Below are 288,358 nucleotides of genomic sequence, written 5' to 3'. Positions count from 1 at the left end.
GCGTCCGACTTTCAGCCAGGTCACGATCTCGCGGTCCGTGAGTTCGAGCCCCGCGTCAGGCTCTGGGCTGATGGCTCGGAGCCTGGAGCCTGTTTCCGATTCTGTGTCTCCCTCTCTCTCTGCCCCTCCCCGTTCATGCTCTGTCTCTCTCTGTCCCAAAAATAAATAAAAACCGTTGAAAAAAAAATTAAAAAAAAAAAAAAAACTGAAACTCTACCCATTAAACGCTAACTCCCCATTGTCCCCTCCCCTTCCCAGCCCCTGCTGACCACTGGTTAACTAAAAGACACTAAAAAGGCAGCCATTCTTCTTATATGGGGTCTGTGGAATAAATTGATGTCAAGAAGAAGTTCTACTTCCTGAAAAGGTATGAGCTCTTGACCCAGATGTGCAAAACCCCTGCCTAACGTCTAGTGATTCTGTGTTTTCTGATGCCAAGAGTTAAAAACCAACCCGGTAATCTGTTTTCCCCTAGAAGGAAGATAAATGAAGATTTACCTTTAAGTTTTTTCTCTTCGTAGGGCGGGAATATGGGGATAGAGTCTACAGAAAGAGTTAGCAGAGACGTTGGAATAGGGGTTCCCTCCACGGGGCTGGAAAGGGCACGGAGGAGCCTTGTGGACAGCAGGAATTATTCTATATCTTGATCTGCTGGTAGTTACATGGGTGTGGACATATGTAAAATTCACTGAGCTATTCATTTAAGAGTTACGCACTTTGCCGTATGCTTATTATACCCTGAATAACATCATTTTAAAAAGGGAGTGAGACATCAGTTAAGACGGGTCCAAATAATGACATCCCAGGCAGGGAAGGGTCACATCTTTCCCCTGCCAGGATGTTAGGGGAGTGTATACCTTGCTTGTACAAGCAGGGCAGGATCTGTTGTATCCTGAAATAATGCTACGCAATGGACCATTTGTTATTCATTTGTTAGAGAAAAACCGTGCCTTCGTTGAGCCAGGCCCTTGTAGAAGTCCCTGGAGATGCAGACAGGGTCCCTGACCTCATGGATTTACATCAACCATTTCTATCCCTCTCTCACACCTATAATACATATGGCCGAATTCTGTACTGCCCTATCTAAAATCTCCTGTTCAATCTCGGCTCACTTCTCTCCTACCCTCTCAGCAGAGGTCATCTTAAAGACTCTCTGAGGACCCATGGTGAAGCTCTGGCCAGACAATCTTTAGTAGGGAGTAATCCTCTTTGTCAGGCAAAACAACCTCTATTCCTTTAGAAACCTGTCCATCTTCAAACCCTCTGATCAAAGCATGTTGGTTCTGGGGCGCCTGGGTGGCTCAGTCGGTTGAGCGTCTGACTCTTGGTTTCAGCTCAGGTCATGATCTCACTGGTTCGCGAGTTCGAGCCCCACACTGGGCTCTGTGCTGACAGTGCGGAGCCTGCTTGGGATTCTATCACTCCCCCTCTCTCTGCCCCTCCCCCAGAAGTAAATAAGTAAACTTAAAAAAATTGAAAAACAAAACCAAAAACAAAGCACGTTGGTTTGACTCTAACAAGGTGGTATTGCAGCTCATCTGTTTTTGTTTCTCTGGCCAGGAACTTCTTGAAGGCAGGGACTTGCTGTATTCATCTTCGTGTTAATTTCATTTATTCGGCACCAAATATATGTACAGCACAGTGTTTGGCACGTGGTAAGGGACTCAGGAAGTTAACTGAACGGATAGGGGAGTTCACGAGTGGGTAGAGCAGTAAGTCCAGAGTGGCTAAACAGCAGCTGAGGGTCACACAGCCGTGGCTGGACTACAGGTGACACTTGTTCCCAGACGTAGCCCCACCCTCCTTTTCCTGGCAGGCGACAGCCACTCCATAAAACTTTCTGTCTAGCCCTTTGAAGAGGAGGGTTTGATTTACATCAGCCATCAGGCAGCAAAAATATGGGCCTTCAAACTTTTATTGCCTTTTTATTATTCCTGGTGACGCACAGAAATATCATCCAAAACATTAGCAATTGCTTTGAAGGTGTGTGTTCCAAGGGTTTGGGGATGGGGTGTTTTCTGATTGGTAAGTCAGGGTGTTTCCTCCGGGGGGGCCAGGAGCACCAGCAATGCTGGAGCTGATTCAAAAGCAGAAATGATCTTTCAAGCCTCATTTTCATTTCCATCAGCACCCTATCAGACACCTCCTGCCTGAGCCAGTTCCCATCCATGTATAATTTATACATTTGATTTCAAAAGATTAATCTCTGCCTCATTCACAGGGGGGTGGAGCAGGGAGAGCTCCCTCTTTTATTTTTCATGGTGAGCGATCATGTATATTTCCATAGATTTCATTCTGTTTCCACCCGGAGAATTATTTTTGTAAGACTAATTCCAAACTCACTCTCATACTTATTAGGCTTTTAGGAATAGGTGGGATGGTGGCCATGTATGGTGATTTCTATTTCTGCGGGAGGTGGGCTTGTCCCAAGCATACATATCGGAGAGGAGACCAGCCTGTTGCCTCCTGAGGCTTAGGAATGGCCATCTACTTTGAGGGTGGGACAGGGATGCCGGGAGAAGGCCGAAGCCACACTCACCTGGCACCAGGGTGCCTACTGACCTCTGACACGAGTGTATTCTCCATCCCCTGGGTTCCTAGGGCCCTCCTCAAGTAGCTTAAGGAGGCTAAGGAAGCTTAAGGAAGAAGACCAGAACATCACCAGAGAAACACTAAATGCTACTTCCTAAACCTAACAGGTTCCCATAATGCCAGGCTCTGTTCTCCCCTTTTTCCATTTTTCTGCCCCATTGCCCGCCTCTGAGAATCTAATCCAATTTTGGAATCCCAGAGTTTCAAGAACTAGCTTAGCAGTGACAGAACCCCTCTCCCCCAGCTCATACCCAAAGCTTCTTCTCAGGGGACTTGTGCTTCTCTCTGCACTAGCAACTTCACCCCTGGCAGTCAGGCCACAGCCTTCCTTCTGGAAATTCTTCCTGGTTGGGCAGCGTAGGAGATTGTATTTTCCAAGATGGCCACAACAAGGTCTCTCATCCCAGGTGTCCCTATGCTGTGACGCTGATGAGTCTCCCATCGAGAGATGTGCTCTCAGTTTCCTCCACTCAAATCTAGGCTGACTTGTGACCAGGGCAGAAGTAACACTTCTGCGTCCACCCGGTTCTCTTGGAACTCCCACTCCTGGAACCCAGCTGCCATGCTGTGAGGGAGCCCAGACCACGTGGAGACGCAACACGCAAGCGGCTGAGGGATGGCCCCTGCTGGCATGCTAGCTGACAGCCAGGATCAATGCCAGTCATGTGAATGAGGAAGCCTTTGAAATGACTCCAGCTCCAGCTACCATCTGACCGCAACTGCCCAAGAGATCCTGAACAAGAACCACATAATCAAGTCCAGCTCATCTACAGCACCAGGAGAGATAATAATAATAAAATGATTGTTCTGGTGTTAAGCCACGACTTACGGGGATGATTCATTTTGAAGCAATAGATAACAGAAATAGGCCCGGTGAGCGGAGCAAGCGAAGACAACACCGGGGCCCTGGCAGCCTTTCCACCTCCCCAGCTGAAAGGACACCCCACATTTATACAAAATCACATGCACGTTAGCGCTGGCAGCCTCTGATCCTCCCTTAGCAGAGTCTGGAAAGGAGGGCAGTGGGGAAGTGGGGAAGAAAGAGAAATAATAGTCACTTAGTGCGTGCCACATACAAGGAAGGTCACTTCTTGCCCACGATACAGATGAAGAAACTGATGTCCAGAGAAGTTAAGTGACTTGAATAAGGTCTCACTGCTAACAAGTGTGCTGTTTGCGAAGTGAGGTCTGCATCAGTAGCCTAAGGTCTAAGACACACGAGGTGGAAAGAGATGCTCAATAAATATTAGTTGAATGAACGAATGAATGAATGAATGCACTCCACTTGCCTTCTCTCTCTGGTCTTTTTCTTTGCTGGTGGCTCAGAGGGCAAGTTGAACATCCAACGGGCAACCTGCCTGGTTTGCTTTTCCCAGGAAGGGCAAGAGAAGGGAAGGAATGGCTGTGAGCTGAACCTAGGACTCCGTGAAGAGATAAGCTTGCGTTCTTGCCAAGCAGAAGTCACCACCCTGTCCTGCCTTTCTGGCCAGGGCCTCGGGGCTACCTCCTTGGGTCTCAGCTCTCTCTTGAAGGTCCAGCTTCCTGCCTGGGTCCCCAGTTGTCCCTTCAGGCCCGCCTCGACCCCATCCTCTTGAATGTGCAGCCTCGGGGGTCAGTTCCCAGGGCAAAACCAATGTCATGGTGATTGCGAACACAGACAAGCAGCCAAGCATGGCCAGCGGGCTTTTCCGTGCCCCCTTGTCCTCTCCAAGCACAGTTGGAATCAGAAATAACTTCCTCCACTGCTGTGGCTTTTGAGGGCGGCCGCAGGCCCTTATGGCTGCACTTCCTTTCCCATGCTCATTTTTTAGTCAGCCCAGATAATCACATTTTCCAGGAAAGAGGGAGAAAGCAAGCATGCAGAGGAACCTACTCACCAAGCACCTACCGTGCCCAAGCACGTGTAATGCACACACGTCATCTCATTTGATTCTCCTAATAATGCTATGAGATACATATTATTACCCTTGTCTTTACAAATGAGGGAAGTGAGGCTCAGAGAGGGGAAATAACTTACCGAAAGTCACACAGTGACTGTGGTTTGGAACTGGATCGCACGCCGTGCCAAGCCTGTGTCTAAAGCTATTTTCCTCTTTCCCAGGAATCAGAATCCTCTGACGCACACGGGACCACGGCAGGACCAGGAGGTAGCCTCATCTCCGTCACTCAAATATCACGCATGGACCTGGGGCGACTGGCAGAAATCGCCAGGACCATACTCCGTAAAATGAGTCGGAGCCGCCTCTGAGGCTCTTGGCCTCTGTCTGTAAGACAGTTGAACTTTAGGTACTTGGTTCTGGCCTGAACTCGCTCCTGAGCCAACCACCTCCCACAACTCTGCCTCCCAGAGCTCAGATTAAGCCATACCTTGCCTTCCCCATGTAGTTCACCTAACCCGCCACTGACTTCCGTGTCAGTACAGTGCTGGGACAGCACCAGCATCTACAGCCCGGGTTCAAATCCTGGTTCTTAATACTAATATGGCCTCTAGCAAGTTACGCAACCTGTCCTCGGCTCAGTTTCCCCATTTGCAGGATGAGGCTAATGAGACAACTCACCACGGAGGGTTGTGAGGGCTGAGAGTTGTTAGCATGTGGCAAGGCTTATAACATAGTAAGTTGGCTACCGATACCATTTCTGGTTTGCTTGAAACACTGCCTGAGCATACATCCTCCACATCCAGAAAGAACCCTTTCCGGGGCCTGCGGCAAGCCCTTCCAAAGACCATACGAAACAGCCCTGCAGCCCCCTCACCTCACCTATCAACCCTCAGAGCACCAGGTCGGGAAGCCAGTGAAGGAAGATGCTCTTTGAAATGGGCCAGGTGCGACCTTAATAACTCCCAAGCCAGCCGCACCCCTGTTTCCCTTCATGTGGCACAAACCGCTTCACCCCATTCAGGCCTCACGTTGAACCCTCAGATCATTTCCTTCCATTGCCTGCCCCTGGCCTGGAGGCAGGGCCCTACCGGGAGAGCAGGGGAAACAGCTGCTCATTATCTGGCCCTCTCCTCCCCTCCATTAGGATATGAATCACCTCCTGAGATGGGTCTCTACAGCCAGAGGGTGAATCGGTGACCCCACCGCTCAGTTCACTAGGTTCCAGGCATCCCCAGATGCCAGTAACCTTTTCTTTCCCTTTGATGAGTGGATGCCAGGCTTCAGAGGGAGAGATTCCCTCCCCCAACCCCCAGCCCACGTGCAAAACCTCTCCGGCACATCAAGGGATTCTCGATTCTAAGTGGCACAAGTTAGAGTTTGCTCTGTGTGTTTGTGGGTTTTTTCCATCGGTACCCTGACTGGTAATGGCAAAGCTAAGTTGAAGCCAGGTTGGCCTAGAGGCAGAAGCAGAACGCTAATTCTGTATCATGCCTCTCGCCCTCTTTCCAGCTTCACCGTCCTGAATGTGCCAGGGTAACTCCATCCATCTTCTTAGTCATTCTGCCCCTGTCCACCTGCCTAGGGTGTATAGATAGCTGTGCACACTCGTTCCCTGGTCCCTTCTGTCAGCTGACATGTATTTGTTCCTGGATCAGGACATTGTTTTTTTTTTTTAATTTTTTTTTTTTAACGTTTATTTTTGAGACAGAGAGAGACAGAGCACGAACGGGGGAGGGTCAGAGAGAGGGTCAGAGAGAGAGGGAGACACAGAATCTGAAACAGGCTCCAGGCTCTGAGCAGTCAGCACAGAGACGCGGGGCTCGAACTCACATACCGCGAGATCGTGACCTGAGCCGAAGTCGGACGCCTAACCGACTGAGCCACCCAGGCGCCCCTGGATCAGAACGTTTTAAGAAGATACTCACTGAGCTCCCGGTTTGTAGCGGGTCACGTGCTAAGCGATCAACAGGTGCTGTCTCGTTTATTCCTCACACATACCCCGGGCGCACCCCATTTTATTGATGTGGAAACTGAGGCTCAGAATGGTTAAGAGACTTGCCGGGACTTCACACCCGATAAACGGCTGAGCCAGGATTTGGATGAGGTCTCTCCAACCCTAGAACCCACTTCGTTACTACCACACGGTGTTGCTCCCTGAGATGTTGCCTTATGTTGCCCGCAGATTTGTTTTCACGCCAGTTCTGCCTTCTCGGTTACTCAACAGTTACCCCCAACACTGCTGCAGACAGGCATCTCTCAGCTACTTCTCTTCCTTTACGACCTTAGGTCGCTTGTGTGATTCCGAGCAAAGCAGCTTAAGATTTTTCAGTCTTGTTTTCAAGTTTTAAAATTTGTTTCGAGAGAGAGAGCACACGGCAGAGGAGGGTCAGAGAGAGAGAGAGAGAGAGAGAGAGAGAGAGAAATCTGAATTCCTAGACTCCCTGTGACATATACTCATTGACTGGTATTGCAAGATATACCAAAGTTAAAAACAAATGGGATAAGGGACTTCTGGGCACCTCAGTCAGTTAAGCGTCCAACTTGGGCTCAGGTCCTGATCTCACCATTGATGGGTTCGAGCCCCACGTCGGGCTCTGTGCTGATAGCTTAGAGCCTGGAGCCTGCTTCGGATTCTGTGTCTCGTCTCTCTCTGCCCCTCCCCTGCTCTCACTCTGTCTCTCTCTATCTCTCAAAAATAAATAAAAATGTTAAAACATTTTTTAATAAAAAAAATACATGGGAAAAAGTAATTTAAGATGCTGAAACCTTGTAATGGACACCTATATGAGTTTTATTATATAATCATCCCTGTTATTGTTAAAATTTTAAATTTACATCATGTTTTAAATACAGAATTTAATAACTAAAAACAAAACAAAACAGAAAGAAAGAAAGGAAATACCAAAGTTAAAGATCTAGAGTAGCCCCATCAATAGCTGGATTCAAAATCCACCCTCCTGGTACCAGAATCTGAGCACCCGGCCGGGTCACACAGACTCCGCACAAAGGAAAGTATAAGCAGTGTTTCCCAAAGTCTGTTCCGTGGAACCCTCGCCCCAAGAGACGCGACACCGAAAAAGCGTTCCACAGTCCAACGGGTTTGAGAGACACTATATACTCTAATCCCTGCCTTAGGGTTTACCACGCTCCTTAGCAAATCGTAAGCTTGAGAAGTTTTTCAGGAAAGAGATCTGTTTCCCTTTATGTAACAACGGAGTTACTTCTTCCATTTATGGAATCCCAGAACCCCCTCTCATCCTTTTAGGTTCCACGGACTCAGTGCTCCGTGGCACAGTCTTTGGGAAATGCCGTTCTGGTGCCTCCACCCTCGCCTGAATCAGACCGGGTTCGTCTGCGCATCACCAGCCTGCCAGCTACAACCACCCACTCCGCAGGCAGGGCCAACAAGGCCAGCAGCGCGTGGCCTGGGCCGGTGGAGCTGAGCTCACACTCCCGCTACTCGCAGGGCCCGCTGGCTGCCTCTCTGACCCCTGGACCCGGGAGCCAGCGGCCTGCCCAGCCCGCAGCTGACCTCCTTGACTTGATCCCTGGCCTTCAGGCACATCCTGCCTGCCGACTCCTGGTGCCAGCCCGGTCCAAACGGCCCCGGCAGTCCGCACGCCTCCCTCCCAGAGAGGACACGCGGGAGAGGAAGCCCGGGTGACGAGCGGGGCTGCAAGGGGGGTGCTCCCTGAGGCAGAGCACTCGAGCAGAGCTGTGTGCTGGGGAACCGGCCCGTGTTTGAGCAGAGCCATCCACCAGCTTGCAGGACGAAGACACAAACAGCTCCCGAGCTCCAAACGCCTTCACAAACTTCCAGCGTGTGAAAGAACCCACCTGTCCCTCCAGCACCCCACCCACCAGGTAACACCGCAGCCGCTGCCTCCGCCCCCAGCAGCCAAAGTCGTGTGAATGCTACCAGCCTTTGCCTGTCAGCTCATAAGGACAGGGCCAGCATGACTGGTACTGCAGCTCAAAGCCCAGGACAAGAGTTCAAGAAATAGCAACGGCCACGCAAGAGTCCCAGGATGCTGGGGGCGGGGGGGGGGGGGGGGGGGGTGCGGGGACACGGGGTGTGTGAAATCAATAGAGTTGTCTGCTTCCTCATGAAATTTGCTTCTTCAAGCCAAGCGTCCTCTTTGTAAAGGACCTGGATTAATAATGTCCACAGCTAAGGACCCTGTGTGCATACATGCATCTACAACAATACTGATGGGGTCCACACGTGTATGTATGAGTAGGGGGGCAAAGTCAAGAACACAGGAAGAAGTCAAAATGGAAGGGGTCTGTTAGACAGCACTGCCTTTAAGAGGTCCTTATTGGGGCATCTGGGTGGCTCAGTTGGTTGAGCGTCCTACTTAGGCTCAGGTCATGATCTCGCGGTTCGTGGGTTCTGTGAGTTCGAGCCCTACATCAGGCTCACTGCTCTCAGTGCAGAGCCCATTTCGGATCCTCTGCTCCCCTCTCTCTCCGCCCCTTCCCCACTTGTGTGTGTTCTCTCCCAAAAAGAAATAAGATATTAAAAAAAAAAAATAGGGGCTCCTGGGTGGCTCAGTTAAGCGTCCGACTTCAGCTCAGGTCATGATCCCATGGTTTGTGAATTCAAGCCCCGTGTCAGGCTCTGTGCTAACAGCTCAGAGCCTGGAGCCTGCTTCAGATTCTGTGTCTCTGTCTCTCTCTGCCCCTCCCCTGCTCACGCTTTGTCTCTCTCAACCTCTCTCTCTCTCTCTCAAAAATAAACAAACATTTAAAAAATTAACAAAAAATAAGAAATCAAAGGTCCCTATTTCCCATGATTGATAATTAACTTCGGCATCAATAAACTGCTTGCCTTTCCCGCCTCCCCCACCCTGCATGGATCCCCCCCCCCCACCATGAAATTTATAGCTCTTCTCTTGGAATGCTACACTCTACAGCAGGCATAGGACCAAAACAATAACTAGAGGGCAAAGCAATTAACCATTTCCCCAGGCTGAAGTTCTAGCCTCTTATTGCCTTGATAATTTACTTTGTAAAGTGGCAGGCACCTTGGCTCAGAGTCACTTTCCAAATCTATTTAAAAGCCCCTGAATTCTGCTGAGTCTGGTTTCACTCTGTGAACAGGACAAAAAAACAATGAGGTCCTCACCACTTCATTGTTTGGTGCTAAATATCACCCGTGATACTTATTTAAAAGCCTATAATTATAATACAACTTGGTTTTCCTGCAAAGCTTCCATTTCCTGGTATACTAGGAGACAGAATTAGTGGTTTCATTGTTTCGGTGAGTCTTCGGAGCAGCGGACCAAAAATCGTATCGCTGGGTGTCATCCCTTCTCCACCACGTCTACCTATTTCCACAGAGATCCCACAGCCCTCAGACCGAGCCTCATGGTTCTCGTTGGAAAACCTGTGGAGGCTGCGAGCTTTCAGGGGAAATGCAGGGAATGGGAATGCCAAGACCCAAAGGAGCCCAAATCATATCACAATCTAATTCCGAACCTATGATCTCGTCTACTCTGACCTCTCCTTGCCACCAACTGCAATTCCTCCTGCTTCCTATTCAATGAAAGGCTCCACCATCGGCCACTGGCTCAAGTCACAAACATGGTGGTCATCGGGGACTCACCCATTTCCCTCACCACTAGCCCCGTGCCAGATCCACCCAGTCTCCTCAGTTCTGTCAAGGCTGTTCTTTCTTCTCCAGCCACCACTACCGCCCTTGTTCAGAGCATCACCTCTTCCTTGGTTTAACAACAGGCCCCTACATGGTCTCCCTGCCTCCAGGCTGGCTCCCTTCTCTCTATGCTCCACACTATGGCCAGAATGATCTTGGAGAGAAGCAAAAGAGATCATGTCACTGCTCTGCCTAAAACCCCTCAGCAACTACCTGCGTTCATCAGGACAAAATTCAAACCCACGATCTTTTCCTAACCGCTGCACCTTGAGCCCACCTGAAAGTACCAACAAGGATACTGAATTTTTTTTCCATTTTATATTTTAGAGAGAGAGAGCAAGCAAGTGGGGTAGAGGGGCAGAGGGAGAGAGAGAGAAAGAAAGAATCTCGCGCAGGCTCCATGCTTAGTGTGGAACCTGATGCGGGGCTCGATCCCACAACCCTGGAATCATGACCTGAGCCAAAATCAAGAGTCAGAAGCTCAACCGACTGAGCCACCCAGACACCCCAAGGATACTGAATTTAAAAGCTGACTGTCCAGGGGCACCTGGGTGGCTCAGTCATTAAGCATCTGACTTCAGCTCAGGGCACGATCTCACAGTTCGTGAGTTCGAGCCACACATCAGGTGAGCTCGAACCCCACTTTGGGTGAGCCCCACTTCTCTCTCTCTTTCTCTCTCTGCTCCTTGCTCACTTTCGCCCTCTCTCTCTCAAAAAAAAAAAAAAAAAAAATGCGACAGTCCATGACCCACAGCCATGGGTTGAGAACAATGTGGGACACACAGAAAAGCAGTGCTACTCAAACTATTAGTCCTTAGAAAAGAAGATCAAACTTGAGGGCATGTCGGAAACACCTTGAATATGCATTAGCAACATCCAAAAGAGATTTCAGGGCCCTGTCTCCACAGGTTCTAATTCAATAGGTTGGCAATGGACCCCAAAATTTGCATTTCCAAAATGTTTGAGGTTATGCTGATGCTGCTGGCCTAGAAGATCCACAGCTGCCCAGACTCACTTCCTCACCCACATGGCTAATAATATCACTTAGGGAAAAGCCACTGTCCTCAAAAATTCATCAGGTAATGGGGTGCCTGGGTGGCTCAGTCAGTTAAGCGTTCGACTTCAGCTCAGGTCATGATCTCCTGGTTCGTGAGTTCGAGTTCCACATCAGGCTCTGTGCTGACAGCTCGGAGCCTGGAGCCTGCTTCTGATTCTGTGTCCCTCTCTCTGGCCCTCCCCTGCTCATGCTCTGTCTCTCTGTCTCTCAAAAAAATAACAATAACAATTAAATAAAACATTAAAAAAATTTTTTTAAATTCATCAGGTATTAATATTCAAGAAGTCACTATGTCATTAGTGAACAAATGAAGGTCCAAAAGACATCTTTGTTGTTTCTCTTCTGTCTTACTCCTTAACAGAAATGAAAATACCAACCAATACTCACATTGGAATTATACTCACCTACCTAGCGACCTGAGCGCCTTCTTTGCTGAATAGGATAGCAATCAAGCATTTATTCATAGTCTGATTTTGTCAAATCATGGCTGAATTGCAGCCATAGTTTCGCTGTGGACACAAGAGTTCCACGAAGGTCAAGCATCTTGAAAATCAATTGCCTATATGGAATTTGCAACAATGCTTCGCATATCTTCTCTTTGGAAATTGTCTGCTCCATTCCCCTTCTGTCTATAACATTTATAAGATGTTATAATAAGCTCACATATAAATTATATGAAGTCTATAATACACATATATTTTTTTTTTCCTGGAGAGCTGGTTTTCAAACACCAGCACCATCTTTTAATCATTGTTGTGTCCTGAAGGGGAGACAGCCCTCGCTGATCGTTAGGGTTATGATTCTGTTGCCCAGAGTAAGCAAAACCGGGTGAGCAGCTCCCTTACAGAATTGTTTCGCCAGGCCTATTTCTTTTGCATGTGCTGCCTGTAACAATAGTATCTTTCATACTTGTTGAAATTGTCCTTGAGTGGGGACACTGGCCCTTTCATCCTCCTATGCATAGCTTGGTGCCCTTCCCTTAAGAGGGAGATGCCCTAAAAGTAACAAAACTTGTAGGACCAGGATCACGCCCAGCCTTCCAATAGCTGTCTGTTGTTCTTCCTAGGAGCTTACCCTGACACGCGTATCGGGCAACTCCCTGGAGTGTCTTTCCACAAAAACAGGACTGGGAAAGGGAGCTCCCTTCCTCATCAGAGGTCTGGGGCGGTGAGGCAGCCCGCTAAAAGGGGGCAGTCCAGGGACAGGCGGTGCCACACACAGATGGCACTCTGGGCAGCGGGGGCTGCGGTGCAACAGGAGGCCTTGAGCTCCGCTGGGAGCAGAGGGTCTTTCCAGAGCTGTGGAGGTGACGTAAGACCGGATGGACTCATTCACGGACACCCTCAAGGACTCCCAGATTTGCTAGAGAAGGGAGGCCGAGTCCTGTAATTATGCAGGTGGGACTACCCAGCAGCAACCCTCCCAGTCTCACGACCTAAGAGATCTCATTTGTACCTCATTTGTTGAGCTTCATTTTGCAGATGAGAAAGCCCATCTCAGGAGAGAGATGACTCAACCAAAGGAGTCACATGGTGAGTCAGAGGCCAGTGCTGTGGCTGTGTCTCTGTTTCATCCAGGCTCTGCTCTAGGCAAGAATTCTCCTCTAACTACGCGGGGGAAGCATCAGCTCCTTGCATAGAAACACACAGAGCCAGCTGGCATGTCTGTGAATCAGCATTTGTGCTTCTCCCAGACCGGTTGCAGATGCCGGGCAGGAGAGTGCAGGGGGAGGGTGGTCCAGAAACGTTATGCCCACAGCTTTTGCACAATGGCCAAGCAGTCCCCACCTTGGCTCATCATCCACCTGGATTCATTTGTGTGGGTCTGGCACCCCCAGTACAATGCAAGTTCCTAGAGGCAGGGGACACGATCTACATGGGCTTTGGGGTCAGAACTGGGTGCAAATATCGCTGTTGCCGCTTGCCGGCTGTGACCTTGGGCAAGTCCATTAAATGGAAAAAGTAAAGGAACAAAAATGTATTGAAGGCCTGTGTAAGCTAAGGATCTTTTTAGTTGTAAGTGGTTGAGTCCCAACTCAAACTGGGTTAAGCAAAAAAGATAATTTCCTGGCTATCCTGGAACAGGATCTTATTGGCTTCAGATGTGGCTTGACCTAGGGCAATGACATCTTCAGGATCCATATTCACTCTCTCCACCCCCCGAGGCCACATTCTCTTGTTGTCTCCATTATCAAATAGGCTGTTTACTCAGAGTAGGAAAATTATTGCCCAAACCCCAGTCATACACGCACGGTCGGGCTCAGGCTAAGCAGAAAGGAGGCTACATTTCTTCACAATGATGCCCCCAAGCATCGAGTCTCTCGGATTGGACCGATCTGAGTCACATGCCGTACCTCCGAGCCAATGACTGTGATGAGGTAAATTCAGAGCACTGATTGGCCATGCTGGGGTCACATGCTCCTCCCCGGAGTAGGGGAGGAAGCCTGGCCCAGAGCTCAGGAACCGTAAACGCAGTAGGCAGTAGAGTTTCCCAAAGAGAAAGAGACGGACTATTACTGAAAGCCAGTGGGTCCTGGAGAGCCAAAAAAAGACCTCAAATGCTTGTTCTGCCTACTATCTGCCAGGCCCTTGGTTCATTATTTTCATCAAACTCTCACAACAATGTAATTTAACTTTGCAGAACTACCGTTTCCTCTTTTAAAATGAGAATAATGCGTATGGAAACCAATTTGACAATAAATTTCATATATTGGAAAAAAAAATGAGAATAATGATAGCTAATAAGAAGAGCTACCGCTTATTTAGTACTTAATGTACCAGGCACTGGGCTAAGGGCTTTCTGTATTCCAACTCACTTATTTATGTCATAAGATTGTTGCTAGACGTAAATTAAAATAGATGACATCAAAGGTCGTAGGCATAGGACCTGGTATATAATATGTGCTAAATGCTTAAATGTATTTTATTTGTGCCAGCCACTCACCTACTAGTGTATTAAGCATCTAACTGGTACCTATCATAGACGTTGTACTGGGGGGGCCCGGGTGGCTCAGTTGGTTAAGCTTCCAACTTGGGCTCTTAAACGGTTTGTGGGTTCCAGCCCCACGCGGGGCTCTGTGCTGACAGCTCAGAGCCTGGAGCCTGCTTCCGATTCTGTGTTTCCCTCTCTCTCTCTGCTCCTCCCCCACTCATTCTCTCTCTCTCTCTCTCTCTCTCTCTCTCTCCCAAATATAAACGTTAAAAAAATTTTTTTTAAGTTGCACTGATGAATGAAAGTGTGGATTATTTCTGCATTTAATTACTTACATTCTAGTCGCACAAAGGATTTGATATAACATACAGGGTATACATCCAGCAATATAGTGCAATAGAGAGAGGAAAGCAAAATCAGAACCCACAGAATATGGCAATTAGAAGAGAATCCCAAGAAAAGTGGAAAAATAAAATGCGTTCATGGAGACCAAGGAATTCGTTTTTGAATTTGGCTCTGAGTTTTCTGGGAAACAAAGAGAAAAGGGAAACCCCGTTGATTGCAATTCCACAATCCAAGAGTGTGGGGAGGGGGGTGGATATCATTCCTCGAGGAAAAGAATTTAATGCATTGGCTTTTAAGGTAAAGGAATTATCGTCGGGGGTGAGGCAGGTAACACGGACAGTTACCGACAGATCCTGCTCAGGGACGCAGGTAACTCTAGCACAGAAAGGAATTGGCAAGGTCGTGCTTCATCTTCTGTGGGGCAAATACCTGAGGTTTTTTTTTTTTTTTAAGTTTATATATTTATTTTTGAGAGAGAGAAAGAGAGGGAGAGAGAATGAGCAGGGGAGGGGCTGTGAGAAAGGGAGACAGAGGATCCAAAGCAGGTTCCGTGAGGAGAGCAGAGAGCCCCTCACGGGGCTCGAACTCACGAACCACAAGATCAGGACCTGAGCCGATGTCGGGTGCTTAATCCACTGAGCCACCCAGGCGCCCATGAGGTATTTTTGATAACAGGCTGAGACGCCAGTTTGGGCCTCTGATAAAAACTGAATCGCTCCAGCCACAAAGCTTCCCGCAGACTTGGAAAACTTCCCTCTCACAAGAGTCCACATTTCCAGGGTAAGTAGAAACCTTGTCTCTAGGAAGCCTCCCTCCTCCAGAAGAGGCCCAGAATATGTTCTCCATGAAGCCCAGGGAGGCGGAATCAGGGGGTTGTCCCCTAGCATCTGTCCTAGGCAGGGCACCTCCTTTTGACTCCGAGGCTCTGGCCTATGGCTGGGAGAGAGTTAATTGTGGTGACCCAAATCTGCAGTCCCATTTTCAGCATGCTGAAAATTACTTTTTAATCCTGGCTTTCAAGGCTTGCCTGGGGAGCCATCTGCTGGGCCCTCCCCCACCTCGGGCACATGGGATTACTCCCACCTGCCCCGCCTCACTTGCTCTTCCGGGGCCTAATGCTGCTCCTGCCCATCCAGATAATCATAATTTGGAGGATGACAGTTTCATTTGCGGGGTGGGAAGAGAGCCTAGATTTCACAACAACAAAAATCAAGGTCTTCCAGCCCAGATTAAATAGAAAGCAATTTGAAACGTTAGAATCCATAAACAGTTTGTGGGTCTAGGATAATCAGACCTCCCAGCCTCAGTGATACGATCCCATCTGCTGCAGGCTTCTGGGGCTGGGCAACATGGAGCTTGGGAGTTTTCTGGGCTCCACTGCTCGGGCACCAGTGGGTGACAGAAGCGGGTGATACACGCGTGACTCTGGGTTCACGCCGCCCAAGGAAACAGCAGAAATCTCTGAACTCCCATTGGACAAGACCCCGAGATTATGGACCAGTTTGTATAGACCACCTATCAAGTGCCTCAGGCTACCCCCTTAAGGACCTCACCGACCAGTAGAGAGACGAGTCAAGAAAGAAGACCGAGCGTGAGGTGTGGCGTGTGCTACAAAAAGGGGTCTCTGGGAGCGCTGAGAGAGCACCAACCCCAAATCTGGGTCGGGTGGGGCTGTAAGCTGAGCCTTAAAGAACAGGGGTTCACCAGATGGGCAAGGTGAGACAGGACATTGCAGGGAAAGGGAATTACATAGTCGGAGGTCTGAGAGGGTGCTTCTGAGGAGGGGATAGGGAAAGCGTGGCTGACAGAAGTGTTGATTGCTCGGTACCACCTCTGGGACGGTCAATCCAGCAACGATTTCTGAAACTTCAAACCACACACATCCTTTCACGCAGAAATTCTACTTCCAAGAATTGATCTCGCGAACACACTCCCACGTGTGCAAAGTGACGTGCTTAGCGAAGTTCCCCCAGGAAGCATTGTTGGTAATAGCAAAAGGTCTGGAAGGACCCAAATGTCCCCCAACAGGAGACCGAGTAAATGAATTATAGCACAGCCATACAAAGAATACTCTGCCGTGGAAAAAAAAAAAGAGAGAGAGAGAGAGAGAGAGAGGTAGTTCTTTCTATTCCGGTATAAAATGATCTCCAAGAGTATTGTTAGGTGATAAAAAATGAGGGGTCAACCAAATGCAAGGTGTAGACCTTGCTTGACTCTTGATTTGAACAAAGCAGCCTCTATCAAAAAAGGGAGAGAGGGAGAAAGAGAGAGACCACGGGGGAAATCTGAATGCTGACTGGATAGTTTTTGATATATTTTTTTTACATGTGATAGATATTGTGGCTATTTTTTTTAATGCTTATTTATTTTTGAGAGAGAAAAACAAGAGTATGAGCAGGAGAGGAGCAGAGAGAGAGAGGGAGACACAGCATCCGAAGCAGGCTCCAGGCTCTGAGCTGTCAGCACAGAGCCTGACGTGGGGCTCGAACTGGGAGATCATAACCTGAGCTGAAGTCAGATGCTTAACCAACTGAGAGCCACCCAGGCACTCCTGTGCTTGTTTTTTAAAGTCATTTTCTTTTCCTTCTTTTTAAAAAATGTTTATGTATTTATTTTGAGAGAAAGAGAGAGAGAGAGAGCACACGGGGTAGGGGCAGAGAGAGAGGGAGAATCCCAACCAGGCTCTGTGCTGTCAGCACCGAGCCCCCACCCCGGGGCTTGATCCCATGAACTGTGAGATCATGACCTGAGCTGAAATCAAGAGTCAAAGACTTAACTGACTGTGCTACCCAGGTGCCCCATGAAGTCATTTTCTTTTAGTGATATACGCTGAATTATCTACAGATGAAATTATAGGATGTCTGGGATTGGCTTTAAAATAATAAAGGGTAAGGGTGCCCGGGTGGCTCAGTCAGTTGAGCATACGACTTTGTCTCAGGTCATGATCTCACAGTTCATGGGTTCGAGCCCCGCACTGGACTGCGTGCAGACAGCTCAGAGCCTGGAGCCTGCTTGGGATTCTATGTCTCTTTCTCTGCCCCTCTCCTACTCATGCTCTGTCTCTATGTCTCAAAAAAGAAATAAAACGTTAAAAAAAATTTTTTTAATAATCAAGGGTAGGGGGTAGGGCTGGGGGTGTCAATAAAACAGACTGGCCATGTCTGATAACTGTTCAAGGGGGCTGATGGCTCTGTGGGAGTTCACACTATTGTCTCTACTTTTGTATATGTGTGATTTTTTTCTATAAAAAAAGTTTTTAAAGAGTAAGAAGCAGACTTGTAGTATATTTAATATGCTGTCACTTAAAAAGAGCAGACCTAAAAAAATAAATAAAATAAAATAAATTTAAAAAAATAAAAAATAAAAATAAAAAATAAAAAATTAAAAATAAATAAAATTAAAAAAAGATCATAAGCTCTCAAAAAAAATAAATAAATAAAATAAAAAGAGCAGACCTTCACAAAAAATTACATCTATTTTACATATTTTAAACATTACATATATTTTAAATATTACATACATAATATTACATATTACAAAATTATATATATATATATACACACATATATATATATACAGATGTGTATTTATTGAATGAATGAATGTCTTCTTCAGACCTATCAAACTATTTGGGAATAAAATTAGCTTAAAAGTAATTATAGTATAGTCTGAAAAATGTGAGGCTACAAAGAAGGAAATGAATAACTGTAAGTGGGGAGAGGGGGTAGTTGAGGAGGATTTCTCAAGAGGAAATGACGTCTGTGCTACAGCCCGAAAATGCCCAGCAGCTTGCCAGAGGAGAAGTGTGAGAAGTCACACATTTTGTATTGAGGGGAAAGCAAGAGCAAAGGCAGGAAACTTGAAAGAATATAGCATGTTTAACTAAAAATACTACTCGTGTATAAAAATTACGAAAATCAATACTGTACTGTCGTCTATATACAGAAATTTAACAATAGCTCTTTAAAAAATATGTATGGGCCCCACCCCCCCAGCCCCCCCACCCCCCAAAAAAAGACCAGAAACAATAGACTTGCCTCTTCGCTTGTATGTATGTAACAAGTCCCTGGAAGAAAACATACCGCTGGTAAAATCAGTTGCCTCCAGGAAGGTGGATTCACTGGCTGGGGGACAGGGCAGGAAGGAGGCTTTTCAGTCTTCTTTTGTTTGCATCTTTTGAATTTATGTTAATGTAAAATGATATTTATTTATTTACTTATTTAAGTTCTCCCCCCAGCGTGGGAGCTCGAACTCACCCACGACCCTGAGATCCAGAGTCACGTGCTCTACTCACTAAGCCAGCCAGGTGCCCCTGCAGATCTTCTGAATTTTTAGACAAGGAATGCATTACCTATGCTTTTAAGTTAAAGGTTTTCTTTAAATATATAAGATTTGGAATCGGAATTACCTGTCTAGCTTGGGTAAGTTATTTAGCCTCTACCTCTGTGAATCCGTTTTCCTATGTATGGGATGGGGACGACAACATCAGAATCTTCCTTGTGGCAGTGTCGTGGGATTCAATGGAATAATGTACTAAATTAAATAATGTAATAAATTCTGCATGGAGAGCACCCTTATGAACACCAGCTGATATAAATGGCAAGATCAGGACTCCACTCACGGCTATTGGATTCCACAGTCCATGTACTTTCCAATCCAAACGTTAATCACCCAATCAAGTTCAAGAGGGTCTGGCTGTAGAGAAGTCTGGTTCCCCAGCTGAAAACGGGAATGGGATCGTGGGGATCTCTCTGAAGCTTCGATGCTATGGCCTCGTGGGTCTTTATTATCCACGGTCAGCTCTGCCAGGAAGCATGTACAGGTGCTCATCATTAGTACTGGCCTTGTCTCTCCTCCGAAGGGTCACTGAAGGTCAAATGATGGAAGGTACAGTCTCGTCTATAAGACCCGGACCAAATCTTACTCTCTGAGAGAAGTGGTCCCTCCCAGAGCTGCTCACAGACATCTAGTTCCAACAGCAGAGAACCCTGGCCTGGAAGTCGTGAAGTATGGGACTCAGGGTTGGGAGTTGAGGGGTCTTTACTGACAAAACATAGAGCCTAAATTATATACCTTTAAAATTTTTTTTTAAATGTTCTTATTTATTTTTGAGAAAGAGAGAGAGAGAGACAGAGCATGAGCAGGGGCGGGGCAGAGAGAGAGGGAGACACAGAATCGAAAGCAGGCTCCAGGCTCTGAGCTGTCAGCACAGAGCCCGACGCGGGGCTCGAACTCACAGAGCACGAGATCATGACCTGAGCCAAAGTTGGACACAACCGACTGAGCCACCCAGGCACCTGATATACCTTTTTTTTAAGTTTTTATTTATTTAAGTAATCTCCACACTCAATGTGAGGCTCGAACTCATGAGCCCAAGGTCAAGAGTCCCATGTTCTTCTGACTGAACCAGCCAGGTGCCCCCTAACTCATATACCTTAACCCCCTGGGCCTCAGTTTTCTCATCTGCAACATGGGAATGAAAATGCCTGCCCTCAGGTTTGACATGAATAGTTAAGGCAAAGATATATGTGAAATTAATCTTTTAACTCAGACCTGAGACTATTAGGATCTTCTCCAATCCACTTTACCCACGCATATTCTTTGGTCCACAGATATGTATCTTCTACATAAGTTAAAAATGTGATCAAAGGTAAGTTGAAAATGCTGACCTTCCGTTAGCAAGCCGAAGCCGTCACTTTGAAGCTCCCTAAATTTTCCTCCTCTCCTCTGTCAGAGAGATTACAACACACACAGTGGGTGGGAAGGATCCTGTGCCCCATAAATATATGTAGGCGATATCCATCTATTTCAAATGCCTGTCCTTGGTAAGAGCTGCAGCTGTCTTGATGTGGCTAAATGAAGTAGGGAAAAAATCAGGAAAATGCAAATGAGATTCTTATTTTAGGCAAATCAATCTCAGCAACGCTCATATCTGATCAAGCTTATCTTTAGGACGATCATTAGGATAATGGATTAATGCAAAAGTTTATTTTTGCTCTGTCTGTCCTCATCCCTGAAGATCTTTCAAATCACATCTTGACTCTGACAGACTCCCCCCACCCCTACTCCAAGCCCCTTACAAGTAGCATTAATGCCGGAGGGGACCCTGGCAATCACAGGGTCCAGCTCATCGCAAGGTCACCAGCACCACACTGCTCCCACCTCTCCTCACAAGACATGAGCCGATGGCAGCCACAGTCGGACTGCAGGGTTTCCCTTAGGAAGCCCCAGAAGGGGGATGAGGAAGACATTTGGGACTTTTTTCATGAGGAGGTCTTTGAGGGACAGTGCAATGAGGGGGTTAAAGGCATGAGCTTTGAGGTCAGGCAGTCCTGGTTGAATCCCAGCTCTGTCGTTTACTTGCTGTGTGACCCTAACTTTCATGAGCCTCGGTTTCCTCATCTGTAAAATGGGGATAACAATGACATCTATTTCATTGGGTTGCAGTGTGATTTAAATGAGAATCGTGTGTGTAAAGCACTTTGTGAAGTGTCTGACATGGGATAAAAATGAGAGCTGCTGAGCACTTAGTATATACCAGGACTGTCCCCAATTCTTTTTTTTTTTAATTTTTTAAAAATTTATTTCTGAGACAGAGAGAGAGACAGAGCATGAGTGGGGGAGGGGCAGAGAGAGAAGGGGACACAGAATCCGAAGCAGGTTCCAGGCTCCCAGCTGTCAGCACAGAGCCCAACGTGGGGCTCGAACTCACAGACCGCGAGATCATGACCTGAGCTGAAGCTGACGCTCAGCTGACTAAGCCACCCAGGTGCCCCAGGACTGTCCCAAATTCTTTATGTGCATTTAATACCAGCAACAGCCTTACAGCATAGGCATTATTGGGCCCTTCTTTTAACAAAAATGAAGGGCACCTGGGTGGCTCAGTCAATTGAACATCTGACTTGGCTTCAGCTCAGTTCATGATCCCAGGGTTGTGGGATCAAGCTCTGCGTGGGGCTCCACTACCTAAGATTCTCTCTCTCTCTCTCTCTCTCTCTAATATTAAAAAAAAAAAAAAGGAGGAGGAAACTGAAGACCCTGAGAGGTCAAGGTACACAGCAAAGTGGCAGAGTTAAGACTTGAACCCACGGCTCTAGAGCCCAAGCTTTTACTCCTACTTTTCAGCCATTGCCAGCTCACTTTTTGAACTGGGAAAGATGGATAAAGGGTTTTCCTGCCTGGCACAGAAGCTGGACATGTAGCAAACCTTTCTAGAATTCTGTATAATAAGAAAAAGAGGGCACCATGACAAGAAGGAAGAGGCAGGTCAAGGAGAAGGTATAGGGGACACGGTGCTTTTGCAATGCAATATGGAGAAGAGAGAGAGACAACAGCATCCCATCAGCATGCAGCCACCTTCTGGTGTGGTAAGGCCATCACCCAGCCAGAGCCCCCAGGGCCCCTGTCCTGAGCCTGAAGCTTTGGCTAAGGTTCTCTCTCCCCTGGGTGATGGGAAGGGGGCTGGGGAAACATCCTAGGTCTTCACAGAGATGAAAGTCAAGGCACACTCCCAAAGCCTTTTTCATTTCAAGCATTAGATCACTTTGAACCAGAGCCACACTGGGACTGGAAGGTGGGAGTCAGACCGGGGAAAAATGGTATTTGGAAATATCCTCCCTCTGAGTCCAAAAATGTCTGGCTATGGAAAAGCCCAGATTCTTAGGAGCCGCATAATGATTGAGACTAAAGACTCAGAACTCAGGCCTATTGCAAGTTACAGCTCTAACACTTACTAGATCCATGGCCTTGGGGGATCGTCTTAACCTGGCGTCTTGGTTTTCTCATCTGTAAAGTGGGGCTAACAATACCTCCCCATAGAGAATTTTTACAGAGCCTAGACTGGGGCTGGCACAGAGCAAGCGGTTCATAAGTGGTAACTAGTAATTATTATCTGTGGTGGTTTTAAATTTCTAAGAGACAAAATGCTGAAACCAAACAAATGAACATGGTGGGGGAGGGGGAGGAGAAGCAAACCAAGAAACAGACTGGTAACTACAAGGAGCAAACTGATGGTTACTGGAGGGGAGGTGGGCAGGGGGATGGGTGAAATAGGTGATGGGGATTGAGGAGGGCACTTGTCATGATGATCGCCCGGTGTTGTCCATAAGTGATGAATCACTAAAGTCCACACCTGAACCTAGTGCTACACTGTATGTTAACTAGCTGGAATTTTAATTTTTGTTTTTTACATTTACTCACTTTTGAGAGACAGAGCACAAGTGGGGGAGGGGCAGAGAGAAAAGGAGCCACAGAATTGGAAGCAGGCTCCGGGCTCCGAGCTGTCAGCACAGAGCCCGACTGGGGGGGGCGGGGGGCTCGAACTCACCAGCAGCAAGATCATGACCTGAGCTGAAGTCCGACGCTTAACCGACTGAGCCACCCAGGTGCCCCTAACTAGCTGGAATTTAAATACAAATTTGGAGTACAGAAAAAAGACAAAAATACAGAGTTGATTGTGTATGTCAAGTCAGGGGTGTGTGTATACACACAGGTAAACATGCGTTTATACATGTTTCCCCAGATGGGTCGCTGAAAAACCAGCACATGCTTGAGTCAAAATGGGGCATAGTCTACCTACTCCCCAGTCCAGCGAGAGGCGTAAGACAGCGATGATGACCCCCTTTTTAAAGATCAGGCATCGAAAGGACTCAGCAGGAACTCAGGAGCCTGCTCAAGGATTCAAGGTTAATCCAATGTCCTTCCTACTCTTTTCTTAGCCTTCCTCAGAGTTTATGCCCACCCTCCTCTCCCACACAAATTCTTTTTCAAACAAAAGCATTATGGATTCCCGCCCCTCCCCCCAACCCAGTCTGGTTATGGGAGGGAGACATGTAAGAAGAGGGGAGAGGAAAAGGAAAAGGGAGGCTGTCAGAGGAGGGTGGGAGAGAAGGACTTGAGAGGGAGTCCCCCCCCCCCCCGCCCCGCCCCTTGCACAAGGCCAAGAGCAGCTCCCCCCGCCTTGTGTCTGCCGGTGCCTCCCTGCCCTGTCCTCCCAAGGACTTGCAGGGATGCCCCATATGTTCCCCCCACAGCAGGGTCCCCCTGGGCGCTCTAGGCTCCTGGGACCCCGAAGTGCCTTCGGGGGGCCTCTGTCCCCCCCTAACGCTGGCTCCTTGCATGCTGCCGGCCTCGGGGCTGTGAAGCGTCCGTGGCACAGGTAAAAATTCCAGAAGGGAATGAAGCCTCCGCGGATGGGGAGTGTGAACAAGCTGCGCTGTGCCGAGGAGAGCAAAAGTGAAGGTTCTGGAGAAGAAAAGGCCAGTGTGAGGATTACATGAAATGGAGTGTGCGAAGGGCCCCGCGCAGAGCCCGCACACAGTAGGACTCTGCAAAGGGGATGGTCCTCCCTGCCCCCAAGGAGTTCTGTCTCCTACACTCAAGCTTCACTCCATTACACAGGGAAATTTGGCCTCATTGATATGAAGGGGCTAATTACTACATGAGACATAATTACAAGACAGGAAATGGATTTATAGACGCTGTCAGCGGGAGGGGAAGCCGCGGAGGCTTCTGGAACTGCTCTGCGTCCCTCCAGGGCTGCCCTGGGAGCTCTCGCTTGAGGGAGAAATGTGCTTCTAGAGAGGTCGGGGGTACCACAGATTTCTGGAAATCAAATTCCAGGTTTCCCTCTGAATTTGCTCCATAGTTGGTGATAGGTTCCCGCAGGATCCCGCAAGGTAATGAAAAGCATACTTAAGAATGTAGTTAGTCTTAAAGGAATCACTTAAAGAGGAAAATGACAGGAAATGAAAGATCTTAAAACTAGAAAGGAGAAAGCTGTGTAGACAATAAAGGGCACCAGTACCTGCTTTCCTCTGGGCAATATGAACCCTGAGAAAAGAGCCATATGTGCGGTGGTTCTCTGATAAGTATGCTCTTTTCAAGTCCTTTATGGTTTAGCTGTTTTGGCTTTAAAATAATGTCTTAATTCACGCCCGTACACACGCGCACGCACCTGTGCAAATGTAAACACACGAAAAACGTGAGTGAAAAGGTCCATCCTTGTTGATAATCAAATTGACAAATTAATTAATTGTAGCTGATATTTATGGAGCATACCCTCTGCCAAGCCCTGAGCTTTGCAAATACCAATTTTTCCTCTTCACCACAGCCCCCGACGGAGGATTCGATCACCCCTAATGAACAGCTAAGGAGACTGAGACTCCAGTCTCCTAGAACTGAGACTTCCAGGAACGCTCAGCGAAGGTGCCCACGTTCACACAGGTAAATGTCTGAGTAGGGGTTTGCACGCAGCCTGTCTGAATCCAGAGCCTGAAGTCTCAAGAGAAATGAGATTATCCCCCAAATCAGCCATAACGTATTTTCGAGAATTCAAGCATATCCCTCTCCGAGATCAACCATTCGGCCCTTGACCACCTATCTTTAAGAAATAATCTTAGACATGAGATAGGTTTAATGCGCAGTGATCTTCTTTGCAGAATTACTTACCTATAACAGGGGAAAAATTGGAAGTTAAATGATCAGCCACAGGGGAAAGGTTAGATAAATTGTGGTACATCCATAAAATGGAGTATTATTCAACCACTAAACCTGATATCTGTGAAGAGTTTGTAACAACACAGGGAAATGTTTATGTTATATAGAATTTTTTAAAAAGCAAGATTCAAAAATATATATGCATTACAATCTCTGCAAGGAAGAAATATGCAAAGAAAGACGCACCAAGTGTTAGCAGGGTTTTTTTTTTTAAGCATAATCATGACTTTAAGAAACAATTTCCTGTCTTCTGCGATAGCCCTTCATCGTTTGTATTCTTAACAGCCTTTCCCAGGCTCTACCCACAATTGTAAGGCCTTTACGGCGAGATCTTGCTTATCGTCCCTCACAGATGTCTGTTTAAAAGAACCACCATCATCGTCATTTATCATTCCCATAACTGTAAGTTTTCACACAATGGACTTCCCTTAAGCAGAAAGTATCTGTGCCGAAGTTACTTCCTGTGTCCTGGCTGATGACATCAGGTGCAGAATCAGGGACTTTTTTAAGACCAGAGAGGGAGATGCCTAAGGGGGCAGAGTTGCCGGTACCTACGCACACCCAGACAGTCATTGATTCATTCAGTCGTGCAACCAACAAACCTTCACTGCACCTACACTGCACACTGCACGTGTGCCAGGCACCGCGGTAGATTCTGGGAACACAGAAAGAAAAAACATGTCAAAAAGTTTAAGTCATGTGTGCTTGAGGAGCGTCTCCGCTGATTGCATGAGAAAATGGGAGGACGCTGAGGTCAAAATAACTCACTGGGACTGTAGCAAGTCATTAGCTGGAGACAGAACTAGAAACCAAGTCATCCGACACTGCGTTTACTCCTTTCCTGGTAGAAGGAGAAGGAGAGCGAGGGAATGTGAAGTCTCCTTGCTGGTCTGGGATGGTGGCCTCTTTGTGATGATAATCAGTTCAATCAGTAGTTTCTGGAGGCTGTGGTGGGATGAAGAGGACAGTGGCGTGGGTGGCTTGTCTTCTGTGGGCCAGACTTGTGCCTAGGTACTCACAGACTGGGACACCTTAGCCTCCGGTCTTCCTGAGACCGATGCCTATGGCCTACCCAGGGTGGTCAGTGGGCTTGGTCTCTCTAGAAGCTCCATGATGCTCTGTGATTTCAATCCAAGAGGACAATCCATACCCCCACTATGCAGGGGTTTTCAGGCTAGAGCAGAGAGAAATCAAACAGATTTGGGCTCTGTCCCCTACTCCACCACTTGCTAGCTGCATGACCTTGGGCAAGTTGTTTTTTCTGCCATACAGTGTCCTCAAGCTTAGGGTTGTGGTCTGAAGTCACAGCCTCATTTGAGGAATGCTTAGCCTGCCTATTAGTTCCAGGGCTTTTCTGCCAGGCCTAGTGAATGAGATTTCCAGAGAGGGGCTCAGAAACTGCATGTTTAATGAACATTTCAAGGGAGCCTTATGACCTCATCATAAGTGTTCAATAAATGGTAGCTTTATAGCGTTGTAATTTACTTACCAATATCTAGTCAGTTTAACGATGATGTCACTATTTCCTTCAAGAACAATGAGTGAGTACAATGTCTCACATCTGGATAATTAAAGAGCTATTCTGAGATTTTTCTTAAGGCGGCAATCTTCCCTAAAGGTGAATTAAGATCTCTAAATCCAGATATGGAAAATGATGACCTGTAAATAGCAAATGAGCTCTTTTTCTGTTTCTACCTACTAATGTTTCAAACACGTTAGGGCCTGATCATATGTGGACATTATCATGTCATATACTCTCGTATGGCCTTGTTACACAATATTTCATTTTCAGAATTATGTTAAATTCACATTTGCAACTTCAATACTTGTATAATTTTCTTTTTTTTTTATTTTTTTAATCTTTATTTATTTTTGAGAGAAAGAGAGAGAGACAGAGCTCGAGCAGGGGAGGCACAGAGAGAGAGAGAGGGAGACATGGAATCCGAAGCAGGCTCTAGGCTCTGAGGCATCAGCACAGAGCCCGATGCGGGGCTTGAACTCACGAACTGTGAGATCATGACCTGAGCCGAAGTCAGACACTTAACTGACTGAGCCACCCAGGCGCCCCATCACTTGTATAATTTTCAAACTGTAGTGGACTTAGGAACATAACCCTTGCGTACTGTTGGAAGTGGCCATATATGTTCTTGTTACTCAGTTCATGCATCCTCTTAAATCTTTACACTCAAGTGTGATCAATCATGTATATTCTTTATAATTATGGGTTTTCTGCAATCGTTTCTACAAATACTTTAGTATCCTTTCTGAAATACCACTTCTCTTCTAATATTATCTGGTTTTCCAACTCGTTAGACTGATATTTTCTTCTCAGTGTAAAATTACTGACATCAATGAGGTGTGAATTCACTCTCTCAGGTTTTGCTCTGTGTGAATCCTCTGGAGGACCATGAGTCATGACTTCTAGATGAAAACCCTTACCTATTTCTGCTCATTGATTTCTTAGAATCAGCTGTCTAGATAAGCTTCTTTATGTCATACGAGGGGTAGGCTACATCTGAAAACTTATCCCATGTTCAAGAGACCACAGGACTTTTTCATATGAATTCTCTTTAAGTTTCAATTCCCTTTCAGGGTGGGCTCTTGGTATCAACAGTGGCCTTTTATTCATGCATTTGTTTTTCAGGGGGGAGGCTCATCACCCTGCCCTCCACAACCCTGCTTTGGAAAACCCTGCTAGTCCCTACCATTTGCCTAGGCCCCAGCATAGACGATTGAGGCAGGACATCCAGTTTGGTCCTCCTTCCAGGAATGATGGCGGTTATCAACAATTCATGTGCATTCTGCCGAAAGCTTTACCTACATTATCCCATTTAATCTTCAAAATAAACCTTCAAAGTGGATACCATTATAATTCTCTATTTTAAAGATTTAGTTCAGAGTGGTCAAACGATGCGTTCAAGGTCACACAACTAGTAAACAGCAGAGCCTGCCCCTTTGGACTCTAATGGCAGTGCTTCCGGTCTCTGCAGTGCTACTTAAAATCCCTCTCACTTTTGATCTTGTCCCATGTAACCTGATGGGAGCCCCATCCTGGCCAAGGGGAAGTCCAAGGTCTTTAAAACTTCCATCCCAGGGGTGCCTGGGTGGCTCAGTTGGTTGAGTGTTCAGCTCTTGATCTTAGCTCAGGTCATGATCTCAGGATCATGAGTTCAGGCTCCACATTGGGCTCCACACTGGGCATGGAGCCAACTTAAAACAAACAAACAAACAAACTAATTAATTAATTTAATTTAACTTAATAATACTTTCAGCCCAAGCTTGACACAAAGGCCTTGCCCAGCCCAGCTGGACTGTACCACAGGGAGGCTTTATTCTCCAGCCTCTGTGCTCCTCCCCAGCCATGCTCTGAGGGATGAGATCATGATGAAATTACTTTCTGCTGCTCCAGGCACTCTCTTGCAACTCCAGTACCCTCAGTACACTCCAGTCTCCCAGTTGTAATTATCACAAGGCTGAGTGGACCCTTGGAGAAGCCTTAAGGCAGAAGAGAACAACATTAAAAGCCTAGGTGGCAAAGATGCTATATTATCTCTCTTTATAACAAATTATCCCCAGAGTTTAGCAGTTTAAAGGCATTTATTATCTCACAGTGTCTGTTCTCTAGGAATCTGGTTGTAGCTTAACTGGGTGCCTCTGGTTCAAGTTTTCTCATGAGGTTACAGTCAAGCTTTTGCCCAGGGATGTGGTCTCACCTGAAGGCTCAACTGGAACCAAAGGACTCAATTCCAAACTCACTCACATGCTTGTTGGACTTAGGGATGTTAATTCTTTGCCATGCCACATGGACATCTCCGTAGGGCTGTTTACACGTGGCACTGTGCATCCCCCAACACAAGTGATCCGAGAGAGAGCGGGAGAAAGCCCATCTAAGGTGCAAGGCACAGTCTTTTTATAACCTAATCTCAAAGTGCTCCATCACTTCTGCTGAATTCTATTTGCTAGAATATTTTTGCTAGAATATTTGCTAGTCACTCAAAAAGAGGGCATTAGACAAGGGCAGGAATACCAACAGATTGGATATTGGATATCCCTGGGGACCATCTTAGAGGTATACTAGACAGCATGAGTGGGACTAATTCTTTACCACAATCAGCCCCTCAAAAAAAAAAAAAATACACGCTAACTTTGTTCCTCTCTTCTTAAAGCTTAATTTCTTCTCTACACAATAGCTTTTACAATCTCTTCTACTTGACTTTTGGAGTCACCTACCAAGAAGATAGTATAATAGTTGACACCTGTCATTGTTTAGCCCCTTCTAAATGCTGGGTCAAACATCTCAAACTTGAAAGATGCAGAAACTGAGGCTTGGAGAGGTGAAGTAACTTGCCCGAGATCACATAGCTAATAAAGAACAGGCGTATAATTTAAAAACAAAACCATCTGACTCCAGAATATTGTTCTCTTTACTATGATGGTCTCTTTATTTTTGTCTCTGCTGATTCCCACTTTGCAGTAACTACATCTCATATGATTTGGGAGAGGTGGAGGATACATTTGGCAAAAGAAAGATATGTTTCATTTTAAGGATCTTCCCAACCTGTCTGTGAAAAGCAGAGGGGACACATTTGGGGGGAACTACATATGTGAATGCTTAGACTTGCAGGAAGTCCCACAGAAGTTCTAAGTATAGTGATAAAATGAATATCGAAGATAAAATTATTCATTGGAATCCCTTGCTCCTTCACTCCATCCCTATCCATATGTTGTCAGGCTAATTTGTCTTCCAGGCTCCTGAACTGTGCCCCCACAAGCTTAGATCCACTTGAGATCCTAGGGCCAATGCTGAACAAATTGCTGATTGATTACTCCCTGTATCTCAGACACCATGCAAACAGCTTTCCCTACATTGGCTCATTTAATTCCTACAAATAATTCTGCTGATGTGCACACATCATCTTGAGGTGGCTTAGCTAGAAATGATCACTGTAATGAGGCAATGTGACTCTAGGAGTGGCCCAGTATAAGCTACGGGGTCTCATTCTGCTGTCGCAGGGAACACATAGGCATTTGATCACAAGGAAAAAGGGGATGAATGGGTCAAGGAAAATCCATCTTGGACCTCATTCAGGCAGGCTGAGCCATACAGTGAGCTGGGACCACAGCCACATGCCTGGTCAGAAGCAGGCTGAAGTGTCAATGAGCATGAACCAAGCTGGGGGAGCTGAATCCCCGGATGCCTCCTGGGATAACCACATGCAAAATGGCCAATTCATGGTCACCTGTGGTTTGGCTAGCACAGGCACCAAGGTTTCCCTTGGTAGATTAGAGTGTGGCAGAAGGAATCCAAGTGAAATCGGGCTTCCTGGCTTCAGATAACTTGTCTCTTCACAGCAAAAATCAGGCCAGAAGGACTTAGTGTCCCTTTTTTCCCATTCTGGAAAAAGAGCTTCCAAGAATGAAGTAGAGTGTTATGACCCCAATCAAATAAGCTGGATTTAGGGCAGTGCTTGAATTCCCACAGAGAGCTGGGGCCCTCTACAAATCTCCCCAGCAGAACAGTACCAGCATGGTGGGGTTAGGGGTGGAAGGATGGAAAAGTAAGAAAAGGAAGGGAAAGGAATGGGAAGCTTTTTTTGTTAAGAATTCAGGAATCTAAGGTTCACCCAAGCACATCATATCCAGGCCTTCAGAAGTAAGACTAATTCCAGACGCCATTGGCCAATGGGCTGAGACTGCAGATAGAGGAAACCCTTGACCATAAGGATTGGTGTGAAAGTTTGGAGGAACTGGAACTTCAGGTAGAAAGCATCAAGGACTCTAATTCAGAGGAGTGAGGGTTGAAGGGGGTGGTCAGGACCTCATGACTCTACTGCAGGAAAAGCCATTCAAAGCCTTTGTCTCCGTACATGCATCTCAAGATATCAAGATAAGAAACCATGATCTCAGTAACCAAAAAAGTAACGAAAAAAAACACGGAAAAAAGAATGAGGGTCGTGGCTTCCAGTTGTGGCTTCGCCACTACTTGTTTTGCAACTCTAGGCAGGTCACTTATCTTCTCTTATTCTTGATTTTCCTGTGAGTAAATGAACCCCTGGACTGTAGACTCCAGACTGCAGGCTCAGGTCATGATCTTGAGGTGTGTGTGTTCGAGCCCCACATCAGGCTCTGTGCTGACAGCTCAGAGTCTGGAGCCTGTTTCAGATTCTGTGTCTCCCTCTCTCTCTGCCCCTCCCCTGCTCATGCTCTGTCTCTGTCTCTGTCAAAAATAAATAAACATTAAAAAAAATCTTGAAAAAAAAAAGAGCAGAATGGTTGTCCAGTACCCTCTTGGTAGGAAGGTGGGAAGAGGGTCAGGAGACAAGGATCTTGTCTGATGTAACCACTTCTGTACATATTAAAGACTTAGCAGAGTACTTGGCACATGGTAAGAGCTTATATTAATATTTGCAAATTAATTAATTACCCTATGTCAAAAGGTTGTGAGAATCAAACATGATAGTTGAGTATTATAAGTCACAGAGACCTAATGCTACAGAATCTTAACTACATAAAGGTCTGAACATCAAACAGAAATGGGATAAAGCATGCTAACAGGCAGAAAACTATCATTCTCCCTTCTCTCTGTATTTGAAGCAAGGATCTCAGCTTCGTTCCTCAAGATGGAATGGCCTTAAATTACCTATTGTTTACATGGTGACTATCTTATATTTTTTGTTTCATACCAAGTCTACTACAACTTAACTTTTCTTCATCTCAAGTGTTTTATGACCATGCGAGAACCCAAGTTGCCCTGTCGGGTGTACAGAATGTAGGTAACTTGAGGGTCTTTGAAGCACAGTGGTGGTCTTAAGACTGGCAAAAAACACTCAAATTGAGGGCAAGATTAGTGATTTAATCCATTGTGAGGAATCTGAAAGAGCGTAAGGGCCAGAGAGAACCATTGGATGTTTTTTCTCTTATTCTTCATCATGGGATAGGGGTTTTTATGAGACACAGGGACTGAATAGGGAAGAAGTGGACAAGATAGGGGCAAAATCTTATCTATAGAATTCTTGTAAGTCTCTTCATCAATGAACTTGAGATGCCATATCACTCATTCTTCTGTGGCCTCTTGGCTTCATGGAGTTAACAAATTTCCCAAATCTGTACAAGCTGAATTACTTCTTCTGTATGACCTAAAAGTCCTTGACTAAAGAGAAAAATTTCCTTGTACAAATAGTGAAGATAAGGAACAGAATGTTCATGGAAGCTGGGAAGAAGTGTGTCTGAATGCATGATTCATAGACTACCTATATCAGATCACCTAAGGTACTTGTGAAAACTTAGATACCAGGTCTTCACCCCGGCCCTACTGAAACACACTCTCTGGGGAAGAAGGAGTAAGAGTAGAAAGGTTGAGGGGTGCCTGGGTGGCTCAGTCAGTTGAGCGTCCGACTTCGGCTCAGGTCACGTTTTCGCAGTCTGTATGTTCGAGCCCCGCGTCGGGCTCTGTGCTGACAGCTCAGAGCCTGGAGCCTGTTTCAGATTCTGTGTCTCCCTCTCTCTCTGCCCCTCCCCCGCTCACGCTCTGTCTCTGTCTCTGTCAAAAATAAATAAACATTAAAAAAAAAAATCTTGAAAAAAAAAAAGAGTAGAAAGGTTGTCCAGTACTCTCTTGGTATGAAAGTGGGAAGAGGGTCAGGAAATACTTTTGCATGATGAAGTTCCAGCCAGGTAGGGTGTTATCCAAGAAAGGCTAACTGGAGATGCAGGCCCATCCATGAGACCACTGAAGGTCAAAGTAGAGATGCTGAACCTTCATCTTTAAATTGAAAAAAAAAGGGGGGAGGGGGTGGAGCAGGGCTGAAAGCAAGAGACAAAGCCAGTGGGTTGGGAACTTATAAGATTCATCAGTGAAGAGCAGCAGGCTGAAGGCCTGAATAAACAGTGATAATAGAAAGGGGTTTCCCTCCCCCACCCCCAGAAAAGGGCTTCTTACTTGCTATGTTGGTGTGGTTCACGGGTAGGTCTGCCTAGCCTAAAGCTTTTTCTTCAATTGTTGCACACCCAAGAGGAATGCTGTCCTGGTCCACCATTTCCCCTGCTGTCACCTTCCATGACTCTAACTCAAACTTGCTGAGATTGACAGAGCTGCCAGAGGAGACAGCCTGGCTGTCTGGTGTGTGTAGTTAAAAATAATCTTTAGAGTTTTCTAAGCTGGCTTCTGAATATCTGTGGCTCTAATTGATGGGTGATCTTCATGCTGTTGTATGAATTTGAAAACTATTGTTTCCAGAATGCATTGTTGCCCTGACTGCTGTCTGCCAAGCCTCCCCATATTTTCCCTGTCCCCTGCTGGCCCTAGCCCACCAAATCTGTCACCTCCGGGGACCACAACCTATGTTTGATCCACTGGGTGCCAAATCTTCTCTTGCTTACCAAAAGATACCTAAAAAACAGCTCGAACTCAGAGAGAATAACAAGAGGGTTTTATCACAGCTTCTTATTTTATGTATTTCTTCTCTGGGATTTCTCTGCTTCAGCCACTTCAGGGGGCAGGTACAACAAAATGACAGAAGTGAAAACACTGAGCCACATTAAAATGCTCTACCAGCAACTGCCAAATCCTGAGCATTTGGAGAATGAGCTGATGGAAAGTACAGCTGTCCCTCTACTATCAACAGGGTGTGTAGGCTCAGATTGATGGTTTTGGACTTAAGCCCAGGAGTTTAATGATAATGATAATGATGATGATAATAATTATTATAATAATAACTAACATTTATTGAGTGCTTTCTACGTGCCAGACACAGTACTATTGTGTGTACATATCTGTATTTATATCTATCTATATCTATAAAATCTCATTTAATTCATACTAGCGTCCTATGATGTAAGTAATATTATTACCCCCATTTTACAGAGGAGGAAACTGAGGCACAGAAAGTTTTGATAGCTTGACTAGAAACTCAACTCACACTAGCTTAATCCAAGAAGGAGACTTGTTGGTTCATACAGCTCAGAAGAATGGAGTGGAAGAGAGTGGGGTTAGAGATAGCTTCAGGCACATCTGGATTCAGGGGCTCAAATGATGTCTCTGAGGGACTTCGCTCTCTCTTTGTCTATCTCTCAGCTCTGCTTCCCTGTCTATATTGATCTCATTCTTTGCTACTGCAGTTGGGCTTCCAGATGACCACAAGCAATTCCAGGCTTATCTACACCCAGAACCCATGAGGCTATGCTTATGAATAGGCAAAGAGCTGGTGAAATTAGGAGGACTTGCCCCTTTGATTTTTCTTCTCATACCTGCCAGACCCACAAATCCAACCATGTCTCTCCCTTCCTTAAAACTCATCCATCTCCTTCATTGTCACCTACAGGATTAAGTCAAATCTCCTTAGCATAGCCCCAAGGGCCCCATGATCTGGCTCCTGTGTTTCTCTGACTTCACCTCCCATGACCCTGCCACAGACACCCTGTGTACCTGATAGGCCACGGTACTGACACCTCCTTGATGTTCTTTCACACCTTCATGCCTTTGTTCCTGCTGTTTCCTTGACCTGCGTACCCTATCCACACTTCTGATTCCTCCTGGAAAATGCTTATTCATCACGAAGATTCAAATAGTCCAGTTCCAAACAGTAGACCCTATGATTGGATAGGTACTTCCACTCTTGGCTCAGGCTCCTCCCCTTAGCATCACCCACCAGGACTTCAGGCAGACCGCAGTCGATTCACTACCAAGAGAACGCAATCCATGAATTGAACCATGCCTAGGTTACAGACAATGACTGTCAGGGTAACTTGTGGGTCCCTGGGGCCCAGAAATAGTGGAGAGGATGAGTAAGTGATATGGCCAGGGTAACAATAACCATAAGGACTAAAAAACCTGTGGTCCTGATCTCCCACAGTAAAATCCTGGATTCCCCCACCTTCTTTCTTCTCCTAAAAGCTTTCCTCTTCCTCCCTTCCTCCACCCTCATCCTGCCCCAGCCCAGCCCAGGAGAGTTCCTGAAGTGCCCTGGCTATCTTCACTACAGAGATGTGAGGACCTATGTAGAGGATCCTGGCTGAGAGGTCAAGGTCAGAGACTGAGTTCCAAAAGCAGTAACTGGGCAACCAGCCCAAGGTCAGTCATTCTTTTTCTTTTACTGAATTGATTAATATTTTGAACCCAATGTAATAATAATAATAATAATAATCCTTTTCCCTTTCGAAGTGTTTTTACATCCATTATTCTAAGAGTTATGTGGGGTGTGCCCATTTTACAGATGAAAAAGCTGTGTCTCAAGAGGGTAAGGGATTGCCCAAAAGTCACTTAGCTAATTGTGAAGGATCCAGGACTAGAAGTTGGTCTTCCCCTTTAGGACCTGGGCACCCTGTTAGCTGTCCTCACCAATGGTTCCCCAGCAAGTGTGATTCCCAGTCTCTCAGTGGAGGACAGGGGAGCTCAGATTCAGAATACAGAGAGTTTCCCAAATGTCAACACTTTAGCTTTAACAAATTTATTTGAAAACACATTTCTTCAAAATGATTTATTCCTAAACAAACAGTTAAAGCAGGGTGGGGGGTGAGGCAGTTGTCAAAGAATGAATTGAACAGACGGGATAACAGACAGGTTAAGGGGAATAATTAGAGGGTTTTTTCTTGTTATTCAACAGCTTCTTTTTCAGGCCTGTCAATCACTGTTTATCACACTTGAGCCAAAACAATGATTTTTTTTTTTTCTTCTTCTCTGAGGCCAGGAGGACCGACTAGGGAGATATCACTAACACTGAGGTAGGACTAGCATGACATACAGGCTGGAGCTAGGGCAGCTTAGAAGTGTTTATAGCAGCATGGAAACCAAGATGCCTTTGCCAACGGAAACAGTCCATACCAGTAGCTAATGATACATCTGGCAGAAGGGGGAGCAGACATTTTCCAAGCTCCTACTATGGGCTGCCATTCTTTATTTAAACCCATCAACAACCCTATCTGATAGACCCTCTTAATCCCCATTTCACAGATGAAGATGTTAAGGCTCAGAGATGTTAAAAAGCACATACAAAAAATAAAATGCACAAAGCTAAAGGCAACAAAATTCAGTGTTAAACAGAACCGCATCATGGTTCCAGAAGAAATGAGTGTCAAGATCCCAGTGCAGGCTGTGGTTCAAGCAAGTTCCTGCCCTCCTAGGGCCCTGGGGAGTATGACAGATCAACCAACCTGGTTCTAGATACCGCATGAAAGAGTGGAAGAGTAACTACTTAACTCAGGGGACAGAGGGCTGGGGAGGGGCTCACTCCTGGCAGAACGGATACTTAACCTGGCTAGTGGCACACCATATTCCAAACCCTACCACATGAAGTCCTGGGCCTTTGGATGGAGTTCAGACATAGACTCACTTTGTAAAAACTGAGCATGATAGAGGAAGAGAATGGAAAGTGTTAAGGGAGCACAGAGGGGAGAATCTGACCCAGAGAATCTGAGCAGAGGAGACTTCCTAGAGGAAGGGAAAATTCAGTTGAGTTGTAGCCATGTAAATGAAAGTAGAGGAGGGGGAAAAAAGAAGAGAATTCCCAACAGAGAAGGCAATAAGCAAAGACACACATGCCAGAAACATCAAGAAGTGGAAGAAAACTATGCTTGGATGTAACTTGAGTGTTAAACTTGAAGCAAGAAGTGGCCACTAATAAGGCAATAGCTGATAGTAGCTAACATCTATTCAAAGCTTACCACATGCCAGATACATCTAAGAGCTTTACATATATTATTCATTCATTCATCCCACAAATATTTATTGAGCACCACAGGGCTAGCTACATGATGTGTGGGGCTCAGTACAGTGTGAAAATGTGGAGGCCCTTGTTCAAAAGCAAGAAAAAACTTTTTACTTTCTTCTGTAGTCTCTCTCTCCACTAGTCCCTTTTTATTTGCTGTTTAGTGCTATTTAATGTTTGCGATTTAATGTTGCACTCCTACAGCGCAGAGAAACTGGCAGTGCAACTACAAACCATCACGGGTGTCTAGTGCCCTGCCCTGCGACTTGGACCATAGGTACACATATGCCTGACTCTGATCTTCCCTGTGCCCGTGTTGAAGTCTCCTCTGGGACACTGAGTGGCAGCGATTGCTGGGTAAGGGCAGAGGATCAGGTAGGCAAGAACCCATCCCGAAGAGGTGGGGAGTGATAGAGGCAGGATCACCTGTGAACTGGGACTTCAAACCCCAGAGCGTGCTCTGCTGTTCCATCACACTTCTTTTTTAAACACAGACTCAAAGATAAAAACTATTAAGAATTTCAAGATGGCGACCACAGAGCATTAACCTCCAAACATGGGTTTCCCCATTCTGAAAGTGGACCCTGTGCAAGTTCTCCGGTTGTGTACCTGTGAAGCTGGCCCTAGAGCACTGCCACGTGTTAGGTTCTGTTCTTTACTGTAGGAAACACAGCTGAACAAAGCAAACAGATAACAATCCCACTGTCTGCCAGCTTACATTCAAGTTCGGGTAGCAAAACAACAAAATAAATGAGGCAAATTGATGGTGATAAGTATAATGGAGGAAAGTGATATAGGAAGAGGACATAATAATGGTGCTAGGGAAAGTCAAGTTTTTAAAAGGGAAGTCAGGTGTAGGCTCATTCAGAAGGTGACTTTTGGGACACCTGGGTGGCTCAGTTGGTTAAGCATCCAGCTTTGGTCAGAGCATGATCTCATGTTTGGTGAGTTTGAGCAATCCAGAGATTGTGCTCTGTGCTGATGGTGCAGAGCCTGCACAGGATGCTCCCTCTCTCTCTCTCTGTCTCTCTCTCTCTGCCCCTCTCTCACTCTCTCTCTCTCTCTCTCTCTCTCTCTCTCTCTCTCTCTCACTGTCTCAAAACTTTTTTAAAAGGTAATCTTTTTTAAAAAATGTTTTTATTTTTGAGAGAGAGAGAGAGAGAGACAGCGTGAGTGGGGGGGGGGTCAGAGAGAGAGAGGGACAGAGGATCTGAAACAGGCCCCATACTGACAGCAGTGAGCCCATGTGGGCCTCAAATTCACGAACCATGAGATCATGACCTGAGCTGAAGTCAGAGGCTCAACCGACTGAGCCACCCAGGCTCCCCAAGGTGACTTTTTTTTTTAATGTTTACTTATTTTTGAGAGAGACAGCATGTGAGTGAGGGAGGGGCAGAGAGAGAGGGAGACATAACATCTGAAGCAGGCTCCAGGCTCCGAGCTGTCAGCACAGAACCTGATGCAGGGTTCGAACCCACAAACTGTGAGATCGTGACCTCAGCCAAAGTCAGACGCTTAACCGACTGAGCCACCCAGGCGCCCCTGCATTTAAAAATTTAAAAAAAAAATTTTTTTTAAATATTTATCCTCTTTTTCTTCCAGATAATGAAATAGTTAATGAGAAGTTTCTCCTTATAGTATTCAGCTAGCAAAAAGGGAAGGAATGCTATAATATCATTATTTTGTGGACTCTGATGAATAAATGGATCTTAACAATGCTTACCATTGGCATTATAAAAATATATGTGCTCCTGAACAAAAAGGAACCTGAATCTGATTAAGCCCCTGATCTAACTATCAATTTACAAAAGCCATAGGAAGAGAGGAACCCATTTAGCAACACCACAGGAAGGCAATCAGGAAAATCCAGTCCATGGGAAACTCTACAGGAAAAATGGCTGGTTTCTTTAACAAAACATTGCAAAAGTGAAAAAAAAAAAAAAGAGAGACGGAGGGAGAAACTTACACATTAAGAGATGTGAGGGTAAATGAACAAATTACAGTGAATGACACTTATTTAGATCTAAATTCAAACAAACTGGTAGAAAAAAGCCTGACATTTGAAATAATTGAACATTTGAGTAGTGGTTGGATATCTGATTATATTAAATAATTGCTGGGGATTTTTTTTTGGTTGTGGTATAATATTGAGGTTTTTGGTAAAGAATTTCTGTCTTTAAAGATACCTAAGGAAATATCTACAGATGAAATTATATGTCTTGGATTTGCTGCAAAGTAATCTAGGAGAAGAGGTGGGAGACAAAACAAGATTGGCCATAAATTAATAATTATTGAAAACTGGGTGATGGGCACATGGGAGTATATTAAACCATTTCCTTTTCAGCATATATTTGAAATTTTGTACAAAAAAAGTTTAAAAAATAGAAATATAAAGAAAAGAAAGAAATTGGAGACTGTTGGTATAGACAATTCTTTCAAGGAGTTTTGCTATAAAGGGAACCAGGGAAATAAGGCAATGACTGGTACTATTTTATCTAATCCTCAATAACAACTCTTTGAAGTAGGTGCCATTATTATCATTTTACAGACACAGAAACTAAAGTATGGGAAAGTTAAGTGACTTGTGCAGGGATACTTAGTAAATGGCAAGGCTGGGATTCAAACCCCAGTAGTCTGGCTTCAGAGCTCACTATATTAAGTGTAGGGAAATAACATAATCAGCTTTGCATTTTTTATTATTTTGAGAGATTAGTGGGGAACAAAATTGGAGGCAACTAAACCAGCTCAGAAGCTACTGCAATCGTCCAGGAAGGAGATGGTGATGACTTAAACCAGGGCAATAGCAGTAGAAATGAAAGAAATGGAACAATTGCAAAGATATATGGAATAACACCAACCAGTCAATTTTGGTAGGGTTAGGAGAACAAGTGTGAGGAAGGCATAAATATGGATGCCAGATTTGCAGCTTGGTTCAGTGAAATGGCTGAGACAGAGAAGGCAAGAGGACAAGTAGGGTGAAGTGAGGAATTCTTTCATTTGGGACATATTAAATGCCCCAGTGCTCTCTATGCAGGGAAGGATATCAGAGTTGAGATCACCTCCATTTATTGGCAGAGCTGTTCTTACTAATAAACATCTTGTTAGTGATTACAAGTGATGGGTTTCTAGTTGAGGAAGAAGATGAGCATTATTTTCACCAAATGTCCCTATCAGAAAGAAATGAGACAATGGAGTTATCATGGTGCCTTCAGATTCTGGTCTCAATACCTGCCTCCTGAATTTGATTTCCCAGGGCCACCCTCCTTTCGATGTAATAGGCATGGTTTCCCTTAGGTCTTGACTTCAGCCTTAGGTAAACATCAGCTGGTAAAAGGATACAAGCTTGGAAGTGTGACAAATTTTATATGCAAAGGTTGGATTTCAAGGAGGGACACACACCACTTATTAGCTGTGTGACACTCGGTAAATTTACTTAACCTTTCTGAGTCTTGGTTTCCCCAGTTGAAAATGATACTTGTCTCTTAAAGGTAAAATGAATGATTTGAAGTAAAGAACCTACCAGAGGCAATTAGGTGCTCAACAAATATTGGTTCTATTCCCCTTCCCCTTTGTGATATTCTTGGGATGTGATATCCCAAGCCGTTTGTGGTATTTGTGTGTAATTTTCTATATCTGAGCAGAGCAAGAGTATCAGGCTTTGACAGCCTTACCTGATCCAAATGCATTCCATCCTGATCTAGGAATACCCCTGCCCCCATCTGTGGTGCATAAATTCACTAGGTAAGGCCCTTCCAGGACTGCAAGATTGTCCTATACCCTGTTTCTGCCTGTAGCTCCACAGAGGGTTCCCTGCTGGGGGTATCAGCACCAAGGGCGTGGACAGCTCCTTCCCCAGAACTTCCTTACTCTAATTCCGGAACCTGACCTCTGCCCATGGTTCTGATCAGGATTTCCCTGCCTTCTTACTCTTCTTGCCACAGCTTTAATTAAGCATTTGAGTTAGAGTCCATACGTGTGGCATTTAGTAATACCAGAAAGTGCCTGATTCCAAACAAACCAGATTAAACATCTTTTAAAAATTGCTCAGGGGTGCCTGGGAAGCTCAGTCCATTGAGCGTCCAACTCTTGATCTCAGCTCAGGTCTTGATTTCAAGGTAGTGAGTTCAAGCCCTGCATTGGGCTCAGATAGGTAAACTTTCCCAACCTGTACCACTGTCTAACTTTTTAGGAAATGTTGCATAGTTATCTATTGAGGCTGATTCTGACATCAAGTTTATGTTTTGCAAACAGTATAGCTTTTAAAAGTTTTTTAATGAGCCCTTACTGGATTGTAATTAATGTCTTTTATAGTTGAATTTTCTCTGGCTTTGTTTTCCATGCCTTAAGAAAATGCTTGTGTAGCTGCGTTGGCTTTTCACAAAGTATCAAGGGATTAAAGGCATATCTGGGGGGACTTGGTCTTCTAGACTTACATTGAGAGTATACAGCTTAAATAATTCTTTTCTCTCTTATCCCCCAGAGACAGACATGGACTATGGAAGGAAAAAAATAGTAGCTGTTGCCATAGGGAATATTTTTGTTTTGTTTAAGGGAACTAAATTGAATGATACATACATTAACAAAAAGAGTAGATACTTAAAAGTTGACATATAAAGCCAAAATGTTAAATCCTGTGTATTGTCTTCAGGCCTCTTTAAGTTGAGGTCTTTCACCTCTTCACCTGAGTCCTGGGCCGATATCAGCACTCTGATATTAGGGTGCCTGGAGGAAGAGTCCTGATAAAGACTTCCTAAGAGTACTCAGATGATCCCACCTCTGGAAGGTAAGCTAGAATTTACTGCATAACTACTATGTACCCAAGTCTCAGTCAGATGCTTTATACATATTATCTCAACAAGTCCTTAAAGCAACTCTGGGAGGTAAGTATTAGTATCCCTATTGCACAGAAGTGAATGGAACTTAAGGCTTGAGGATGGGTTTGTAACTTACTCAAGACCACTCTGTTTGCAAATGGAAAAGGCAAGATTCAAACAGATCAGTTTGTGTGTGTGTGTGTGTGTGAGAGAGAGAGAGAGAGAGAGAGAGCAAGAGTGGGGGAGAGGGGCAAAGGAGAGAGAGAGAGAGAGAATCTTAAGCCAGCTCCATGCTCAGTGTGGAGCCTGATGCGGGGCTTGATCCCACAACCCTGGGATCATGACCTGAGCCAAAATCTTGAATTGGACATTCAGCTGACTGAGCCACCCAGGCATCCTCAAAGATTCTAATTCAGTGGGTGTGGAACAGAGCCCAGGAATCTGAATTTTAAAAGATTTCTAGGAGATTCTGATGCACAGACAGGTTCAGGAACCACTTCTCTTGGCAACCTTTATAAGCTTCAGGCTCCCCCCCTCTGCCTCTAGCTATAAAACACTATTCAGAAGACTCAGAGCCAAGGCACTGCAAGGAACTACAATGCCTGTGGAAATGATCACATAGCACTTAGAGACTGGTTAGGACAATGGTTCTCAATCAGAAGGCAATGTGTCAATACCAGGGGCATATTCTTAACCCCAACAAACTCACTTCATTTGAGAGCTACTGCATGTCCAATGAGCCTAGAAATTAACTTATTGGAGGTAAGAAATAACCATTTTCTCAGGGATTCATGTTCACCTCTTCTGCACTATTACAGAGCAGCCACTACATTCTTTACCATCTGGTATATCTTCCAGGAGGACCTGTTAATTAATCTCCGGGGAACTTCCCATGTGTTTCCCCCATTACAACTTGAGGGGGTTTGCAGTTGGAGGTTCTCTTTGGGCTTTTCTAGATAAGGTAGTGATGCTTCCTCTTTTCATTTTTGAGTGTTTTGGGACGCATTGGCTGCTGCCTGCACACTGAAGGGGGTCTGAGTTCAAATAGGTATAACAGCACATCTATGTTCTACATATATAGTGGGGACAAAGGTGAATAGTCTAAAGAGAGTTGCTGCTTCTCAGTTCCAGTCAGTCCTTGCTATACAAAAATGCAAGCTCAGTATTACCAGGGGTTCTGATTTTTTTAAAAAAATAAGGCCAGCAACAGGGATTTCTAAATGTTAGTTCAAATTAAAATTTAAAAATATCACGTGCACCAAACAAAGATTTCTGTAGACCACATCTGGAAAATTTACAAACCAAACTCAGCAGAAAACAACCACTTCTTGATTTTTGGTTAGCTTGAGAGCAGGCTGCCACACATGGCCATGTCTGCCAAAGGAATCAGTTCCATTTTGGAAGCTGCAGTTCTATAGCACTTAGTCACTGCTGTGTTGATTTGGCCACCTGTCAGGGTGAAGCTCTTAGTGTGGCTTTTGACTTTAGGAAGAGAAATTGCAGGAGAAGGGTTGCAAGGGAGCCAGTTCTTACTATCACCAAACACGCTCTGGTAGATTGTGCTAAAGCATCTTACTGACCTTCTGATAGATACAAAATTTCACTGCTAAAAACCACTCATACCTTACTGTTGTCCAGACCCAAAAAATCAAATGGCCAACTCAAAGCTGTTAGAATTCCAACAGTTACACTGGTTCCTTTTCCTCTTGCACATATTCCAAATCTCCCATGGAAAAGAATCACCTCCGTTGACAAGCATCACCCTCTGTAATTGGAACAATTTGAAGCTGGCATTGCACTCTGTTTATCTTGCCAATTCAGATGCCAAGTGATCTGGGGTATTTGACCATTTGTATAGAATATTTAGCCTACTTCTTTACCTTCTACCATCACAAAAATGACTGTGAATTCATTCATTTTCCTTCGCTTTCTAAAACCCTTTAGTCAGCCTTTCCTGTTGCAAAGGAGTGGTGGTGGAGGGGGGGATCAGTCATCAGGGGAAAAATATTTCTCTTGCCTTGCAACTCCCACTTACACCAGTCCTCTTCTTTCCCACTCTCTGGTGGGTGAGAACTCTGGTGGATAAATGCTTTTCCTGAGAAAGAAAGCCTCAACTAGGTGGGTGGTTCTGAAACAAAAATAGTGGCAAAGACCTGGCTGATCGAGAAGTATCCAAGGAAGTTTGGTGGGATCTTCCTGTCTCTTCAAAAGCAGCTGGGCTCTGGAATCACAGATTAAAGGTGTAGTTCCTTTGATAAAAGGGTCTGTGTATCTCAAGTTCCAAGCCACAATCAGTGGCTCCCTTGAAACATATGACAGTTCTCACAAGAATGGGGAAGAAAGAGGGAGATTTTCAGAATCATCTCTGGAGTTTATCCAAAATACTCATTCTTGCCCTCTCAATCCACCCCAACCCTCTGGACTATCAGAGTTGTCAGCAGGTAGAATGTCAACCATGTAAAGTTCAAAAAAATCTCCCTAAGTGATTTGGATTCACTTCTCTTTCCACTGCTACAATATTCTCACTTCTAGACCTAACTGAAAACCACTGAACTGAGAATTACCCAACCACTTGGGTTACTTTGAGAGTACTGTGGCTACATGTAGTCTATAAATGAGGTGCTCATTAACACACACACACACACACACAATCTTAAATAAGATAGTGGGTGGGGGGAAGTGCCTGATGGTTCAGTTGGTTGAGCATCCAACTCTTTTTTTTTTGAATTTTTTTAAATGTTTATTTATTTTTGAGAGAGAGACAGAGTGAGAGTGGGGGAGAAGCAGAGAGAGAGGGAGACACAGAATCTGAAGCAGGCTCCAGGTTCTGAGCGGTCAGCACAGAGCCCAATGTGGGGCTCAAACTCACTAACCACAAGATCATGACCTGAGTTGAAGTCGGATGCTTACCTACTGAGCCACTCAGGTGCCCCCCCCTTTTTTTTTTGAGCATCCAACTCTTGATTTCAGCTCAGGTCATGATCGCAGGGTTGTGGGACCAAGCCCTGTGTTAGGATCCATGCTGAGCATGGAGCCTGCTTGGAGTTCTCTCTCTCTCTCTCTCTCTCTCTCTCTCTCTCTCTCTCTCTCTCTCTCCCCCCCCAATCTTCCTTTCTCCCCTGTTCATGCTCTCTCTCTAAAATAAAATAAAAACATTTTTTTAAAAAGATAATGGATGGGAATAGACATATATACATAATCACTTGTAAGAGACAAGGGTGACTCCTCTGCATAACTGAAGATATTAACAAGCCTAAAGAATGGGGCAAAGTGAACAGGTGGGTAGTGTAGAGGTAAGAGGAAGTTGGTCAGTCAAGAAAACATAGACAAAAGAAAGTTGCTGAAGCAAGGGATTGGTAGTGCCCATCTCCAAGGGAGACTCAACAATCAGACCTGGAACATCATGGACCATTGGTGAAACCACCTCTACCATGAGAAGAATGAATCAGGCCACCCAAGACTGGTATCAGTAAGCATCCATCCAACTATTATCCCTGAGGCTATTTCTTTGTTTCTTTAAGCAACCTTCTGGCTTCCTTTTTTATAGGGAGAGAAAGTGCTGTCCATATTTTCGGCCTTGATCTTAAGTGGCTTTTGATGATCATGATTTGGCATCCCATGAAGATTTAATCTAAGGCCTTACCTGACATGGCTTAAGCTACCTCTTCAACCTAATCTAAAACTACTAAAGGTGGCACAAATGACTTCCTTCTTAAAAGGACTATTTTTTTTTCATCTTTATTTATTCTTGAGAGAGAGAGAGGGTGTGAGCAGGGGAGGAGTAGAGAGAGAGGGAGACACAGAATCCGAAGCAGGCTCCAGGCTCCGAGCTGTCAGCACAGAGCCCAACACGGGGCTCGACCCCACGAACCATGAGATCATGACCTGAGCCAAAGTCGGACGCTCAACTGACTGAGCCACCCAGGCGCTCCTACTCGTTCTTTTTTTTTTTTCAGTGAAATTCACATAACATAAAATGAACTATTTTAAAGTGAACCATTGGGTAGCATATAGTACATTCACAATGTTGTGCTAATACCATCTCTATCTTCCAAAACATTTTTATCACCCCAAAAGGAAACCCTGTACCCATTAAGCAGATGTTCCCAATTCTCCCTTCTCCCAAGCCCTGGCAACCACGATCTTCATTCAGTCTCTATTTTTCACCTCTTCTGAATATTTGATATAAATGAAATCATGCAATATATGATCTCTTGTGTCTGGCTTCTTTCATTTAGCATAATGTTTTCAAAGTTTATTCACATTCTAGCACATGTCAGTACTTCATCCATTTTTATGGCTGAATAATATTACATTACATTTATATACCACAATTTGTTTGTCCACTCGCTCACTGATGGAAATTTGGGGGGTTTTTTTCCGACCTTTTGGTTACGGTGAATATTTATTTGAGTACTAGTTTCAATTTGTTTGTGTATATACCTAGTTTTCAACTTATTTGTGTGTATGCCTTTCAATGTGTTTGTGGAATTGCTGGGTCAAATGAGAATTCTGTGTTAAGTGTTTGAAGAACTACCAAACTGCTTGCAACCGTGGTTGAACCACTTTACATTTCCATCAGCAATAGAAGAGAGTTCCCATTTCTCCACATCCTTGTCAACACTTGTTATTATCTGTCTTTTTTTATTACAGCCATCCTGGCAGGTGTGAAGTGGTACCTCTTGTGGTTTTCATTTGCATTTCCCAAGTGACTAATGCTGTCGAGCATCTTCTTATGTGTTTGTTGGCCATCCAAATGTCTTCTTTGAAGATGTGTCAACCTATTGAGTCACTTAACAAATGCCAAGTAAAATAAGAAAAAGAAACACTTGGTCCTTCTCCATAACAATAGCTAATATTTACTGAGTGCAAAATATGTGCCAGGTACTGGGTAACATGCTTTACATCATCTCATCTAATGCTCACAGCAAATGTAACATCATAAAGCCTGAAGCATTGTTTTTTTCTGTGTTAGGGTCACATGCTTTGGAATGTGAGCTTGTTCATATAGCCAAAGAGAACTGTTAAGATGGGTACATTAATTTATTTAAGTGAACATATATCAATGCCATTTTTTTGAAGTATGCTGACTAGTGCCAGCATAAATTAAGCCTTGGGGGATCAGTTGGGTAAATGAGTACCTTCAAGTTAAAAAATCCACCAGGAGTGCCTGGATGGCTCAGTCAGTTAAGTGTCCTACTCTTGATTTTGGCTCAGGTCATGATCTTGGAGTTTGCGGGATCGAGCACCTCATTGGGCTCTATACTGTTAGCATGGAACCTACTTGAGATTCTATCTCTGCTTCTCTCTCTCTCTCAAAATAAATAAACATTTTTTTAAAAAATCCACCAGGCAATGACCATGTACTGAGCCCTACTACATGCATACCGGTGAGGGTGAAACACAAGACAGAGGATACGGGCTTAGCTGGGGAGAGCTGGAACTAGAATAGAGATAGGTCACCACCAAGCTCTGGAAATCTGCACAGTGGTACCCTCTCTCTCCCACTATTAATCTCAGGGGGTCACACAAGGCCCTTTACAACTAAGTCTGGTTTGTAAAGGCTTCTAAATAGCACCCCCTAAAAAATCCCGAAAGCCAAGCCACAGTGATCTTATAGTGGAGGCTCCAAAAGTGGTGCTGTCCTGAGGTGAAGGGACCTCGCTAAGGAAGGCAAGAAGCTGTGTCAAGTGGATACAGAAGACCTGTGTTCCACCCTGAGTATGGGCTTGAGACTTTCTTTCAAAGAGTACAGTATGGAAGGAGGGGTGTAGGAAGTACCTTTACAATGGGGAAATCTGGCAAACACTCCCTCAGCTGGGTGACCAAGGTCAACATCAACAGTGATATGCTATCTTGATAGCACATGCCCTTGATATGATGTGATGAGAACGGCACTTTACCTCAATGTTAAGTTTTTTCCTGTCAGAAACTCATAGCCCGAGTTTCACCCTGAGAACAATACGAGACAAACACAAACTGAAGGACATTCTAAACAAACAAACAAACAAAAATTTAACAAAACATTCGAGGTCCTCAAGAACAAGAAAAGCTTGAGAAACTGTCACAGAGGAGGCTAATGAGACCTCGACATTTTCTTTCAGTGGTTAATTGTTCTGTGTTTTCAAGTGTTGGCATTCTTTAGTGAGAGGTACTATAGTGTATTGGTTAAGAGTGTAATAGGGGCTACAGGGTTTAGCTGGCCCTGAGTTTGAATACCAGCTCTCTCCATTTATTAACTATAAGAACTTGATCAACTTAAACTCTTTGAGCCTCAGTTTACTCATCTGAAAATAGAAATAAAAGAATAATACCAATGGGAATGCAAGCTAGGGCAGCCACTCTGGGAAACAGTATGGAGGTTCCTCAAAAAACTAAAACCAGAATTACCCTAAGACCCAGCAATTGTGCTACTAGGCATTTATCCACGGGATACAGGTGTGCTGTTTCGAAGGGACACAGGCACCCCCATGTTTATAGCAGCACCATCAACAATAGCCAAAGTATGGAAAGAGCCCAGATGTCCATCGATGGATGAATGGATAAAGATGTCATATATATATACAAGGGAGTATTACTCTGCAATCAAAAAGAATGACATCTTGCCATTTGCAACTATGTGGGTGGAACTGGAGGGTATTATGCTAAGTGAAATTAGTCAGAGAAAGACAAAAATCCTGTGACTTCACTCATATGAGGACTTTAAGAGACAAAACCAATGAACATAAGGGAAGGGACACAAAAACAATATAAAAACAGGGAGGGGGACAAAACAGAAGAGACTCATAAATATGGAGAACAAACTGAGGGTTACTGGAGGGATTGTGGGGGGGGGATGGGCTAAATGGGTAAGGGGCATTAAGGAATCTACTCCTGAAATCATTGTTGCACTATATGCCAACTAATTTGGATGTAAATTTAAAAAAAAAATATTTTAGAAAACTAAAAAAAAAAAAAAAGCAAAATACCAACTTCCTAGAATTGTCGTGATGCTCAAATTAGTTAAAGGCTTGTGACTGCTTGTATCAGTCTGGCATGTAGTAAACAATAATATGAGTTATTATCAAATTCATCTTTATTTATTTTAGCAAATGGTATGATATAGGGATTTAACTCTTCTTTTCACCCCACATTTTTAATCAGTTTGTCCCAGCATTTTCTGAATGATCCATCATTTCCTAATTGATTGGAAAATGCCACCTTCATTGAAATACGTACTTTTATTTGTTAGGGGTTTTCTATTCTGTTTCACTGATTTGCCTGTTTACTCTTGCACAATTAGCACACAACTCTGTTGCCTTGTATAGGTTCGTAACGTGTTTTACAAATACAAGTAGTACAAACACTCCCATGGTATCATTCTTCATAACTTTATGTTTGTTTTTATTCACAATCAATTGAACGACTTCCATGTGGAGCACTTTCATAAGCTTAGTGAAAGGGGTTTTGGAATCAGAGCATAGCAATGAGGGAGAGAGAGAGAGAGAGAGAGAGATCAATTCTTCCATTGACCCATTCAAAAACATGTCATGACTGTTATTCTCATGCCAGCCACAGTGTTTGGTTTTGGAAATCCAGACTGCATAAGACACGGACCCAGCTTTCAAGGAGCCTTCAGTGTAGGGTCAGAGATAAGCAAACCTATGATTCTAGTACTGAGTGGTTTTAGAGAGGGCTATGGGAACCCAGAAGTGTGTCATCTTAATGAAGAAGCAACAACTGATATGACTTTAAGGATTAAGCCGGGATGGTAAAGCAGAGGGACAGGGAGGGTGGGAGGGGGCACAGCGGGAGGACTCTCTAGTGAAGGGGAACCGAATGAGTGAAGGTGTGTCAGTTGTGGAAAAAGACAACCTGCTCAATATGGCTGGAGGGGATGCGGAAGTGGGGGCGAGGGATGGACTGGAATGTATAGGTACATACACAAAAAATAACTCCAGGATATCTAAAGGGCAACTTCCCTGCCTAAGTTCTAGCTGATGTCCTTTCTTCTCCCTGAGGCTTTTCAGCACAGTCCATTTCACCAAGATCTTGTCAATCCCGATCACCAAAGAAGAATTATGAGATATTTTGCGACATCTCTGTTCTTTTTTATTTAATTTCCACTCCTGTGCCTTGAAGGCAGCTTCTAAATATATTTACTTAACAGGCATTCCTCTAGATGCTGGGATATAGCAGTGAACAAAACAAAAACCCTGCCTTCATGGAGTTTATAGTTTTAGTAGAGGGAGACGGATAATAAATAAACAAGTAAATACGTAGGATGTTTTGGAGGAAAATAAATCAGGATGAGAGGGATAAACATATCTATTGTACTTACTACATTGTGTTATAATTATCTGTGCCTCCCTCTTCCCCACTAGATTGAGAATTTTTTGAGGGCACAGATTTAATTTTATTTATCCCTGTAGCTCACTGGTCCAGTGCCTGGAATAGAGCATGTGTTTAATAAAAATAGAGGAGCAGTGTAGCTTAAACCTGGGTGAGACTGCCTTGTTCAAATCCAGTCTCTGACACTTATAAAAAGTGTGACTTTGGGTAAGGTACTTAGTTCCCTGTGCTTGAGTTTCCTCGTCTTAAAAATGGAGATAATGATAGCACCGACCTCATAGGGCTATTGGGAGGATTAACAAAGTCATATATTAAAACACTTAAAATAGTCCCCCTACGTAGATCGCTGGAAAAAACGACCGTTGTTATTAAAGAGACGACTATGATGTGAGTGTATTCCAACCGTATGGACTTCAGAGCAATTAAAATAACTTGCTGTTGGTTGAAAAATCTGCTTATGCTAGGAGAGGTCTTCAGATGAACCAGCTTCTGAATTCACACCAGCATACCCTTGCAGTCAAGGTATGGTCGGAGAGGGGCACCTGGGTGGCTCAGTCGGTTGAGCGTCTGACTTCGGCTCAGGTCACCATCTCATGGTTCGTGAGTTTGAGCCCCGTGTCGGGCTCTGTTGAACTCCATGCCTCCCTCTCTCTCTGCCCCTCCCCTGCTCACACTCTGTCTGTCTCTCTCTCACACAAATGCATAATTTTTTTTTTTAATTTAAAAATATGGTCTGAGAAGTTTACCCAGAATACGGAGGTATGAGCAGATGATGCAGACCCTGGCTGTCCTTTTGCGAACCTCAGACCCGCTTTCCATCCAGCATCTCGTCAGAGCTGAGCTCTCTGCCTAGTGACTAGGTTTGGGAACATGGCATTAAAAATACGATTATCCAGATTTATTTGGTGATAACATGTTCTGACAGTATTTAGCCTACAGGCCATGTACGTTTCCATCATCTCTTCTCAGTAAAGAGATTGCCTGGAGCTATGTCATGCGTCTAGAAATATTGCCTTCTCCATTGTCAACAAAGTAAAAGAGAGCCATTTCTTAAATTTGTCTGGGACGCTGTAGTTTGCAAAGCACTCTCCTATCCATTATCATTCAATCCACAGGCAAACACTCCAGAGAGACAAGGCAGGGTGATCATTTCCACTTAGCAGCTATGGAAACGGAGGCTTGTAAGGTTAAGCCTCAGCCAAGTTGGCTGAGCTTCTTCTCACTCTTGTTTCGGTCTCTAAAACTCTACACCAGGCTTCCACAAATCCTGGGTTCACTCCCAATATTCGACATGTCGATGTGGGTCCTTTGTCTTGCTGTTTATCCATTTTTATGTTTGTTTCAACTTGTCCTATATATCCTACTGTTTATAGCTACAATATTGACAATTATGCTTTTTTGGGGTCAGGTGAAGCTGACCTCAATCCACGAGAGCATCACAGGCCCTCTGCATCCAGTCCCTTGCATTTCTGTCACTGGGGCTGTGACAGAAATAGAGAAATAGAGGCTCACACTCTAGTTGGAGGGTGGAGGCTAGAATTCTGAAGTGACTCCAAGCAGGTCCATAGTCGCCCTGAGTAATAACGACAGTGGACAGTCTGTTACCATAGCACAAATCTAGGTATACTCAGGTTCTCCTGGAAAATATATTTTCTGGTAATTCTCAGGCCAGGAACATTTCTTTCACTGGTACTGTGTGGTAGATTAAGATAAGTTTGTGATGGGTGCCTGGGTGGCTCAGTGGGTTAAGCGTCTGACTTCAGATCAGGTCATGATCTCACAGTTTGTGGGTTCGAGCCCCTCGTTGGGCTCTGTGCTGACAGCACAGAGCCAGGAGCCTACTTCGGATTCTGTGTCTCCCTCTCTCTGCCCCTCCCCTATTCACGCCCTGTCTCTCAAAAATAAATCAACATTAAAAATTAAAAAAAAAAAAGATAAGTTTGTGAATTTATTTTGCCAAATGAGGATGATAAATAACCATCATCATAAAATAACAATATAAGGACATTTACACACCAAAAAGGTAGGAGAGATAGAATCTTAGAATAAGGGACAATACATTTAGCTTTATGAAGAACTCACAAATCATCCTTATATTTCTTGTTCTATAGAAGTCTATGTGAGACACTTTATCAGGCTCTTGCTCTGGGGCTGGCATTTGGAATCACCCTTTTGGGAGTTATAACATCCTTTTTACACTTGTTGCCCTAGTATTCTTAACTCCTGCTGTGCTCAGAGCTAGAGAACTCCAGGCCTAAGAAGACATGTGTATGAACTAATAATAAAGTTTCTCTGTACATCTGAACTGGAGCCAAGACTTGTGAATCATTCTTTCTGGATATACTATTAAAAGCATTGAACGTGATATAATTAGGTATCATTTGGAACAGTACATTTGTTTTTGTAGTGGTTGGGACAACATGTTAATCCCAGGAAGTCTTAGCCTGGGAATAATTTTGGAATCTGCAGTCAGCTAAGGGAAGTACCTGATTGGATGTCACATGTTACTATGACCCATGGAGTTGTCATTCACTGATGAGATCTTGACAATACCCATTAAAAAACCCCTATTGTGAAATTTGGGCAGACATTATAAATGTCATTATAAAGTCAAAAGCATACTACAAAGAGAAGGCAGGGGATGGAAAGGGGGTAATAATATTTTTTGAATGTCCACTATGTATCAAATACATGCAAGCAGACCAAATATTGTTCACAATAAACTTGGAAATTTAATTAGCTATCCTTATTTTATAAGTGAGGAAATTGAGGTGGAAGATAGAGAATTTGAATAAGGTCACATAGTTGGAAAGTGGCAGAATTCAAGCCCATTTGACTCCAAAACTATGCTCTCTATATTGTACTGTTAGAAAGCACAGAGCCAAGACCTAGAGTCCCAGAACCTTTTAGCATAGTGAAATGTAAACAAAAATACTTGGAACTAAAATATTTGCTGGTTAAAACTAGAGGGAAATTGTTCTTAACTTGACCAAAGATACCTATGAAAAAACAACCAATAACGTCACACTTAATGCTGAAAGACTGAGTGATAGAGCAGTTTCCTAAGACTGGAAACAGTGCAAGGAAGTTTACTGTCATCACGTCTATTCGGCAGTTCATTGAAGGTCCTAGCCAGTGCAATAAGGCAAGAAAAAGAAATAAAAGTCTTAAATATTGGAAAAGAAGGATAAAACTGTTTTTATAGATTAATAAGATTAAAGAATCTTCAAGAATCTAGAATAATAGCTACTAGAACTAATAAATGAATTTAGCAAGGTCATAGAATACAATGTCACTATAAAAAATCTATTGTATTTCTATATACCAGCAATGAACTTGTGGAAAGTGAAATTTAAAAACCAATACCATTTACAATAACATTAAAAAATCTTGAGGGGCACCTGGGTGGCTCAGTAGGCTGAGTGTCCAACTCTTGATTTCAGCTCAGGTCATGATCTCTCATTTTGTGGGTTCGAACCCCCTGTGCATTGGGCTCTGCACTGACAGCCTGGGGCCCTGCTTGGGATTCCCTCTCTCTGCTCCTCCCTGACTCTCTCTCTCTCTCTCTCTCTCTCTCTCTCTCTCTCAAAAAAAAATTTTTTTAATCTTGAAATACTTCCAGATAAATTTAGCATAATACGTTCAAGACCTATACATTGAAAAGTGTAAAACATTGCTCAGGGAAATTAAAGAAAACCTAAATAAATGGAAAGATATACTATATTTATAAGTTGGGAGACTCAATATTGTTAAGATGTTGATTCTTCTCGGATTGACCTATGGACTCAATAAAATACCAAACATTTGTTGAAGTCTTGTTTGTCAAAGCTAAAACATGTAAACAACTTAAATGGGAAATTATTCAATAAACTAAGACAGACCCTGTCAGCACTCTACCTGGAAAACCTTGAACTTACCATATTTCTGTATGCAGGCAGACTTCCAACAGCTAACACCTGCATAGACTGAGGACTTTCTCTGGCCACCAGAGCTCTTTCTGCCTAGGCACATGGCAAGCCATGAGTACTAGGAAGTTAATGCTTCTCTGAAGTAGCCCTCAGCCAATGGTAAATGGGGAATCAATGGATACATCCTCCAGCTCTCTTTAGGAAAAGGGGTTTTACATTCATGTTATATAGTGGCTCCTGGAGTTCCCCAGTGCACTTGAACTCTGGTTACCTATGGTAATGACTTGTTAAATGAAATACCCTTTCCTAGCTTCCTTCTTGTCTTTGTCTCACTTCCCCACTTCCCTATTGGTTTTTTGGAATCACTTCTCACTTGAAGTACTTGCATTTGAATTCTTGTCTCACGGTTTCCTTTTGAATTCAGCATTCTGAAAGAACAAAAATCGATTAACAGATTATTATGGAAAGAGCAATAAAAAAAATACATCGTTAAGTGAAAAAGCATGTTATAAACCATGTTATAAACATGTTATAAAACTATAAATGTAATATAATAGCATGTATTTTTAAAACATAGTCCAACCCCCCATATATTTCTAAATGGGTATGTGCATGAATACATATAAAACAGTCTAGTTTGGATGTATACTTGACTGATAACAGTGGTTACTTCTGAGGAGAGAAGGATTGGATGAGAGGGTCAAGGGAGATTTTTGCTTAAATAGCAAACTTTGAATTTTTGAAACAAACATTTGTTGGTGAATTGTCTGTGTTTCTGTTTTTATTTTTTTTTATGTTTTTAAGTTATTTATTTTGAGAGAGAGAGAGAGCATGAGCGGGGTAGGAGAGAGAGCGAGAGAGAGAGAGAATGTGGGACTTGATCCCACAACCATGAGCTCATGACCTGAGATGATATCAAGAGTTGGAGGCTTAACTGACTGAGGGCCACCTAGGTGCCCCCTTATTTGGGCTTTTAAAAGTAAGTTTTAAATGCTTTATAATGTGATGGGCGAGTTCTGTTTACTTCGGCCGAAGAACCAACACTGGGCACTGGGGATGTGGAGAAAATAGGAACATGGTCTCCACCCTTAGGGCACTCCCAGAGCTTTAGCCAGGTAAACACCTGTAATGCTGTGTGATAAGTCCATGACAGAAATCAGCAGAAGGGACTCGGGGAATGCAGAGGTAGGGCTCCGCCAGTCATCTCTACAAGAAAACATGGAGGTTTAGGTACACTTCCATCAGCACAGATGAACGTATAACAATTAAGAATTAAGCAAATCAAGTGCTTGCCACCTGGTCAGAATAAAGATGGTTTTTTTTTAAAAAAAAAAATTGTTTTTAATGTTTATTTTTTTATAATTTTTTTTTAACATTTATTCATTTTTGAGAGGCGGAGAGAGACAGAGCATGAGCAGGAAGGAGCAGAGAGAGAGGGAGACACAGAATCTGAAGCAGGCTCCAGGCTCTGAGTTGTCAGCCCAGAGCCCAACGTGGGGCTCGAACTCACGAACCGCGAGATCATGACCTGAGCTGATGTCGGACGTTCAACTGACTGAGCCACCCAGGAGCCCCAGTGTTTATTTATTTTTGAGAAAGAGAGAGAGAAAGAGAGAGAAAGAGAGCAAGTGGGGGAGGGGCCGAGAGAGAGGGAGACAGAATCTGACGCAGGCTCCAAGCTCTGAGCTGACAGCAGTGAGCAGGATGCAGGGCTCAAACTCATGAACTGCGAGGTCACGACCTGAGCTGAAGTCGGATGCTTAACCGACTGAGCCACCCAGGCGTCCCATAATAAAGATGGTTTTAACAGAAGGGTCATGACATCCCTGGAAGGGTGTCCTGAGAACAGGACTTTATCAGTGTTTCTAGAGCCACCAGGAATTTCCAGTCAGACAGTAACATTGGCCCAGTGTCCCTGGCTCTTCTGCTCACTCAACAGCCTCCCCTCCATGCCCCTACTCCCACCCACCCCATGCTCCGAGACCCGACCCACCAAGTGACCATCTGCTGATGACCTAGTTTCCCTTGGAGGCTGGCCCAGCAGGAGGAAATGTACTTACTTGAGGAGGCAAGTGTTACAATCTAGCTGCGGGTTATAGTTGCCACTGCAAGGCAACCAAGTAGCCTGTTTCTTGCTTCTGGCCCTTCCTTATGAGGCCCCTTAGCCCAGAAGCCCCAGGTTTTGCTGCACATTAGAATCTACTGGGAAGATTTAAAAATCCCGATGCCCAGATCACACCCTATCCCAGTTAAATGGGGTGGTGCCAGTCAGCTGCCATCTGGTTCAAGAGACCCTATGGTGTATGTCCCTGCCCACCTCTACCTTCAGTGAAGTCATACTGGGAGCTTAAACTCAACCATGGTGGAAGGAGCCCACAAAAATGGGCTACAGACCAGAGCTCTTTATCCTAAAGTGCGAATTGTTAAACATTTACCAGCATATCGCTAAAGCCAGGCCATCAGTAGATTTTAAAGATTCCCAGGTGATCCCATTGTGCAGCGAAGCTTGGGAATCAGTCTTCGTCTTTGCCTACACCGTGCTCAGTAGAGTCTTAGAGAGCTTGGTTTTACCTGCTAATTCTAAGAATGGCTATTTAAGACTCAGCTCTCTTTCTAACCTGGAACCGGTATCTTTTGGGGACTTTGAGAGAGGGCAACCTTTGTTCCGTTCTGGAGGCTGAGCCCTGTAACTTGATGTGTTAGGGGTGGAAAGGTGGAAGTTTTGCGTGAAGCTCAATATTCACCTGTTAGTAAAAAGTATCTTTGTTGTAATTAGAGTCCAAGCTGAAAAGGGATCCACAGTACATTTCCCCTATGACATTCTGAAACATGCCTTATTGTATCATATGTCCAATGCGTGTGAGTTATACCTTTATATACTGACTTAAGAAGTCAAAGGAATAAAGGGCACCTATAAATGTTAAGCTTAACAATTTTATTATACAGTTTTAAACATTATTTAAAAACTAATTTTAAGATAAAATATTCATCACCGACTCATTTGGGAAATGGAAAAGTATTGGACATGGTCTGGCTCTCCTGGCCAGAAATGTGGGTCAAGGTTAAGACTTGGTCCTGGCGTTTGGAAATGGGACAAGTATCCCACCCAGGGGCTGAAAGACAGAGAGGGGTAAGATGAAGCCGAAGTCCTCAGATACGTGCAGAGGGAACTCTCATGGGGCTTAAGCTGTGTTGTTGAGTTGAGTGGAGGCCTGGCAGTAGGGAAAGAAGTCCCAAGACTTCAGAGGAAGGCCTGGACAACACATGAACTTGAATTTGCCTGGTCCTCCCCAGTCCCCAGCTTGTTACCATGCCCCAGATCTATCTTAGTTGCTACTGACTACTGATGTTGTCCTGGGCTCCAGACTGAATCTTCCACTGTCCTGCCTGGCTTCCCTTGTTCTGCCTCCCTGTAGTTGACTGTGGACCTGCTCTTTGTCCCACAGTACCACCAAATGCTCAAAGGTTTACAGCCCTCCTCACGCTCTCTTTTATCAAGCCTCTGGCTTTCCTTTGCACTGACAGCTTTGTGCCCTGTCACAAGGCTGATAAAGGACCACAGAAAAATAGATGAGGGGAAATGGGAGAAACAATTTACAATTTATTAAGATTTCAGTATCACCTATCATCCCCCGACCTCAACTCCCCAAACTGAAGAGCACTTGAAATGGAGATACTAGGGGGAGGAAATGATCAGTAAACAATACATAGAAGTGGGAAGAAAGCTACCCGTATTGAGTGGCTACTCTGTGTTGGGTACTGTGCTAGGTATTTCATATATTAACATCTGAATGTACTTAATCCCCTCAATATCCCTTCAAAGTAGATATGACTTTACACTTCAAAGTAGTTCCTACTACCCCCATTTCACAGATGAAGAAACTGAAGCCCAAAGGTGTTAAGTGCCCAAAGTCACACGGCTGAACACTTTTCCTCAGCATCACATGTTTCAAAGAAATGTTGCAGATGTTGCGTGTCTAAGTGCTTCAGGGAAGGGCAGAGGGCCTGGTTTAAGAGAAAGGCTTCAAGAAAGATCCAAGGTTCCAGGAGCAGAGCCTTGAAAAGTGAGTAGAACTTGGGTAGAAGAAGAAGTAGAAGGATATTCTGGGCCTTGGGAAGGAGTCAGAGCTGGGAGAAAGCATCCCTGAGAAGGGTGTGGGTGCTGAAAGGCCACAGGTGGTCCTACCTGCCTACCACTGGGAGTTTGGATAACAATGTTGAAAAGGTATCATGGACACAATGACAGAGACCTTGGGTGACCAGACTTGAAAGCGGAAGCATTTCTGCCTCTTCTTCCCTGTACTTTATAGCGCCACTTCCTTGGCCATTCCCTCCAGCCGTATGGGGCAGTGGAAAGGCCGCGTGCCCTATGGAGCTGGCCACTCCCTAGCTTTGTGAGGTTGGGCAAGCTACTTTGGCTTCCTGACTCTACTTCTTCATTTGCAAAATGGAATTTAGTGATGATTTATCACATGAGATAACATGCGTCGAGCACCCAGCTCTGCTGAATGTGATTTGCTCCCATTGTAGTCCTCTAACAACACCCCCACCTCTCGCCCTAGCTCAAGTTCTACAAAGTCTCCACAGACAAGTCAAGGGGGGAGCCAGTTCTTGGAAGAAAGGGAAGATCACCTCCCACTTCCTGCACATTCTATTCCTGCTTATGCATTCTGATGTCCTGCTTGCTTTTTTAGGCTCTAAGTGCTATCCTGCTGACTCACTTCCGACTTCTCGTTCATCATGCTCAGCTCCTGAAAATGGAACAGAATGGAAAGGGCCGGATATTATACTGTCTGGTGATGTGTTTAAGGGGAATTGAGTGTCTGTCAGGCCAGACCTACGTGGATGGAATGCTGGGGACATGAACTGAGCAGTGCCCAAAGTGTATTTCTCATCTGACACTTAGGACACGTTGCCTTGGATCGTAACACTAATAATAACCACCTCTCTTAGTGTCACTGATGAGGAGCCTGGCAGGCCCCAGGCTATGTGCTTTCTATAGTTGTCAATTTGAATCCTCACAACTGGAAAAATCAAGGATCTTCTCTATTTTATGAACAAGGAAATTCAGAGCAAGATAGGTTAAGGAACTTGCCCAAGATCACACAACAAGGGGCAGAGTAGGGAGTCAAATCCATGATCTAGGTCTGTGCTGTCTAATATGGTAACCACTGTCCACATGAGGCTATTGAGCACTTGAAATGTAACTAGTTTGACTGAGGAAATTGAATTTTCAATTCAATTGAGATGTGCTGTAAATGCAAAATATACACCAGATTTTGAAGACTTAATATTAGAATATATATATATATATATATATACACACACACAAACTTCTTTTTGTATTGATTACATGTTTAACATGACAACATTTGGGATATATTGGGTTAAAGTATATTAAAAATAATTCTCCTTATCTCTCTTAGCTTTTTAAGTGACTTCTAGAATATTTAAAATTTCATGCGCAGCTCTCATATTTCTATTGGAGAGTCGATCTAAACCATGAATGTGAAATGGTTCCAAGCCAGTGATTTCTCGGTAGTTTTGGTAAAAATTTTTTAGCGCAAATCCCCAATTTATGTATTCTTGTTTATTTATAAGTTATATACATGTACACTATATATTATGTACATTATAAAGCACTGACCAAATAGACATTTTAAAAGATGAAATAAAAATTAAGCAGAAATAGAAGTTGTACTAGTTCCTTCCCGGAGTCTAATGGCTCACTTTGTGCACCACAGGGAGTGTGCACACACCATTTTGGATATTCCTGCACTAGACTTAGAGCTCCTGAATGGCAGAGACCTTGTTAGGTCATGTATCTTGTGTCCCCCATTGTTGAACGTAGCATCATGCCTAGGTATAGTTGCTGCTCAATAAATGTTTGTGGCAGGAATAAATAGTTCTTCGTATGCAATCACTTTCTGGAGGACTGGATGTATTTCTTTATTTCACATGTATTGAGTGCTTTCTGGTGCTGCAAAGTACACAAGATTTAAGAAGACTCAGCCCTTTTCTTCTAGACCAATGCTTCTCAAACTTTACTGTGTGTAAGAATCACCTGGCAGGCTTATTAAACAGATTCTTGCCCACGAGATTTTGATTCAGTAGATCGGAGGTAGAACCTGAGACTTTGCATTTCTAAGAAGCTTCTAGTATACTACACTTTGAAGGAGACTGAAATGCATTGAGAAGTTGGAAAGGCATTCCAAATATTATGTGAGGGTGGGGACAAGGAAAGAGAATTAACATCATTGAACTTTTACTATTTGCCAAGAACTTTTAAATACATCACCTATATTATTATCTTCATATTCAGTTGAGGCAACTGAGACTCAGAAAAGTTACTTAAACTGCATAAGTCACAGAGCTAGTAAATGGCAGAGCTTGGATTGGTATCCACTACTCCTGCACTCAGTAAATTCATGCAACTCCTCATTAAGTGCCTTCACCTTTTAGACCCTGCCCCAGGAACTTGGCATGCAACACCGAGTGGGACAGACATGCTTTCTGGCATGGTCAAACTTAGTAAACAATTAAAATATAGAATTCTCATACACTGCTATGAGGGAGGCAGTGTAATGAAGATAGATAACAGAGATACATACTCTACAACAGACTCGGGAAAAACTTTCCAAAAAAAAAAAAAAAGGTAAAATGCATATGAAAAGTAAAATTCATCTGAACGATATATTAGAAGAGCGAAGGGTGGTTGGGGAGTGTTTGGGGCTGAAGATATTCATGAAGGTTTGGAAGCAACAAACCATTTGTGGAACTGAAAGTTCAGAATGTCTGAAGTATAGAGGAAGGAGGTGATAGATTAAGGTCATTGAGCAAGGGGCGAAGAAGGTCAAGTGGAACTATTATTGACTTTTTTCAAAGGTAGGGGCATAGTCAGGCTTGTGTTTTTAAAAGATTGCTATACTCTAAGTGGAGGATGAAATAGGGGTGTGCTAGCCTACAGGCAGGGAGATGAATTAGAGATGCTGGTGGCATAAATTGGGGTAATATTGTGGTAATTGGAGAAAGGGGGGTGTTAAGAAGTGTTTGAAAGTGTTAAAGACCTTTGGGGTGCTTGGGTGGCTCAGTCCATTAAGTCTTCAACTCTTGATTTCAGCTCAGGTCACCGTCTCGTAGTTGGTGGGACTGAACCCCAAGTTCAGGCTCTGACAGTGCAGAGCCTGCTTGGGATTCTCTCTCTCTCTCTCTCTCTCTCTCTCTCTCTCTCTGCCCCTCTCCAGTTTTTCTCTCTCAAAATAAATAAGCATTAAAAAAAGAAAAGTGTTTAAGACTTGCTGATTGATTCGAAGGGAAGGAGTGGGGCAGGCAAAGAGAAATCAAAGATGATCTCCAGGGTTCTGAGTGAAGATTTCATAAGGGCAAGGTTCTGTAAGCTTATTATTTCATATTTTAAAAGAAAAGTAAATTCAAATAAGTGAGGTTATGTGATAGCAAAAGGTTATTTTAGTAAGATTTCAATTTTCTAAAACTTAGAAAATACAGGAGAAAATTATGACCTTTGTTGTTGAGTTTATTATTCTTGTTGCTTTAATTTATATCTTGTATTTAATTTGTATTTAATTTAAGGAGAGCCTTATTATCCATGGAGAGTGGAGTTGTGAACGCTGGAGACAGCACCTCTTTTTGCCAAGATCAGAATCAACCATGGAGGACCAGCCATAGGCTATGAACTATCAGTCTACTGAGTTTCTTCTGTGACTGTCTTGTTGAGTAACCTTGGACCTTGAGTTTCGTTAGTTCGACATCCCTTTTTGCTCCCCCTATTTCTTCTCCACACTTGATGACTTAAAAAGGGATAGGATATGGCTCGTATCAAAGGACCATCTATGATTGGGACTCCGCCTTCTTCATCTCAGTCCCGCCCCCTTTCCCTAGACCACACCCCCTTTATTTGGCCCCGCCCCCAAAGAGGTCGCCGCTGATACGACAGTGAATTCTCCACAATCCTGACCTATAGGAGACATGAAGGGTGGGACCGAGATCAATCGTTTTTTCCATTTGTCAAATCTAGTGTCTATCTGGCCCCAGTCCCTTCCCACTTCATCTTCAAGCCAAGGATTGGTTGTTCTGTTCTTGGTCCCCGGCTCATGATTGGTTCTTTTATTCCACCCTCTCTTCCAGCTTTTGCGGGCGGGATTAGCACGCAGCTTCCTGCTCCTGCCAAAAAAATAAAAGAAGAAAAAGAAAAGAGGAGAGAGGCGAAAGAAAATGTCACGGAGATCTTTGGTTTTTAATTCGCTTTTAGTCTTGTCGGTCAGGCCAGACTCTGCCTTTTGATTGGTCTTTCTATCTGCCCATCCCGGATCGGGGGCGGGATTTCCCCAGGAGACCCACACCTTGTTGCCACTGGCCGAACAGTGCGCCTGTCTGAAGCTCCGGGCCCAGGATTGGAGGCAGACGCAGACAGGTGGGCGTGGATTGGCTAGGGCAGCCGGTCAGTGTGAGGCGGGGGCGGGGCCTCGGTGGCTGGTTGCGCGTGTCCGCCGCTGGCTCCGCTCTATCCGGCTTTGCTAGGGGAGGTGAGTCCGGCCGCGGCGGCACCGGCGGCTGAGGAGGAGGCGGCGGCTGAGGAGAAAGCGGCCGGCAGCGACTGAGGAGAAAGCGGCCGCGGGGACGGGAAGCCGGGTGGGGGGGAGGGGGGGAGACGGAGCAGCCTTGAGCCCTGCGGGGGCCGTCGCGCGGGGGGACCCACCCGCTCTCCCCCCCAACCCTCCTCAGCAGAAGCAGCCGGCGGCGGGGGCAGGAGTCAGCCCGCTTCCGACTGCACCCCGCCCGCCTCCCGGGGCTCCTATTCTTTGGCCCCGGGACCCTAACCTCATCCCGGGGCGGTTCCCTCTGTCTGGGCGTCCGAGTGCTGCCCACCTCTCTTTCATTCCTCCCTGCACCTCCTTACCTTCACTTTGCCCCGGTTCTCTTTCTCCTCTCCGTCCTGCCCTGTCGCCTGCTCTGCTCACCCTATCCCTCCTGCCTCCTTCCCTGGCTCTTTTCTCTTCTGGAAAGTTTAGTACCCCCCTCCAATCAGGTCAGCCTGACTAGGAGTGGGGGGAGATGTAGGAAGGCCTGAGAGTTCGAGGGGGGGGGAAAGCTGGTTTCCCTGGAAATTTCCCCCCATCTTTTGAATTTGGGGTGGTTGGAATTTTTTAAAATTGTATTTTTGAGGAGGTGGTAGGTGTTTAGAAAAGGATGTGGGAATGGAAGGGGTAGATGAGTCAACCCTCTTACAAGATTCCAAGGGTGGCGTGTTTCCTGATCCTTTTCGTGCGTGGAGTTCAGGGGGTCGGGAGGTTTGGCCTTTATTCCCACATTCAAAGTTGGAACCTCCCCCCAATTAAGGATGGAGTTTTAGTACCCACTTGTGGCAGGAAACCTGGGGGGAAGGGGTCCCTTTTTCCTTTTTCTTTTCTTTTTCTTTTTTTCCTTTCTTTTCTTTTTTGGGCAATCCACACCCTTCCACACACGCTCACCCCGAAATTAAACACCAAGATCCTCTAACTTGTTTGGATTGACTGATGAAGACCTAAAGCCAGTTTCCGCTCCATGTTTTTTGAGGTGGAGTGAGTGGTTGTTCTTCATTTTTAAATGGCCAAATGACAGCTTGACCCAGTTTGCTTTCCAATCAAAGGGCATTTTTTTGAATGTCTCTTTGTGGCGCAAGAGCCAACGCAAAAATGATGGCGGCTTACAATGGCGGCACATCTGCAGCAGCAGCAGGTCACCACCACCACCATCACCACCACCTTCCACACCTCCCTCCTCCTCACCTTCACCACCACCACCACCCTCAACACCATCTTCATCCGGGGTCGGCGGCTGCTGTACACCCTGTCCAGCAGCATACCTCTTCGGCAGCTGCGGCGGCCGCAGCAGCGGCCGCAGCTGCAGCCATGTTAAACCCTGGGCAACAACAGCCATATTTCCCATCACCGGCACCGGGTCAGGCTCCTGGACCAGCTGCAGCAGCCCCAGCTCAGGTACAGGCTGCCGCAGCTGCCACAGTTAAGGCGCACCACCATCAACACTCGCATCATCCACAACAGCAGCTGGATATTGAGCCGGATAGACCTATTGGATATGGAGCCTTTGGTGTTGTCTGGTGAGTATCCACAGAAAAACACGACTTCTCGTGGTTTCTTCTCACGTTGAGGTTGGGCGAGCCATCCGCCATGGCTTCCACCATGGTGACCAGCCGCGGAGCGACTCAGCTGTAGGAAGCCACCGCCACCGGTGAAGAGGCCCAACGTGTTGGCTGTCCGAGTTTGTGCTTTTGAGTCCTGGCGCGTTTTGGTAGAACGCCCTCTGATGAGTAACACACGTTTGCCGTCTACCAGACTTTCTGTTTAGAACCTAAGCGAGCCACCGGATGTAGGATCAATAGATGAATGTGTGAAGCGTGTATCCCGACAGACCTTGGTCATCTCTTAGGTTTGATTTAGTTTGAATCGGTTGCCTGATTGCAGCGGATGTCACCAGTGACCCCACCTTTGATTCCTTAATCTTAGTCTTGTCATTGGGTTAGACTTCGCATAACTACTTTGATGTCCCTTTTTGTCTTTTCATTCTTTGATTTGTAATCTTGATCCCCAGAAGGAAGATAGAGTTCATACTTGAACCAGTTAAGCCCTTGCTTGAGTGGTTTATTTTAAACCCTAAAGCTGCAGTTGGGAAGTATGTAGCTTTAGCTTTTTTGATAAGAATGCATTAAATATAGCATCACACATGAGTACCACAAATGAGGTCAGTAGACTGTAGCTATGCCGTGGCCCACATTCAGTGTAATGTTTTAGTGTCGTTTAGTGTCATTTAGTGCCTCTTAAGTTGCTGTTATCCCTTGGTTGGTTGCCGTAGTAGGAAGTATACTTTTCAAACATAGGAAACTGCTCTACTTTTGCTAGTGCTAGGATGTTTGAAAAAGTCTAAGCGCTTCTTAGATGCAACATTTTGTCTATTTACTCTTCTTAGGAAGATTAGCAGTTTGTAATAAAATGAATTTATCGTTGTAGGCCCTGTTGCTGTCAAAACTAGAACAAACAGAATTTTTTCTCAAGGATTAAGTATTCTGGTGTGGACAGATGAATTGATGTTTTCAGTGCGTTCAAAAATAGATGGTTGTTAATGTCTAGAAAAGCCCCCATCGCTACAGGAAAATGAACTCTTTGGAACTAGCCTGGTAAATGTCTCCTTTTGTCATTGTTTTTCACGCTATAATTGACGTGAGAATCATGTTTGCATTGTGTCTGGTCATCTTTATTTATAGTTCACATTTTATAATCTAGGCTACTAAGTGATCTGTTTTTTTTTAAACTAGTAGGGTCCAGTGTTTTCCCAGCTAGCTCTCCAAGGAGGTTGCTGCTGCAGTGCTCCCTTCTCCAAGGTGTATGCGATTCCTGGTGGGAAAGAGTGTAGCCAGTAATGGTGTCTCTTCAGTCGCTCTGCTCAGGGACCGGTCTGCTCCTGCCTTCTCTTTCGTATCCTGTCCCCACGGATTGCACCGTATCCTATCCCCAGGGATTGCACCGTGAACTTCCATTCCTTGCCTAACCCTTGAGGATTTCAGAGGTGTGGGACCTGGGGGGGCAGGGTGTGTGGCCCGGGACAAGGTGGTTCCTTGCTTTAAATTTTGTCATTGATTTCCTGGACTTTGTTTGGATTTTCTTAGACCTGGATGCTCTCTCTTATTTAAACGTTGTATACAGTGTTAAGAACTAGAGATACTGAAAGGGAAGTGGATTGCAGCATTCTTGACTACATTCTAAAGACGGTTCTACATTTCTCTCAAATGGTGATGTGACTTGTAGAGTTTTCACTTCAAGTCAGGGCTAAAGGAAAAGATTTTTTTTTTTTTAGGGGAGGAAGGTGAGGAACTGGGAATGCTGAAACATCTTCCATAGCAGACATTCTGGTAGAGGCTGTTCTGAGTTACATATGTATGAAAAACTGAATGTTTTTGATTTGAGTCCATTCTAGATTCTGTCATTGATTGAACGCCTTCTGTCACCGACAGAGTTGGCTGCCCGTACTTGATGCGTACCTCATTCTGTACACCATCTTCTATTGTATACCAGTTGTTTTGTGTTTGCCTTGTCTCACTACATTCGTAAGCCCCTCGAGGATACGGACTGTGCCTACCAGGGTACTTCTTTTCCTCCGCGGCACTTTGCACAGGGCTGTGGCATGTTCGCTGCTTGATTACTTGATTCCCTGGTCAGGTCCTTCTTTCTTTAACCAAGTTTGTCTGGTTAGCTGCATTGAGTGTTTCCAATCAGTTGTTACAAGTGAAGTACAATTCAGAATGAAAAAAAGGAAGAGTTCCAGGTGTGTGTTTTAGTATGCAAATGCTTTTCTGTTTTCATATTTACATATTGATGACCTGTTGTCTGAATTGCTTATTATATTTGGAACGTAACTGCCACGTGTATGACCTGGGTAAAGTTGTTAAAACTAGAGATTTGAATACCAGACCAGAGTGAATCGCACTAGTATTCTGAAACCCAAGCTAAAGATATTAGTAAGATTTTTTACTTTTTAACTAACTAGACCAGAATTTTTTTTTAATTCAAAAAATATCTAATGAACCTGAAACTGTTTTCTAAAATGATTAAAATGGGACATAAAAATATTTTCCCATTGATACATCATTTGATTAAAACATATAACTACTTGGGCATCATAAGATTTACTTAGATTCAAATATATTAAAAAAAATTTTTTTTAATGTCTATTTATTTTTGAGAGGGAGGAGCAGAGAGAGAGGGAGACACAGAGTCTGAAGCAGGTTCCAGGCTCTGAGGTGTCATCACAGAGCCCGACTTGGGGCTCAAACTCACGAACCGCGAGATCATGACCTGAGCCAAAGTCGGACGCTTAACTGTGAGCCACCCAGGTGCCTCTCTAATATATTTAACGCATTTTGCAAGCATTTTTCTTCTGGCATCCCACACAAAAGGACACTGTATCTGCTCTCATATCTTTTTCTGAACATGCACCCCAAATTACTGACTGATGTCTGAAAACATTGCATGTAATTTTGAACAATATTGTTTCTCCTGTATGTAGACACACACAGCAAGATATTTGTGGAAGTGGTATAGCATTTTACCAGTCAGATTTATAACTGAACAGTTTAGTCTACCAGCCTTGATTTATCTCTGAGCTGAATTTAACTAGTGGAATAACTTATCAGTATTGGACAGTTGTGTAAAAGTAGTGAATTACCTATTTGCTTGCTGGTAAAGATGGTGCTTTGACAGTTCAATTAAGGTTTCATTAACGACTGTCTGCTGTGTTTTATCTCAAAGTAAGGGTTCCAGTTTACGTGGTAATATGGTCATGGGGTAGCCTGAGATACATTCATTCTAATGATAGAATGTTGTTCATGGGTCATCAAAGCATCATATATAATTTGACCTTCTTTATCACACGTCAAGGCTCCAAATGTCCATTTGGACATTTTCATAATGCAAAACTGAAACACAAAATAACCCACAAACGGAAACCTCAGTCATTTGGTGAGGATACTGTTAATATCTATTTGTTGGTAGTTCACATTTGCCAGAGGAAAGTGAATATGCAGTGCTTAAAATTGTGACAACCTCACAACAAAGTATTACAGCATAAAGCTTCAGGGGCTTATGAAGTGCATATTTTTGAGAGTTGGAGGAAGTTGACCACATGAGGGAAGTTTGAAGACTGCTACACCCAGGCAGTTTGACATTGACAACCAGAAATTTTGATTGACTTAATGGCACATAGTGCCACCTTGATAATGAGTCTGGGAAAAGCTTCTACGTAGAATATTAGTAGTGTTTTGGTTTTTAACTGATGTGATTAATTGAAAGATCAAATACCTTGGGATTCATTTGGTCTGTTGCCTTTGTACTCCAAGTAAAGTTGGAGAAATTTGAATTTTATTATTCTAATTCTTTCAGCGAGTTACTTTTATGTAAGTCTTTCAAAACTTAAGCATCACTGTAGTGATACTTAGTTACTTACCAGCTGTGTCTCTTAAGTTGTTTAACCTCTCTATTCCTCATTATAAAATGAGGATAATAATAGCACCTCACCAAGGAGGATCGGTAAAAATGTGGTAATCTTTGTAAACCAATGATTACACTGTCTAGCATACAGTAAGCACTCAATGAAGGCTGTTTTTGTAATTATTGTTGGTAGAAAAAACTGTTGTGTTAATGTATGCAGAAGTGGCTTCGTATATGGCCAGGTTTATCAAGTGAAATCACAACGTGCAGACTATTTTTTGGAGGCATGACTTCAGATACCATAAAGTGTCCCCTTAGTTGTGCTATATGCTATATATGTGCTATTAATAATTTAAAACAAACACATTAAAATATATATAAAATACATGTTTGTGTGGACTTGGTAGGTGTTCTAGTCAGTTCATCTGCACTGTTTTAGAAAGTTTTCTGGATTTACATTGTGGGAAGGAAATTAATTTTTTCTTCTCAGAATGTAACAAATGAAGGACATCCTTATCGTCAAAGTTCAGCTTTAGTGGAAGCTCATTTTACTTGTGTTTGGATGAAAGAGTGTGAATTGCTAAAGAAGATCCTAGTGAGGTGGGGGAAATATGTGCGATTTAATGAAAAATTATTCAGTGTAAATCCTCATGCATGGCAGATACTGTCTAGCTTGCTCATCTTGTGAAAATTAGAGGTACCTTTTTTTTTCTGATGTTTTCCGTGGTACTTTTTTACTCCTCTAACAGCCAACTTGAATTTAGAAAAATGGGGAATGCTTTGGGATATGTTTGGGGAAAATCCTGGAGTTATGTGCACCAGAAAGAGCATACTGAAGTGTATTCTGTTATTAACTGTGTTTTACAGGTTAAGAATTTGTAGTATTGAGAAGTTTTTCTAACAGCCAGGATTAACTGCCACAGCTGGATTCTTTGGGGTGGTGGGGGGGGGCTGCTTTGTGAAAAGAGCTTTGAAGAAGCAGTGCCTGCACCATAAAAAGGAAACGGTTGCTCTTCTAGACATAACAAAGCATCCGTGTGAAACTAGAAATGTGGAAATCTATATTGTTAATTTTAACTACAAACGAACTTACTTTTAGAAACTGCAGGTTCATGGTCATAAAGTAGAGAAAGCAAAGAGAGAGAATAAAAGTAATACAGTCTAATGATACTGAACTGGTTTCTTGGTGATACAAACTCCATGGCATTGTAACATTGGAAGTCATTTTGTGGTTAGACTCCTGACAAGATTTTTCCAAATTATATTCAAAAACCAAAAATAAAGCCACAACACAACAAAAGAACTCATTTGTTTTATTCACAACACAACAAAAGAAACTCGTTTTATTCTTGGGCAGAAATTTTATGTTACACCATTGATTATTAGCTTAGAAGGAAAGAAGATAAAGATATTTTATTAAGAAAAAAACATTTCAGAAAGAATTGCCTTTTCAAACTAGCTAAAACGGCAATATCCCTCAAACTCACATGCAACTTTTTTAGCCATCACTCAGTACCACTGGTGCATGTCCTGGAAAAGAAATGGGGGTAGATAAAGTTACTCTTCGTATGCTTGCTAGAAGAAGAATATTTGCAAAATGTATTAACCGAATATATGTTTGAATCTAAGTTCTGGGGTTCCTGGAGCTTTACCCTCAAAGCATGGACAATTGTAGAAATGTTCCATGATATAAAAGGCTGTCCTCTAATGGAGTTCTGGAATATTTCATTATCTTCACAACCTGGAGTGTGAGAGTTTTCCCTGATTTCTGTATTGTAGAATTGAGTGACTATTCTTGGGCGGTTTTTATTAGATTTGCTGATGTCCTACCAGTTCAAGAATCCATTGTTTACATAATGTATGTTTCTTTGTTATGCCGATCTGATTTCTTTGATGGAAATTGTCAAAGCCAAAGAAACTTTTCCATTTGTCATCCAACCAAATGGAAAGAAGTCACTGGGTAGAAGCTCTTTCATTATAAAGTTGTTTTGGGGTTTTACTTAAAAAAAAAAAAAAAAAAGTTTGTTTATTTTGAGAGAGAGAGAGAGAGAAAGAGAATCTGAAGTCAGGCTCCACGGTGTCATGGCAGAGCCCGACACAGGGCTTCATCCCACCAATCATGAGATTATGACCTGAGCTAAAATCAAGAGTCCGATGCCCAACCTACTGAGCCACCCAGTTGCCCCTGGGTTTTACTTTTGATTCCCTGTGCATCCACAGTAGTCCAGTGAATTATTTGTTGATTGGGTCATCTAATGCAGATCAACAACGATTTCCTAACACGTTTGTCAGTTTGATCCAATTGTTGCTTAGGGGTAATACAGAGAGTGCCTGAGGCAACAGTTGTGATACTGTCAATAAGCATGTGACACATCATCATAGACTTAGTTGGTAGTTCTAAGGTACCTAGCCAGAAGACATTAGAAAAAATTTTAGCACTCTGGCATTATGAAAAGGAAACTAAGGAAACGATATTGAGTTGCACTTTAACAGTTAATTACAATGGTGTGAGTAGAGGGAGTGTGTACAGTGATGTCTGTCATTGATTATGATTGGCAGTCTTTATCTAAACCTAGTTTCATATCGGTGTTTTGAATTAGTTTGACTAATTGAATTATATCTACTATCAGAAGGTTTTGACATTGTTGGAACTCACTAGTCAGTGTGTTTTTTATTGTCAACCTGCTGCAGTGGACCAGAACTATTGTAGGTAATGAGGATATTTAATTCTACAAACAATTTTGCAAACTGTCAAGCTTCTGCTGTTATCTGTCCTGTGCTTGTACTGGGATACAGAGATGTTTAAGTCATGATACTGCCCTGAAGGAGCTTACAGTTAAGTAAACAGTGTGCAAAATAATATATCCCTGCTTTCAGGGAGTCTTGATGGAGAGTTGAAACTAAATTTGAAATCATTAAATAAAAACATAAAGATGTATTTTCACTTGTTCTCACAGTAATATTTATTGGTTATTGACTGTTTCCCAGGCCCTGTGCTGGATGTTAGGGATTTAAAGAAGATTATGATCTAGTGGGGGAGAGAGACTTGTAAATGGATGATTGTAATTCATTGCCATCAATGCAGCAATAGAGATATTCCCTGCATATTATGGGAACATAGAGGAGGGATTTCTCTGGAAGGCATGAATGCTTTCTACAAGAGGTAATACCTCCACTGAGTTTTAAGAATAAGAGTCAGCTAATGATGAAGGGCATTCTAGATAGTTGGGCTTATATGCAGGAGACCGTAGGGCTGGAGTTGCTGAAATATAAAGTGTAGTGGGGAGGTGGGAGGTGATAGGGTGGAGGGAGACAAAGTAGAGCTAGACCCTAAAATTGGAGTGTTCTGCTGAAGAGATCCCACTGGTACTGGGAGAGGGGCAAAATCTTACTCTTTTCATGAGTAAAGCACATATATAAATATATAGCTTATCTATAGTATTAAAATTTCATGAGGAGTCTCAGGGAAAAATGTCTGAAAAGGCTCCTTTGGGGCGGGTAATGAAATAAAGTTGAAACACTGGGAATGGCAACTGTGGAAAGTTTTTAAGAGAGAGACTTGTTCAGATATTTATATCTATGTATATAAAAGAGTGGAGATAGCTGAGGCCTGAGCCTTGGGGAATGTTCTCAGTTGTAGGTGGAAGAAATTATTGGAGGCAAAACTAAAGGGCAGTCAGATAGGAAAATGTGTTCATAGTGATTGACTACTTGTGCATGGCAGAAGATTGTTAGGAAGATGGGAGTGATCTTTGGTGCAGATAAAAAAGTCAAAGAAAATGAGGGTGGAGAAAAGGCTATTGAATTTAGCAGGTAGAACACACACATTTGAGAATGTGTGTGTGATTTTTTTTTCTCTCTCATGTATACATGAAATGTATATATTTGATTCTAAAGAATGTCTTAAATATTAGCAGCACTTTGTTTTATCATTAATAAAACTCTCCCAAATCCCAAGTTTTTATTTCTAGTTTAGTAAACCATAGAACTTGATGTTTATCATGTTCAAGGTGCCATTTCCTCGGGAAGAATTTTTTTAATGAGAGGGTAACAGAGTACTCAACTAAACTTGTTAAGAGACAAGATACTGGTCCTGCCTTGCTACCAACAACCCTATGACCTTGATGAAGTTATTTAAATTTTCTGGGTCTTTGGTTCCTCATTTATAAAATCCTGTGTTTCCTAAGTTTCTCTAATACAATTGTGTCAATGTTTATAAAGCATCATGGCTTTGTTTTTGGGAAAGTCCAACCTGCTAGTGACCATATGACAACTTTTTTCAGGAGTACAGATGTTGGATAGCTTCTAAAATTGTTTAAAGGAAGAATGAGATAAATGTAACCCTATTCCCATGTGGTAACTTTCATGGAGTTTTCAAATTTAAAATTTCAGATTTTAAATGTGCAGCTGTTCAAGAGATTTATTTTCTTTCATTGACATTGGTAAGGATTGTACATATTTAGTTATGAAGAGCCTACCTATTTGCAAATGGGCAATCGATTCCTTCCTGAATGTAAATTTGATACTGTTTTTCTGGTAATACTTTACCTTTTACTGTTTTAGATTTTCTTGCTTTCCTAAATATTTGGAGTGATTTTTAAAATTTTAAATAAAATCTAATATTAAATATTTTGTCTTTTTGTGTGTGTGTGAGTAATCAGGTAAAATGATTTGGGAGTCAGTGCTTACATTAGCAAGTTGGTTTACAATGTTTTGTTTTTAGGAATCTCTTTTTAAATTCTGAATTTGGCTAGGGAATTTACTAGTTTGCAGATTAACCTCCCACAAAATGAGCTGTGTCACAGCTTTAAGGCCCTAGCCGTCTAGGGCAATTTACAATGCCCAGAGATAGAGCAGGAGCGTGCCTTCCTAAAGCTCTTCCACAATAGGAAGGGAGCATTTTCAGAGCCCTCAACAAACCAGCAGCACTATCCAGTAGATATATAATTTAAGCCACATATGTGATTTTAATGTTCTAGTGACCATATTAAAAAATGTGAAAAGAAACAGGTGAAATTAGTTTTAGTAATATATTTTTATTCCATGTATCCAAAGTATTGTAATTTCAACATGTTATTACTATAAAAATTATTAATTAGGTATTTTACATTCTTCCCCCCCCCCCCCCCCCCCCCCCGCCAAAGTGTACTGGCTACCTTATTGACCAGCACAGTTTTAGAGTCTCTTTGGCCTTTATTGTTGTATACTGATTTCTGAACCAATCGTCGTCTGTAGAGATAGGATTACTTTTGGAGCAATCAGGTCCACTCTGGACCTGGAGATGGAGTCAGTTATAAATGGGAGTGATGAATTCCAGCAATGGATGCTGGGAAGGCAGTCATTAATTACCAAGAATGCATTCATCTAACTTATATCAGACTCAGAAGATCTTGACCAGGTGCGTTCATAGAACAAAGTGGAATAATGTTCTCCATAGAGAAGTTGTCCTAACTGCCCTGAATTATTGGGAGTATTTTCCTTTTCTTTTCTGAACCCTTGTTTGCCTAAGGTAGCAGAAAGGTAAAATTGGTACCTGATCCTTGCCATGTTTGCTTTCCTTCCCGGTTAGATCAGATATCCCCCATTGATTTCTTTCCTCTCTCAGTGTTGTGGTTTTGTTATCTAGATAAAGTTCTCAAGTCTTGTTTTCAATTTAAATAGTATAAGGCTCAGTAGTGTCAGGCAGCAAACACCTAACAGGGGAATGGACAACACAGAAACTTTTTGTTTATCCTTTCCTTGACCTAAAATTCCTGCTCTGAGCTACAGAGAAAAGGTGAAGAGAGACATTTGAACAAATAGATAAAATTAGTCATTTGACCCAGATTGCAGCTATTTTTTTTTTCTGTCTGCATGGATAAAAACCATCCTCCAATTTACATAAGCAGGTGATTTTTCTTACATGCTAATTTTCTTAATGTACCATGGCAGAGAGCTGTAGATTTGCAAATTGTGTAAGTAAATTGAAGTAAACCAGGTGACTTTATTTCACTTTATTATCTTACCAGTACAGAAGTACCCAAAGGGTGCAATTATCGGGTGATTATCTCATTGCACATCTAAGTTAACAGGCAGCCTGGTGCAAAGTTTTTTTTTTTCCCCCCCTTTCTTCTCCACTTCCCTCTCATTTTAGTTGTTTAAAATAGGAAACTATTGATTTCTGTATTTACCTTGACAGGGCTAAAAATTTAATAATACAGATGTGGGGAAAATTGAGCTTTATTCAGAGTAATCCAGAAGCCATAAAAATTGGCAAGTAATGTGGATACTGTGCAGAAAAAGGGACACATATATACTTGGTTTGGGTTTGAATCGCCTGAGAGAATTAGATGAGAACCTTCAACCATGTTTAATTGGTTGGCCTCTTCTGTTTTCCTTTTCCCAGGTTCTGCATGTTACAGTAATTGGGTTATTGTGAAGTTAACTGGGTGTGTATCAAAGCCAGTGTTCAAAATATTGATGTGTATTCTCTTAAAAATCAAAATAACTAATTACAAGTGTTTTAAAATAACATTTCAATATGTTAGAAATTTTAGAAAGGTACAACAGTTAGTTTTAGGGGCTCTTTTCCCAGAAGATTCCTGAGGACAAGTAATGTCAATCAATAAAGCACCTTCCTGGTATTAAAAGGGTATTTCCAAATAACAAATTCCAATATTAATCTTAGCAATTAATGCTTTTTAATTCCTCAGATGTGACAGTATTATTTACCTAGTGATATGTATGGAGATTAAATTATACTCCTTGTAGCTTTGAAGTAATGATTTTGAAATGAATCATAATTTTAAGCTAGCAAATTAAAAGTGTGGCCAGTCTTTTTATTCCCAGTGCTTCCATATTCTTCCTTTTCGGTTTACAGAAAAGTAGTCCAGAAGAACTTTGAGAACAAAAGCAGTTAAAGAATGAGCAGAGGAGGACAGGATTTAAGTACAAAGGGACTGTATGGGTTGGTAGTTAAGAGCCAGTGCTATGATTACAGTCTGGATTTAAATCTTGACTCTGCCCTCTTCCTAGCTGTGGGCTAATTATTTAACCTCTGAGTGCCTCTTGGTCATAGTGTGTAAAATGGGGATAGTAATAGTGTATGTATTTCATAGGGGTTGTTCTATAGATTAAGTGAATCAAGGTATATGTAGTCATAGAACTGTGCTTGGCCCTATGTAAATATTGACTATCATTATTATTATTATTATTACCAGTTTGAGTGAAAAAATAGAGCCCCTTCTGAAAGCTTATTAATTTAGGGCAAATAACTAACAGCTTTTGTCGGGCTGTTGATAGGTCTTAGGTGTGTGACTACTGCAGAAATTTCTTTTTTTTTTTCTGATTAGCTCCAACAGTTTTTGAAAAATTCATTCAAGTTGTAGAATGCCTTCCGAATGTAAAATTTTCTTTAGCACATAAAAGGAAGGTTTTTCCTTTCTCTTTTCCCCCTTTCTCTTTAACTTCCTCTTCCCACCCCATTATCAAAGTAATATGTTTATTATAGGAAACTTGAAAAATAACCTACAACTCAGATAGCCACTGACAGCATTTGGTGTATTTTTTCCCCCAACTATTTACCTGGAATGCGTGTGTTTGTAATATTATGAGTTGGAATCATGATTGCATTGGGTATTTACAATTTTGTATCCCGTTTGTTTCACTAACATTACAAAGATTTTGGCCTTATGAGGGGGGGGGGTGGTAGGACTAATTTTTTCATTCTCACAATCCTAGAGCTCTATCTTGAAAGGAACTAGACAGTTGGAGGATACTTTAGAATGCATCTAGAGTAACTGCCTCATTTTATAAACGGGAAAATTGAGACCCAGGGAAGCTAAGAGATTTGTTCAAGGTCACACAGCTAGTTAGAGGCTGAGCCAGAACCTTTGCTCTTTTGCTGCTTTACCAGTAATACCTGTTCACCTTAATGCCCATTGAAACTGGAGGAAGTGTTCTTGTAAAAGCAAAACAAAACAAATAAAAAACAAAAACTCTGTGAATGAAACCAAGAACAGTGCTTCTGAAAAAAAATAGAGTACTCCATTGGTTGCTTTTTGTGTGCCGGTGACTCTAAGGTTTCTGGTAAAAGTTTAATGTCATGAGCCACAAGCCTTTTGGTGGAAAACAACTCGATCTTTTCATGATAGATGTAATTATGTTGTATATTTGCCTTGAGAATATCATGTCCCCCTCTTTTATTTTTTGAAAAATTTTAAACCTCGGGGAATTGGAAAGAATTGTATAATGATATATACCCATAAACCATTCTTCTAGATTAACATTTTGTGACTTTTGCTTTATCTAGTTGGAGGCTATTTCTACAGAATTTGCTGAGATTGGGTTTTGATTAAATTTAGACTTACAGTGTTAAGAAATTTATGGTCACTGCATCAAGTTGCTTGCTGCTCCATGTATTAAGTTTTGTAAGCTCTCCCAACTAGAGAAGGAACTGGAGGTTTTCAAGCTTGTGACTTTTGGAATGCTATTTATTCTCCTAATACTTAAAAGAAAATTCAGTGTGAATCAAATGTGTAGCTGAAACATATACCAGTCAAAACTAGGCTTCAGGCAGGATAGAAATATTCCATTCTGCAAAGTTTTTCTTTTTTTGTGATATTTATCTCAGTTTGGGAGTAAAGGGACATTTTCACAATAACCTAATCTCTGGTTTCACAATTTTGTGACAGAGGACGTGATTGAGGATATTACATTGTTGAAGCTAAAATTTAAGTTGCTGTAGTTTTTTTTTTTCCCTAAGTAAATTACCCTGATAGTCACATGAGCTGATGATGCTGTGATTTGTGTCACCCAATTCACTGCTCTGTATTTTTCAGTAGCAAATAATTCCTTTGTTAAACTCATTTTCAGTAAATGAGCCATTGTTTCCCAAAGGGTAATGATTATTTCTATATATAGCACAAATCCCTAAGAAATAGATTTTAAAGTCTAAGATATTAGTGATTGGAAATGGTTAAAATCCTTGCTCTGTGTATATCAAGGCACAACTGTGTCTATGAATAGGGCAGCTGCTGTGTTTGCTCCCTCGGCTACAATATAAGATATTATGCTTACTAGAGACCAAGTGACAAGTCTTTAAAAGTGAAGTCTTTCGGTTTATGTGCAAAAAGCCGTTATTTTATTGAGTCTACCCAGTATTACATAGTTTCATAACGTAAACACCTAGAATGAAGTAGCTGGAGTTTTAAATCTAAATGGCTTGTGACAGGTAAGGAAATATATAGGCAGCAGATATTGGTTTACTTGGTACAGTTGATGTCAGTATCTGCAAATAAGTCATTGACTTCTTAAAGTACCTCAGCAGTAAAGACATTTAAAATAGGGACACTGTGATGTTTAACTGGTGTAGATGCTGAAGATCTGGTTATCAGCATGTATCAGCTTCTCTCTGTAGGTGGAAAAACTTTAAATAACTAGTTTTTAGCCCTTGATTTTTTTTTTCCTCTTAAAGTAGATGCTTGTTTCTTAGAAGACAAATCAAAATCATCTGTTTCTGTCTCGCTTCCCCTCTCGATGCTAATAAAAGCAAATGCTTATAAGCACTCTCTGACACATTTTCTACCCACTGATACACTGAAAATAATGAGTTTCGAAGGCTGGGGCCATGTCTCATTTGTATCTGCAGAGCGGAATATGGTCATGGGTGGGTACTTACTGTTCTTTGTTACATTGAAAGTTGCTAATGCTAAGTTTGATGGGATGGTGACTGTCACAAAGAAGAGTATCACTGACCCTTTTGCCATTATGTACAGCCCTACTTCCTCATGCAACACAGGAATTTTGATGAGGGAACACTTAGAGTGGCATTCAGACTACCCCTTGATGGTGATTTTGTTTTTTGTGGTGTTTGGATTTCTTTTTTTAAGAGTAAAGAGCCCTAATCTAAAAATAATATACGGTAACCAACTATCCCTCAAATAGTCCTTGTTTTGCTGCTGCTTTCTATAATCTACTTTTAAGTTAAGAATGCTTTTGAATTGTTTAGGTAAAATACATTCTCAGTACAGAACTGTGACCTCATGTTAGAAAAATAGAAACTATGTCTAAAGTCTCATCTCTTACATCAGAATACCAAAGCCCTCTGCGATGCTGGGAAAAAAAAAAATGCATGCAGAAAAAAAAAATACAGGCAATTCTAAGCTCTACATTCTGTTCTATAAACTTATGAATAAATGACAGATTAGTATGTACGAGCCATCCTTTTTAAAATTAGTGAGAGGGGTGCCTGCATGGTTAAGTTGGTTAAGTGGCCCACTCTAGGTTTCAGCACAGGTCCTGATCTCATGGTTGTGCGATAAGACCCCATTTGGGCTCTGGGCTGTGCCGTGAAGCCTGCTTGAGATTCTCTCTCCCTCTGTGCCCTTCTTCCACGTGCGTGGGTGCGTGTTCTCTCTCTCTCTCTCTCTCTCTCTCTCTCTCAAAATAAACTTAAAAAAATAAAATTAGTGAGAAAGAACGGCTTATTTCAGTGGTGTGCTGGTATATGTTTCACAGGGTCTCTGGAAAATAAAATGGCCCTGGTTTGTAGGGGCTGCCCAGTTCCTGTGGTGTAAATACTCCTATAATGGCCAGTTTCAAGCAACCAATGTGAAGTCATCAACGCTTGAATTGGAAAAAGAAATATAGTAGCACACCATTATAAAGTATTTTTACCCTACAGATAAAGTAGATGTTAATCTTACAAGCATAAGTCATTTAAAATAATTTGGAAGCAATGATTTCTGAGTATTTGTTACCTTTGTTTTAGTAATGATTTATTTCATTCTAAGTTTGTATAATTTAACTTTTAATAATGCCTGTGTTTCACAGTCAGCTTGCAAAATGCCAGAAAATGTAATAATCTCTCAGGAGCCAGTATGAACCAGCTCTAGCACACCACTGGTTTATTAAATCTTTGTTGGGATGTTTAACTAGTGGTGGGGAGGGATGAAGTTGGGTCTGTATTCATCATGTACAAAAAGTCCCAAGTGGATTAAAGGTTTAAATGTAAAAAAAAAGAAAGCCAAAAAAAAAAAAAGAAAATATGGATAACTATTTTTATCATCTTGGAGGGAAAGACTTATTACTTTGATGTCAAAGCAAGAAAAATATCAGATTTGTTTGTGTAGATATTTAAGATGTGTGTTTGGTAAAATACAACATAAAAAAGCCTAAAAGAAAAAAATACACAAGCCAGGGGAGAAATGGAGAAATATTGGCAACACGTATGAAAGACAAAAGTTAGTATCTTTTAAAAAAATTGTTTTTTAATGTTTATTTATTTAAAAAAAATTTTTTTTTAACGTTTATTTATTTTTGAGACAGAGAGAGACAGAGCATGAACGGGGGAGGGTCAGAGAGAGGGAGACGCAGAATCTGAAGCAGGGTCCAGGCTCTGAGCTGTCAGCACAGAGCCTGACGCGGGGCTCGAACCCATGAACCGTGAGATCATGACCTGAGCCGAAGTTGGACGCTCAATCGACTGAGCCACCCAGGTGCCCCTAAAAGTTAGTGTCTTTAATACTTAAACAGCTCTTAAAATCTTGGGGCACCTGGGTGGCCCAGTCGGTTAAGTGTCCAACTGCGGCTCAGGTCATGATCTTACGGTTCATGGGTTCTAGCCCCGCGTCAGACTCTGCTGACAGCTCAGAGCCTGGAGCCTGCTTCGGACTCTCTCTCCCTCTCTCTCTGCCCCTCCCCCACTCATGCTCTGTCTCTGTCTCTCTCTCAAAATGAACATTAAAAAAAAAAAAGATCTTTTAAAATCAACAAGAAGTAAGGGTGAATACCCTAACTGAAAATGGGCAAAAGCTAGAGAATGGGCTATTTGCAGAAGAAATAAAATTGGTTTAAAAATATTTTTAAAAGACTCTCATTTTCATTAATAAAGAAATGCAGAAATAGGATATCACTCTTAACTTGTTAGATTGACATTTTAAAGTAAGTGATAACTCCTCCAGTTATTGCAGATGTAGTGAAGTAAACACTCTGAAACTTTTTTTTTTTAATTTTTATTTTTTGAGAGAGAGAAGACGTGTGTGCATGAGCAAGCAGGAGAGGGATGGAGGGAGAGACTCCTAAGTAGACCCTATGCTCAAAGCAGAGCTCGACTGAGCCCTGATGTGGGGGCAAAACTTTTGATGACAGTGTAGATGGCTAGAGACTTCCTGGGAGAGGAGTTTCTCAAAATTGAATGCACACACCCTTTGTGTGAGAAATCATTGAGCTTATAGATGCAAAGATATATTTATAAGGAAAGCGACCTAAATGTCTGTGAATAGTAGACTAGTTATCTTTGAAAGATACTCACAATTTATTAAGTGAAAATCAGTGTCAAAGATTGTCACCTTAAAACAAAGAATTACTCATATGTTCCAGGAAAGTCTGGAAGGATATCTAGCACAATGATTATTTTAGTGAGGTAAGAGTGTAGCCGATTTTTACTTTGGATTTTATAATAACTTCTACTTGAAAGAAAACCTGAGTTCCTTATAAAGAATAACCCTAACAAGGTACACCATAGTGTCCCTCTTTTTTAGAGGAGGAAGCTACAGCTCAGAGAGATCTAAGTGACTTGCCTAAGGCTTCAGAGCTAATTAAGAGATACGTAAAAAGATATGTGATGAAGGTTATGAAGAATAATAAAGTATCCACAACGCAGCCTAAGGAATAGAACATAAAACCAACACTGTTGAAGCTGCCCTTAAACACCTCCCCATTCCATCTCTGTGCCTTATCTGCCCTGCCAAGAAGAAACAACTATCCTAAATTTTATTATTACCTGCTTTAAAAAAAATAGCTTTCTTGATAACTATAGGTCACATATAATTCACACATTTAAAGTGTCTACTTTAATGGTTTTAATATATTCATAGAGTACATTTTCATTTTCATTTTAGAACATTTTCGTTACCAGCAAAAGAAGCATCATACCCATTAGCAACTCACTCTCTATTCCCTGTGCCCCTGGCAACCATTAATCTTTTGTTTCTGTAGATTTGCCTATCGTGGACATTTCATATAAATAGAATCATTCAATATATGTGGTCTTTTGTGATGGATTTCTTTCATCTAGCATGTTTTCAAGGTTCATCCTTTTTTATGCCTGATAATATTTCATTGTATGGATATACCACATTTTTCTTATCCAGTTAGATATTAGAATTGTCTCCACTTTTTTGGCTATTGCTTATGAACACTGTTCACGGTTCACTGTTGATGAACACTCATGTACAAGTTTTATGTGAACTTACGTTTTCATTTCTCTTGGGGGAATATACCTGGGAGTGGAATTGCTGGGTCACCTAGCATCTGGTAACTATGTTTAACTTTTTGAGAAACCATCGAACTATGTTCCACAGTGGCTGAACAATTTTACATTCCCACCAGCAATGGAAGAGGGTTCCAGTTTCTCCACATCCCTGTCAATGCTTATTATCAGTCTTTTTTTTTTAATTTTTAAATTTTTAAAATTTTTTTTTAGAGAGAGAGCAAGAGCACGCAAGTGGGGAGAGGGGCAGAGGGAGAGAGAACCTTAAGCAGGCTTCATACTCACTCAGTGCCGAGTCCAGTGCGGGGCTCAATCCCACAACCCTGGGATTGTGACTTTAGCCGAAGTCAAGAGTTGGACACCTAACCAACTGAGTTATCCAGGCACCTCCTGTCTTCTTGATTATAGGCATCTTAGTGTGAAGTGGTACCTCATTGTGGTTTTGATTTGTACTTCCCAGTAATATGATGTTGAGCATCTTTTCATGTGTTTGTTGGCTAATTGTATGTCATCTTTGGAGAAATATCTATTCAAGTCCTTTGCACATTTTTAAGTTGGGTTGTCTTCTTGTTGTTAAGTTCTGTTTTTGTATTCTAAAATTTTTTTTCAACATTTATTTATTTTGGGGAGACAGAGTGTGAGCGGAGGAGGGGTAAAGAGAGAGGGAGACACAGAATCCAAAGCAGGCTCCAGGCTCTGAGCTGTCAGCACACAGCCCAATGTGGGGCTCGAACCCATGAACCATGAGATCATGACCTGAGCTGAAGTCGGATGCTTAACTAACTGAGCCACCCAGGAGCCCAAGTTCTTTTTGTATTCTAGATGCCAGTCCCTTATTAGATATATGATTTACAGATATCTTCCTCCATTCTGTGGTTTGTCTTTTCAGTTTCTTGATGGTGTCCTTTAAAGCATAAAAATTATGGGGGTGCCTGGGTGGCTCAGTCGGTTAGAGGTCTGACTGTTTTGATTTCGGTCCAGGTCATATGATCTCACAATTGTGACATCGAGCCCCACATTGGGCTCCACATGAAGCATGGAGCCTGCTTGGGTTCTCTCTCTCCCTGTCTCTCTGCCCCTCCCCTGCTTGTGTGTGCTCTCCCTCTCAAAGTAAACATTAAAAAATAAACATAAAGATTTTTAATTTTGATGAAGTCCAGTTTATCTATTTTCTGTTGCTTGTACTTTCCCCTGAAAGTGGAAGGTATCATATCTGAGAACGTTTTACCTAACTCAGAATCATGAAGATCTACACCTGTATTCTCTTCTAAGAATTTTGTAGTTTTATTTATATTTAGGTTTGTGATCCCTTTTGAGTTAATTTTTGTATAATGTGAGGTAGGAGTACAGCTTCATTTTTTTGCATGTGGCTATCCAGTTGTCCCATCACTATTTGCTGGAAAGATTATTATTATTTCCCAATTGAATGGGAATGTTGAAAATCATTTGATCATCAGTGTAAGAGTTCATTTCTGGATTCTCAGTATTATTCCATTGACTTATAAATCTCTCCGTATGCCAGTACCACAATGTTGATTACTATACTATTGTAATAAGTTGCAAAATAGGGAAACGTGAGTCTTCCAACTTTGTTCTTTTTTAAGAGTGTTTTGGTTATTCTGGGTCCCTTGAATTTTCATATGAACTTTAGGATTAGTTTATCAATATCTCTATTAAAAAGCCAGATGGGATTTTGATAGGGAATTGCATTGAATCTGTAAATCAGTTTGGGGAGAATTGCCATCTTAACAATATTAAATCTTCCAATCCATGAACATGGGATGTCTTCCCATTTATTTAGATCTTTAATTTCTTTCAACAATTTTGTAGTTTTCAGAGTATGTTTTGCACATCTTGTTAAATTTATTCTTAAGTATCTTATTGTTTTTAACAATACTGTAATTGGAATTATTTTCTTAATTATTTTTGGATTGCTCACTGTGTCTATGTATAGTTGATTTTTGTATATTGAACTTGCCCTGCATCCTGGCTGAGCTTGTTTTATTATCTTATTTTTGTTTTTATTTTAAATAGACTTGATTTTTTTAGAACAGTTTTAGGTTCACAGTAAAATTGAATAAAAAGTACAGAGTTCCCATAACAGTGATCCTGCATATACATAGTCTCCCTCACTATGAATATCCTGAACCAGAGTGATATATTTGTTCCAGTCAGTGAACCCACACTGATACATGATTATTGCCCAAAGTGTGTAGTTTACATTAGGGTTTACTCTTGGTGTTCTGCATTCTGTGGATTTTGACAAATGTATAATAATGACATTGTATTCTACAGAATAATTTTGCTGTCCTGTAAATTCTCTGTGCTTTACTTGTTCAGTTATCCCTCTCCCCTAACCTCTGGCAACCACTCATCTTTTTACTGCCTCCATAGTTTTCCCTTTTGATATCATGTAGTTGAAATCATATTGTATATAGCCTTTTCAGATTGGCTTCTTTTACTTAGTAATATGCATTTAAGTTTCCTCCACATCTATTTATGGCTTTATTGCTCATTTCTTTTTAATGTTGAATAATATTCCATTGTCTGGATATACCACAGTTTATCTATTCACTACTTGAAGGATGTCTTGGTTGCTTCCAAAGTTTGGCAATTATAATTAAAGCTGCTGTAAACATTTATGTGCAGGTTTTGTGTGGATATAAGTTTTCAGCTCTTTTGGGTAAATACCAAAGGGCATGATTGCTGGATTGTATGGTAAGAGTATGTTGAGTTTTGTAAGAAACTGTCAATCTTTCTTCCAAAGTGGCTGGATCATTTTGCATTCTTACCAGCAATGAATGAGAGTTCCTGTTGCTTCATGTCCTTGTCAGCAGTTGATACTGTTGGTGTTCTGGACTTTGGCCATTCTGAGCAGTATATGGTGGTATCTTGTAGTTGCATTTCCCTGATGACATGGAGCATCTTTTCATATGCTCGTTTGCTATCTGTAGATTTTCTTTGGTGAGGTGTCTGTTATGGTCTTTGACCCATATTTTAATTGGGTTGTTTTTATTTTCATATTACTGAGTTTTAAGGGTTGTTTGTAGGGGCACCTGGGTGGCTCAGTCGGTTAAGCATCTGACTGGCTCGGGTCATGATCTCACAGTTCATGGGTTGGGGTCCTGCATCAGACTCTGTGCTGACAACCTGGAACTTACTTTGGATTCTGTGTCTCCCTCTCTCTCTGCCTCTTCCTCACTCGTGCTCTGTCTCTCTCTCGAAAATAACTAAACATTAAAAAAAAAAAAATTAGAAAAAAAACAGTTGTTTGTATATTTTAGATAACAATACTTTATTAGATAGGTTTTTTGCAAATATTTTTTCCTCCTTTGTGATTTGTCATATCATTATCTTGATACTTTATTTTTAAAAGAGTCTTATTGAGGTATAATTTGCATTCTATAAAGTTCTCCCATTTAAAGTATATAGTTCATTGAGTTTTAGTAAATGTATACAATTATGTGCCTGTCACCATCATCCAGTTTTAGAACAGTTCTGTCACCCCCCAAATTCCCTCAACAACATATTGTTTAGTTTTGCTTATTTGGGTTCTTTATACAAATGGTAAGCAGGCTTTAGAGTATCTGGAGCTCCTTAAAAAAAAAAAAAAAAAAAAAAGTATAAATAGAGAATACAGTAACTTTAAACCTTCAGTCTTTTATCTAATTAACCAATAAGATAAAGAATTGAGATGAAGAATTTTTCTTCATCAACGTTTTAAGGAATCTTTGAGAGAACAGATGAATCAGGGTTTATACAGAATCTGTATACTTTAGAGCATGGTTGCCCCATTTATTCAAGCTCCTCAAGGTGGAGGAAATGCCAAACTAAGTTAAATATAAAAATGGTTCTTTGAGGCATACCTTTAAATTTCTCTGTATCTGACTTTTTATGGTGTCCATGATATCTTCAAAGGTATTTGCATAAACTTCACCACCGTGTTTGCTGTAGCAAATAAAGATCATTCTTTTCTATTAAAAGAAACTTAGTTATTTTTTATTGAAACTAATGATTCTGTTGTTTTTTGAATCTGAGTATTTTGGGGAATTTCATTTTGGGGATAACCCCTGAATTTCAGTACTGAACAGCTGCTGTTACTTAAAAGTTGCATCCTCAGATAACTTGATTCTTAGCAGAGTGTTGTGGGGATGTGGTTTATAGGAGATGGTGGGAGGAACACTTAGTTTTACAGACTTGCCCAGTGATTAAAGCGGTTGAGAATTAAAGGTTGAAGTACTAGTTTTTCCAGTTTCACTGTTTTACCATTCTGTAATTCTATGAGGTATTTTTGAAAGGCTTATAATCTTATAGTTAGGAAGAAAATTGAAAAAAGACATTTAAAAAAAATGACTTTGCATGATACCAGAGATGCTTTTTCTGGTGTCTTAGTTATGATTCAGCAGTGCTAGTGACAAAAGTAGCACCAACTACTTTGGGTTGTATTTCAATATCACTTGAGTTCCTAACCTGAATTGGCGAGTAATGGAAGTTATCACATGGTTTGTGGGGTCTCTGTGGTTTGTGGAATTGTCTAAAGAGGTCCATTCTTCCTAAGAACCAGAAATGCAGCTTATTTCCATAGAAGTGTTATTTTGTGGTTGTAGGGGTAGAAGAGACACAAAGATCATTTCATCCAGTATACCCAAGTAATGCTCTAGTAATTGATAATTCCTTCCTTCAGTTTAGCTATACGGGGATAGATTGGATTTATCAAATTAGTATAAAATTAAATTTTTAGAAAATAATGTCATGTAATTTAGTGGGCAAGATTTGAAAGGTGATGCCTCTTGAAACTGAATAAATTAGATTAGGGTAGTAAAACTCAAGAGAGAGAAAACAGAGATGGGGCAAGTTTTGACTTTTTTTTTTTTTTTTTTTTTAAGAATCCCTGTAGTGGTGACTCCATACTCTTCATTTAGTGACTTTATTTCTGAGTGTTAACTGCCCTTTTGCCCTTCTGCCTGGAAGAGTTCTGTATGTAATACTAACTTTATGCCCATTTCCTTTCATTTAGTTCTCTTTCACTGAATGTTTTAAAGCTTTCTATAACACTTAAAAAGTCTCTGCAGGTGAATAAGGATTCTCAAAGTAAATTTCTAGATAAAAAAAAAATCCTTACTAAAATCAAAACCTGGAATTGTACAATGTTTTAGGTAAACATTCTCAAGTTTACGAAAATGTACTGTGGTGTCTTTGGATAATGCTGCAAAGTTTAATATTAAAGCCGTGTGTGGTATAATTAACACAATAAGCTACGGAATAAGTGCTTTCAACAAAAATTATTAAATTATGACAGATTGACAGTTGTTTTATCTTTAAGACGATAATCAAGTCACCCCTTATCTTTTTTTTCCTGTTTGTTACCTTCTCAGTTTGGTAACACAACAAGAACAGTCTACCCCCAAATAAACATCACAGGTGAATAATATTAATGTCTGAAAAGGGTATACTCCAGTTATAAAGCTTGATATAGCCTCCAAGAGGAAAAATAAAATTGAAGGTGATTTATGTATGCATGTCATTTTTTCCTCAGTCTACTCATTTTCTCATTTTATTTCTCAGGGTTTGGGTTGTAAAAACAAATCATTTTATTGTATCTTTCTTATTAAAGTTTGTTCTTTTAAAAGTATTTGCTAAAATGCTCTCCTGAAAGGGGAGATAATTTTACAGTATGAAGTCCTTTTATGTTTTGTCTATATAAAGAAAGTTTCTAATTCCTTTCTCTAAAGATGTTGTTTGTAGAGTTAACTTGTGAAAGATTTATCCCTTCACTCTCATAAAAGTTCAGTTAGTAATATGGAACATCTTATTCCCCACTCTTTCTTCTGGAGCTTTTATGACAAATAGGGGGTTCACAGGAAGGAATTATAATGAGAAACCCTGAGAAGTGCATTTGGAGACTAATAAATCATTAAAAACTGAATGAAATGAGAAATGAGTGATTACCTATTGAAAAACTGCATGCCTTGAGAAAAGTTAAGGCAAAATAAGGTTTTATGGAAAACGCTACCAAAGTAATGGGTCTATTCTTTAACCTTTTAATTTTATTTATTTATTTATTTATTTATTTATTTATTTATTTATTGAGCAAGGCAAATTTTTTGGGGTGTGTGTGCGCGTGTGTGTGTGTGTTTTACTGAGAGAGAAAAGATCTTAAGCAGACTCCATGCTGAGCATGCTGATGTGGGACTCTATCCAATGACCCTGTGACCATGACCTGAGCTGAAATCAAGAGTCAGATACTCAACCGACTGAGCCACTCAGGCACCCCAACCTTTTAAATAGTTTAAATAGCTGTGATTTCAGTTCAGTAGTTGGGTGAATGTACAGGTTTAAAATGTCAAAAATAATTTTATGAACTGAAATATAGGACTGTGACATTTTTATTGCTAATTTGGATAATAACCTAGAAGGCTTATCAAATTTCCAAATCAACAGGAGCTAGGAAAGATGGTTAACATAGTAGATGACAAGTATTCAGGGAGAGCACTCTTGATGGGCAGAAATTGACAAGTGGCAATGTGGAAGGGTTAAATGTAAAAGTATGAATTTATAGCTATCTTTAGTGAACATTTATTGAAGGCCTGTGTCCTAGACTTTGAGCACTGAGGGTGTACTGGGAACAAAATTTATATGATGGTAAGTAGGGAAGGCAGACATTTAAAAATCTCTTGGGTAATTTACCTACATTCACATTCTGCTACTTACTGGCTGTGTGACTTCAGGCAAGTTGCTTTAGCTCTTTGTGCCTTAGTTCAGTTTTCTGTCTTGGGTTCTTTTGAAAATTAAATGAGATAATGTATGTAAAATGCTTAATATAGTGCTTGCCCATAGTAAACTAAATATTAGGTGTTTTTTATCATTGTTAATGCTTATCATCTTTTTTTTTTTTTATGGAAGAAAACAGAGATTATGATACCTAGTGTAGTTGGTGAGGCCAAGAAAGCTTTTCTCACAAAATCCCTACCTTGAAGAAGCTTGTACTTGAATCTTTGTAAGCAGAGTGCATTTAAGATGCACATACAGATAGGCACAGGATGCTTGCTGTGGAAAGATGTAGGTGGGATACCTGGGCCATCTGTTTGTACAGTTCTAAGGGGACACTTCTTACAGCATTGTATTGTGAATCATAACCCCTATAGTTACACAGTGCTGTGTGTGTGTGTGTGTGTGTGTGTGTGTGTGTGTGTGTGTGTATTAGGCCAATTGGGGGAGGGACATCTGAGTTAAATTTTGATGGGAAAGGTCAAGAGATGACCGACCAACAGAGGGCATTTTGTGTACAGAGTAATGGGGCCATGTGAGACCATGGTATGTCTGGGCACCTGGAATTACTTTATTATGACTAAAAGTTAAAGATGAGGTAGGGTGGTTGAGAGTGATTGCTAAGAGATAAGATCAAGAAGGATCTTGTTTGCTATTTTAATACTTTCAGATTTTATCTGAATCTAGGAAGCTATTGGATGAATTAAACCAGATCATACGATCAGATTTATTTTTATAATGTGCTCAGACAGTACTGAGGTGAATGGTTTGCAGTAGGAACAGGTCTAAAAGCTAGAAGAAGGCAACTGTAGTAGTCTAGGTCAGTGCTACTCCAAGTATGGACTGCAACCTTTATTACAGGCCGGCAGTGGTGCAAGTACCTTTCTCCTTACTTGCTTGAGTCTCATCCCTAGACATTTAGAAAATTATGGCAATTTGACAGTTCATGGTTTATACCCTTGGCTGAACTTTCAGTGTTCCTTGTTAGCAAGTCTTACACTTGTCTCAAGACAGTTCTTTTCTCCACTGCCCACAACAGCTATTTCAAACCTCTATCACTCTCCTCAAGTTCCTACTCCACCTCTTCCTCACTTTCCACAGATGACTTCATCCTCTATTTCACGGAGAAAATAAAACTAAAGGATGCAGGAACTGGATAACTTCCTGTTCCACCCACAGACAGATATGCATGTCAACATTATTCAGCTTTCCTCCACTTTTCAAGTTGTCTCTAGATCCTTTCTCTTCTATTTTTTTTCCCCCAGGGGCTTTTTGTCCTTTTATTATCTTAGGTTTTCAACCTCTGCCTCTCTACAGTACCTTTACCTCTAGTCTATAAACTTGCTCAAGGATCACCCCTAAATTCAATCTTTATCATCTTTTAGATTACCAGCCTAACTTCCCTTTCCCTTCACAGCCAAGCTCCTTGACAAATTCGTTTTCAATTATTGTCTTTGCTTCACTTCTTATTGTCTCCCAATCCACTATATGCTCCTTTCTTCTACATACCATACAGCTCAAACTGCTTTGACAAGCTAGCAGCTAGGTACCAAATTCAGTGGGCACATTTTTGGCTAGTGATATGGAGTATCTATCTTATTTGCCACCTCTGTGTCCTTTTGGTAAAGTATCTCTTCAAACCTTTGCCCATTTTTAAATTGGGTTGTTTGTTTTCTTAATACTGGGTTTTGAACAGTCTTTATATATTCTGGATATACATCCTCTTTCAGATATGTGATTTGCAGATATTTTCTCTTAGTCTGTAGTTCTTTTGTTTCTTTTTAAAAATTCTCTCAATAGTGTCTTTCATGATACAGACATTTTAATTTTGGTGAAGTCCAGTTGATCAGTTTTTTTCTTTTATGGATCCTGCTTTTGGTGTCATACTTACAAACTCTGCCTGACAGGTCATGAAGATTTCTCCTGTGTTTTCTTCTAAAAGTAATATAGTTTTATGGTTTCTGTTGAGATCTGTCTGTAGTCCATGCTTGAGTTAGTTTTTGTATAAGGTATAATGTTTAGACCAAGCTTCTTTTCTTTAACATACAGATATTTAGTTTTTTCCATCATCATTTGTTGAAAAGCAGATCCTGTCCTTTCTCCATAGATTTGATTTTGTACCTTTTACAAAAACCAGCTAGCCATATTTGTGTATATCTCATTTCTTCTTTAACTGAGATTGTTTAGAAGTGTGTTTTTAATTTTAAAAATTGATGCTTATTTTCAGTTACTATCTTGTAACATTATTTTGTTATGATTTGAATACGTGGTCTGCACGATACCATTTTCTTGGAATTGTTGAGATTTATCTTATGGCCTAGCATGTGATCCCTTTTTATAAATATTCTATTGTATTTGAAACATGTTTATTCTGCAGCTATTTAGTGTAATGTTTTGTGTATGCTCACTAAAGTTTGCTAATTGTGTTATTTAAATGTTATGTACTTTATATGATTAAATATTTATGTAATCAAATATTTTTATATGTATAGTCTTTCAATTGATAAGTAGTGATAAATATATTGTCAAAATCTTACTCTGGTGAATTTTTATTATTTCTCTTAGTTCTCTCACTTTGCTTTTGAATGTTTTGAAGCTTTTATTATGTACCAGTTTAGAATTTATATCCTAATTATATTGAGCCTCTAAACATGTATTCACGGTGTGTCTGGGTGTCTCAGTCGGTTGGGCGTCTGACTTCAGCGCAGGTCATGATCTCCTACTTTGTGGGTTCGAGCCCCATGTTGGGCTCTGTGCTGACAGCTCAGAGCCTGGAGCCTGCTTGGGATTCTGTGTCTCCCTCTCTCTCTCTACCCCTCCCCCACTCATGCTCTGTCTCTCTCTCTCTCTCAAAAATAAACATTAAAAACATTTTTGATTAAAAATATAAACATGTATTCACTCTTATCTCTAGAAATTACTTTCCCACAAAGTTTATCTTTTAATACAGCTGCTGGTTTTTATTTTTAATTAATTTTTATTGCAATTGTAATTTATATGCTTCAGAATATACTTAAGTATATAGTTCGATGAGTTTTGACAGGTAAGCAAGCATCACCCCAGTGAAATCTGTATCTTCAGAAAGTTCACCAACATGCACTCTCTTCCTCCTGCCCTAGGCAGTGACTTTTTTTGTTGCTATTATCTGATTAATTTTACTTTTTGTTAGATTTTACATAGATAGACACAGTATGTGCTCTTTTGTGCCAGTCTTATTTCACTCTACATGTTTTTATAATTCATCCATGTTGCTTGCCTAACCCCAAAGTTATGATAGTATTCTCCCTTGCTTTTTTTTCAAGAAATTATATACTTTTAGTTTTTATGTCCCATCTCATTAATTTTTTATATATGGGAATAGCATAAAGGTTTGAAGGTTCTTTTGTTTCTTTTTTTTTTTTTTTTTTTTTAATACTGGTAGCCTGGTCTTAAAGTACTTTTTGTTGAAAAGACTTTCCTTTTCTTCGTGAATTGCCTTGCTCTGTAGTGGAAAATCACCTGATTGTGTAAATATAATCTAGTCTGGACTTTTAATTCTGTTTCATTGGTCCTTTTGCCTATTCATATGTTAATGCCATACTGTCTTGATTATTGTAGCTTTAGAGCAGTATTTCTCAACCTCAGCATTGTAGACATTTGGGCCTGATACTTCTTTGTTGTAAAGGCTCTCTTATGTATGATAGGATGTTTTGCAGCATCCCTGGCCTCTGCCCACTAGGTGCTAGTAGCATCCCTCTGGTTCTGACGACCAAAAATACAAAATGGTCCCCTAGGGGACAAAATCACCCTCAACTGTGAACCACTTCTTTAAAATAACTCTTGAAATCAGATAGTGAAAGTCCTCCAACTTTTATGGTCTCGTTCAGGATTATTTAGCTTTTCTAGAACCTTTGTTTATTTCTATATCATTTTAGAGTTAACTTGTCAGTTACTATTTAAAAATCTGTTGAGGGGAGCCTGGGTGGCTCAGGTCATGATCCTAGAGTTGTGGGACTGAGCCCTGTATCAGGCTCTGTGCTGAGCGTGGAGCCTGCTTAAGATTCTCTCTCTCTCTGCCCCTCTTCCCCACTCACATGTGTGTATGCTCTCTCTCTCTCTCTCTCTTTTTTAAAAAATTTTTTATGTTTATTTTTGAGAGTGAGAAAGAGCATGAGCAGGGGAGGGGCAGAGAGAGAGAGAGAAAGAGAGGGAGACTCAGAATCCAAAGCTCCAGGCCCTGAGCTGTCAGCACAGAGCCTGACGTGGGGCTCGAACTCACAGACGGCGAGATCATGACCTGAGCCGAAGTCAGACACTTAACCAGCTGAGCCACCCAGGAGCACCCCCTCTCAAAAAAAAAAAAAAAAAAAAAAGAAAAGAAAATTCTGTTGGGATTTTGATTAGGATGATGTTAAATATATAGATCAAGTACAAGAGAATTGACATCTTAACAAAATTCAGGCTTCCAATCCATGAATTTGGTCTATCTCCACTTGTTTTTTGCCTTCAATTTCTCTTTGCAATGGTTTGGAGTTTTCATTATTATAGAGGTCTTATGCACATTTTATTATATTTACTCCTAAGTAGTTAATATTTTCCAGTGTTATTGGAATTGGTATTTTTATTTAAATTTCACTGTCTAATCTCATTAACTAGTTGTAGGCCCTCTTGCCCTGTCCACGACCTTATATTCAGTTAAGGCACTGTGGCACTTGAAGGGGATCTCTTTCACTAGTCCTAGTACTGTATCCTCCTGAAGGTCCTATGAGAAAAGATGGGCAGAAAACGTACAGATGTTGGTTCTGGAGATCCTCAAGTTTTTAGTCAATCGAACCAACCCAGTTTCAGCAAATAAAAGTTTGCTAAAAAGTTTGTTGTTTTCTCCTTAACCTTCTTAGTGGTCAGTTTGCTCTTGCTCTCACTGTCTCAGGATGAAAGGGGCTTTGGATGTTTTCCCTCTTAGCAAGCCCTTATCCCTTTCTGGAATTTAGTTTATTTATATTTCTTTGACTTGTTAACTTTGATGCATACAACCAACCAGGAAACTATGGTACTGCTTTTTCCTTTGTTAGGGAGAAGTGTTTTATAAATTTCTGCACCCTAATTGGAAATGGTTACCCAGTTTTCTTATTATCCTTTTACTTTTTTTTTTAAGTTTATTTATTTATTTATTTTGAGAGAGACAGAGACAGATAGTAGAAGTGGGGGAGGGGCAGAGAGGGAGGAGAGAGAGAATCCTGAGCAAGCTCCATGCTGTCAGCACAGAGCCCGATGTGGGGCTTGAACCCATGAAACCGCGAGATTATGACCTGAGCCGAAGTCGGACACTTAACTGACTGAGCCCCTAGGTGCCCCTAAAATGCATATTTGAAGTCCATAGGTGGTAATCTTGTTTATTTTCAAATTTCATCAATTTTTTTTTTTAAAGATCTTACTTTTAAGTAATTTCTACCCTCAATGTGGGACTCAAATTTACAACTCTGAGATCAAGAGTAGCGTGCTCTACTGACTGAGCCAGCCAGGCGCCTCTGGTCAATTGTTTTTTGTTTTTTGTTTTGTTTTTTTAAGTTTATTTATTTTTGAGACAGAGAGAGACAGAGCATGAACAGGGGAGGGTCAGAGAGAGAGGGAGACACAGAATCAGAAGCAGGCTCCAGGCTCTGAGCCATCAGCCCAGAGCCCGACGCGGGGCTCGAACTCACGGACCGCGAGATCGTGACCTGAGCCGAAGTCGGACGCTCAACCGACTGAGCCACCCAGGCGCCCCTAAATTGTTTTTTAAAGTAAGTTTTACATTCAACATGGAGCTTGAACTTATGACCCCAAGATCAAGAGTTGCATGTTCTACCAACAGAGCTAGCCAGGTGCCCCCTAAATCTGGTCAATTTTAACAGTCTCATATTCCTATATCATACTTTTCTCCCTATCTTATTTCTTCATCTTAAAAATGCTTATTTCACATTATACATTTTATCCTTCTATTACCTGCGGTCTTTGTTGGTCTAATTCTGTAGTTTGCTATTCATTGGCTCTGATTCATAGATGCTTCTTGTGATTTTTAAAAATGCGAGCTTATGGCCTTAGGAACTTTGTTGTAATTTTTAGAGGCTAAGAATCAGATCTTTTTTTTTCAGAGATAATTTGAGTGTCTAGGGGTATCACCTACTTTTAAGTAAATTTTTGACCTTGGTTTTTTAGGCCACACAACTGGTTTGAATTGTAGCACCACAGGAGTGCAGGCAGACTTGTGGTTAAGAATTCTCAGTGAAGACATGTTTAACTGCTCTATCATGAATCAGTGCCAATAAAAACCCTTATTCTCATCATCTCCCTCTACAGAATGAGGTTTTTCCTATTTCACCCTTTAAGGATATAGCTTTTGGGGGGAGTTTTACCATTATATAGGTATTAATCCATTCTGTCTCCATGGTAGGGCCCGAGGTAGCCTCAACTCAATAAATAGCCCATTAAAACCTAGACTTTTGTCCCCCAAGGATTGGCCATAGCTCCAGGGAAAACTCTAGCTATCATGTTTCTTACTCTTTTGAATATATGCTTTCTTGTTTCTGCTCTCAAGACTTCCTTTGCTTCCCCCTCAAAGTTAGCCATATATTTCAAAATATGTATATTTTAAAATAGATTTTATCCAGCATTCTAGGTATGTTTTTCAAACCGATATCCTATTACCGTATACGCTATTTGTTTTTGAAGTGCAGCAAGTGACAAGGTATAGTATAAGGGGAAAAATGAATTCCACATTCAGACCTGTCTCGAAGCTTGGAATGTCCTTCCTCTGCTTCCATGGTGGCAAAAGCACCCTACTCTTTACTTCAGATGTTATTTTTTCTTTCTAGATATTCTCCCCTTCTGGCTCAACTCCCACTGTCATCTATACCCCCAGACAGAATGAATTAATCTCTTATGTTTGTTTCCATGTTATGTATACATCGGTATATCGATAATAGATCTATATATCGATATATCTATATATATATATCTATATCTCGATATATCTATCTATATATAGATATAGATAGATATATCGCTATATCTTTAAAGGGGAGACATACCTGTATACACAAAGAAAGAGACTGGATTTTATTTATTTCTACATCCCTAGCATGTTTCTGGATTTTATTTATTTCTATGTCTCTATCACTAAAGTTTGTTGAATTGAGTTCTCAGAATCTCTATAACAAATCTTGAAATACTAAGATTTTAGCTAGGACTTTGTACCTTAATTTGCTGTTTATTTTAGAAACTTTTTAAGCAATTGAAGTTTGTTCAGCATATTGACGATCAAATAATTTTATCTGGTGTTTGTTAAGTTGCTTGGGCTGGTTATATTTAAGAGAGATTAAAGTATAATTAAAATGTTATTTGTCTTATAATCCCCAGAGGGACTGGGAAGGTATGATTTTGGAACAAATGGAGATTTAGATCCCAATTCTAAATTCTAGTTTACTTTAAAATTATGGAATATGTGGGGGTGCCTGGCTGGCTCAGTTGGAGGAACATGAGACTCTTGATCTTGGGGTTGTGAGTTTGAGCCCTACATTGGGTATGGACATTACTAAAAATAAATAAATAAATAAATAAAACTCAAAAAAATATTATGGAATATATAGAATTTTCTGGAAGCAGCCTTTGTGTCTGGAACATCAAGGGAAATTTTGCCTTTTGGGCACTATTTTTAAAAAATGAAAAAGGGGGGCGCACCTGGGTGGCTCAGTTGGTTAAGCGTCCGACTTCAGCTCAGGTCATGATCTCATGGTTCATGAGTTCGAGCCCCGTGTCAGGCTCTGTGCTGACAGCTCAGAGCCTGGAGCCTGCTTCAGATTCTCTCTCTCTCTCTCTCTCTCTCTCTCTCTCTGCCCCTACCCCTGCTCATGCTCTGTCTCTTTCTCTCTCAAAAATAAATAAATGTTAAAAAAAAATTTTTGTTTTAAATGAAAAAGGGGAAGTTTTCTAAATGACCTTGATATCTTTGAAGGGATGGGGATGGGCATGTATGGTGTTGTTTTTTTGTTGCCTGAATTTAATTCTCTTTTTCTATGGTGAATTACAGGGTCATTTTGTGTCTATTACATACATTTGTGGCAATAAGAAAAATGAGTGGGTGTCCATTGGAGAAGCTGATTTTATAAACACATATCCCTCTGATTAGCGTTCTTTCCTTATTTGAAGATGTATAGATGTGGAAAAGAAGTAGTAGTATGAAAAAGAGAAAGGAAGAACACTTAGGAGAGAACAGTCAGGTTGGTGAGAAGACCAACTAGAACAGAGGTTAGGATGACTCAATGATAGAGGAGGCACAGGTCAGAGAAGGCAAGAGGAAGGGCCAGTACCAGAGGTTGGGGAATGGACAGCAAGCTGGCTCATGTTGCTCAAGGAGTGTGTTTCACATGTAAACGTGTTTTGAATAGCCACTTTTTGTTTTACTCTCTCCACAATCGAGATGTTTCTTACCATCAATCATAACCCATAGATTAATAAACAGCATGTTTGTTTTTCTTTTTGGTGGTACATAAAATAAGGGCACATTTGTCATTAGTGGCATCTTATAGTTACTGAAATATGGTATAACTTTACATTGCTCATAAGGAAGAATATTGGCTGTATTAGCCTGTTTGCGTTATATGATCGGGCAGACAAAATATTTTTTTTGTGTTTTTTTTTGTTTGTTTGCTTTTTCAAAACAGTTTCTTAAAACATCCAGAAACAGACTCTCAGCATTTAACTGATTCACACAGCCTGACTCCTGATGTTATTTCAGTAGAAATCTTCTTTCTCTAAGGTGATTTATGATGAAATGAGCAACTGCTTTTGTAAAATATCCACCACTAAACAGGCTGCGTTTGTAGTTGCCAGAAATTCTGAATCAGGTGTAAGTAATCACTTGACAGAAATGAAAGTAACCTTTCCCCATCCATGTTAGTTGAGGGGCTGTTTCCCTGCAGCAGCTAAGTATTCTTTATTAGGCAAGAACAACTTGTGTCGTAACTTCTTATTGGCATTGCTTAGACAATGTCCTTGTATAATCTGTGCCTCAAGTTCATCTCTGTATTTTATTGTTGAGTCCCTTTGGAATTTTGACATTAACTATTGAGCCCATGGATTTATTTGCCTTGTTTGACAGAATTGGGCATTTGAGTGAAAATACCTCAACTCAGAAACTATTCTTAAGTTTTCCTCTTATTGCTTTGGCTGCTGTAAAGCTCATAACCAGCTGTACAGCCTTCTTGCTTAAGGAATGTAGAATAATTTAGCTTATATTTTGCAAACAGACCGCCTTCAGCCCCTCTCATCCTCACTTCAGAACTTTCCTACCTATTTTTCCCCTTCCTGCTTATTTCTTCTGTTATTTTTTAAATCATATACTGTATGTTTCTTTCTTAGCTACCTCTCATTTGTTTTGGAATGGGGTGGTATATAAAGGCTAAAAACACCCAACAATGAAATGCATCTTTTTGTTAGAAAATAAAATCCATCTTTTAAAACCTTTTTGCAATGTAGTGAAAACAGCAAATGGAAACAAATTCTGTAGCAAAGTAGAAAGTCCATTTTTTTCCTTTCTTTATATGTGTCTTAAATGAGGTGAGTTGTTTTGGGGAAAGGAGAATTTCGTTTTGCCGACCCATTTGTGATGGTTCTAGTGTTTGGGGCCTAAGAAGGATTGTGAGCTCTTTCAAGTTATTTCTGATTTAGAGACTGGATTTTTAAAGAAATGATAATGATAATGAAACATTTGAATGACTTTTTTTTTTTTTAATGTTTTATTTTGTTTTTTGAGAGACAAATAGAGACAGAGTGCAAGCAGGCGAGGAGCAGAGAGAGAGGGAGACACAGAATCTGAAGCAGGCCCCAGGCTCTGAGCTGTCGACACAGAGCCCGATGCAGGGCTTGAACCCACAAATGTGAGATCATGACCTGAGCCGAAGTCTGATGCTTAACCGACTGAGCCACCCAGGCGCCCCTGAATGACTTTTAAAGTTAGTTACTATTAGGGCATCTAGGTCGTTCACTCCATTGAGCATCTGACTTTGGCTCAGGTCATGATCTCACGGTTCATGAGTTCGAGCCCTGCATTGGGCTCTGTGCTGACAGCTCAGAGCCTGGAGCCTGCTTTAGATTCTGTGTCTCCCTTTCTCTCTGCTCCTCCCTCCCCCACTAGTGCTCTGTCTTTCAAAAATAAATAAACATTAAAAAAAATTTAAAGTTAATGACTACTGATCAGCTGAAATAATGTGAGAGAGCTATATTCTTTTCTAACGGAAAAGGTAGAAAAGTGCCCTCATTTCTGTACATCTGTGTGTATGTATTTTAAGTTGAGTTAATTACGTGAATAAAATGCAGAGAATCTATAGTTTATAAAATAGTGGAAGGAACGAAAGGGGGTGGAGAGGGTTAACTGTTATTGGCGCACGCATTTTACTCAAACATTTGTCTTCTCTTAACCAAATTGAGTCCAAAGTGGTAACTGGACTCCTCTCACCACTGCATATTTTGCTTGTTCCCCCTATTTCTTCTGCCTCTGAAGTAACAGAGTAGCATGAAAGATTGAGAATTATAGTCAAAAATATACATAAAATTATACTAATCTAATACTTTGTGTTATGCCAATTCTTTTTTAATTGTTTCCTCTTCTTGATGCCTTCTCTTAGTACCTTTGTCCCCTTTCCTTTCTTCTCCAGTTCTTACCTTTTTTTGCTTTGTACTTCTTATGCTAGATACAAACCTCCTTTCCTTTTGTTCCTCTGTTTGCCAGCCCTTGGGGACAAAAGTCATTCTGGAGAATTGTCTTGGAATATTGAAATTATAAGAATTTCTAAGTCTGTTAGGCATCTGGCACTGTAAATTAATCTTAAACATTAATCAAGAGATTAAGATCAGTCATCTTGATCAGTTTGACGCAGAGAATACTATTATATTAAACCTTGCGTTAATATGGAGGGAATTAATAAGAAAATGTTTGGAAACTAAGCTTCTTCTTGTCAGTGATGTGTTCTTCACTCATACTGGAGATGATAAATGAATTCTAGATATTCATGTTTTATCATAGCCTTACATTATATTACTATCAGACTTTCCTTCCTATGAGTTTTGAAAGATTATCTTTTTAACAAATACACATTCACAGAAAATTCCAGTCTTTCTCAAGCAGATTTATGGAACAGGGTTCTTAAAGGTGTTCATTCTACTGTGAAGTGCATGTTGTTATTAAAAACTGAAAAGAATAAGCAAATAAATGGCATTGAATGAAGCTTATTAATGTAATTAGTACCTCTGTTCAGTCTCCTAAAATTACGAAATAGAGTACTGCTTTAGTCTGCTTTTGCATGTTATTGTTTTTTTTTCCTCTAGAAATGGTATGTGATTATTTTTGGTAAAGGTAGCTGAATGGGAGTTTAGATCATTACTTATCTAATAAAGAAAGTTAAAATATATCTGTTGGAAGATTGCCTGAAATAACATATCTTTTTTTTTCAAGCACTGAAATAAAAATGTCTATAAAATATTTGATTATATTATAAAATAGAGCATGCTATTTTTTTTAAGTTAATGGATTTTATTTTTTAGAGCAGTTTTAGATTCATAGCAAAATTAAGTTGAAAGTACAGAGTTCCCAAGTATTTGTTTCACTTTCCCCTTCAGTCTCTCCACCATCCATTTCCCATACCAGTGTGGAGCATTTGTCACAATTGATGAACCAACATTGACACATTATCATCAGAGTCCATGGTTTATATGGTTCACTGTGGTTTAGTTATATGGTTTAGGGTTCACTGTTTGTGTTGTATATTTTGTGAGTTTGGGCAAATGTGTAATGACATATCCAACCTAATAGTATACAGAATGGTTTCACTGCCCCCCAAATCTCTGTGCCTCACGTGTTCATCCCTCCCTCTCTCCAAACTGACAGTCACTGATCTTTTTACTGTCTCCATAGTTTTGCCTTTACCCTAATGTCATGTAGATGGACTCATGTAATATGCAGCTTTTTCATTTTGACTTTCTTCCCTTAGTAATATGCATTTAAGTTTCCTCATCGTTTTGAGGTTTGATAGCTCATTTCTTTTTAGTACTGAATAATATTCCTTTGTAGGGGTTTACCACAGTTTTATTTATTTATAAATAAATATTTATTTCACCTATTGAAGGACATATTGGTTGTTTCCCAGTTTGGGTAATTATGAATAAAGTTTCGGTAAGCATTCATGTGGAGGTTTTTGTATGGTCATAAGTTTTCAGCTTATTTGAGTAAATGCCAAGGAGTTTGGTAGCTGGATTGTATGATCATGTTACTAGTTTTTAATGTTTTTTAATGTTTGTTTATTTTTGAGACAGAGACCAAGCAAGAGCAGGGGAGGGGCAGAGAGAGAGGGAGACAGAGAATCTGAAGCAGGCTCCAGGCTCTGATCTATCAGCGCAGAGCCCGATGCTGGGCTTGAACTCATCAACTGTGAAATCATGACCTGAGCCAAAGTCAGTCGCTCAACCGACTGAGCCACCCACGCGCCCTTCATGTTACTATTATTAAAAAAGAAATTATATAGGGGCGCCTTTTATCTTCTCTCTATTCTGTTGATGGATGGATGCTTCCACCTCTTGGCTATTGTGAATAATGCTTCAGTGAACATGAGTGTGCAAGTAGCTCTTTGAGATCCTGTTTTCAATTCTTTTAGATGTATACCAAAAAGTGGGATTGCTGGATCATATGATAATTCTATTTTTAATTTTTTGAGGAACCTCCATACTGTTTTCCATAGCGGCTGTACCATTTTACATTCTCAGCAACAGTGCACAAGGGCTCCAGTTTGTCCGCATCCTCTCCAGTACTTGTTTTTTTGATAGTGGCCATCCTAGTGCTGTAAGGTGATATCTCATTGAGGTTTCGATTTGGATTTCCTGAATGATTAGTGGTATTGATTGAGCATCTTTTCATACGCTTGTTTTCCATTTGTATATCTTCTTTGGAGAAATGTGTATGCAAGTCCTTTGCCCATTAATCAAGTTATTTTTTTGAGTTGAGTTGTAGGAATTTTTTTAACATTTGTGATATTAATCTCCTATCAGATATATGGTTTGCAAATATTTTCTCCCATTTTGTAAGTTGAATCTTTTACTCTACTGTTTCCTTTACTGTGCAATTTTAAGTTTGATGTTGTCCCATTTGTCTATTTTCACTTTTGTCACCTGTGCTTTTGGTGTCCTCTGAGAAATCATTGCCAAATCCAATATCATAAAGCTTTTCCCCTATGTTTTCCTCTAGGAGTTATATAGTTTCAGGTCTTATATTTAGAGTTTTAATACATTTTGAGTTAATTTTTGTATATGGGATAAGGGTCCAACTTCATTTTTTTTGCATGTGGATATCCAGTTTTCTCAATATTATGGATTATATTATGACTGTACTAAGACAGCAGCTTCAGAAGATCTGTGAATCCCTGAAATTGTGTGCAGTACTTTGTGCATGTTTGTGTGTGTGTTGGGGGGGAAGGGAATTTTTAAGAAGAGGCTCCATTAAGTTGCATTAGATTCTGAAAGTGATCGCCTCCACTCCCAAGGCTGGGACTATGACAATCTTAAGTAATTATTTAAATTTAAATTTGTCATTGAGCCTAGCTAGGGGGGAAATTGTGGTTCTCATTGGAACATAGCACACTTACAAATGCAGGGGTATGTTCATGTTACTAAAGAAGTGGAGAGACTTCATGAGAAGCAGGATGGGACTGGTATCAATTGTAGCATCTGCAGGCACTTAATTCTTCAGTTAGTTTGCAGTATCTCATAGACCTGGTTGGCAGATTAGCATAGTATATACTCTTGTCAAATATTCTGAAAATGTGTTGAAAACAGAAAAACATTCAAATGTTAGAACTAGTTTCTAAAGGTTTCTCTGGTTAAAGTTAAGTTTTTTTAAAATTTTAATTTATTTTAATGTTTATTTTTGAAGGAGAGAGAGACAGAGCATGAGTGGGGGAGGGGCAGAGAGAGAGGGAGACCCAGAGTCTGAAGCAGGCTCCAGGCTCTGAGCTGTCAGCACAGAGCCTGACGCGGGACTCGAGCCCACGGGCTATGAGATCATGACCCGAGTCGAAGTTGGACACCCAACTGATTGAGGCACCCAAGCACCCCAAAGTTAATGTTTTTAATTCATCATGCTTTTTATTCAAGGAACTTGGTTCCTTGAGGTTATCAGTTTTGCTTTTAGACCTGGATTCTTAAAGAAAAGTGATAATGGTTGTACATTTGGAGAGGGGGTGAATTTAATACAACATTAAGTGAATTTTAAAAATTAGAATGTACACCCTCCCTCGTTGCCTTCCCCTCTCCAACAAATACAAACCACAAAGAACAGGAGGAAATTCTCCCATTGTGGGGCAAGATTGAATGAAGCTTACCTTTGAGCTTTATCCTGAGGTCTCTCTTTTTAACCCTTCACATACACCAACATTGTATAATATTAGGGGAGCAAAGATATTTGGGTCTTATGTTGATTTGAAAGTTATCTGTTATCAGATTTGCATTTGATGCTGACCCTTCCAAGCAAATTTTATGCCAGATTCACCCTTCAGAAGCATGTGTTAGGAATGCTTTGATTACCACTACCACCACCACCCATCACTGAAAACTTGCCATCTGTACAAAGAGAAGCTCTCCCCCACCCCCAAATCCATCCATCCATCCATTCATCCATCCATCTATCTATTTATTTATCCAATTATGTATTTATTTGTTTGTTTGTTTATTTATGAGTAGGCTTCACAGCCGATTCAGAGCCCAATACAGGGCTTGAACTTACGACTCAGATCAAGACCTGAGCCGAGATCAAGAGTCAGATGCTTAACTGATTGAGCCACCCAGGCACCCCAATTCATGCGATTTTTTTTTAAAGTAACTCTTTATAGAGAAATGTTGCATCTACAACACATTAGAACTGGCTCTTTCCAACAGGCTCAACCAAAGAAAATAGTTTTCTGTGTAATCTGGTATTTTAAAAACATTATTAGCTATTAAAAAGAAAAAAGAGTGCTAGCATAGCATATAAGATTCATTTGAGATACCTGAATTATAAGAGAATATTTTGGCAGAATGCATCTTTACAAGTCCCAGGTGCCTAATTATGAGTTTCTGTTAATAGTATTCATCTAATTTTTATCAGTTCTTTTTGTCTGAAATCAGGATGCTTCCCTGTCCTAATGAATAGGAGGCTGGGAAAAGGGAAGATGGAGTTAAAAGGGAAACGCAATCCCTTGTGTTTCCTGTAGCTCTTCTTATTGCAGGATCAGTTTGGATTCTGAGATGAAATTGAAGAGCAGAATTTAATGTTGACCTCTAAAGTTGATGGTCACCCATATGCGTTTATTTTTCTTCACTAAAGCCTGTCAGTTTTTGAATTGAGTAGAGTACTTTTGGCTGCAAAAGCTTTAAAATGTAAACGTTGAGGATTAGCATGTTTGTAATGACTTAGTAACATATGCAGGTGCACATCTTAGAATTTTCTCATTTATCCTAAAAGTTACACCTGAACAGTCTTTTAGAAGGGAAATTTTAACCATTAGAATGGGTCATACTGTGTTACTTTAATGCCAAAGATCCTTTTGTGGCTCTAAGAAGTATTTTTGGTTGATCATAAAAATTGTGTGCAGGGGACTATTTGAAATAATAGTCATGTGGTTTAGAGATAAGCAGAGGAAAAGAACATCCTTGGGGCGCCTGGGTGGCTCAGTCGGTTGAGCATCCGACTTCGGATCAGGTCATGATCTCACAGTCCGTGAGTTTGAGCCCTGTGTCAGGCTCTGTGCTGACAGCTCAGAGCCTGGAGCCTGTTTCAGATTCTGTGCCTCCCTGTCTCTCTGACCCTCCCCCATTCATGCTCTGTCTCTCTCTGTCTCAAAAATAAATAAAACGTCAAAAAAAATTAAAAAAAAAGAACATCTTTGTTATATATTACATCTACCTTTCCCCACACTATTAAGTCTGTACCATCCCTTGAGCTGTTTGATAGGTAGAAAATTGCCTTGTGTTAAGCCTTCCATCTGTTTTCAGAATTATTTGCACCAGTGAAGATGCTTGATTTCTAAAATCTGATTGTATTTGTGTAATTACTAGATTGAAAAGTTCTTGATGTCAGGATGGGTGTCTGTTTCCTTTGTGTATGTTGACAGTGCCTAAAACGAACAGCACCTTATAGGTGATTTATAAATATTTGTCAAATTAATAAATTAACACATCATCCTTCTTTGGATAATACCCCTAAACATCAATTTGTGTTTGAAGATTTTAATTACTTTAGGTAAATATTTTTTTGGAATAGAAAAGAATATGATTTTTTTGTGATTTTGATAGGAAGTTACATTCAGAAAGGAAAAAGTTGCAGTTCCTGATTATTACATAAATTTGAAATACAGAGTCTAAGCCATTGTAGTCAGTGTTAACCAGGGCAGTGCATCAGATATCCACTTCCCAGCCCAGACCTGCTAAATTCTAATGTCTGGAAGTAGACGTCCATTTCTTAAAAGCTCTTATCAGAAACTCTGATGTGTTATTATTGTCTGAGGGTTCCTTTTTTAATGGTTTTGTAGTAATTAAATATTGATTTGTGTGCCATAGATATTTTTTAAGTTTATTTAGAGAGAGCGCATGTGAGAGAGTGGGGAGGGGCAGAGACAGAGAGAGAAAGAGAGAGGGAGAGAGAGAGGAATTCCAAACAGGCTCTGCACTGACAGCGCAGATCCTGACACGGGGCTCAGACTCACAAACCGTGAGATGATGACCTGAGCCAAAATCAAGAGTCAGACACTTAACTAAGCCACCCAGGCACCCCTATTAGAGGTGGGATTTCATATTATCACATAACCCTGAAAATTCTTTGACCTTTAAGTAATATACAGATATGAAGAGAATAGAGAGAAGTAGCAACAGATAAGAGGTGTAAGATATGTTGAGTGCTCCCTGGATCTTTCCCCCAGTTGATAGCTTTTTTTTTTGAGAACTGTTTATTGCACAATGCTTAGCACAAAACAAATGTGGAAAGAATGAACTGTAGTGTGATACAATAGGTTAGGACTGTGTAGAAAATCCATTAAGCCAGTATTTGAGAAGACTAAGGCCCATTGGTGTTACATGTAGTCGGTTTAGCATTGGTCTCAGAGGCAGCAACTTGGCTTGTATCTAAGTTCTGCATTTAGTAGTTGTGTGACTATGAGCACCTTCTTTAATACCTCTTAGTATTGTTTTTTTCATCTGTAAAGGTGAAAGAACCTACCTTACGTGGTTATCATAAGGATTGAATGAGATACAGTATTTTAAAAAGTTTAAAAATGGGAGGTATCAGTTAATGTTGGAGCATGCCTTCACCAGCCTGTAAGGATGAAATAGGTTTCTTGAGTTAGAAAATACTGTTTTGTTGAATGTCTACTCTTCTGATACTCTGAATACTGAAATTGCCAGGTTTCTTCATTAAACCTGTAAGTTTTTTAAAGTCACTATAGTCTTTTTTAAAAAAAAATATTTTATTTATTTATTTTGAGAGCGAGAGAAGGTGGGGGGAGGGACAGAGAAAGAGGGAGAGAGAGAATCCCAAGCAGACTCCACACTGTCAGTGCAGAGCCCACTGTGGGACTCGATCCCACAAACCCACGAGATCATGACCTGAGCTGAAATCAAGAGTCAGATGCTTAACCGACTGAGCCACTCAGGTGCCCCCGGTATAGTCTTTTTTTAATGTGTGGTTTTTTAAAAGAATAAGTAAGATATTTACATGTCTCAACATTCAAAAGATACAGAGGTTTACAAAATTTTCGTCTTTAGTCTGTCTCCCCGGTCACCCAGTTACCCCTCTTAGAGGCAAAGAAAAGCATATTACTAGTTTCCTTTTGAGGATCCTTCTTGAAAATCACACAATAATTCCACCTGTATTTTATTGGAAAAAACTGAATCACATGGACACACTAGCTGCAGAAGAGAAGGGAGGTCTGTTAGCTGAATGCATTGCTCCCTTGAAAAAAAAAGTGCAGCTTTTTTTTTTTTTTTTAGGTTTTTTGCCTTAACTTTAGAATTGAATTCCAACAAAGAGTGACTTCTAATGAAGTTAGAAAGACTTGGTTACACTTTTATTTAAGTATTTATTTTGAGACAGAACGAGTGGGGGAAGGACTGAGAGAGAGAATCCCAAGCAGCCTCCTCACTGCCAGCGCAGAGCCTGATGTGGGACTCGAACCCGTGAAACCGCAAGATCATGACCTGAGCTGAAACCAGGAGTTGGACACTTAGCTGACTTAAGCCACCCAGGCACCCCGTTTTTTTTTTTATCTCATTTAAAAATGAGAGCTAAGGGTGCCTAGGTGGTTCAGTTGGTTAAGCATCTGACTTTGGCTCAAGTCATGATCTCACAGTTCTTGGGATCGAGCCCTGCATAGGGCTCTGTACTAATAGCACGGAGCCTGCTTGGGATTCCCTTCCTCCATCTCTGCCCCTAATCCATTTGTGCTCACTCTTTCTTTCAAAATAAATAAATAAACTTTTTTTTTTTTTTAAGTGAGAGTTAAGTCGATATTGAGTATAACTGCAAGCAAAATACTTCTTGCAAGGATTATGGGTGTTTTACTCTTAGACAAAATAAGTGAGTTTTTACCCAGAGAGAAAAGCTAAGCACCTTACGTTCATGTGAAAGTTACTTTTCATTTCTAGCATGCCTAGGATTTATAACTTCAAAATTTATCTGGGTTGATTTTCTTAAATGTAGTATGTAGGCTGCCTATATGTGCCAAATGAGAGACAGTTTGGGAAATATGGGTCAGAGATGAATTAGAGCTATCTAGGTATTAACAAGTGGTATTTGAACTGAACTTGGGAAGATAATTTGGTTATATCTTGGTTCTTTTGTGTGTGTTATATCTTCAATACCAAAGATACCACAGGAATGCTAATCATTTACCATTTCTGTTACATATAGAAATGTAAATCAGAAAAGAAAACCATTCGCGATCCCATTTATGGGAATATTTCAGCTAGTGGAAGTGGTAGATGGTGCTATCTGTGGTAGGGAGACAAATGAGGCAAGGGCATGTGGACATATTTGGGGATAGCTGTTACCTAGTTCGGCAGTGGCATAGAATATGTGTAGTAGGGAAGAAGAGAAGCATAACTAGAAGCAGAGATTGGGCTTTAAGTGGTAGGATAAGAAAGAAAGAAAATATTTTACTCGTCTTTGTTTTGCTGGTTCAGAGTTTTTGAAGAAGAAGGTGACCTTGTTTGCATTAGATGAATGTATTAGGTAGATGGTTAGACTAGATGATCTCTAAGATGCCTTTTAGTACTATGAATTTATTTATTTATTTATTTATATTACTATCTTTTCAAGTTTATTTTTAGTAACCTCTATACCCAACGTGGGTCTCGAACCCACGACCTGAGATCAAGAGTCGCGTACTCTTCTGACTAAGCCAGGCAGGCACCCCTAGTACCGTGAATTTATAACCCATGATGGGGCTGCACTTCAGACTTGTCACCTCTGTGGTGGTAGCTCAAAAGATTTAGTCATCAGTCATAGGTTTATAGCTTAATATGGATGAGGTCACCAAGGGAAAAGGTTAGAGTACTCTGAGAATGCCCACATCAAGGGAGTGGTTCCCTGTCTGTCTTTCTCCCTTCTTTCCCCTTAGAATTTAATTTTCAGGAGTCTAGGTGGCTATATCTTAGACTTTACTGAGATTTACTAGTTGTGTCCATGTTGGTTTGGCATGTTATTCTGTTCTGTTTTGTTTTCTGTTCATTGGTACTTGGATCTAGAAGCTTGATCCCATTCATGTTTGTGTATTTTGTTTTTTCTTTTTTTCATGGATGGGCATGACTACTTCACTAGGTAGTGGTGCATAGTTAATCAGGAGGCAAATAATATTGAGTTGTCTTACCTTTTGTGATATTAATAGACATTAATGATTAATGCCTAGATACACTGATTTGCTAAGGTTTGCAAAATGGAGATATTCTAAATCTATTATTTCCTCTTCATTTATCAGCCGAAGCACTTCTTTTTTACTTAATTAATTTTTGAGAGAGAGAGAGAGTGAGGGACAGAGATGGGGGAGTGGAGAGAATCCCAAGCAGGTTCTGAGCGATAGGGAGAGGGGCAGCAGGGAGAGAGAGAATCGTAAGCAGTCTCCACACTCAGTGCAAGCCCGACACTGCGCTGGATCCCGTGACCCTGTGATCATGACCTGAGCCGAAATCAAGAGTCGTACTCTCAACCAACTGAGCCACCCAGGAGCCCCTGAAGTTCTTCTATAGAGTAAAACTTTGTTCTCTCTTTGATTGCCTATTGACTGATACAGTTTGTATAGGAAAAGTAGGATAAATGCATGATTTATTCCCTTTATCTTTTAAAAATGATGAATTGGCTCACTAGCATCCTCCAGCAGCAACCAATTAATATTATTAATTTATGAATTTAAACATATTTGATATGTTAATTTCATGGCAGTTATTATCTTTATTGATGTAAAAATTATACTATCTTGGCTCTGAGCTCCTGAGTCCTTTCAACATAAACCGAGGCTGGATCTGACAAAATGTCCCAGGCTTATCCCATACATTTCTCCAGGGTTCCCCGGATGCTGAAGGTACTCATTCCTTATGGGTTGGTCATTGTTTCTAAGGCTCTTTCAGTGGAAAGATCTTTTTAAGATAAAATGATATTAGGAGTTCATACTGTAATTTCAAATTGCTATTCAAATTGAAATTACTAAAACTCTGGTCTTAGACTTGTATCTCCTTTCTCACATATTGAGAATTTGGTTTTCAATGACAGCAGAAATGACAGAAGTAAAACATCACATGAGTATGCATTTATTTCATTCCACAGTACATACACAGCACTCAGCATACCAGCACCCACGATGTGATGAGTGAAAACAGGTGAAGATTTTTCTTTTCAGCTTTACTGAGGTGTAATTGACAAATAAAATTGTAATATATTTAAAATGTATGTGACGATTTGATATACGTGTATATTGTGAAAGGATTCCCACAATTGAGTTAACACATCCATCACCTCATACACCTTTTTTTTTCTTTTTTGGTAAAAATACCTAAGTTCTCTCTTAGCAAATTTCAGTTACACAGTACAGTTTTATCAGGGTACTTGGCTGGCATGGTTGGGAGAACATACAACACTTGATCTCAGGGTGGTGAGTTCAAGCCCCATGTTGGGCATAGAGCCTACTTAAAGAAAAAGATAAATAAATAAAAATGAACTAAAACTAAAAAAAAAGAAGTCTGAAACAAATACAGTACTATCAGCTCTAGTCACCATGTTGCACATTAGATCCTCAGAATTATTCACCTCTAACAGGAAGTTTATACTTTTTTTTCTAACAGGGTAATATTAAAGTATTTTTGTTTTTGTTTTTTAATTGAAGTGTAGTTGACACACAGTGTTACATTAGCTTCAGGTGTACAACATAATGATTTGGTAACTCTATGCATTATGCTGTGCTCACCACAAGTATAGTTCCCATCTGCCACCTTACAATCCACTGTTACAATACCATTGACTATATTCCCTATGCTGTACCTTTTATCCCTGTGACTGACTTATTCCATAACTGGAAGTTACTCCCCTTCACCCATTTTGCCCGAACTGCCCCCCTCCCCTCTGGCAACCGTCAGTTTGTTCTCTGTTTTTATGGGTCTGTTTCTGCTTTTTATTTATTCATTTGTTTTTAAGATTCCATTATGTATAAGTGAAATCATGTGGTATTTGGCTTTCTCTGACTTACTTCACTTAGCATAATAACCTCTCGATCCATCTGTGTTGTTGCACATGGTAAGCATGTGCTCTCTCTCGCTCTCTCTCTCTCTCTCTCTCTCTCATGGCCGACTTATACTCCGTTGGATTTAATGCCACATCTCTATCCATTCATCTGTCAGTGGACACATAGGTTGCTTCCATACCTTGGCTATTGTAAATATTGTTATAATAAACATAATGGTGCATATATCTTTTTGATTTAGTGTTTTTGTTTTCTTTGGGTTTTAAATACCCAGTAGTGGAATTACTGGATCATACGATATTTCTATTTTTACTTTTTTGAGGAGTCTCCATACTGTTTTCCACAGTGGCTGCATCAGTTTAAATTCCCACCAACAGTACACGTTTTTCTCCACTTTCTTGCCAACACTTGTTATTTCTTATCTTTTTGATTCTAGCCATTCTCACAGGTTTAAACAGCTTTATTAAAGTGAACTACACATATTTATTATTTTTTTAAATGTTTTTTGATGCTTATTCACTTTTGAGAGAGAGAGAGACAGAGCATGAACAGAGGAGGGGCAGAGAGAGGGGGGACACAGAATCCGAAGCAGACTCCAGGCTCTGAGAGCTCAGCTCAGAGCCCAACATGGGGCTCAAACCCACGAACCGTGAGATTATGACCTGAGCCGAAGTCGGACATTCAACCGACTGAGGCACCCAGGAGCCCCTGAACTACACATATTTAAATTGTATAATATGGTAAGAATGATATCTGTGTACATTTATGAAACCATCACCGCGGTCAAGATTCTGAACACATGCATCACCACAAAAAGATGTCATTTTATTTTATTTTTAAGTTTTTATTTACTTTTGAGAGAGAGAGAGAGAGAGAGAGAGAGAGAGAGCGAGTGCATGAGCTGGGGAGGGGCAGAGAGAGGGGGGGGAGACACTGATTCCAAAGCAGGCTCCCGGCTCTGATCTGTCAGCACAGAGCCTTATGCAAGGCCTGAACCCACGAACTGTGAGATCATGACCTGAGCCAAAGTCAGATGCTCAACCGACTGAGCCACCCAGGCACCCCTAAATTTGAGATATTTTAATAGGTATGTAGTGGTATCTTACTGTAGTTTTAAGAGGTTTTTATTCTTTTACCGGCTGTATCATTTTCAAATAAGTTCTTTCAGTTGGTGACCTTTTATTTTCTTAACGTGTCTTTTGAAGAGAAGTTCTTAATTTTTTGAAAAAAAAATTTTTTTTTAATGTTTATTTATTTTTGAGACAGAGAGACACAGCATGAGCAGGGAAGGGGCAGAGAGAGAGGGAGACACAGAATGTGAAGCAGGCTCCAGGCTCCGAGCTGTCAGCACAGAGCCCGACGCGGGGCTCGAACTCACGAACCGTGAGATCATGACCTGAGCCGAAGTCAGATGCTTAACCGACTGAGCCACCCAGGCGCCCCAAAGTTCTTAATTTTGATGAATTCCGGTGTATCAACTTTTTTATATGGATTAGGAGTATTTTTTATCACTCCCATTTTATCTTTTTTTGTTGTCTTAGCTCTAACTCTCTGTTATTTTAAAAGTTGCTTTAGAATTTGTTGTATATATCTTTAACTTACAACAGGGTACCTTCAGTCGAGGTTATACACTTTATGGATAGCATAAGAACCTTACAGTAGTCTACTTCCATTTCCCCCCTTCTGATCTTGGTGCTCGTTTTACATATGTTTTAAACCCCACACTGCGTTGTTATTTTGCTTGAAATAGTTGATTATCTTTCAAGGAGATTTATGTAATAAAAAGTCTTTACCTGTGGTATTATTGCTGTGCTCTTCGTTCCTTTGTGCAGATCCAAGTTTTTATCTGGTATCACTTTCCTTCTGCTTACAGACTTCCTTTACCACTTCTTACTGTGCAAGTCTACTGGCAGTGAATACTTCCAGTTTTTGCATATCTGAAAAAGCCTGTATCTTTTTCAGTTTTGAAAATTATTTTTGTTAGGTATGGAATTCTAGGGTGACAGTTTTTTTTCATTTAAGTACTTACAAATGTATTGTTCTATTGTCCTCTAGATAGCATTGTTTTAAATGAGAAATATGCATAATCCTTATCTTTGTTCTTCTGTATGTAATATCTTTATTCTTAAATTCTAATATACCATACAGATGTTAACTATAGTCATCATGTTGTACATTACATCCCCAGTACTTACTTAAAACTGAAAGCTTGTACTTTTTTACTACCTTCAATTTTCCCACCCCCCACCCCATTTTAAGTACTTTACTTTTTAAAAAATGTTTTTTTTACGTTTATTTTTATTTTTGAGAGAGAGACAGAGTATGAGTGGGGAGGGGCGGAGAGAGAGGGAGACAGAATCTGAAGCAGGCTCCAGGCTCCGAGCTGTCAGCACAGAGCCCAACGCGGGGCTCGAACTCATGAATGGCAAGATCATAACCTGAGCCGAAGTCAAGACACTCAACCGATTGAGCCACCCAGGTGCCCCCATTTTAAGCATTTTATTTATGATGTATCTTGGTGTAATTGTCTTCATGTTTCTTCTGCTTGGGGTTCAGTGAATTTCTTGGATCTTTAGAGTTATTGGTTTTTCATATAGTAGAATATTATGCTCTATATAACATGAGTGCACTGGATTTAGACAGATCAACACAGATGAATATTAAAAGCAAGGTTGACTGGGGAAAAGTAAGTTATGTAAAAGCGTAGGCCAGTATGATTCCATTTGTGTAAACTTTTAAAACAATAATTATAGATAGACATAGATATAGACATAGCTAGCTAGCTATAGTCTTAATGTATCAAACACTGGAGTCAAGATAGTGGTTAACTCTGGGGAGGGAGAGATTGAGGGACAGGCAGTCCTTTGATGGGTCCATAGCATTTAATGTCTTGACAGTAGGTAGCTGAAGCAGGAATGGCAAACATTTTATCTGGGCAATGAGTGTATGAGTGTCTTCTATGTTTACATATGTGTCTGAAATATCACTGGTTTGAACAAAGGTCTGTACAGTTCTTGTAGCTTCTATGTCTTTGTTTTATTAAATGTAGAATAACTACTCCCACGTAAATCTTGTCCACATGGTTAGTTACATTTCAGTAATCTACCAAATTATTCCCATAGATGTAAGACATGTTTTCTAATAGTCTCCTTTAAAAAGTAATAACCAAAATTTTCATAGTCTGTTCTGTGCGACCATTCCTTTTCCTGTAGGAAACCCTTGTTGATTTTACTTTGAGGTATCCCAGAAGACACATTGCAAGTTTTATGGCATTTAATCCAAGTAAGACAGATCATATATTGGGTAATGTCCCCTTCTCAGCTTCGTTTTTAGTAGTGTGGTTGTTATATATCACAAAAAGCCTATGTCATGCCAGCATCGGATTTCTTTTTTCTTTGACAACTAGCCTGTCTTCTATGTCCTGAACGTCATTTTATTATTTTTTGAAATGTTGGCAGGTAGGCTCCCCTTGTTGAACAAGAAAGACTAGAAATCATGATAACTAACAATATACAAGATTTTCTTAAATGTGTTGCCAGAAAGCAGAATGTCTTTGGATTGGTGACACGTGGCACTTGCACAGCACCTGCTGCTTCTCGTTTCTAAAGTAAAACGTCTATCAGGAACAACTTTTCTTTGGTCTCATGCTTCTGGTCTTACTACATCAAGATTGGTGTGTGCTCATAGCTTGGGGAAAATACAAATAAAAACAGGAATGGGAGAATAGAGGGAAAGAGAATGGATAGGTTTGTCAGCATTTTTGTCTTCAAAAAAGAATTTAGATCCTCGAAATGCAACATTTAACATGTTAGCAATTTCAGAAAACTTATGGATACACATGTTTCTTTACAACAAATAACAGATCTCGAACATTTACTCAGTATGTGATAATTCTTCCATTTGTGTGATATTTCTTTTTGGAGGAAGCCATAGTTTGCAAGGGAATTTTCTTGTTTCCATTAACTGCATAAATATTTTGGAACATTATTTTAGGATTTCCCCTTACCCTAATGAAGATTATTCCATCTTAGAGCTCAGTGAACAGTATTTTATAAAACTTGTTTTCTAACCAGGTTGACATTAGTAAAGCCCTCCCTTTCAACAAACACCTACTGTGTAACAAGTGACAGGGAGATAAGGTGAAAGGAAACAGACTGTCCTGTCTTTGTGTAGAAACAGCTAAGAAACTAAACGGTTTTTGTTATATTTGTAATTTTTGTTATATTTTTACAGTTTTCCTAAACCAGATTTCTGAAAAATGCTCTCTCCCAACTAACGAATAATTGGCCAAGAAGGAGTTAGGGCGGGGGGAACGATGTATATTAATGAAACAAAGGACTTTGGTTTCTTTGAAATATTCTTGTGACCAGATGCTGGTAAAATATACAATGGGTCTCTTAAATATAGTTCTGGCTCTGAAATACATACATACTTAATGAAACCAAAATTGAGCACTCCTAAAGTAGGCTGATCTATATATAATAGAATAGCATTTCTAAAAGTAGAACTTTTGTGGGCGGTCCCCATTAACTCTCCCTCCATGTCCTCACTACATAGTCCCCTTAACTTACTCCATAGGCATGCCAAAAGGAGCGATTTATAATAAAAAGGAGAATTCTGTGAAATGTAATTGTGGTCAAAGGGGTCCTTAGAAGGTATAAAGGGACGGCTTAATAATTGCTGCTTCATAGAACTTCAGAGTTCAGAGAGAGCAGCCTGGTATAGAAAAAAGAACACATACTGTAGAGTCCAGCAGACTTTAATCCAGTCCCATATCTGCCATGTATTCTCTGTGACCCAAGGCAAATTTGTTAACTTCTCTGTGTATCAATTTTCCTTTTTGAAAAATGAAGGTAACAATCTTTCCCATGAAAATTGCACATCAAAGGCTCTCACTATTCATTTATTTCATTTGTTCAGCTAATTTATTGATGTTGTACTAGACTCTTTAATGGTTTCTGCTAGTGTTAATAATTGATGAACATTGTGTCAGGCTTTATTCAGCTGTTAGACTGCCTAAGTCAGGATATGGTCTGCATTAGAACACATGAGAATTTCAACCCGACATTTCTAAAAAGAGGATGACAAGAAAGATTGCAAAAAGTGGCTATTGCTCAGTAACAAGGGTAGCAGAAAGGAGCTGTAATATTTTTACTAGAATATGATAGATTTGCAAGTTTTGCCAGTAGCAGTTATATTCTCATCAGATGATACTTAATAACTTCTGAACAAGCAAAATGATTTATTTTTGTTTATGTGTGGTGAAATTAAGCTCTCTGAAAAGGCTATAATTTTTCACAACTCCTTAGCATTTGCTGTATAAGGAATGGTTAGATTCTTTCTTCAGATTTCTGAGCAAAAACACCACCAGAACAAAACCAAAAGTAGTTTCAGATGCAAGTAGCTTGCAAGTTGATGTTAGATTGTTTCTGTTCTAAGACCCTAAAAGCAAGAACACATTTCAATAAGACTGTATTTCTTTTTTGCACCTTCAAAAAGACTGTCATGGATATATTTATAAATAGGGCATTATTAACCCAGCTATGACCACTTGTCCTTTGCTGACCAAGTTCAAGGCTTACATACCAGGAAGAAACATAGTTCTGGGGAGAGATGAGGGGAGTTCTTGACAAAGGAGCTACTGAATTTGTATCCATGGTAGTTTATAATGTGTAAGGTCAGTGATGAAAAAATTAAATGTCTGAAAAGGATTATTTTAAACAGTGTCATCTCCCAGGGCTGTGCTGGAGGAGCAAATTATAATGTTTGTGATCTGGGAAGGAAAAGGAGGGAGGTACAAAAGCTAAAATTTTTATACAGGTGAAAGTGAGTACTTAGGAAAAGTTGGTATATGATCTGGGTCTCTGGGATTACAAAAACTCAACTCACTAGCAAAAAAGAGTTGTTGGCTCACCATAACTGGACTTCAAGATAGATGGAAGTAGATCCATCTGTATATCTGTCTGTATATCTGAAATGTAAGACTTGAATATTTTTGATTCTTGTCTCCTGTTTCTCTGCAAATTGTGTTTATTTTCTTGAATTATTTTTTCCACATGGCCAAGGCAGCTCAGTACACATTCTTACAGCTCATCTTTAACCAAAGAGGAAATGAGACTTTTCCCAGTTTCAATTTTAAAATGTCCAAAGAAGTCTTTTTGTATAGTAGAGGATGAACCTGTTGTTTTTTCAGGATAAGATGACAAAGAACTTTGGGAAGGCATAAATAATAACCATGAGCTATCTCAGGTGGAAATTGTTGCTACATGTGCTAGGAAAGGATTGTCTTCAAGGGAGAAGAGACTTGTGTGTTCTGTATGGTGAGATTAAATGTTACACCGCACTGCTGTTGCTGCCTCCCTGTCCTAGGCCCCCTGTTTGACCTCTCTGTCTCCCCTAAGCAGTGCATTACCCCCATCAAACTGGAAGGGTGGTCAACTTGGACAGTGGCCTGAACCCTAGGGAAGAGTTTGCAGACCATTCTACCTGGCAGCGTATCTGACTCATGCCATTTCTAACTCAGATCACTAGCTTCTACATGTGATAGAATTGTTTTACTTTTTCCCCTCAGACTATAACTCACACAGTTGTGGAAGAAATTTAGAGTTCTCTGGGAAAGATCCGTCTCTCTATCCACATCTCGCTTCTAGAATCAGGGATCCTACTGCTAAGGATTGTAGTGTAACTGTGTACTCCAGTCTTCAGGGGCTTTCTTATAAAGCAAGGTGGCAGTAAAATTCACTTTCTTGATCGGGATGTAAAGTATTCTATGATTGCAAAATTTCTGTAATTAAATATAGTTGAAGTGATTATTCCAGTAGGTGCTTCCCCACACACACACCCCGATTGCATCAGTCCTTAAAATTACATTGAAAAATTACATCACTAGTATAGCTAGATGGCATTCTGACACTCTAAGGATTCTAGGATTTTCTAAAATAGAAAAGTCATCTTTTCCCCAAGTACGTTCCTGTTGTTTTTTCTTGGTTGTATGTTCTAACTGTTGCACTTGTCTTAAAACCATCAAACCAGAATGGAGAATTTAACTTTCCCAAAATTTTTCCTTTGTTTCTCCATCCAAGTCTCTCTTATGAATGAAGTATAATTGTACACTTATGATGATGCCTTACTTATTAAATAGTGATATTCAGGAAGTTGTCAGCACAAGCATTCTTTTATAGGTCAAGAATATACTTCTTTTGAAAAAGTTAAAAAAGAATGGTAGTTACTTTACTGATTCAGAAGAATCCAGTTTAAATAGCATTCTGAACTTATACTGACTCACTAAAAATAGGGATTAGTGGGGCACCTGGGTGACTCAGTTGGTTAAGTGTCTGATTCTTGATTTCAACTCAGGTCATGATCTCATGGTTCGTAAGTTTGAGCCCTACATCGGTCTCTCCACTGACAGTGTGGAGCCTACTTGGGATACTCTCGTGTGCTCTCTCTCTGCCCTCCCCCCCCTTGTGCATGCATGCGTTATCTCGCTCTCAAAAATAAATGTTTAAAAAAATAAAAATAGGAATTAGTTTTTGAAGAAGATGAGAAAATGCATAAGTCCTTGATTCTACTATGTAAAATTATAATTTTACATATGAGACAAAAGTATAATATACTTTACTTTTAGCCTAGTTTACATAATTAAACCTAGAAAGTGCAGGCTGACCAAAACTTTGGAGAACTGTTATTATCGTGACTCAATTAGTATAGACTTGAGTTTTTGAAAATGTGATGTTTTAAATATTTTAAATCCTCCTACAGTATAGCCCCAGATCTCTAAACTAAGGGGTATAGTCAAAGGAGTGCTGAAGGAGGAGAAAATGTGTGTCAGTCATTGCATTTGGACTGAGAAGATTACCTGAACTTTAATATTGGAATTCTGACACCTAGACTTCAAAAGAGAAACCTTCAATTGTCCATTGATAAAAATTAGTAAAAAGCCTATGTAGATCTTGGAGACACTTCTCTAGTTCCCCATTCGCACCTCTGTTTCCAAACAGCAGAGAGAAAAGAATATTGAGACATCTTCATTTTCTTCAATAAAGAAATGAGACCCTAATAAAAATTTACTTTTACTGGGGCACCTGGGTGGCTCAGTCAGTTGAGCATCCAACTTCGGCTCAGGTCCTGATCTCATGGTTTGTGAGTTCAAGCCCCATGTTGGGCTCTGTGCTGACAGCTAAGAGCCTGGAGCCTGCTTCAGATTCTGTGTCTCCCTCTCTCTCTGCCCCTCCCCCACTCATGCGCGCTCTCTCTCTCTCTCTCTCTCTCTCTCTCTCTCTCTCTTTCTCTCTCTCAAAAATAAATAAACATTAAAAAAAATTTGGGGGGGGGTGCGCCTGGGTGGCTCAGTCAGTTGAGCATCCGACTTCAGCTCAGGTCATGATCTCACACTCCGTGAGTTCAAGCCCCACGTCGGGCTCTGCGCTGACAGCTCAGAGCCTGGAGCCTGCTTCAGATTCTGTGTCTCCCTCTCTCTCTGCCCCACCCCTGCTCATGCTCTGTCTCTCTCTGTCTCAAAAATAAATAAAAACACTAAAAAATTTTTTTTTTTAATTTTTGTTAAATTTACTTTTACGAATCACTGAGGGAAACAGGCAGGGCAGGGAAGCTGTTTAAGAAATCCCTTACTATTGGGGTGCCTGGATGGCTCAGTTGGTTAAGCGTCCAACTTCAGCTCAGGTCATGATCTCACAGTTTGTGAGTTCAAGTCCCACATTGGGCTATATGCTGACAGCTCAGAGCCTGAAGCCTGCTTCGGATTCTGTGTCTCCCTTTCTCTGTTCCATCCCTGCTTGCACTCTATCTCTGTCTCTCTCTCTCTCAAAAATAAATAAAGATTAAACAAAAAAAAATTTTTTTAAAGAAAAGAAATCCCTTACTATTGGCAGATAAAGAATCATTTCCTTTTCTGCTAGAAAATAAGAGGTGCATTCTTCTCCGAGCAGTTGCCTTGTAGAATACATAAATCAGACACTGTGGGGTCTAAACAGCAGTAGGATGGAGACTTTCCCTTGTTTCATGCTTTGTTTTGTCTGCTGTGTCTTGTATGTTGCAGCACCATGTCTCATCACCACCATCTCCAGCTGTACTTGATGGTAGTTTTATTTTTCCATCTAATGGAATGGTACTTGGGCCAGTTGCTTGTATTTCAGTTTGGTTTGGGTTATAATTTAACTTATAAACCTGACACCAAGCTACAAGTACCATACTACAAGTTATTTTTATTGTGTAACTTCTGAAGACAGCTGCACAAAAGAATATTCAGATAGCAAAATATTTACTTGATTATGAACATTTGAAATTATACTAATGCTGTTCATAATTGGCTATTCTCCTAAGTGAAATTGTTTCCTTTATTAAGAAGATTTAGGGGGCAGCTGGGTGGCTCAGTCTGTTAAGTGTCCAACTCTTGATTTCGGCTCAGGTCGTGATCTCACAGTTTGTGAGATCAAGCCCTGTATTGGGCTCTGTGCTAAGCGTGGAGCCTGCTTAAGATTCTTTCTCCTTCTGCCCCTCTCCCCTATTCACGCTCTCTCTCTCAAAGAAGAAGATTTAATAAATGAGTTACATTTGTATGTGTATTTATTTAACTTGTTTTCTTTGATTTGGCATTAGACAGGTCTTTTTTTACAGTTAAGTTTATAAACATTTTACATAGGTCATTTACTTTCTTTGAATTAAGATATGCTTAATTGCAGGATTAATTTGTTAGACTTGGTACTGTTTGTTAGGTGGAGAAGCAAGTTGTATTTCTTTTTTTTTTTTGTTTTTTTTTTTTGTTTTGTTTTAGAGAGAGAGAGAGCATGAGCAGGGGAGAGGGGCAGTTGGAGGGAGGGAGGGCTAGAGAGAGAGAGAGAGAGAGAAAGAATCTTAAGCAGGCTCCATGCTCAGTGTGGACACTTAACCGACTGAGCCACCCAGATGCCCTATATTTCATTTTTATAAATGAATTATCCTTACTTGATTTGAATATATGAACCTACTTGTATTAGGAAACATTATTTTAAGGTAGGCACAATAAATTATTAGCCTTGAGTAACTAGTAGTATTTTGTTCTTTTCAGTTTGAAATTACCTGTAGTTGTGAAACTATTAGACATCTTTTTATCTGATGCTGATGTGGTTGTAATGACAGATGCTCATACATGTTCACTGTCTTCAAGTAAGATAATTGACTTTAAATTTTAGCAACTAGGAAACCATTGAAGATATATTACTTTTCAGTTGTGATTCCTGCCTTTGTTAGTATCCTTGACAGATTCGAATTTCTATTTTATGTTATAGTGAATGTGGTCTGGATTTAAATTTGTCAGGACTTAATAAGGATCCTAGCCCTTTGTTTTCCTTTAACTGAATATTTACAAGGTATACCTGACTAAGTTGACAAAGCTTTATTTCTTGGCACTTTGCATTTGCCAGGTCTGTAATTTTTTAAAGTGTTGACAGATTTTTAATAGATTAATCTTCCTTAGAACTAGAAATGACCTAACCCCACACCCTGCCATTTTCTTTTTACAGATAAGGAATCAAGGCCCAAATAATACAAACCTAGAAAGTGTATACTAGAACCTTCTGTTACTCCTTTATCACAGAGCATACTGTCAGTAAATTATTAAAATAACTAATTAAATTTGTGGAAATGAGACAGTTGCTCATGTCACCTTTTTTGTGATAATACTATTTTGTGGTAATACTGAGTCTAAATTTTCTTTTCTTTTTTATTAGTCATCATAAGAGTTAAATGAAACTATAGCCTCATATGCCCAAAGTAGTATAAAACAGGGCAGGAGTGATTAATTCTTTTTCTTCTAATGATAGAAATATGACTATCATGGTAGTTATTAGTTACTAGTTTGTATCATAACTCCCACAAGTGGAGGGTAAACGTGAAAGGTACCGGCATAGAATGCGGTAAAGGGGAAGAATACCAACATTGAGTATGTCATACATCAGTAAGGACACGTGTATGTTATTGGTCACATCATTTTAATTGTATGGACATTTCATTATTTAACTAGTCACCTATTGTTGGACATACAGCGCTTTTTTTTCTTAATTATTTGTCATGATTATGAAAAGCGTTCCAGTGCCATTTCTGTATATAGTCTTACTTAGTCTGGTTATTTCTGTAATGAAAATTCCTAGAACTAGAATTGCTGGGTCAAAAAGTCCACTTATTTTTCAAGAGTTTATGTATACAATGCCAAATTACTCTATAGAAATATTGTACTAATTATAATTAGTACCTTTCAATGGTAGTATAATTTTTGCTAAGTCTGTGGAGGAAAATATAACTCATGGTTCAATGTTAATGTCATTCCTTTTATTGATGAAGCAGAATACCACTTCCTTCGTTTTTTAATTTTTTTTAATTAAAGTTATATTTACATACAATAAAATCCACTCATTTTAATTACACAGTTTGTTGAATTTTGGTGATTGTATACATTTTGGTAGTTATATACAGTTGTGCAACCACTACCACAGTCAAGACGTAGAATGGGTCTCTAACCCCGAAAAGTTTCTTCCCGTGCCTTTGCAGTGGGTCCCCATACATAACCCCTGGCTACCACTGATCTGCTTTCTGTCACTGTAATTTTGTCTTTATTCTGGAGTCTCAAATGGAATCATATAGTAGATGGTCTTTTGTATTTGGCTTCTTTTAGCATAATGTTTTGAAATTCATGCACATTGTTTTGTTTAATAATGTTTCGCCTGTTGGGGCGCCTGGGTGGCTCAGTCGGTTGAGCATCCGACTTCAGCTCAGGTCATGATCTCATGGCTTGTGAGTTCGAGCCCCGTGTCGGGCTCTGTGCTGACGACTCAGAGCTCGGAGCCTCTTCAGGTTCTGTGTCTTTCTCTCTCTCTATGACCCTCCCCCGCTCACACTCTATCTCTGTCTCTCAAAAATAAATAAACATTAAAAAAATTGTTTTTTAAATAATGTTTCACTTGTTTGTAATATTGTGTTGTGTTCTATAATATGGATGCATTAAAATTTATTCATCACTTGATGGGCTTTTGGATTGCACATTTTTTTATATTTTTTAAGTAGGCTTCATGCCCAGCATGGAGCCCAATGCAGGGCTTGAACTCACAACCCTGAGAGCAAGTCAGACACTTAATCAAAAGAGCCACCCAGACGCCCCAGAGATTGCACATTTTTGTCTCTCATATGAAACATGTTGCTGTAAACTAATGTGTACAAGTCTTTGGATATATATTTTCATTGCTTTTGGATAAACACCTAGAAGTGGAATTGTTGGGTTACATGTGAAGAATATACGTAAATTTATAAGGTACTGCCATACTGTTTTCCAAAGTGTCTCTCTACACTATACAATTCCACGAATAATGTATGAGAGTTAAGTTGCTTCAGATATTCACTACCACTTATTGTCAGTCTTTTTTCCTCTAGAGCTTACATTTTATTGGAACAAACACTCATAATTACAATATAGTGTGATTAGTTCTAAAAATGTCAATCTTTTTAAACATTAGCCATTTTAGTGGGTGTGTAGTGGAATTTCACTGTGGTTTTAATTTGCATTTCTTTGAATATCTTCATGGGCTTATTCTCCATCTGCATATCTTTTATAAAATGTGCATATCTTTTGCCCATTTTTAATTGGATTATTAGTCTTTTTACTATTGGGTTGAAGGAGAGTATATATTCTAGCTACAAGTCTTTTGTTAGATGTTCTTAAAAATATATTCTTCCATTTGGTGGCTTGCCTTTTCATTTTCTTAAGTGTATCTGGAAGAGCAAAAGGTTTTAATCTTGGTGGAGTCCCATTTCATCGTTAAAATTTTTTTTTAAGTTTATTTACTTAGAGCAAGCAGAGAGAGGGTGAGAGAACGAATCCCAAACAGGCTCTGCACTGCCGGTGTGGAGCTCAATGCAGGGCTCGAACTCACGAACTGTGAGATCATGACCTGAGCTGAAATCTAGAGTCCAGACACTTAACCAACTGAGCCACCTGGGTACCTCTTTTTCTTGTATAGCTTGTGCCTCTTTGTGTCCTAAGAAATCTTTGCCTAACCCAAAGTCACAAAAATTTTCTATTTTGCTTTCCTGAAAGTAAATAGCTTCAGTTGTTACATTTAGGTCTGTGATCAACTTTGAATTACTTGTGTCTATAGTATGAGATAGGGGTCAAGGTTCATTGTTCTCCATTGGTTATCTCATTGTTCCAGCACCACTGTTTGAAAAAATTCTTTCACTCTATTACCTTGGCCCCTTCGTTGAAAATCAGTTGACATATCCATTTGTGTCTGCTTTTGGACTCTACTCTGTTGTTTTATGGCTATATGTCTATCATTATGCCAATATCAGACCATCTTCGTTTCTGTAACTTTGTAATAAGTCCTGAAATCAGGGAGTGTAAGTCCTTCAACTTTGTTTTCCAAAATTGTTTTGCATATTCTAGGTCTTTTTTGTCTTTTCATATGAATTTTATTTTTTTAACTTTTTAAATGTTTATTTTTGAGAGAGAGACAGAGAGACAGAGACAGAGACAGAGCATGAGTGGGGGAGGAGCAGAGAGAGAGGGAGACACAGAATCTGAAGCAGGCTCCAGGCTCTGAACAGTCAGCACAAAAAACCCACAGACTGCGAGATCGTGACCTGAGCTGAAGCCGGACACTTAACCGACTGAGCCACCCAGGTGCCCCATTTCCATATGAATTTTAAAATCAACAGTTGATTTCTTCGATAAAGTCTGCAGGACTTTTGATTGGGATTGCATTGACTCTAACAATAACTTTTGGAAGGTTTGCTATTTGAACAATATTAAGTCGTTAAAGCCAGTGAACATGAATCCATGGGCATGGTATTTCTCTTTACTTAGGTTGTCTCTCATTTTTCTTTGCAGTGTTTTGTAGTTCTCATTGTATAGATCTTGCACATCTTTCCATTAAATTTATTCATAAGTATGTTATTTTTCCTATTTTATTGTAAATGGGTTATTTAAAATTTCTGTCTTCTAATTGTTCATGGCCAGTATATACAGATACAGTTGAATTTTGTATATTAACCTTACATCCTGGAACTTTGCTACATTAATTATCATAGTTTTTGTATTTTTTTAAATGTTTGTTTATTTTTGAGAGAGAGAGACAGAGTGCGAGCAGGGAAGGGGCAGAGAGAGAGGGAGACACAGAATCCAAGGCAGGGTCCAGGCTCTGAGCTGTCAGCACAGAGCCCAGTGTGGGACTCCAACCCACCACCCATGAGATTGTGACCTGAAGTCAGACGCTTAATTGACTGAGCCACCCTGGTGCCTCTAATTATAATAGTTTTGTTGAAGGTTCCGTAAAGTTCACTACATGAATGATCATGTCATCTGTCAATGAGGACAACTTTACTTCTTAAATTTTAACCCATTGCCTTTTATTTTTCCCCTTATTGCATTGGCTAGATACTCCAACATACTATTAAATAGAAGTGCTGAGAGTGGACATCCTTGCCTTTTTCCAGATCTTAGAAAACACAGTGCCTTTCATCATATGATTTTAACTGTCAGTTTTCATCTGGTTGAGGAAGTTATCATTTACCTTTCATCATGAAAACAGTATTGAATTTTGTCACGTGCTTTTTCTGCATTTATTCAAATGATTGTGTTCTTTTTCTCTTTTATTCCAATATGGCTAATTGCATTGATTTTCAGAAGTCAAACCAATGTTGCATTCCCAGGTTAAGCCCCACTTAATTGTGATGAATTTTCCTTTGTATATACCACTGGATTCAATTTGCTAACACTTTGTTAAGGATTTTTGCTATTTATGTGTTTTCTTGTGATGTCCGTGTCTGCTTTGATATTAGGACAATATTGACCTTATAAAATGAATTAAGTATTATTTCCTTCTCCTTTATTTTCTGAAAGAGTTTGTAGAATTGATTCTGTTTTTTATACCAAGGAAGCCATCTGTGTCCTCAGTTTTCCTTAACGAAAGTTTTAAAATTATGAATGCAGTGTCTTTAATTGATACAGGGTTATTCAGGTTATCTGTTTCTTCTTCAGTCACTTTTGATCATTTGTGTCTTTCAAGGAATTTGCTCATTTCACCTAGGTTGCTAAATTTATTAGTGTGAAAGTTTTTATAATATTTCCTTGTACTTTTAATAGCTATAGGATCTTTAATGATATACCCTTATTCATTCCTGATACTGATAAATTGTGGCCTCTTTTACTCTTTCTTTTTTTTCTCCCTTGACCAGTATTGCTAGAGGATTAATAATTTTATCAGTCTTTTTAAAGAACCACCTTTTGGTTTCATTGATTTTTGTTGATTGTTTTTCTTTAGTTAATTTCTGCTCTTATCTTAATTATTTCTTTCCTGTTTATTTTGGATTTCATTTGCTATTCCTTTTCTAGCTTCTTAAGGTGAAAATTCAGGTTGTTGTGTTTGCTCTGTGGAATTTTCATTATTCTTCAGTGCAGAATATTTTCAAATTTCTCTCATGATTTCTTCTTTGACTCACTGATTGTTTAGAGGTATGTTGTTTAATTTGCAGATATTTGTGTTTTTCTCTTGATCTTAGTGTTATAGATTTCTAATTTAATTCCATGTGACCAGAGAATATTTTTTATATGATTAGTCTTTTAGAATTTATTGAAACTTGTTTTACAGCTTAGGATATATGGTCCATCCTGGTAAACATAGTATATGCTTTTGAAAGGAATATCTGTTCTGCTGTTTTGTGGTCTGATGTTCTCTAAATACCAATTAAGGAAAGGTCAGATTTGTCTTTTTTGATGTTTTGTCTAGCTGTTCTGCCAATAAAAGAGATTAAAATCACAACTGTAATTGTGGAATTGCCTACTTCTGTCTTTAGTTCTGTAAATTCAGCTTCATTTATCTGAAGTTCTGTTAGTGGACACATACAGACTTATGATTGATGTCTTCCTAATGAAATGCTCTTTAATGTATATAAAATGTCTCTCTTTATCCTGTATGAATTTTGTCTTGAAATCTGTTTGACCTAATATTAATATAAACCATACCAGACTTCTTACGCTTATTATTTACATGATGTATCCTTTTCCATTCATTTACTTTCAGCCTGTCTTGATGGTGAGACTGTATCTCTTACAGACAGCATATAGTTGGGTATTGTTTTATTATCCATTCGGACAGTGTTTGCCTTTTAATTGGAAGTTTTAGTTCATTAATGTTTAACATAATCAGTGATATGGTAAGGTTTGAGTTTACCATTTTATTATTTGTTTTCTATCATCTCTTGTTTCTTTTTTTGCTTTGTTTTGTTTTGAAGCTCCTTTTTGCCTGCTGCCTCACTTTGGGATCATTTGAACCATATTTTTAGAATTCTATTTCAATTTTCCTTTTGCCTTTTTGGCCATACTTCTTGGCATTATGTTTTCAGTAGTTGCTCCAGGGATAGCAGTATACATCCTTATCTTTCCACAGCTCACCTGCTATTAATAATGTACTTTTCAGAAAATATCACAGTCTTGGCAATATGGTTTCCAAAACATCTCCTTTACGGTGTAGCTATTATATGTAATGCATTTTGAGCCCCAAGGAGTCATTTTGTCAGGTTTTCTCCAAAATTTTGTTAGAGTGTTAATTGTAATTTTGTTAAATTGACAGATGAATCAGTAATTTACATGCTAATAAGATTTTCCCACTTAATTATGGCTTTGTAAGACCACTTGAAAACTTAGGGCTAAAAAAACCGTAGTTGTGAATCTGTAGTCTGATGAGGACTTAGTGGGGATAGTTAGTTGCTACTTCATTTGAAGTCAGCCTGGACAGCTCTAAGGCTGAAGGTTGGAGTCACCTAAAAGCTTCCTTCCTCAACATAAATGGTGCCTAGGCTGGAACAGCTAGGGCTCCTCAGGTATCTCTGGTCACTTCAGCATGGTGGCTACAGGACAGCCAGGCCTCTTACATGGTAGCTCAGCTCCAAGGGTCAAAAGAGAATTTTGTTGGATTGGTTTATGTTTGGGGCAATTTTAGCATTTGAATAACATTATTTGTCACAGGCCTCACCCAGATTCAGGGGAAGAAGAAAGGGCCCTTCTCTCCTAAAAGCAATGGTAAAGTTTTGAAGACTTCTGTTAGTAATGTAGGATTGGTGGCCATTTTTGGAATATAAAGTCTGCTATACTCTTTCAGGAATGTTTAATTCTAAGTTTGTTTATTCAAGTTGTCTTTTGTGGTTTTTGGTAAAATGTTGCATTTTTATATATCTATATTTATCTGTTACCTATCTGTCCCTCATCCTTTATTAAATTTATTCCTGTGTTATCTTGGATCTTTGAGGACCTTTTTTCCATATTACTAGTTTTTTCTTTAGTATGATTTTGACATTGAAAAAGGCTTTCTTTGTAAAGCAAAGTAGTAGAAAACTTCTAACATTATATAAATTTATTCTGCTTTCATGTGCTATACAAACTCTTCAGAGAACTTTTAAGCTATATACTTAAAAGTTGCCATTTGAGGGGCATCTGGCTGGCTGAGTCAGTAGAGCATGTGACTCTTGATCTCAGGGTTGTAAATTCATGCCCCACGCTAGGTGTAGAGATTACTTAGAAATAAAATCTTCAGGGGTGCCTGGGTGGCTCAGTTGGTTAAGCATCTGATTCTTGATTTTGGCTGGGGTCATGATCTTATGGTTCCTTGGCTCAAGCCTTGTGTCAGGCTCCATGCTGAGAGCGTGGAGCCTGCTTGGGATCCCTTCACCCTCTCTTTGCTCCTCCCCTGCTTGCGTTCTTTGTCTCTCTTAAAATAAATAAATAAACTTTTTTTTTTTTTTAAATAAAATAAAATCTTTAGGGGCTTCTGCAGGGCCTGCTTGGGATTCTCTCACTCTCTTTCTGCCTCTTCCCACTCCCATGTGCGTGTGCTCTCTCTTTTAAAAAATAAATTAAAATAGGGGCGCCTGGGTGGCTCAGTCGGTTGGGCGTCTGACTTCCGCTCAGGTCATGATCTCACGGTCTGTGAGTTCGAGCCCCGCGTCGGGCTCTGTGCTGACAGCTTGGAGCCTGGAGCCTGTTTCAGATTCTGTCTCCCTCTCTCTGACCCTCCCCCGTTCATGCTCTGTCTCCCTCTGTCTCAAAAAAAAAATAAACGTTAAAAAAAAAAAGTTAAAAAAAAATAAATTAAAATAAATAAAATCTTGGAGAAAAAAAGCCCTTGCCATTTGAAAAGGAAAATACCACTTTTGGCTTTTGGTCCAACATCAGGGAGCTTAGAAGTTGCCTCAACAATGGTGAAGTGGAGGGAACTTTATTTTATAATATGTGATTCCTACTTTGTTTCCTGAAAATTTATATATAGTGTTAAAAATGTTGTGTGAGAAGAGTGACAAGGGTGAGTTCTAGGTAGGTCCCTGGAAAAAAAGAAAGTTTAGTAAACTAGCCACCATTGAGACAATGCCTCACGTCCCTTTTTAGTGTGAGTTAAAATCTTTTTGCACTCAACTTTCTAAGATTATGCTTTACCGTTTTTTTCTGAACTATAGAACTTTTCTCATGTTAAAAATTTTTTTGAAATTTGTTTTTATTCAGTCCTATATTAAAAATAGTTCAACAAGGGCTTCTTCAGATAGTCACTGGGTATTTAAAATCGTAAAGATTTAATGGAATTTTTCATGTGTATTCATGGTTGAAGTAATAATGGATTTGGAAATATGCTTTGATTTTAAATTTTATATGCTTATCAAATTAATATGTCAGTTGAACTTTTGAAGCCAAATTCTGAATAAATAATTTTGAAAACAGGCAAAAACGAACATCTTCTTAAACTTAGCAGATTTGTAGGTTAAAGTTCCAAGGGGAATAGTTTTAAGATTAATAAGCTCTTAGAAGACTTCTCTGACCACTTTACCTGCTAATTTTTTGACTCATACATTTAACATTTTGTGTTGTATTTGCTACTTAAATTAGTGAAACGCTTCAGAATTCCCTCTCAACTTGAGATTCCCTGTTGACCCTTTGTTTAGTGATGAATGTTTCCTGCCTGGTGTTCACTTTATTACATTGTTCACCAGAACTACTATAGTCTCTAAGTGCAGACAGGCATTTTGATATAGGGTCTTGGAATAGAGCTTTTCTACCTTCTCCTCATTTAGACCTTGGCACCTGATCATTTCTCTGGTTTGTTTCTCCTGGGGATTTGTGTGACCAGTAACAAATTGCTATATATAAACATTCATTTTTACTTTACCTTAGTGGAACTTTTCCAGTCAATGAAAGACAGGCGCTAAGTTTTAGTTACCTTTATTTGATGTTGTAAGTGATAGTTTTCAGATAGACTTTCTTGGCCAACAAACCTGACATTTTTCATCCTCATGACTTTGATGATTGGTTTCATCTTTCCTGAAGTGAAACTAAGAAAAAGCAGAGCAAGGCTTTCAAGGAGAGATTCAGGATCCATGTGGAAGTAATTTGCATTTATTTGGTAGGAGGTGGTAGTAATAGTCTTGAAATCTTTTTATATGGAACCCTATAGGTTCAGGAAAACCTTTCTTTTTTCCTGGGATGGTATTTTGGATTTAAGTGGCAAAAGAAAGAAGCTAAGAACAATCTGATGCTGTCCTAGTTCTAAATCTATTTTATGGTTTTCTTATGGCCACCTTCTCTGAACTCCCACTACTGAAACTGTTGCACCATTGAATCTCACTTTAGTTCTGCTTGATTTAAAACCATACGTTTTTCTGGTGGTTTTGTTAAGTGTTTCTGTCCTCAGTAGAATGCCAGGCAGCAGACCATTTTCCTGTATTCAGCCATATTTTGCATGACTGTCTCTGATTGCTACTTTGAATCTTCACCTTGATTCAAGGTTTTCTGTCTTAGCCGAAGGGAAAGGAAATAGGCACCTCCTTTCACCCAATGCAGCCTTTCAAATTCATATCCCAAAGGAGGATTAAAAATCCTCCTACCCTGTAATATACACCTGAAATTCTAGCTGTGGTAAAACAGGTGGCTTCTCTAACCTGGCTAATGAGCTGTAGCTGAAGCAAATGCATCCTTCCTTACCTGAGATCTTATAGTTTGCAATTTTAGAAATCTATATATTATACTAACCTACATATACATATATATGTGTGTGTGTATATATATATTTTACATTTATATTTTTTAACTGGTAATATAAAATATATAAATTTGTCTATGATCCAAAGGCTGGTATGCTTCAGATCTAAACCTGGGATGGTGTTTTTATCTCCTTCCTCTAGCTGGCTCTCTCTTCAAGTGTGAGAAAATATAGATTATCCTTCAAAGCGTTGCCAGTGTCATTTGCTGGTAAAAAACAGATTTGAGAAAAAGTGAGGTCTCAGTCATCAGATACATCCCTGCCGGGTGTTTGAGCAGCCAGATCCCGTTACCCCTTAAGTGAGGCATGAAGAAGACCTGATAATTTACCCATAGATGGACCATAGAAAAAAGCCCTTGTTATCTCTTACTAGCCACATTTGAGCCCCCTCCCCCAGTCTTCCCAGGTGGGACTGGGGTAGACATAGTTAGCTAATCAATGATCACTTTGCTCATTTAGAGCCATTTTGCTCCCTGCATCATGCCGGCAGGCTTCAGTGCACAGAGCCAAGGCCGCGTACAGCCCTGTGTTAGAACACCAACGTATGAACAAATTTACTGTTTGCAATGTTTGATGTTCCTATTGTGGGTGATTTACTTAATTTCCTTTATTGTTCTGTTTAAAATAACTAAAAATCAGAGGTAGAATAAATTACAATATATGCCATTGCATTTTTTCCAAATATGTTTTCCACAGTTTATCCTACATCTAAAGTGTTTGTATTGTGGTTGAAGAACCTACCATAAAGTATATAGAATAATGATTGGTGCACCTCACTGTACCTATTTCATTGAAAACATACCTCAAGGGGTGCCTGGGTGGCTCAGTTGTTTAAGCGTTGGATTTCGGTTCAGGTCATGATCACATGACCTCTCTTGTGAGTTCGAGCCCTGCGTCGGACTCTGCTGACAGCTCAAAGCCTGGAGCCTCCTTTGAATTCTGTGTCTCCCTCTCTCTCTCTGCCCCTTCCCGCCTCATGCTCTGTTTCTCTCTCAAAAGTAAACATTAAAAAAAAAAAGAAAACATACCTCAGACAAGATTGATTCCTTAATTTTTTTTTTACTTTTTAGAATGTTTCTGCATATTCAGAAAGTATCCTCAACTAAAATAGCATGCTTTAGGGGCAGCTGGGTGGCTCAGTCAGTTGAATGTCCCTAAAGCATGCTACTTTAGTTGTGGGATTGAGGGTCGTGGGATTGAGCCCCATGTCAGGCTCTGTGCTGAGTGTGGAGCCTACTTAAGATTCTCTCTCTCTCTCTCTCTCTCTCTCTCTCTCTCTCAAATAAAAAAAAAAATTAAAAAAATTAGAGGTGCCTGGGTGGCTCAGTCGGTTAAGTATCTGATGTCAGCTCAGGTCATGATCTCACCACTCATGAGTTCGAGCCCTGCGTCAGGCTCTGTGCTAACAACTCAGAGCCTGGAGCCTGCTTCAGATTCTCTGTTTCCCTCTCTCTCTGCCCCTCCCCTGCTCATGCTCTGTCTCTCTTCTCCTTCAAAATAAATAAACATTTAAAAAAATGTTTTTAATAAAAATTTTAAAAAATAAAATAGAATGCTTTATATTTATGGGTGAAATACTGTTTTCCTGTACGTTATCATTTTAAAATAATTTCTAGTTCATATATAAGGAAAATATATATATATAGTATTTATCCCAAAATTTTATTTGCAAAATTGGGATATATCTTACACAGTGTGCTGCTTCTATGCCAGCAGATGTGTTCCAGATTACATAACAGGAAAGCAAAACCTAATAAATGTAACAGCTATATACCAAGAATACTTGAGTAGGAGACAATATCTCACCATCAGAATTTCAGTTCACATGAACCAACAATTAACTGCCCTCTAATAAAATAAGTTTTTGAAATAATGAAATATGCTTTATTTTAAATGCACAAATTTGAATACACACCATTTCTTCATAAACATTTTCAGCCCAAATTTTATATACAGCATCCTCAGATTATGGTGCAATAGTATTAGAAATGAGTAGCAAAACATAGCATGTTTTCAACTAGATGAAAAAGGGAAAGACACACCTACACTACTTGAAAGACATTTAAAAACCCCATTATCAATTATTCAGGTCATAAGCCTGGCAAAGCTAAGCTTAAGAGTTTTATTTAACTCTACATGCCTATTTCAACAGGAAAAAAAAATATATGCATATATTATATAAATATATACAATAGACTAGTTAATCTCAAAAAGATCTAAGAAAACAGTAATAATGTAGATAAACTTAGGATGAGAACTACTGAGATGAATAATTTTTTTATAAAAACTTAGAAACTAGACTATAAAAATTTTAAACACTACACTAGATACTTTGAATAAGTCAGTTGCAATAGGAAACCCAAGAAAAATTTCCCAGATCACTGGTGAATATTTTTCAACATATAATACCTATATCATATAAATAGTTATTAAATACTGAAGGATACTGGTTTATTTTGTAAGGCAGTTAGATATGGTGTTTGATAAGGCCAAACATAAAAATGAAGACTAATCTTTTGATGAACATAGATGAAAAAACTATAAATAAAATAATGAAATGGGACATAAAAGGTATTTAACATTTTTAAAAAATATGCACCATGACTGAGTGAAATTTAGTGTAGAAATTCAAGATTGCTTCTGTGTAAGGAAAACTATTAACATAATTCTTTTCATTATTAAGAGAAACAGTAAAATCAATTAAACCAACATTCACTGACCTAGGATAGAGAAAGTATTGTTCTAGGCATTGGAAAGTTTTAAAGATACATATAGTAGAGTCTTTGCTCTTAAGGATTTATAATGTAGTAAATTTCAAAAGAAATTTAGTGGACATGATGATGTCCCCACAATATTTTTAAATATTCTAAAAATAGTTTATAAAAATCAACACCCATTTCTGACAACTCTAAAAAGTATAAAGGGAAATCGTTTTTCTATATATATTTGTAACTGAAAGTCAACATTAACCAAAGCTAAAAAGTAGAGGCATCTTCTATTACAAAAATAAATGAAGCAAATGCTGTCTGTTATCAAATATCAGCCAATGTATAAATGTAAGACAAAACAAGGTACAGATATATGCAAGAAGCAAATTAAATTATAACAATGTAAATGATAGTTATATACCTAGAAAACTTAAAGAATTCAACAGCATAACAGTTGAATCTAGGGAAGTTGCAAATTTTAAATTAAAAGTATGTTGCTATATTTTAACGATAGATTATATAAAACAGTGTGCATGTATTTACAGTGGTACACGTTAAATACTTAGATTAATGTATGTGTAGGTGGAAAATAAAACTTCAGTGGCAAGCGAAAAAAGAAGTTTGAATAAATGGGAAGTTATACCTTGGCTAGTGGGAAAGCCAAATGTAGTAAAATCCCCTGTTCACTATGTTTGTTTGTTTATTTTAAGATAGACATATCTTTATTTTTTAATTAATTATTTTTTAAATTTACACCCCAGTTAGCATATAGCGCAACAATGATTTCAGGAGTAGATTCCTTAATGCTAACCCTTACCCATTTAGCCCATCCCCCCTCCCACAACCCGTCCAGCAACCCTCTTGTTTGTTCTCCGTATTTAAGAGTCTCTTATGTTTTGTCCCCCTCCCTGCTTTTATATCATTTTTGCTTCCCTTTCCTTATGGTCATCTGTTTTGTATCTTAAATTCCTCATATGAGTGAAGTCATGTGATGTTTGTCTTTCTCTGACTGACTAATTTCACTTAGCATAACACCCTCCAGTTCCATCCATTTAGTTGCAAATGGTAAGATTCCATTCTTTTTGATTGCTGAGTAATATTCCATTGTGTGTGTGTGTGTGTGTGTGTGTGTGTGTGTGTGTGTGTGTGTGTGTGTGTGTATCACATCATCTTTATCCATTCATCCACAGATGGACATTTGAGCTCTTTCTATAGTTGGGCTATTGTCAGTAGAGCTACTGTAAACATTGGGGTGCATGTGCCCGTTTGAAACCACACCTGTATCCCTTGGATAAATACCTAGTAGTGCAATTGCTGGGTCGTAGGGTAGTTCTATTTTTAACTTTTTGAGGAACCTCCCTAGTTTTCCAGAGTGGCTGCACCAGTTTGCATTCCCACTAGCAGTGCAGAAGAGATCTCTCTCCACATCCTTGTCAACATCTGTTGTTGCCTGAGTTGTTAATGTGAGCCATTCTGACAGGTGTGAGGTGGTATCTCATTGTGGTTTTGATTTGTATTTCCCTGATGATGAGTGATGTGGAGCATGTTTTCATGTGTCGGTTGGCCATCTGGATGTCTTCTTTGGAGAAGTGTCTATTCATGTCTTTTGCCTATTTCTTCACTGGATTATTTGTTTTTTTGGATGTATATTAGTATATTTAATATTTAGCCAAGTAAGATGCTGACATATTTTTTTAATGTTTTTATTCATTTTTTTTAAGAGAGAGAGAGCATGATCAGGGGAGGGGCAGAGAGAGAGGGAGACACAGAATCCAAAGCAGGCTCCAGGCTCTGAGCTGTCAGCACAGAGCCTGACATGGGGCTTGAACCCACAAACTGCAAGATCATGATCTGAGCCAAAGTCTGCTGCTTCACTGACTGAGCCACCCAAGCACCCCAAGATACTGACGTATCTTAAAGCCTTGCCACGAGGATCACCTGGGAGTTTGTTATAAATGCAGAATCTCAATTCCTCACCCCAGACATAGTGACTCAATCTACAGTTTAAGATTTTAAGAATCCCAGGTGATTCTTATGTACATTAAAATTATAAATGCACTGTTTAAAGCAGTAGTTCTTGAATCTTGATAAAAGTCAGACTCAGCTGGGAGCTCTTAAAAATACAAAGTTTTAGGCCTTGACACAAGTTTAATGAAATAGAATTACTTTGGTTTTTGTGTTTCTTTTCCTAAAGCCCACCAGTTGGTTCTAATATGCTAAATTTGATGGTAGCTGCTTGAAAGAATTTGATAAAACAGCAGTAAAGTATATATGAAAAAGTTGTAAGACCTATTAAGTGGTAATTATCAAATAGTATTGGTTGAAAAATAAACAAGTAAACCACAGAACAAAGTAGCAGTTCCAAAAATTGTTTCATGGTTTATTGTTATAAGCCAGTACCTCATTGCATACATTATAGGAATTTCCAAACGAATTAAAGTTAAACAAAACACCGATATAAACACCGATATAAAAAGAAAAAGAAAGAAATGTCAATTTTTCTGTATTTCTTTGAAGAAGTGGTTAATATGCGATCTATGTGGATAAATGGAAAACTAAATATCAAGGGAAGAAACTAGACAACATAAAATCAGAATATTATAAACTGCTTATATTCTTTTTTTTTTTTTTAATTTTTTTTTCAACGTTTTTAATTTATTTTTGGGACAGAGAGAGACAGAGCATGAACGGGGGAGGGGCAGAGAGAGAGGGAGACACAGAATCTGAAACAGGCTCCAGGCTCCGAGCCATCAGCCCAGAGCCTGACGCGGGGCTCGAACCCACGGACCGTGAGATCGTGACCCGGCTTAAGTCGGACGCTTAACCGACTGCGCCACCCAGGCGCCCCTAAACTGCTTATATTCTGAGGTGACAGTTTGTTTTAACAGCTGCAGTGAGGCATGGTTTATATACCATAAAATTCACCCATGATGAGTACAGTAGTCCCCCATTATCCACAGGGGGTGTGGTATGTTCCAAGACCCCAGTAGATGCCTGAAACTGTAGATAGTACCAAGCCTTATATATATTATTTTTTCCTGTACATACACACCTAGGATAAGGTTTATGTTTAAATTTTTTCAGCTTTTTAAAAGTTTTTATTTAAATTCCAGTTAGTTAACAAATAATGTAATATTAGTTTCAGGTATAGGGTTTCAGTTATAAATTAGGCATAGCAAGAGATTAACAACAACTAATAATAAAAGTAGAATAATTATACTGTAATAAACTTTATGTAAATGTGGTCTCTCCCTTTCTCTCAAAATATTGCACTGTATTTATCCTTCTTGTGATGATAAAATGCCTACGTGGTGACATGGAGCTAGGCAAAGGACAAAGGTAGGCATTGTGATGTAGCTTTAGGCTACTATATTGACCTTTTGACAGTATGTCAGAAGAAGGGTCATCTGCTTCCAGACAGCAGCTGACCGCAGGTACGTGAAACGGTGGATAAAAGGGGACTACTATATGTAATTCAGTGAGTTTTTAGTAAATTTCACTGTTGTGCATTCATCACCACAGCCCGATTTTAGGACATCTTGTCACCTCAAGAGAGATTTCACTGTTTACAGTCAATCCCGCATTCCTCTCCCAAACCTGAGCAGCCACTGCACTGCGGTGCTTTCAGTCTCTGTAAATTTGTCTTTTCCAAAATTTTTTATAAATGGTGTCATACATTATGTGGTCTTTTGTATCTGGCATCTTTCCCTTAGCATAATGTTTTTGAGGTTTATCCTTGCTTAATAAAGTAGTAGTTTGTTCCTTTTTATTCTGTTGTATAGGTGGACCACAGTTTGTTTCTCCACTCACTGGTTGGTGGATTTGGCCCAGTTTTGGGGTATAATACTGCTATGAATATTGACATGTAAGTCTTTGTGTGAAGAAATGTTTTCATTTCCCTTGTGTAAACACATAAGAGGGGCGCCTGGGTGGCTCAGTCGGTTAAGCATCTGACTCTTGATTTCAGCTCAAGTCATGATCTCACAGGTTTGTGGGTTTGAGCCCCACGTTGGGCTCTGAGCTGACTGTGCAGAGCCTGCTTGAGATTTTCTGTCTCCCTCTCTCTCTGCCCCTTACCCCCTCATGTTCTCTCTCTCTCTCAAAAATAAATTAAAAAAAATTAAAAAATGAATATGTAAGGATGGAGTTGCTGACTCATATGGTACATTTATTTTAACCTTTTAAGAAACAGCCAAACTGTTTTCCAAAGTGTCTGTTCCATTTTACATTCCCGTCAGTAATATATGAAGATCCTAGTTTTCATTGGGATTGCATTGAATCTCTAGGTCACTATGGGAAGAATTGGGAGTTTTCTAGTTAATGATATGAAATGTTCATCTGTTTAAACCTTCTCTAATTTATCTCAGCATTGTTTTTAATAGTTTGCAGTCTATACATCTTACAGTTCCATTAAATTTATTCTCCATATATTTTATTCTTTTTTGATTCTGTTGTGAATGAATTCTTAATTACATCTTCAGATTGTTCATTGCTGGTATATAGAAAAGCAATGAGTTTTTGTGTAATGATCAGGTATCTTGCAACCCTGATAAACCTGATTATTAGTTCCAGTAGTATTTTGTGTATTCCTTAGGATTTTCTATATAGAGGATCATGTTATCTACAAATTAAATCAGTTTTATTTTTTCTTCACTTTAGATACCTTTTTTCTTTCTTTTTTTGGCGTTTTTCCACTGACAGGACCTCCAGTAAAATTTAAATAGACATGACCACAGTAGACCTCTTTACCTTGTTTCTGATCTTAGGGGAAAACAGTCAGTCTTTTATTATGAAGTAAGATGTTTATTAGCTCTGTGGTTTTCATAGATGCCCTTTGTCTGGTTGAAGAAGTTTCCTTCTATTTCTGGTTTGTTGAATGTGTTTTGTTGTTATTGTTGTTTAAATTTTTTTAATGTTTATTTTTGAGAGGAACAGAGACAGACAGACTGTGAGTGGGGGAGGGGCAGAGAGAGAAAGGGAGACACAGAGTCTGAAGCAGGCTCCAGGCTCTGAGCTGTCTGCACAGAGCCTGATGCGGGGCTCGAACTCAGGAACTGTGAGATCATGACCTGAGCTGAAGTCAGACCCTTAACTGACTGAGCCACCCAGGTGCCCCTGTTGCTGTTGTTTTTAAGTTTGTTTATTTATTTATTTTGAAAGAGGGAGAGCGTGAATGAGGGAGGGGCAGAGAGAGAAGGAGGTGAAGCCCAAGCAGGCTCTACACTGTTGGCCTGTCCTTGAGATGATGACCTGAGCCAAAATCAAGAGCTAAAATCAAGAGTCAGACACTGAGTCACCCAGGTGCCCCTGTTGAATGTTTTTATCATAGGTTGGATTTGATGTTGTTTTCATGTTGTTGGATTTGATTTCCTCCTCATTTGCTTATGGATTTTTCATCTATATTCATGAAAGATACTGAGTTTTAGTTTTCATCTTTTGTGATGTCATTGTCTGACTTTGGACTCAGAATGAATTGGGAAGTTGTCTCCTTTTAATTTCTGGAAAAATTTGTGAAATACTGGTACTATTTCTTCTTTAAATGTTTGATGTAATTGACAAATGATGCCATCTGGACCTAGGGTATTTATTGAGAGAATTTTTTGAATTACTAATTCACTTTTTGTTCTAGGTTTATTTAGATTTTCTATTCTTCTTGAGACTTTTTCAGTAATATATATTTCTTGTACTTTTTCTATGATATATAAATTTCCTGATTTGTTGGCACAAAGTTGTTCTTCACATTCCCTTATGATCCTTTTAATTTGTGTAGGGTCAGCAGTGATGTCCCCTTTTATATTCCTGATTTTGTCAGTTTGTATCTTTGTCCTTAAAATAGTAAAGCTAAAGGTTTATCAGGGTTTTTTTATCTTTTCAAAGAATTAACTTTTTATTTCATTGATTTTATTGATTTGTTATTTTACTATTTCCATTCTGATTTTATTATTTCCTTTTGCTTGCTTTGGGTTTAATTTGATATATATATGTATTAATTACTGACTGGAGTCCTTTATTTCCTATATAGCTGCTTAAAGGTGTAATTTTTCCCTTTAAGCACTGCTTTAACTGCATCGGGTAAATTCTTAGATATTATGTTTTAGTTTTCATTCAATTTGAAATATTTTCTAATTTCCCTTTTGATTTCTTTTTTGACCCATGGATTATTTAGAAATGTTTTGTTTAATGTCCTAATATGTGAGGATTTCCAAAACGTATTTCTGTTATTTGTAATTTAATTCTGTTGTGGGCTGAGAAAACATACTTTGACTGATTTCAGTCCTTTCCATTTATCAAAACATGTTTTATGATGTAGCATTTAGACTTTTCTAGAAAAGGTTCTAAAGGTGCTTGGAGAAAAATATGTATTCTGTCCTCATTAGGTACAGTGTTCTGTAAATGTCACTCAGGTCAAGTTAGTTAATGTTGTTATTTAAATCTTTTCTATCCTTGCTTAATTTGTGTTTAGTTGTTCTGTTTTTGAGAGTGGAGTATTAAAACCCACAAATACAATTGACTGGAGACAATTGTCCAATATAGAATTGTCTTTTTTTTCTTTTCTGTCAATTTTTGCTTTGTGAATTTTGGGGCCCTATTTTTAAATATGTATATGCTAATAATTGTTGTGTCTTCCAGTATATTAACTTTGTTACCATTATTAAATATCCCTTATTGTCTACAGTAACATTTTTTATCTTAAAATCTATCCTGTCCTTGCAACAATGTGGATAAATCTGGAGGATATTCTGTTAAGTGAAATAAGTCAGTCAGAGAAAGATATCATGTTTTCACTCATGTGTGGAACATGAGAAACTTAACAGAAGACCATGAGGAAAGGGAAGAGGAAAAAATAATTTCAAACAGAGAGGGAGGCTATCCATAAGAGACTCTTAAATATAGAGAACAAACTGAGGGTGGATGGGGGGGGGGGGAGAGGGAAAAATGGTTGATTGGCATTGAGGAGGGCACTTGTTGGGATGAGCACTGGGTGTTGTATGTAAGTGATGTATCATGGGAATCTACCCCCAATACCAAGAGCACACTGTGTGTGTGTGTGTGTGTGTGTGTGTGTGTGTGTGTGTGTGTGTGTATAATATAAAGACAGGATTTATATATATCTAAATAAATCCTGTCTTTATATTAATATACCTCTCTAACTCTCTTATAATCACTATTTATATGGCATATAAGATGTGTTTTTTGTAGATAGCGTGTAGTTGAATTTTTAAAATTTTTTTAAATGTTTATTTATTTTTTGAGAGAGAGACAGACAGAGCACAAGCAAGGGAGGGGCAGAGAGAGAGGGAGACACAGAATCCAAAGCAAGCTCCAGGCTCTGAGCTGTCAGCACAGAGCCTGATGTGGGGCTCAAACTCACAAACCGTGAGATGGTTTGAGACGTGAGATATCTGAGACAAAGTCAGACATTTAACTGACTGAGCCATCCAGGCACCCCATAGTTGAATTTTTTAAAAATTAAAGTCAGACAATCTCTGCCTTTTGATCTGAAGTGTTTAGATCCATTCACATTTAGTGTAATTATTAATATAACTGAATTTACATTTGCTATTTTTCTGTTTGCTTTCTATATATCTCACGTTTTTTTAATTTTTACATTCTTTATTTCTTTTTGTTAAATTTGTGCTTCACAATTGTATTTCTTTTATGTTAAACTTTTTTAGTTGATTAATTCATCTGTTTATTTTTTTAATCCTCTTTTGGCTTTTTATTACTTTTTTTATTGATCTAAGGATCGTAGTATGCATCTTTACTTCTGAACAATCTATTTCAGATTAATACTATCTTGATTTTTCTTAAGTAAATTTTATTTATTTTGAGAGAGAACATGCACATGAGCAGGGGATGGGCAAAGGAAGAGGGGGAGAGAGAGAAAATCCCAAGCATTCACTGCACTGCTAGCACAGAGCTCCACGTGGGGCTTGAACCTACAAACAGTGAATCATGACCTGAGCCCAAACCAAGAGTCACTTAACCAACGGAGCCATCCAGGTGCCCCAGTACTATCTTAATTCTGATAAAATTCAGTAATTTCATTCTAATATAGCTCAATTTCCTTCCCCTTTTGTGTCATATATACATATACAGATATATATATGTAATAAGACATAATATATACATAAACTTCTACAAAATAATGTAATGAAATATGTATAAATATATACTCTATATATGTTATAAACCCAACAATATATTCTTGCCTACAAAATACTTGTTTCAGACCTAAAAACACATGTAGACTGAAGATGAATGGATGGAGAATCCTCTGTCATGCAAATAGAAGTGAAAAGAAAGCTGGAGTAACAATACATAATATCAGACAAAATAAACTTTAAAACAGAGGCTGTAACAAGGGACAAAGAAGGACACTATATAATCATAAATGGTATAGTCCAACAAAAATATCTAACAGTTATAAATATATCTGCAGTCAACATGGAAGCACCCAGATATGTAAAGCAGTTAATAACAAACATAAAAGAAATAATCAATAGTAATACAATAATAGTAGGGGACTTTAACACCCGCTTACACCAATGGATAGACCATTCAAGCAGAAAATCAACAAGGAAACAGTAGCTTTGAATGATACATTGGACCAGATGGATCTAACAGGTATTTTCACAACATTCATCCCAGAATACACATTCAAATACACATGGATCATTCTCCAGAATGGATCATATATTAAGCCACAAACAAATCTCAACAAATTCAAAAAGACTGAAGTCCTGGGACACCTGGGTGGCTCAGTCGGTTGAGCATCTGACTTCGGCTCAGGTCATGATCTCATGGTCCGTGAGTTCGAACCCAGCGTCGGGCTCTGTGTTGACAGCTTGGAACCTGGAGCCTGCTTCAGATTCTGTATCTCCCTCTCTGATCCTCCCCCGTTCATGTTCTGTCTCTCTCTGTCTCAAAAATAAATAAACATTAAAAAAAAAATTTTTTTTTAAATAAAAGACTGAAGTCCTACCATGCATCTTTTCTGACCACACTATGAAACTAGAAATCAATGGCAAGAAAAAACCTGGAAAGCACACAAATACACGGAGGTTAAATAACATGCTGCTAAAACAATGAATAAGTCAACCAAGAAATCAAAGATGAAATAAAAAAAAAAATACAAATGAAAAGGAAAACACGGTAGTCCAAATATCTTCGAGATACAGCAAAAGCTATTCTAAGAGGTAAGTTTATAGCCATACAGGTCTACCTCAATAAGCAAGAAAAATCCCAAATAAGCAACATAACATTGTATCTACAGGAACTAGAAAAAGAACAATAGGCAAAATCCAAAACCTGGATTAAGGAAGATATATATATATACACACATACACACACACACACACACACACACACACACACACACACACACCCCAAGTCAATGAAACCAGGAGCTGGTTTTTTGAAAAGATCAACAAAATCTATAAACCTTTAGTCAGACTCATCCAAGAAAAAAGAGAGGGAGAGAGGAAGGACTCAAATAAAATCAGAAGTGAAGGAGGAAAGTTAACAACTGATACCACAGAAATACAAAAGGTTGTAAGAGAATATTTTGCAAAGTTATATGCCAACAAATTGGACATCCCAGAAGAAATGAATAAATTCCTATAAACATAAAACCTCCCAAAACTGAATTAGGAAGAAATAGAAATTTTGAACAGACTGATTACCAGCAATGAAATTGAATCAGTAATTTAAAAACTCCCAGCAAGCAGAAGTCCAAGGCCAAACAGCTTCAGAGGTGAATTCTACCAAATATTTGAACCTGTTCTTCTCAAATTATTCCAAAAAATGAAAGAGAGAGGAAAACTTCCTAGTTCATTCTATGAAGCCAGCATTACCCTGATACCAAAACCAGATAAAGACACTACAAAAAAGAATTACAGGCCAATATCTGTGATGAACATAGATGCAAAAATCCTTAACAAAATATTAACAAACCAAATCCAACAATACATTAAAAAAATCATTCACCACAATCAAGTGGGATTTATTCCTGGGATGCAAGGGTGGTTCAATATTTGCAATCAGTGTTATACATCACATCGATACAAGGAGAGATAAAAAACATTTTCATTTCAATAGATGGAGCAAAAGCATTTGACAAAGTACAGTATCCATTCATGATAAAAAAAAAATTAACCCTCTCAACAAAGTAAGATTAGAGGGAACATACCTCAACATAATAAAAGCCATATATAAAGAAAAAACCACCAACAGCATAATGGTGAAAATCTAAGGGCATTTCCCCTAAGGTCAGGAATAAGGGATATCCACTCTCACCACTGTTATTTAAAATACTACTGAAAGTCATAGCTACAACAGTCAGACAAGAGGAGGAAACAAAAGGCATCCAAATTGGTAAGGAAAAAGTAAAACTTTCACTATTTGCAGACAACATGATATTACATATAGAAAACTCTAAAGACCCTACCACAAACTGATAAATGATAAACTGATAAATGAGTTCTGTAAGGTAGCAGTATACAAAATCAATGTATAGAAATCTGTGGCATTTTTATATACCAATAATGAAGCAACAGAAAGGGAAATTAAGAAAGCAGTCCCATTTACAGTTTTATCAAAGATAATTAAATATCTCAGAATAAACTTAACCAAGGAGGTAAAAGACCTGTATTCTGAAAACTATAAAATTTTGATGAAAGGTATTGGAGACAGCACAAACAAGTGGAAAGATAGTCCATACTCATGAATTGGAAGAACAAATATTGTTAAAATGTCTATACTACCCAAAAGAGTCTACAGATACAATGCAATCCCTATCAAAATACCAGCAACATTTTTCACAGAACTAGAGCAAACAATCCTAAAATGTGTATGGAAACACAGAAAACCCCGAATAGCCAAAACAATCTTGAAAAAGAAAAACAAAGTTGGAGGTATCGCAATTCCAACTTTCAAGTTATACTACAAAGCTGTAGTAATCCAAACAGTATGGTACTGGCATCAAAACAGGCACACAGATCAGTGGAATAGAATAGAAAGCCCAGAAATAACTCCATGTTTATGATCAAGTAATCTTTGACAAAGGAGAAAAGAATATGCAATGAGGAAAAGACAGTCTTTTCAACAAATGGTGTTGAGAGAACTGGACAACTACATGCAAAAGAATGAAATTGGACCCCTGAGTTATGCCATACCCAAAAATAAATTCTAAATGGATTAAAGACCTAAATATGAGACCTATAATAGAGCATAGGCAGTAATTTCTCTGACATTGGATGTATCAACTTTTTTTCTAGATATGTCTCCTGAGGGAAGGAAAACAAAAGCAAAGATAAACTATTGGGACTGTATCAAAATAAAAAGCGTCTGCACAGCAAAGAAAACAGTCAACAAAACTAAAAGACAACCTACTGAATGGGAGAAGATATTGGCAAATGACATCTCTGGTAAAGGATTAGTATCCAAAATATAAAACGAACTTACACAGCTCAACACCCAAAAAACAAATAATCCAGTTAAAAATGGGAAGAAGACATGAACAGGCATTTCTCCAATGAAGACATGCAGATGGCCAACAGAGACATGAAGAGATGCTCAACATCACTCATCATCAGGGAAATGCAAATCAAAGCTACAATGAGATAATCAGCTCATACCTGTTAGAATGGCCAAAACCAAAACCACAAGAACAACAGGTATTGGAGAGGATGTGTAGAAAAAGGAACTCTCTTGCACTGTTGGTGGGAATGCAAACTTGTGCAGCCACTGTGGAAAACAGTACAGAGGTTCCTCAAAATTTTAAAATGGAACTGCCCTGTGATCCAGTAATCACACTGCTGAGCATTTGCCCCCAAAATACAAAAACACAAATTCAAAATGATACATGCATTCTGTGTTTACAGCAGCATTATTTACAATAGCCAAATTATGAAAGCAGCCCAAGTATGTGTGTGTGAGAGAGAGAGAGAATAATTAAAATTTGCCATTTGCAACAAGAGGGGTGGATCTAGGAAGTATGCTAAGGAAATAAGTCAGTTGGAGAAACAAATACCATATGATTTCACTCATATGTGGAATTTAAGAAAACAAACAAGCAAAGTCGGGGGTCAGGGGGAAGGAGAGAGAAACAAACTAAGAAACAGACTCTCGACTGTAGAGAACAAACTGTTGGTTACCAGAGGGGAGGTGGGGGCGGGGTGGGGATGGGTGAAATAGGTGATAAGGATTCTTTTTATAGTGAGCACTGAGTAATGTGTAGAGTTTGAATCACTATATTGTGCACCTGAAACTAATGTAACACTGTATGTTAACTATGCTGGAATTAACATAAAAACTTAATACAAAAATAAAATTAAAATATTCTTCTATTTACCTACATATTTGCCATTTCTAGCTTTTCATTTCTTCTTGTGGATTTGAGTTACCATCTGAGATTATTACCTGTAAGGCACATCTGCTGGCAACACATTCTGTTCCATCATTACTTATTTTGGAATGTTTTCATTTTGCCTTTATTTTTGAAGGACAGGGTCTTTTTTCATTGGATATAGAATTTTTACCTGCCCACCACCACCACTGCAAACATGGCATTCCACTGCCTTCTGACCTTAATGATATCTGATGAAAAGTCAGTCAGCAATTGTATTGTTTTTCCTCATTATTTTCAAGAGTTTCTTGGACTTGAAATATCTTTGATTCTGACATCTCTAGGTGCAGAACTCTTGTGTTTATCCTGTATGGGATGTTTGAGCTTTTTGGATCTATAGATTTTTATCAGATTTGGAAACTTTTAAACCATTATTTCTTCAAATATTTTTTTCTGCCCTTTTCTCTCTGTTCTTCTGGAACTCCCATTAGGTATATGTTGGTGTACTCTTGTGTTACTGCGTAGGTCTCTGAGGCTGTCTTCATTTTTTTTTCAAACTTTTTCTTCTCTGTTCTTGTTCATTTCTATTGACCTATCTTTTAAGTTTACTGATTCTTTCTTATGCTATTTCATATCCACTATTGGGCCAATCTACTGAATTTTTCATTTCTAATATTGTACTTTTCAACTCTTGAATTTGATTTGGATCTTATGTTTTTTTAATTTGTTTTTATATTGAGCTGTCCTATTTGTTGAGTCATTGTCACAATATTTTTTTAAATTCTCTAAACATGATTTCCTTTAATCCTTTGAATATATTTATAGTAGTTGCTTTTGAAGTGTTACTGAAAGCGATATCTGGGCTCACTCAGAAAGTATTTCTATTGACTGCTTTTTCCCCTGAGTATGGGTCACATTTTACTGTTTGTTTACATATCTTGTAATTTTTTTTGTTAAAAACTGGACATATTTGATAATATATTATAACAACTCTGGATCTGATTCTTCCCCAGTCCCCCTTCCACCTGAGGGTTGTCATTATTGACATATTGCTATTATTGTGTATGTTTGCTTATATTTAAGTAATTTGGCTGGACTTAAGGTGCACAATCTTCCTCCCCCGTGGGGTGCAGCCACTTAAATCTGCTTAGGTTTTTTTTAATTTTTAGCCTGGCCCTCTTGGGGTGCCCTTTGTGTCTTTGTAGCTCAGTGGTCAGCCGGTGATGAGTTAAAGGTTGTGCTCAAACATCTCGAGCCAGTAAGGCTTCTTTCCATTGCGAGTATGTTAGGGAGCTCATCCAGTTTCCAAATATGCTCCAGCTTTTATTTTCTGTTGAGTCTCTCCGTTCTTCCCTTTACCTGTGGAAAGCCTCTCAGTCGGCCATGGGTATGTGCAGAGCAGAGGCCTTCTCAGGTCACCTCTGAGTACATAAGCAGCCTTCAGTTCTCCAGGGACGTGTGGAGAGTTTACCTAGCCCACTGTGGCCAGAATCCCCTTGTTAAATTTCTGGATTTATGTTAGTCTATCTCATTTCCCAGCTGGGATAACAACCTAGACTTGCAGAGCTGTAGGCTTTCTCTTTTCTTTTCCAGTTGAGTTTAATACTCCACTTCAGATCACATCAGCAACTTCACGCAGTGAAGCTGCTGGTTTTCATGGCCAACAGCCTGGACTGTGCTTGGGTGGGGGGTGGGGGTGAGTAAGGAGCAGCCCAAGCAATAACACCATTTGACTTTCATTGTTCTTACCCAACGTTCCACAGTTTTTCATAAATAAACACTTTTGAATTGGTTGTTTGACTTTGGTTATTTTCTGGAGTCCTGAAATGGTTGTTTTTGACATTTTTGTCCAGTTTTATAGTTGTTTTGAGGGGAAAGGATTTGCTGACCTCTTCAGTTTGCCACAGCTGGAAATCTTGCCTCCTGCTTTGTATTTGCAATATTTTTGGTTTTGGTTATTTTTAAAGGGCTCACTAATTAAAAACCTGAAGCACATCTATGTATTGTAGCTGCTTCAGCATTTTGCTTAACAATGGAAGAAGTTAGGAGATTGTGACTAGATTAGGGGTGGGACTTAGTTCTGCTATAATACTGCTGATAGCACTCTCCTGTGGAATGTTTCTTAATAGCATATTCTTGTGTAATGATGAAGAAAACGTTTATTTTTTAAAGTAAGTTCCTTTGGAATTCTACCAAAACATATGAAAGATGTTACATATACTCCTCTCTACAGAATAAATCAGTGGTATAAGAAAATATATGACAAAATTCATTGGGCTTGTATAGATGTGTATCCTTATGAAGATAATTGTCCTCTTTTTTTTTTTTTTTTTTTTTTTTAATTTTGAGAGAGACATCACAAGCAGGGAAAGGGCAGAGAGAGAGAAAGAGAATCCCAAGCAGCCTCCCCACTGTCGGTGCAGAGCCCAACATGAGGCTCGAGCTCACGAACCATGAGATCATGACCAGAGCCGAAGTCAAGATTCTGACACTTAACCAACTGAGCCACCCAGGCGCCCCAGAATTGTCCCCTTTAAAAATTACTCATTGTACAAATTTCAACCTAAAGTACCTTTTCATGTTAAATTTTTAACTGAGAAGCTTATCTTTACCTTTTCAGTTACATAATAACACAAATACAGAAGTGTGTACAAAATATACAACTTTTTTACTTATCACAAAGTATACACCTCTATAGCCATGAGTCATGTGAGAAATATAGGACATTGCTAACACCCAGAAGTCTCCTCTGCACCCTCCGCATCATTGTCTCCTCCCCCAAGATAACCACTGTCCTGGTTTTTATGGTAACGGCTTCCTTTTTTAATAGTTTCTGTCTCCTAAGTATGCATCCCTAAACATTCGAGTTCAAATTTGCTTTTATTTTTAATATTATGAAAATGAAATCTTACATTATTATTTGTGACTGGTTTTTTTTTTTTTGTTCAAAATTATGTGTATAAAGTTTGTCTGTTGTTGTATGTAGCAGTAATTCATTTTAGTTACTGTAGAGTTTTCTTATGAATACACAACAGTTTGTTACTCTATCCTACTGTTCATGGATATATGGATTGTTTCCAGTTTTAAGGGTACTAAAAATGTTGCCATGAACACACTTGTATGTTTAGTGATAGGTGTGTACATTCCTTTGGGGTATATACCTTGGAGTCAGATTGCTGGGTCACAGTGTATTCATGTCTTCATTTTAGTATATAAAGCCCATCTGTTTCCCATAGCGATTGTACCAATTTAAATTCCTACCAGCAGTCTGTAAGAATTGCCATTGCACCACATATCACCAAAGATTTGGTATCATCTTTTTATTACTGGCCATTTTGGTAGTTTTATAGTACTTGCTCACTGTGGTTTTAATTTTCATTTCCAAAATGACTAATAAGGCTAATATCCTTTTCATATGTTTATTGCCTATTTGGATTATTCTGTTTTGTAAAATGCCCTTTCAAGCCCTTTTTAAAAATTGATTTGTAGGAGTTCTGCACGTATCTGGATAAATGCTTTGTTCCTTATATATGTGTTACAAGCATCTTCTGTATGACTTGCATTTTTACTCTTAATGTACAGATAATGAAAAGTTCTTGATTTTAAAGTAGTCAAAAAAATGAATTTTCCTTCTGCATTATGATTTGTGCTTTTTGTGTCCTATTGAAGAAATCTCTCCCTTCCCCAGTATCTTGAAGGTCTTCTATATGTTGTCTTCTAAAAGCTGTATGATACTGCTTTTCACATTTGTATCTGCATTCCGCCTGGAATTTATTTTTGTGTATGGAGTGAAGTAGAGATGAAGATTCATTCTGTTTTTCCACGTGATATCTCCTTATTCTAGTACCATACATTGAAAAGAATGTTGTATCTGTCAGGGTCCAGTCAGGAGAAAGAAACCACACCAGTCGTTTAAACAGTTTAAAGTGGGGAGAGATGCTAATTAGCTATAAAGTTGTTTGTAAAGTTGTAGGTAATTAAAAAGATAAGAGAACACTAAGGTATCATGGAAGTAACAGCCACCTCTAGCTATGGCTAGAGGAATATCATGGAAGAGGTCAGAATTATTAGGACTTGGAACCCCATGCAGCAGAAATTCAGACATCTAAAGCAAAGGATACTAACTCACTAGTGCTGGTATCTGGGGGTAGAAGAGGCAGTGAGGCTGGTTCTGCAAGTGAGGAAACTATAAACTGGGTTCAGCCACAAAGTTATAGAAAGACACTGCCACTGCTGGGAGTGAAGTGCTAGGTTGACACAGAAACAAGAGACAGACAGGAAGCCCATAGGAAGGGGTAAGTCCCCTTTTCTTTCTCCAGCCTTGTAGTCTCCTACAAAGCCCCCTTTTGGTAGAGCCTAACATGGAGCTAGTTGGCAAAACCAAAATGTGGTTTGCAGTCATAGCCCTGGTATTACATATTTGTGTTTAGACAGATGGGTTTGAAGCTGAAGAATCTGTTTATGGGTCATATTTCTGTTTCATTGGTCCATTGCACCAAAATTACACTGTCTATGCTGTTGTAGCTTTATGATAACTTTTCATATGTGGTAGAGCAATTTTTCCCACCTTATTCTTCAGGACTGTCTTAGCAGTCTGTGGCATATGTACATTTCCATAAAGACTTTAGAACTAATTTGTCTAGTTCCACAAAAGAAGACCTTTTGGGGCTTTGATTGGAATTTCAGTGCATCTATAAATCAGGTTGGGGAGAATTGAAATTTTTATAATATTGAGTTTTCTAGTCCATGAATATGGTATGTCTCTCCATTATTTATGTCTTTAATTTCAATGTTTTTTTAGTCTTTTTATGTAGAAGTCTTGCTTACTTAGCTTTTGTTAGCTTTAATCAAAGATAATGGATATTTTTTATATTGTAAAGAGTATTTAAACATTTTTTAAAATTTCAGTGCTTTTACTTAGAAATTTTTTCAAACATATATTTTCTTTATTTTTGAATGTTTTAACCCCATTTTACCAACCACTAGATTCAATAATTATCAACATTTGCTTCATTTATTTCAACAATGCTTTTTAATGAAATATTTTAAAACAAATCTTAAATCTCATGTCATTTCACCTATATATACTTAAGTATACATTCCTAGAAAAATAGGAACATTTTATTTATAACCATAATTTCAAACCTTATGTTCCTTTTTATTTCAAAAATTACATTTTATTGGTATATTGGTTGGTATGTTCAGTTTGCTTTTAACTAACAACATATTGGGACTTACATTTTATGTTAAGAAATTATTAAAATATTAGCTTAGTCACTAAAATATTAAAAATAATTTAAAATGACATTTCTTCCAATGACGTGAACTTTGTGTTTCTAAATTCATTATAATTTTTTGACATCAACAAAACCATACTGTTAAAAACAGACTGTGTGAATGAAACCATTCTTTTCTTTCATTTGGTGTCTTCTACATTTATAAACCTAATGAGCAACAAAATTGCCATTCTTTAATTTAAAAAAATTCTTTATTAAAAAATTATTTATATTCTTCAGTATTCCTATTACTGAACACATATCTTTTAAAAAAAATTTTTTTTTTAATGTTTATTTTTGAGACAGAGAGAGACAGAGCATGAACGGGGGAGAGTCAGAGAGAGGGAGACACAGAATCTGAAACAGGCTCCAGGCTCTGAGCTGTCAGCACAGAGCCCGACGCGGGGCTCGAACTCACGGACCGCGAGATCATGACCTGAGCCGAAGTCGGCCCCTTAACCGACTGAGCCACCCAGGCACCCCTGAACACATATCTTTTAAGAAGTCATCAGTGGGATTAAAAGCAAGCACATTTTTGTGTGACATAGGTTGAGTTTGGGTTATCTTTTATAACTTCTTTTTGTCATAAACTATTAAAATGTAAGAAGAAGATGCAGTTGTGGATTTTTTCCCTTTGTGGTGGCTTTGAACAGAAACCTTTTTTTCATTGCAGGTGGTTCTCTTTCCCATACAATATTCATGGGTCTGTTTCTAGGAGAGGACTGTGGCTAGTGGGCCATGAAAACTTCCTAGACTTGGCAGGCTAGGCTGTGTCATGTTCACCCTCTAACATGAGAAAATCCCTATTGAAAAGACAGTGTGGCAACTTTCTTGCAGGCAAGTCATACTCCTCACAAAGATATTTGACAGCAACTGAGAGGTCTCTGTGTCTTTGCCAGCATCTGCAGTAAGGATGGAGCTAATTATAATTAATTCATGGTCTGAAGAACAAGAAAATGTTCTCAAGTCAATAATAATTAGTATAAAAGGATTTTCCACCTATATTTTAACTTAACCAATGGTTATTGGTGGGGAATTGGGGTCCTAAAAGTTAGATCTTTTTCACTGGTAACAAGTATTTGAAAATAAACATGACAGCCTAATATTGAATGACGTGCCTGTTCCTTATTTCTCCTCCCTTATCAGCACCCCTGGGGATCTCACTATCGGTCAGAATGGTCCAGGGATATCTCACCAGCTGGGGCCATTGCTATATATACTTGTTTAAACACAGAGTTAGGGGACGTTTCAGTTCATATTTTAACACTTTCAGTTAAATGTAGGTATTTTGTTTCTTCCGATTAATAGTGGTATGTTAGGATATGAGGAAAAAGAACGAACCATTTCACTGCTTTGGTTTAGCTATTATATAAGGCCTTTTTACCTTGTAATATCAGATTCACAAATTTGGGATCACTTTAGGAGGATCTTGAAAAAAAGGAAAAGGATTTCTTCTAGAGCGCTAACTCAGCAAATACCAAATTTGAATAAACATAAAAGAAAAACCAATAACCAAGCATCAGAAAACTCCAGCCAATGGAACAAATTACCTAAATATGAGAATCTTTCTTCATGTGTTTTTAGGTGGAGACAGGGAAGCCTAGAAAGTTTATTCCTCTAAATAGTGTGCAATTCTGTAAATTATGTCAAAGTACACACAAACTGTAGCCTGTTAAAATTTTGGTTAGAAAGACCAAAGAGATGTAAAAATAAATTCCTTATTCCCTAACTTACAGTGTCGTTGAACATATAAGGACTAAGGTACAAATAAGATACATTATTTAGAGGTATTTGTTGTCAGAAATTTTACCTCATAGTTTGCTATTGTTTTCTCAAGCAGACTTAATCTAAATACGAGTAAAAATAACTTTTAAGGAAATGAATTTCAAAGTGAATGCAAAGGCAATAATCTAAATATTTAGAGTCTAGTTGGGTTCTGTTATTGAGATATGTTCTTTATTGGTACAGTTGACGTAGTAATTGTAGTGTGCATAGCAAAAATAGAAGATTGCTGATTACAAGTTTATGTGAATAGAATTAGAAGAGCCTGATTTTCTCAATCTTAGTGAAACATTTTCATTATAAATTATTTATTTGCTTTGAATAGTTAAAAACCTGTATCAGAGAAAAAAAAAAAAACAAACCTGTATCAGAAACATGAACTTTAAAACTGCTAACCCATGTGGGGAAAAAATTCGTCACATAAAATAAATGAGGAGCATATAATTTCTTGAAGATTCTTGCTTAGTGTAGCGATAGTGATTTAAAGATGTTGTAATGTAAGGTTCTAGTGTCTCAAAATGTGTCGCCAATAAGTTTCACTCTTGTTTCATTCCAGCCCTTCTACTTTTCCATAATTTAAGCATATTTGTGGCAGTGGTCAGAGTTTCCTGGGATTAAGAGAGCTCTAGAACAAAACAACCACACCAGATCCAAAAAGCTTCCTATTTTGGTTTTGTACTCTTTTGGCTAACTATATTTCTCTGAAGAATGGCTTGTGGATTCTTCTGGCTGTTTAAAAAAGTTGAACTTGTATTCCAAACGTAGGAGAAGGACTGATATATATACTCTGGACAGATAGAAGAAAGAATTATTTTTTCACAACCCTTAAAACTGTATCTTTAATACACTGTTTGCAGAATCACATGTTGATTTAAAACATAGGAAAGAAATACCTGTTTTAGTGTAACGTGACTGCTCATGAAGATCATCAGGTGAAATGACAGATGCACTGTTTTATTTAGGGCATCCAGTATTCAGTAGAGAAAATAACTGACCAGTAAGTGAATTGTAGATCAAAGCATGCCTCCTTTTTTTCTGAACTGAGGAAAGTTGCCCTAAATGTTAGTTCATTATCTCTACAGCTGGGGCTTCATTAACAAGTACAGTTGGAATAACCAGGGTATTGCAGCAGCAGAGAAACTAAGCACAGCAAGCCTTTCAGTAACAAAGAAAATAAAAGAATTCCTGTGTAACAGGCTTCCACACTTATCTGTGTTCCGTGGTACTGTTTGTGCTGAACTAAAGCATCTGCTACCTCAAGTTAAGAGAGAACAAACTCAACATGGCGTGAAATTACTGCACAGCCATTCACATTCATTAGAGTTATATTGTTACCAGCCACAAGCATGACTGGCTTTTGCATGAATAATAAAATAAAACGCTGCTTTGTGAATTTTGCCTTAAAACATTGCAAGGCACAGTACTAACCTTGAGCCAAGAGTGGGTTTATCTTAGAGCAGCTTTCCTTACCACAGTAGAGTCAGGATGAATAAGAAGGCCAACGTTGGAAAGAAGTATTGCTGTCTGAGGCCTCTCTGGAAAGGGCAATGTATTAAATGAGTTCCCTCATTCTTTAAAACTAATAGTTGTTGGGTAGGCTAGCTATTTAGAAAGACGCTACAATTATTAAGGTACCACTTGGCAACCACTGTAGTATTAGTTGATTCAGGCAAAAGTTGCCAATGGATACTAAATGGGTCAAAGTTTGATGAGGAGTAGAACAGTGACACAATTAGAAAGGGAAAACGTAGTCATTTTGCAGCGTAGCAACCTGACAGACACCTCATCCCAGTGATCAAAGATCACCAGAAATGGGGAAAACTGACATCATGTACCTCCTAGTGTGATGCACTGAGAAGACATCACTTCTGAGTTATTCCTGTTAAAAATACATAACCTGAATCTCATCATGAGAAAACACTACACAAACCCAAATTGAGGAGCAGTCTGCAAAAAAACTGGCCTGTCCTCTTCAAAAATGGCAGTGTCGTGAAAGACAAAGGAATGCTAAGTAACTATTCTACATTAAAGAAGTCTCAAAAGACACTGACAACTAAATGCAATGTGTGGTCCAAAATTTTCCTTCCTTGCTATATCATTGACATTTTTATCTTCTAGTATCTAGTTATAGAAGTGGTATAGGGGGCGCCTAAGCTTCTGACTCTTGATTTCGGCTCAGGTCATGATCCTATGGTTCGCAAGATCGAGGCCTGCGTTGGGCTCTGAGCTGGCAGCATGGAGCCTGCTTGGGATTCTCTTCTCTCTGCCCCTCTTCTGCTTGCACGCTCGCTCTCGCGCGCGTGCTCTCTCTCTCAAAATAAATAAACGTTGAAAAAACAAAGAACTTAAAACTTAAAAATAGAAGAAGTGGTGTGTTAAAAGGAAAAATTATTTTTAACAGTCTAAATATATATAATATTCAGTTTCCTTCCTATTTTACTTACCAGGTTTATGTGGATTTTTAGGAGTGTTATGGACTGGGTTTTTTGTTTGTTTGTTTGTTTGTTTTTTAATATGAGACATATGCCTGATTTTCATGTCATCCTTGCACAGGGGCCATGCTAATCTCTTACATTCCAATTTTAGTCTATGTGCTGCCAAAGCAAGCATTGGGTTGGTATTTTTTAAGCAATAGTCAAGAATGTTACGTCTCTTAGTTGAATTACAGTTGAAGCTATTGAAGACTTAAAAATTATAACTCTTCATTATTTTACCAAATTTTCAGTCATTGGGAGAAAGTAGAGTCCTCATGCTGTTTAAAAATACTAGAATGCGCGATTTAAGAGTTTCCATGAGCACGTAGGAAAAGAAGTAGTGATCACTAAGATTAATTTATAAAGTCATGGTATTCATAAAGAAGTTTGTATAGTTTTTAGACAGGTTGGTAGATAATAGGAATGCTTCATTTTCAGGAAGGCAGTTTGATGAGTATCTGATTTCTTGTGGACAATAGGAAGAAATAAACTGAGTGATTATGGTTAATTAAATAAGTAATTAATTTTGAATAATAATTGGATACTGGTCTCCTAGGTGGTTTCTAGTATTGTATCTGTTGCAGATCTGTTCTGTCCTGTTCTGAACTTTAATTAAATAACTTGGATAAAGGCATTGATAACCTATAGATCAGACTTTTAAATGAAACAAGTCTGGGAGAGACAGCCAAAGCATTGATGGCTGAAACAGGAACTGAAAGAGAATGATCGCCAAGAATGACCGGTAGGAATCAGCAAAATAAATTTGACAGGAATAAATTCTACAGGGATAGCCAGTCGTAGGTGATGGGTGGTAGGAAAAAAAGCTTTAAGGTAATTCATGGGGGCGCCTAGGTGGCTCAGTCAGTTAAGCATCTGACTCTTGATTTTGGCTCAGGTCATGATCTCGCAGGTTCCTGAGTTCAAGCCCCACGTCAGGCTCTGTGCTGAGTGTGGAGCCTATTTGGGGTTCTCTCTCTCTTTCCCTCTCTTTCTGCCCCTCCCACACTTGCTCTTTCTCTCTCTCTTTCTCAAAAATAAATTAAAAAAAAGAGTTTAGAATCCTTTACTGAACCATTAAAAAAAAAGATAATTCACAGAAAATCACTTGCAAAATGGCCAATTGGACATATTTTAACAAATTTAGTGTTTTGTTTCCTTTAACTAATTTGATTTAATGTGTATCATTTGGGTTCAGTCAGAAAACTGGAAACCATACTAGTCTGTCAAACATAGGGAAATGTAATTTAGGGAATTGATTTTATAGGTGTTAGAAGACTAAAGGGTAAAAAAGGGAGACACTGAGCTATTAAAAGAAGCTACAGGAGGCAGCTACCATACCAAGAGCCTTTTAAGGGGCAAAAGGGAAGCTACGTAACCTAGAAGCTACAGCCTAAGCTGGCACTCAGACTTCTGAGGAGAGGACACTGTTCAGCTATTGTTCAGCTACCGAAATCCATATTACTAAAAGATGTCCATTTATATAAGAAGCCAAAATAATTAGATTGTGTTCTTTATGTTGAATTAAATGTGATTAACATGTGAATTAACATCTCTTCCATCTTGAATTTGGTTCTGAAAATAAAGCATAAAACTAATTTGACTTTGGTTTTGTTAATCTGTACCCGCCCCCATTTTTTAAATGGCTTTACCACTAATTAGCCCTCCTACCGGAGATGTATTGCTAAGTGATCTCTCAGAAAAAGTGTTTATAAATTTAGAGAAGGATTAAAAAAAAACAAACATGGCAGATGAATTGGGTGGGCTAAACATTCTCTTTGATTATAGGTGTGTGCTTTTTAAAAATCTTCTTTCTCACTGATATCTTAAACATTGTTAAGTGGATCGAGTAGTTTAAGATCAAGATAATTGTCATGCTCTGAAACATTGAAGAACAAAGTTTGGAATTGATTTCTCTTCTCTTCCTCTCCCCAAATATTGCTTCTTTAGGTCAGTAACAGATCCAAGAGATGGAAAGAGAGTAGCACTCAAAAAGATGCCCAACGTCTTCCAGAATCTGGTCTCTTGCAAAAGGGTCTTCCGGGAATTGAAGATGTTGTGTTTTTTTAAACATGATAATGTAAGTGAAATTCCTCTTTGGAATAAACTATTTCCTACGCATGCTTAATTGTGTTAATAGAGAGCAAAAGAGAGTTAAAAGGGAACGTGCAAGTTATTAAGGAGTTTGGAAACCTGAGAAAACTTAGACCCTATTTGTAAACAACGACCAAGTTTAAGTGAATTCTAAGATGTATTGACCTACAGATAAATATTAATTAACGTAAAGCAAATGTTACTATTTAGCTGAGGAACAGTACTAATATTTAACATAAAAGAGAGTGTAATATGTAGTCTGAGTGATGTAAGTGGAAATAATTGGCCCCTGATTTTAAATGCTTTATTTATTTGTTTTTAATATTTATTTATTTATTTGTGAGAGAGCACAAGCAGGTGAGGGGCAGAGAGAGAGGGAGACACAGAGTCTGAAGCGCTCTGGGCTGTGAGCACAGAGCCCGACACAGGGCTCGAACTCAGGAGCCATGAAATCATGACCTGAGCCAAAGTCGGATGCTTAACTGACTGAGCCACCCAGTCAGCCCTTTAAATGCTTTATTTTTAACCTTTAATATTTTTAATCAGATTAACTTAAAGATGTAGGAAAACAGTTTCTTCTCTTAAACAACCAGATAGCTGTTAAAGTAACATAGGTTAGCTTATTTATGGCTATATTTAAAAATGTCAAGACTCATGAGTGAATAGAATCATTGTGGTTTGAGAGATTGCTTCTCCTCAACTAATCCTGAATTAAACATTTGATACATGTAAAATTTACCTGGGGATATTAGCATTGGACTTTTAAGTTTTCAATTTCATGTGAAAAAAACTGCCTTACATTCTGCATTTGGTTTTCAGCTTCCGTTATTTTAATTGCTAAGAGAAAAACTTTATCAGAAATACAATAATTTCTTGTGAGTCTGACTGCTCGTTTGCACAGGAACCTTTAGAACTTTGGCCAAAGTGTAGGTCTCATTTTAAGAGAAAAATGTTTAAAAGTTTGAGGTGTTTGGTAAAACTAGGAATATCAAAGAAATATATTTATTTGAAACTCCTTGCTTGGGCATATTTCATTTTATTGATGACTTCTCTTGAAATCCGTCTTCCTTAAACTTTTTTAAAAAGTTATTGCTGTCTTTCAGTCAGTTGGAACTGCCTAAAAATGTGTTTGTTTCAGTGACTTTCAAAATACCACTTTTATGACTCTTTCCTCAAATTTTGTAAGTAATTTAGAATTATGTCTAGTGCTTGCTTATTTATTTCTCGACTTTGAGTCCCACCCCAACATCAAAGAGTACAAACCCTTATTTACATTGCTAGAAACTCAAGTAAAGGTATCCGTGGTGAAGAAATTTTTTGAAGGAGGCATTAGGAATTTGCTTACTAAGGATTTCAATGGGTTATTACACTCAGACCTATCTTAGCTTCTTTTACAAAGGAAGGATGGCACATAGTTTCCTATCTACATATATTGGTATCTTTGTTCATGACTCATTGCTGTAGAGTCAAAGGTAGTGTTAGGGAGTCGTGTAAGAAAAGAAACTAAATTTTAAAAAACTTTTTGTGTGTGTGCTTTTTTCATTTTTTAAAATGTTTATTTTGAGAGAGCGTGAGCACAGGGGAGAGGCAGAGAGAGAGAGAGAGAGAGAGAGAGAGAGAGAGAATCCCAAGCAGGCTCCACCCTGTCAGCAGAGCCCAACATGGGGCTCACTCTCACAACTGTGAGATTATGACCTGAGCTGAAATTCACAGTCAGTCGTTTAACCGACTGAGCCAGCCAGGCACCCCAAAACAAACTGAATTCTTGAAAATCATACCTATTAAAACATAGCAACCGATTGGAGCTCCTGAGCTCTATGATAAGAGAGTGCTTGTGACTCCTGTAGGAATATTCAAAAGTGAGACAGATAATTGGAGCTGGAGATGGCACGGCACCACTATTTTCTACATGAATTTATGCTACGCTCCAAGATCTGTCTCCAAAAGCATCTCAGGGCCACACACCTGGTATGTGTGGAATGCCAGTCTGAGAGGCAACTGGTGTTTGATGTAGTTAAGGCAACAAATGTTTATTAATTGTGTCCCGTATATAGGCAGTACTAGGTCACATGGAGGATACAGAAAAAGTTTAAAATACCCTTTTTTGAGGGATCAGGTATTTAACACTTGTTGCTATGTGTCAGGATGTATGCTAGATGCTTTCCATACATTAATTCATTTAATCCTTAAAAATCTTGTCAGAGAGTGCTTGTTATCCCTACTTTGCAGGGGAGGCAACCAAAGTTTAGAGTTAAATAACTTGCTCAAGGTCAGGGTGACACGAGATTGGAGTTGAAGTTTGTCTTGCTTCAGAGCCCATGTTCATTAATTCAACAAACATTTATTCTGCATATCCTATATTCCTAAACTACTTTAGCTTCTAGGGCTTTCTACCCTTAAGGAGTTTAGTAATGTGATAAATACTATGATTACAGTGCTTTGGGAGGACTGCCTACGTGGTTAAGCATTAATGCAAGACAGTCTGTGTTCTGTGAGTGGCAAAAAGCTAGGCAACCAGACCTAGAAGTATATTATAATCACCAAGGTGATCCTTAAAAAGCAGATTCATGGGTCTCATCCCAGACCCACTAAATTAGAATCTCTGGGGTTGAGGCCCAAGGAGCTGCAGTTTTTAAAGCTCATGTGAATGCTGCCACACAGCATTATGCTACCATAATATTAAGAAAAAGAGAAATTGTTGTGAGCTTTAGAAGCTCAAATATGCTTTAAACGTGGTAGAGGTAAACCTTAAGATGAGCCTTTTGAGATTAAGATTTGATTGAAAGAAGAGGAAAGGAATGCCATGATGAAAATGGCATTTAGAAAGATTAACCTGGCCACTGTAGGAAGGTTGGATTTTAATTTGTGTGGCTTTTAATGTGTCAGGGACTAGCTACAAAGCCCTGGAGGCTTTGGATTTTCTTTTGAACAGAACCTTCAAAGTCACTATATCAGGGGTGCCTGGCTGGCTCAGTCAGAAGAGCATGCAACTCTTGATCTCGGGGTTGTGAGTTCAAGCCCCACGTTGGGCATAGAGCTTACTTTAAAAAAAAAAAAAAAAGTCACATATGAAATTCATTGATTTTAGGTGATCTGATTGAGATACACACACACACACACACACACACACACACACTTTTTTTTCTTAAAGGACAGGTGGTTCATCATCTTAAAGATAGATTCACCTTGATGTAGCAACTTAGGGAAACATTAATGGGTTTAACTTTCTAAAGATTGTTGTTTAGGCTTATCACTAGAGTCTAGGCAGAATCTGAACTGTTATAAAATCTGGCAAAAATATTCTCTATTTCACCCACCTATGCACTGGTGCGCATGTACATGAAGGACATAATTGTCGTATTACCATCATGGAAAGGGCATGATTGAGTTTTTCAATTTTGTACTCCTTTGAGAATCTGATGAAAACTGTGAATCCTTTTTTGGAAAAATGCACATACACAGAATATTTATGTAATTTGAGGCTTTCACTAGTCCTCTAAAGCCCATTCAGAGCCCCCTTAGGGTCCATTGATTCCTGGGAAGATCCCCAGCAATACAAATCTGGGGCTTTTTCTTGTCCTTAGGCAATACCACTAAGTATGCAGTAGGCAGGCAGTCTCTTTGAAGAATGAGTAAGTAAGTGAAAGTGACAGCAAAAAAAGAAATCTCTGAGTCTGGAATGATAACCTCAGTGATCTCTCTCTTGGAGTTACTTTTTCCCAGTCTTTTAATTCTGGAGTATTCTTGAGGGATAGAAAAGACAAAGAGGAGGTAGTGGAGGCAAAGAAGAATGATTTGTTTTTCTTTGTATAATCTGACCTAACTCAGACAGGGCCTCGGGTTCATAAGTAGGGTAAAGAATCATACCAGTGTGGGACCAGTAGGACCCTTCTCTAAATGTAGACATGCTGTTTAGCTGTAGACATTATTAATGCTAGTATTTCTGTTACTGAGGAGTGAAAAGCCAAAGCATGCTGTAGATTGGATTACTTTGCAGTGGATTTGGAAAATTTTGTTTGCTGTCTGCCGAAAATTTGTGGTTCTGGGCAGATTCTTAATGTATTTAAAATAACACATTCTCTTGTGTCCATGAATTAGAAAACTCAGTTTGGTTAATCTGCATGTTCTCCCGAAACTGACTATATATTCAATGTAATCCCAGTCAAAAACGCAGCAGGGTTTGTATGTATGAGTGTGAGGAAATTGACAAATATTCTAAAGTTTATAGAGATTGAAAAGGCCTAAAATACTCAAGATCGTCTTGAAGAAGTTGAACAAAGTCTGTTCCACAACAAATATGTAAATTAATTAAAAGTAAATTGTAGACTTAAATGTGAAAGGTAAAATAATAAAGTTTCTGTAATAAAACAGGAAAATATCTTCTCAAGACTTTGAGATAAAGATTTCTTAATGAGGCAAGTAAAGCATTAACCATTAAAAAAAAAAAAAAAACACGGCTAAACTGGACACCATTGACCTTAAAAAATTAATGCTCATCAAAAGTTGAAGAGAATGAAAAGACAGACCTCAGACATATATTCAACAAAAAACTTGTTTTCAGAATATATTATGTAATAGACAACTATAAATATTTAGCATTTGAGAAGACCATTAGAAATAAATATTTTACTTGACATTTTTTGGACTGCAAATTCTGTATCTAAACATCACATATCTTATAAATTTCTTTTTTTTTTTAATTTTTTAATGTTTATTTATTATTGAGAAACAGAGCATGAGCAGGGGAGGGGTAGAGAGAAGGGGAGACACAGAATCGGAAGTAGGCTCCAGGCTCTGAGCTGCCAACACAGAGCCCGACGTGGGGCTTGAACTCAAAAACCGCGAGATCATGACCTGAGCCGAAGTCGGATGCTTAACCAACTGAGCCACCCAGGCGCCCCATAAACATCACATCTCTTAAAAAGAGCTTCTACAGATCAAGAATTTTTACCCATTAGTAAAAGACTTAAGAATTTCACAAAAGAGGATAAGCAATGGCTAATAAGCACATGACAAAGTGCTCAAAGTCGTTAGTCATCAGAGAAAGGTAAATTAAACCATGATGAGATATTAATATACCCACCAGATTGGCTAAAATCAAAAAGACTGAAAATACCTAGTGTTGACAAGAATGTAAATCAGCTGAAGTTCTTAACATTGCTGGTAAGAGTATAAATTTGTAAAACCACTTGGGAAAACTGGCAGTTTCTACTAAAGCTAAACACACATCTACCCAGTGATCCAGCAGTTATACTCCTTGGTATACTCAGGACAAACCACATGTCCACCAAAAGACATGTACGAGAGTATTCATGGCTGCTTTATTCATAATACCTAGAAATTGGAAACAACCCAGATGTCTGCTGGCAGTACTCTGGATAAGTACATTGTGTTATATTCCACTCACACAATGGTGTACTACACATCAATAAAAAGGATGAACTATTGATCCACACATCAACAGGGATGAATTTCATAGGCATAACAATAAATGACAAAAGTCACAAACAAAAGTGGAAACATGATGGTGGAAAATTAGTGATCACCAAGCTCTGCCATCTACATTTGACAGACGTAGAGCTTGCCTTTGCCGTCTTCAGGGCACTTTGGAAAGGAGAACTGAGATTTGAATCATTCTTTATGATTTAATTTGTATAAAAGTTCAAGGATAGGCAAAACGAGTCTATGGTGATGGAAACGAAAATGGTGGTGACCTCTGAGCAGGGGTGGGTTTTGACTAGAAAGGAACAAGGGGACCTTCTGAGATGTTGAAATGCTTAACTTCTTGATCACATTTTAACCGTGGAGTAAAAATTCATCATATTACATACTTTGTGTAAAATTAATCAAATTATACACTTAGGATTTTCATACTTTATATTATAACTCTATTAAAAATAATAGTAATTATATAGTCACTACCTTAAAGAACTTAAAATCTGCTGGGGGGTGAGAATGGGGAAGGGAAAATTCCTTTGCTTAAACATGGGATTTAATGAAGACTTAAATATCTAGTTTTTATGATCTTAAATAGATTAGGATTATTTATAGCAGTTTTATTGATAAAGGACTAAGAAAAAGAAGCCATGTACACCTCATGTAACCAATGTATAGTAAATCTTAACATCACAGGTTAAAATTCTAAAAAACAGCCACTATAATGGGCTTTTGTCGAGTTCTTAAAAGATCTGAGAAATGTGCTGAGACACTGTTTGGTAATGCCCATTATTTAAGGATGTATTTTAGTTCATTTTTTAATTAGACAAGTCTGCTTACCTTTTTTTTTTTTTTTCTTTTATTTGAGATCCTTTGAAGAGTTGGTGGTATTTTGGGATACTTTGACTCTTTACAAGTCAAAGTCTTTACAAGCGTCCTCCTATTTACATCATAAGGCTAATCCCACACACTTTATTCCCACAAATAATAGTGGGGTTATAGAGGGACTCAGGCTATTTATATAGGGAGTCAGGCATGAAGTCTGGAGTTTGAAACTGCTACTATTCCTTCTCACTTATTTACATCACTTCTGTGATTCCTGGATCATTTCTGCTTATTTAAGCATTGTTTTTGACCCCTGGAAATAACAGTGGATGCCATTTTCTGATAAGCATTTTGAGATAAAATAACGGTAATATAAAAAACAGGAGTTTAAAAAATTCCAAGCAGAGTTTAAAATATTGTATCTTTGAAGCTAACAATCCCAGCTAAATGCTTTAGTGCAAATGTCTAACCCTGTTTTATATGGCTTTTCTACAAAAAGCCTCATCAAATCTGGAATAAGAAAGCCTCATTCTTCTCCATCAGGCTTTAAAATGTATGGTTGTCACTTTCTCTAGATAACCTCTAATTATAGCAGATAGATTTGAAGTGTAAAATAGCTTTGTCTAATGGACGCTGTCACTCATTGCATTCTGCTTTCCCCCAAGACAGAATGTATTTGTTCAGATACAGAGCTGAGAGTCCGAAAGATGTCAAGTAAAACACTAATTTCTAACTGTCGTCTTCAAGCATCATCAAATATTCATGTTAAAAATTGTTCTATCACATAATGAGAAATGAATTTGCGTGAATTTGTGACACTAGCTAATTATAGGGTTTTAAACTTATAGGAATGAAATAATTTATCTTTCATATGATAAAAATTATGTTTTGAAGAAACTGGAAAATCTGTTATCTTTCATCTGTACCAAGATTCTAAGTATAAACATTTTAATTCAGAAAGGAAAGATCAAGATTCTTTATAAAACATATTAACTATTTTCAAACTTTTAAGTGTAACTGGCTTTAAAGTTGTGAGTAAAGACTTTTTCATTACAGGAGGTTTTAGTTTACATTTAGAATTTTAAAGTGACAAATGCTTGCCTGAGAAAAAAAACCAATGAGCAGAGTTTCTTCTTCCACATATAAATTGCAAGGGGAAAAGAAAAAGAGGAGAAATCTGTAGGTTAAAACTTAAAACACAAATCAACCATCATATGTAAATCTTATTTAGCTCCTGATTTAGACTAGAAAACTTTAAGAAAGAAAAGAAAATTAGAAATTTGAGGACTGGATGTTTGGTGGTATTAAAAAGCATAACATTTTTAGATCTGATAATTGTATTTTTGAAAAGTTTTTGTCTTTGGGGCACCTGGGTGGCTCAGTTGGTTAAGCGCCCAACTTCAGCTCAGGTCACAATCTCCCAGTTTGTGAGTTTAAGCCCCACATTGGTCTCTCTGCACTCCCCCAACTCTCACGTGCACTTTATCTCTCTCTCAAAATAAACATTTTTTAGAAATCTAAAAAAATAGGGGTGCCTGGGTGGCTCAGTCAGTTAAGCATCAGACTTCAGCTCAGAGCATGAGCTCATGGTTCTTGAGTTTGAGCCCCACATCAGCCTCTGTACTGATGGCTTGGAACCTGGAGCCTGTTTCAGATTGTGTGTCTCCTTATCTGCCCCTCCCCCACTCATGCTCGCACGCACGCGCGCTCTCTCTCTCTCTCTCTCTCTCTCAAAAATAAGCATTTAAAAAAATTATTTTTTTAATCTAAAAAAATAAAAGTTTTTGTCTTTTAGTGGTACTGATGTATGGCTGAAATAGGTCTGCTATTTGCATCAGAATTACGTAGGGAGAGTAGAAGATAAAGACAGATGAAACAAGAATGGCCATATGTAGAAACTAAGGCCGGGTATTGATTCCATGAGCATTCTTGATACTATTCTGTGCAGTTTTAAATATTTGAAATTCTCCATAATAAAAAAAAATTGTTTTTCTTAAAAAATTTGTACCACGCAATTTATTTCCCGTTTTTTGGTTTTTGTTTTTTTTGTATTGGTAACCATGAATTTTATTTTGGGGACATCTACTGTGGCATGCATCTGTACAAACCTTTTAGGCAGTGACAATTTATTTCCTGTTAAATAACTTCTACATCCTTTGAGCCTGGCATTTCTCATTAGTTAGATAGGTTCAGATTCTTAAGTGTGACATCATAGATGGGACTTACAAGAATAGCTGGACAGCTGGTAGGGGAAGAAAGCCTATTTGTTATGTTTCAAAGGCAGAAGTGACATTGGTAGTATGCTGCTTTTATAAAGGACTTGAATTTCAGATGCCTTAAAGTCTTTTTTCCACCCTGGTGTCTTCTTTTTTTGTACTTGGAATAAAATCCAAAATGCCTAACAAAATTTAAAGCGATTCTATATGATATATCCCCTGCCTTCCTCTTCTGTTTTATCCCAGTCTATTTTCCTCCCACCCTCTATGTTCCATAAGCACTGGCATTTCTGTTTCTAGAATTTGTCTGGTTCCTTCTTGCTGAATTCAGTGCCTTTATATTACCTACTCATTGCCTGACCAACTCCTATTCAGCCTTCAACTCTTAGCGTTAAACTCAAGGGAAACTTTTTCTCCCCATTCCTCTGGACTTTTTCTCTTCAAATAATACATGTCATAATTACATAGTTGTGTTAACTGTCTGCTTGCTTGCTTGTTTGTTTAATGCTTTCCTCTCCACTTATCATGAGAGCAGGGATGATACTCAGTATAACTGGAGGGCCTACCCCTATGCCTGCCAGGTAGAATGTACTTAGTAAACATTTTTTTGAACAGAGGAATAAAGAAATGACTGGTAGGTATGGCTCCTCATGCTCTTAGAACAACACTGGTTGTTAAAAATAGGGCATTTCTTTTCAACACACTCTCCGTAAAGGGGTCTGGTAGCTCATTTTAGTTGAGATTGAAGTATCTTTTACATGATAAGTTTACAAACCCATCTTAATATTCAGGACTGTTTCTTGACTGGCAAATTTAGTTAATCTCTGGACAATTGTAACTAAGTCTTAAATCATTAAAGAGTTAATAGTATTTACTTGCGTTTATGTCATTTTGCTTCCTTTTTAGTTCTCTAAATTTGACTTTTTTTTTTTTTTTTCCTTTTCTTAGGTACTCTCTGCCCTTGACATACTCCAACCTCCACACATTGACTATTTTGAAGAAATGTATCCTAACCAGGGAATGTGAAAGAAGGGGACAATTTTTTATTAATTTGTTCTTCTAGCACCTTTTGGGGTTCATGCTTTAAGGCGTATAAAATCTCATCCTTGCAAAGGTGGTTGAGTACCTGGAACCAGGTAATTTTGAAATCCCAAGTATCTGACAGAGAGCAGTATTATCAATATATCCCGAACGGTGATACCATAAAACAGTACTTAATCTCCACACAGCCTTATGAGATAGGTTATTACCATCCCCATTTTGCAGATGAAACCAGTGAGGCAGCTGTGTTGTGTGGAACTCAAAAAAGTGCTCTTGTTGCTATATATATATATATATATATATATATATATATATATATATATATATATATATGTTGTTATATATAACAACTGCCTGTCAGTTAAGAAGATACTACTGCTCTTTTTTTCTGCAACTTGGGGTAAGGTGAAAATTAAAGAGATAATGTAAGTCCGATGTCCCAAGTTCTTTGGAATGTGGTGGTGGTGGTAATGGTGATAGTCATTACTTACAAAAGTTTTTATCATATGAGTTTATTTAGTCCCTATGACAACCATCTGGGAAAGATAGGATTCTTCCCACTTTACAGAAAAGGAAATTGAGGCACCAAAGATTTAAAAACAAAACAAAACAAAAAAAAACTTGACCAAGATCACAGAGCTAGTAAATATTGAGACTGAGGTTCAATTCCAGACAGTCTGACTCTGTGGTCTTTATTTCAACTCCTACCTATATGATACTCTTAGGATAGAGGCATTAACATTATATTAGTACTGTTAACATGTAAAAATAGTATGTCAGATATCATGGATAATAATAAACTGTAAAATAATGCCTAGTTATAGCTCCGGGGACTGTGCATAAAAAAAAAAAATTGGGACATAGGTTAGCCCTAGGCAAAGCATCACCATTTACCATTCTGCATGTAACTTGGTAAAACTAAGTGAAAGACAGGGAATCCTAAATCCTTGAATTCGGTGAGCTTGTGATAGTGCAATTTATTCACTTTAGGCTTTTAATTAACACCAGGCCTATGACTTAGAATGGAAACCAGTATAAAAGCATGATACTTTTTCTGACTTAGCAGTGAGATAAAAATTTCATTCTTACACAGGTGGCAGGTAATTCTGTACTAGACAATTGTCTTTGATAATTTCCTTAGTAACTGGGACCAGTTAAGAACTTCCCTAAGGGAAAGAGAATGGCTGAGCTGACTGGGGAATTGGGAAACATTATGAAGTGATAGAATTGTCGTCGATCACCACTGCTGGGATGTTTTGATCTGATAAACCAAAAGCTCTTGAATGCTGTAATCTTCGGTGTTGCTTCAACCCACAGATCTTTTATGGAACTAACAAAGGCTTAACTCCGTGGACTTGGGGTGCTCCAACCCTGAACACTCCAAAGAAAGGACTGGGCCTTGACCAGCTCCTGGCTGATAAGAGTGTCCTTGTATACCTGAGATCTTGGGCCAGGTTGGATGGTTCTGACGTATGCTTTTTTAAAAAGTACAGAATTATCCTAAGGATAGATGACTTGAGAATGTATGTTCTTTTTTCCTCAGCTACAGATCAGTAGTAGCAACTGTGGAGAAAGCATTGATGATTCCATTTCATAGACTTCCTGAAATTACCCAGCTCCTTGCTGAAGAAGGGAACTAGTGGGAGTGGGGCCATACTTGTGTCATTCATCAGAAGTAACTTCTGTACCTGGTCAGGAGTCACCTACTTTATCCTTTTAGTTGGTGGGAAAGGAGCCTACTTATTAGGAGGCATTCCTATGAATGCGTAATGCTATTTCTGCCTGTTTGGAAATGAGGTTGCTGACAACAAACCTTGAAATTAGAAGAAATCTTTATTAAATAAGAATTTTATTGTATTATAGGTTGTGTCACGGGTCCCCAAGATCACCCTCAGGTTCCATGATTTGCTGAGAGAACTCACAGGATCCAGGAAGGATCTACTTGGCTACAGTTTATTACAGCAAAATAATATAGATTAAATCAGCAAAGGAGAAAGGTATACAGGCAGAGTCCAGGAGAAACCAGGCACAAAGTTCCAGTTGTCCTCCCAGTAGAATTGTACAGATCTTGCTTAATTCTCCCAGCAACAATGAATGACAATACAGGCAAATGTTGTCAACCAGAGAAGCTCACCAGATCCTTAGTGTCCAGGGCTTTTATTGGAGGTCAGTCAGGTGGGCCTAGAGCAGGCACAGGGCTGACCTTAGCTGCTCAGTCTCCGGCCCTCTTCCTTTTTCCCCCACCCAGAGGTTAAACTAATACAGCTGCCCCAAGGCCCCAGGCAAACAGAAACAGGTGTCACCATAAATCACATTGTTAGCATAAACTATCTGGTGTGACCAAAGCCCCAGGTATACTAAGATGCTCTTATGAGGCAGGATATTGCAAGACCTCAAAGGTTATTTCCCAGGAGCTGGTCATGAGCTAGTCCTAAAGACTTTTGGGACGTATAGGATTTGGGCACCCCAGATCTGCTGAGTTAACCCTTTATTGCACATAAGCCATCTGTGGGGAAAGAATGTGTTCAAATAAGATAATTGGCGTGTATGGATCTATTTAATAAAATGCCAGATATATTAGATTCTCTTCACTGAACACTTAGCTAATTCATAATATTCATTTTGTGTCTTACAGTTTAAGCATGAATTGTTTATATCAGGCATTAATTTTTTTTTGTACTTGGGTTTGTCATTTTTTTAAAAACCTTCTGTGTGATTCTGTAAGCTGGTGGTTCTCAATCATTCATCATTATTGACCATAATTGGACTCTGGGAGATCCTTGAATCATTATTATTTAAGATCCTTGCAGAGCAGAGGAAAAGTTAGCATAGTTATGGTTTAAAACCATGAGTGACATGGGGTGCCTGGGTGGCTCAGTTGGTTGAGCGTCTGACTTTGGCTCAGGTCATGATCTCCAGGTTTGTGAGTTTGAGCCCCGCCCGCGTCAGGCTCTGTGCTGACAGCTCAGAGCCTGGAACCTCCTTCGGATTCTATTTCTCCCTCTTTCTCTGCCCCTCCCGCAATCATGCTCTGCCTCTCTCTCTGTCTCTCTCTCTCTCTCAATAATATAATAAATAAATGTTAAAAAAATTTTTGTCTAAACTATGAGTGACATAGATAGTATAGTACCTGTTGGTGGCTAATTTCAGCCCATTTCATTAGTTGGCAGAATGTTTCTGTGAAATTTCTCTCTCCGGAATTGTTCATCAATGTTTAAAAGTCTTTGCTGTAAAATATTTGCGGAACCATCTGGTGTACCATTTACTTAAATGTTTTAATTTATTTTTTTAAGTTTTTTTTTTGTTTTTTTTTTTTTTTTGGTTTTTTTTTTAGTAATCTCTACACCCCATGTGGGGCTTGAACTCACAACCCTGAAATCAAGAGTCACGTACCTCCAACTGAGCCAGCCAGGTGCTCCTAAAAGTTTTACTTTTTTATTTAATTTTTTACCTTCAAGTTAAAAAAATTGACACCTGTTGCTTTCATTGTAATTAGTTAGCTACAGAAGAATCTTTCAAACCTAAACCTCACTTATTCTTGTTTCCTGTTTAATTTTTAGCTATATGTAGAATCATGCACAGAATATAGGTGTTTTCCAGTGGTGGTGCTATTTGGAAAACACTGAATCCTTTTACATAAAAAGGAGTCATTCCTATAGTTGCCCCAGGATTATAAAGACTCTTAGGAAGGCATGACTTAGCCTGGAGTACAGGATACTAAAAATCTGTGTTTTAGAAGAGCTAGTAAATGGAAATATAAGAAATGCCTTAATTATATATAAGCTCTACTTTCGGTGATTCTTTTAATATCAATATGAAGTTTTTGTTGTAGCCAAAGCAAAAAAAATTCCTTCTGTTTCCCTCTGAAAAATAAGAAACCTTACTACCAAAACACAAAAATATTGAAGATTAATAATATCTCAAGCTAGTATTTGATTTCAGCTTAATGTATTATTCATCTGTGTCAGCAGCTCCCTCTGTAGTATCTGAAAAACATGGCATACTCATTACACATGGTTTTAGACATTTTTTTTAATTGGAGGATTGTGTCTTTGCAGATTTTAGAATGGATAATATTTTGAGTTTTAAATGTATGATCATGGAATTGTGCTTTGAAGATACTTTTTGAGGTCTGTTTGAGGCTCTGTCATTTTAGGTAAGTTCTAAGTATGTTGCTATGCGTCTAATGGATGTTTTAATATTTAAAGTTGATAAAGGAATCAGTTCATAGAGTCAGAAGTATATATTTATCATATTATAATTTAATCTTCCTCTGTACATACAGAGCCACATCATTGCACTTTTTTCTAAGATTAAAAACTTGGGATGTTACGTTGCATATGTAACTGTTAGTACAGAAACATTTTAAATTAGAAGATCTCTTTGATTGAATAGTTCATATCATTTTAGAAAATCTGAGGTCTATGAACATTTTGATGTAATCAGATATATAATAAGAGTATAAGCATATACTATTATGCAGTTAATCCTGTTTTTTCCTGAAACTGTGAAAAAGTGATTACATCAGTGCCCACCAAAAATTTGGCCTGAGTTTTCAAAGACCATGCATCTTTAGATAGCTCCTTAAGCAACTTTGAAAAAGACAATGTCTGGACTATAAATGTTTACAAATCTACCTACAGGATGCAACAGATTTAGCATGAATCATATATGGAAGGAACAATAAATTCTACCATGATCTCTGCATCTTGTAGCTTTTCTGTTTTCGTATTTTTAAAATCTAATAATTAAGAAAAGTTCTGTATTTTTTTAACTGAACTTTTAGCCGTTAAATGATTGCATTATTCATTTTGCACTTGGAGTTTCTATTTGGAAACCTGTATGAAAACACTTCGGCACTTAATTACTTTGTGCCTACTGAAATTTAACCCAAGAGAAACCAGTTGTAATTATTTGATTGAAAATCATTATTTATCGTCCTTCAGTCAGGAATCTGAATTGTATACATAAACATGCCCTTTCCTAGAAAGTACTGGATGCCTGCTGGATTGGAAATAAAAATTTGGCTTGCTTTGGGAAAAGTTTATTTTGAACTTGACACATAATGAAACATTATCTTAGTGTTTTACAGAGGAGAATATGGGCAGAGCAGGTTATCTGCATTAGAAGCAATTTCGGCCTAAAACCAGTGGAAAGGAGCAGTCTAATAGGGTGTCCATGTGTCCTGGTTTGCAAGGATTCCCGGATTTTACCTGATGTCCTCGTATAATTATTAATTAACAAGTTCCTCCTTTTACTTTCACAAGTGTCCCTATTTGGATAATAGGTTTGGCTTATGCAGGCATTGTTGAAACAGGAATCTCCTGTCATAAAGGCAGCGAGGGACCCTACATGCCCATTTGACCAGTTGAGAACCCTTGGTAGGAGTAAAGTAGTTTTGGGCTCCCAGATGCAGTCATTCAATTTTAACTGACAGTATTTGTATACTGTATTTTATAGGAACATTTTGTAATTTAAAGAATACACAATACATGATTGCTTGGTGCTGTGAAACAGCTCTATAACCCACAGAGAATCTTAGGAGTCTGTGAAGAGCTAAGAACAAACAAAATGAAATCTGTATTTGCATATGTAAGTGCACTCTTACTCTGCATCAGACAGTACCAGCAAGGACCAGAAATCTGCATCCTGGGAGCTTTGAAGATTCTCATATTGTTAGAATTCCCTCTTCATTTATTCCGTAAACAAAAGCATCAACTATGTGCCTAGAACCAGAAATTTTTTTTCTGTTTTGCTCACTATTGTGTTCCCAGCTCTTAGAACAATGCCTGACATATAGTAGGTGCTAAATAAGTGTTTGTTAATTGAACGAATAAAATAGTCTCTTAGTGGAAACTAAAAAGTTCCCAAGCTGAATTGCTTGAAAAGCATTTAATGATTTAAAACAAAAACAAAACCTGATACTTTTACCCACTGTCCCCAATTCTGGCTCCTTACCTCTGAAGCCCAAAAGGGAAAATAAAGGAAAAGTTAGCAGAACAATCCAGCTGAATTCCTGACTTTAATTGCCACTTAGTATCTAGTCAGCCTTATTTATTCATTCAGCCAAATAATTGACACTACTTTGGTTTTTTAAGAAAAAAATTTTAATGTTTATTTATTTTTGAGAGAGAGAGACACAGTGTGAGCAGGGGAAGGCCAGAGAGAGAGGGAGACAAGAATCCGAAGCAGGCTCCTGTGCTGACAGCTCAGAGCCCAGTGTGGGCCTCCAGCCCACAAACCACAAGATCATGACCTGAGTCGAAGTCAGATGCCCAACTAACTGAGCCACCCAGGCGCCCCTAGCACTACCTTTTACATAATAACATTGTACCAATCTCTGTGGAAGGTGCAAAGATGAATTGTGTATTTGTTTAATTTTTTTTTTTCATTTAGTGTACCAGGCACTGTTCTAAATACTTGACCCTTATCTCCATTTTACAGATGAAGAAACTGTAGCTCAGAGAGGTAAATAACTCATCCAGGTTCACTTAGAAATGACGGAGCTGGGATTTGAACCCATATTGACTGGTCTTAATGGGCTGGGAGTGCTCTTAACTCAGTGCTGCCTCCTAGCGCTTTCCTTAAAAGGAAATATAGTCTGTGGAGTGAGATAAGATATAAAGAAATAACCACCAGATGTGGTAGAAAGTGCCAAAAGAATATGGATAGGTGGTGTGGAACTGTAAAAGAAGAGATTGCTTCAGGCAGAAAAAAACAGTAAGACTTAATGGAGAAAATGACATTTCAGGCAAATTTTGAAAGATGAGGATTTGGACAGGTAGCATTGAGATGGATGGATATTCCAGATGGAGAGACTAAGTTCAGGAGTATCATTTAGGGAATGGCAAATCATCCAGCTGGCTAGAGTTTAGCATGCATAAATAATGAAAAACTAAGCTAGTTGGGGCAAATCATGGAGGGCCTTGAATGTTGAACTAAGAAAATTCATCTGTATTCAGTAGGCATTGGACGGCACAATGAAAGATTTTTGTGATGCGGAATGACAGAATCAGAAGTGCTCTTTATAAACTTAACAAAGAGTTTCTGTTTGGGATCATGAGAAAGTTCTAGAAATAGATAGTGGTGATAGTTGCACAACATTGTGAATGTAATGCCATGGAATTGTGCGTGTAAAAATGGTTAAACTGGTAAATTTTATGTGTAGAGGCCACTTTTAGGCAACAGGCTTGAGCAATGGAAACTTGATCAAGGCAGAAGGGCTGACAGCGACTGCCTGCCTGAATACAGACAGGCCCATCAGGCAACCCACCTCCAGATACCCAAAGGCAGTGACCAATGGATTACTAACAACCAGGCACAGTTACCCAAAAGGAAAATTCCATAGTCCCCATACCTTCTCACCTTCCCTCTTTAAATATGGCTCCCACCCACTGCCTTACTGCAGACAGACCCTCCTTTTCTATCCTTCCCCACTGCTCCCTTGCAGTGTATTCAATAAACTTCTGTCTCCCTTGTTCTGACTCGGGTGAATCCTTTCACTGCCCACGCTACCGGCTCCCCCGCCCCCAGTCATCGCTCCACATTTGGGGGCCCCCATCCAGTTGAGTGGGACACCACATTATGTATATTTTAACCACAGGTTTGGGCGGGGGGGAGTTAACCTTAAGAAAAGGACCTAACTCTTAGGGCTGAGAGGCAATGACTGTTGCAGACTGGGAAAGGAGAACAGAAGGATTCTTGGCAATTTACTGGCACCTCTTTAGCCATGTACTCAGCAGCCTGCGCTTTGATTTTGATGGCCGGTTGGGGATTCACAGAGGCAGGACAAGGAAGTGAAAGAATGGGGGAGGGGGCTCCCTAGAGCCCTAGAACTTCACAGGATAGCTGGCCACATTGATAGAGAAGCAGTTGACGTCAAAAGAGGACTTGGCGTCCTCCGAGAAAGGAGAGGCAAGATTCAAAGACAGATGCTGGGCTGATAGCAAGCAGCAGGGTCAGTAGCAGTAGTAGTGTGGTTAGAATATGGAGATTGTGTTCCAAGAAAGGAATTTGTAGTTAGGACAGGTTATAGCCGCTTCTAGATAGAAAGTAGAGCCATGCTCGAAGGTAGATGAAGTAGAATAATAACAGAAGTCCTCAGAATTCAGATGGTTGAGAAACTGAGAGGTAGAGATTCTCTCCGGTTGCACATTAAAATCACCTAGGGAGCCTTTTATAGAAATACAAATGTTCAAACCCTACCTTCTGATTTAATTGGTTTGAGTTTGGTTCTAGGCATCAGTAAGTATTTTTGAAGATGTTCTCCCCAGTGATCTGAATGTGCCCTCAGGGTTGGGATCCACTAGGCTAAAGCACCAGAATAATTACCAGCATGAAGGCTGAAGTTACCCGTGACTACCTGAGGGACTTCAAATATGCAAATGTGAAGCAGCTGTTTGTGTCATTTGGCTAATAAGATCTGGATTGTTGTAAAGACTGCTAGAAAAGATGAGGGTAGAAATTGTGAAATTAATTTCAGGTATGTATGTTTTTTTTTTTTTAAAGAAGAGGTCTTTGAGCAGTAGCAGCGGGACCGACCATAGCCTAAGAAAAGGGAGGCGAGATGGAAGCAGCTTACTTGGTCTCTACTTGTTAGTTCTTTAAGTGGAGACTGCTCCTCAGAATCATGTCGCTGCTCTTCATGTATGGATCATAAATGCTTTTTGATGACCAAATTGACTGTGATTGATCTACCAGTCTTCAAAAGACATAATTCATCCTCTGTTTAGGCTTTAAGAAAGTTGGAACTTTTTGCCTAAAATAGAATATATTCTGACCCTTTTTTCATTCTGACACACCAGTGGTGTAAAGGGCAGAATTTAAAATGTAAGTATCAAAGTTTAAAGCCATGTGTATAGTCTTTGACTCGAGGCCTTGAATCAGTCACCCAAAATCTCTGCTTTGTTCATTCTTTGACTTTTTAAACATGATGAAAAGAGAGAGAATTCGTTTATGTCCAATTCCATTCATTTAGCTCATTTTTCAGAGTGAGCATGAGCTCGGAATCAAGAATGTGCTGTTCCCTCAGGTAATTTCAGCTCCCATAGGCTTCCCCTAGTGAGAGAATTTCACCAAACTGAGCATGATACTGGTGCTGAGAGAGGTAGTTTTATACAGTATGACCCCTTAACAAGAGCCAGCTGTTTCATACAGGGTTCAGTCAAAGAAAACAGCACTCTGTTTCGATACCAGAGAACACTATACTGTTGGATTTAATGTGAGTTTGACATATTGGCTTCCAACATGGCATCTTCCCAGATGACTTTTTGTGATACTCGGTATTCATTTTATGCCCTAACTTTAGACCTTTACCCTCAGGAAAGAGGTACCAGCAGGTAGTATAAAGCATAATGGCCATTGCTGTTACCTTTAAAGGGTTCATGGTTCAATTGGGGATGATTGATGAATTTCAAATAATTTTAATATTAATCGGTTTAACACTAAAGATCGTAACCAAATTTTCTTCAGCAGAAAAAAACTGCTCTGCCCTTCTCTCCCCGCCTCCCCCAAAAAAGAGTTTGGAAGACTTATCTGGTACTTAAAATTTTCATAGAATAAAACATTTTCTCTAGTCCTTTCTTATAGGATCCATACAAGATCAGTGATCTGTTAGTCTAATAAATATATTTTCAGTATTTCCAGTTGTATTTTTATTTTTTCGCAAAATTTTAGGCAGTATCTGTTTTGTCTGTGGGTCAGGGTAGCTCTTTCTTTTCTAATTAAATAGTGTGGAGCAGTGCTAACAGGTGTCACATCTAAGTGTATAATAGAACGTTCATTACATAAATGTTAGAAAGTGGGGACAAGTGGGAACAAATGGATAAGGCTCTATGTCAGATATTAGGTCTTTTTTTCTTACACCTTTTTTTTTTTTTGAGATATAATTGACATATAGCAGATACTACATCTTGACACAGAGGCAGACCCCCCCTTTAAATGGACCGCCATTTTATTTCATCTCTTACTGCCATAGAAAGTATTGAGAAACAGACTTCCCTGATATACTTCTCCTAGATTCTTCTTACAGATTTTTGTTCTCTGTATATTTTGAATCCTCCCCGCCCTTCATAACTAGTTCCTTATAATAACTTTGTCTTTTAAAACCTTTAACCATAAGTGAATTTCATTGGTGATGGGTAGCACTGGGTAGGTAAGGAAGCATCTGTAGCTTGGCGTATTGAGAGGCTTGTTCTTCCCTTCACAATGCTGCTTGTGGTGGTTTATACCACTGATTGCAGTCTGCTTTCAGGTTTTAATGACATCATTCTTGCAGCTTTACAATAGATGAGCCTGGAGTAAATTGCTCTCAAATTCTGTTGGGCAGGAGGGTATTTGAAACCAGATTGTCTGGACACAGAAGTAAGTTTTTTAGACCCGTTAGGAAAGGTTGGTGGATCTAATTTGAAGGCTTGATGTCTCTTAGAGAAAGTTTTGAGATTTGTTGTAGTGGCAGTAAGAAGCATGATGCAGTTTATATGACTGATCGGTGTATTTATCCTCTGAATGGATTAAGAGGTGATTGAAGAATTTGCCCTTTCTCTTCATGAATTAAAAAAACTGGAGAAGCAAAATGTTTATAATCTAGGTAAAGGCACTTCTTTCAAAGATTTTTTTTTTTTTATGTTCAGAAAAATATAATGACTATTCCAGTCATTTCTTTTGGTTTGTTTCTTGACTCTTAATCTCTGTTTTTGTGTGAATGTGCATTTGCTTTGGAGGGTTATGATGGTGGAAAATTAGTAATCGCCAAGCTCTGCCATCTACATTTGGCAGACAGAGCTTGCCTTTGACTTCTTCAGGGCACTTTGGAAAGAAGAGAACTGAGATTTGAAGTAACATCTTTTTCTCTAGGATGCTCTTTCTGTTTTATTGCATGTGTTTTATTGCAAGGCTATTGTATAGCCTTAGTGACAAGGACTTAGCCAATAGAGCCTTCTGGGGCTATGACAGAGTATGTAAAATGAAGTATGTAGAATGTAGCTTTCCTGTGATTTTCCCTTTTTTCTGGTGATAGAATTGATTTTTTAAAATTAGTTTTAAATTGCAAATTAAAGGTAGTTTTAATTTTTGACATTCTATATACAACAGATTAATTGCCCTAAAAAGAAAAGGAATTTGCCTTTGCCTGGGAAAGAGAATGTTGTATTCAAACATTTTAACAACGTGACCTTTTATTCCATTGATTTCTATAGAGAAGCACAGGCAGGCTTCAGAAAAGGTCAGTGATTCTAATTGAAGCACACACTGATTTTTTTTTTTTTTCCTAGTTGCAAAGGCGCCCATGCTTTTTGTTGCAAAGAAGATGATGAGATTTAGGGCTGACCATTTGTTACAAGAGAAAGCAGTTCTCTCTGTGATGCATTGCTGTTTTTCTTCCACATGGAAAGCATTGTTTGAAATCAACAATATCCATAAACCAGATTTTCATTATCCATGCTATTTAATGCCCTCATTTTTATTTCAGAGGCAGTTACATATCTGAGATCTAGGTTGAAATTTCCCTCCGCTGTGGACCTGAGTTTGGAAGAAAAAAATGTGAGTCTGTTAAGTCTCACATATTTATGGTTGTGAGATTGCCTTCTTTCAAATAGGAATGACCAGATTTCAGAATTAGTGCTTAATGTGGGTTTAAGCATGTTTTCACTGTCATTCTTGGACTTTTCATATAAGAGAATTCATAGACACCTATTTGATGAATATTTAATATTGCAAGATTTCTTTTTGGTCTGGCTTAGAGTTAGTTTTGTCCAATACGCAGTGGAAGAAAGAATGATCCAGTTTTCATTATCTCAAGTCAGTAAAGACTGTTTCGGCATTAAAATTGTGTTTTCAAAGCTTTCTGTCCATATTCAGTCGGTAGGAAATAATTTGACACAAGTTCTCCGTTTTCTTCTCCCAGTCCAGCTAAACCAGTTAAATAGCCTTATTTTGTTCTCTGAAAGCTTTTAACATGTCATTAATAATTTTTCATACAAAATCAGTTACTCATTGCACATAAAGCATTAAATGTATTCTCAGAGTTCAGTTCCCTTGAGCAGGCAGACCAGACTGCTATAGTTCTGAACTCCAGATGGTAAGAGTTTTTTGAACCTGATAGGTGGGTTTGTTTGTTTTTTGTTTTTTTTTTTTACATAAGACCGTATCACAAGTATTCACATTTATACACAACTTGGGCTGTCCAGGATGATTAGCTCTCTGTTATTGAAGTGCTTGTTTAGCAGTGCTGTTTTATGACATGTTTGCACAACACCTTGTCATTTATAGTAAGCATTTATTCCTAATAGCTTATAAATTCTCCCAGTGTTTATTGATAGTAGAAGCTGTGTAAAGAATCGGCTTTATTCTTTCTCTTTTGTCTGAGAGGTGGGAACAAGTGAAATCAGACTGCTTGGCAGGCCTGGATATGGGAATGTGGAATATTGACCTTTATCTCATATTCTTAGAAGATTGTTACATTAGGAAACTGACTAGTGAGTGTCTCCATTTCTTCTCCCTGCAAAGCTCTCAATACTAGATACTAGAGCCTAAATTAATATTCTTGATACTAGAGCCTAAATAACAGCACTCTAAAATCAGCCCCCTTCTCCATCCTTCTTCCTGCCATACTCTTCATCATCCCTTGTTCCGTTGCCCGGCAGTAGCAGTCTTGAGTTTAATGGCCTCCTAGCACATCATGAAACAAGAACAAGGGTCGTCATCCTCTGTTTATTTCAAAGCCCTTATGATAGTTCAGGGCCTACCTAGTCAGCATTCTGCTGGCTTGACATAATAGAAAATCTGTTGTAGTGGCAAAGAGCATGGTAGTCTGGAGCCAGGTTACCTAGATTTGAATTCTGGCTTTGCCTGTTACTACCTGTGTGACCTTGTAACCTCTCTGTGCCTCAATTTCCTGGTTACTAAAATGAGAATAATAATGCTCCCTACCTCAGAGAGTTATTTTGGGATAGATTGGGATAGAGTGACAGACTGACTTAAAATAGTGCCTGGAAGTTAATAAGCGCTATAAAAGTAGTAAGGGAAGGCCTTATAGAGGAGAACTTATTAAAGCTGACAGACAGTAGGAATTCCTATGAATTTTCTGGTACAAGCAAAGCATGTCAAGCGACTGCCAACAACCAACAGACGACATTAGCAAGTACTCATCACAGACAAATGGACTTTGATAATGGCCTATCAATAACAAGCATAGCCTGTTTTTAGAGAGGATTTTTTTTAAATAATAATAAGTGAACTGTTGTTAACCTCAGTACCTCATGTCTCCTTACCTGGCATCCTCTTCCCAGCATACAAATCTTCAGCACCTCCAAGCCTTCCACCCAGACTGCATCCAGTGATCTTTCTTAGTGCTTTTTTCAGTACCTTTACCAAACCTTTCCTATTAATTAGAAAGAAATGACATAATTTCCTCCTTCAGCCCACCATCCCAAGAACTATTCGCTTTTTTATGTCCTATAGTTACGTCTCCTAGTATTGTCTATCCCTTCCTGCCTGCATAAAGGTTACTCAGGCTTTAGCGTACTAGCAAATCCTTAGGTTGTTTTAAAGAACAGTTAAAAGTTCCAACTCACAGTTGGAATTTTTTTTCCCTCTGCTTTGAAGAGAATCACTATAGATAGAGCAAATTATTCACACCAGCTCTTTGAAACACCTGTGTTCCAGGTGAAGCAAAAAAAAAAAGGAAAGGTTGAATCTAGTCTTTTCACCTCTCCATCAAAAAATAAATATGTCTCTAAAACTTCCCAGCTGGTTGGAATGAAATGCTGTCAGGCTTTCCAACTCTTAGAGGGTAATATTGGATGACAACAAAGCCACACCTAATTTGAGCTGCTGAAAAGCCTCATAACCCCATTATCGTTCTCCTGAACTGCTTAACCTTCTGGTCAACCTTCTGATTATTAGCCTCTTGACATATTTAATTCAGGTGTGAGAATTTAGGGAAGCTCACAGGACTGTTTATTTGATCTTTTTGTATATCCCACTGTTCTGACTTTATTTCTTTTTTTTAAGGTTGGTAGACACTAGGAGGCATGTGTTACCTGGAGACCCAGAGGTTTCAGAAGCCACTAAATATATCAGACCTGCCTTAATTGGAGGATATGGGGAAGCAGTGGGGCTTTTAGCCACTTCATAGACCAGCTGAGTCTCCTGCTACCAACTCAATTTATTTGAGAGCAGTACTTCAGGGAACTTAATGGAGCTACAGCACACTAGCACGAATCTGAATTTTAGCCAGATACAATTTCTTTATGTACTACTTACTGTGGTAGTTTGCTCTCTGCATACTCTATTGGTGTCATTATTAAATATTAAGAGCACTGATTTGTACAGTTGGTAATAGGCTTAATAATTGCATGTTTAATTGATAGTCTTTTCCTCTTACTGATACATCACTTAAAGGTGGCAAGAGAATCAGATGGTAGAAAATAGGATTAGGTGGAGGTGGCTGTTTTCCAAAGGAAGTATATTACGTATGAGCTAAGTGAAGTTTTGTTTTGTGTGCATGTGTTGTTTGTTTGTTTGTTTTTGGATATGTGGAATACTGATCAGTTACTAATTTTTACCACCCTGAGCTCCAGACTAAGAAACCTATTACTAGAAGCCCTTTACCAGAACCAGAGTCCCTGCGTAGAGGGTCTCAAAAGTCTAACAAAGATTAGCACTTTTATAATTGTTCCCTTGAGTTTCCAGTCTGTCCAAAACCAACCCTAGGTCTCTCTCAAAAATTATGTGCCCTGTAGAAAACTTTTCTTGATCTAAAAGGTTTTTATGTCCTCATATGAAAGAATGTGACTATCATCGACATACTATTTTTTGGTGCCAGAAAACCACCAGACCCCATTTCGTAAGTGAATAAAACTTTCCTTTTCAGCACTGATATCCTTAAGAGATAGCCTAATCTTTCCTTTTGAGATCAGTAGCTTAAAGGAACTTTTTCAACCGGTTGCCTGTTTTGTGTTTTTGTGTTTTTTGTTTGTTTGGTTGGTTGGTTGGGTTTTTTTGTACTAACATTCTTTTGGCTTGTTTTTCTTCAGGGAGGGGGAAATGTCAGGAAAAATAAGAACACGGTCATACATTTTGGCAAAGGCATGGACTTTGATATTGGGCATTCCTGAATTCATCTCCTTATTTCCCCTCCTCTCTTTTAGCTTTTTGACCTTCAAAAAGTTACATGATACTTTTCCCTGAGCCTCAGTTTTCTCAATGATAAATGGAGATAATATTTTTCTTCAAAGGACTGTTGCAAGGCATAAGCAAATTAGTGTATGTAACACATTTGGCACAGTGCCTGGCATATTGATATTTAATAAATTCAGTATCCTTCCTCCCTCCTGTAACAGTGATGGTGATAACAGCTACCCAAGTAATCTCCCTGTTCCCTCGGTTGCCAGACATTTATATATGATTCACATACAACATCTAAACCCTGGCAGTAACCCTGTGTAGTATATTTCATTGTCCCTATTTTATAAACGCAGAAACAAACTCTGAGGATTTCGTTAGCTTGCCTGATGTTATTAAGCCAGTAAGTAGCAGTTGACAATCTAACCTAGTCTTTCATCCCAAAACCTACACCACGCCGCCTCCCACTGCCTGAATTTCTTTACCTCCTCATTGTAAAAACCAGCTTCCTGGCCTTCTCTCTTCTGAAGTAGAATTATTTCCTTCCCCTTTACCCCGAAGTTTATCTTTTGAAAGACAGTACAAGTTCAGAACAAAGGCCAGGATCTTGTATTCACTCTGCTGCACACTAGTTTGTAAAATAGGAATCACGATAGGATTTCTTTCTTAGAGCAATTAAGAGTACATGAGGCTAAGTAAATTTAAAGCTGGGGGCTTAACACATAGAAAACTCTCGACAAATAGGAGCTTTTTTTTTTTTTCTCAATAAGGATTTTTCTTTTTCAGTCAAGCTTCTGTGGCCATGTACAGTACATTAAAAATCTTTTCGCTTCCTTGTTTTCTCTACTTGATTTTTACAGCTCATCTCAGTCCCTTCTGACCTCTTGTATGTTGCCTTGCATTCGTCCATCTTTTTTCTCTGTGTTGTCATGGAGTTAGCAAGCTCTCTACACCCACTTGGTGCCCAGTCGGTATTTATTGATGCTAATGATGATGGTTACACAAAGATGCTGCTGGCACCAGTCCTGTAGCCTCTGAGACTGCTTGAATAATCATGACCTCCTAAAAACAGAAAAGGAGTCAATCATCTGACTCCTAATTGAAGGTCAGAATTTGGTGTCAGCATTTGTTTCTGTGGTGATCGTGTAGCTTTTTCTGCAGAATTACCTTTGACAGTTGGAGTAGTCAGGTTTTCTGGCATGCGGCCGATTATCATGCAGTCTTAAATTACTTCCTAAAATAGATCATAGGGATGGGTGGGTCAAGCAAATACTGATCATGGTACAGATTTGTTTTAATTGGAGCAAGGAGTCAGGGAGTCCTACCATTGAGGGTATAGTTGACTGCCAGGCTCTGGATGAATTTCCTGTTCTTCTTGCCCATAATCATTTTTGCATCAAAGAAAATTGTGGGAAACTGTTTTTTTGTTTTTAATGTTTCTTTACTTTGGGGACAGAGAGAGATAGAGCATGCGTGGGGGAGGGCCAGAGAGGGAGGGAGACACAGAATCCGAAGCAGGCTCCAGGCTCTGAGCAGTTAGCACAGAGCTGGACGTGGGGCTCCAACTCACAAATCGAGAGATTGTGACCTGAGCTGAAATTGGATGCTTAACCGACTGAGCCACCCACGTGCCCCAAACTGGTTGGGTTTTGGTGGGGGGTTTTTAATGTTTTTTTTTTTTTTATTTTTGAGAGAGAGAGTGTGTATGCAAGCAGCCAGGGAGGGGCAGGGAGAAAGAGAAACCGGATCTGAAGCAGGCTCTGTGCTGACAGCAGAGAGCCCCATGTGGGGCTAGAACTCATGAACCATGAGATCATGGCCGGAGCCAAAGTCAGACGCTTAACCCACTGAGCCACGCAGGCACCCTAAAACTTGTTTTAGTCATAAATACTTCTCTTTTGTCTGCCTTTCTGGTATCTCTTCTATATTCCCACCTCATTTCTTCTAAGGAATGTTAGAAGATTCCTTATTTTTGCTTTTTTCCTGCTTTGGTCTCTGTCCTTCATGAGCATATTTTCATCCTCAGCAACTTTCGGGGAAGTCGAGTAGTGTGTCCTGCATGTTAAATTTGGGTGCAATGCACTAAAAACTGTGCTAATGACAGTGATGTGCATTATTCTAAAGAGTGTCATGATGTTGAGGTTGAACTTACAACTCTTGGCAACATACTTCCATAATTTCAGTATCCAGGATTTTCAAATAAAAGAAGGAAAGGAATGAAAAAAATGTTTTTAATAGAAAAAGAAAAATGTTGTGCAAAGGGAGATTATAACCAAAAGCAAAATCAGTATCTCATCTGTGGCAGGTTTCATTTAATAGAAAGTACAGATTATTTCTTACCGTATCTAATGATTCCCAAACGTATGTTTTCTTCCTTTTTTTTTTAAGTTTATATATTTATTTTGAGAGAGAGAGAGAGAGAAAGACTACACAGATGGGAGATGGGCATAGAGAGAGAATCCCAAGCAGGCTCCACACTGTCAGTGCAGAACCCGATGCGGAACTTGAACTCACAACCTGTAAGATCATGACCAGAGCCAAAATCAAGGGTTGGATGCTCAACTGACTCAGCCATCCAGCCGCCCCTCAAACTTCTCTTTTCAACTTAGCCTGCCCACCAAAAGGCCTGGCCTATATTTCTAGCAGTCTCTAATGCAGACTTTTTTTTCCCTCCCATTTCTTGTCCAGGGCTGCTAGCCCAGCCCCCACACGCAGTATGTTAGCCAGGGATTCCTCTTATTTTTATATTTATATATATATGTGTGAACATATATATGAATAATAGGCTAACATATACACATACGCTAATTTAAGTTCTCCTCTATTTAAAGAAATTAATAGGGAACATGAAGCTATTCAAGAAGCTATTTCAAGTAAGCATATATGATTCACAGGTACTGGAAAATATCTATTGAATATCAATTTTAGCTTTATAACTTGACTAAAGAAGGGTAAGAAGAGTAAGACTTGAAGGAAGTGGAATATTCAGGAGGTGGAAAGAGAGGCAAAGAATGTGAGGTAGAAAAACTTGCCTCTGTGATTTTTTAACTTTTGTCTTATTTTTCTGTTGGCAAAAGGGGTGTAATTATTTAGCCTGTTGGCCTGACATTCCTCACCCCCAGTCTATATCTGTTACATGGGAATAGTCCCCGGTTGCTAGGAGGATTGAATGAGGTGACCTGTGTTAAAAGTGGCATACAGGAGACTCAAAATACTTCTCAGCAAACTGAGATAATCCCTCAGCAAATTGTAGGGTTGTTTCTTACTTGAGGCTCTGGCCTACTAGCGACAGAACTAAGACTAATTCAGGCGCTAGAAGAAATGAAGAAGAGTACTTGTGTGCATTTGAGCAATTACTTGAGACATCTTCGGATTCAGTTCTTCCAAAAGGAAAGACTCAGAATCACAAAGAGAACAATTAGTTCTTTATAATAATAGCCTGTGACTTGTGTTGTGAGAATTCCTTGAGATAATTCAAAGTGTTTAGAACGTGCCAGGCACATAGTAAGAACTCAGTAAGTGTTAATTGCTTTTATTTGTATTGTTTCTCATGTGTTTAAAAACAATTTTTTTAGGGACGCCTAGGTGGCTCAGTGGGTTAAGCGTCTTACTCTTGGTTTCAGCTCAGGTCATGATCTCACGGTTCATGGGTTCAAGCCCTGCATCAGGCTCAGTGCTGACAATGCAGAGCCTGCTTGGGATTCTGTCTCCCTCCCTCTCTGCACTTCCCCTGCTTGCTCTCTCTCTCTCTCTCTCTCTCTCTCTCTCAAAAATAAATAAACCTTTTTTTAATAAAAAAAATAAAAATAATTTTTTAAAGTAAACCATTTTAAGGAAACCAAATGTATGTGTTTTTACAGATAGAGGCAAATTGCCAATTAGAATGTGCATCTAATTTAGAAATTCAGTAGAAGCTAAAGAAATCTTGATGGTTTTCTCGCATTTATCTTTTTTTAAAGATTTTAAGTAATCTCTACACCCAATGTGGGGCTCGAACTCACAACCCTGAGATCAAGTCGCATGCCCTACCAACGGAGCCAGGCAGGTGCCCCAGTTTCCTCACATGTTTAAAGATCTAAATCTCTAGCTATTGGAATTTAGAGCCTACGCTCTCTCTTGCTCACTCTTGTTCTCCAAAAAAAAAAAAAAAAAGTCAGCTTTTCTTTATTTCAAAGTAATCTGCATTCTGTGATGATACTCGTCGGTAAGACATGGGAATGATAGTAGGAAGGCTCCTATGGGAACCAGGTTGGTGGGGTCGAGACTCCCTGGACCAAGAGCTGGGAAACCAGAGGTAGTTCTGGCATTTTACACACATACATAGAATGTGACCTTGGGTAAATCACATAACCTCTCTGGCCAAGTTTTTATTTCTATTAACTAATATACCCCGGTGGCTAATAATATTTGAGAGAGCAGCAAAAGGACTGTTTTCTACCCCGTTAAAAATCACCTTCTAAATGTCCACATTAGCAATAGTAACAACATCGGCAACAAAAAGCTCTTTAAAACAGCGTGGAAACACCGTTGTTTCCCTTGGGCACCCGAGGCATCAGAGCAGCATCCCCCCCACCCTTGAATTTATAATTGTTAATTTGCATCATTCATTTTTCTGAAGCAAATCAGTACATTTTGAAATCCATATTTTGCGGAGCTAGTTAACTAATTGCTGCAATCAGCAGCAATTTATTTTCTAACAGGGCTGTTCAAATCACTCTGAGGTTGGCATACCGTGCGGTGTTTTTTATGATCATGTTTTTAACGATGAGTTTTAATAGGGGAAAATGGTTAATCTGTTAATATTCTCCTGAACACGCTAACGTTAATCCTATATTTTATCTTTACCCAAAGGTAACTTAAGAGGCCACAGCAGAGTCATTGACCCAGGGGGTACACCAGCTGTTGGAGAGGCTGTCCCATTTAGAAGGACCAAGAGAGGGAAAGAGTACCCTGTTTTCCCTCTTGTTTGGAGACCCTCATTAAATTACTCAGAAACAATAATCAGATAGCTGCTGTTCAAGTTAATGGCACCTCTGAGTCCCTGTCAAGAGAGCTTTATTTAATGCGCAACAGACCTGGAGAGATGCAGGTGCTTTTTCAGGCCCTCATTTAATTTAAGCTGCTTTAGTTGGCATGGCAACTAGTTGAGACATCTGGGAGACATTATGCTGGGGATTGAGACTTCAGAGAATTTCTGCTGGAGCAAAGCAGAAACCTTATCATAAAGTGGTGTGTGTTGCTTCTAAATTTCTGAAGCTATACTGTTAAATCTTCAAATTCAGGAATTGTATTGTACAGAGAAATCAAATTTTTAAAGGTTGGCCTGTTTGTTGGCTTGTTTTCTGTGAGGAAAAAACTCCTTTATTTGTGGAGTGAAAAATGTATTTCTCCTGAAGAATTTACTTTGCTAAACTAAAGCTTGATAAAACTTATTCTCTGCAGAGTAGCCTATTTAATCACTTTATAAAAATAATACATTTAAAATTTTTCAGTCTTTTATGTTTAAAAAGATTTTAGAGGAAGGGCCTGGGTGGCTCAGTCAGTTAAGCGTCCGACTTCGGCTCCGGTCATGAGGTCATGATCTCACGGTTCGTTGATTCGAGCCCCACGTTGGGCTCTGTGCCGACAGCTCAGAGCTTGGAGACTGCTTCGATTCTGTGTCTCCCTCTCTCTCTGCCCCTCTCCTGCTCATGTTCTGTCTCTTTCTCTCAAAAATAAATTTAAAAAACTTTAAATAGAAAAGATTTTAGAGGAGAGGAAAGCATCTCTGCACAGAGGTAATAAGCAAAATGGTAAAGGTGGACAGGAGCTTTGTATGGTTTTTGCCCTAGACTTTCCGGTTAATTTAAGTTTATTAACCTACCCCCATTCGCTTTTTTTTGTTTTTATTAAGTTTTTTATTTTAATTCAAATGTAGGTAACATAGAGTGTTATGTTCGTTTCAGGTGTACAATATAGTGATTCAGCAATTCTCTGCATTACTCAGTGCTCTACCCCATTTTCTTTTAAGTCAGTTTGTCATCTTCAGCAGAGGTATACTCCTTTTTTTTTTTTTTAATGTTTATTTATTTAAGAGAGAGAGTGTGTGCTTGCAAGCAGGGGAGGGGCAGAGAGAGAGAGAGAGAGAGAGAGAGAGAGAGAGAGAGAGGGAGGGAGGGAGACAGAGGATCCAAAGCAGGCTCCGTGCTGACAGCAGAGAGCCCAATGCGGGGCTCAAACCCACAAACCATGAGATTGTGACCTGAGCTGAGTCAGACGCCCAGAAGACTGAGTCACCCAGGCGACCCTCTCTTTTCTTTTTTTTTTTTTTTTTTAATTTTTTTTTTCAACGTTTTTTATTTATTTTTGGGACAGAGAGAGACAGAGCATGAACGGGGGAGGGGCAGAGAGAGAGGGAGACACAGAATCGGAAACAGGCTCCAGGCTCCGAGCCATCAGCCCAGAGCCTGACGCGGGGCTCGAACTCACGGACCGCGAGATCGTGACCTGGCTGAAGTCGGACGCTTAACCGACTGCGCCACCCAGGCACCCCGACCCTCTCTTTTCTTAAGTATTATAACAGGCAGTTGAATGAAAGAGTTTTCAAGTTCACAGATCCTGAGGACAGGGGCGTGGTAATCTAGTCATTTGTGTTTAACAGGGGGAATACCCTCTAGTTTATATTTTATGAGAAATTATACACATAGTAGGCATGTGGTCTTAGTAGAGAAGAATTGACTTTACCATTTGAAATCATGCTTTATATTCATTTTGAATGCCTTGCTTTTTGACACCTGGTAATACTTTGCTCTGTGTTAGGTAGGGTTAAACCATATGAAATTGTTTTTCTTGGTCAAAAGTGGTCCAGTATTGTCAGTTCAAATCCAGTAGATTTAAGGTGAACAACACCTTGATCAGGAAATACATGTTTTATAATGCTAAATGAAATGTAAGAATTTTTTTCTGAAATGAGTAATTATTTCTAAAATATCTGGTTATAGAGCAGTACCCATTCCAGCCAGCCAGTGTTTTCCTTTTCCCCTTTCTTTGAAAATGTAGTCTCTGTTAGAAGAAAGCATATGACATTATTTCATACTTACTCTCTGTTTTTGGCTTTTGTATCGTTTATTCCTTTTATAAGTCAAAGCAAGATTTTTCAAGTGCCAGCAATATGAATTCAACCCGATAACTTGAAAATTAGATGTTTTCTCTCTGCTACTTGCATGCATACCAACTGTCACTACTAACAGTAAAGATTCTGGCATCACAACTTGGCTCCCAGTTTTGTAGATACGAAAGGCAGAGTAGAATATAACCTGCTCTACTTCCATGCAAGAACTTTTCAATCCTCGCAGGAACAAAAAGTTGTCAAACTCAGCAGACGTGCCTGACATCCCATACAGATAAGTGCTTCATACTGTCTTTAGGAATTTTTTTTTCCTGGAGTAAAATTCTCAAGTTGACAACATTTAATACAGTGATAGCAGTTATGAAGTGTTTCTATTTTTGTTTTGTTGTTGTTTTATGTGTAATGTTTCTTTGTTTTTGCCCCTTGATATTTCTGGAACCAATTCAAGAATATTGGGACTTCTGATTAAGGCTTAATGGTGCCAATAGAAGTTTCTTCTTGTCTCTATGATTAAGAGTTCCTAGGGGCGCCTGGGTGGCTCAGTCGGTTGAGCGTCCAACTTCAGCTCAGGTCACGATCTCACGGTCCATGAGTTCGAGCCCCGCGTTGGGCTCTGGGTTGATGGCTCAGAGCCTGGAGCCTGCTTCCGATTCTGTGTCTCCCTCTCTTTCTGTCCCTCCCCCGTTCATGCTCTGTCTCTCTCTGTCTCAAAAATAAATAAAACGTTAAAAAAAAAGAGTTCCTAGTGGGTGGAAATGATGAAATAGAGAACAAAAAGATTTCCTAGTGGGGAAAAATATTTTCAGTGCATACAAGAGGGAAATAGTAAGATTCAGATACTCTTTTCCTATCCCGCAGAAAACCAAAGCTTTATTCCCTGGAGACAGCATGAGCTGAGCTGTCGTGTCTTTGGCCCCTTCCCCAACTCCTACAGAACCTGGCAGCCTGGCCTGTGCCTTCTAAGACAGAAATTTGGAAGACTTCTCTAGAGAAATGGATTAACCCAAGAGAAAGGATCTATATACATAATCGAAGACCCCTTATGACACAAAACTGTAAAGCTCTAAGCCCTCCCACAGAGCCACATTACAGTCAAACGGTGATAACCTAAATGTCCAGTGATAGGGATTCCTTAAGTCATGACATAATCCATAAGATGGAATACTATTTAAAGTACCTAAAATTATATTAAAGAACTGGATTACCATGAAAAGATGTTCACAAGATATTTTAAATGGGAAAAAGAAGCGTATGTAATATGTTCTGCTTTGACACCATAATTCCACTTAAAGGAATATATTAGGAAATAATCCGATTCACATAAAGATATAGATACATAGATATGTGATGTTTATCTCAGGTTTGCTTAAAGTATAATTAGAAATGACTTGGGTTTTCAACAACGATAGGTTGGTTAAATGAATTCTACTCATTCATTTGAACACTATATGGTCATAAAAATTCTGCTTCATTAGAATATTTAACAAGGCACCTGGGTGGCTCAGGCGGTTAAGTGTCCCGACTCTTGATTTCATCTCAGTTCGTGATCTTGCGGTCATGAGATCAGTCCCTTTGTCAGGCTCTGCGCTGGGCTTGGAGCCTGCTTAAGATTCTCCCTCTCCCTCTCCCTCTGCTCCTTCCACACACTTGCATGCACCTGCACACGCTCTGTCAAAAAAAATTTGCGGGGGGGGGGGGGTGCCTGGGTGGCTCAGTTGGTTGAGCATCTGACTTCGGCTCAGGTCACGATCTCACAGTTTGTGGGTTCGAGCCCCGCATCATGTTCTGTGCTGCCAGCTCAGAGCGTGGAGCCTGTTTCGAATTGTGTGTCTCCCTCTCTCTCTGCCCCTCCCTCGCTTACGCTCTGTCCCTCTCTGTCTCAAAAGTAAATAGACATTAAAAAATTTTTAATTTTTTAAGAATATTTAATAACAGGAGAAAATGCTGTATTTTATTAAGAAAACAGGCAGCAACACCACGTTTATGTTACAGTCCCAATTTTAAATATACATACGTGTATGCATGTACAACTTTTCACAAAGATGTTATAGGTTCATTCAAAGAGGTAGGATTCTGGGTCATTTTTCTATTCCTTGGCTTTCTTGTATTTCTCTAGTTTTATACAGTGAAGGTTTTCTTTAAAAACTTTTTTGGAAATTTTCAAAAATACAGAAAAGTAGAGACAGTAGTATAATAACTATTATTTACCTGCTACCCACATTCAGCAGTTGCTCATCATTTTGCCAATCTCACCCTCTTTCCCTTTTTATTGAGGGCAGGGAAAGGAAGGCTGAAAGTATTTTAAAGTAGATCTCAAGGGCACCTGGGTGGCTCCGTTGGTTAAGCATCCAACTCTTGATTTCGGCTCAGGCCATGATCTCCTGGTCATGGGATTGAGCCCCAAGTCAGGTTCTGTGCTGTGCGTGGAGCCTGCTTGGGATTCTCTCTCTCCCTCTCTCTCTGCCCCTCCCCTACTCTTCTCCCTCTCTCCCCCCCTTCCCTCTCTCTCTCTCTCTCAACCATAAATAAATGTATTTTTTTTAAGTAGGTCCTAGACTTCAAATTATTTTACCTATACTTAAATTTGCATTTCTAACTGATAAGGGCCTTAAAAACCTATTATGTCATTATCACACGTAATAAAATTAGCTAATTCCATACTATTCCCTGATCTCCTTAAAGATCTTTTTTTTTTTTAATTTGTTCTAATGTTTGTTTATTTTTGAGAGAGAGACAGAGCACAAATGGGGGAGGGGCAGAGAGAGAGGGTGACACAGAATCGGAAGCAGGCTCCAGACTCTTGAGCTGTCAGCACCGAGCCTGATGCGGGGCTCGAGCTCATGAGCCATGAGATCATGACCTGAGCCAAAGTCAGATGCTCAACCAACTAAGCCACCCAGGCGTCCCACTCAAAGATCACTTTTTTAGTCAGGTTTGTTTGAATCAGATTCTAAACACAGTCCATATATTGCGTTTCATTATTACATCTCTTGAGACTATTTTATCCCAAACATTCCTACCTTCTCTTCCCCTCACCTACCCAACCCCCCCCCCTTTTTTGTCATTGATTTGTTGGAAAATTTTTTTCAGAAGAATGATCCACATTGTGTTTAGCTGATTGCTTCTTCATAGTGTCTCTTGCTCTTTTATTCTCCGTGTTTCTAGTAAACTAGTAATTAGAGCTAGAGGATTCGTTTTATTAAGGTTTTTTTTTTTAAGACCTGAATACTTTCTGGGCAGTGGTGTGCATCTTATAGAGATACAATATCTCATCCCACATTAAGTGTTGCTAGGTTGAGTGGTGATTTGAGGTGATGCTGATCAGTCTCATCCCTTTCAAATGGTTTTAACAGCCATTGATAATCAATGCCTGTATCCGTGATACCATAGACGTTGAAAAATGGCAATCTTTATTTTTTTACTCATCTAACATTGCTTCTGCATTCATTAACTGAAATTCTTCTATTAAAAAAACACAGTAAACATTTAGTATATTTTATTACAGTTTTTAAAAATATAACTCAAAAAAAGAAGGGAAGATAAAACCCAGCCATTGAAACGATCTTAAACATAGTCAAGACCGAGTTCTACTACTGTGTAACCTTAGATAGGTTACTTGCCTTCTGGTAGCCTCAATTTCCTCATCTGTAATTGGAAGTACTAACACCTCCCTCGTAGGATTGCCATGAAAATTAGATGAGATGATATATTTAAAATACTAGTAGAGTATTGTTTATCTAGTGGGTGCTCAGTATATATTAGTTCATGTACTCAACAGATGTTTATAGGAGACTTAACTGTAATGCAGGCATTTGTTTCTGACAGTTTGGGATGGACTTGTGAACAAAACAGACAAAAACTCTTGTTGTCCTCATGGAGCAGGACTGGGGAGGCCAACAAACAATAAACATAACAAGTAAATTATGGAGGATAAGTACTAAAGGGAAAAAAGAAAAGGTAGAGATGTGCAGGGGGATAGCTGTTGTATAAAGCATGCAAGGTGCGGTACTGGGGTGGTCAAGGTAGACCTCATTCAAAAGATCAGATTTGAGCAAAAACACAAAGGAGGTGAGAAAGTTAGCCAGGGTGTCTGGGAAAGCCCATTCAGGCAGAGGGAACAGCTAGAGCAAAGGTCAGAGTGTGTCTAACATGTTTAGAGAATAACAAAATAGCAAAAATGGTAGGAAAGGAGGTCAGAGCAGTAAGACGCCAGATCATTTCTGGCCATGTAAGGACATTTTAAGGACTTTGGCTTTGACTCTAAATGAAATAAGCTTTTGCAGAAGAGTGACATAATCTGGCTGTCATTCAAAAAGATTGTCCTGTGAAATGCAGCCCCCCCCCCCAAAAAAAAAGGTGAATTGATGAATGGAAAGAGCCATGGATAAACATGTACTAAATCAGATTGTTAAGTATAGAATCTGGGTGGTGGGTATATATATATGGGTGATCACTGTTTAATTCTTCCAAGTTTTCTGTGTGTTTAAAACTAAAGAAAAAAATGTAAGGGGTGCCTGGGTGACTCGGTTAAGCATCCAACTTCGGCTTGGGTCATGGTCTCATGGTTCATGGGTTCAAGCCCCACATCAGGCTCTGTGCTGACAGCCTGGAGCCTGCTTTGGATTCTGTGTGTCTCTCTCTGCCCCTCCCCTGCTTGCACGCTCTCTCTCTCTCTCTCTCTCTCTCCCTGTCAAAATTAAATAAATGTAAAAATTTATAAGCTATTAAGAATAAAATCTAAATCTAAACCTGGTAAGAATACCATAATTTAACTGATATGTATCATTTTATAGAACAATTCTAACATGTCACTGAAAACTGTTCCTAGGAAATTCTGCATGCTAAATCTCATTTCCTCACTAATCTTCATTATGGAGTAGAATATAATTCTTTGGAAAGAATCTGATTAATAAAACCTCAGGTAAAAGTAACGTAAGAATATAAAAACCCTAAAAATTATGTTATCTATATAATAAAGTAACTCAGTGTATAGACAAAATAAAAATGTAACAGTCAAAAGTTTATTCTGTCTCCTGTGTGTTAGAAATCTAGGGGTCTTGGGCCATAGGAGGTAACAGTGGACATGATAAGAAGTAGTCTAATTCTGTGGCTAAATTATGAAAGAACCAACAGGATTTTCTGATGGATTGGAGGTGGGAGCGAGAGAGAAAGAGAAATCTATGATGACTCCAAGGTTTGTGGTTTGTGGTGTGAGCAGCTTGCTGGAAAAATAAGTTTTCTGTGGGAAAGCCTACAACTAGAAAAAGTGATTTGGTGGGGGAAAGATGGAGAATACATGTTTGGACAGTTTGAGATGTCAATTAGACATCCAGAGGAGATGATGAGTAGACAGTTTGATGAACGGGGTTGGACTTAAGGAAACAGGATTAACTAGAAATACAACGTTGGGAGTGATCTGCAAGTATGCTATTTAAAGTCTTAGGATTGGATCCACTTGCCCAAGAAAGTGCGTGTGGAAACACAAGAGGACCAAGCCCTGGGACATTTCAACATTAAGTAATTGGAGAAGAAAACAAAGGAGGATTGAAAAGGAACAACCAGTGAGAGAGAAGAAAAGCCAGCAGTCAGGTGTTCTAGAAGCCATTTGACCTAAATGTTTCAAGGAGGGTGTTTTGATTGTGTGTCAAAGCATTATCAATTAGTTCTCCTCCCTACTCTCAAGTTGTTACTACTTGTTTTTGCTAAAACGTTAAATTAGAAGTGTTTTTAAATCATTCTCCCCAGATAATGACCACTTACTACAAGAGTCTTTAAAGTTCATAAAAGTAAAAACCAAAGCCTAATAGCACTTTTAAAAAAAATTATTGTAAGTTTTGAAGGCAGACGCCTTCTCATCTTTATTTTTTTATGCCTAGCATTTACCCTTACAGTGAGCATGTAAATGCTAAAACACGAGTCCCTGGACCCTCTTAGTTCATTTATAGCTCATGCTAAGCACACTAAGACTACAGCTGCCCCTTAAGATAGACTATATCTTCTAGGACTAGCTGTGGGACAGTCAGTACTGGCACAAAAGGTGTTTTACGGGGTGTCAGATGGGTTGTCCTTAAAAAAGATTTCATAATCTCGCTCTGGAAGAAGAAAGGTAGGATCTGAAGAACTATGTAAGAAAGCAAAATAACTCTGCAATCCAGTAACAGCTATGCTTTTTTTTCTTTTCTTTTCTTTTCTTTTTTTTTTTTCTTTTTTTTTTTTTTTTTTTTTTTTTTTTTTTTTTTTTTTTTTTGCCTGTTCCCGCTTTCAGTTATACAGGGGTAGGGGAGCCTTAGTGTTTTAACCCAGAACATGAAACTAACTTTCACGAGGTATCGGAAGAATTTAAAGCCTGTAGCAATCTCCCAAAGTCAAAGGTACTCACCCCTTGTCTTAAGGAAGGTTAAATTTAAATCATAAAATTCACCCAGATTTGTAATGAATCATTAACTGTGGGTAGGAGTAAGACCTGAATCTGTCCTATTCTAGATACAGCAAAAGTTATATTCACAAGAGTTGAATTCTACATCTTCATTTCTCCCCATGCTCCAGCCTATGGTCATCGACCATGTGTTGATCGAACAAAACCCTGAAGGTATAAGAGTAAAAAGCATAGGAAGCTTAAAATTTAATAAGGGAGGCATAAATGTAAAAAAAAAAAAAAAAAAAAGTTAAATAACAAAACAAATTATTAAGATTGGAGGAAGGCTTGGATTTGAACTAATCGTTTTATACATTTCTAGGAGTATTATACTTTATAAAGTAACTTAAGCCACAGTTGGTGGGTAGATTGTCATCCTTTCCATTGGTACCTTGGTGGCCTAGGGTGAGACCCCCAACCCTCTCTTGTTTGGATTCACAGGATGCTCCAGTAACATGTCTGAATAGACACTGAGACTCCTTGATCTTCACATTCTTCCTGGCCTGGCTGTCATTTAAAATGTTTACCCTTATTGAGAAGATATTTGCCAATAACTTATCTGATAAAGGGTTAGTATCCAATATATATAAAAATCTTATGTAACTTCACACCCAAAAAATAAATAATCCAATTAAAAACGGGCAGAAGACATAAACAGACATTTCTCCAAAGAAGACATACAGATGGCCAACAGACACATGAAAAGATGCTCAGTATCCCTCATCATCAGGCAAATGCAAATCAAAACTACAATGAGATACCACCTCACACCTGTCAGAATGGCTAAAATCAAAAAAAGAAACAACAAGTGTTGGCGAGGGTGTGGAGAGAAAGGAACCCTGGTGCACTGTTGGTGGGGATGCAAACTGGTACAGCCACTGTAGAAAACAGTATGGAGGTTCCTCAAAAAGTTAAAAATAGAAATACCCTACAATCCAGGATTGGCACTGCTGGGTGTTTACCACCCCCCCCAAAAAAAAACCCAGAAAAACACTAATTCAAAAGGGTACATGCACCCCTATGTTTATAGCAGCATTATTTACAATAGCCAAATTATGGAAGCAACTCAAGTTGTCCATCGATAGATGAATGCATAAAGAAGATGTGATATATATAATGGAATATAAATGGATATACAATGGAATATAATGTGATATACAATGGATAAAGAAGATGTGATATATATAATGGAATATAAATGGGTATGCAATGTATATAATCGAATATAAAAAGGAATGAAATCTTGCCATTTGCAACAACCATGGATGGCTCTAGAGAATATAATGCTAAGTTAAATGAGTCTGTCAGAGAAAGACAAATACCATATGATTTCACTCATAGTGAACTTAAGAAATAAAACAAATGAACAAAGGGGGCAAAAAGAGTCTTAACTATAGAGGACAGTTACCAGAGGGGGAGGTAACTGTCCCCACCTACAGGGGAGAATGGGTGAAATTGGTGAAGGGGATTAAGAGTACATTTATCCTGATGTGCACTGAGTAATGTGTAGAATCTGTGAATCACTGTGTTATACACCTGAAACTAATAGGACACTGTATGTTAACTACACTGGAATTAAAAACTTAATTTAAAAAATATTTACCCTTATTTTTCTTTTATAATGCTAATTATAGAGGAGTCACTTAGTTTATGTCTGCTAACTTTTAAATGGTAAATTCTTCAATTTTGGCAATTTTTTGTCTTGTGAGGGCTGGAATTCTCACCTTTGTCATACTGTCTAGAAGCTTTCTTTCCTTAAACTTTCTCCAGCCTTAAGAGTGGAAGTTATTCTTTAGACCTAGCGCCTACTTTGAGGGGATTGGGGCTGAATTCTCTGAACTCTCCTTAACTTAAAACTTCAAGATATGTTGTCACAGAATTGATGCAGAGTGACCTACATAAAATTATCGTCTCTCCTCAACCACTCAGCTCAGATCATGTCAAAGTTTTTCTTTATCAGATTTTGCGAGGTAAGCTTTTCTTTGTGAAGAAAAAGGTAGTGTCACTGTATACGTGAAATGTTTTGCTTTTCATTTGAACTTTAATCTGACCTCCCAAGACTTTCTTCTTCCCTAAAGACTTTTTTCTTTTGACCAAGGTCAAATATAATATTCTCTATGCTTGATGTTAAATAAGAGGCTTTTTTAAGGGTGGGCAAATGGTTCTTATTTTCAGTGATGGAAGAGAAAGCCCTAATTCATGACTAGGTTAATCTAGGGAGTAAATAAGCAAGAGGGTTTGTCAAACCCCGTGGTCTGTCACAAAGTTTCCACTAAACGGCCTTTAGTAGGGATATGTGACTGGCATCAGATAACTCAATTAAAAAGTAACTTGTGTCATCCAGACATTTATTCTTCAAACCAGCAGTACATAAGCCTGATCAAAGTGTTGGCTGGTGTACCTGAGTCCAATTCTAGAAAAACAAAATGACTCTTAAAGCCAGAGCATCAAGGAGACTGAGAAACAGCCAGCTAAATAATTCTTCAGGCTGGCTCACTCGAGAGCACCAACCTGATGGAGAGGCAGTTTGAGCCGACATTGATGGAGCTTCTTCTGGCCATCAGGTGTGTCCTTTGGAATTTTGCTGTTACAAATGGAGAATTAATTGTTTAAAGCTGAAACAGCTTCCTTACCTAGTAAAATATCCTCCCCCTGCCCCTCCCTCACTAGGATTTATAGAATTCAGACATTCTTTATAGAGGTTAAAAAGCATCTAACAACAGAATGAAAGCACAACGTTAAAACCACGATGTTCACTTTCTATGGATTTGTTGACATTCTGTGGTGGGGGACAGAATAAAGATACTGGATACTGGATCTTTTTTTACACTTGAAAAAAATACATGATTTACTGTATTTTGTTCAGAAGACTCAGCCTTGAAGCTGTGACCTTTTTTTTAGCAGTGCTACAACCCTCGGTCTTTTAAGGTGTCAGAAATATTGTAAAGTAATTAATTATTACCCTCTTGAATCTCAGTGGTGGAGAATACTACTGACAGACCTGGGCAGGTTGCTGACTTTTGTCTTCCCAGTAAAAATCTGCCCTGGGAAAGGCTCCCCGGTGGGTAATGAGAATCACAGGGTGACGGTACCAGCAGCAGAGCTCCAGTGGCCAACCCACACCTAGGAGCAATTTGAGGACGTTCATATGGTCAGCTTTAATTCCAGTGCCTGAAAAGCTTATCTATATTTAAACCTAAATCATCTTTTGAATTATAGGCATGATCTGTAGATTGTGCAAGCCTTTGATGACACTTTATTTTACTGTCGCAAAATTACAGGTTTTTTGAGGTAGGGCTAAGTCTAGCTTTTAATAATGTTTATTAGGCCATCATTTAGAGAACAGTCTTAAATCCTGTACTCTCTGTTTCTGTGGTTTTCCCCCCAAATCATTGGTTGAGCGAAAGGAATTAAATATCTGCAATTAAATCCGTTTGTTATTTCAGGTTTGAAATATCTCCATTCAGCTGGCATTTTACATCGAGACATTAAGCCAGGGAATCTCCTTGTGAACAGCAACTGTGTTCTAAAGGTAGCTTTTCAGTTTATTTGAGTATCTGAGAAAAATTCAGAATGTCAAGGCAGGATTAAGAGCAATGTGTTTTTGTGAAAGAGTTAAATTTGTTTTCATCGCTTTGCCAAAAATGAAAGAACCCAGGTTTCCCTAGCAATGTCACTAGTCATGGCCACAGTAACTGATTTGTAGTCTTGACTCATGGTTTCTTCATGATAGCTTGCATATGTTTTAGAAACACTGAAATTGGAATTGCAATGTGACCAGAAAGAAGATGGAGAAGGTGATTTCTTTTTCAGTTGTTCAATTGTTAAAAGAAGTACACATCAAAAGGAATATTGGAAAACCAGTAAGCTGTTTATATGAGAATGAAGTATGGCTTTTAAGAAACTTGTAGCATTTTTATACCCTGCGTGACTGAGGTAGTAAAGTAGGGAAGCGGAAACACAAGTGAAAGTACTAAGCCAGGAAAGGGTTAAATGTATTTGACAATATAGTAGCCAATCCTGCTACCCCCTCTGAGGGGGTATTGATTACAGGATTAATTATAGTTAGTAGCTCCAAAATCTCAAGCCATCAGTTTCCATTTTACTTTCCCCCAGTGTCTCCATCCACCCACCCCCTCACCCCTGCCCGTTTTTTGTTAGAGTGAGTGGCTCACCAATTGCAAAATCCACATATGTGCATCTCCCTGCCTCCAATAGAGAGATGTATTCATGGAGCTCCTAGATAGGAAGAGAACCACCCTACCTTCCCCATCATAGAAGGTAGAGATAAGGGCCTTCCTAGAGCTGTGCCATCCTGTGTAAGCAAATTTAAATTCCGTTTAGTTTGTGAGTGGCTACAGTATTACATGGTGCTTCAGTCTGCAGTAAATATTGTTAACGTTTCAACTGATATATTTGTAAAAAACTGGTTTTTAAATGTTGCCTGCTTTATAAGTAATCAAGCTGTTATTGTTACTTAGCTTGATGGCAGTTAAACTAAATATTAAAAGCAAGTATATAAATGAATATAATTTTGTATTTTAAATGCTTTCTTTAAACTGTGGCCCAATTTTCTTTAAAAGCTGGTATGATATACTGCTTTAGGATAAAATTCTCCCTTCATTATAGCCTTCAAGAACTGTTTCTGATTTAACTCTGGAAAGATTTTTTTTTTAACTATTTTTCATAATTTCCCTGAAAACAACTAGTGTCGTAGTGCAGTCTCTTTCCACAGAGAAATTAATTGTCCCCAGTGTCCACTGAAGTAAATATTCTTTCTATAGGTCATTGAGTTCATTCCCCTGCTACCTTTCCCCTTTTTGAAGAGATCTGCAACCTATTCCCACAACCCTCATTGTAATTAAAACAAACAAACAAACAAAAACAAAAAAACAAAAAACTTAAGAATTCTTTATTCCGTTCAGGCCAAATCAGTTTTATGACAATTTATGCCAGTTTTTTCTTGTTTTGGTTTCTGGTTGGAGAATTTCACAAAGCATTTTGTGTAGAATGCTTGATGCCATTACCTGCTTGAAATCCATTAAAAAGAGTTTTTTAATGTTTATTTATTTTTGAGAGAGAGAGCATGAGAGCACACAAGCCAGGGAAACGCAGAGAGAAGGAGAGACAGAATCCCAAGCAGGCTCCACACCATCAGTGCAGAGTCTGATGCGGGGCTCAGATTCACCAACCACAAGATCATGACCAGAGCAGGATCAAGAATCGGAGGGCTTAACCAACTACACCACCCAGGCGCCCCTGAAGTCTATTTTTTAAAATCATTAGTAATGGTATTGTAACTTCTGGCTACATAAATGAGTAACTAGAGGAAAATGTCAATTATGAATAAACCAATACACAGATCAGGATAAATTGAAATTGTGCCCTGTTCCTTTGACTTGTCCAAGCTGCCTACTTTTAAAACCCAGAATGGTTAGGGGGCTTCTGGGGTGGCTCAGTTAGTTGAGCATCAGACTCTTGATTTCGATTCAGGTCATGATCCCAGGGTCGTGGGATGGAGCCCCACATTGGGCTCTGCACTGAGCGTGGAAACTGCTTAAGGTTCGTTCTCTCTCTCTTTCTCTCTCGCTCTCTCTCTTTCTCTCGCTAAAATAAAAAAATAAAAATAAAACCCAGAATGGAATGTCAAGCTATGGACAAACTAATTCTGCCTTCTCAAATGTACAAATTCATCAAAAATAATTATGACAAAACATTTCTTTTAAATTATATCCTTTCATATTATGAATATATTTTATTTCCTATTAAGCACAAAATGGATAATTTTGTTGGAAATCTCATTATCTTTTTGGCTATCTGATCCTATAAACTTCTTACTTTGGGTTTAGCGTGTCTTCCAGATAAATTTCCAAAAATGACTCCAGACTGATGTTTTTAACAAGGGACTTGCTTTATAACAAAATATTTTCTGTCCGGTGGGTGGTTGGTTGTTTTTTGTTGTTGTTGTTGTTGTTTTGTTTTTTGTTTTTTGTTTTTTTTTTTACTCTAAATACAAGAATGATAGGAAAATGGATTAAAGTTCTTTGGTTTTTGTTTTGTTTTAAAAGATATCCTAAAACACCATGGCATTTTAAATATTATGTGTTATTTGAACCCTAGCCTTTGGGAGGATTTGATAAGCAACTTAATTTTTTTTAATGTTTTTATTTATTTTTGAGACAGAGAGAGACAGAGCATGAACGGGGGAGGGTCAGAGAGGGAGACACAGAATCTGAAACAGGCTCCAGGCTCTGAGCCGTCAGCACAGAGCCCAACACGGGGCTTGAACTCACGGACTGTGATATCATGACCTGAGCTGATGTCGGACGCTTAACCGACTGAGCCACCCAGGTGCCCCGATAAGCAACTTATAGTTTGGTTGTTGTTTTGTTTTGTTTTGTTTTGTTTCCTTTTTGCTATGGTTTTCCAACTTTTTTTTTTTAGCTGTCAGACCCTTTTTTCAAATAAAATCGTAGGCTGGGACCTCAATTTAGAACAGTGTTATTTTGTCACTTCTAACACTGACTCAATGAAGTTAATCAGTGAGAGTGCTAAAGTTTGGAAGACCGTTACTCTCTTATCTTAGCCTCAGTGCTCCCCCTTTCTGTTTTGTTTGCCTAGTTTCAAGAAAGTCTTAATTCCTGAAAATAAGCAGAAGTTGCCATTGGTGGCACTGCTGTTGTCCACTAACAGCTCATCTTGCAACTGCAGCCTCTCAGTAAACAGAAGTAACAGGAAAAGATTCGTTTTTCGGTCTGCATGTAAATTAACCAATCTTCCTCATCTACTGTTGTGTCGCCAGGTTCCAGCGTGCTGTCCAAAACTTGAGAGGCATTAAGTTAAATATTTACGGCACGAAGAAAAGAATGAACCTAGTGGCACTGGTATCCTACAGTGTGCCACATTTTGACATATTCACACATTTGAGTGTGAATTAGTATTTTAAAAATAGATACATGTGAAGTTTAGGACTCAGTTTGATTTAAAGAAATTTTACTACGTGTATTCTGTAATGAGAGTGAACATAGTTCAGGAAGTCTTCAAGATTGGCTCTTTTTTTTTTTTTCTTATAATACTTCCTCAAGAAGCCTTGAAAATACATAGTTTGGTTTCTACGTTAAACCTAGAAATGTGCGTTGAGCTGTCTTTTTGGTTTAGTTGTCAATTGAAAAGACATTAAAAGTGAGAAGAATATTTTTAAGATCATCATTTTATATAGAAATAAGGAAGTTTGAGCCTTTTTTCCCCCCTCTTATACCGATAAGATCAAATTATGCATTGACACAAATATACCCTACCTGTATCATTGAAAACTTCTGAGTTTGGAGATCTATCAAAATTTTAACTTTTTGGCTGTTTTGTTTTACTTTACCATTTGTAAATACATGTGTCTCTTTAACAATATTTTGATAATCTTTTCTATTTAGATTTGTGATTTTGGATTGGCCAGAGTGGAGGAATTAGATGAATCCCGTCATATGACTCAGGAAGTTGTTACTCAGTATTATCGGGCTCCGGAAATCCTGATGGGCAGTCGTCATTACAGCAATGCTATTGACATCTGGTCTGTCGGATGTATCTTTGCAGAACTACTAGGACGAAGAATACTGTTTCAGGCACAAAGTCCCATTCAGCAGGTATGATTTTACTTTAGGCTTTAGTAGCTTTCAATTCTATTACAGATTTAAAGGAAAAAACCACCTTGCACACATGTCCTGGGCTTATTCGTTGTACTGTCTGCATTGCTTTTAGCAAATTCGGGTTCACTTAAAATTCAGAAAAGTTATGAAGTTGAAGATTACAGAGAGATTCATTTTGTAACTTACCGGCCTATTAGAGGGAGTGTTGCCTTTATTACTTGCGCCGATGCATGTAACCATTTGCACAGGTGTAATCTTCAGTTGTTAGATTGTCTCTGTTCTTTCTAACTGAATGCGTCCAACTTGAAAATGTATTTGGTGGCTTAATGTACTTACTCTTTATGCTTAGAATATAAATTTTAAGTGTTGATTTCCTTAAATCTGAACATTTAGAAACATTTCTAACCTTTGTTTTGGAGCTACAATATTTAAATATGGCAGAGAACATTAGAAGCTTATTAAAAGGTAGTTTTAAGAACCCATTCGTGATACTTTATCTGCCCTAAGAGCTAATTCATTATCATATTTTCTTGCGATAATTCCTAAGTATTTTTTATCCATAAATTCTAACAATGCAAACATAAAGTTTGCATTAGAATAATGTAACAATGATGGACTCAGGCTGCAGAATCAAATCGATGGGTTCCAGTCCTAGCTCTGCCACTTACTGTCTAGTCATTCTTAGGCAAATTAGAAGGTTCTGAGGACTGTTGTGCAGATCAAATGAAGTAATAAAGCTGGAAACGCGGCCAGGCGCACAGTGAGCTCTCAGCAAATGTTAGCAACTGCGAGAGTGGTGCTATGCCAGGATGATAGGTATGCAGCAGTAAATAAGACAAGGTTGGTTCCTGCCTTCTTGAAACTTGCACATGAGACAGAAAATAAAGTCTACAAATAAACATAAACCTAAATAATGATAAATGTTTTGAAGAAAAATTGAACCAGGGGATGACAGTGGAGCAGAGCAGTGCTGAAGGATTCTCTCCCTGAAGGGATGACATTTGAGGAGTACTCAAGTGAAATGGGGGAGCGAGATATTGGGAGTGTTCCAGGCAAAGGGACAACCCACATAATTACGCCTCTGAGGCAGGAACAAGTGTGGCATGTTGGGGGGATGGCACAATCAAGGAGGAGCTTGTAGGAGACAAGGTCGGAGGGAGAAAGAGTGCCTGACTGTGATGACCTGATAAGGACTTTGGACTTTATTCTGTCCAAATTGTAATGGAAAGCGGTATGAAGGTTTTGAGCAAGGGAGTATTGAGATTTGATTGATCGCATTGTAAGAGATCACCCTGACTACTGAGTATCTTTGTAAATAATTCATGCACCTGACCCAAAATGGAATTGTTTCTACAAAGAATTAACTGATACATTAGAAACTGTATATGCTATGATCAGCATTTAGTTATTTTTCTGCTAAACATTCCAAGTCTATTTTTATCAAATTTCCATCTTAAAAATTGATCCTAGTGATAAAAAATTGTCATATATAATTTTAATGTTGGGTACTATTGACAGTACCCACTTCACTATTCGATTTTTTTAGAGAGTAGATTTTAATGGACTTACCTGTAAGACCATCATGTCTGCACATAAGCAGCTGCCATACAGAAAAGCTTAAATAAAAGTTAAGGTGTTCAAATGCTGTATATCGAACCAGGATCTTGGGTTGCTACTGAAAAGACTGTGTGTGTGTGTGTGTGTGTGTGTGTGTGTGTGTGTGTGTGTGTTGTGTGTTGTGTGTGTGTAAAACAAAGTATGCAGCAACTGGCCTGGGATTCAGATACCTTATTTTCTAGAGAAATGCATGTGTCTTGAATTTGCCAGCATGATGTAGCCAGTAACAGATAACACTATCTATCATCAGTGTATTTTAGTATGAGAAGTCAAGATCTAAAATAGGAAAAGAGGCTAACTTCTAAATGGAAGTAGTTGTTTTCTGTAGCATTTTCTCTGTATCTTTGAGAAATGAAAACCCTAGGTGCTACAGTGCATAAAAATATTTCTCATCCATGGATCTAACCCATTGTAGACAACTTTCTGAATGTTTCCATTTGTTCTCATGAGCCAGTTATTTTCTTCTGCCTTTAGGTTGGTAGTTAGAGGTCCATAAGTATCACCAACACACTTTTCCCAAAAGGCTTTGTGTAGAGATCTTTTATGGAAAACAAGCTACTTGATCATCCCCATTATCCTGGAGGACAGTGATCCTTATATAGACCTCATAGTTTTGATAAGTGCAGAAAAATGGTGCTTTAGGGGCACCTAGGTGGCCGGTTAGTTAAGCATCCAGCTTTGGCTCAGGTCATGATCTTCCAGTTCATGAATTCTAGTCCTGCATCGGGCTCACTGCTGTCAGCACAGAGCCCACTTTGGATCCTCTGTCCCCCTCCCTCTCTCTGCCCCTCCTTTGCTTGGGCTCTCTCTCTCTCAAAAACAAATAAACATTAAAAAAAAAAAAAAGGAAATAAAATGGTGCTTTATATCTGGCAATCCCAGTACCAGAAAATGAAGTATTCTGTAGGTAGGAATTTTCCGTCCTGGAAGAATCCGAATGACGTATTATTGCTAATTAGGTTATGAAGTTGGAAGAGTTTTAGCACTACAGAAAATTGTGGAGGTGGTGTCCGACCTACCAAGACTTGTGAGAAGACCATTTTTTATTGTGCTTTGCTAACTAAATGTGGTCTTATTCAGTATTATAGTTTTCTAAGAACCGCAGTTTTCTGCCAGTGTAAGAGATTTCTAGCATACCTAGAATGTCAATGAGGTGTTCTGGCCCACACATCAATAGCTTAGCTTTCATTTCAGATGTGAATGTCCTGAGTAGTTCCTAAATCATAGCTGCCTGATTTATGGATTAGCTCCTTGATGAGCCTGAATCCTTTGGAAGCATCAGAATCCATTCTTTAACTGTTTGAAAAGAACAGTCATTAGCCAGGAGCAAAAGAGCAGTTCACCTCTGCAAGGATCATAGATACCATGATATCAAGACCCAGAGTAGGTAGATGCAGACTCCTAAACTACTACAGCCTTAGAATGCCATGCTTGCCGAAACATAGTTCATTTCTGTCATCTGGATTCCTAATAAAAATATTCTGGCCTTTTAAAAGTAGTCCAGAAAGTGAACATAGGGGCTCCTATCAGTTAATTTGGAATTTGCCTTAAGGTGGTGTTGTGTTTTTTTCCCTCCAAATTAGGTCCTTGGCCTTGAGTGATTGAAGAGTAATGGAAAGTTGTTTCCATGAGATCTTACTATATCCATCTGTATTTCATATTTCCTTGTAGTTGGATTTGATCACGGATCTTTTGGGCACACCATCACTGGAAGCAATGAGGACGGCTTGTGAAGGCGCTAAGGCACACATACTCAGGGGTCCTCATAAACAGGTAACATGATAGGGTGGGGATCTGTATTTGGTAACCATCTGGGCAGGATTTCTCTTCCGACAGAATAATGAGTTAAGACTGTTTAAACAAGAACATTACTTACGGGTTTTATTTATTTTTTATGTCATGGTCATAAATAAGAAAATGTTAAATATTTGTCAAACTAAATAAAATACCATAATCCCCAATGCTTTAGGAGAAAATAAATACTGTGTAGCACCTAAATGACCCCTGGCTTTTTGTCTCCTGGTTTTTGATGTGTCTGGGAAAATTACTGGGAGTGGAGCTTTCACTCCAGTGCCATACCTCGTACATGTACATCAAGATGTCTTTTCTAAATACTGAGCCAAAATACTCGGTACCTCTTACTCCAACTACGAGGATGAAGCTATTTCTACTGTACTCTTTCCACTAACACAGAATCAGATGTAAATGTTTTTAGAAAAGAAGTATGGAGAGAGATTGCCAGATTTGTACTGATCAGTATTACTTATAACCAGACAAGTCACTGTTGAGGAAGACGAGACGGCTTTTATCTCCACCTGTTGGTTTAGCAGCATTTTTTAGAAGCACTTTTCCTAATCCACTTTGGACAGAACAGCTTAATGATGTGAAGAGTGAGCAAGGAAAATACTTTTCTCGGGAGCAGCAAACTAAACAGAAAAGAGGAGGCTTGAACAAGAAGATTCAGCAACCAATTTTCCTGGGCTCTGCCTTGGTTTCTTTTAAATTGGGCATTTAGATGATCTGATGGATCATCAGGACTGATTGATCTGAATGACCAAATGGCAGACTGACTTCGACGCTCCTCTCAGATTACCAAACAGACATTTAAGCAAGGCCTTGCCTTCCCCTGGCAGTTTCTCTCTGTAATTCCAGTGTGAATCCACAGCTTCCATTCTCACGGGCATAAAGGGCAATGGGTAAAGTGCGTTCTCTTCTAAAACCAGCCCGAACTAGAAAAATAGAGATGTAGATGCTGGGATTTTAAATAGCCCCCTGCCGGTTACATCCCTCTATTGCATTTAGTTTATAAACTATGAAATAATTTCGGGTCCTAATTCTCTTAGAAAAGCACACAGTAAGTCTTAACCTAGAGAAAGGTTCTGTATTAATATAAGGAACCCAAAAGATCTATTATGTTCTATTTATTGGCCGTCATCAGGAATATTAAAGAAATTTATCAATACCTCATGGTGAATATGCCCTTGGAACTAGCAAAATAATTTTCCTCTTTTACTGACCTCTTTAGGTCTTTCCTGACTAAAAGTAGCCAGTAATGAAATGTGATTAAGATCACATACCCTGGTGCCACTCTTCCAACTCTAGAGGAATTTTAACTATTGCTAGTGGTTGCCAGCTAATTAATCCTTTGTCAGAGCTGCTAAACAGCAGCTGAGAGAGCAAGGCTTCCTAAGGAGTTTCCTGCCTGCCTTCTAGAACAGCTGGAAAATGTAACATACTGCACCAAAAGCAACTGCCGTCCTTTGAGCATTCCTGGCAAGTGAGTCCTTTTCCTACTAGAAATTTTAAAAATCTGTTAGTTATACAGGGCGCCTGGGTAGCTCAGTCAGTTAAGCATCTGATCCTTGGTTTCAGCTCAGGTCGTGATCTCACAGTTCGTGAGATCAAGCCACTCTGCTGATGCCACGACGCCTACTTGGGATTCGCTCTCTCTGCCTCCCCCTCCACCCCCACCTCAAAATAAATAAACTTTAAAAAATAAAAATAAAAATCTGTTAGTTGTAAAAACCTAGAAATTTCAATTAAATACAAAAATAATAAATATATTATTGTCTAAAATGAAGGAGGGGAGAAAGAAAAATTTAAAGTTCTATATTTATTTAACCAGTTAAATAGGTTAAGATGTTAAGCAGAATTTTTTTCCTATACATTTTTGCATGAATTGGCCTCTTAACAGTAATGCCTCCTAGAGTTTATTATTTTGTTTATCATTAAGATTAGTGATGCTCTTAAGAGAACTCCACAGTAAAAGTTAGGGGTAGCCCTGGCTAGTCTTGCTGTTAGAATATTTTGGTTTTGAAGAGACTAGTGGGGTGGAAACAAACTAGGAGACCATTTTTACCCAGAGGCTAGATACACTTTATACAAAACTTTAAAGTTTTATCTTTAGATACTATTATAACCAGTGCCAGAAATGGTCTCCTGAATCAGGTGTTAATGGGCATTGAACACTAATCCAGGTAGATTTGTATAGCATATATAATTGAATGTAAATAAACTTAGCATATTACTTCGTTCCATTTTTTCCTCCAGTATGGAAATTCAGGTTTTTATCCACATTTGCTAGTAGATGTTTATACCACCATTACTCTCAAGAAAAGTTAGCAAACCCTTGAAGCTCTTCACTTAAGCCATCAGTCAGACTCTGCCTTTTCCCTTCCCACTCTCTACCCCTTCCCTTATACCCATGATGCGTATCCTTCATGCCTCTTGGCCTGTTAGCAACTGCTTAAAGGTATCTCCATTCACATTACAGCCACTTAGACCTGAGATTGGAAGACACATACACACCCACACACAAGTATATTGGTATGTAGCCATTTGGATTTTTTTCTTAACTTTAAAAAATTAATTGGGTTCCAAATCCAGTATATACACTATAGCTTGTGTGGTTCTGTACATCAAGACTGTTCTGCAAAGGACGTAGTTCTTAGCTCAGCGTTCCACACCAGATACATACTCTGTTGTATTTCTTTGGTCTTTAGTGATTAAGAGTGCAGGCTGTGGTGTCAGTCTCAGGCTCACCACAGGGCACAACATGATGATGGTGTCCCAGGAGTCCTACACTACAGTTTTCAGACAGAATGAATTGTGAATCCTGCCTCTACCGGTAACTCACTTTGTGACCTTAGGCAGACTACTTAACTTCTGTGTGCCTCAATTCATTCATCTATAAAATCAGAATAAAAATGATTCCTACCTCATTAAATTATTATAATGATAAAGAGATAGTACATGCAAGGAGAGCATAGAATAGTGTCTGGTATTCTGAACACTTAATAAATATTAACAATTAAAATTCTCACCATAAAATGGTAGGTATAGCTTGTGATTTTTTTCTTAAGTTTGTTTTTTTTTTTTTTTCAATGTTTATTTTTGAGAGAGAGAGCGTGAGCGGGGGAGGGACACAGAGAGAGGGAGACCCAGAATGTGAAGCAGGCTGCAGGCTGCAGGCTTCAGGCTATCAGCACAGAATCCGATGTGGGGCTCCAGCTCCCGAACTACGACATCATGACCTGAAGCAAAGTCGGTCATGACACTGACCGAGCCACCCAAGCACCCCAGCTTGTGTGGTTTTTTTTTTTTTTTTTTTGAGTAACATATTAAGATCAAGTGGAGTTTGTCCCAGGAGTGCAAAGATGGTTCACCTACAGAAAATCTATTAATATATTTTTTGACATTTTAAGTGAGAAAAATCATGATTATCTCAATTGATGCAGAAAAGGGATTAGATAAGGTTCAGTGCTTTTTATGTATTACCATGATAGCAGTTTTTTTTACAAAAACCTATAGATAATTTCAGAAGAATTTCTTTTTTAAGTTTATGTATGATCGAGGCAGAATGAGCTTTATTCTCATTCTGATGAAAGTGCATGCACACAGTAAAAACCTCTAACTTTTAGACAGGACTCATAATTCTCAGTGAAGCTGCTTAGGCTCTTGGACGTCTTAACAGGGCAAAAGCTATACCTCACTGTACTTATTCTGATCACTTCATGTAGAAGTTAGATGAACCACATTTAAACTCGGGAGGGATGCTAACATTTCGATACAAGTTTTTGAGTTTGAATTACAAAAAGAAAAACCTAGCTTTTTTCAGGTAATTCCCATTTAAGGAGCTACTCAAAGTTAGATGGAGCTAACCATTCTTTGCTAACAATAATCATTGCTAACAATACTTACATATAATTTTATACACACACACACACACACACACACACACACACACATGCACACACACGTCATTGCCTGAACCACTTCTTGTACATTAGTTCATTAAATCCTCACGGCACTGTAATGTACCGTATTCATCGTTCCTTTTTATAAATAGGAGACGGAGGGTTACAGAGGTCGAACAATGTGCTTAAGGTCATAAGCCAGGTGTCAAAAGTAGGTTTCTCTAATTCTAAAACCTGTTCTTAGCCAGTATACACTGCCTGGCACATGTACCTTCACAGCAGACTTTTTAAATTTTATTTGTTTATGCAAATGATGTATGAGTACATGTAAAATACAAATTTTACGGAGAATTTGTCATCCCTAGCTACCCCTACACTATCCCAGTTACCCCTGGATTAATTTGAGGACATCTTCCCAGACATATTTTTCTATGCTTTTATTTACACATATTTGTACAAACAGCAATATTTACTGTTGTTTGTTGGGACTTTTTAAAAAATATAACCATTCCTATACAAAAGGAGAATCAAATCGGCTGTTTTCTTAGAGTCACAGATTACTGTCTCAAATTAATTTACTTGTGTGGTTGATTAATATACCTATCTCCATACAGCGTATCAATCACTCTTTTCAGTGAAACTCAGTTACAACTGGCTTAAGGGGAAAAGGAAACTTACTGACTCCTGCAACTTTTTATATGAAGTTGTTGAGCTACAACTGACTTCAGGCCTTGCTGATTCAAGTAGTCAAGTGATGTTCCAAGCCAGGAATCTGACCCTTCTCTGTTTTGTTTTCCCCTGTGTGTTTATAAAAATGGAACCAGCAGTCCAGGTGTATATTCTACTAACATATCAATCCTTCAGGAAAGAGCTTTCCCGGTTAGATCTAGAAAAAAATATTTGGAAGGTCACTGATTCACTTATGAATATGTTTGATTATAAGCAATAGAAAATCTTGCTTACAGTGGTTTCAAGAAATAGGGGTTCATTTTCTTCCTCATATCAAGAGGTCCAAAGGTAAGCAGTCTGGAGCTGGTCTGGCAGCTCGCTTATGTCATCAAGGACCTAGTTTTTTTCTTTCTTGCTGCTCTTCCATCTTTGGAACATCAATTTCACACCCTCTTGCTTATCTTGGTCACAAAATGGCTGTAGCTTGTCCAGAAATCCTATTCACATTGAAAACAAGAAAATGGAGGAAAGAGGGAACACTAGTAGTATGTGTCCCCTTTATCAGGAAAGGAAATTTTCCCAGAAGCCTGCCTAGTGAATTTCTGCTTACATGTCATTGTCTGGAACTATGTAATATGTAACTTCCCAGATGCCAGACAAGCTTAAAAAAAAAAAAAAAAAAAAAAAATTGAGTATTTTCTATCTCCTCTAATAAAGGTAGGTAAAGGAGAAGAGGACTGGGGGGGTATGATTGGATTAGCCAGTCTGTTGCCTGTCCCATCCCTATTTTAGAACATGTATCTATCCCAGAGCCTGTCGTGGCATTCAGGCGAATATATCATTTGAATGACCAGACCTGGGTCAGGTGCCCATCCTTCGAGTTGAGAGATTGAAGTCAAGCTCAGCCATTTGATTCACGAGTGAAAAGGGAGTGGTTCCCCAAAGGTCAAGGAATGCTGTTTTGTCTGCTGGGCAGACAAAAACACTGTTCAGTATTTTTTAGTTATTGTTTTCTCCTCTCCAACTCAAAATCTTGGATGGATGCAGTCTTAGCTGCCATGGCCCAAGTATTTTTTAAAGTTGATACTTAAGGCACTGACCTACTGGTAGGATTGAAAAGTCTGTTATCGGTCTTTAGTCCTTCTGTTCATCTCTTACAAGGTTTAGAATTTCCTTTTTCCTCAGATTGTTCCCAACTAATTGTGTCAGTAATACATGTAATATTTTCACAAAAGTGAAAATAGCCCTGTCTGCTGACAGGTACCCATATCTTACATTTAATAGATCATGTTAGAAGTTCATTCAATTCAAACTTCTTTTTCAAGTCGAGATTTCTTTTCTGTAAGCCCAGAGTGCTTACTGTATAGTGCACTGCCCGTTGTACACACTTAATTAACGTTGCTGACTGATGGTCACAGCTTCTTTGCTGCCAGCTAAAAACTTGCAGGACAGGACTCACACAGCTGAGCCAGCCTAGCCAACTCTATTGTGGGAATCAGCACTCTGCACTTGGCTTATGATGACTGCGACATACATCATTTAGGGCCCCTTACCCAGGTCCAGAAGCTCATTCTGGCTTCATTTCACTGACAATTAATCATAGTCATTAATAGAGCACTCTTTACAACCCTTCTTGTCCCCGCGATTCAGCACTGGCACCCACTCACTCCTACATTGCTAAGTGGCTTATAAACTTGCAGAACAAACAGAAAATGGACTGGTGTGTTTTAAAGGGGAAAGAGTAATGTGTGTGAATGTTGGGGGAATTAGCAAAACCTTTTTCCCAAATGAAATATTTAGGGCATATTTCTAAGCATTCTGTTTTTTCTTTTATTCAGATAAGTTCTGCTGCACTTGAGGAGAAATATAAACTTCTTGTCTAGTTCTGTTACCCTTGGCCCAGCTGGTTTCAACCACAATGGCCGGTGAATTAGAGGGGAAGAAAATGGAGTTAGACATTCAGTATGTCTAGTATTGCATCTTTCCTGCGGAGCCAGTGCTAGGAACTAAATTATCAGTGGTTGTCTTTGTGGAGAGGTGTTGGCATAACTGAACTGACTTCTTTATTTCTGTACCCCTTCTTAACATGCATTTGAACACAGAAAAGGAGGAGACATATTAATATGACTGTTCCAGGCTGAAGTGAAATTTAGCTTTATTTTTAGTGTTTTTGTTGGGTGTAATTCTGTAAAGAAAAACTAGATGGGGGCAGGTGTAAATTTCCAGGTCGCCTTCACATCCACTCATTTGATTTTCACAAGCTCCTCATCTTGTATCCAGTTGTTCTCAAGTCTTAACAAATTTTGCCTTATAATTTGTTCTCTGTTCAGTGGCCTGCGGAACTGTTTGTTCATATGTTTTTCTTGCCCGTCTGAGACCTGATGCTTATCTCTGTTGCCCCAGCACTTAGCCCAGGGCCTGGCATTTGGTGGATGGTAGATGGTTAGCAATGCTTTGGGTTGGTAGGCTGGTCTGTGCTGGTCCAGTTTAATAGATGAGAAAGCCAAGGTCCTAGTGACTTTACCTGACTCCTAGTGAAGGCAGAATTAGAACCCACCTGTTCTACTACTCATTCCCGTATTTCATTCCCTAAGCTGCAACATACCTCCAGCTCAAAAATAGGATGAGGGCTGGATTCTCTAGGAGGGCTGCCTGGCTGGCTCCGGCAGTGGGGCATGCAGCTCTTGATCTCGGGGTTGTAGGTTCGAGCCCCACTCTGCGTGTAGAGATTACTTAAAAACAAAATCTTAAAAATTAAAAAAAAAAAAAAAAAAAGTGGCAAGGAGAGAATTTCTTATGGTGAGATATTTTGGTAAGTGAGAATTGGCTGGAATTCGGCTGCCAACCTGCATAAGCCACTGAAAAATACCAGCTATTTGCAGTCAAGGAATCAGAATCTTTCAAAAATTATCAAATTATTTACTTTTACACAATGAAAAAATTCCTAGGGAAAATATGTAAATTAAGTTGTAAATTAAACACACTCTCCACACTCCACCCCTTATCTTGACTAATACAACTGATTTCAGGGCTACCACAGACTTACATGTTTTTAAGGAGAAATACTTCTCTATCTGCAAACATGTAAATGCAACAAAGAATAATAAGTTGATCTACAAATATTTGAGTGCCGGTGATAAATGGGTTCTACTCACATAATGCTTTTTATCTGTTGTAATCCTATCGGGTTTCATACAACTTTAGAGCTAAAGTCAGCTTCACATCATTTGTCCAACCTCATTCTGCGCTTAAGGATCCTGGGATTCAGACATGTTGATTTATCTAATTAGTTAGTAAATTAGAACCCTCATCTTATCTTCTCTCTGTTAGTCCTTGATCCTGCAGAAAACTTCTGTGAGGTGAATAATTATCTCCTGATGATTCTAAGATGTCTTGCTGCTGTTCTTATTGGATTTTCCTACGTGGCTTTGTTGGAAGTAGGCAGACATGTAAGACCTGGTTTACATGCTTCCTTTGCACAGTTTACATGCTTAACTTTGCATGTGTCTAAGGTTTTACCTATTTGTTGTCTCCCACTTCTAGGCATGTTTAGTCTTCCCTACTTTGCAGAGTATTTACAGTAAGGCTGGCAGGAGCACCATATGCACAGAGTTAGCTTTCAGTTTTCGTAGGCTCCTTTGTGTTCTGACCTACAATGGGTAATCATGCAATGTAAAATATGCTACTGGAAGTCAGTGACAGTTGTTGGTTCTGAAGACTGCTTAGTGAGGGGAATACCCGTTCCCTTTGAATGTAGACTTGTGTGCACACATCTCTTGAGCTTGGTACTGACCTCTTAATAAGTTGGCTGTATTCCATATCTACGCACACAGAGACTCACATATTTCAACTCTTTATTTTTTTTTTACAGCCATCTCTTCCTGTACTTTATACCCTGTCTAGCCAGGCTACACATGAAGCTGTTCATCTCCTTTGCAGGATGTTGGTCTTTGATCCAGTAAGTAGTGTTTATATTTATATATTTTTTAATGAATTAAAAATGTTCTAAGAAAAACATCCTGACTGTAAATGGATGAGCAATGTAAAGAATGACTTTTCGAAGAGAAACTTCAATCCCCGGTCTCATGTGTATCATCACGCTCACTCATCACAGAGAAGTTGGATTATTAATACATAAACATCTGGGTGAAGAGAGACAGGGACCTGTTACCATCCTAATTTTCTCCGTATTTGAAAAAGGAGTTTGACATCAAGGTAAATCAGGAGAGAAGAATTTTAACTTGATTTGAAAAACTCTGCCCAGAAGGAACTGCTTACTCTTTTGGTTGTTGAGATGGTGGCTTTATCAAATGCCATTTCCAGACTCGACTCTTCGGAGACAAAGTTCAGGTCTTCATTTATTTATTTATCCAAAGAATATTTATTATGCATGTCTATGCCAAAAACTATTGCCAAAGAATACTCAAAAATGAAAGCATTTAGAAAAGAACATCTTACTTGCCAAGAGTACAAGAAAGTCACTGAATACAGTGACACCGAATACAATATTTAAAAGAGGGAAGAAAACACGAAACTGCCATTTATTAAGTTTACATTGGCCTGTTCATAATAAGAAGACAGCTACTTCTCAGCATAAAGAGGGAATTTTTTGTTCATCTGGTGTTTATTTTTTGGTTTCCATTTGTTTGTTAACTTTGGCATGTGAGGTGCTTCGTGATAAGGGAAGAAAAACAAAGTGATGCTTCTCGTTCCCACACTCCCTCCTTGTGGACAAGTTCCCACCATGTAGGACACTTTGAACCACATAACTTGCTCAGTGAGGTAGTGATTTAGTGTCATTAGTTTGATTTTTTTGTTTTATTTGGCAAGTTTATCTACATAGCTAAACTATGTATGCAACAGGTGATGTTGATTAATCCATAAAGACCTTTTATGTATTTTTTTATGTATCTTTTGTGGTTAACAAAACTAGAACCACATGAACTTCAGGCTTCAGAGGTCATTTCTGTCTGCCTCTGAGGTGTTTTATAAAGGCCCTGAGCTTAAATTTTACTTTCATGTGTCAGAAATAAGTTACTCTCTTTATTCTATTTAGAACAGGAACCAAGAACCATGTAATTCACCAGTACCAGGTTTTACTTACAGTACTTATAGCTGTAAGGTGTCCTCTTTCTCAGAGATCCCATGTTTATTAATGATCCTGACCTGCCAGGAGCTCATAATCTTTACAACCCTAAGGCTAGAATTTTCCAAGCCGTCAAGTGGATACCCAGCATGTTTTCCTGGGAGGCCTTTTAGATAGTTCTACATGTGAAATGTAGTCCTTTTTCCTTAAGAGTCGGGTTGTCACATCTAATTAAAATAAAACTTTTAGTGTGCTCATAAGTTACACATTAGATTTATCTATAAGAAGGAGGTAAGATTTATCGGGTTAAAAAGAGGATAGATTCTTCATGGACCTGTGTAAATAAGTACATGGTCATTTAAAAAGAAAGAATTCCAGGGGCACCAGCGTGGTTCAGTCAGTTAAGTGTCCAACTCTTGATCTTGGCTCAGGTCATGATCTCAGTTTGAGAGATCAAGCCCTGCATCAGTCTCTGCACTGAGAGCACAGTGATTCTCTCTCTCTCTCTCTCTCTCTCTCTCTCTCTCTCTCTCTCTCTCTCTCCCTCCCTCTCTCTCTCTCTCCCTCCCTCCCTCCCTCTCAAAATAAATAAACTTTAAAAAAAAGAATTCCATTAAGTCACTCTGCATAATATTTACCCACTTTTATCATTGCCTGATAGAACAAGGCCAACCAATATATGTTGTTACGTTTTTACAGAATTATTTTTAAATTGGCCTGATGCTTTATTAGTTTATGACAGATATTAAGGATTCTTCTGTTTCCAGTTCTGAGGGTTCAGTTGGAAATAGATACCATTTTTAAAGAGTGTTTTGTTCTGATTTTAGCCTGTTAAGTTGAGGGTTAGCAATACAATAAGAAGAAATGATGCTTTAGGGGCGCCTGGGTGGCTCAGTCGTTTGAGCATCTGACTTCAGCTCAGGTCACGATCCCGTGGTTCATGGGTTCAAGCCCTGCACCAGACTCTGTGTTGACAGCTCGGAACCTGGAGCCTGCTTCAGATTCTGTGTCTCCCTCTCTGACCCTACCCCAGTCGCACTCCTTAAAAAAAAAAAAAAAAAAAAAAAAGAAATGAGGTTTTTAAAAAATATCCATTAAAAATAGAACATTAACCATAATTAAATCAGTTTATTTAGTCCAGTTAGTCTGAGATAATTAATTAATTACTTTGTTGATCTTCAGTTAAGCTGTCTTTTGCCACACGTCTGCTCCTGGACTGAAACATTCCTGGAAATCCTGGCTCAGTTACATGGTTTAGTCTAGGCGGTGGCTATCTGTGGTGATGATATCAGCTACGTCCATGAGTTTATATCCTGAATTCAGTAGTCAGGAGTACCTGGTAACAGTCCTTTACTGAGGTTCTTGTGATGTTTCTCATGGAAAACTTAATTCTTCAGCTTGTAGTACAAGCCTTTATGCAAATATAAGGAGAAAGCAGAAACCACTAGTGAATGAGGTTAAAGGCCTCTGGTTCTTTTATTATTATAGTATCAACAGAATTAGAAAGGATGGGGTGTAATAATCAGTTTATAAAGATGTGATTAACTATTAACTCAAATAGTGAAGGCATTAAACAAACCTCCAGAGACCTTAATTTATCTAAATGCAATAAATAGTTATAAACAATATTCTTTTTAACTTTTTAGTGTTTGTTTATTTTTGAGAGAGAGACACAGAAAGTGAGTAGGGGATGGGCAGGGAGAGGGAGAAACAGCATCCAAAGCAGGTTCCAGGCTCTGAACTGTCAGCACAGAGCCCAATATGGGGCTCAAAACCACGAATTGTGAGACCATGGCCTGAGCTGAAGTCAGACGCTCAACTGACTGTGCTGCCCAGGCGGCCCTACAAACAGTATTTTTAAAGCACAGCAATAATTGTTAAGAATTTAGACAAAATTAGTCACTTTTTTCTCTCGACAAACACACATCTATTATCTTGCAAACATCTCCTATCAAATATTCTTTTATACGCTTTAAAAAAATACGTATGTACTTGAACCTAAAGGTATTTGCACATCTTTTTTAACTATCCATTGCTTGTTCCTCTATAATGTATTAATGAAGAGCCTTTGTATATTAAAATTATGTTGTCTAGGTATCCAAGGACTGGTTATTAACTCAAATTAATTATTACTAAGGTCTTAATGTTAACTAAGAGTCAGATTAAAATTTAATGACACATTAAGTCCTTATGATTTGTAGCATTCTAAAAACCAATTTCTTTTTTTTATTTTTTATTATTTAAAAAATTTTTTTTTAACGTTTATTCATTTTTGGGAGACAGAGAGAGACAGAGCATGAGCGGGGAAGGGGCACAGAGAGGGAGATAAACATTTTACCTGTTATCATTCATCTAATGTAGTTGAATACATAATTTTGCTATTCTGTAATCTCAGACAAAGTGATATTAGTTTATCAGTAGAAAAAAATCAAATTCAAAATGATTAGGCTTTTTGTGAGAAAACAAACCCAAAACTTGTAGACTATTGTGGTAGCATTATTTGTACATGGCAGTAAAATCAGGAAGAAACAGAGATGTTTTAAAAATGTTATAACTATTACTCAGACTGATTTGTCCAGAATCAGCTTGAATAGGAATATCACAAATTTCTTTATCTTCCACAATTACACACCAAATATTAAAACTTTTAAGTTATTTAAGAGAAATATTTTGCTTCTTACTATATAACCTAGTAACTTAAAAAGTATTCTTTTAATTCATAGTTAAAGCTTTATTTAATCTTTGAGTTACAACTCTACAAGAAAACATTTCAAAGAGTTAACATACTTAATGCATAAAGAAGAATAATGTTTTAGAAATCTTTCCATTTCTTTGTATAGGTTTTTAATATGTTGATATTGTTTCTTAAACCCAGCTGGAATAGGAGTTTGCCCCATTTGCTTTTTAAGAGATCTCCTAACATGATACATTAACTCCCCTCAGAAGTATACAAAGTACATCAATATGTTCACTTAGAAATATTTTATGTTTGTAAAATGGAAAATCTTACTGGGGTGCCTGGGTGGTTCAATCAGTCAGATGCTTAAAGTCAGTTAAGCATCCGACTTCGGCTCAGGTCATGATCTCCCTGTTCACGAGTTCAAGCCCCACGTCGGGCTCTGTACTCAGAGCCTGGAGCCTGTTTCAGATTCTGTGTCTCCCTCTCTCTCTCTCTGCCCCTCCCCCACTCATTCTCTCTCTCTCTCTCTCTCTCTCTCTCTCTCTCTCTCTCTCCCCCCTCCCTCTCCAAAAATAAATAAAACATTAAAAAATGTTTTAATATAAAAAAAAAAGAAAAATCTTATCATCTCTTCAAAACTAAAAGAGGCAGCTTTGATAAAGCAACAAAATTTAGGGTAGCAACAAGCATCCACATCTATTACAAATGTTGGTCAGTTAAACAACATATGTATGGTATGTAATTAAGAATATACAGGACATGGTTAAGTACCATTAGGTCCTTCCAAAGAACATATTGAAAATCTGAGTCATTTTGTGATCTCTTTCTCAATTGAGTAGGGCAGTTTTTCTTTTCAGTGTTCATACCCTTTACATAATGAGTCTCCTTTCTTTAGCCGTGTTTCAGAAGTTCTAAAGAGACATTAATTTGTTTAGAAAAACAAAAGTTGATCATTACATGCTAGGAATTTGATTTACTTTTTGTTCAAAGACTCTCTTAGGTAAGACACTTTAGAGGATGCCATGTTGGTGCACACAGAACATACAAACATAGAGCACGCTATCAGTAGTTGGGATGACACCAAAATCTTTCTGACCCTGCATTCTGAAGTTGTAGGAAATAGCAGAATCCGCAGACTAAAAAAAAATACAGGAAAACCAGATTCCAGCTGCTGGTGGCAGCTGACAGGGACCCAATTTCTGACATCTGCCACCTGACAGAAATGACTTAATGGTCAGATGATAAAATTAAAACCCAGATTCAATCACTGTTGCCACCAATGTGTTCACAGTTGGCCACGCGCAATCAGAAAAAGAAATAGATGTAGGGGCGCCTGGGTGGCTCAGTCGGTTGAGCATCTGACTTCAGCTCAGGTCATGATCGCATGCTTCGTGGGTTCAAGCCCCACATCGGGCTCTGTGCTGACGGCCTGGAGCCTGGAGCCCACTTCGGATTCCGTGTCTCCCTCTCTCTCTGCTTCTCCCCCACTCTGTCTCCCCAAAATAAATAAACATTAGGAAGGAAGGAAGGAAGGAAGGAAGGAAGGAAGGAAGGAAGGAAGGAAGGAAGGAGAAAAGGAAAGGAAATAGACTTGCCCAAGAACCAGCTGTAGTGTGCAAAAGCCAGGGAGCTCAGTCCGCACATGAGACCAGGCAGAGACACTGAGGACTCCAAGAGGCCCAGTCCTGGGCAAAGTGAACTCTCAGCAAGCTTGTTTCTTTTGGTTCTGACAATAGACCTTTATCCCAGTGGAACCTCCAGGAATAAGTGGACCCATTTAGGAAAAAAGAAAAAGCTTACTTGCTAAGATGTACCAGCAAGTCAGGCTTCAGAAGGGCTGGATCACCAAATACAACATAAGACAAGTAGTGAAAGGAATAAAACTAAGGTTGTCAGGTTTACATTTGTCTGTTCGTGGTGGGTAAACAGCTTTCTTTTGTGATTCTCATATCCTGAAAAGTCACGGCATGCCTTTTAACATCAGCATAGCAAAAAATCAGTGATAAAAGTGTTTTTAGGAAATCCAGGTTTATGGGAAATACTTAACGTTTTGTTATTTGGGGGACCAGAACCAGCAAGGAATGATCCAGTTATTCTTGGTTCATTTGAGTGCAAAATGGCTTTCTTCATTTTTAATTGTGTTGTGTGAAGTGCTTGATTATATTGGAAGCAGGGCACACTGTCCATTTTTGTTCTACTCTGTACTGAGTCCATCCTTAAATACTTGAAAATGTACTTGCGTGTCTACTAAGCTGAAAGGAGGAGTGATTTTTTTTTTTTAATAGAGAAACAAATTTATGGTTTGTATAAACCTGAAACTACTATATTAAGCATTCTGGTCTGAGGTGCTAGAAAACCACAGGCCACTGATATACAGACAGAGCCGGCCGTCAAAACGTGGCATTCGGACCGTTATCTGCTGCCTGACGCCAGCAGCTTCCACACAGGCTTTGGCCCTCAGTTGGTATTCAGAGAGGATAAAAGTTTCAAGCAGCTTTGTAAAATTGCCACCATGATCACATCTCTACCAAATGCTGAAACGTATTTAGAAATGTAACTGTTATTTAAAATGTAAACTGACCCCTCCAAAGCATTGCATATTTAAATGTCATGGTATTTGCCATGTTTGGCCATGCATATATCCATTTCAAGGTGGGAACTCTTCAGGATCTTAGCAGAGTCACTTCTAAGTGCTTTATGGTGGTGCGTGGTGGTCGGTTGTCCTAAGTGACATACTCCCTCTAACACTACACTACCCGCCTCTAAATTCAGTCACCCCTTTTTACACAAGATGTGCCGTAAATTAAGGATGGGCTGTGAAAAGCAGTTACTGTGTCTTACGAAAGATCCTGTGTGGACAGTCATGTTTATCTGTAGCGTTGATGTGCTGGTCTCTAAATTTGATTTCAGTCCAAAAGAATATCCGCTAAGGATGCCTTAGCCCACCCCTACTTAGATGAAGGGCGACTACGATATCACACGTGTATGTGTAAATGTTGCTTTTCCACCTCTACTGGAAGAGTTTATACCAGTGACTTTGAGCCCGTCACCAATCCCAAATTTGATGACACTTTTGAGAAGAACCTCAGTTCTGTTCGACAGGTTAAAGGTGAGTATCTTTCTTGGCCCTCGGCCAGGTAGGATAATAACGTCTTTCATTATGTAGCCATGAAAAGCTGAGTCTGGATGGCGACCAAAGTTCCTCCATGTGTTTATTTTACAACCTCGCGTATAGCTGCTTGGCCAGGGCGTATATGCTAAGAAGGCTCTGTGTGGTGTGAAAACACCGATTTAATAGTACGAGTGGAAGGTCAGGCAGAGGAGCTTCCCAAGATGACTTACCTAGTGAGTGTGACTCAAAGTAGTTAATATGGATTCACTCAGTGTGGTTTCATTGACTGAAACATACTGGACTTTTTTATAAAACATGCAGACTTTGAAAAGGATAAACATCTACTGAGGGAATCATTCCTTGAATGATCACAAGAGAGGGGAATTTCTGATAGTCTACTCCTAAAGTTCCCTGACACGATCTCTTATTGGGGTGGTCCACGCTGGAGGTTAATGACATCCAAAATTCTGAATGATTTTAGACATTTTAGGACATTCTAGAAAGGAGTGGTCCTCAAAGTAAACAGCCCAAAACTATGTACCTAAACACCAATTGAGGGGTTTTTTTAAGTGATTTTCAAAAAGGCAATAATTACCAGCAATTGAGAAGATTCACTCATAATGCCAACCCAAGTGGCATCACTCTCAAATTTACAGACCATTTTACTCCTCCCACTGATGGGGTTTCCAGCCCATATAATGCCACTTGGCAGAGAGGGGGGTTGCCTGTGTTTAGCAGCCACTGTCATTTTGGTTTCGAGACAGTTCCATTGGATTCTGTCCGATACGTGATATGTGTGTTTGATCTAATGAAACCAGTAGGATATGCTGTTTAGATGCTGGCCAGTTAGCTGAGAGTCCACTGCTCCCAGGCCTGCAGGTCGGCATGGATTGTATGATGTTTGCTTTCTCCACAGAAATTATTCACCAGTTCATTTTGGAACAGCAGAAAGGAAACAGAGTGCCTCTCTGCATCAACCCGCAGTCTGCTGCTTTTAAGAGCTTTATTAGGTAACTATGTGTATGTAATTCTTACTTTCTTGTTATTAAAAGGGTGCCGTTGTGATTTGGTTGTTCAGCATATTTCTGTTTTTATTTAGATTGGATAATATAGATAAAAAGAAGGTTTTCTTTTACGAGGTTTGGCTTTAGTCAAAAGCAAATTAAAAAATGACAGCATTCATTTTTACACGGACACCAATTCACAGTGGTTGCATTGGGTGGCGCTTTAGCAGTTTTGTTCCCAGATGACCACTGTACTGCCTGATCACGCGCACGGGTAGCTAGGGATCCTCCTGCAGTGGCAGTGTGGTGGCCGCTGCCCTCAAGTTAGACGTGGTCATCTTGGTTCCTGCCACTGTCCCCACCACCTTAATAATAACTGCAAGCAAGATTACTTTATAGGTATAGTGCCGGTGTGTCCTGTGTAGAGTTTTGTTTAAAGAACTTTATAGCCACTTCAGAATCCAACAAGCCTCATTCTCTTTGTCTTTCCTTCTCCATCTCTTTTCCCCTCACTCCTTGCATCAGTTAAGGTCCAGTCAGGAGAAAGAAACCACACCCAGTAATGGGAACAGGGAAGATTTAATAGCGAGAAGCATTACCTAGGAAAAGATGGTGCATAAGAAGATCCTGGAGTTTCCCAAAGTAGCAGATGCAAAAAGCAGGTACTCCCTCTAGACTGAGGGAAGAGTGAACAAGGAAGAAATTAAGAATTTGGAGGAGGCCCCTCCACCCAAGGCTAATAAGATTTGGACTTCTTTGGAGAGGATATGGCTGCCATAGGAACACACACAGCTTGAGGGTGGTGAGAAAACTTTGCAAAAGGAGTGGGCAGAACTAGTCCATCAGAGAGGCCTGTTGGGTTGCAGAGAAACTTGCCAGAAAGTTTGGGTAGAACAAAACTGAGCCTTCCGTGTCAAAAAAAACAAAAAACAAAAAAACCCCCACCAGAACCTGGAAGGAGAGCCCCTGATGCTGTGGCCGTGCAGCGCCCTCCCAGCACAAGCCAGGCGTCAAAGGGTAATGTGAGCAGGGTCTGGCTCCGGTGTCACAAAGCAGGGCAGAGAAAGACAGATGTGGATCTGAGAAGCCACACTCTTCTTCTTTCTACCCCACCTGCCTTTCTGCCCCTCCTTCCTCCCACTTCCCTGTGCTTTCTTTTAACTGGCCTTGACATGGTGTTGAACTGGATTGAATTTGTTGAATCAAAGTCAAGAATTTTCATTTAAAATTTTTTAAATCAGGGTGACTTTCATTCTTCCATGTATTTGTCTATGGAGAGAAAGAATTAGGCTGCTTTTTACTTTTCTCTGTGGTTTAAAATTACTTTGTTTTATTATTTCCCCCTAAGAGTCAGTGACCCAGCCAATCACGTGTTTCAGTACCTTTCAGGTGCCAGTTATTCATTATCCCGGGCCCCAGGAAGCACAGTGCTTACACACACCCACAAGTTTATAATCCAGTTAGCCAAATTAGACAGATATGTCAAATAACTGAAAAAACCCATCTGTGGATAACAAATGCTAAGTGATTATCCATTACTACTGAATTAATACTTGATAAAAGAGTGCTTAAAGGCTTATTCAAAATAGATCCCCACTTAATGTCACTGTATTTTGAGAGGCTACTTTTCAGTAGATAATTCTGCATCCTTTAAGGTTATTTTCCTGGTTGATTATAGACATTATTATTTACAGTACCTACCACTTGCTTCATATTATGAACTAGGCGCAGTGAAACCACTTTGCATACATTATCTCATGCATTTGTCACAGTAGCCAGTGAGGCGGGTAGCCTCTTCCCTTCCAGAAGAGGAAAGGTGAGAGGGTTTGCTCTGCGGCCCACGAGTCAGTGACCTATCGTTTTCAGGCCCATCACAGTTGCCTCACTTATAGATGCAGATTCTTGAATGAACAGTGAGAAGTTAAACAAAAATCCAGAAACGGACTTTACGATTTTTTTAAAGGCAGGGAAGGAAACGCGCAGCACTGACTCACCCTCTTGCCCTTTGTGGTGTCACAGCTGGTTTCACCGTGTCTCCATTTTCTTCCAGTTCCACTGTTGCCCAGCCGTCCGAGATGCCCCCATCTCCTCTGGTGTGGGAGTGACGGTGGAAGATAATGTACTACTGAAGATGTAATGTAGCTTTCCACTGGAGTCTGGGATTTGCAATTCTGGAGGTTAATCATGCTTGTACTGTAATTTTACTAATGAAGTTTTAAATTAACAACCACTACTTGTATGATATGAATAATATTTAGAAATGTTACTAGACTTTTAATCTTGTAAAGTGGTTGTGCTTTTAGAAGAAAAATATTTTACCCAGAGTTGCACATGTTTTATGAATTTAGTGCAGCTGTTATGGCTCACCTCAGAACAAAAGAGAATTGAACCAAATTTGGGATTTTGGGGTTTTGTGTTTTTGTTTTGTTTTGTTTTTCTTTTTTTAAATGAAGTGAGATTGTTCACACACACACACACACACACACACACACACACACACACAAAGGACAGTCGTCCATTTTGATATTTGAGCCATTCCTGAAAATTTGGGGTTTTCTAAAATGAAAGAATCTAGAAACCTTGCCTGCGACCAATCATGGAGCCACATGAGCTGATCGTGGCTGCACCTGGGGGAGGGGTGGGGGGTGGGGCATGCCACCTAATGATCAAGCCCTATAATTAGCTTCTCATTAGAGCCGTGACGGTGATGTGTGCTGTCTAAAATCCAATGTTGTGGGTAGAGAGAATGAGTTTGTGACTAGGAGAGACTAAACTTCTGTTTTCCTTACCCAGTATAAATATATATATATATATTTAATCTATTTTTATTAGAAGTTTTTCTGCTCTTTCTTACATAAAAGAACCCCCAAGCATGCATCTTTCATGTGTGTAAATAATTCATTTCTGGGCTAATTTCAAAAGAATCCCAACATTGCTGTATAGAGAGAGAACTAGCTTGCACATTTTAGGTCTGTGAAATTTTGTGAGACTTTTCCTGCACTGGACAGTTAAAAAAAATAAATAAAGACAAAAACAAATTTTTAAAAATTTTAAAGCCACAAAAAAAGGCACATAGGGAATTATGTCAAATGTGTTTGTGTCCTTAGGCAAAGCTGTGGGAGTCTTGAAATGTCACAGTAGTAAATAACTTATTACTTTTTGACAAATTCTTTTTTCTGTTGGAACACTGAATTCTTCTGTGCATATGTATATATGAATACAAATTGAAGGCCTCTACCTCCTGGAGTTATACAACTTGGCTTGTTTACCTCCACATGCTGATGATGACTATTTTTTTTTTTTAAGTTCAATGTGGAGACTTGAAACTTGAATGTCCCTTCCAACTTTTATATTAAAAATAAAAAGACAAGAAAATTGAAGATCGTTTTTCACCTGTACAAGGAATACTAATGGATCGTCTTAAAATTGGTCTAGGAAAAAACCTTGGTGTGTGTTATGGACAATTAACTGTTAAAGTTATTGTAAGTTATCTGTATTTAGCAGAGTATTTTCATCTTGAGTGATCTGAGCTGAATTTGAAGACTATTAATAAGTTATGTTTGGAAGTTTTAACTTCAATGAAGTAATTATTTGCTGTGAAAGAAACAAACATTGAATTACTAAACAAAGATGGTGCAATATCTTTGTTTTTTTTTTATGAGGCTCCTGAGAATCAACCCAACTGAAGCATTTCAATTCACTTGAATGAGAAACGTGTTTAGTATCAAAAGAGCCCAAGAAGACACTGGTGTGAAAGGTACAATCTCAGAGGTTGGTCAATTACCGTGGCACACTTACTGGTCACTTTGTACAATGTAGATTTGAAGTACAGTGGTGAAAACATTAAATGTGACATTTGAAAAAGATGTGTCATCTTTTTTATTTCAATTCCTTTCCTTTGTTTTCTCTTCAGTACAGCTTTTATCCTGATTTTGTAGTTTTAAGACATTGGCTATTTATAGTTCTGTTTTGATCTTTGAGGAAATTAGTTGTGGTTTTTAAAAATCTTCCCAGAAACCTTACATTGCCAAGAACATATCAAAAACTTAATTAACTAATATTAAAGACATTGTGAGTCAAATACATATCATTTGAAAGTCTTTTCCAGACCTTAGAGTCTAACCCAGTGGTTTTCTCTCCTTTGTTTTTTTGTTTTGTTTTGTTGCACAAAGAACCCCATTTTCAATGTGAGATCAGATTTCAATACGTGAGAGTCCAATACATTAAATAAATAAAAGTGGACTGCTCTAGATGAAGCAGACTGCTGAGGACTTGACCTCACCCTCCTCTTCCTTTCTGCCTCCTGCCCTCCCCCAACCCCCCACCCCCACCCCAGCAGCCCAAACGTAATTCCAGCTAAGGAAGAAGTCCTAGCCGGGTGGTGGGTAATTACGACCTGACACCAGACTGCCTGACTTCAGAATACCTTCCCTGTGGCAGATAAGGCAACATGACTGTTGAGTTTGTAGATGACATAGATTTACCCCTGTCTTTTCTTGATTTAGCAAAATGAATGGATTTTTTTCCTGACATGGAAGGAGTTGACTGTTCCAACTACTAATACACACACACATATTTGTTTGTTCATCTAATAAACTTTTGAATACCTACTGAGTGTAAAAATTACCTAGAAGGAAGGCTTGTTAATAGAATAGTGCTTAAATAAGAAAACTAGTTTTTATCACTTACGAGACGGGATTATGAGTTGCACCCGTAACAGTTTAAAACTAATTCTTCAGAGATAAATATTAGAATATAGTGACATGATCCCAGGGTCATGGGATCTCTCTCTCTCTCTCTCTCTCTCTCTCTCTCTCTGTCTCTCAAACAGGCATCTTTTCATGTGCCTGTTGGCCACCTGTATGTGTTCTTTGGAAAAATGTTTTATTCTTATCCTCTGCCAATTTTTTAATTGCATTGTTTGTTTTTCTTTTGAGTGGTATGAGTTCCTTTTATATCACAGATAATAACCCTTTATCACATACATGGCTTGCAAATATCTTCCATTCAGTAGGTTGCCTTTTTAATTTGATAATGGTTTCCATTGCTGTGCAGAAGCTTTTTAGTTTATTTTGGCTTTAGTTTTCCTTGTCTTTGGAGTCTGATCCACAAAGATGCCACTAAAACCAATGCCAAGAAGTTTACTGCCTGTTTTCTTCTTGGAATTTTATGGTTTCAGGTCTTCTATTCAAGACTTTAATCCATTTTGAACTAATTTTTGTGTATGGTGTAAGATAGTCTGGTTTCATCCTCTTGCATGTGGCTGTCGAATTTTCCCAACACCATTTATTGAAGAGACTATCCTTTCTCTATTGTATGTTCTTGGCCCCTTCATCATAGACCAATTGTCTATGTATGTGTGGGTTTATTTCTGGGCTCTCAATTATGTTCCATTGATCTGTATGTCTGTTTTTGTACCATTACCATACTGTTTTGATTACAGTAACTTTGTAGTATAGTTTTAAATCAAGGAGCCTGATACCTCCAGCTTTATTGTTATTTCTCAAGATTGCTTTGGGTATTCAGGATCTTTTGTGGTTCCATACAAATTTTAGAATTATTTGTTTTAGTTCTGTGAAGTATACCATTGGAATTTTGATAGATAATCCATTGAATCTGTAGATAGCTTTGGGTTTTAGGGACATTTTAACAGTATTAATTCTTCCAATCCATGAGCACAGAATACCTTTCCATCTGTGTCCTCTTCAATTTCTGTCTTCAGCATCTTCTAGTTTTCATTATATAAGTCTTTCACTTCCTTGGTTAAATGTATTCCTTGGTAATTTATTCTTTTTGATGCAATTGTAAATAGTATTGTTTTTCCTTTCTCTTTCTGGTGTCTTGTTATTGGTGTATAAAAATGCCACAGATATCTGTATTTTTTTGCATCCTAGCTGTCCTGAATTAAGTTTTTAGTGCTAATAGATTTTTGGTGGATTTTTTAGGGATATATATATTATACATACATATACATACACATACATACATACATACATACATGTCATCTGCAAATAGTAACAATTTTATTTCTTCCTTTCTAATTTGGATGCCTTCCATTTCTTTTTCTTATCTGATTGCCATGGCTAGGACTTCTAGTACTATGGTGAATAAAAGTGGTAAGAATATGCATCCTTGTCTTGTTCCTGATCTTAGAGGAAAACCTTTTAGCTTTTAACCACTGAGTATGATGTTAGCTATAAGATTCACACATATGACCCTTCTTTATGAGCTACATTCCCTCTATACGTATTTCGTTGAGAGCTTTTATTATAAATGGATGTTGAATTTTGTCAGGTGGTTTTTCTGCATCTATTGAGATGATCATATGATTTTTCTTTTATTACTGTGGGTATCACATTGATTGTTGAACTATCCTTGCATCCCTGGAATAAACCCCACTTGGTCATGGTATATGATCCTTTTAATGTATTGTTGGACTTGGATTGCTAATATTTCATTGAGGATTTTTGCATCTGTGTTCATCAAGGATATTGGTGGCCTCCTAAAATGTATTTAGAAGCTTTCCCTCCTCTTCAGTTTTTTGGAAGAGTTTGAGAAAGATTGGTATACATTTTCTTTGAGTGTGTGGTAGAAAACTCCAGTGAAGCTATCTGGTCCTGGACTTCTGTTTGTTGGGAGATTTTTCATTACTGTTCATCCTCCTCATGACTAATCAGTCTCTTCAGATTTTCTATTTGTTCATGATACAATCCTGGAAAATTGTATGTTTCTAGGAATTTATCCATTTTTTCTAGGTTGTCCAGCTTGTTAGTGTATAATTATTTCCCCTACCCTTTTTAAGTGACTTTTTCAGTGAATGAACAATGCCCGGAATCTTGGAAAGAAGTGGTAAATTCCAATGTCTTCAGGTTGCTGGTGGTAGAACTTTTAACAAGTAGACCTTCTTGCTAAGAAGTCAACATTTATGTTATGTAGCTGACTTCAGAGGTCTCTGATACAGTAGTCCGTCTCCTCATGTCTCAGGGAATAATCAAAGATCTCTATAAAGAGGGGCACCTGGGTGGCTCAGTGGGTTAAGCTTCCAATTCTTGATTTCACCTCAGGTCATAATCTCATGGTCATGAGCTCATGGTCTGTGCTGAGCATAGGCCCTGCTTGGGATTCTCTCTCTCTCTCTCTCTCTCTCTCTCTCTCTCTCTCTGTCCCTCCCCCACTCATGCCCACATGCACTTTCTCTCAAAATAAATATATATATTTTTTTAAAAAGATCTCTAGGGGCACCTGGGTGGCTCAGTCAGTTAAGCGCCCCACCTCACCTCAGGTCATGATCTCACCGCTCGTGAGTTCGAGCCCCACGTCGGGCTCTGTGCTCACAGCTCAGAGCCTGGAGCCTGCTTCTAGTTCTGTGTCTCCCTCTCTCTGCCCCTCCCCCACTCACGCTCTCTTTCTCTCAAAAATAAAGTTAAAAAATTTTTTTTAAAAATCTCTAAAGAAAGATGGGTTTAACTTTTTAATAACACTAATTTTCAGAGCTCATCATCTTCACAGCCAACTTACCTTCATCCGGTTCTTAATTGCAGCAACCATATCATGGTTTTTAAGAATGAACAGCTTTACTTTAGAGTCTTTGAGAATGCTTATCCTTGAGAAGAAAAACCTTGTAAAGACAATATTATGGATTCCTTTTATAAAACTATGTTGGTTGGGGCACCTGGGTGGCTCAGTCGATTAAGCATCCGACTTCAGCTCAGGTCATGATCTCATGGTTTGTGAGTTCGAGCCCCACGTCGGGCTCTGTGCTGACAGCTTGGAGCCTGGAGCCCACTTTGGAATCTGTGACTCCCTCTCTCTTTGCCTCTCCCCTGCTAATACTGTGTCTCTCTCTCTCAAAAAATAAATAAACGTTAAAAAAATTTTTTAAAAACTATATTGGTTTTGTGTGTTAGTATTACATTCAGAGTGTACAACCTACAAAAGGATCGTGAAAAGGAAATCACTCTCCTTAGAGTCAAACCACCCTTTCCAGCTTCTGTGGGTCATTCCAGAAATATTCTGCATAATAAAGTTTATATGTTTTTATAGGAAGGATAGGATAGTCTGCATACCGTCCTGCACCTTGTCTTCTTCATGTAATCTATGTGGAAGATTGTTCCACATGAACACACAGAGCTAAAGCTTTTAATTTGAGCCACTTTTTTATTATGAAGGTGAACAGTAAATAACTTGAATTAATTGCCCCTTATCTGTGTTTCTGTCCTTTGTCATGGCATTGTTTTTCTATGAGGACAAATAATTCAAGGTAGAACCAACTAACCCAATTTCCCCCCAGGTAAGCCATCGCTCATATATGTAGTAGTACTTGTTTTTTAAATCATTTTTTAATTTTAATTTTATTACACATTTTCTTAAAAGACAAGTATTCAAACCATGTTAAAAAAAAAAAAAAAAACCGTTTTTTTTCCAGCTTACCAAACACCCTAAGAAAATCAAGAGGCATTTAGTTGTACAAACTCTCAACAGGTTCAGATGTGGCCCTATCTGCTCATTTGCGTGCCTTTTTTTTTTCATTTCGTCCTGTTTGCCAAAACTTATATCATTCAAGACTTCCTCGGTCATTTTACCAACAGGGACCTTAAAAATTAATATGCTTTGGGGCACCTGCGTGGCTCAGTCGGTTAATCCAACTCTTGATTTCAGCTCAGGTCATGATCTCACGGTTCATGCTGCCTGAGCAGAGTGGACAGTGCAGAGCCTATTTGAGATTCTCTCTCTCGTCTCTCTGCCCCTCTCCTGCTCTCGCTCTCTCTCTCGAAACTAAATTTTAAAAAAATTAACATGTCTTCATATACATCATACATATGGCAAATAAAGACCAATAGAATGACCACATCTTTAATATCCGTGCTCTTGGCTTACTGTCAAGAATCAGATGATGTTGAGTTTTACAGCCAGTTGTGTTCACAGGTCTTTTTACAGCAAAAATATTTTCAGCAATATAGATGATTTCACATTCTAAACACTATTAAACACCTAGGAATTCTTAATGAAATATAACAATAAGTAGCTAAGCTTACAGAAAGAGGGAAATCTTTAAGGACCAAAACCAAAGGGCACTGGAGCCATTGCTTCCCTGAGGCTATTTGCCAACTGGTAAATATATATAATATATAATGTAATATACCTCTCTCTCTCTCTCTCTCTCTATATATATATATATATTATATATATGTATATATATGATATATATATTAGCTATATAGTAGCTAATATTTATTGACTACCAGGCTCTGTTCTAAGAACTGCAAATATTAATTGTACAACAACCCCATAATGTGGGTACTATTATTAATTAGACCCATCTTTCAGAGGAAGAAACTAAGACTCAAAAGAAACACATTAGAATCTTAGCTAGTAACACTCCATGAGAGACAGGACACATGACCTTGAGCAAGATGTGAAATTAAAATTTAGATCCCACATATATATAGCTGAGATCTTCAAAGAGCTATTCCTTCAGTGAAAGGGGAAAAAGAAAAATCAACTGCCACAAGGATATGTATCTTACCACCTTATCCTTAACTGAAGCCTCAAAAGATTCCAGTAGATAAAACACACCCAAAAAGTGAGCTCACAACCCCAAATTACAAAACATAAGGAAAAAAGTTGTTATATATAAGAGACCATTACAAACCAAGTGATCTGATACTGGAAGTACTGGGTGCAGAAGACAGAATGATATGCTTTGGGGTGGCTCAGTCAGTTAAGCGTCCAACTCTTGATTTTGGCTCATGATCTCCCATTTCATGAAATCGAGCCCCACATCAAGCTCTGCACTGAAAGCACGAATTGGAATTGTCTCTCTCCCTCTCTCTGCACCCCCTTCTCTCTCTCAAAATAAATAAACTTAAAAAATGATTATGCTATAAAATACTGAGAAATGAAGGTATGATAGCATACTTTAAAAAAAAAAAAAAAGCCAAGTAAGAAGTAAAAGTCAGCCAGGCTTCCCCGGGTGGCTCAGTTGGTTAAATGTCGATTTCGGCTCAGGTCATGATCTCAGGGTTTGTGGGTTGAGCCCCGCGTTGGACTTTGCTGACAGCTCAGAGCCTGGAACCTATTGCAAATCCTGTGTCTCCCTCTCTCTCTGCCCTCCCCACCCCCTCCCACCCCCAGCTCGCACTCTGTCTCTGTCAAAACTGAATAAATGTTTAAAAAAAAAAAAAAAAGAAAAGTTGGGGCGCCTGGGTGGCTCAGTCGGTTGAGCGTCCGACTTCAGCTCAGGTCAGGATCTCGCCGTCCGTGAGTTCGAGCCCCGCGCCGGGCTCTGGGCTGATGGCTCAGAGCCTGGAGCCTGCTTCCGATTCTGTGTCTCCCTCTCTCTCTGCCCCTCCCCTGTTCATGCTCTGTCTCAAAAATAAATAAAATTTTTTTTTAAAGTCTTCTTAAAAAAAAAAAAAAAGGGGCGCCTGGGTGGCTTGGTCGGTTAAGCGTCCGACTTCGGCTCAGGTCATGATCTCACGGTCCGTGAGTTCGAGCCCCGCGTCGGGCTCTGGGCTGACAGCTCAGAGCCTGGAGCCTGTTTCAGATTCTGTGTCTCCCTCTCCCTCTGCTCCTCCCCTGTTCATGCTCTGTCTCTCTCTGTCTCAAAAAAATAAATAAACGTTAAAAAAAAATTTTTTTTTAAATAAAAAAAAAAAGAAAAAAAAGAAAAAAAAAAGAAAAGTCAACTGAACTATGACCAGGAAAATTTGAAAAATAATAAACTTACACAAATGAAAAGAAAGTCATTGGATGTAAAAATAGATTTGATAGGTTAAACAGTTCCAATTGAACACTGTCAAAGAAAACAAACTAAAACTTGTGAAAGATTACCCAGAATACATTACCTAATGTACAGCAGAAACAAATTTGCACAGGAAATAATAAAAGACATTAAGAGACTTGGGGGATAGAGTGACCAAGATCGACTCTGTATAAAATTGAAGTCCCAAAGATAACAGAAGATAGACAAAATTAAATAGCTGAAATACTCCTAGATTTTGTCATAGTAGGGAATCATTGAACTTAGGAAACACTAATCATAAGCAGGATAGATAGCATGTTCTAGTGGAACTGCGGGATGACAAAGTGGCCTTAAATGTAACAAAAAATTGCCTAAAAAGAATAGTTAGCATTGAAAACTCAACAGCAACAATCGAAGCTAGAAGACAACAGAATGATCCGACTAGTCAACGTTTTGAGAAGAAAGAACTGTTAACCCAGAATTACAAACTATCATTTAGTGCAAAGACATAAAAGATATTTTCGTAATAACACAGATTCAGTTTACTATGAATAGATCATTACCGTCAGCAAATTCCAAAGAATGTACTTCAAGAAGAATAAGCAGATCTCCAGTGCAAGAATGGTGAACAAACTGGTGAATGTGTGGGGAAAACTAAGCAAACGCCGACTGCATACAGCAAGAATAATAATGTCTAGTTGGGAGGGGAATAAAGTCAGACAGGGATTCTCTAAGCTGCAATACACATACCCGTGGAGATAAGTGAAGGCTCCAGGAGGCACACAGGCACATATATTTTTAAGGGAGTCAACGTCAATATGTTTCCGCCATCCTCATTCTCCAGGGTGTTCACCTTGCCCTTCACAATCCCCATTCGGCTTCACCCAAGAAAGACACACTTCCTACACTGTAACGATTACTGTGGTGCAGTGGCCCTGTGTGTAAAACTCCTGGTTGCTAAGTAAAAGGGAAAATACGAAACTGTTTTTGTGTATAAAGCCCTCACCTCTTTTCATCTCGCTGCTCTCAGATAACACATCAATCCTGAGAGATAGATAACCTCTTGAAAGTAAAGCAAAGAGAGCATTAGTAAGAAATATTGAGACTGGCAGAATTTTACTTCATTCAGGCAACAAATTCATACCACAGCTCTGACTGTCTTAAAATTCAGAAGTGAGCAGGTTTTTTTATGGAAACATGTATAAAATGAAGCCAGACTTTTTCTAACAGAAAATAAATCTATTTTGACTGCTTAGTTTGCCAATAAGGACTTTCCAATCAGTTCATATGGTAGTCATGTTTTCCATAATTAGAATTAGCTGGGAATCTGCAGCTACCAAGTTCTGACAAAAATATATTTGAAGCAAAAGATTAAAAAATTATCAAAAAATATTGTACAAATGTTGGCAAGAATGTGAGAAGTTGGAATCCTTCTGCATTGCTGATGGGAATGGAGAATGGTGCAGCCGCTATGGGAAAGTGTGGCGGTTCCTAAAATTAGAATTATTTTTTGATCCAGCAATCCAATTCTGAGTATATACATAAAAGAACTGAGAGCAGGAACTTAAACAGATACTTGAACACCAATATTCATAGCATTGATTCGCCATAGCCAAAAGGTGGAAACAGCCCAAATGTCCATCCAAGGATGAGTAGATAAACAAAGTGTGGTGTGTATATATACACTATGGAATGTTACTCAGACTTTAAAAGGAAGGAAATGCTGACACGCGATACATAGAGGAGCCTTGAACACATCATGCTACATGAAATAAGCCAGACACCAAAGAAAAAAATATTGTATGATTCTACTTACATGAGGTAACTAGAAGGGTCAAACTCATAGAAGGTAAGTATACTGGGTACCAGGAGGAGGGGGGAGAGAGGGCGTGAGTTTGCAATGGAGCATTAATCATCATAGGTATGGAACTTCGAAATGATGGAGCCGCCTGATGGTGATGGCTGAACAACAATGTGAATGTACTTACTGCTCCTGAACTGTACCCTTAAAATGTTTAAAATGGTGAAATTTGTGTATATCTTACCACAATTAAAAATATATATAGATGGGGCGCCTGGGTGGCTCGGTCGGTTGGGCGGCCGACTTCAGCTCAGGTCATGATCTCGCGGTCCGTGAGGGCTGTGAGTTCGAGTCCCGCGTCGGGCTCTGTGCTGACAGCTCAGAGCCTGGTGCCTGTTTCAGATTCTGTGTCTCCCTCTCTCTGACCCTCCCCCGTTCATGCTCTGTCTCTCTCTGTCTCAAAAATAAATAAATGTTAAAAACATATATATATATGTATATATATATATATATATATATATATATATATATATATGTAGATGAAGCTGTGATGTCCCAGAAATGGATGTTCAATAATTAGATAACTTATTTTGTCTCTTTTCTAAGTCACAAAGTCAGTTTAAGGATATAAAATAAATTCATTGCAACTTTAAAGGCTCATTTCTGGACTCTCAATTCTATTTCATTGACCTATATGTCTGTCTTTATAGCCATCGCTGGTGTCTTGATTACTGCAGCTTTGCAGTTAAGTTTTGAAATCGGGAAGTGTGAAGTCCCCCAACTTTATTCTTTTGCAAGACTATTTTGGCTCTTCTGCGTCCCTTGCATTTCCATATGAATTTTAGAATCAGCTTGTTAATTTCTGCAGCGGCCAGATGAGATTTTGGTAAGCATTGCATGAATCTGTGGAGCAGTTTGGGGAATTTGCCATGTACACAATATTAAATCTTTCAATCCACGAACATGAGATGTCTCTCCATTTATTTAGTTCTTTCAGTTCTTTCAAGGTTTCGTAGTTTTCAGTGTACAAGTCTTGCACTTCCTTTGTTAAGTGTATTTCCAAATAGTTACTTTTGATGGAATTTTCTTAATTTCATTTTCAGATTGTTCATTGCTAATATATAAAAATACAATCGAGGGGCGCCTGGGTGGCTCAGTCGGTTGAGCGTCCAACTCTTGATTTCAGCTCAGGTCATGATCCCAGGGTTGTGGGATCGAGCCCCGTGTCGAGCTCCATGCTGAATGTGGAGTCTGCTCGGGATTTTTGCTCTCTCTCTCACTGTGTCTCTCTCTCAAAAAAAAATAAATAAATAATACAATTGATTTTTGTATGTATATATATTTTTTAGTTTTTTTAACGTTTATCTATTTTTGAGAGATAGCACAAGCAGAGGACGGGCAGAGAGAGACACACAGAATCCAAAGCAGGCTCCAGGCTCCGAGCTGTCAGCAAAGAGCCCAGTGCAGGGCTCAAACCCACAAACTGTGAGATTATAACCTGAGGCGAACTCAGCCACTTAACCGACTGAGCCACCCAGGCGCCCCTGATTTTTGTATATTGATATTTATCCCACAACCTGGCTGAACTCACTGATTAGTTCTAAGAATTTTTTTATGTATTCCCCTTAAGATTTTATAATAAAGTTTAACATCCTCTGGAAAAACATTGTAATCCAAAAATTCTACCTAAAGCTTTCCTGTTTTTTATTCCCCTGAGGGCAAAACAGAATAATGAGAAGTTTCCAGTTATGTGGGGTTTTTTTTAATTTTATTTTTTATTTTTTAAAATTTACATCCGAATTAGTTAACATATAGTGAAACAATGATTTCAGGAGTACATTCCTTAATGCCCCTTACCCATTTAGCCCATCCCCCCTCCCACGACCCCTCCAGTAACCCTGTTTGTTCTCCATATTTATGAGTCTCTTCTGTTTTGTCCCCCTCCCTGTTTTTATATTATTTTTGTTTCCCTTCCCTTATGTTCATCTGTTTTTTTGAAAAAAATGCTGGTGCCATTTAATAAGGAAAACTTTTGTTTTGTTTTTTGTTTTTTTCATTTTGGGGGGCAGGTAGTCTTGGCTATCTCTGTCCTGCCAAGAACTATTTCTTTTGAAAGATGTCAAACTTGGGGCGCCTGGGTGGCTCAGTCGGTTAAGCGGCCGACTTTGGCTCAGGTCATGATCTCGCGGCTTGTGAGTTCGAGCCCCGCGTCAGGCTCTGTGCTGACAGCTCAGAGCCTGGAGCCTGTTTCAGATTCTGTGTCTCCCCCTCTCTCTGACCCTCCCCTGTTCATGCTCTGTCTCTCCCTGTCTCAAAAATAAATAAAACGTTAAAAAAAATTTTTTAAAAAAGAAAAAGAAAGAAAGATGTCAAACCTATTAAAAAGTGGAAAGAAATAATACAGTTGACTGTTGAACAATATGGGTTTGAGCTGTGTAGGTCCACTTATCGTGGATTTATTACAAAACAATATTATTAATGTATTTTCTCTTATGATTTTTCTTAACATTTTCTTTTCTCTAGGTGTTCTATAAGAATACAGTATATATGATACATAGAACATATAAAATACATGTTAATCGACTATGTTATAGGTAAGGCTTTCAGTCAAACAGCAGCCTATTAATTTGGTGGGGGGTTATAAGTTATACAGATTTTTAACTGCCTGGGGGGGGGTGTCAGCACCCCTACCCCCTCATTGTTCAGGGGTCAACTGAATGATGAAAACCCAAATAAGGGTGCCTAGGTGGCTCAGTCGGTTAAGCATCTGACTCTTGATTTCAGCTCAGGTCATGATCTCATGGTTTATGGACTCAAGCCCCGCATCGGGTTCTGCACTGACAGTGTGGAGCCTGCTTGGGATTCTCTCTCTCCCTCTCTCTGCACCCTCCCACCCCACTCACACTTTCTCTTTCTCTCAAAATAAGTAAATAAACGTTAAAAAAAAAAAAAGAAGAAGAAAGAAAACCCAAATACTCTTCACCTAGATTCACCACATTTATTAATCTATACACAAATATGTGTGTGTGCATATATATATACACATGTATATTTATGTATACAAATATATGTACTTTTTAAAGTTTTTTGCTGAGGGGCACCTGGGTGGCTCAGTTAAACACCTGACTTTGGCTCAGGTCATGATCTCGCAGTTTGTGAGTTTGAGCCCCACATCGGGCTCTGTCCTGACAGCTCAGAGCCTGGAGCCTGCTTCGGATTCTGTGTCTCCCTCTTCTCTCTGCCCCTCCTCTGCTTGTGCTCACTCGCTCTCGCTCTCTAGCTCTTTCTCTCTCTCAAAAACAAACATTAAAAAAAATTTTTTTTAAGTTTTGCTGAAACGCCATGAAACTTCACTCCTAATGTATCTCAGAAAACAAGGCCATTATCCTAAATAACTACAATTGTCATACCTAAGAAATTTAACAATTGGTGTTTTACCTAATATCTGGGACATGTTCAATTTCTCTAATTCTCCTCAAAATTTTATTTATAGCTGGCTTCCCCTTCCCCCCCCCCCAATTGAGGATCTAGCCCAGGATCACGTCTTGCATTTGGTCATCAGGTCTTTTTAGCATCCTCCAATAGGAAAGACCTTCTGCTTTTCTTTTTCGTGGCATTTGGCACGTATGAAGGTGCAAATCCAACTGTCACGTAGAATGTCCCAGAAAGATCTGGATTTTGCTGGATGGGTTTCCTCATGATCAGATTCAGCTTAAGCAATTTTGGAAAGACTATTACAGAGGTGATGTGTACTTCCCGTTCCATCAAATCAGGAGGCGTAACCATTTGTCCCATTTTGGGTGATGCTAAGTTTGATCGTTTGATCAAGGTTGTCACTGCCAGGTCTCTCCGTGGTAAAAGTGCCCTTTCCCTTTGTAATTAAGAAGCAACCTATGGGAAGGTGCTTCGAGAGGCCACATCTGATTCCTCAACAAACTCATCCAGTGCCATCTACTGATGACCTTTGCCCCGATTGTTTACTCTGTTAGTATTCAGGAAGTACTGCTTTCCTAATTTTCTCATTCCTTTTACACTTGACTTTTTCTTTCAGACCCCAAGTAGATCCTGCTGTGTAGTGAAGGACTCATCAAAATTTCTCTGAGTACATGAACATACCTTCCATGAAGGTTCTGAAACTGCCCCTAAAGGAACCTGTGGCAAACACTGTTCGTGGACCGCTGAAATCTCTCCTTCCTCGGCGCAAGACCAGACTACATTCCCAGGCCCTGGGTGGTAATGAGGGCCTATGTCAAAATTTTCTCCAGAGATGTGTGCCACTCCCAGGCCGAGGCCTTGGGGCGACAGAGGCACTCCCTCCATGCTTTCTTTCTACTTACTAACTAGAACCCATGGCCACCTGGCTTTGACCATGAAGCTGCCAATGGCCGAGAGTAGGAATTCAGTAAGCTACAACCACCACAGGTCAAATTGAGGCCCAATTCCTGCTTTTTTTTCCCCCCCAATGCCTATTTTTGTAAATAAGGTTTTATTGGAACATGGCCACATTTGCTCATGTACATATTGTCTGTAGTTGCTTTCACATAACAAGTGGCATGGCCTACAAAGCCTAAAATATTTATTGTCTGGCCACTTACACAAGTTCGCCAACCCCTGCTCTAGGATCAGTAGGCACTCGACAAGTGAGAAATGTTAACTCTGTCGTTACATGGGCCCTTTACTTCCATAATCAAATGTATCTGAAACACATCTTGAAAATAGCCTGACCCTAATATGTCCAGCTCTTTCCTTTTTTAACTGTTACACTTCTGGAAACACATGATCTACTTACACAAACTCCAGATCTTGCTTCCAGCCCTCCCCGCACATCGGTCTACCTTGCGCATTTGGGAACAGATGAATCTTCCTAAAACATCATCCCTATCTGCCTTGTTCAAGATCTCCCACTGTCTCTCTCTATGGCCCTGACATCAAACCTAATGGGCTTTTAGCTTTCTAGATTCAGTAACCTGACCCTTCCTCCCCAAATCAACTTAGCTCCACTCCTACCTGACAGCCAGAGCTGGGACTAGGGTGAGGTGAGTGAGACACTCCCCAAGGTGCAAAAAGAAAGTGTTTGCTGGGTACTAAGAACTCAGCCATCGGGATAGATAATACCTTAATGCAATATCTTTTTGAAAAAATCAAAATCACAGGGAGCCTGGGTGGCTCGGTCGGTGAAGCGTCCAACTTTGGCGCAGGTCAGGATCTCACGGTTCATGAGTTCGGGCTCTGTGCTGACAGCTCAGAGCCCGGAGCCTCCTTCGGATTCTGTGTCTCCCTCCCTCTCTGCCCCGCCCCCGCTTGTGCTCTCCTCTGAGTCTCTCTCTCTCTCTCTCTCTCTCAAAAATAAACATTAAAAAAATTAAATAAATCAAAATCAGTGCAAAAAGATCTATGAACAACAAAATAGCCACATTTTAAACCGAGCCTTTGTGAATTGGCCTCCACCTGCTCTGCCCCTCCTCCCAAGTTCACAGGTTCTTGGACCTGAAAAGGAGGTAATCACTCAAAACAGCTGGCCAGAAGCCTTCTGCCTCAGGGAAACCTACAGATCTCAAGAGTTCACTCTGAATCCACCCCCACCCCCTCCTCCGCAGCCTCCTTGCTACACCTCTAGCACCAATAGAATCTTAGTTGGTCTTTTTTTTTTTAAGTTTATTTATTTTGAGAGAGGCAGAGACAGCACGTGAGCAGGGGAGGGGCAGGGAAAGAGAGGGAAAGACAGAATCCAAAGCAGGCTCCGCTCTGTCAGCACAGAGCCCAACGCGGGGCTCGAACTCACAAAACTGAGCTCATCACCTGAGGCGAAACCAGAATCGGCTGCTTAACCAACTGAGCCACCCAGGCGCCCCAGAATCTTAGCTTCTGTTAATGGACGTTTTGGTTTTGAGGCGTGAAGCCATCAGCTGACTCTACGGCCACAGTGGCTTTCCCGGTCTCATCATTTTCCGTTAGCAGGTGACAATCTCCATGCGGCAGGACGCTTTCATATCTCGTCCCCTCAACAAGGACTCCAGCTCTGCGTCAGTAAAATGAAGATTTGGAACCCACAGCCTAGCAGCAAAGGTGCGCGGAGACATGCGCTCAGATCAACACTGGTGCGAAAGGAACAAACGTGTCACCGAGAGTGGTACAGACAGGCTCAGAGCCGGCAGCGGTGACACCAAATAGAGGCCAGCAGCGGGGGAAGGCCTTTGGCCCTTCAAATATGCCGGGCTGGGGGAAGTGTGGGTGCATTTTAAGTAGATGGGAAAGTGAACCGAGAGCGGAGAACTCTACAGTTGCTTCCGGAAGGAAAGCAGCGGGGTCCCTTCCTCAGAGCGCCTCTCGCGCTAGAGTTCCACTTCCCACCACCGCGGGGGCGCTGCTGGGCTAACGGTGTTTGTCTCATCACAATACGAGTGATTTCCAGAAGGTGCTGACGACCACTGCCACTGCTCACTCAGAAAGACAGGGTGACAGCTCAAGACCCCCTCTTTTTTTCTTTTTTCTTAAGCCACTCTTTGACTTACTCTTTGCTTTGGGTGAGGGAATCCGCTGATCGACGGCCGTGTCCTCCCTCCTCCCCAGACCAATCTGCCTCCTACCACTTCTCTGACCTCCAGTTTAGAGCGGCAGTGCCCCCCACTGAAGGAATTTCAAACAGAAGACAGCAGCTGCACGGAGATTTTTTTTTTTTTTTGGACCGAAGAGCCCTGCGGGGAAAGTGCTTGGCCTTGAAAGTCTTTATCTACAGATAACAAACTTGGCTGGGTGAGAGGTTTTCTGAGGAACACTCACATGAGCAGCTGTACGCTTACCACGTTCCCGGGGAAATCCCAGCGGGGGGAGGGGAGGGGGGGTGGCCCCCACACACTCTCCCCTGCCCCCCCAGCAAGCAGTTCTAATCCACGGGGAGTACAGCCTAAGTGGGGCCGCCTTGTCCTGGGAGCCACCTTTGGGGGCGGGGCAGAGCACACCTTGCCAGGTCCCTCCGCAGTAACGCGTGGAGTGCTCCACCTGCGCAACAGGCCCTGGGCTGCCAGGACTTTGTGTTCTGGCAGCCTCAAGCCACCCCACAAGGAACCTTCACCTCCCTCCCCTGCTATGCTCCCCTTCCAGCCGGCTCTTGACTGTCCTCCATAGTAAACACCCCCTCCTGTCCGGAGCCCAGACCCCTCCTCCCAGGCCCCCTCCTCCCAGACCCCTCAGCCTTCACCACCTGCCAGAACTGACACCTGACTCCCCCGCTCTCCAAGGTCTCGGCTTCCCCACAGCCCTCCCCCCTGTTGGCCGTTCATTTTTTTTCACACACCAGCCTCCCTGCTCCCCAAGGCCACAACCGCCGCTCTCTGAGGTTTGAGCCATGCCTTGGCCCATGCCCACCTCCTCCTGGGTGCTCTCCTGACTCTACCTTGGCAACAGCCTTCTCACCCCCATCCCAGGTGGTCTTCACCGTCCATCCATCCAGCACCTTGGGCTCTCTGTCCCTTGACTCCATCTCCAAACACCTTCCCCTCCTCTCCATTTCGGCCCACACCTCCCCCTGCACAGAACCTCTTCCCAACACCAGGAATTCGGACATCGTGCCCCCCTGTCATAATTTCCCAACCTTCTGGCCTCTTCATCCGGTGACTCCCACCCTGCCAGCACTGCCTCCTCAGCCTCACGTTCATTCCCTTCTCCGCCTTCTCCCAGGCTGCCAGCCCCTCTGGCCCACGGGGCTTCCTCCCCATCCAGCTTGAAACGCATGTTCCGCCTCTTCAATCCACCCTTCTCATCCAACGTCTCAAAATCACCAGTGTGTTTCTTTTAACTCTTTTTGAAGTTTATTTGGTGGGGGAGGGGGAGAGAGAGAGGAGAGAGAGAATCCCAACGGGGCTCTGTGCACTCTCAGCACACAGCCCCAATGCGGGGCTTGATCTCACAAACCATGAGATCGTGACCTGAGCCGAGATCAAGAGTCAGTCGCTTCACCGACTGAGCCACTCCTCACCGATGTCTTTCCGAACCTCAGCCCTAGAGGAGTCAACAGCCTTTTTTCTTTTTTTCTTAGAGAGAGAGAGAGAGAGAGAGAGAGAGAATGCTCATAAGCAGGGGAGAGGGGCAAAAGTAGAGAAAAAAACAACTTTTTTTTTTTTGAGAAACAGAGAAAAATCTCAAGCAGGCTCCACGATCAGCACAGAGCCTGACACAGGGCTCAATCCCATGACTCTGGGATCAGGACCTGAGCAGAAATCAAGAGTCAGACGCTCAACAGCCTGAACCACCCAGGCACCCTCAACAGCCTTTTTGCTGAGGAGACCCCACCCTGGAGAAAAGCACACAGCCTCGGAGATTGGGCCTCCAGATCGTTGGCCACCCACCTCAGCTGGGCCCTCTACACTGCCACCAATCTCTCTGTTCTAGTGCCAAGGGGCCCGTCCTGGGGAGCACAGAGCTCCTCTGACTTAACCCTAACCCTCCCATTCTCTTCAGCTCCTCAGGGGCCTTGAGCCACATTTCCTGCTCTCTTCCCTCCTGCAAGGACAACCTTCCTCCCTCACCCGGAAACCTCAAACAGCATCTAAGTAAGTGAAAAGCGTTCTAGTCAATCTGAGAAATACGGAGGCCATCTCTGGAGCTCATCTCCCTCCAGTCACTGCCCCCTCTCTCTCCTCTCCTTCCTAACCGGTCTACACTCCCTGCCTCCCTTCCCCACCTCCTTACTCCCTGTCCTGCTGTCATGTGCCCCCTGCCTCCACCACACCTGTGCTCTCTCACAGGGCCACCGCAGGGGCCATTCAGTGTTGCTCTGACCCAGCTGACCCTCCTCCCCATCATGTTTGGGACATCACCCTCCTGTTGTGCACCTGTATCTCAGCCCCCTCCTCACCCCCCCCCCCCAGGATGGAGCACCCTTAAGACAGGCCCTTTGCTCTCAACACCAACCGCCATCAAACGCGGATGCCCCACTATCTACGTATCCAAACAGGTTCATCCAGCTGCCCCCGAGACTCCTCCACTCAGACGCTATGGAGACTGCTCAGTGTCAACACAGCCAGAACCCGATTACCTTCTCTTCAGCTCACTTCTGTGTCCCAGTCGGTGGGACATTCAGTGAATGGCTGGGCCCAGCGGGCAGTTAAAGATCAATATTTACAGAACCAGGGGCGCCTGGGTGGCTTAGGCAGTTAATGGCGGACTTTGGCTCCGGTCACGATCTCGCTGTTGGTGAGCTCGGGGAGTGCGAGCCCCGCATCCGGCTCTGCCCTGACGGTGTGGAGCCTGCTTTGAATTCTCTCTGTCCCACTTATGATCGCGCGCGCTCTCTCTCTTTCTCTCCAAGTAAGTGAATTAAAAATATATATATTTGCAGAATGAATAAATCCTCCCTCATTCATCACAGCCAATCCCTGCCCCAGCCAAGACCCGCCCATCCTCTTGCTATATCCCTGTGCTTCTTGCTTAATTGAAGTTGGCTCTCCCCTAGGCAGCCTTCAGAAGGCTTCCAGGCCCCTCAGGTTCGGCGGGGCTGGGACCTTGCGAGTGTTCCCACGGCCCGTGAACGTCGCACCACCGCGCGGATCACAACGCGCTATGCGGCCGGCCCTGGTCTGCGGCAGCTGGGCTGCATTAGGGGCTCCACTTCCACCAGCGCCCGTGGCCCAGCACCCAGGAGCCGCTCAGTAAGCGTTACTCCTTTGCACTGGAGAATGGAGTACTGGATGAAAGGGAACACAGCGCGCCACGCAGTCGGCGGCCAGGCCCGGCGGGCATCAGCCCCCGCGCTCCCAGTTCAGTCTGCAAGCCGCAAGCCCGAGAGCCGCCCCACGCGGCGAGCGAGGAACCCCGCCCCATTCCACGCGGCGCCCCCAACGGCCAATGGAAATGGTCTGGGGTGGCACCTCCTCTACACGCTATACTTGTACGAGCCAATGGGCGTGCGCTACGGCGAGCGCCGCTCCCGCCGGGGCTTTGCAGCCAGCCAATGGGAGTGGCCGACGTAGCCCTCTCGGGGGCGGGGAGGGTAGTCAGGGCGCGGAGTCCTGGGACGCGGCGCGGGTCGGGCCCACTTCCCACGTCGGCTTTCCGGGCTAGTGCGGCATCCGCTCGTCACCGGCGCAACCAACCGAAAATGGGGGCTCTGGGCGTCCGGCGCGGTCTGGAGTGGCTGCTGGGCCTCTACTTCCTCTCCCATGTCCCCATCTCTCTGCTCTTGGACCTGCAGGTGGTGTTGCCGCGCGAACTCTACCCCGTCGAGGTGAGGGCGACGGTCGGTCCAGACGGCCGGTCGCTGAGTTTGGGGCCCCTCCGCGCATTGCGATCGTTCCCCGGCGTCCCCAAGACCTCCCCTCCCCCGCTCGCCGCCCAGCCAGGGTTCTGCCCCCCTTTCCCTCCCTCCCTTCTTAGGTCCTGCCCGTGCCCCAGCCTCTCCTCACCCTTCATCTCGACGTCTTGCTTGGGGTTTTCGATGGTCCGGACCGTTATCCCAAGCTGCTTGGGGCAGACACGTTGGTCCTTTTAAAGACAGTTCTTCCCTGGGTATGCGTAAGGCTCTCAACACCCCATCTCTGGTCACTTGTATTTGAGGGAAGTAGCCTGGATGAACCAGTGTCTCAATCACGTGTTGGATTTGTGTGTTCTTTGAAAGAGCTTTAAAATAACGTCTAATCCCAAAGCAATAGTGCAGGTAGCATTAGACCCATAACACAGGGCATTCCCGGATCGTCATTGCTTCGGTCTTAGGATCCAGCGACTTCGAAAGCTCGTAAGTAAATTAACGACACCTTTTCAAATCAGCCCTTTTAATTAGGTTCGAGTAAGAATGATCACCTGACTAGAAATAGAGGTGAGAAGCCCCATTTCCTCGTTGTTAATGAGTATTCTTTACCCCAAAGTTTGCTTTAATGCTTTTCGTTTCTTCAGAGCCACCGTTTTTACTTTACCTGGTCCTTTCACCTCTGGACCCTGTAACCTTCTCCCGGGGAGCTCCTGTCCTCAGTTCTGTGCTTCTCCACATTGTGTGCAGAACTGTGGGCAAGACTGACTTGTCTACCTGTTTCCCTTTAGATGCTTTTTCTCTGCAGAGCGGGGGTGGGGGGGGTGCTTCACCTGAGGTCCCTGAACCCCTGGGGTATACCATGGGGTATGCAAAACTGTGTGGGCCTTGTGGTTTCTGGGAGGAGAGTCACAAGCTCACACATACAGGGTATATTAGTTTCCCGTTGCTGCTGTAACAAATTACCAGAAACATGATGGCTTTAAACATTTGTTCTCTTACAGTTTTGGAGGTCACAAGTTGAAAATGAATCTCGCAGGCCTAGGGGAATCTTTGAAGGTCCTAGGGGAGAATCTGTTCCTTGCCTCTTCCAGTCTGGTGGCTGCCAGTGTTCCTTGGCTTGTGGCCCTATCACTTCGGTCTCTGCCTCTGTCATCATTTGGCCGCCTTCTCTTCTGTAATCCAGTCTCCCTCTGCCCCACTTTTAATTTTTTTTTTTTTTAACGTTTATTTATTTTTGAGACAGAGACAGAGCATGAATGGGGGAGGGGCAGAGAGAGAGGGAGACACAGAACCGGAAGCAGGCTCCAGGCTCTGAGCCATCAGCCCAGAGCCCGATGCGGGGCTGGAACTCACAGACCACGAGATCGTGACCTGAGCTGAAGTCGGACGCTTAACCGACTGAGCCACCCAGGCGCCCCCCCTCTGCTCCACTTTTATACAGACACTTGTGGTTACGTTTAGAGCCGACCAGGTAGTCAGCATAACCTCCCATCTCAAGACTCAAAACCCTTACCTTAATCACATCTGCAAAATCTCTTTGGCCCTATAAAGTTACGTTCAGAGCTTCCAGAGATTAGGAACTTTGGGGACTGTTACTCGGCCTGCCACACAGACCCAGGTAGCACCCGCTTTCTCAGCAGGTCGCCACCGCTCTGCACCAGCCATTAGTTGCCTTGAAGAAAGGAGCCTTGTCTGTGGTTTTCAGAGTCTGTGTGGCCAACAAAACTCAGGCAGGCTGCCTGTTTAGTGTTTGGCGTGATGAGTCCCTTTAATAACTGGGCACTTAACGTTAGTTACTCCAGGTTACTCCGGACTTAACAGCTGGTGCTTTCTTGATCTCTTCTGAATATGCCGTTCCCACAGGTTCTTGCCTACCACCCCCAAATACAGTTCAAATGTGTCCAGCATCATAAAGACCCCATTTCAGCTTATCTCTTGGATTTGGTAAAGTTTTCTCAGTTTTAATGTTGACTTACTGTAAAAGGTCAAGGGCCATTGCAAGTGGGACCTGGCCAGAAATTGTGTATGTCTGTGTCTTTCTATCTGATGCTGTTTGAAGGTGTTGGCGACACGGGGGGGATCCAATTTTGGAAGGGCTGTTGTCTCTCTTCACTCTTGTTGCTTTGGAGTTGAGATTGATGGTTTTGTTGCTTCGTTATGGGGAAAATAATAATAAAAGCCTTGAGGGATTCTCAGATTCTCTTTGAAAAAATGCCCAATCTTCACATCTGTTGTGTTTTTCTTCCCCAAATAGAAGGAATTTTCTCCTAGAACTAAAATGCTTGTGGCGATCCCATAATGGTTGGGGCTGATCTTCCTTGGTTTGAACCGGTCAATACTTGGAAAAACTCTTACTCTGAAACAAAAAGAATTTAGTTTGGATTGGAACATGGAGAGGATGGGGAAGGCATTGCGCAGTATCGTTTGCAGCTGGTAGCATTGGTTCTGTTTAAGGTGAGCGTCTGGGTGTGAAATCAGCCTGTGCTCATCCTAAGGTAGAAAAGTGCGGGATTGTTCAGTGGCAATTCCTGGTTTAGAAATTCTGGTGCCAGGGGTGCCTGGGCGGCTCAGTTAAGCAACCGGCTCTTGGTTTCGGCTCAGGTCATGATCTCACGGTTCGTGAGTTCAAGCCCTTCAATCCCAAGCAGGGATACTCTCATTCTCTATCTCTCCCCCTCCCCGCCTTCCCGCTCACGAGCCCGCACATGCGCGCTCTCTCTCAAATAAATAAACTTTATCAAAGAAATAAACAAAAAAATGGATTGTGGCCTTAAAAATGTAATATAATCTATTTTTAAAAATCCCTGTTTATAGGCCAGGTCAGTAGTTTAATAGATACCAATGGTAAGTGGAGTCCAATGTGTCAGGTATAGGGGTGCCTGGGTGGCTCAGTCAGTTAAGTGTCCGACTTCGGCTCAGGTCATGATCTCATGGTTCCTGAGTTCAAGCCCTGCGTCGGGCTCTGTGCTGACAGCTTGGAGCCTGGAGTCTGCTTTGGATTCTGTCTCCCTCTCTCTCTGCCCCTCCCCTGCTCACACTGTCTCTCTCAGAAATAAATAAAAATTAAAAACAGAAAATGTGAGTCAGGTAATAAACCATTTTGGGGGACTTACCTAATAAGAGTAGTTCTTATGGACCAGTTGCATGCTGCGCTCTTAATAGGATTAAACTTGAATTTCTCCACATGCGTGTTAAGTTCAACTAAGTAATTGTAAGATTTACTCTGTGCTTGCCATTGTTCTAAAGACCGTGTACATTAACTCATTTAATCTTCCCATTAGTGAAGTAGGTGCTATAATTGGGAAGCAAGTTCAGTGAGATTTAAGTGCTTTGCCCAAAGCCCGCACCCGGAGCCCTTCACTCTACCAGGGGCCTGCGGTTTGCTTTCCCTCAGCCCTTAGTCCAGGTCCTTTCCGGCAGCATGCGGCTCTCAGGCGACTGTGGGCGGGCGCTAGGATCCTAATTGATGACCTACAAGAGCTGGCTGAGTTTTGCTGATCTCATCCTGGATTTATGAAATAGACTGTATACAAATGGAACAGAGAATGAAATCAAACCAGGATGCCTTTTAAATTTCTATGGTAAATCTTGACAGCAGGTCATTCCCTCCAATATTTTAAAAAAAAATTTTTTTTAACGTTTATTTATTCTTGGGACAGAGAGAGACAGAGCATGAACGGGGGAGGGTCAGAGAGAGAGGGAGACACAGCATCTGAAACAGGCTCCAGGCTCCGAGCTGTCAGCACAGAGCCCGATGCGGGGCTCGAACTCACGGACCACGAGATCATGACGTGAGCCGAAGTCGGCCGCCCAACCGACTGAGCCACCCAGGCGCCCCCCCCCCAATATTTTTTAAAGCAAATCTGGAGAGCAAAAAAAGGATCTCCAAAAACATTTGGCTCAAGTTGCTTGTTCCACAGACGAGGAAATAGAGCCCAGGAGAGGTGCAGTGACTTAACCTTTATGAATTTTTTCCTTACCGTCCTGAAGACGGCCACCTTACCGTCCTGAAGAGTGCCTAGAAGGAAGCTAAGGGTATTGCTGTGAGTTTCAACTTCAGATCAAGTACAAATTAGACATCACCCAGTCGATAAACTGGTAATCTAGCCAGAGCCTTTCTGAAATTAATATCATGCTAACAGAATGTTTGTTTCTGGATATTTGCTTAAAGCTCAGCTTCAGCGGTGAGGCCTTGGTTTCACAATGGTGAGCCTTTATCTTTTGACTAAAAATTAACAGGAAAAATATTGCAATGGAAAAAAATGGCTTTTCCACTGCAAGCTAAATCTTTACATTGGAAGTTCCCTTTATTTGCTGTAATTTGATATTATATATATATATATATTTAGCTTTGGAGACAGGTGTGGCAGGACAGCGCCATCTCCAGGATGTAAACTGTGACAGACCTTTGGTAGTCCCATGTGATGCGGGGGAGCCCTACGCTTTGGGCCCTTAAAGGCACAGAATGGGCAACCTCTAATCTTTCTGCTTCCTTCCTCTGCTGGTAGCCATGGGTCTGCATCTTTTTTTTTTTTTTTTTAGAGAGAGGAAGCACACGCGAGCATATGAGTCGGGGAGAGGGGCAGAGGGAGAGAGAGAATCTTAAGCAGGCTCCGTGCTCAGCTGGGAGCTGGCGCGGGACTCAGTCCCACAACTCTGGGATCATGACCTGAGTGAAAAATCAAAAGGCGGTTGGTCACTCAACCGACTGAGCCACCCAGGTGCCCCTGGATCTGCATCTTTTGATTTAACAGTGTAATCAGAGGAGGGTGGGCCCCAAGCTAGAACCAGGACTGCTAACCCTCAAGCCTTGACAGCCTAGAAGCTCTACAGTTTGTGGTTGGGGCAGTTTGTTCTCCAGATGTCCTGTGGGTCTCCTAAAAGAGAACTCTTCAGAACTACAGTAGTTAAGAATGACGAGGAACTTGAGATTTAGGGATTCAGTTCTCTGAAAGTGCATCTTTTTTTTTTTTTTTTAAACATTTATTTATTCTTGGGACAGAGAGAGACAGAGCATGAACGGGGGAGGGTCAGAGAGAGAGGGAGACACAGCATCTGAAACAGGCTCCAGGCTCCGAGCTGTCAGCACAGAGCCTGACGCGGGGCTCGAACTCACGGACCGCGAGATCATGACCTGAGCCGAAGTCGGACGCTCAACCGACTGAGCCACTCAGGCGCCCCTGAAAGTGCATCTTAAAGAGGTTAAACTTCTCTCCCTTCCGTTCCAGGCCCCCCCCCCCCCGAAAAAGACAAAGAAACTCAGTTCATTTCTGTATTTGAGGCAGTCTGGCCCTCGGAGCTTGGTGTGCAGCTGCTGTTAAAGGACAAATGTTAGGATGGTTTTCACAGCCGTTGGCTGACATACAGGGCTAGTGTTATCCGGAGTCACGAACGGGTAGCAGAGGGGCTGGAAGAGCTGAGGAAGGCTTGGAGGAGGGAACATTCGAGTCAGAGCTAGGGAGTCTTTAGGAAGGGGCCATCTAGGCTGCCTCGGGGCTGGGCAGTGAGGGACTCTTCGGGGGTTGGAGCGGCCAGCCTGTCCTGCCAGGTGGCTGTGTTCAATGTGCGCGTTCTCTCTCCTCAGTTGAGAAACCTGCTGAAGTGGTACGCCAAGGAGTTCAGAGACCCTCTGCTACAGGAACCCCCAGCGTGGTTTAAGTCCTTCCTGTTTTGCGAGCTCGTGTTCCAGCTGCCTTTCTTCCCCATAGCAGCCTATGCCTTCTTCAAAGGTTGGTAACTGGAAAATCCCACTTTTGCCCTGATACCCAGTCCCGGAAATCTTCGGGGGAAGTCTCTCAGAGGAGAGTGATCCCTGTAGTTTGAGGGTCACCTAGGGTGGGGTGGGAATGGCCAGATCTTGTAAAGGGACATCAGCGTGGCTCAGGTGGATGCCTGTGTGGGTAGCTGAGCCGAACGACTGTCACCTGGAGATCTCTCCTACACCTGAGGCTGCTTCAAGATCGAACTTGTTCCTGTTTATTGTCTTTTTTTTACCCCTGCAGAATTTATCATTAGCTTTTATTTTTCCGATTTGGGGAGCACCATACTGGCTTTTCAGCGGTAGCATCAGGCTAATCCCTGAAGGGCTTAACTTCTCATTTATTCTTACAGTGTTCCCGTGTGACTTAACGCTTTTAGAAAGACGGGGGCCATACTAACGTACATGATAACTAAGCTCATACAACCGGTTTCCCACTGGAGCTCCCAAATCCATCTCAGCAGAATCTGTTGATCTTCTCACCTGTATATATAATTATTTAACAGATGCTGCGGGCAGGCCCTTCCCCCTGCCTTTTAGGCCAGACTGGCGTAGATCGTAATGGCCGTTTTACTGCCCTAGAGTTTTTCTTGCTTTCTTTTTTTTTTTAATTTTTTGTTTTTGAAAGAGAGAGAGAGCAAGCATAAGTGGGGGTGGGGCAGAGAGAAAGTGGGATAGAGCATCCAGAGTGGGCTCGGTGTTGACAGCAGAGAGGACTCAGACTCGTGAACCCCGAGATCATGACCTGAGCTGAAGTCAGACACAGAGTTTTTCTGAATTAAGTTCCAACCCCCACCCTTGGCGCTTTAGCAGCCGGTGGGCTAGAGCCCCAGCTTTGTGCATTAGGAGATACTAGAACACATCCGGTTTTCCATTTGTTTGTACTTGGAAAGGAGGTAGATTCAGTGGAAAGGGAGCAAGCGTGGAGACTGGCGTGGGCGCCCCTGGAGTCGTGGACATACCTAACGCTTACCTCTTTCTCTTCCCCCAACTTCAGGAGGCTGCCGGTGGATCCGCACCCCTGCAATCATCTACTCCGTTCACACCATGACAACTTTAATTCCAATTCTCTCCACATTGCTATTTGAGGATTTCTCCAAAGCCAGCGGTTTCAAAGGACAAGGACCTAAGACTTTCCACGAACGACTAACCCTCGTATCTGTCTATGCCCCCTACTTTCTCATCCCTCTTATGCTTCTGCTTTTCATGTTACGGAGCCCCTACTACAAGTATGAGGAGAAAAGAAAGAAGAAATGAGAGAAATGACCACTGGCCCGGCGGGAGATGCCCACAGGGCAGTTTCCTATTGGACCCGGTATGCAGAAAACTGCTCAGAACCCATGTTTTTCGGTAGCGTTCGAACCACACCAGCAACACACAAGAGCAAGACACTGGCAGGAGCCCCGTCAGACCCTCCCCTTCTGAGAACACTGGCACCAACGGACCAATCACCTGAGGACGGACGGGGGTGTGGGCTGGGTTATAGGGAGGTGGAGCCAAATACCTCACTGTGTACCCAAGTTCCGCTGGGAGCAGGACCAGACCAGAAACTGGATAAACTCCTAAGACATGTGGCCTGCTTGGCCAAATGTTCATGAGTCACTTGACCCACAACGTACAGGTGACTAAACCCTCGATTCATGACTCTCTACAGCGTGTCATTAATCAGCAAAATGAAGAGTGGGATGTTTCAGGCCATTTTTAAGTTTAAAACTGTGACTTTAATATTCATTAAAAACGATATCCTGGTTTTTTTGCCTCCCCCTCTGGTGGGGGGAAAGGTCCTGTAAGAGGTTTAGACTTGGGTTTTGCTCAATGGTTAGCTCTGGCCTGACTTTCAGAAATGGGTTACGCTGGAAGGTGTTTTCTTTCTGTCTTAAACGGGTCATCCCAGAAAAGATTTTAAGTCTCCTTAAAGACCTTAGTCTTCTGTTTTTACAGACCACCTGACATAAGTCCCGCTCTGAGGTCTAGTGTCTCAAACCTGTTCTGGAAGTGTGTTTCCGGGGGGATAACGTCACCTCCCTGATAGTTTTGTCATCATTCCTGGCTTGTTCTCTAAGTAGAGGGGCAGCTGGGGGGCCTGACGTGTCCGTGGTGTAAATACAGGAGCTCTTCGTTGGTGTTCCTTAGTTTTCTCTAAATACGTACTCAAGGCCAACTCAAAAACAAAAACTCAGTGAATGCATGGAAGATGGTAACTGGTCCTTCCTCTTTTTATCTGTTTTGCTCACAAGTCATAATGGTCTGATTGATGGGGTATCATCTGACACCTGTGTCCGGTCCCAATAAAGGTAGCTGCTGACGACTGTCTGCTTCGTTTCGTGGCCTGGGGGCTAGAGCGTCCGGGGTTCCCTTACAAGGTGTTCCGTGTACACTTCAAGGGCAGCAGAAAAGAGGCAGATCAAGCCATTTGAAAACAATAATTTATTGCTCTTCCTTTGAAAGCTTTGTGACTTTACAAAAAAAAAAGGGTCAAAATTTACAGACTGCTCAGTTCAGGCTAAGAGTGCCAAGAGGTGAGAGCCTGGACCACTGTGGCCATGGGGTAACTGCCCAGCAGATGTTCGCTGACATTTCCAACAAGCCCCCCAGACTCGCTTACTGCCTTCAGAGATGCTGTGTTTTTTCCACACCATCTCTCAGGACATACTTGGGTCATTGGTCAAGTCACTGGATTGGTACAGAGGTTTTTTGGGTTTTTTTGCCCGGCCTGCTATAAAATGAAATTTTCAGTTCATTTCTGAAAAATAAATTGGTCAATAAATTCATTTTGTTCTGCTTCTACTTTACACAAAGCTTCATATTCAACCCGATACCTGAAAAACAAAATTGTTACAAGCCCTAAAAATGGATGAAATAAACCGTGGACTTAATTCTTCTAGAGAAGAATGTAAGCGATTTAAACGATCCCAAGAAATGGTGTGAGTTCATAATGAAGAAGTTGGGGTGAGAAAGAAAGAAAGAGGCGAAGCCCAACCCAGGGCCACCCGTGAGAAGTCTCCAGGTCTTTTCCTCTAGAAGAACTAGCCAGTTTCATGGACTCGCTACCGGAGCCTTCTAGCTCCCAGACCACTGAGGTGGTTTTGTATTAACAAATGTCCTTTTTCCTTCTCATTAAACAGGCCTTGACTTTATTTTTTTAAGTCTTCAAGTCAGATGGCAAGTGGGACCCTGTTCCCGAGAGGACAATGGTGAAGAATAAGGACAAGAGGTGGCCACTCAAGAAGGAAGAATAGAACTGCAGTCGAGCAAAGAACTTTCTTTGCACCCTCACCTCTTACCTTTCAAGCTGCATTTTCTTTTCTGCTATTAGGGCTCGGAGTTGCTGCTGTTGGGCCTCCCTCTGCTTTGCTATAGATTTGAGCAAGTTCCGAGCACCAATGGCCTAGAAAGAAGGTCGTGGCTTCGTTAAAACCATCTTCAGCTAAGTCCTCAGCCAAGGGAGGGCCACTCGGGGGCGGTCTCAGTGCCCAGCCGGGGACAGACCGTCGAGCCCCAGAGCTTCTGGAATAACCTGATGAGACCTGCATCGCAGCTCAGGGGCAGATCCGCGAGTCCCCCCGCCCCCGGAGTCTGGCACATGGGTGCCAGTGGCCCCTCTGGTGCACCATTGAGCCCTGTGTCCTTTGCCGGGTCACTGACTCCCCGTATGCCTTCTTCACTTACAAAAGCATAAGACCACCCATCTCAGCGATGTGAACATGAAATGATGACAGTGTACTAGCATAAAAGAGTTCGACTAGCGGAAAGAGTTGACTGGGAATTGTTACTTAGAATCCCGTTTTACTTAAAATAATCCCATCCCCTACCCCCCCCCCCCCCCCCCAGCAAGAAAAAGTCCAGCGGGCAGGAGGAGAGGCTGGTGAACCGTGTCCCAGGCCAAGATGGAGAAGGCACGCTCATCTTACCTTCATCTTCTCGTTTTCTGCTTCTTTTGCCAGTTGGTCAACAAGCTCAATTAAACCACCAACTATTTTCTGAAACTGGCCAATTTCTTTTAGGGGAAGAACAGAAAACAAAATGTTTTATTTTCTCTGCATCATCACTCCCTTCGTGTTCCCTTGTGGCGAGAGCCGGGCTAATGTGTGTCCGAGCGGTCTGACGCACGGGCCTCGAGTCTTCCACCCTTGGTCTAAACCCAGAGGAGGGTGGCCAGGCGCTCAGAGCTGGAGCAGGGCACACTTGGACCTTGAGTCCCAACTGAGCCAGCCGGTGACTGTTGACCTCTGTCTGTGAGGCTCCCGGTGGCCCATCCTCCACACGGACTCCATCCTGCCCTCCCCAGGAGTGACAGGAAGCACAAGGGGCATGTCCCCAGAAGGACGGACTCAGGACGTGAACACGGTCTCCTGACTGGCCACAGATACGGCCCTAGGTTTCAGTTAATGGTGGTGGTGGGGGCAGGGGTTTGCCCGAGGAGGGCAGAGCTAATAAAGAGCTCAAAGCATTCAGGTGCTAATCTCCCATTCGCTTTTTTCAACGTCCTTGGGTGTGGGGGGACCTCGTCCTACTGAGGAGTGAACTAGGACCCAGGGAGGAGGGACGGCATGCAGTCAGAAGACTGGCAAGGGAGCCCAAGCTACCTTTCACCAGCCAAGCTCTCTGCAGACCATGGAGTGCCCAGAAGGCTCAGAAATCCCTGCTTTAACCACACGTGCTCTGTATTTGCTGCTCTCGGGTGCTCGCCTCCTGGGACAGGAGGTGTCCTGGGTATCCAGCTAAAATAGGACTTCGTGGAGTCTGTTGAGCTACTTCTGGAGACTCCAGTTAATCAATTTTCACTCCAAGTGATGGTAATCCCACGACTGAGAAAACTATTTCTTCCAAGAATCAGGAGTACCTAACTACTCCCACCCCCAAGCCACAGTTCTGCTTCCGTGAGGTTCAAGGTTTCTGAGAGGGAAGAAAAGCAACGATGGGACATCCTCCGCATCTCACCATTCGTTTCGTTTGGTGCTCTGTGTGGGACCACATGGGCGCATTACAGGGCGGGCAGACGAGGTGGTTAGTACATGGGAATTGATAAAGGCCGGGCGCCACTTCCAGGGAGCCACAGCTCCACTCTGGCAGGGACAAGGGCTGGGGGCTGGGCGGGGGCGGGACACAGTTGGAAGCTCAAAGCTGAGTGGCACCACGTCTCCCCAAATGACACTCACTGTCCACAAAGTCCTTGCACTCCTCCTTGAGCTCTGTGGTCTGCTGGGTAACCTCAGGGTCCAATACCCGCAGCTTGTTCAGCTCATCAAAGTGCAGCCCCGCTTCACCCAGGATGTCCTTGGCCATAGCTGTGAAGAAACCAGGCTGAATCCCCAATCGCTTCCCAGCCACCCAAGGAAATGCCTGCTCCCAGGCCAGCCCCGCTCCCGCCCCCAGACACCAACGCCAAAAACCCAGATGCTCTTCCTCCAAAGGCTCCCCCTTCCCTCTGCCTCCACCTCTCTGAGCCTCACCTGTTTCCCTTCCAGCTTCCCTAGAGGAGAGAAGTTCTGCTCTGAAGGGCTGAGAGTGGCAGCCGGGAGGAGGTGTGTCATAGGAGCAAGGGTCAGGAAAGAATAAAGTCCAGCTGCTTGTCACAGGCACCGTTCATTCAACACACATTTCTTGAGTGCCTTCTACAGGCCAACACTGCTAGATGCTGGGGGTACAAAGATGAGTGGAGCATGGTGCCCGCCCGGGAGGAGCGCATAGTTTAGCTGGAGGAAGACAGACACGTAAACTGAAAAGTACACTGTGTTAAGTGCGTTTACAGAAATATCGCGCAAGCGCTGGAGAACACAGCGGTCGGCTTGGGGCGGAGGAGTCACATTTGAACTAAGCGTGAGAAGCCATAGCATATTTATCCCCAATTAGGTGCCCAAAAGGACACGAAAAAGCTTTTCAAATACAGTACTGGAATAACACCAAAAGCAAACGAGGAAAGCTGCGTGAATTAAAGATCAGAGTTAAAAAAGAAGCCGGGAGGAAGAACCTTACCCACAATGTACGCCACAGGCTACTGTATGCTTGCCTGAACTAGGACTGCCGTTGGTTCGGTCTCTCTCCAGCAGAAAACACAAAAAGGAATGGCGTGTCAGCAAGCACATACCAAGTAAGGAGGCTGGGGAAAGGCATTCCAATCAGGGAAAATAGCACAGACACGAGCCTGAAGTCACTGAGCGGTCTAGAATATGGAAGGACCGAGGATGTAGCTGAAGAGGTCGGCTGGCGCCAGATCAGGAAGACCGTGTGCGCCAAGCTAAGGCATTTGGGTTTCTTTCTGTGGGCAGGAGGACCAGCAGGGATATCTTTTCCCCTCCCAGGCCACCTCGAACTCCCGGGTCCAAAGGAAGCCTCAATTCCGGGAAACTGAAAACGCACCCTCATTCTGGCTCAAAACAAAACAAAACGGGCGCCTGGGTGGCTCAGTCGGTTAAGCATCCGACTCTTGGTTTGGCTCCGGTCATGATCTCACAGTTGGTGGGATCGAGCCCTGAGGAGGTGCAGAGCCTGCCTGAGATTCTCTCTCTCCCTCTCTCTCTGCCCCTCCTCCACTCACGCACACTCTCTCCCCTGCTCTCTCAAAAAACGAAGTAATAAACATTTTTTAAAAACCCTAAAAAAACTAAAAAATGAACATTAAAAAATAAAATAAAATAAACAAAAGGACACGCCCTGTCTACAAAAGGAGGCAATGCTACTTAGGGCTAGCCATTGGCTGCTATACCAATTCCAAGACCCCAGGTCTTCCAAAGGCTACCACCACCTGGTGCTGTGCCAGTCCTTTCCTCTGCCCCCACCTCCCCCAGCTGTTTCCCTTCTGGCTTCCTTAGAAAAGTTCTCTTCCACATGGGGTGACTGTGGGAGTAACTTTTCCAGAGCAGGTATACCATAGGAGGAGCGATTGTTAAAAAAATAATTCAGTCCCCCGGTTACCCACTGATTTTCAAGACAGCCAAAAAATCCAGATTTATACATGAAATCTGACTTTGAAAGGAAAGCACTGAATTCAAAAATTTAAAGGCAATACCACATCCAACACTGTGGGCCAACAAATGCGTGTCTACAGACTGTCTGACTGTGGCCCAGAGCCTTTCGCCTACTGGAAGGAAATAGGCTAGCATCTTCCTTTTGAAACATTTTAATCATCCCAAGCTTCCTTTTATTTTATTTTATTTTATTTTATTTTATTTATTTATTTATTTTTTAATTTTTTAACATTTATTTATTTTTGAGACAGAGAGAGACAGAGCATGAACGGGGGAGGGTCAGAGAGAGGGAGACACAGAATCCGAAACAGGCTCCAGGCTCTGAGCTGTCAGCACAGAGCCTGACGCAGGGCTCGAACCCACGAACCGCGAGATCATGACCTGAGCCGAAGTCGGCTGCTTAACCGACTGAGCCACCCAGGCGCCCCCCAAGCTTCCTTTTAATCAAGCTTTTTTTTTGTTTTTAATATAGTTGCCTCTCGAAGTACTTCTTTTTTATTTTTCAATTTTAATCAAGCTTTTTAAAAGGTCTGTCTTCCTGCTTTTTCTGTGACATTTACACATACAGTCTGAGCACTGAACACCTACCAGGTGATTAATCAGACCAACTGCTCTAGAAAGCTTCCAGTAACCCGAGGGAGCAAATAATCTGCTCTGACTGCCACTCCCGTCCCTGAGAGGAGGCATTTATTCAGAGACACCTTCTGAGTCCCTGCTCTGGAGACAGAGTAGTGAAGAAGATGCTTCAGTTCCTGACCTCTGGACAGAGAGCAAACAAATAACCACAAATTGTGACAACAGTATGAGGAAAAGCACTGGGTGAAGATCCTGAAGCTAAAAGAAATGTAATGCCTTCCAAGAACCCAAAGCCTAGTGTGGTTAAAACCCAGTGAACAGGGGGAGTGCGGAACAGGGTAAGTCTAGATGGGGAGGCCAGCGCTGGTTCATGGAGGGCTCTGAAAGCCGCAGTCAGGAGCCCGGATTTTATCATAAGGGTAGCGGGCAGCCAGCAGATTCTCAGCAGAGTGGTCCTATCTGCCTTTTGGAATGATCACTGTGACCCAGGATGGAGAATGAATTGGAGGAAACAGAAGAGGGAGGCTACACCTACCTTGGTTCATCACTGTAACCCTGGCATCTAGCACGGTGCCTGCACATACCGAGTGCTTGCACTCAGCAAATGTTTGTGGAATGAATGTGGAAACAGAGAAGGCTCTTACAGTAACGAAGGCTTGGAGCTGAAGCAAAGGGTTCCAATTTGCGACGTTATGTAAGCCGAGCTGATAGCATTTAGTAAAGGACTGGATGAACGTAGGAGTTTGGGGATGAGGGAAGGAAAGAGGCAAGATTTCCATGTATCTGGCTTGAGCGCCAACTGGATGTTTGGAGGGCAGAGTTGAATGAGATGGATAGGACCGGAGAAGGAGGGTAGGGGGAGGGTTCCCAGCCAACTATCAGATTCTTTTCCAACTCCCACCACACGTGCGTGTCTGAGCATCTGCGGGACACCGGGCACAAGAGCCGCATGGAGCTCCCAGAAGATGACAGCGGCGACACTCTCCGCCCCAGTTCCACTCCCCGCACTGCAGGCGCCCTCGGCGGGGTGGGGGGGAGGGGCACGGGACATACATACACAGTTAGGAAGACCTGGGTGCTGGAGCTGGCTGTCCACACTACGCAAGCGCCTTGAACTTATCTGAGCCGCAGTTTCCTCACAAGACCGTTGCGAGCATCAGCGCGTTAAGTTCCAGGCCCAAGCTGGGTGTAACACCGCTCGCAAAGAACCGCGCGGAATCCCCACGTTACTTTCGGCCTGTCAGATTCACTCGCCCCGGGTCCGCCCGCGTCCCCCGGCCCGCAGTCACTGCCTACCTGCCAACCCCGTACCGGCGGCGCGCTGCGGCCCGGGCTGATTCCGACAGGCAGCTTCTCTCCCCGGTTAGCGGCAGCCGGTGCCTCGCCCGCCGGACTCAGCCGCTGCCACGGATACAGGACCTGTTTACCCACAACGTCATTACCTGACTGCGGAAGCACTTACCCCGCCCAGCCCGCAGAGCCTGCTGGGAAACAGAGGCCCGCGAGGAGGGTCGGCTGCCTACAAGACCCAGAGACCTTTGCGCCGGAAAGGCCGGAGGAAGTAGCTGTGCGCTCTCCGCGGAGTACTCCCAGGAGCCCTTCCCTCCCCCCGTGATTGGGTGCTGGGCCTGCCCGGCCGTGGAGTCCGAGGCTGCCGGGCGGGCGGGGTTGCGCCGCGGCTCGGGGCGGGGTCCGCGCGCGGGCGAAGGATGTGAGCTCACAGCCCGGGATTGCTGGCGGGCAGGCGGCCACAGCCCAGGGCGGCACGGGGTCGACTTGCAACCCAGCTAGGAGGAGAAGCGCCCGCCGCGGACGGTGAGAGCCGGGCTGAGGTTGCCCTGGGGGACAGGATGGACGGGCCCGGGGCTGGAGCAGAGAGCCCCACCCAGTCCTGGGGAAAAGGCATGGAACGGCTTAGGGGAGATGGAGAGAGCTCACATCTCCCACTGGGATGGGTGTCAGAATCGGTCTGTTTCTCGGTGGTGAGGACGGGTGCGGGCCGGGGAAGACCACAGGGAGGCTGGGTCTCTCCAAATCTTTCCAGACCCTTTGGACGAAGCCTAAGATTTACACCTAAGATTTCTGCTAGATCCGCCTCCTCAACCCAAGATCGGCTGCCCCCACCCTAGTGTGATGAATTTCTGGGTCCTTCTTCCTTTAGGACCCCACCTTTTTCCATGGCCGTGGTTGTTTTCCTGCCCTTAATTCTGCTTAGCTTCCCATCAGCCTCGCTGAGAGAGACGGATACGCCCTCAGCCCCAGGCAGACATCCCCAAATATCCACACACAAAGTCCGGAAGGAACAGCACTGAGGCTATCAGTGGAAACTTCATTCTCAGTGGAATTACTTTGTGGGGCGTCACCTGCCACAAGATTCCTGGAGCCCATTGGTCTGGGAAGAATCTGAGCGGGCGGCATCTGAGCTGACGTGGTCCAGGGCTCAAAGCAATTGCTTTGTAGGCTCCGTTGGCCGCCGCCTGGCCTTTGAGTTCCTTTACTTTAGCAGAGCATAGGTGCGCTTTCTTTATCCTGGGGAAATCGGGGCCAGACACAAAATACACGTGGAACTTGCTAAAACCTGTTAAGGGGTGGATTTATTCCTTTGGGGTGAGTGGAGGAAGGTGATTTCACACTATTCGTGTGTTACTTACTGATTGGGCAATCCGCCGGTGAGGGGTCATCTCATCCTTGGGGCAAGTGAGTCTCAGAAATTCAGAACTGCACACAGCAACCACTCTGGCCCTTTTTTGGACGGACATTCTTCCTAGGGACCTACCTAAATCTTTTTTAGGGACAATATCAATCTAACTGACATGTATTAAATACTTTAAAAGGTGCTTGGCATCGTGCTAAGTGCTGTTTTGGATAGCAGAGCAGTAAAGTTGGGGAAGCCAGCACACTGCTCCTGTATTGCACCTGCAGGAGGTGATGTGTAACTGTAAATGTTTGCGTGTTGTGATAACTACACGAGGCAATTTCACGTTTTCTCGGTCTCTGTGACCAACAGTGTAGTCCAGGCCTTCACGTCTTGCCTAGACTGCTGCTTCCTCTGGTCTTCGCACGTGCTCTCTTGCACTCTTTAACAGTCCATTCTCTACACGGCAGCCAGAGTGATCTTTTCAAAGTGTGAGTAACTTGGATCCTATCACTCCCCTGCTTAAAACAGTCCAATTGATTGCTGTTGCAGTTAATATAAAATGCAGACTCTTTCGGGGCGCCCGGGTGGCTCAGTCGGTTAAGCATGCAACTTTGGCTCAAGTCATGACCTTGCCGTTCACAGGTTCGAGCCCCACATCGGGCTCTGTGCTGACAAGTCAGAGCCCAGAGCCTGCTTCAGATTCTGTGTCTCCCCCTCTCTCTGGCCCTCCCCTGCTCATGCTCTGTCTGTCTCTGTCTCAAAAATAAATAAAAACATTAAAAAAAATTTTTTTTAATGCAGACTCTTTAAATTTTTTAATGTTTATTTACTTTTGTTATTTTTTTAATTTTTTAAATGTTCATTTTTGAGAGAGAGAGAGAGAGAGAGAGAGAGAGAGAGAGAGAGACAGCGCAAGTGGGAGAGGGGCAGAGAGAGAGAGAGAGGACACAGAATCCAAAGCAGGCCCCAGGCCCCGAGCCGTCCGCACAGAGCCCAGTGTGGCACTCCAACTCACGAACTGTGAGATCATGACCTGAGCCCAAGTCGGAAGCCCAACCGACTGAGCCACCCAAGCACTCCTGTTTATTTTTGAGAGAGAGAGACAGACAGAGTGTGAGCAGGGGAGGGGCAGAGAGAGAGGGAGACACAGAATCCAAAGCAGGCTCCAGGCCCCCAAGCTGTCAGCACAGAGCCCGATGCAGGACTCGAATGCAAAAGCAGTGAGATCACGACCTGAGCCGAAGTCGGACACTACCCACTGAGCCACCCAGGCGCCCCTGCCTAAAATGCAGACTCTTTAATATGATCTGGCCCCTGCGTTACCTGACTTTACATCAAGCCAAGATGTGCGCTAGACATCTTGGCCTTATTTCTGCTCCTAAAACTTGTGTCTAACTGAGAAACTTTGCACTTACTCTCCCATCTGTCTGGAATGCGCTTTCAGACTTCAGCTGGAATGTCGCCTTCCCAAAGAGGCTTTCCCTGTACTAATTAGTACTAATCCCTAGTCACCCTCTTGTCACTAGTTTATTTACTGCATTTCTTACCTTCTGGAACTGCTCGCTTATGTATTCATTTTCTAGCTAATTGTCTGGATCCTCCCCCTAGAATGTAAGCTCCGTGAGGCCATGACTTATTGTCTTCCGTATCCTCAGTGCCTGGCACATACCAGGGGCACAATAAATGCTAACTCTTATTATTTTTCTTCTGGTTAACACTGTGATGCTTCTTTATACTCCTTCGAGGCAATGTCACTATCTTTTCATCTCTCTGTTCCTACTGCTTAACCTAGTAGGCACTCAGTATTGTTTTATTGCTGAATGAATTAAATGAAGTAATGTATGTATTAAGTGCCTAGATTAGTACCTAGACCATAGTAAACATGCAGTGGATGTTTGCTTTTTTTTTTCCAGTGAATGCATTTTAGTGATTCCTTAGGAAACCGAAGCGTATAGAATCTAGATCATGAGGAGTGACCTGGCTGTGCCCTCCTTTGCTTCCTCGCTCCTCCCTCCTATGAATGCCTATCAGCGTTTCAGTTTCCAAATCACTTAATTGCTTTTAGATTTATCATCTGATCCTTTGGAGCCCTTTCTCCCCAGTCTTGTGGGTAGAACGAAAGGAAGAGATGGGGCTGCTGGGCCTCCTCTCAGGAAAAAGAAGTAAAAATAGCCATCCTGTCGTTGTTCTCTCCTGAAAAGTGGTGACAATTTCAGGAACTTGGGACAGGGCTGGGGCCAAGAAAGGGGAAGGTCAGGAAATCCCCCTGGGGCCAGAGTAACCTCTGCCAGGAACATTGGACGGTGCCCTCCCGCCTGGCTCATTCCGGGCTCTCCTGAAGCTGCTTTTACTTTCCTTTCTGAGGCCAGACTCTGGGCAGCGCTCACTGTGAGCACTGGTGCAGCTGCTTCTGAGCCTGGAATCTTTTGAAAGGAAGCGCATCCTGTCCCTCTGGCTCCTGGGAATCTCCTGCGCTGGCTGGCTTCCCAGTAGGTTTGGCGGGAAGTCTTGGGTCCTGGGAACCTTGGGAAGAAAATAATTGGAATAGGACTGTGGATCCCCAGGGTGCAGACTTCTGCTGCCCGGTCTGTGCCTCCAGCATCTCCGACTAACTCCAGGGGTTTGCTAGACCTCCTTGCTGCCTAGAGCTGAGCCGAGTCTCAGGGAGGCTGGTGAGATGGTGAGTGGGCTCTGGGAGACTGCTCTGGTTCCTGGTACCGGAAACAAGAGCAGGAGTGTCTTCTTTTGCTATTGCCCTAGGGCCTGAGCCTCTGCGAGGTCTAGGCAGCGGTCAAGGAGAGAATGACTGCACGGTCTCCTGGGATCTCCTGGCCCCTCTCGGCTGAGGGCTGTCCTCCGCTGACTCCTGTCTCCTCTCCCATCTCCTGTTCACAGTGCTGAGAGTATGAGGCTCTGGCCTCTACTGGCCGCTCACTCGTGATCCTTCCACCACGGCGGAGCCTTCCAAGCCGACCTCCTGCCGTGTGGTGATCTACCTGCAGCGGGAGATGTCAGGGGATACCTGTCTGTGCCCAGCGTCAGGCGCCAAGCCCAAGCTAGGCGGCTTCAAGGGAGGCGGCCTGGGCAACAAATACGTGCAGCTCAATGTGGGTGGCTCCCTGTACTACACCACCGTGCGGGCGCTAACCCGGCACGACACCATGCTCAAGGCCATGTTCAGCGGGCGCATGGAGGTGCTGACCGACAAAGAAGGTGAGGCGTCGGGGCTTGTTGGGCTGGCTTGAGGAGGGAAGGAAGTGTCCCTGAGGAAGTGCCTTTGGGGCAGCGCTTACGCCTGGCAGAACTAGACTCTAGATTGACTTTTCCTGTTACCTAGTACAGGACTCCTTCACCTGGAGTCCTCGGAAGAGCTTCGGGATTCTTGGAAATCGGACGTGGAACGGTGTGTGCTTACCCGCTTTCCAGGGAGGAGATCCATACTTCTTAACTATTCACAGAGGACTAGATTCTCACAGGAACCATTGCTGTAGTGACTGGGCAGTACACGGAAGACAAGGAGGGCCCGGGAGTTTCCGTGCTCCCGGGAGGTGGGCCTGAGCCGTCCTGAGCTTCGGCGTCTGTGGGCTCTCTCAGGGCCCGGAGGGCCTCCGTCCCCACAGCACGTGCCAGTTCTTGGTCGAAGAGCAGCCACAGGCCTAAGAGCTAGAGGTTGTGTTCTGCTTCTGTTACCCTATGGTGGGGGCTCTGGGCTTGCATGCTGCTTACCACCCGCCACCAGGCTTGTCAGGTGGCCTTCTCCTGCTGCTTGCGGCCTGGAGGCAGAGAGTCACCGTCTGGGGCCTGTCTGCATCCCCAGGCTGGATCCTCATAGACCGATGCGGAAAGCACTTCGGCACCATTTTGAATTACCTCCGAGATGACACCATCATCCTCCCGCAAAACCGACAGGAAATCAAGGAATTGATGGCTGAAGCAAAATATTACCTCATTCAGGGGCTGGTGAACATGTGCCAGACTGCTCTGCAGGTACGGAGATACGGTCGCGTTAGGTTGAGGAGGTAGGGAGTTGGTCCTGTGCTTTGGGGACACTAAGGTCCAGTTCCCGAAAGCCTGTGTGACAAGTGCCGTGAGTCCAAACCAAGTTAGATACACCAGGTGGGTGTTGCCCAGGCCAAGGACGCTGGCAGCCAATCCATTTGTAAGGTGACGACTCAGGCGGTATGACTAAGCCCAGCTTCCGGTTTCTATGCCTTGATATCTGGATTTTAGGTTTTCTGGAAACGGGGTTCTGCCTGCGGGCTGGCAGTTTCTGTTGCCAGATGCCTCCACAACAAGCAGAGGGTGGCCTTGGCATAGGGGCTCTGACGGCTCCTGGGGAAAGCCTGGCTTAGCCTGGCAAGCAAGAGAGCTCAAAAAAGATTCTCGGCTGTGTGTGTCACCCAGGACAAGAAGGACTCCTACCAGCCCGTGTGCAACATCCCCATCATCACATCCCTGAAAGAGGAAGAGAGGCTCATCGAATCCTCCACCAAGGTACTGGCACCTCTGAGGGCTGCGGGCAGGGGCGGATGGGACCCTGGCCTGGCCCTCACGCTCTCCTCCCTCCCAGCCCGTGGTGAAGCTGCTGTACAACAGAAGCAACAACAAGTATTCCTACACCAGGTAGGGTGGGCATCTGGGGGCCGAGGGGGTGGGCGCCGGGGCTGGGGGAAGGCCCGCAGAAGTAGCTAGAATGACTGGCCAGCCAGCAACGGGGCGGCAGACCCAAGAGAAGCCGCCTGCACTCCCGGCAGGGTTGGGAAGGGCCCGGGTCTCAGGAGGGAAGAACGGAGAGTAGAAGGGAAATCAGAGCAGAGGCGTCTGGAACCTGGCGCGGGGCCCCGGCTGAGGATATAGATGAGAATGAACACGGAACAGCCCCCTACCCCAACGTGCCACGTCAGGCAGCTTGCCAGGTGTCTTCCCAGCATTATCTTATGAGGTGGACGAGGACGTAAGCCAGCCATTGTGCTTCACTGCTGGGCCACAGTTAGCTAGACCCAGAAGGCCGCAGGCTCAGTAAGTCCTGTGGACGGGCCTGTTGCCAGGATCACCCCTACAGCGAGGGAGGGGATCCTCCTGCCTCGATGGCAGCGAGACTCCTTCCTTATGGGCCTAATGAGAGGAGACCTCCCTCCTTCAGTTCTTTCTGCTTTAACTTGTTTTTTATGTGTGGAATTTTTTTTAAGTTTATTTTTACTTAAGAGCGCACGCGTGTGAGTGCATGCAAGTTGGGGAGGGGCAGAGAGCAAGAGAGAGTCCCAGGCAGGCTTTGCATTGTTAGTGCAGAGCCCGATGCAGGGCTCAAACTCACGCACCATGAGATCATGACCTGAGCCAAAGTCAGACGCTTGACCAACTGAGCCACCCAGGGGCCCCTCTCTCTGCTTTTAACTTAAGACCAACTCCCCTCTTTTTCCTCACAGGCCCCCAAACCCAGAGGGTGCCCCGTGACCCTTTCTCTTCCTGTTCCCTCTGGCATCTTGGCTTTTTCTCAGTTGTGCATGATGGGGAGGGACAGAGAGGAGACGCCCAGCTAGCCCCCTCTCTTGTGCCGGAACCTCATTCCTGGGCCCACCGGCCTTCATGGGTTTTTTTCAGCAACTCCGACGACCACCTGCTGAAAAACATCGAGCTGTTTGACAAGCTCTCCCTGCGCTTCAACGGCCGCGTGCTCTTCCTCAAGGACGTCATCGGCGATGAGATCTGCTGCTGGTCCTTCTATGGCCAGGGTCGCAAGCTGGCAGAGGTGTGCTGCACCTCCATCGTGTACGCCACGGAGAAGAAACAGACCAAGGTGTGGCGGGCTTCCCTCTGCGTGGGGGGGACGGGACACAGCAGCGCAGCCCCAGCTGTGCCTTTCACCACAGGGAGCAAAAAAGGAGTGCGGTTTGCTCTGTCTCCCCCAAACCCACGTGATGGTGCTGGGCAGTTCCAGGAGTTCGGGGAGCGGCTGGGGAGCGCTTTCCTGGGTCAGCTGAGAGGCAGGGGCCGCCGACCAGCAAGGGACAGCGTGGTGCAGGGAGAAGGACTGGGTCTTTGGAGTTGGCCCAGTTCAGGTTTGAATTCTGGTTCCGCCATTTACTAGTTTTCTGACATCGTCTGAGTCGTTTAAACCACGTGAGCCTCAGCTTCCTCATCCGCAAACATGGGGACGACAGTGTGAATTTAGCAGAAGCAGAACGAACACGAGACGGCTCCCAGGAGGAGCGGTGCAGGCTGGCGGAAGCAGCTGCTCTGATCTCTCCTCCGGCCCCTGCTCCTTGTGGGTTCCTGGTCACTCAGCTCAGCCTCTGCAGTGACCACATGGCGCCGGGTACGGGAGGGATTTGACAGGTGACCGTTAACACGGACCCCGCGAACCCCGTTCTCCCGGGCCGCAAGCGGGTGCTGTCCTCCCCAGGGAGTAGCTGCCCCGAGAATGTTTGTATGGGGGGGCGGCAGGGCTTCGCTGAGCCCGGAGGGCAGCTCATGTGGGGGACGGTCACATGGGTGAGGGCTCAAAGCCCCGAGCTCGTGTAGCACCTGCACGGCCACTGCAGTGCCCCCAGTTGGGCGGTCTGAGGGGTGGGGGTGGGGGACAGCTTATAGGAGGTGGCCCTGCTTCCTCCTGTCATTTTGGGGGTGGGACTCCCATGTGCACGTTTCAGCGGACTCAAGATTCAGGGACAGGTCTCTGTGGGGGCTGGTTACACTGTGGAAGTGGCAGCAACACCCGTCACCTTCCTAAGTGCTTTCTCTTCCGTGAACTTTCTGAGCTCTCGCACCACACCTGTGAGACAGGCAGGGCTGGAAGCTCAAGTTAGGCTAGAATTCAGCTGCCTTGAACGCCATCCCTTTTTTTTTTTTTTTTGAGAGAGAGAGAGAGAGAGAGAGAGCGAGCACAAGTTGGGAAGGGGGGCAGAGGGAGAGAGACAGAATCTCAAGCAGGTTCCATGAGTGCGGAGCCCGGTGTGGGGCTCGATCCCGTGACCCTAGGCTCATGACCTGAGCCAAAACCGCGTCGGATGCTCAACCGACCGAGCCATCCGGGCACCCGCCCCCGGTCTTTCATGTAATGTTCACAACTCTGAAGTAGATACAAACCCTGATTTTTTTACACATGTGGAAACCGAGGCCCGGCAGCTAATAAATGGGGGGGCCATATTTAAGCCGAGGTCTGACCACAAAGCTCAGGCCCGACCCTCTACACGTACTAGTCTGTTGGCCTGGGACTGGGTGGCGCCCGGGCAGCGCGCTACGCTCTGGCACCCTGATGTCCACAGAGCGCACCTCCTCACATCTTCAGAGAGGCTTCCCTCCCTCACGAGCCTGAAGGCCGTCTGTCTTGTTGAGAGAGGTCAGGCGGCCTTGTAGAGCCAGCACAGACCCAAGGGCCCAGACGTGCGGCTCCCTCTCGTGGAGGAAACCTCATGGGGTTCTCTCGCCCCCTAATCCCAGGTGGAGTTCCCAGAGGCCCGAATCTATGAGGAGACTCTCAACGTCCTACTGTACGAGACCCCCCGAGTCCCCGACAACTCCTTATTGGAGGCCACCAGCCGTAGCCGCAGCCAGGCTTCCCCCAGTGAAGATGAGGAGGCCTTTGAACTGCGGGACCGTGTCCGCCGTATCCACGTCAAGCGCTACAGCACCTACGATGACCGGCAGCTCGGCCACCAGTCTACCCATCGCGACTGACGAGACCCTCAGGGAGTCAGGGCACAGGACACCCTGTCCCCCCTCCTGTGGAACCCTGCCCCACTGGCCACCCCACGCTGCTGCTGGCTGGGTTTCTGTCCCAGCACCCAGAGGCATGACAGGAAGTCAGAGGGCCTGAGCAGGAGAGGGACCACCTTCCTTTGCCCTGCTCCCTGAACACTTCCAAGATGACCAAGTCCTGGACCCTTTGCTCGCCCTTCCTGACAGGGAGCTGCTGCTGCCCCCGGGGCCAATGGACTGACCAGCCCACCTCCCACAAAAACATTCCCCTTGGCCCTTTTTGGAGTACCCCTTTGCTCCACTGAGGGGCTACCTTTAGGCCTTTGTTGAGGTCCGTGGGGAATGGGTTCGTTCTGGTGCTGTGGAGGCCCAGTTTCTCACAGAAGGTGGGGCTCCTTCTTATGGTGTTTAAGCACAGGCTTCACAATTTTGTTTTTTAAAAAATTATCTAGGAAACGAATAGTTTTAAGTCTGTAACAATGAGGGCACTGGGTATTTGTGCTACCCCTTGAGGGTGCCAGGACCCTGGGCAGGGCAGAGCCCTTGGCCTTTCCTGATGCCTTTGGGATCAGTTTCTTTAAAGCACTTTGTACTTTTATTCAGGAGATTTGTATTCTGCCCTGACCCACATCATCTTTTTCTGACCGTAACCCCCTCTTTCCTGCAGAATCAGAGAGGGGCTAGAGAAGCAATAAAAACAAAACAAAAACCACCATCACCAAAAAAAATTTACTAGCTTTGGCTTTGCTGGGCTGCCCAAGCAGGTGGCCCAGAGAGCCCGCAGGAAGGAAGGATGTTTAAATTGGGAACCGTGGTGCCAAAAAGGCCCATGAGAAAGGACATTTTACCCCTACATCTTAAAGTCACATAACTGACTCTTAGGGTCTAACATGATTGCTCTTTTTGATTCTCTTGCCCTCAAGGCATGCTTTGCTTTACTCACCAGAAAGCCAAAGAGCCACCACAGGGGCCAGGAGCATGAGCCACAGTGGGAAGGCCGTGGAGCCTGTGGGCACTGCGCTTGGATGCCCATCCGAGGACAGTGAGCATGAGCTCTGCGTCCCAAGCAGCCCTGTGCAGAGGTGGCATGTGCTTGGCCATATATCCACTGCCCCCCACCCCGTTCTCCTGGTTTTGTGTCCCGGCCGAGGGCGGTGGTTCTGCCTAGTGCTGCGCCTGGATGCAGGGTGATGTGAGCAGCCTGAGTCCCTTGAAAGGTTTCTTCATTTCTTTCTTGTTGGGTCACATGGCCACAGAGCTGCCAAGCACCAGCTTTTGGGCAAGGGTGCAAGTTCCTCCTCAGGGCTTTCGGTCACTGCCTTCTGTTTGGCTTGGCCCTTGGGAGGCTGCTTATCCAAATTCTTTTCCAAAAGAATGCTATCAGGGAGGGATCAGCCAGCCTAACAAAACAGCATAGCCACTGGGTAGTAGCCACCCGGGAAGGAACACAGGTTATCAGGTTCATCTCTCCAGACTGCTGTCACGATAGCTAAGTGGCCTGCCTGTGGCTGACCCGATGGGCAAATGCCAGGCCAAGCTTAGCAGACACCCACAAGGACCTGAAATGACATGATGGGGCCCGAGAACTGTGACTAACCAGGCATTTACACTTGTCACAGCCTTGAAAATACAGACTTTCAGGCAAGGCACCCTGGTCATCGGCTCAAACAATTCTTTCAGCCTTCACTGGAGTAACAAGATGAAGACAAATCCATTTCTTTGGCCAGATTCCGGCTTTGGCTTTGTGGCTTTCCCACAGAGACTGGAATGCTCCTGCCGGAGGCCACTGGCCTATTTCCTCCGCTGCCCTCCTGAAGCCTCCTAATGCTCAAGGCCCAGCTCCCCACTGAGGTATTTTAATGCCTGTCCTTTGACCTCCCCAGTCCTGCAGCCTCTCTTTACTGCTTTGACATTTACATCCTCAGCTGTCTGAGTGGTGACCTGTCTCTTCCTGAGAAAGCACAGTAGTCCTGGACTGATGGAAACTATCTCCTTGGTCTTAAGAAAAATACTAACATTGAAATCACTGAAGTAACTTTAGCTTCTTTAGCCAGACTTTGTGGCATAAGGGCTTGGAGAATTTTCTTTTGAGTTCCTCAGGCCCAATCAGAAAGCAGCTCTTGGTTTTGTGTACTTTTCAACTCTGAGTAGCGCAGGGAAAGTAAACAGAAAGCATAAATGAAGGTCAAACCTTGTCGGTTTCTGAGAAAACCGGAAACTTGCTGGTGACCCCATGTAACCAGTACCGGGTGTTATTCGATTTCTTACCTGACCTCTGCCTAAAGAATGGCCCAGCACTTCTTTGTCACATAACTGCAATTCTTTGTTGCTCAGCCTAGGTGATGGAAACAAACACTAATTTCTAATAAAATCGTGTTACGCTGCAGTGGCCCACAACTGTGCTCACGGTGGTTATAGCTGGGTCAGCGCAGTGCTATGGCCCTGGTTCTCGTGTTTCTGTTCTTGTGTTTTCCCTGCGTCACAATCCTATTGCACTCCGAGGCCCTGCAACCCTGGCTCCCCCTGGTGGAGGATTAAGGACAACACTAATAAGGGCTGGAACTGAGATTTAATATTAATTCAAGAATAAACAACCTCTTTGACAATCACTACGGTAGGAGGGAAGCAGGAATCCTAAGATTCAGGGGAAAATGCAGCACATTTCTTCTCTGGCTCTTGGAGATGTGTGAGCAAGCAGCTCAGAAAGTAGCTTGGCTCAGTCACCGTCCATACGTACCTAAAGCTCCTCGCTGAGTTTCTGCATGGGTGGGCTGGAGGCCTGAGAGACGCGTGCTCATCTGGCAAGCCTGTTATTCCCGGGAACTCATGTGGCTTGCTGCCCTCCTTCCCAGGCTCAGGGAAGCCAGCGATGTCCATGGCTGGCCAGTGCTGAGAGCTTGAGCCCGATGTTGGCCTCCTGCTCTGCACTTGGCAGGATAAAGAAGGGGAGTCCAGTCTAGCCCCCACCCTGCTGGCTGGGGCACCGCGACCCTGGGAAACATCCAGCCAACCCCCAGCTTCGGGAGGGAAACCCATACATACTCTAGTAGATGGGGCAGCTTCCTGGAAGGGCAGCAAGGAAAGCAACCAAAGGCCCCCAGGGCATCAAAAAGGGAGCCTGAGACCCCTGGGGGCAGAAATGGCGAGGGTGGCCAAGTGTGCACTGGTTTATTGACCAAACCTCATGTCTCAAACAACTCGTGTGACAGGCCAGGAAACCCCAGGCCTGTGGCAGCTGAACACAGAATTCCTGGTGGAAAGGTTTACTGGAACACAGTGTAGCCAGGGGAAGCCAGCCTCAGAGGAGTCCTACAAGGGTCTTCCGGAGAAAATTATACCCACCCACCAAAAAAGCCCACGATCAAATGGTGCAAACGACAGACAGACCCACTGTGGCCCATGGTAAAGAGAGTTCTGCAGCAATTGTGGGACCAGAGCTGTTCTTCAGGGGCCAAGCCTAGGCACTCGGGCCTCAGCTGGCCTACCAGTGAAGGCCTGAGGGTGGTGTCTTCTCATCTTTATTGCTTTCCAGAGAGAAGGGAGGGATCCGGACATCAAAGTGGGAGCCATCAGGCCTCTCGAAGCGGAACGTGCCCCTGTGGTCAGAGAGCACCTGGGTTAGAGGGAGTGAAGGCTGAGGCCCCCCGCTAAGGATCTGGAGAGCCCTATGCCCTCAGCTCCAGAACTGAACACAGCAGGATGAGGCAGGCCTGGGCTCTCTTCTGCCTGGTCCATGTCAGGATCACACTGGTCCAGAAACCCAAGGGCCCTTCCTGGCCCTACATGAGAAAAGATACAGCTGCCCTGATTCTGGCCCTCAGATGCACACTGTGTGAGCTACCCAACTGTATAGTTCCAGGTTAAGGAGTGAACCACCCAGGGAAAGAACCAACTACATGAGCACCAGACCTCTTCGGCCCAAGTCCTCAGTCCACAAAATCACAGGGAAACTAGAACACAGGTAGTTATAAAAAATCAGACATGGAGGGCACCTGGGTGGCTCAATTGGTTGAGTGTCCAACTCTTGATTTCGGCTCAGGTCATGATCCCAGGGTCGTGGGATTGAGCCCCGAGTTGGGCTCTGTGCTGAGCATGGAGTCTGCTTAAGAGTCTCTCTCTTTCTCTCTCTCTCCCTCCCCCCTCCCTCTCTCTCCTTCCACCTCCCTCCCCGGATCGTGCCTCTCTCTCTAAAAAAAAAAAAAAAAAATCAGAGAAGTCCCACACAACAATGAACAGCAGAGAAGTCTCCACCGTAAGATGTAACCTGGCCCAGAATTCACCGCAAACTGAGCTCTCACTTTTCTGACCTGCAGGTGTGTCTGTGGAGTCTCGGTGCCCCGTCCCGGCACGTACTTACCACATGTGCCCACTGGAAGCTTGCAGGGAGACGTGGCTGCTGTACTGGAACGCAGGCTGCTCCTTGGATAGCACTGGCTCCTGTAAGGGTGTGGACAAGATAGGTAAGGCCAGACAAGCTCCTGTACCCCGGGGGCCATGTGCTGACTGCCTGTTCATCAGGACTGGATGCCCCCTCATGCTTCCCACAATGACTGCCTGCCAGTACCTCCTCCCACAGCACGGCCACTGACCTCGGCCTTTAATTCGGATTCTGGGAAAGAGAACCTCACACTGAACATCTGTGGGCCCTGGGCAAAGATCACAGGCACAGGACCTACTCTGTAAATACCCCTTCCAGCGCCCGTTCACTGAGTGCCCAAGAGCCAGGCACCATGTGCTCTGCCAACCTCTGCTGACTTAAATCTGCTAATAATTAGGAGGTAATAGGTGTGATCCCCATTTTAGCAGGAAAAAACTGAGATTTCCGGTTAAATAACTGGCCCAAAGTTACGTGAGGAGTAAACCACACACAGCTGGCATTCAGACCATCTAACTCCAAAGCCCTGTCCTTACTCAGTATCCCACCCTGCCTCCCAAGTCCCTACTGACTTGGATAAATGCATGTTACATGTGGCCCCTGGCCATTTCTTGTGCCTTATTTCTCAGGAGACAGGGTGGGGTAATGCACGATTTGCAAAATCAGATCTCATGGGCCAAAAGGGGATGCAGGCATGTAAGGAGGCAGAGGAAGGACAACCAGGAGTAGTGGTTGGGGACGGGGTGGGGGGGGGAGGGGAGCTCCAGCTAAGGGCGCTCAAATTCATATTTTTGGTAAGGCTCTGTGCTGGCAACAAGAACCCTACACAAACTTTGACGTCAGACTCACTTGGATTCAAATCCAGGTCCCGCTACTACTAGCCACAGGACTGTGGGCTATTTAGTTAGCTTCGCTTTCCCTTCATCTGTGGGACAGGCTGTAAGAGACCTATCTCACAGGGTCGTTGTAAGGTTTCACCCAAAGCAGCCCAATGCGCTCACACACAAAGCCTCTGGTCCCTAGCCACAGAACACGACAGCGTGCACTCAGCCCCCAGGCCTGCCGGGCAGGACCATGAACCGGGCATTACTGGCCTGAGGATGCTCACCCTGCCTACCACCCCTCGGCCTCGCACTGTCTCCAGGGTGCCGGACAAACTGAATATCCTCCAGTGTCGCTCCCGAAGCTGCACCACGTCGCTGTCGAGGTTCTCTAAGCGGATACAGTAGCGCCACTGTGGGGGCAGAGGAGAGAGTTCACATCTGAGAAAGAACAGACCTTGGGCCAGTCCCCCCAGAATTCCAGGAGAGCAAAAGGCAACAAAAAGTGACACCTGCAGCACACAGCCGTATCCCCCGGAGGCAAACTCCCCACCTCCACCTGCCCCCCACACCGGGCACAACTCCTGAGCTTCTCTCCTCCCACAGGGAAACACTCACCCAGTAGACATGGGAATTCTGGGCTTCCTGGGGGGGAAAAAAAAAAGTTAAGTCCCAGAGGGCAGGACCAAGTCCATTCCGATCAACATCTCTCCAACTGAGTAGACGTGTTCCCGGAAGGTTACGGAGGCAGAACAATGCTGCGAGTGTCTGTGGGGTGATCGCTGAACTACGTACGGCCAACAAGCCCAAACGGAGGCCGCCTCCCCTGGACCGATCTCTGGCCTCCCTCCTCCTCATTCTATCAAGATCACCAGCGGAGCTGGATGCCAACGGAAATCAGCCACAAGGCCCTTCCCTTCTCTCCGGTCTTCCAGCTGCTGCCCCAGCCCCTACAGCCACTGCTGGCCCAGGCCACTGCCCGCCTCTGCCCTTCCGTAGCCCAACAGCGTTACGATACCCAATATGCTCTATGCTGGCCTCTCCCACTACCAGGAGCTCCTCCTGGAAGGCAGGGCCAGTGTTTCATTTCTTTTTGAGGCTCACAACCAGGCAAGAAATAACCCAATAAATATCTACTACATACAATGTGTGAAGATCAGCCTCTGCTGATTTAAACACGCACATATGTATTCTGCATACACACATACACGGGATGCCCTTTGAACCAGAAGAGAAGGAAAGTCAGCCTGGAGGACTCCTTCCCAGAACCTGAGTGTCTCCCTGCTCTAGGTCTTAGTGTTGATCTAATGTGTGCAGCACTTGGAAGCAGAACCCACTCTCCGTCAGTCACACGGGGGCACCACAGGCAACCGGGGCCTATCCCTGAGGGATGGGGCCCAGGCCAGGCCCATACATACCCTCATGCCCATGTAGAAGGGGATGACTGTGACACGAATGTTCTCAGTTGTTTCCCGGTGGACATCAGAGAGTTCCAGCCAGGGGTGATTCTTCTCCTGCCAGGCCCGTAGCGTCTCCCGAGCCACAAAAGGGGGTGCTGGGGCAAGATATAACTGGTTGGTCCAGGCCAGAGTCCCGGGTGTTGCACTCATTCTCCAACTGCCCCTCCTAGAAAACTCTTCCCAATGCTGGCCCAGGCAAACAAGGCACCCAAACATAAAACAAAAGCACGGGCTGGAAAAAGGCCCAGAGTCGCCAGGAATAAGCCCGGAGGTCTGTGACGTGGTGGGAAGAGAAATGGGCTGGGAGTCAGGAGCCCAAGTTTTCAGACCCTGCTGTAACCATGACCTTGCCTCTAACTAGCAACCTTGATTTCCTTCTCATCACCTGAGCCTCAGTTTCCATATCTGTTAGGCAGAGACAACAGTCATCCACCTGACTTGGTATGCTAATGGGAGGCTGAATAAGGTTGTGGGTATACAGCTTTGAAGTTACTTCTATGCTACTGTCTTTGAAGAAAGGGCCCTTCCATTCCAGCTTCCTTTCTTGAGAGAGATCACCTTTTGTCTGGTCATACAGAAGAAATCTTTCAAACAGCTCATGCTGGATGGGAACCTGATCAGTGGAGGTGTAGGGGAGGATGTCTTCATGGCTGACATAATCCAAGCCTGGCACAGAGACAGAAAAGAGACAGTGAAACTCACAGAGGAAAGGGGAGGAACAAGGCTGGGAAGAAACACAATTCCTGGCCTTGTCTCAAGGTGGGACGAGCCTGGCACCAGCACTCTCAGTCACCATAATCCCTCCCAGCAGATTAAAGGACGTCAGAAAGGCATCGGCATCTCCTCGCTGAGAGACACCAGACCTCTCATCGACGGGCACATTCAGATGCTCACTACTCACCTGGGATGGCATAGAGGGCCCGACTGTCATCATGGTTAGCCAAGAAAGTCACAGCTTCTGTCTGAGATCTCTGAGACTAGGGCAAGAAGCGAGTCAGAGATTTTCTTAGTCGCTATCCAGTCCTGAGAACTCAGGGCCCAGGGCTGATCTGGGCTCTATTTGACCCTTCTCCCTCCCTCTGTCCCCATCAGGCTCAGGCCTTTCCCATGAAGAGAAACCCCCAGCCCAGCCATCCTGCTTACTTACTATATGTGGACAGTCTCGGGCATCAATCAGCACCTGATAGTAAGTGTGAGTTTTGCCTTTCACCTCCTTAGAGCCATGGCCAGCAGGATTCTCTGCTCTGTAGGGTAGGGTAGGGGAAGAAGCCTAAGATCACCCCAAGAGAAAGAGAAGCAGTGCCTGCCCTAGCTCCCTACCTCCTCACCTCAACAGACTAGTGCCTGACCGGAAGGGGCTTTGGCATAAGCCAGGTACCGGCACAGCAACACCCCGGCCCAGCCGGGGGTAACAAAGGAACACGGGGGACCCACTGTGCAGAGTCACCATTTGTCTTACTCTCTGGCTACTCCTTGGAAAGGGGCCATGTTGAAAAATTCAAATTGCTGCCTCCTTCCAATCCTGGAGCCCCAGGTACCCCGCTCTTCTCGCATCCCTGGGGCTGTCTCTGATGACTTAATGGAGCTGGGCCTTTTCTGTTTTAATGTATTCCAGGGAAAAGAGATTGAAAGATTCTAACTGAATGTCAAGAAATCAAGAAAATTAGTCCCTCAAATGCCTTCTGGGCTACTTATAATGCAAACAGAGAACAGCTTGGGAAAGCATCTTGGGAGGGCCTAAAGGGACCCTCTGGCATAAGACTGTCCCTGGCACTCAGCACTTTTGTCTCCATGGTGTCCAGGAAGTACTCTGGGACTGTTCCGATGGCCCAGGAGGATATTGGATTCACCCCTGGGACCCCAATTACGTATGTCGGCCATGACTCAGGCCTCCTCCTAAGGGTACCATGAGGCACAATGACAGGGGTACTTACTTCTCGGGAGCCGCAGAAGCCACATCCCGGTCATAGAGTCGGGCCTGCCAGGGAAACAGGACGACACCTCGGTAGCCAAAAACACTATGAAGAAAGAGCTAGGAGGGAAGAGAGGTCTCCGTGAGCGTGCAGTCCCCAAGTCCTTGCAGGTGGGACCCAGACCGCTAAGCAGCACAGGTAGCCGCAATACCAGACGTCTTGCCAGTCTTTCTCTTAAACTCTGTGACCCACCCCCCACCAGCTTCAGGACACTCTTATCCCCCGCCCCCTCTTCACCTGGCTGACTTCTGCTGATCCTTCAGACTGTAGCTTAAATCTCTAGGAAGACTTCCCTGACCTCCCCTCCACTTAGCACAGTTCTTGGCCACCAACCCCATCATAGTTTGTCTCTAGACTGCCAACTCCACAAAGGTATTGCTTTCTGATTCAACTCCCATACACACCCGGTCCACTGCAGGCAAACCAAAAAAAGGGGGTGGGAGGGTGGGGACGAGGAGTTGAATTTAAAAAAAAAAAAAAAAAAAAAAAAAAAAGTCCTGACTTACAAGGGGTCTCAATCTATCTCAGTGGATCTGGCACAAAGCTGATACAAAAACAAGAGCCTCACACCCACAGCTTATATGACACTGCAATCAATTCAACTATGACGAGCATCAAAGGTTTCCTTTCCTAAAAGTTCCCTCCACGGGCTTCACACCATCCACTATATTACAGGACTCTTCAACAACCTGGCTCTTTCCTCGCTGTGGTCCACATTACCTCTGTCCATGCTAACTTGGAAAGGGAACCCAGTGACACGTGAAATGGATTCAAATCCAGGAAAACAGAAACCCCATCTTGAATTTGTGATTCCGATCTGGCACTAAACACCAAGGCGGAAAACTGTTAACATCTGGGTCTATGACCAAAGCTGATGCTTTCAGAAACAGGGCGCACCTCGAAAATGAAAGATGACCCAGCTTGGCACTCACCTGCCCAGTCTCATATTTTCCATTCTGTTTTGGCACCTCAAACACACCAACTGTCTCCAAAACTTTGCCCTCTGGTCGGTTTCTGATTAGGATGGAAAAGAACAAGCAGCTGAAGAGCTGAGAAGGTAATCGTACCTACAGCAACAGAAAAAGCTACTAGGGTACTTACAGAGGGGCCAGGCAGAGGGGCAGGTGAAGCAGGTAAGGGTCCTGCCAAACCACCACTCCAGATTCTGCCTTTCCCTCTTTTAGGTCCTGCCTCAGTTTCTGTGTTAGGTCTGACTGCACCCAGACCCTTTCTTCTCTCTCTGCCTTCCTCATATCATGCCCTCCCACCATTATTTGTACCCCTTGCCTCTGTTTCTTTCCTGACCCACCCTCCTGACCTCCCACAGCATTTTAACCGACCTTCCCACCTTGCATTTCTGTTATTTGTGCCCGTGTCTTATCTCCACTAGAGACTGTAGGTTCCCTGGGAGCAATGCCTATGTCTGATTAGCCTGTGTTTCCCCTCAGAGCCTAGTGTATATGAGGTGCTCAAAAAATATTTGTTCTGTAATTATTCCATCTCTATCTACCCCCCTAAACTGCAGCCTTCACCCTGCCCTTGGAGGGCATCATCTCCAGATGTCCTGCCATGCTCCCTGCACTGCACTTAGTAGTCTCTAAATCTAGTTTTTGTTCGGATTTACATCAAATTTCACAGGGGTCTTAAACTGCAAATAGTGATCATCTCTCCCCAATACCAGGGTCTAATCTCAGCCACTAAAAGGTCAGTGTTCTGTGACCTCTCTGGACAGGGCTGCTCTTTCTAGGGGTCCTTCAAAGGTCTGCTATTCTTAGTATTTTGGAGATGTGAACCTTATGCTTCCTCTCACTTGATCCTCCAGCCCCAATGTGATCTGCCTGTCCCATGGCTAGAGACAATGTTCACATCACCCCCATGGCCTCCGAACCCCCTCCCCAAGTCACACAGAAAGAACCAGTTTCCCCAAGGTCAGGCTGAAACCTGGAACCCACGCAGGGCCCACACTCAAGAGTCCTGCTTCCCACTTCGAGCATCTTTCTTTGGGAGGCCTTGTCCCAATCCGGGGCTGGGGGTTCAAGTCAAAAGCCCTAGGGCTTCATTAAAGGGCTGCCCATTAACAACAGCGCTCGGGATCTCCATTTGGGGAGGTAGGATTCGTTCCGGGAGGGTTGCTAGCTCCCCTTCAGAGCCAGCCCTGCGCAACTCAGGGCTCTGGGCCGCGCTCCCTTCTCTGTTCCTGGCACACATCCCAGCCAGGGCAGGTCGGCTCCCGGCCGGGACCCTCTCCCAAGTCGAACTCCAATCACCCTCTGCCGGCCCGGCCTCCTGCTTCCTCGCTGACCGAGAAAACGCTCCCCGGGTTCCACGTACGGCCCCCGCGCTCCGTCCCTCACCGGGACGAGAGGTGCCTCCGCGTCGTCGTGGTCGCCGCTGGTGGGAAGGCCCCAGCTCCACCCGCCGCACAGAGCGGCCTCGGCCCCCGGGCCCCGGTTAGCGAGCGGGACCACCAGCGGCTGCCCACGGCCAGGGCCCGTCGGGCCACACACCCCGCCATGTCCCGCCCGAGCGCCCGCTCGGCTGCTGACTCTGGGCCCAACCCGCGGCCGGGAGGCGTTCTGCCCCCCCGCCCCACACTGCCCCGCGCCGCGTCCCCGCCCCCTTGGCCCTCTGCCCCGCCTCGTCCCGCTCCGCGAACTCCATGCTCCTTCCGGTGCGCGATGGGCGGAAGTCCCGGCCCCGGGTCACCTGACCATAAGCCGCTGGACATGGCGTCTCGCTTGGTTGCCGGCGAGCGGCTGGTGCGCGCCTTGGGCCCCGGCGGGGAGCTGGAGCCAGAACAGCTGCCCCGGAAGCTGCGGGCAGAACTTGAGACCGCGCTAGGGAAGAAGCCCAAGAGTGGTGATTTTCCCAGTGGCTCCGCGCGCCTGGTTTCTTTCCGCTTGATCCGAGATCTGCATCAGTACTTGAGAGAGAGGGGTGAGCCCCAGTCTCCAACCCGGACTCGCCTCCGTTTTTCCAGAGTCTTGTCCTTCCTGAGCCTTTTCCCACCCTGTCATCGCTATGGGGGGGGGGGGGAATCCATCACTCTCCTTCGCCCGCGAACGGTCATCTAGCCAACCCAAGAGTCACCTCATAAACCGTAGGGCAGCCCACTGGCTTAACAGCTTCCATGGGGATTTCTCGTGGATGACCAAATTTACTTGTGCACTTTTTTTCTTTTGAAAGTCTCCTCGTGAACTACCAGGCCTACTTAGGGCCGCCTGATCTTTGAGGAAGACCAGATCTACTTAGAATAGTGAGCTTGTCCTGTTTGGGGATCTGGATTTCTTTCCATCTCAAAAACAAGTTAAATCTGATAGGTTTTTTTTTTGTTTTGTTTTTGTTTTTTTTACATAGGATTATGGAAAGCTCTGTTCAAAGACCTGAACTGGAGTAGCATCTGAGTCCTAGTCCTAGCTCTGCCACAAACTCCCCTTGGAGAAGTCATTTCTTTTCATTGGGTCTCAGTTCCCTTAACTGTAAAGGGAGGGACTAAGACCACACTGGCTTGTAAGGTCTTTTGCCATAATTAGCATGGCTTGCCCAGACATACAAAAGGTAGACTATAGAGGTCATCTAGTACGCTGTCCTCTGAGTATTTAGCATTACTGTGACCGAAAACTATATTGGGCAGTTCTGTTGTGGCCGCAGCATGACCTAATCTAAAGGCAAGTGTAAGTGGCTTACGTGTTAGTTGTGACATTGGCAAGATAATTGAGAGCTGACATTCAAAAGTCAGTATGTGCACTAGGAGATACTTATGTGGAATTGTCCTTGATTCTTCTCAATTGAAAACGATCTTGGAGGGGCGCCTGGGTGGCTCAGTCGGTTAAGCGTCCGACTTCAGCTCGGGTCACGATCTCGCGGTCCGTGAGTTCGAGCCCCGTGTCGGGCTCTGGGCTGATGGCTCAGAGCCTGGAGCCTGCTTCCGATTCTATGTCTTCCTCTCTCTCTGCCCCTCCCCCATTCATGCTCTGTCTCTCTCTGTCCCAAAAATAAATAAATGTTAAAAAAAAAAATTAAAAAAAAAAAAAAGAAAACGATCTTGGAGACGAATTGAGATACGAATGGCCATGCTTTGTTTTGGTAGAAAGAATAGAAGGACTAAACCCTTCTCTGATCTTAATCCTTCGGCCTCAGTTCTATTTATCATTATGTTTGTGGAAATCTTTTCTTTCCAGGTTCCCCACTATACCTTCATGAGCTCCTAGAAGGCAGTGAAATCTATCTCCCAGAGGTAGTGAAGCCTCCCCGGGTATGTAAGGGATATATTTATGAGAGTGGGTATTGGCTGAATTGGACTTACTCGTGATACATTCAGATTTATGAATCAATCTTTGGGCTCAGACATTTGTCTTTTAAATCCTTGAGAGCCGGGGTGGGGGATCTGGATATTGTTCTGCTTTGACTGCTTGGAAAACAGATTCCCAGCACCCCCGCTCCCTCCCCCCCCCCAACACACACAAAAAAAAAATTTTCCAAAACAGTGGGAGCAGAACTGGTACATGAATCTCTTGGCACCCTTAGCAGTACTTTGCCCCCTGAGACCAGTGGTTGTGACTTGCTTTCTAGAAAGCTGGGAATATCCTTGTCATTTGATTTTTCTGCCCCAGAACCCAGAGCTAGTTGCCCGTTTGGAGAAGATTAAGATACAGCTGGCCAACGAAGAATATAAGCGGATCACCCACAACGTCACCTGTCAGGTAAGGGTCTGCTCTTCAGTACCTGGACTGAGTAGCCCCTGAAAGCAGAACCCTGCGCTGGGAAGAGGTACATAGGGAAGAAACAACATGGAAGCTTGGTTTTTATACTCTTCAGGGACCTTCGAAGCTCTGTGCTGCCTACAAACCCAGTCTAATTCCCAACTCCCTAACTGAGACTCTGGGCTCAGATGGTGACTGATTGTTAAAAGTTGTAGAGATGGAGACAAGCCTTGGAGCCTTTCTTCTGACAGGGCTCCCTATTATTCTGTGGCATGCTCCTGCTCTGGAGCAGGAGAGGAGTAGATGGGTATTGGGAGCCTATGCCCTTCCTCTGAAATGCTTGATCTGTGGTCCAGAAAAGAATCCAGTCGGTCCCAGACAACAGAATCCATGGAGAAGGCAGAGTTAATGTGTTGGGGAATAAAGAGAGCAGAGCCCAGACTGACAAATGGGTGTTCTCTGGGCCACCTCTGAGCTGCTTCCATTCTGAAATCATTTGCATTTTCTTTTTCCCAGGATTCGAGGCACGGTGGGACTCTTAGTGACCTCGGAAAGCAAGGTGAGCTGCTAGGCAATCAGATTGCTAAAGCCTTTCCCTGGGAGGGGTTGGTCATGGCACTTCTTTCCACCCCAGTGCTCTGGGTTTAAGCCTAAGCTATTCAGCCTTGCCGTTAGAGGGTAACCCGCTTGATGGGGGGGGGGGGGGGGGGCAGTCCTGAGATAAGAGGGCGGGCCTCATGGAGGATGCTGACCTAAAGGTTTCTTCCCTGGGTTCTTCCCCAAAGTGAGGTCAGTGAAAGCTCTGGTCATCACCATCTTCAACTTTATTGTCACGGTAGCAGCTGCCTTCGTCTGCACTTACCTTGGAAGCCAATATATCTTCGCAGAAATGGCCTCAGTAAGTAGGCACTGGGCAGGGCAGGGTGCCCCAGGTGGGGGTATTGGTGGAAGAGGGAGGAAGGTATGTGAAGATGCCTTGAACAAGTTAGGTGTTAAACATTTAGAGGAGGAGCATTGAGCTGTCTAGCGGTCATGGAGGTACATAATAACCTGAAGAGAATCCAGATCCTCTTTTCTTCCCTTCCCCCATTCTTCTTAGAGGTGCTGGAGGCTGCAGAGTTGAATGCTGACCTGCATCCCCTAAGCCTGGTTCTCTCTCTCCCCAGCGGGTCCTGGCTGCATTGATCGTGGCCTCTGTGGTGGGTCTGGCCGAGCTGTATGTTATGGTGCGGGCGATGGAAGGCGAATTGGGAGAGCTTTGATGGTTCCTCATCAAAGTGTGGAGTGGATTTTGGGAGACTCCAGGCTCCCAGCTGCCAGTCACTGACTCTCAGTCAACCTGTCAGGCTCTTTGTCCTCAGCTCCGGTTAGAGGGCCAAGCCAAGGCCACCTGCTGGTCCTGCAGGGGGCGGGGAGGGCATCCTCTGTCAATTTCCAGAGGGGCAGTAAAAGAGACTGAGACAACAACTGAAAAGAACTGGTCTTTCAGTACCTTCTCCTGAACCCAGTGCCCATGTGCCTTCTCCAGTCCATCTGGGCACTGCTGAGGCTGGGTTTTTCCATCAGAAGTAAATAGAATACAGGCCTTCCAAGAAGCAGACAGTACTGCCTTGAAATTGCCCAAGTGCATAAATTGATGGTCACCCTTGCTGCATACATCCTTGATGCAGACCTGTAATTTAGATCAGTAGGCTCCAAAAAAACAAAGGATTTCCTTTCTCCAGTTTGTGCCAGAAGAGGAACTGATCACAGGACATCGAATAAGAGAAAGGCGGGTTGGTATGGGATGGTGAAATTGGGAGCTAGGCAGCTACCTTTCTGGAATCTTCATTTCTGTCTTCATCTTCTTTCTTCCGCTTGCCTTTTTCACATTTTCTGTTTGCTTCTGCCCATCTCTGCCACTCATCAGCCTTCCTTAAACTTCCCACCTCCCCATCACCCTTTGCTCTGCCTCCAAAAATGAAACCAATTCAGATGGCAAAACAGTATGTGTGATTTTAATTGAAAATCTCTTTGTGCTTGTGTGTGTTGGTGGGAAGAGTATGCCTACCGTGGATTGTCTCAGCTAATAAAGGAAGATGTTCTTTGTAGGTATGGATTGTTGTCAGGTTTGACTGTATATGTGAACACGAAGAGACATACACGTGAATATGTACGCGTAACATGAGTATGTACACATATTGTTATACATAAGCCTAATGGAGGATTTTTTATGTAGGTTCTTAAAATATTTGTGGGGGGCGGGGTGCTAAAAATAGTTTGTAAATGTGCATAGTTGAGTAACTGCTTTCCGTGATTGCTTTTGGTCTTCACAACCATCCTGGAGGTTGGAAGAGGAAATGGTTTTAGGCCCCTCTTCCCGAAGACAAAGGCTGAGAGAGATCAGATGACCAGCTGTGGTCCTTCTTCTGTAAAGGGAGCCAAAGACTGTTAGGTTGCCCTGTGTAACGTTAAACTTGCAAGAACTTAGATTAATGGTATAGTGATAAAGTCTGTATACATGTACTTAAAAACTATTAGCGATAGTTATTTATTCAATAAATATTTATGGTGTCCACTGTATTCTTATCTCAAATCTTGTGACAACACAGAAGCCCAAAGATTCCTTAGTTCTGATCATTGTTCAGGGTCTGTTCCTAATGGTGTACTCCTTTCCATTTATTCACACCATGAGCTCCTTTGGTCTTTTGTTTTCTTCCAGGGTACTCTTCTGTTCTTGGAAAGAACATTGGCTCAGTAGACATTTGCTCTACAGTGTTTGCCAGTTTCTGCCAGTCTGAGCTTCTCCAGACAATATGTGAGAGAGAGGGAGGGTTCAGGTCCTTCTCTTCCACCATAGATCACTTTGTTGAGAAATCTTAGAATTTCTATTGTTGATTAAAAGGAATGTCAACTGTGAGAAGAAGCGCAGGTGGCATTTTATAATGTTTCTGGCAACCCAGTGTAGTTTAGAAGATGCACTGAATTTTTGTGGGGGTTCGTCGCTATACCAGTGCTGAACTCTGTGGGCCAGGTAGCCTGTTGTGCCCACATAGCCTGAAGCTTTCACATCCCCCAGATACCTGGATTGGAAGGTTCGAAGACTTCCAAATGTTAGATAAAGAGCAGGCCCCCTCAAACAGCTTCTGACCTAGGGCGTCTTCTTATCCTGAGATTGGAGTCCTTCCACACACACACCCCTTTCACTAGAATGGGGTCCTTACCTGATCCCAATCCCCTACTCAGAAGCCAACAGGCTTCTGTGGCATCGAACACTTACTGAGAACTCCTTTATGAGCCAAGTACTGTGCTAGCTTCTGGAGATCAAGGGGTAGAAGACCTAGTTCCTGCCAAGGAAATCTGCACCGTGCAAAGTGGTTTTTCATCCGCAAGGGCAGAGTTGGGAGATAGCGATCAGGTGGCCTGTCCTCTGGCTCTCATTGCAGTGGAGGGAGCTCTGCTCTCCGCCGCTTACTCCATCTCACCGTCCCATACTTTTCTCCAGTGCAGTCTGGGCCCAGGGCTTCCCAAAGGGGAGTGCTTGGCAGGAAGCCAGAGGAACAAGAAGTTTGGGGCCTTCCCAGTTTCTCCTAGCCTGCTGTGTGGAGAGGGAGAGGCAATTTGCATGAATTGAGAGCTTTTATAGCATGTCACACATCACAGGTAGCCCTTTACTTAACATCATTGCTTCTCATGCCCAAAATGGAGAGAAGATACGTTATCCAACCACCCCCCCCCCCAGCTTGCAGGCTCATAGACTTTCAGAGATTTGCGAGGTTACATAGCAGAGCCAGGATTTGAATCCAGTTTAGACCCTCTATGCTTTTCTGGAGCAAAGCAGCGCCAGAGGTGAAGGCAGCTGGAGTGTCCTGGAATCAGTAGGAGCAGAAGGTGCCAGCAGAGGCTCCCATCTCCCCAGGGTCTGTCAGCCAGAGCCCTAAACCCTTCAATTAACTGTCCCCCTAACTAATCCCAGTAGAAGCCTGGGTAATACCTCCCACCCAGTATCTGTGTGGAACCTGACCCTGTTTAGGGATTAGGTGATGGAGATACATTTCAAAAGCAAACAGCTCTTGTCCCCATTCATTTGCAGCACGCAACAATCCAGATTAAGGTATAGAGTTTGGGTTTTATTTGGAGATTAGTTGGTATTACAGATGACAGTGATATGAAAACCCAGTGTTGCCACGCACACACCCCCCCGCCCCATGCTAAGTCTGTCAGGTTGTCTCCACAGCCTCGGGTCAGAGGGCAGCCAATCTGATCTTTGTGAAAATTAAATCAACATAAGCCCGGAGATTTCTTTCCACTGTATTACTCTAATATCACTTCCTCTTCAGATCCATGGTTCTGATTAATTTGTCTAGGTGGTGGTAGGTCAGGAGAGGGGGCCTGGGCTACAAAAGGGTGGGTTCCCCACCATCTGGGATGAGTTTCAGTTCTCTCCTCACCATACTCACTTAGCAGTTAGCTAATGGGCTAAAATGGAGGGACGGCTGCCCATTCTTTAGAGGGAGGAGGAGTTGTCAGTTGGGATGAGAAGAACTGGGGCCAGGCCTGGTGTGAGAGGTGGAAAACATGGCCCTGACCTCCTCTCTCTAAAGGTACCTCCTGCCACGGCGATGGGCATATGCCCCAGGAGGAGCAGGGTGCTGAGTAGCTGGTGACTCTAGGCTGGCCTGGAGGACAATGGAGGGGAGGGATCCCTGAGCTAAACTTCCTTCCAATAAGAGAACTCCCTTGTGTAAAAGGAGGGACAGGGGATCCACTTCTGATGTGTTCAGTCCTAACGGGCGGGGGTAGGCTGCAGAGCCAGAGGAGGGGTCTCACAAGTTCAGGACTTAGATTAGGAGTGGTCCTGGTTGGTGACAATGGCTGAGGCATAGATGAGGTCAGACAGGCTGCCCAACGAGGTGTGGGGAGTAGCTCGTTCTGAAGAAAGGTGGGTCGCTGAAGCCCCAGCTGGTCCCCATGGGGCTACAGCTTTAGCCCCTGCCCGGCCCTGCCCTGGACCCAAGCCAGGAGCTGAGCAGGAGGCATGTCTACACAGTGAGGCACACTGAGGTGTGCTGTTGGAGGGTGGGAGCTGGCCTAGTTTTCGGGGCTCCCGGGACTGCTGGAGGGTGTCTGGAAGAGAACGGGCTCTCTGGGGGGGCTCTGGCCTCGGGCTTAGGCCTCCTGCCTTCGTATTCTTGATTCTCTTGGCCCGGCGGTTCTGGAACCACACCTGGTAAGGGAAAAAGGAATCTCTTCTGGCTCCATCCACCCTCCCCCAGGTACAGGGAAAGCAAAACCTGGAGTCAGGATACCCAGAGGAAAGGGGCTGTGTGAGAGTACCCCCACCCTGAGAGCGGGTCACTGCTCACCTGTATCTTGGCCTCAGGAAGGCAGGTGACCCGGGCCAGGTGCTCACGGGTGCCAATGTCAGGGTAGGGCCGGGCTGCAAACACCCGCTCCAACTCCAGCAGCTGCCCTCTGCTGAAAGTGGTCCGCTTTCTCCGGTGGGGACCCAGCCCACTGGCATGGCCTGTGGGCCGGAGTAGGGGTCAAGCTGGGACTCCCCACAAAAGCCTCCATCCCAGCCTCAAAACCCCCAGCTGACCCTGAAGCCTCTACTCCACTCCCCTGCTTCAGCCTTTCCCCATCACACCTTCCCCCTCATTCTCCCCCTGCCCACCCTTTCCCCACCAGATCACCTGTTGAGGATGCATCCACAGGGCTGGCCATGGAGCCGGCAGAGAATGAGGAGCCGGAGGGCCATGCCAAGGCTGTGCCCACACCACCCCTCCTTGTGGGGTTTTATCCTGCTCAGAAGGCTGGCCCCGCCTCCAGGAGGGGAGAGGTTTCATCTCGAGCCGATGGGGAGCAGAGAAGTCCCAGAGGGAAGAGTAGAAGCCAGGGACAGCGTTGGGCTTGTGTGAGTATGGATGGGGCAAAACTTCTCTGGCCCCTGCTCCTCCAGGGCCTCACAAAGAAAGCTGGTCTGAGCCCCTCTCCTCACACCCCACACCCCACAGTCTGTGTCTGAAATCCTGTACTTTGTGAAAATCCTCCCAGGATTTGCCCGGAAGGAAGCCAAAGAGATCCTTCTCTCTAGCACTCCCACTGCTTCACCTTCCCCCTTGGAGCCCTCAGTGCCCCAGTGCCCCAGTTCCCCCGGGGGACGGTGGATGCAGTCCTGTGCCACAGCCTGGGGCTGGGCTGGTGAAGCTGGACAGGATGAGGAGGCTGACAGGGAGACGGCAGATGAACCGCAGCCAGTCCGCCCTCAGCAGAGCTGGAGAGCAGATGTTACCACCAGCTTGCCCTCGGGTCTGCTTTAGAGATTTGCCTACACCGAGCCCTGTCTCCATGGGCCCTTGAGAGCCCAGATGGGCTTCTTGGAGTCCAGGAACCTTGGAGTCCAGGAATCAGAGGAGGTTTCACAGGTACAATCGAGGAGTTTTAAGAAAGATGCTTGTTTGTGTTTTGTTTTGTTTTGTTTTGTTTTGTTTACAGAGTATTCATCCTTGTGAGTCTTCTGAGTCCCTTTTCTAAGAGAAGTGGGTGCATTTGGATTTCCTTTGAGTTCTTGCCCTTTCCACTCCTACCCTCAGTGCCCCAGACCCCAGACCCAAGACAGAGGCCTCAAAGAAAGGCTCATCCTAGGGGTGGGTTTGGGGAGCATGCTGACCAGTTCCCTAGGCTAACCACCTTGCAGGCTCAGAAGGGGCAGAAAA

The 288,358-nt window shown here is 41.6% G+C and overlaps 7 protein-coding genes, 2 long non-coding RNA genes and 1 pseudogene across 20 annotated transcripts; 5 read left to right on the top strand and 5 right to left on the bottom strand.

The window, feature by feature from the left end:
• Positions 1–61,948: 61,948 nt before the first annotated feature.
• On the bottom strand, positions 61,949–62,720 carry LOC122233407. 2 transcript variants are annotated; one of them, XR_006210950.1, is made up of 2 exons: positions 62,631–62,720; positions 61,949–62,327 (listed from the first exon to the last, which is right to left on the bottom strand). It is a non-coding gene; the product is annotated as an uncharacterized LOC122233407 (long non-coding RNA). The 2 variants fall into 2 exon arrangements; XR_006210951.1 differs by having other exon boundaries at positions 61,949–62,302; positions 62,631–62,718.
• NLK (nemo like kinase) lies at positions 62,326–225,768 on the top strand. 3 transcript variants are annotated; one of them, XM_042965396.1, is made up of 11 exons: positions 62,326–63,830; positions 156,091–156,220; positions 165,660–165,715; positions 196,262–196,368; positions 197,845–197,930; positions 201,826–202,035; positions 205,327–205,428; positions 213,892–213,978; positions 220,697–220,895; positions 221,815–221,908; positions 223,953–225,768. In XM_042965396.1, exons 1-11 carry the CDS (start codon positions 63,373–63,375, stop codon positions 224,005–224,007), a joined length of 1,584 nt encoding a protein of 527 aa, XP_042821330.1. In that variant the 5' UTR covers positions 62,326–63,372; the 3' UTR covers positions 224,008–225,768. The 3 variants fall into 3 exon arrangements, with proteins under 3 accessions (XP_042821330.1, XP_042821331.1, XP_042821332.1); XM_042965397.1 differs by lacking the exon at positions 220,697–220,895; XM_042965398.1 differs by lacking the exons at positions 165,660–165,715; positions 196,262–196,368; positions 197,845–197,930.
• LOC122233828 lies at positions 154,178–154,275 on the bottom strand (annotated as a pseudogene).
• A 15,105-nt stretch (positions 225,769–240,873) lies between the features above and the next one.
• On the top strand, positions 240,874–243,487 carry LOC122233464. The gene is made up of 3 exons (XR_006210992.1): positions 240,874–241,237; positions 242,905–242,996; positions 243,401–243,487. It is a non-coding gene; the product is annotated as an uncharacterized LOC122233464 (long non-coding RNA).
• A 949-nt stretch (positions 243,488–244,436) lies between these two features.
• TMEM97 (transmembrane protein 97) lies at positions 244,437–252,756 on the top strand. The gene is made up of 3 exons (XM_007076043.2): positions 244,437–244,669; positions 250,275–250,419; positions 251,446–252,756. Exons 1-3 carry the CDS (start codon positions 244,544–244,546, stop codon positions 251,703–251,705), a joined length of 531 nt encoding a protein of 176 aa, XP_007076105.2. The 5' UTR covers positions 244,437–244,543; the 3' UTR covers positions 251,706–252,756.
• A 104-nt stretch (positions 252,757–252,860) lies between these two features.
• On the bottom strand, positions 252,861–259,457 carry IFT20 (intraflagellar transport 20). 6 transcript variants are annotated; one of them, XM_042965651.1, is made up of 6 exons: positions 259,289–259,453; positions 255,902–256,144; positions 255,608–255,736; positions 254,360–254,445; positions 253,733–253,836; positions 252,861–253,267 (listed from the first exon to the last, which is right to left on the bottom strand). In XM_042965651.1, the coding sequence occupies exons 3-6, from the start codon at positions 255,732–255,734 to the stop codon at positions 253,186–253,188; spliced, it is 399 nt and encodes a 132-aa protein (XP_042821585.1). In that variant the 5' UTR covers positions 255,735–255,736; positions 255,902–256,144; positions 259,289–259,453; the 3' UTR covers positions 252,861–253,185. The 6 variants fall into 6 exon arrangements, with proteins under 6 accessions (XP_042821585.1, XP_042821587.1, XP_042821590.1 ...); XM_042965653.1 differs by having other exon boundaries at positions 255,902–256,086; XM_042965656.1 differs by having other exon boundaries at positions 255,902–255,950; positions 259,289–259,438.
• An 84-nt stretch (positions 259,458–259,541) lies between these two features.
• On the top strand, positions 259,542–270,714 carry TNFAIP1 (TNF alpha induced protein 1). The gene is made up of 7 exons (XM_007076046.2): positions 259,542–259,807; positions 263,526–263,843; positions 264,448–264,617; positions 265,035–265,124; positions 265,201–265,253; positions 266,232–266,427; positions 268,071–270,714. The coding sequence occupies exons 2-7, from the start codon at positions 263,639–263,641 to the stop codon at positions 268,305–268,307; spliced, it is 951 nt and encodes a 316-aa protein (XP_007076108.1). The 5' UTR covers positions 259,542–259,807; positions 263,526–263,638; the 3' UTR covers positions 268,308–270,714.
• A 164-nt stretch (positions 270,715–270,878) lies between these two features.
• On the bottom strand, positions 270,879–279,539 carry POLDIP2 (DNA polymerase delta interacting protein 2). Of its 3 annotated transcripts, none has more exons than XR_006210988.1 (12): positions 279,312–279,539; positions 277,890–277,971; positions 276,919–277,016; positions 276,132–276,228; positions 275,886–275,961; positions 275,543–275,650; positions 274,943–275,079; positions 274,143–274,169; positions 273,812–273,937; positions 272,686–272,765; positions 271,371–271,924; positions 270,879–271,255 (listed from the first exon to the last, which is right to left on the bottom strand). XR_006210988.1 is itself a non-coding variant. In XM_007076197.2 (11 exons), the coding sequence occupies exons 1-11, from the start codon at positions 279,470–279,472 to the stop codon at positions 271,810–271,812; spliced, it is 1,107 nt and encodes a 368-aa protein (XP_007076259.2). In that variant the 5' UTR covers positions 279,473–279,539; the 3' UTR covers positions 270,879–271,809. The 3 variants fall into 3 exon arrangements, 1 of the variants encoding a protein (XP_007076259.2); XR_006210989.1 differs by having other exon boundaries at positions 270,879–271,250; XM_007076197.2 differs by having other exon boundaries at positions 270,879–271,924.
• A 130-nt stretch (positions 279,540–279,669) lies between these two features.
• Positions 279,670–284,217, top strand: TMEM199 (transmembrane protein 199). 2 transcript variants are annotated; one of them, XM_042967232.1, is made up of 6 exons: positions 279,670–279,894; positions 281,139–281,212; positions 281,571–281,660; positions 282,177–282,219; positions 282,446–282,558; positions 282,827–284,217. In XM_042967232.1, the coding sequence occupies exons 1-6, from the start codon at positions 279,684–279,686 to the stop codon at positions 282,920–282,922; spliced, it is 627 nt and encodes a 208-aa protein (XP_042823166.1). In that variant the 5' UTR covers positions 279,670–279,683; the 3' UTR covers positions 282,923–284,217. The 2 variants fall into 2 exon arrangements, with proteins under 2 accessions (XP_042823166.1, XP_042823167.1); XM_042967233.1 differs by having other exon boundaries at positions 282,760–282,836.
• A 1,542-nt stretch (positions 284,218–285,759) lies between these two features.
• On the bottom strand, positions 285,760–287,182 carry SEBOX (SEBOX homeobox; the record flags this gene model as incomplete). Its single annotated transcript, XM_007076199.3, has 2 exons — positions 285,760–286,866; positions 287,006–287,182. Coding segments are annotated over 2 exons (558 nt in total), but the record flags the coding sequence as incomplete, so codon positions are not given.
• Positions 287,183–288,358: the final 1,176 nt, after the last annotated feature.

Source organism: Panthera tigris, chromosome E1 (assembly GCF_018350195.1).
Source record: "Panthera tigris isolate Pti1 chromosome E1, P.tigris_Pti1_mat1.1, whole genome shotgun sequence".
Taxonomy (NCBI): Eukaryota; Metazoa; Chordata; class Mammalia; order Carnivora; family Felidae; genus Panthera; species Panthera tigris.
This window is presented reverse-complemented; position numbering and strand designations above follow the sequence as displayed.

Bases quoted from the DNA above. Each gene is read 5' to 3' on its own strand.
- NLK (XM_042965396.1), top strand. From the start codon at position 63,373: ATGTCTCTTTGTGGCGCAAGAGCCAACGCAAAAATGATGGCGGCTTAC. The intron at 165,716-196,261 runs GTATCCTAACCA...TAAAACTTCAAG, and splicing joins ATTGACTATTTTGAAGAAAT to ATATGTTGTCACAGAATTGA. The intron at 197,931-201,825 runs GTAGCTTTTCAG...TTTTCTATTTAG, and splicing joins ACAGCAACTGTGTTCTAAAG to ATTTGTGATTTTGGATTGGC.
- TMEM97 (XM_007076043.2), top strand. From the start codon at position 244,544: ATGGGGGCTCTGGGCGTCCGGCGCGGTCTGGAGTGGCTGCTGGGCCTC. The intron at 244,670-250,274 runs GTGAGGGCGACG...CTCTCTCCTCAG, and splicing joins GCGAACTCTACCCCGTCGAG to TTGAGAAACCTGCTGAAGTG. The intron at 250,420-251,445 runs GTTGGTAACTGG...CCCCAACTTCAG, and splicing joins AGCCTATGCCTTCTTCAAAG to GAGGCTGCCGGTGGATCCGC.
- IFT20 (XM_042965651.1), bottom strand. From the start codon at position 255,734: ATGGCCAAGGACATCCTGGGTGAAGCGGGGCTGCACTTTGATGAGCTG. The intron at 253,837-254,359 runs GTAAGATGAGCG...CCTTCTTTCTAG, and splicing joins CAGAAAACGAGAAGATGAAG to GCCATTGGTGCTCGGAACTT. The intron at 253,268-253,732 runs GTAAGAGGTGAG...TTTGTTTTTCAG, and splicing joins AAGAAAATGCAGCTTGAAAG to GTATCGGGTTGAATATGAAG.
- TNFAIP1 (XM_007076046.2), top strand. From the start codon at position 263,639: ATGTCAGGGGATACCTGTCTGTGCCCAGCGTCAGGCGCCAAGCCCAAG. The intron at 264,618-265,034 runs GTACGGAGATAC...TGTGTCACCCAG, and splicing joins TGTGCCAGACTGCTCTGCAG to GACAAGAAGGACTCCTACCA. The intron at 265,254-266,231 runs GTAGGGTGGGCA...GGTTTTTTTCAG, and splicing joins AACAAGTATTCCTACACCAG to CAACTCCGACGACCACCTGC.
- POLDIP2 (XM_007076197.2), bottom strand. From the start codon at position 279,472: ATGGCGGGGTGTGTGGCCCGACGGGCCCTGGCCGTGGGCAGCCGCTGG. The intron at 275,962-276,131 runs GTAAGTAAGCAG...TTCTTGCCCTAG, and splicing joins CCCGAGACTGTCCACATATA to TCTCAGAGATCTCAGACAGA. The intron at 273,938-274,142 runs GTGAGTGTTTCC...CTGCCCCCACAG, and splicing joins AGAATTCCCATGTCTACTGG to TGGCGCTACTGTATCCGCTT.
- TMEM199 (XM_042967232.1), top strand. From the start codon at position 279,684: ATGGCGTCTCGCTTGGTTGCCGGCGAGCGGCTGGTGCGCGCCTTGGGC. The intron at 282,220-282,445 runs GTGAGCTGCTAG...TCTTCCCCAAAG, and splicing joins TAGTGACCTCGGAAAGCAAG to TGAGGTCAGTGAAAGCTCTG. The intron at 282,559-282,826 runs GTAAGTAGGCAC...CTCTCTCCCCAG, and splicing joins TCTTCGCAGAAATGGCCTCA to CGGGTCCTGGCTGCATTGAT.